This window comes from Triturus cristatus, chromosome 1_2, assembly GCF_964204655.1.
Source record: "Triturus cristatus chromosome 1_2, aTriCri1.1, whole genome shotgun sequence".
Taxonomy (NCBI): Eukaryota; Metazoa; Chordata; class Amphibia; order Caudata; family Salamandridae; genus Triturus; species Triturus cristatus.
The window spans coordinates 350,411,510-350,699,867 of NC_140580.1; positions in this window are offsets into that span (position 1 = coordinate 350,411,510).

A 288,358-nucleotide genomic window follows, 5' to 3' on the forward strand; every position below is an offset into this window, starting at 1 on the left:
ACTAAAATTGCCATTTTTACAGACTTTTTCTCCTATTCAGAAGCTTCTATTTCGACCAATTTCAGGCATTAAAATGACTCTAAACACACTAATTTTAGTTCTAAGAGTTCTTATTCACATGCGATAGTCATTTACAGTCAATAAGTTAAACATTAAAAAATTATAATTTCTGACCATCTGGAGAAAATTCGACAGGTCACGGGTCATCGTTTTTCATCAGAAAATTGATTTTTTGGACTGTCGAAAAATTGATTCAAAATGTCATTTGGATTGTGCCTCATGTTGAATAACTACTTTTTAAAGCCTCAATGTGACCAAAATTGGCATTTTTACAAACTTTTTCTCCTTTTCAGAAGCTTCTATTGCGATCAATTTCAGGCATTAAAATGACTCTAAACACACTAATTTTAATTCTAAGAGTTCTAATTCACATGCAATAGTCATTTGCAGTCAAAAAATTAAACATTAAAAAATTACCATTTCTGACCATCTGGAGAAAATTCGACAGGTCACGGGTCATCGTTTTTCATCAGAAATTTGATTTTTTGGACTGTCGAAAAATTGATTCAAAATGTCATTTGGATTGTTCCTCATGTTGAATAACTACTTTTTAAAGCCTCAATGTGACCAAAATTGCCATTTTTACAGACTTTTTCTCCTACTCAGAAGCTTCTATTTCGACCAATTTCAGGCATTAAAATGACTCTAAACACTCTAATTTTAATTCTAAGAGTTCTAATTCACATGCAATAGTCATTTGCAGTCAAAAAATTAAACATTAAAAAATTACCATTTCTGACCATCTGGAGAAAATTCGACAGGTCACGGGTCATCGTTTTTCATCAGAAAATTGATTTTTTGGACTGTTGAAAAATTGATTCAAAATTTCATTTGGATTGTGCCTCATGTTGAATAAATACATTTTAAAGCCTCAATGTGACCAAATTGCCATTTTTACAGACTTTTTCTGCTCCTCAGAAGCTTCTATTTCGACCAATTTCAGGCATTAAAATGACTCTAAACACACTAATTTTAGTTCTAAGAGTTCTAATTCACATGCAATAGTCATTTGCAGTCAAAAAATTAAACATTAAAAAATTACCATTTCTGACCATCTGGAGAAAATTCGACAGGTCACGGGTCATCGTTTTTCATCAGAAAATTGATTTTTTTGGACTGTCGAAAAATTGATCCAAAATGTCATTTGGATTGTCCATCCTGTTGAATAACTACTTTTTAAAGCCTCAATGTGACCAAAATTGCCATTTTTACAGACTTTTTCTCCTACTCAGAAGCTTCTATTTCGACCAATTTCAGGCATTAAAATGACTCTAAACACACTAATTTTAGTTCTAAGAGTTCTTATTCACATGCGATAGTCATTTACAGTCAATAAGTTAAACATTAAAAAATTATAATTTCTGACCATCTGGAGAAAATTCGACAGGTCACGGGTCATCGTTTTTCATCAGAAAATTGATTTTTTGGACTGTCGAAAAATTGATTCAAAATGTCATTTGGATTGTGCCTCATGTTGAATAACTACTTTTTAAAGCCTCAATGTGACCAAAATTGCCATTTTTACAAACTTTTTCTCCTTTTCAGAAGCTTCTATTTCGACCAATTTCAGGCATTAAAATGACTCTAAACACACTAATTTTAATTCTAAGAGTTCTAATTCACATGCAATAGTCATTTGCAGTCAAAAAATTAAACATTAAAAAATTACCATTTCTGACCATCTGGAGAAAATTCGACAGGTCACGGGTCATCGTTTTTCATCAGAAAATTGATTTTTTTGGACTGTCGAAAAATTGATCCAAAATGTCATTTGGATTGTCCCTCCTGTTGAATAACTACTTTTTAAAGCCTCAATGTGACCAAAATTGCCATTTTTACAGACTTTTTCTCCTACTCAGAAGCTTCAATTTCGACCAATTTCAGGCATTAAAATGACTCTAAACCCACTAATTTTAGTTCTAAGAGTTCGAATTCACATGCAATAGTCATTTGCAGACAAAAATTAAACATTGAAAAATTACCATTTCTGACCATCTGGAGAAAGCTCGTCAGGTCACGGGTCATCGTTTTTCATCAGAAAATTGATTTTTTGGACTGTCGAAAAATTGATTCAAAATGTCATTTAGATTGTGCTTCATGTTGAATAACTATTTTTTAAAGCCTCAATGTGACCAAAATTGCCATTTTTACAGACTTTTTCTCCTACTCAGAAGCTTCTATTTTGACCTATTTCAGGAATTAAAATGACTCTAAACACACTAATTTTAGTTCTAAGAGTTCTTATTCACATGCGATAGTCATTTACAGTCAATAAGTTAAACATTAAAAAATTATAATTTCTGACCATCTGGAGAAAATTCGACAGGTCACGGGTCATCGTTTTTCATCAGAAAATTGATTTTTTGGACTGTTGAAAAATTGATTCAAAATTACATTTGGATTGTGCCTCATGTTGAATAAATACATTTTAAAGCCTCAATGTGACCAAAATTGCCATTTTTACAGACTTTTTCTCCTACTCAGAAGCTTCTATTTCGACCAATTTCAGGCATTAAAATGACTCTAAACACACTAATTTTAGTTCTAAGAGTTCTAATTCACATGCGATAGTCATTTACAGTCAATAGGTTAAACATTAAAAAATTACCATTTCTGACCATCTGGAGAAAATTCGATAGGTCACGGGTCATCGTTTTTCATCAGAAAATTGATTTTTTCGACTGTCGAAAAATTGATTCAAAATTTCTTTTTGATTATGCCTCATGTTGAATAAATACATTTTAAAGCCTCAATGTGACCAAAATTGCCATTTTTACAGACTTTTTCTCCTATTCAGAAGCTTCTATTTCGACCAATTTCAGGCATTAAAATGACTCTAAACACACTAATTTTAGTTCTAAGAGTTCTAATTCACATGCGATAGTCATTTACAGTCAATAAGTTAAACATTAAAAAATTATAATTTCTGACCATCTGGAGAAAATTCGACAGGTCACGGGTCATCGTTTTTCATCAGAAAATTGATTTTTTGGACTGTCGAAAAATTGATTCGAAATGTCATTTGGATTGTGCCTCATGTTGAATAAATACATTTTAAAGCCTCAATGTGACCAAAATTGCCATTTTTACAGACTTTTTCTCCTATTCAGAAGCTTCTATTTCGACCAATTTCAGGCATTAAAATGACTCTAAACACACTAATTTTAGTTCTAAGAGTTCTAATTCACATGCGATAGTCATTTACAGTCAATAGGTTAAACATGAAAAAATTACCATTTCTGACCATCTGGAGAAAATTCGACAGGTCACGGGTCATCGTTTTTCATCAGAAAATTGATTTTTTGGACTGTCGAAAAATTGATTCAAAATTTCTTTTTGATTGTGCCTCATGTTGAATAAATACATTTTAAAGCCTCAATGTGACCAAAATTGCCATTTTTACAGACTTTTTCTCCTATTCAGAAGCTTCTATTTCGACCAATTTCAGGCATTAAAATGACTCTAAACACACTAATTTTAGTTCTAAGAGTTCTAATTCACATGCGATAGTCATTTACAGTCAATAAGTTAAACATTAAAAAATTATAATTTCTGACCATCTGGAGAAAATTCGACAGGTCACGGGTCATCGTTTTTCATCAGAAAATTGATTTTTTGGACTGTCGAAAAATTGATTCAAAATGTCATTTGGATTGTGCCTCATGTTGAATAACTACTTTTTAAAGCCTCAATGTGACCAAAATTGCCATTTTTACAAACTTTTTCTCCTTTTCAGAAGCTTCTATTTCGACCAATTTCAGGCATTAAAATGACTCTAAACACACTAATTTTAATTCTAAGAGTTCTAATTCACATGCAATAGTCATTTGCAGTCAAAAAATTAAACATTAAAAAATTACCATTTCTGACCATCTGGAGAAAATTCGACAGGTCACGGGTCATCGTTTTTCATCAGAAATTTGATTTTTTGGACTGTCGAAAAATTGATTCAAAATGTCATTTGGATTGTTCCTCATGTTGAATAACTACTTTTTAAAGCCTCAATGTGACCAAAATTGCCATTTTTACAGACTTTTTCTCCTACTCAGAAGCTTCTTTTTCGACCAATTTCAGGCATTAAAATGACTCTAAACACACTAATTTTAGTTCTAAGAGTTCTTATTCACATGCGATAGTCATTTACAGTCAATAAGTTAAACATTAAAAAATTATAATTTCTGACCATCTGGAGAAAATTCGACAGGTCACGGGTCATCGTTTTTCATCAGAAAATTGCTTTTTTGGTTGTCGAAAAATTGATTCAAAATTTCATTTGGATTGTGCCTCATGTTGAATAAATACATTTTAAAGCCTCAATGTGACCAAAATTGCCATTTTTACAGACTTTTTCTCCTACTCAGAAGCTTCTATTTCGACCAATTTCAGGCATTAAAATGACTCTAAACACACTAATTTTAGTTCTAAGAGTTCTAATTCACATGCGATAGTCATTTACAGTCAATAGGTTAAACATTAAAAAATTACCATTTCTGACCATCTGGAGAAAATTCGATAGGTCACGGGTCATCGTTTTTCATCAGAAAATTGATTTTTTCGACTGTCGAAAAATTGATTCAAAATTTCTTTTTGATTATGCCTCATGTTGAATAAATACATTTTAAAGCCTCAATGTGACCAAAATTGCCATTTTTACAGACTTTTTCTCCTATTCAGAAGCTTCTATTTCGACCAATTTCAGGCATTAAAATGACTCTAAACACACTAATTTTAGTTCTAAGAGTTCTAATTCACATGCGATAGTCATTTACAGTCAATAAGTTAAACATTAAAAAATTATAATTTCTGACCATCTGGAGAAAATTCGACAGGTCACGGGTCATCGTTTTTCATCAGAAAATTGATTTTTTGGACTGTCGAAAAATTGATTCGAAATGTCATTTGGATTGTGCCTCATGTTGAATAAATACATTTTAAAGCCTCAATGTGACCAAAATTGCCATTTTTACAGACTTTTTCTCCTATTCAGAAGCTTCTATTTCGACCAATTTCAGGCATTAAAATGACTCTAAACACACTAATTTTAGTTCTAAGAGTTCTAATTCACATGCGATAGTCATTTACAGTCAATAGGTTAAACATGAAAAAATTACCATTTCTGACCATCTGGAGAAAATTCGACAGGTCACGGGTCATCGTTTTTCATCAGAAAATTGATTTTTTGGACTGTCGAAAAATTGATTCAAAATTTCTTTTTGATTGTGCCTCATGTTGAATAAATACATTTTAAAGCCTCAATGTGACCAAAATTGCCATTTTTACAGACTTTTTCTCCTATTCAGAAGCTTCTATTTCGACCAATTTCAGGCATTAAAATGACTCTAAACACACTAATTTTAGTTCTAAGAGTTCTAATTCACATGCGATAGTCATTTACAGTCAATAAGTTAAACATTAAAAAATTATAATTTCTGACCATCTGGAGAAAATTCGACAGGTCACGGGTCATCGTTTTTCATCAGAAAATTGATTTTTTGGACTGTCGAAAAATTGATTCAAAATGTCATTTGGATTGTGCCTCATGTTGAATAACTACTTTTTAAAGCCTCAATGTGACCAAAATTGCCATTTTTACAAACTTTTTCTCCTTTTCAGAAGCTTCTATTTTGACCAATTTCAGGCATTAAAATGACTCTAAACACACTAATTTTAATTCTAAGAGTTCTAATTCACATGCAATAGTCATTTGCAGTCAAAAAATTAAACATTAAAAAATTACCATTTCTGACCATCTGGAGAAAATTCGACAGGTCACGGGTCATCGTTTTTCATCAGAAATTTGATTTTTTGGACTGTCGAAAAATTGATTCAAAATGTCATTTGGATTGTTCCTCATGTTGAATAACTACTTTTTAAAGCCTCAATGTGACCAAAATTGCCATTTTTACAGACTTTTTCTCCTACTCAGAAGCTTCTTTTTCGACCAATTTCAGGCATTAAAATGACTCTAAACACACTAATTTTAGTTCTAAGAGTTCCAATTCACATGCGATAGTCATTTACAGTCAATAGGTTAAACATGAAAAAATTACCATTTCTGACCATCTGGAGAAAATTCGACAGGTCACGGGTCATCGTTTTTCATCAGAAAATTGATTTTTTGGACTGTCGAAAAATTGATTCAAAATTTCTTTTTGATTGTGCCTCATGTTGAATAAATACATTTTAAAGCCTCAATGTGACCAAAATTGCCATTTTTACAGACTTTTTCTCCTATTCAGAAGCTTCTATTTCGACCAATTTCAGGCATTAAAATGACTCTAAACACACTAATTTTAGTTCTAAGAGTTCTAATTCACATGCGATAGTCATTTACAGTCAATAAGTTAAACATTAAAAAATTATAATTTCTGACCATCTGGAGAAAATTCGACAGGTCACGGGTCATCGTTTTTCATCAGAAAATTGATTTTTTGGACTGTCGAAAAATTGATTCAAAATGTCATTTGGATTGTGCCTCATGTTGAATAACTACTTTTTAAAGCCTCAATGTGACCAAAATTGCCATTTTTACAAACTTTTTCTCCTTTTCAGAAGCTTCTATTTCGACCAATTTCAGGCATTAAAATGACTCTAAACACACTAATTTTAATTCTAAGAGTTCTAATTCACATGCAATAGTCATTTGCAGTCAAAAAATTAAACATTAAAAAATTACCATTTCTGACCATCTGGAGAAAATTCGACAGGTCACGGGTCATCGTTTTTCATCAGAAATTTGATTTTTTGGACTGTCGAAAAATTGATTCAAAATGTCATTTGGATTGTTCCTCATGTTGAATAACTACTTTTTAAAGCCTCAATGTGACCAAAATTGCCATTTTTACAGACTTTTTCTCCTACTCAGAAGCTTCTTTTTCGACCAATTTCAGGCATTAAAATGACTCTAAACACACTAATTTTAGTTCTAAGAGTTCTTATTCACATGCGATAGTCATTTACAGTCAATAAGTTAAACATTAAAAATTATAATTTCTGACCATCTGGAGAAAATTCGACAGGTCACGGGTCATCGTTTTTCATCAGAAAATTGCTTTTTTGGACTGTCGAAAAATTGATTCAAAATTTCATTTGGATTGTCCCTCCTGTTGAATAACTAGTTTTTAAAGCCTCGATGTGACCAAAATTACCCTTTTTACAGACTTTTTCTCCTACTCAGAAGCTTCTATTTCGACCAATTTCAGGCATTAAAATGACTCTAAACACACTAATTTTAGTTCTAAGAGTTCTAATTCATATGCAATATTCATTTGCAGACAAAAAATTAAACATTAAAAAATTACCATTTCTGACCATCTGGAGAAAATTCGACAGGTCAAGGGTCATCGTTTTTCATCAGAAATTTGATTTTTTCGACTGTCGAAAAATTGATTCAAAATGTCATTTGGATTGTGCCTCATGTTGAATAACTACTTTTTAAAGCCTCAATGTGACCAAAATTGCCATTTTTACAGACTTTTTCTCCTACTCAGAAGCTTCTATTTTGACCAATTTCAGGCATTAAAATGACTCTAAACACACTAATTTTAGTTCTAAGAGTTCTTATTCACATGCGATAGTCATTTACAGTCAATAAGTTAAACATTAAAAAATTACCATTTCTGACCATCTGGAGAAAATTCGACAGGTCACGGGTCATCGTTATTCATCAGAAAATTGATTTTTTGGACTGTCGAAAAATTGATTCAAAATGTCATTTGGATTGTGCCTCATGTTGAATAACTAGTTTTTAAAGCCTCAATGTGACCAAAATTGCCATTTTTACAAACTTTTTCTCCTTTTCAGAAGCTTCTATTTCGACCAATTTCTGGCATTAAAATGACTCTAAACACACTAATTTTAATTCTAAGAGTTCTAATTCACATGCAATAGTCATTTGCAGTCAAAAACTTAAACATTAAAAAATTACCATTTCTGACCATCTGGAGAAAATTCGACAGGTCACGGGTCATCGTTTTTCATCAGAAAATTGATTTTTTGGACTGTCGAAAAATTGATTCGAAATTTCATTTGGATTGTGCCTCATGTTGAATAAATACATTTTAAAGCCTCAATGTGACCAAAATTGCCATTTTTACAGACTTTTTCTCCTACTCAGAAGCTTCTATTTCGACCAATTTCAGGCATTAAAATGACTCTAAACACACTAATTTTAGTTCTAAGAGTTCTAATTCACATGCGATAGTCATTTACAGTCAATAGGTTAAACATTAAAAAATTACCATTTCTGACCATCTGGAGAAAATTCGACAGGTCACGGGTCATCGTTTTTCATCAGAAAATTGATTTTTTGGACTGTCGAAAAATTGATTCAAAATGTCATTTGGATTGTGCCTCATGTTGAATAAATACATTTTAAAGCCTCAATGTGACTAAAATTGCCATTTTTACAGACTTTTTCTCCTATTCAGAAGCTTCTATTTCGACCAATTTCAGGCATTAAAATGACTCTAAACACACTAATTTTAGTTCTAAGAGTTCTTATTCACATGCGATAGTCATTTACAGTCAATAAGTTAAACATTAAAAAATTATAATTTCTGACCATCTGGAGAAAATTCGACAGGTCACGGGTCATCGTTTTTCATCAGAAAATTGATTTTTTGGACTGTCGAAAAATTGATTCAAAATGTCATTTGGATTGTGCCTCATGTTGAATAACTACTTTTTAAAGCCTCAATGTGACCAAAATTGGCATTTTTACAAACTTTTTCTCCTTTTCAGAAGCTTTTATCGCGATCAATTTCAGGCATTAAAATGACTCTAAACACACTAATTTTAATTCTAAGAGTTCTAATTCACATGCAATAGTCATTTGCAGTCAAAAAATTAAATATTAAAAAATTACCATTTCTGACCATCTGGAGAAAATTCGACAGGTCACGGGTCATCGTTTTTCATCAGAAATTTGATTTTTTGGACTGTCGAAAAATTGATTCAAAATGTCATTTGGATTGTTCCTCATGTTGAATAACTACTTTTTAAAGCCTCAATGTGACCAAAATTGCCATTTTTACAGACTTTTTCTCCTACTCAGAAGCTTCTATTTCGACCAATTTCAGGCATTAAAATGACTCTAAACACTCTAATTTTAATTCTAAGAGTTCTAATTCACATGCAATAGTCATTTGCAGTCAAAAAATTAAACATTAAAAAATTACCATTTCTGACCATCTGGAGAAAATTCGACAGGTCACGGGTCATCGTTTTTCATCAGAAAATTGATTTTTTGGACTGTTGAAAAATTGATTCAAAATTTCATTTGGATTGTGCCTCATGTTGAATAAATACATTTTAAAGCCTCAATGTGACCAAAATTGCCATTTTTACAGACTTTTTCTGCTCCTCAGAAGCTTCTATTTCGATCAATTTCAGGCATTAAAATGACTCTAAACACACTAATTTTAGTTCTAAGAGTTCTAATTCACATGCAATAGTCATTTGCAGTCAAAAAATTAAACATTAAAAAATTACCATTTCTGACCATCTGGAGAAAATTCGACAGGTCACGGTTCATCGTTTTTCATCAGAAAATTGATTTTTTTGGACTGTCGAAAAATTGATCCAAAATGTCATTTGGATTGTCCATCCTGTTGAATAACTACTTTTTAAAGCCTCAATGTGACCAAAATTGCCATTTTTACAGACTTTTTCTCCTACTCAGAAGCTTCTATTTCGACCAATTTCAGGCATTAAAATGACTCTAAACACACTAATTTTAGTTCTAAGAGTTCTTATTCACATGCGATAGTCATTTACAGTCAATAAGTTAAACATTAAAAAATTATAATTTCTGACCATCTGGAGAAAATTCGACAGGTCACGGGTCATCGTTTTTCATCAGAAAATTGATTTTTTGGACTGTCGAAAAATTGATTCAAAATTTCATTTGGATTGTCCCTCCTGTTGAATAACTAGTTTTTAAAGCCTCGATGTGACCAAAATTACCCTTTTTACAGACTTTTTCTCCTACTCAGAAGCTTCTATTTCGACCAATTTCAGGCATTAAAATGACTCTAAACACACTAATTTTAGTTCTAAGAGTTCTAATTCATATGCAATATTCATTTGCAGACAAAAAATTAAACATTAAAAAATTACCATTTCTGACCATCTGGAGAAAATTCGACAGGTCAAGGGTCATCGTTTTTCATCAGAAATTTGATTTTTTCGACTGTCGAAAAATTGATTCAAAATGTCATTTGGATTGTGCCTCATGTTGAATAACTACTTTTTAAAGCCTCAATGTGACCAAAATTGCCATTTTTACAGACTTTTTCTCCTACTCAGAAGCTTCTATTTTGACCAATTTCAGGCATTAAAATGACTCTAAACACACTAATTTTAGTTCTAAGAGTTCTTATTCACATGCGATAGTCATTTACAGTCAATAAGTTAAACATTAAAAAATTACCATTTCTGACCATCTGGAGAAAATTCGACAGGTCACGGGTCATCGTTATTCATCAGAAAATTGATTTTTTGGACTGTCGAAAAATTGATTCAAAATGTCATTTGGATTGTGCCTCATGTTGAATAACTAGTTTTTAAAGCCTCAATGTGACCAAAATTGCCATTTTTACAAACTTTTTCTCCTTTTCAGAAGCTTCTATTTCGACCAATTTCTGGCATTAAAATGACTCTAAACACACTAATTTTAATTCTAAGAGTTCTAATTCACATGCAATAGTCATTTGCAGTCAAAAACTTAAACATTAAAAAATTACCATTTCTGACCATCTGGAGAAAATTCGACAGGTCACGGGTCATCGTTTTTCATCAGAAAATTGATTTTTTGGACTGTCGAAAAATTGATTCGAAATTTCATTTGGATTGTGCCTCATGTTGAATAAATACATTTTAAAGCCTCAATGTGACCAAAATTGCCATTTTTACAGACTTTTTCTCCTACTCAGAAGCTTCTATTTCGACCAATTTCAGGCATTAAAATGACTCTAAACACACTAATTTTAGTTCTAAGAGTTCTAATTCACATGCGATAGTCATTTACAGTCAATAGGTTAAACATTAAAAAATTACCATTTCTGACCATCTGGAGAAAATTCGACAGGTCACGGGTCATCGTTTTTCATCAGAAAATTGATTTTTTGGACTGTCGAAAAATTGATTCAAAATGTCATTTGGATTGTGCCTCATGTTGAATAAATACATTTTAAAGCCTCAATGTGACTAAAATTGCCATTTTTACAGACTTTTTCTCCTATTCAGAAGCTTCTATTTCGACCAATTTCAGGCATTAAAATGACTCTAAACACACTAATTTTAGTTCTAAGAGTTCTTATTCACATGCGATAGTCATTTACAGTCAATAAGTTAAACATTAAAAAATTATAATTTCTGACCATCTGGAGAAAATTCGACAGGTCACGGGTCATCGTTTTTCATCAGAAAATTGATTTTTTGGACTGTCGAAAAATTGATTCAAAATGTCATTTGGATTGTGCCTCATGTTGAATAACTACTTTTTAAAGCCTCAATGTGACCAAAATTGGCATTTTTACAAACTTTTTCTCCTTTTCAGAAGCTTTTATCGCGATCAATTTCAGGCATTAAAATGACTCTAAACACACTAATTTTAATTCTAAGAGTTCTAATTCACATGCAATAGTCATTTGCAGTCAAAAAATTAAATATTAAAAAATTACCATTTCTGACCATCTGGAGAAAATTCGACAGGTCACGGGTCATCGTTTTTCATCAGAAATTTGATTTTTTGGACTGTCGAAAAATTGATTCAAAATGTCATTTGGATTGTTCCTCATGTTGAATAACTACTTTTTAAAGCCTCAATGTGACCAAAATTGCCATTTTTACAGACTTTTTCTCCTACTCAGAAGCTTCTATTTCGACCAATTTCAGGCATTAAAATGACTCTAAACACTCTAATTTTAATTCTAAGAGTTCTAATTCACATGCAATAGTCATTTGCAGTCAAAAAATTAAACATTAAAAAATTACCATTTCTGACCATCTGGAGAAAATTCGACAGGTCACGGGTCATCGTTTTTCATCAGAAATTTGATTTTTTGGACTGTCGAAAAATTGATTCAAAATGTCATTTGGATTGTTCCTCATGTTGAATAACTACTTTTTAAAGCCTCAATGTGACCAAAATTGCCATTTTTACAGACTTTTTCTCCTACTCAGAAGCTTCTATTTCGACCAATTTCAGGCATTAAAATGACTCTAAACACTCTAATTTTAATTCTAAGAGTTCTAATTCACATGCAATAGTCATTTGCAGTCAAAAAATTAAACATTAAAAAATTACCATTTCTGACCATCTGGAGAAAATTCGACAGGTCACGGTTCATCGTTTTTCATCAGAAAATTGATTTTTTTGGACTGTCGAAAAATTGATCCAAAATGTCATTTGGATTGTCCATCCTGTTGAATAACTACTTTTTAAAGCCTCAATGTGACCAAAATTGCCATTTTTACAGACTTTTTCTCCTACTCAGAAGCTTCTATTTCGACCAATTTCAGGCATTAAAATGACTCTAAACACACTAATTTTAGTTCTAAGAGTTCTTATTCACATGCGATAGTCATTTACAGTCAATAAGTTAAACATTAAAAAATTATAATTTCTGACCATCTGGAAAAAATTCGACAGGTCACGGGTCATCGTTTTTCATCAGAAAATTGATTTTTTGGACTGTCGAAAAATTGATTCAAAATGTCATTTGGATTGTGCCTCATGTTGAATAACTACTTTTTAAAGCCTCAATGTGACCAAAATTGCCATTTTTACAAACTTTTTCTCCTTTTCAGAAGCTTCTATTTCGACCAATTTCAGGCATTAAAATGACTCTAAACACACTAATTTTAATTCTAAGAGTTCTAATTCACATGCAATAGTCATTTGCAGTCAAAAAATTAAACATTAAAAAATTACCATTTCTGACCATCTGGAGAAAATTCGACAGGTCACGGGTCATCGTTTTTCATCAGAAAATTGATTTTTTTGGACTGTCGAAAAATTGATCCAAAATGTCATTTGGATTGTCCCTCCTGTTGAATAACTACTTTTTAAAGCCTCAATGTGACCAAAATTGCCATTTTTACAGACTTTTTCTCCTACTCAGAAGCTTCAATTTCGACCAATTTCAGGCATTAAAATGACTCTAAACCCACTAATTTTAGTTCTAAGAGTTCGAATTCACATGCAATAGTCATTTGCAGACAAAAATTAAACATTGAAAAATTACCATTTCTGACCATCTGGAGAAAGCTCGTCAGGTCACGGGTCATCGTTTTTCATCAGAAAATTGATTTTTTGGACTGTCGAAAAATTGATTCAAAATGTCATTTAGATTGTGCTTCATGTTGAATAACTATTTTTTAAAGCCTCAATGTGACCAAAATTGCCATTTTTACAGACTTTTTCTCCTACTCAGAAGCTTCTATTTTGACCTATTTCAGGAATTAAAATGACTCTAAACACACTAATTTTAGTTCTAAGAGTTCTTATTCACATGCGATAGTCATTTACAGTCAATAAGTTAAACATTAAAAAATTATAATTTCTGACCATCTGGAGAAAATTCGACAGGTCACGGGTCATCGTTTTTCATCAGAAAATTGATTTTTTGGACTGTTGAAAAATTGATTCAAAATTACATTTGGATTGTGCCTCATGTTGAATAAATACATTTTAAAGCCTCAATGTGACCAAAATTGCCATTTTTACAGACTTTTTCTCCTACTCAGAAGCTTCTATTTCGACCAATTTCAGGCATTAAAATGACTCTAAACACACTAATTTTAGTTCTAAGAGTTCTAATTCACATGCGATAGTCATTTACAGTCAATAGGTTAAACATTAAAAAATTACCATTTCTGACCATCTGGAGAAAATTCGATAGGTCACGGGTCATCGTTTTTCATCAGAAAATTGATTTTTTGGACTGTCGAAAAATTGATTCAAAATTTCTTTTTGATTGTGCCTCATGTTGAATAAATACATTTTAAAGCCTCAATGTGACCAAAATTGCCATTTTTACAGACTTTTTCTCCTATTCAGAAGCTTCTATTTCGACCAATTTCAGGCATTAAAATGACTCTAAACACACTAATTTTAGTTCTAAGAGTTCTAATTCACATGCGATAGTCATTTACAGTCAATAAGTTAAACATTAAAAAATTATAATTTCTGACCATCTGGAGAAAATTCGACAGGTCACGGGTCATCGTTTTTCATCAGAAAATTGATTTTTTGGACTGTCGAAAAATTGATTCGAAATGTCATTTGGATTGTGCCTCATGTTGAATAAATACATTTTAAAGCCTCAATGTGACCAAAATTGCCATTTTTACAGACTTTTTCTCCTATTCAGAAGCTTCTATTTCGACCAATTTCAGGCATTAAAATGACTCTAAACACACTAATTTTAGTTCTAAGAGTTCTAATTCACATTCGATAGTCATTTACAGTCAATAGGTTAAACATGAAAAAATTACCATTTCTGACCATCTGGAGAAAATTCGACAGGTCACGGGTCATCGTTTTTCATCAGAAAATTGATTTTTTGGACTGTCGAAAAATTGATTCAAAATTTCTTTTTGATTGTGCCTCATGTTGAATAAATACATTTTAAAGCCTCAATGTGACCAAAATTGCCATTTTTACAGACTTTTTCTCCTATTCAGAAGCTTCTATTTCGACCAATTTCAGGCATTAAAATGACTCTAAACACACTAATTTTAGTTCTAAGAGTTCTAATTCACATGCGATAGTCATTTACAGTCAATAAGTTAAACATTAAAAAATTATAATTTCTGACCATCTGGAGAAAATTCGACAGGTCACGGGTCATCGTTTTTCATCAGAAAATTGATTTTTTGGACTGTCGAAAAATTGATTCAAAATGTCATTTGGATTGTGCCTCATGTTGAATAACTACTTTTTAAAGCCTCAATGTGACCAAAATTGCCATTTTTACAAACTTTTTCTCCTTTTCAGAAGCTTCTATTTCGACCAATTTCAGGCATTAAAATGACTCTAAACACACTAATTTTAGTTCTAGGAGTTCTTATTCACATGCGATAGTCATTTACAGTCAATAAGTTAAACATTAAAAAATTATAATTTCTGACCATCTGGAGAAAATTCGACAGGTCACGGGTCATCGTTTTTCATCAGAAAATTGATTTTTTGGACTGTCGAAAAATTGTTTCAAAATGTCATTTGGATTGTGCCTCATGTTGAATAACTACTTTTTAAAGCCTCAATGTGACCAAAATTGCCATTTTTAGAGACTTTTTCTCCTTTTCAGAAGCTTCTATTTTAACCAATTTCAGGCATTAAAATGACTCTAAACACACTAATTTTAATTCTAAGAGTTCTAATTCACATGCAATAGTCATTTGCAGTCAAAAACTTAAACATTAAAAAATTACCATTTCTGACCATCTGGAGAAAATTCGACAGGTCACGGGTCATCGTTTTTCATCAGAAAATTGATTTTTTGGACTGTCGAAAAATTGATTCGAAATTTCATTTGGATTGTGCCTCATGTTGAATAAATACATTTTAAAGCCTCAATGTGACCAAAATTGCCATTTTTACAGACTTTTTCTCCTACTCAGAAGCTTCTATTTCGACCAATTTCAGGCATTAAAATGACTCTAAACACACTAATTTTAGTTCTAAGAGTTCTAATTCACATGCGATAGTCATTTACAGTCAATAGGTTAAACATTAAAAAATTACCATTTCTGACCATCTGGAGAAAATTCGACAGGTCACGGGTCATCGTTTTTCATCAGAAAATTGATTTTTTGGACTGTCGAAAAATTGATTCAAAATGTCATTTGGATTGTGCCTCATGTTGAATAAATACATTTTAAAGCCTCAATGTGACTAAAATTGCCATTTTTACAGACTTTTTCTCCTATTCAGAAGCTTCTATTTCGACCAATTTCAGGCATTAAAATGACTCTAAACACACTAATTTTAGTTCTAAGAGTTCTTATTCACATGCGATAGTCATTTACAGTCAATAAGTTAAACATTAAAAAATTATAATTTCTGACCATCTGGAGAAAATTCGACAGGTCACGGGTCATCGTTTTTCATCAGAAAATTGATTTTTTGGACTGTCGAAAAATTGATTCAAAATGTCATTTGGATTGTGCCTCATGTTGAATAACTACTTTTTAAAGCCTCAATGTGACCAAAATTGGCATTTTTACAAACTTTTTCTCCTTTTCAGAAGCTTTTATCGCGATCAATTTCAGGCATTAAAATGACTCTAAACACACTAATTTTAATTCTAAGAGTTCTAATTCACATGCAATAGTTATTTGCAGTCAAAAAATTAAACATTAAAAAATTACCATTTCTGACCATCTGGAGAAAATTCGACAGGTCACGGGTCATCGTTTTTCATCAGAAATTTGATTTTTTGGACTGTCGAAAAATTGATTCAAAATGTCATTTGGATTGTTCCTCATGTTGAATAACTACTTTTTAAAGCCTCAATGTGACCAAAATTGCCATTTTTACAGACTTTTTCTCCTACTCAGAAGCTTCTATTTCGACCAATTTCAGGCATTAAAATGACTCTAAACACTCTAATTTTAATTCTAAGAGTTCTAATTCACATGCAATAGTCATTTGCAGTCAAAAAATTAAACATTAAAAAATTACCATTTCTGACCATCTGGAGAAAATTCGACAGGTCACGGTTCATCGTTTTTCATCAGAAAATTGATTTTTTTGGACTGTCGAAAAATTGATCCAAAATGTCATTTGGATTGTCCATCCTGTTGAATAACTACTTTTTAAAGCCTCAATGTGACCAAAATTGCCATTTTTACAGACTTTTTCTCCTACTCAGAAGCTTCTATTTCGACCAATTTCAGGCATTAAAATGACTCTAAACACACTAATTTTAGTTCTAAGAGTTCTTATTCACATGCGATAGTCATTTACAGTCAATAAGTTAAACATTAAAAAATTATAATTTCTGACCATCTGGAAAAAATTCGACAGGTCACGGGTCATCGTTTTTCATCAGAAAATTGATTTTTTGGACTGTCGAAAAATTGATTCAAAATGTCATTTGGATTGTGCCTCATGTTGAATAACTACTTTTTAAAGCCTCAATGTGACCAAAATTGCCATTTTTACAAACTTTTTCTCCTTTTCAGAAGCTTCTATTTCGACCAATTTCAGGCATTAAAATGACTCTAAACACACTAATTTTAATTCTAAGAGTTCTAATTCACATGCAATAGTCATTTGCAGTCAAAAAATTAAACATTAAAAAATTACCATTTCTGACCATCTGGAGAAAATTCGACAGGTCACGGGTCATCGTTTTTCATCAGAAAATTGATTTTTTTGGACTGTCGAAAAATTGATCCAAAATATCATTTGGATTGTCCCTCCTGTTGAATAACTACTTTTTAAAGCCTCAATGTGACCAAAATTGCCATTTTTACAGACTTTTTCTCCTACTCAGAAGCTTCAATTTCGACCAATTTCAGGCATTAAAATGACTCTAAACCCACTAATTTTAGTTCTAAGAGTTCGAATTCACATGCAATAGTCATTTGCAGACAAAAATTAAACATTGAAAAATTACCATTTCTGACCATCTGGAGAAAGCTCGTCAGGTCACGGGTCATCGTTTTTCATCAGAAAATTGATTTTTTGGACTGTCGAAAAATTGATTCAAAATGTCATTTAGATTGTGCTTCATGTTGAATAACTATTTTTTAAAGCCTCAATGTGACCAAAATTGCCATTTTTACAGACTTTTTCTCCTACTCAGAAGCTTCTATTTTGACCTATTTCAGGAATTAAAATGACTCTAAACACACTAATTTTAGTTCTAAGAGTTCTTATTCACATGCGATAGTCATTTACAGTCAATAAGTTAAACATTAAAAAATTATAATTTCTGACCATCTGGAGAAAATTCGACAGGTCACGGGTCATCGTTTTTCATCAGAAAATTGATTTTTTGGACTGTTGAAAAATTGATTCAAAATTACATTTGGATTGTGCCTCATGTTGAATAAATACATTTTAAAGCCTCAATGTGACCAAAATTGCCATTTTTACAGACTTTTTCTCCTACTCAGAAGCTTCTATTTCGACCAATTTCAGGCATTAAAATGACTCTAAACACACTAATTTTAGTTCTAAGAGTTCTAATTCACATGCGATAGTCATTTACAGTCAATAGGTTAAACATTAAAAAATTACCATTTCTGACCATCTGGAGAAAATTCGATAGGTCACGGGTCATCGTTTTTCATCAGAAAATTGATTTTTTGGACTGTCGAAAAATTGATTCAAAATTTCTTTTTGATTGTGCCTCATGTTGAATAAATACATTTTAAAGCCTCAATGTGACTAAAATTGCCATTTTTACAGACTTTTTCTCCTATTCAGAAGCTTCTATTTCGACCAATTTCAGGCATTAAAATGACTCTAAACACACTAATTTTAGTTCTAAGAGTTCTAATTCACATGCGATAGTCATTTACAGTCAATAAGTTAAACATTAAAAAATTATAATTTCTGACCATCTGGAGAAAATTCGACAGGTCACGGGTCATCGTTTTTCATCAGAAAATTGATTTTTTGGACTGTCGAAAAATTGATTCGAAATGTCATTTGGATTGTGCCTCATGTTGAATAAATACATTTTAAAGCCTCAATGTGACCAAAATTGCCATTTTTACAGACTTTTTCTCCTATTCAGAAGCTTCTATTTCGACCAATTTCAGGCATTAAAATGACTCTAAACACACTAATTTTAGTTCTAAGAGTTCTAATTCACATTCGATAGTCATTTACAGTCAATAGGTTAAACATGAAAAAATTACCATTTCTGACCATCTGGAGAAAATTCGACAGGTCACGGGTCATCGTTTTTCATCAGAAAATTGATTTTTTGGACTGTCGAAAAATTGATTCAAAATTTCTTTTTGATTGTGCCTCATGTTGAATAAATACATTTTAAAGCCTCAATGTGACCAAAATTGCCATTTTTACAGACTTTTTCTCCTATTCAGAAGCTTCTATTTCGACCAATTTCAGGCATTAAAATGACTCTAAACACACTAATTTTAGTTCTAAGAGTTCTAATTCACATGCGATAGTCATTTACAGTCAATAAGTTAAACATTAAAAAATTATAATTTCTGACCATCTGGAGAAAATTCGACAGGTCACGGGTCATCGTTTTTCATCAGAAAATTGATTTTTTGGACTGTCGAAAAATTGATTCAAAATGTCATTTGGATTGTGCCTCATGTTGAATAACTACTTTTTAAAGCCTCAATGTGACCAAAATTGCCATTTTTACAAACTTTTTCTCCTTTTCAGAAGCTTCTATTTCGACCAATTTCAGGCATTAAAATGTCTCTAAACACACTAATTTTAATTCTAAGAGTTCTAATTCACATGCAATAGTCATTTGCAGTCAAAAAATTAAACATTAAAAAATTACCATTTCTGACCATCTGGAGAAAATTCGACAGGTCACGGGTCATCGTTTTTCATCAGAAAATTGATTTTTTGGACTGTCGAAAAATTGATTCAAAATTTCTTTTTGATTGTGCCTCATGTTGAATAAATACATTTTAAAGCCTCAATGTGACCAAAATTGCCATTTTTACAGACTTTTTCTCCTATTCAGAAGCTTCTATTTCGACCAATTTCAGGCATTAAAATGACTCTAAACACACTAATTTTAGTTCTAAGAGTTCTAATTCACATGCGATAGTCATTTACAGTCAATAAGTTAAACATTAAAAAATTATAATTTCTGACCATCTGGAGAAAATTCGACAGGTCACGGGTCATCGTTTTTCATCAGAAAATTGATTTTTTGGACTGTCGAAAAATTGATTCGAAATGTCATTTGGATTGTGCCTCATGTTGAATAAATACATTTTAAAGCCTCAATGTGACCAAAATTGCCATTTTTACAGACTTTTTCTCCTATTCAGAAGCTTCTATTTCGACCAATTTCAGGCATTAAAATGACTCTAAACACACTAATTTTAGTTCTAAGAGTTCTAATTCACATGCGATAGTCATTTACAGTCAATAAGTTAAACATTAAAAAATTATAATTTCTGACCATCTGGAGAAAATTCGACAGGTCACGGGTCATCGTTTTTCATCAGAAAATTGATTTTTTGGACTGTCGAAAAATTGATTCAAAATGTCATTTGGATTGTGCCTCATGTTGAATAACTACTTTTTAAAGCCTCAATGTGACCAAAATTGCCATTTTTACAAACTTTTTCTCCTTTTCAGAAGCTTCTATTTCGACCAATTTCAGGCATGAAAATGACTCTAAACACACTAATTTTAATTCTAAGAGTTCTAATTCACATGCAATAGTCATTTGCAGTCAAAAAATTAAACATTAAAAAATTACCATTTCTGACCATCTGGAGAAAATTCGACAGGTCACGGGTCATCGTTTTTCATCAGAAATTTGATTTTTTGGACTGTCGAAAAATTGATTCAAAATGTCATTTGGATTGTTCCTCATGTTGAATAACTACTTTTTAAAGCCTCAATGTGACCAAAATTGCCATTTTTACAGACTTTTTCTCCTACTCAGAAGCTTCTTTTTCGACCAATTTCAGGCATTAAAATGACTCTAAACACACTAATTTTAGTTCTAAGAGTTCTAATTCACATGCGATAGTCATTTACAGTCAATAGGTTAAACATGAAAAAATTACCATTTCTGACCATCTGGAGAAAATTCGACAGGTCACGGGTCATCGTTTTTCATCAGAAAATTGATTTTTTGGACTGTCGAAAAATTGATTCAAAATTTCTTTTTGATTGTGCCTCATGTTGAATAAATACATTTTAAAGCCTCAATGTGACCAAAATTGCCATTTTTACAGACTTTTTCTCCTATTCAGAAGCTTCTATTTCGACCAATTTCAGGCATTAAAATGACTCTAAACACACTAATTTTAGTTCTAAGAGTTCTAATTCACATGCGATAGTCATTTACAGTCAATAAGTTAAACATTAAAAAATTATAATTTCTGACCATCTGGAGAAAATTCGACAGGTCACGGGTCATCGTTTTTCATCAGAAAATTGATTTTTTGGACTGTCGAAAAATTGATTCAAAATGTCATTTGGATTGTGCCTCATGTTGAATAACTACTTTTTAAAGCCTCAATGTGACCAAAATTGCCATTTTTACAAACTTTTTCTCCTTTTCAGAAGCTTCTATTTCGACCAATTTCAGGCATTAAAATGACTCTAAACACACTAATTTTAATTCTAAGAGTTCTAATTCACATGCAATAGTCATTTGCAGTCAAAAAATTAAACATTAAAAAATTACCATTTCTGACCATCTGGAGAAAATTCGACAGGTCACGGGTCATCGTTTTTCATCAGAAATTTGATTTTTTGGACTGTCGAAAAATTGATTCAAAATGTCATTTGGATTGTTCCTCATGTTGAATAACTACTTTTTAAAGCCTCAATGTGACCAAAATTGCCATTTTTACAGACTTTTTCTCCTACTCAGAAGCTTCTTTTTCGACCAATTTCAGGCATTAAAATGACTCTAAACACACAAATTTTAGTTCTAAGAGTTCTTATTCACATGCGATAGTCATTTACAGTCAATAAGTTAAACATTAAAAAATTATAATTTCTGACCATCTGGAGAAAATTCGACAGGTCACGGGTCATCGTTTTTCATCAGAAAATTGATTTTTTGGACTGTCGAAAAATTGATTCAAAATGTCATTTGGATTGTGCCTCATGTTGAATAACTACTTTTTAAAGCCTCAATGTGACCAAAATTGCCATTTTTACAAACTTTTTCTCCTTTTCAGAAGCTTCTATTTCGACCAATTTCAGGCATTAAAATGACTCTAAACACACTAATTTTAATTCTAAGAGTTCTAATTCACATGCAATAGTCATTTGCAGTCAAAAAATTAAACATTAAAAAATTATCATTTCTGACCATCTGGAGAAAATTCGACAGGTCACGGGTCATCATTTTTCATCAGAAAATTGATTTTTTGGACTGTCGAAAAATTGATTCAAAATGTCATTTAGATTGTGCTTCATGTTGAATAACTATTTTTTAAAGCCTCAATGTGACCAAAATTGCCATTTTTACAGACTTTTTCTCCTACTCAGAAGCTTCTATTTTGACCAATTTCAGGCATTAAAATGACTCTAAACACACTAATTTTAGTTCTAAGAGTTCTTATTCACATGCGATAGTCATTTACAGTCAATAAGTTAAACATTAAAAAATTATAATTTCTGACCATCTGGAGAAAATTCGACAGGTCACGGGTCATCGTTTTTCATCAGAAAATTGATTTTTTGGACTGTCGAAAAATTGTTTCAAAATGTCATTTGGATTGTGCCTCATGTTGAATAACTACTTTTTAAAGCCTCAATGTGACCAAAATTGCCATTTTTACAGACTTTTTCTCCTCTCAGAAGCTTCTATTTCGACCAATTTCAGGCATTAAAATGACTCTAAACACACTAATTTTAGTTCTAAGAGTTCTAATTCACATGCGATAGTCATTTACAGTCAATAGGTTAAACATTAAAAAATTACCATTTCTGACCATCTGGAGAAAATTCGACAGGTCACGGGTCATCGTTTTTCATCAGAAAATTGATTTTTTGGACTGTCGAAAAATTGATTCAAAATTTCTTTTTGATTGTGCCTCATGTTGAATAAATACATTTTAAAGCCTCAATGTGACTAAAATTGCCATTTTTACAGACTTTTTCTCCTATTCAGAAGCTTCTATTTCGACCAATTTCAGGCATTAAAATGACTCTAAACACACTAATTTTAGTTCTAAGAGTTCTTATTCACATGCGATAGTCATTTACAGTCAATAAGTTAAACATTAAAAAATTATAATTTCTGACCATCTGGAGAAAATTCGACAGGTCACGGGTCATCGTTTTTCATCAGAAAATTGATTTTTTGGACTGTCGAAAAATTGATTCAAAATGTCATTTGGATTGTGCCTCATGTTGAATAACTACTTTTTAAAGCCTCAATGTGACCAAAATTGGCATTTTTACAAACTTTTTCTCCTTTTCAGAAGCTTCTATTGCGACCAATTTCAGGCATTAAAATGACTCTAAACACACTAATTTTAATTCTAAGAGTTCTAATTCACATGCAATAGTCATTTGCAGTCAAAAAATTAAACATTAAAAAATTACCATTTCTGACCATCTGGAGAAAATTCGACAGGTCACGGGTCATCGTTTTTCATCAGAAATTTGATTTTTTGGACTGTCGAAAAATTGATTCAAAATGTCATTTGGATTGTTCCTCATGTTGAATAACTACTTTTTAAAGCCTCAATGTGACCAAAATTGCCATTTTTACAGACTTTTTCTCCTACTCAGAAGCTTCTATTTCGACCAATTTCAGGCATTAAAATGACTCTAAACACACTAATTTTAGTTCTAAGAGTTCTTATTCACATGCGATAGTCATTTACAGTCAATAAGTTAAACATTAAAAAAATATAATTTCTGACCATCTGGAGAAAATTCGACAGGTCACGCACGGGTCATCGTTTTTCATCAGAAAATTGATTTTTTGGACTGTCGAAAAATTGATTCAAAATGTCATTTGGATTGTGCCTCATGTTGAATAACTACTTTTTAAAGCCTCAATGTGACCAAAATTGCCATTTTTACAAACTTTTTCTCCTTTTCAGAAGCTTCTATTTCGACCAATTTCAGGCATTAAAATGACTCTAAACACACTAATTTTAATTCTAAGAGTTCTAATTCACATGCAATAGTCATTTGCAGTCAAAAAATTAAACATTAAAAAATTACCATTTCTGACCATCTGGAGAAAATTCGACAGGTCACGGGTCATCGTTTTTCATCAGAAAATTGATTTTTTTGGACTGTCGAAAAATTGATCCAAAATGTCATTTGGATTGTCCCTCCTGTTGAATAACTACTTTTTAAAGCCTCAATGTGACCAAAATTGCCATTTTTACAGACTTTTTCTCCTACTCAGAAGCTTCAATTTCGACCAATTTCAGGCATTAAAATGACTCTAAACCCACTAATTTTAGTTCTAAGAGTTCGAATTCACATGCAATAGTCATTTGCAGACAAAAATTAAACATTGAAAAATTACCATTTCTGACCATCTGGAGAAAGCTCGTCAGGTCACGGGTCATCGTTTTTCATCAGAAAATTGCTTTTTTGGACTGTCGAAAAATTGATTCAAAATTTCATTTGGATTGTCCCTCCTATTGAATAACTAGTTTTTAAAGCCTCGATGTGACCAAAATTGCCCTTTTTACAGACTTTTTCTCCTACTCAGAAGCTTCTATTTCGACCAATTTCAGGCATTAAAATGACTCTAAACACACTAATTTTAGTTCTAAGAGTTCTAATTCATATGCAATATTCATTTGCAGACAAAAAATTAAACATTAAAAAATTACCATTTCTGACCATCTGGAGAAAATTCGACAGGTCACGGGTCATCGTTTTTCATCAGAAAATTGATTTTTTTGGACTGTCGAAAAATTGATCCAAAATGTCATTTGGATTGTCCCTCCTGTTGAATAACTACTTTTTAAAGCCTCAATGTGACCAAAATTGCCATTTTTACAGACTTTTTCTCCTACTCAGAAGCTTCAATTTCGACCAATTTCAGGCATTAAAATGACTCTAAACCCACTAATTTTAGTTCTAAGAGTTCGAATTCACATGCAATAGTCATTTGCAGACAAAAATTAAACATTGAAAAATTACCATTTCTGACCATCTGGAGAAAGCTCGTCAGGTCACGGGTCATCGTTTTTCATCAGAAAATTGATTTTTTGGACTGTCGAAAAATTGATTCAAAATGTCATTTAGATTGTGCTTCATGTTGAATAACTATTTTTTAAAGCCTCAATGTGACCAAAATTGCCATTTTTACAGACTTTTTCTCCTACTCAGAAGCTTCTATTTCGACCAATTTCAGGAATTAAAATGACTCTAAACACACTAATTTTAATTCTAAGAGTTCTAATTCACATGCAATAGTCATTTGCAGTCAAAAAATTAAACATTAAAAAATTACCATTTCTGACCATCTGGAGAAAATTCGACAGGTCACGGGTCATCGTTTTTCATCAGAAAATTGCTTTTTTGGACTGTCGAAAAATTGATTCAAAATTTCATTTGGATTGTCCCTCCTGTTGAATAACTAGTTTTTAAAGCCTCGATGTGACCAAAATTGCCCTTTTTACAGACTTTTTCTCCTACTCAGAAGCTTCTATTTCGACCAATTTCAGGCATTAAAATGACTCTAAACACACTAATTTTAGTTCTAAGAGTTCTAATTCATATGCAATATTCATTTGCAGACAAAAAATTAAACATTAAAAAATTACCATTTCTGACCATCTGGAGAAAATTCGACAGGTCACGGGTCATCGTTTTTCATCAGAAAATTGATTTTTTGGACTGTCGAAAAATTGTTTCAAAATGTCATTTGGATTGTGCCTCATGTTGAATAACTACTTTTTAAAGCCTCAATGTGACCAAAATTGCCATTTTTACAGACTTTTTCTCCTCTCAGAAGCTTCTATTTCGACCAATTTCAGGCATTAAAATGACTCTAAACACACTAATTTTAGTTCTAAGAGTTCTAATTCACATGCGATAGTCATTTACAGTCAATAGGTTAAACATTAAAAAATTACCATTTCTGACCATCTGGAGAAAATTCGACAGGTCACGGATCATCGTTTTTCATCAGAAAAATGATTTTTTGGACTGTCGAAAAATTGATTCAAAATTTCTTTTTGATTGTGCCTCATGTTGAATAAATACATTTTAAAGCCTCAATGTGACTAAAATTGCCATTTTTACAGACTTTTTCTCCTATTCAGAAGCTTCTATTTCGACCAATTTCAGGCATTAAAATGACTCTAAACACACTAATTTTAGTTCTAAGAGTTCTTATTCACATGCGATAGTCATTTACAGTCAATAAGTTAAACATTAAAAAATTATAATTTCTGACCATCTGGAGAAAATTCGACAGGTCACGGGTCATCGTTTTTCATCAGAAAATTGATTTTTTGGACTGTCGAAAAATTGATTCAAAATGTCATTTGGATTGTGCCTCATGTTGAATAACTACTTTTTAAAGCCTCAATGTGACCAAAATTGGCATTTTTACAAACTTTTTCTCCTTTTCAGAAGCTTCTATTGCGACCAATTTCAGGCATTAAAATGACTCTAAACACACTAATTTTAATTCTAAGAGTTCTAATTCACATGCAATAGTCATTTGCAGTCAAAAAATTAAACATTAAAAAATTACCATTTCTGACCATCTGGAGAAAATTCGACAGGTCACGGGTCATCGTTTTTCATCAGAAATTTGATTTTTTGGACTGTCGAAAAATTGATTCAAAATGTCATTTGGATTGTTCCTCATGTTGAATAACTACTTTTTAAAGCCTCAATGTGACCAAAATTGCCATTTTTACAGACTTTTTCTCCTACTCAGAAGCTTCTATTTCGACCAATTTCAGGCATTAAAATGACTCTAAACACACTAATTTTAGTTCTAAGAGTTCTTATTCACATGCGATAGTCATTTACAGTCAATAAGTTAAACATTAAAAAAATATAATTTCTGACCATCTGGAGAAAATTCGACAGGTCACGGGTCATCGTTTTTCATCAGAAAATTGATTTTTTGGACTGTCGAAAAATTGATTCAAAATGTCATTTGGATTGTGCCTCATGTTGAATAACTACTTTTTAAAGCCTCAATGTGACCAAAATTGCCATTTTTACAAACTTTTTCTCCTTTTCAGAAGCTTCTATTTCGACCAATTTCAGGCATTAAAATGACTAAACACACTAATTTTAATTCTAAGAGTTCTAATTCACATGCAATAGTCATTTGCAGTCAAAAAATTAAACATTAAAAAATTACCATTTCTGACCATCTGGAGAAAATTCGACAGGTCACGGGTCATCGTTTTTCATCAGAAAATTGATTTTTTTGGACTGTCGAAAAATTGATCCAAAATGTCATTTGGATTGTCCCTCCTGTTGAATAACTACTTTTTAAAGCCTCAATGTGACCAAAATTGCCATTTTTACAGACTTTTTCTCCTACTCAGAAGCTTCAATTTCGACCAATTTCAGGCATTAAAATGACTCTAAACCCACTAATTTTAGTTCTAAGAGTTCGAATTCACATGCAATAGTCATTTGCAGACAAAAATTAAACATTGAAAAATTACCATTTCTGACCATCTGGAGAAAGCTCGTCAGGTCACGGGTCATCGTTTTTCATCAGAAAATTGCTTTTTTGGACTGTCGAAAAATTGATTCAAAATTTCATTTGGATTGTCCCTCCTATTGAATAACTAGTTTTTAAAGCCTCGATGTGACCAAAATTGCCCTTTTTACAGACTTTTTCTCCTACTCAGAAGCTTCTATTTCGACCAATTTCAGGCATTAAAATGACTCTAAACACACTAATTTTAGTTCTAAGAGTTCTAATTCATATGCAATATTCATTTGCAGACAAAAAATTAAACATTAAAAAATTACCATTTCTGACCATCTGGAGAAAATTCGACAGGTCACGGGTCATCGTTTTTCATCAGAAAATTGATTTTTTTGGACTGTCGAAAAATTGATCCAAAATGTCATTTGGATTGTCCCTCCTGTTGAATAACTACTTTTTAAAGCCTCAATGTGACCAAAATTGCCATTTTTACAGACTTTTTCTCCTACTCAGAAGCTTCAATTTCGACCAATTTCAGGCATTAAAATGACTCTAAACCCACTAATTTTAGTTCTAAGAGTTCGAATTCACATGCAATAGTCATTTGCAGACAAAAATTAAACATTGAAAAATTACCATTTCTGACCATCTGGAGAAAGCTCGTCAGGTCACGGGTCATCGTTTTTCATCAGAAAATTGATTTTTTGGACTGTCGAAAAATTGATTCAAAATGTCATTTAGATTGTGCTTCATGTTGAATAACTATTTTTTAAAGCCTCAATGTGACCAAAATTGCCATTTTTACAGACTTTTTCTCCTACTCAGAAGCTTCTATTTTGACCAATTTCAGGAATTAAAATGACTCTAAACACACTAATTTTAGTTCTAAGAGTTCGAATTCACATGCAATAGTCATTTGCAGACAAAAATTAAACATTGAAAAATTACCATTTCTGACCATCTGGAGAAAGCTCGTCAGGTCACGGGTCATCGTTTTTCATCAGAAAATTGCTTTTTTGGACTGTCGAAAAATTGATTCAAAATTTCATTTGGATTGTCCCTCCTATTGAATAACTAGTTTTTAAAGCCTCGATGTGACCAAAATTGCCCTTTTTACAGACTTTTTCTCCTACTCAGAAGCTTCTATTTCGACCAATTTCAGGCATTAAAATGACTCTAAACACACTAATTTTAGTTCTAAGAGTTCTAATTCATATGCAATATTCATTTGCAGACAAAAAATTAAACATTAAAAAATTACCATTTCTGACCATCTGGAGAAAATTCGACAGGTCACGGGTCATCGTTTTTCATCAGAAAATTGATTTTTTTGGACTGTCGAAAAATTGATCCAAAATGTCATTTGGATTGTCCCTCCTGTTGAATAACTACTTTTTAAAGCCTCAATGTGACCAAAATTGCCATTTTTACAGACTTTTTCTCCTACTCAGAAGCTTCAATTTCGACCAATTTCAGGCATTAAAATGACTCTAAACCCACTAATTTTAGTTCTAAGAGTTCGAATTCACATGCAATAGTCATTTGCAGACAAAAATTAAACATTGAAAAATTACCATTTCTGACCATCTGGAGAAAGCTCGTCAGGTCACGGGTCATCGTTTTTCATCAGAAAATTGCTTTTTTGGACTGTCGAAAAATTGATTCAAAATTTCATTTGGATTGTCCCTCCTATTGAATAACTAGTTTTTAAAGCCTCGATGTGACCAAAATTGCCCTTTTTACAGACTTTTTCTCCTACTCAGAAGCTTCTATTTCGACCAATTTCAGGCATTAAAATGACTCTAAACACACTAATTTTAGTTCTAAGAGTTCTAATTCATATGCAATATTCATTTGCAGACAAAAAATTAAACATTAAAAAATTACCATTTCTGACCATCTGGAGAAAATTCGACAGGTCACGGGTCATCGTTTTTCATCAGAAAATTGATTTTTTTGGACTGTCGAAAAATTGATCCAAAATGTCATTTGGATTGTCCCTCCTGTTGAATAACTACTTTTTAAAGCCTCAATGTGACCAAAATTGCCATTTTTACAGACTTTTTCTCCTACTCAGAAGCTTCAATTTCGACCAATTTCAGGCATTAAAATGACTCTAAACCCACTAATTTTAGTTCTAAGAGTTCGAATTCACATGCAATAGTCATTTGCAGACAAAAATTAAACATTGAAAAATTACCATTTCTGACCATCTGGAGAAAGCTCGTCAGGTCACGGGTCATCGTTTTTCATCAGAAAATTGATTTTTTGGACTGTCGAAAAATTGATTCAAAATGTCATTTAGATTGTGCTTCATGTTGAATAACTATTTTTTAAAGCCTCAATGTGACCAAAATTGCCATTTTTACAGACTTTTTCTCCTACTCAGAAGCTTCTATTTTGACCAATTTCAGGAATTAAAATGACTCTAAACACACTAATTTTAGTTCTAAGAGTTCGAATTCACATGCAATAGTCATTTGCAGACAAAAATTAAACATTGAAAAATTACCATTTCTGACCATCTGGAGAAAGCTCGTCAGGTCACGGGTCATCGTTTTTCATCAGAAAATTGCTTTTTTGGACTGTCGAAAAATTGATTCAAAATTTCATTTGGATTGTCCCTCCTATTGAATAACTAGTTTTTAAAGCCTCGATGTGACCAAAATTGCCCTTTTTACAGACTTTTTCTCCTACTCAGAAGCTTCTATTTCGACCAATTTCAGGCATTAAAATGACTCTAAACACACTAATTTTAGTTCTAAGAGTTCTAATTCATATGCAATATTCATTTGCAGACAAAAAATTAAACATTAAAAAATTACCATTTCTGACCATCTGGAGAAAATTCGACAGGTCACGGGTCATCGTTTTTCATCAGAAAATTGATTTTTTTGGACTGTCGAAAAATTGATCCAAAATGTCATTTGGATTGTCCCTCCTGTTGAATAACTACTTTTTAAAGCCTCAATGTGACCAAAATTGCCATTTTTACAGACTTTTTCTCCTACTCAGAAGCTTCAATTTCGACCAATTTCAGGCATTAAAATGACTCTAAACCCACTAATTTTAGTTCTAAGAGTTCGAATTCACATGCAATAGTCATTTGCAGACAAAAATTAAACATTGAAAAATTACCATTTCTGACCATCTGGAGAAAGCTCGTCAGGTCACGGGTCATCGTTTTTCATCAGAAAATTGATTTTTTTGGACTGTCGAAAAATTGATTCAAAATGTCATTTAGATTGTGCTTCATGTTGAATAACTATTTTTTAAAGCCTCAATGTGACCAAAATTGCCATTTTTACAGACTTTTTCTCCTACTCAGAAGCTTCTATTTCGACCAATTTCAGGAATTAAAATGACTCTAAACACACTAATTTTAATTCTAAGAGTTCTAATTCACATGCAATAGTCATTTGCAGTCAAAAAATTAAACATTAAAAAATTACCATTTCTGACCATCTGGAGAAAATTCGACAGGTCACGGGTCATCGTTTTTCATCAGAAAATTGCTTTTTTGGACTGTCGAAAAATTGATTCAAAATTTCATTTGGATTGTCCCTCCTGTTGAATAACTAGTTTTTAAAGCCTCGATGTGACCAAAATTGCCCTTTTTACAGACTTTTTCTCCTACTCAGAAGCTTCTATTTCGACCAATTTCAGGCATTAAAATGACTCTAAACACACTAATTTTAGTTCTAAGAGTTCTAATTCATATGCAATATTCATTTGCAGACAAAAAATTAAACATTAAAAAATTACCATTTCTGACCATCTGGAGAAAATTCGACAGGTCAAGGGTCATCGTTTTTCATCAGAAATTTGATTTTTTGGACTGTCGAAAAATTGATTCAAAATGTCATTTGGATTGTGCCTCATGTTGAATAACTACTTTTTAAAGCCTCAATGTGACCAAAATTGCCATTTTTACAGACTTTTTCTCCTACTCAGAAGATTCTATTTCGACCAATTTCAGGCATTAAAATGACTCTAAACACACTAATTTTAGTTCTAAGAGTTCTTATTCACATGCGATAGTCATTTACAGTCAATAAGTTAAACATTAAAAAATTATAATTTCTGACCATCTGGAGAAAATTCGACAGGTCACGGGTCATCGTTTTTCATCAGAAAATTGATTTTTTGGACTGTCGAAAAATTGTTTCAAAATGTCATTTGGATTGTGCCTCATGTTGAATAACTACTTTTTAAAGCCTCAATGTGACCAAAATTGCCATTTTTACAGACTTTTTCTCCTCTCAGAAGCTTCTATTTCGACCAATTTCAGGCATTAAAATGACTCTAAACACACTAATTTTAGTTCTAAGAGTTCTAATTCACATGCGATAGTCATTTACAGTCAATAGGTTAAACATTAAAAAATTACCATTTCTGACCATCTGGAGAAAATTCGACAGGTCACGGGTCATCGTTTTTCATCAGAAAATTGATTTTTTGGACTGTCGAAAAATTGATTCAAAATTTCTTTTTGATTGTGCCTCATGTTGAATAAATACATTTTAAAGCCTCAATGTGACTAAAATTGCCATTTTTACAGACTTTTTCTCCTATTCAGAAGCTTCTATTTCGACCAATTTCAGGCATTAAAATGACTCTAAACACACTAATTTTAGTTCTAAGAGTTCTTATTCACATGCGATAGTCATTTACAGTCAATAAGTTAAACATTAAAAAATTATAATTTCTGACCATCTGGAGAAAATTCGACAGGTCACGGGTCATCGTTTTTCATCAGAAAATTGATTTTTTGGACTGTCGAAAAATTGATTCAAAATGTCATTTGGATTGTGCCTCATGTTGAATAACTACTTTTTAAAGCCTCAATGTGACCAAAATTGGCATTTTTACAAACTTTTTCTCCTTTTCAGAAGCTTCTATTGCGACCAATTTCAGGCATTAAAATGACTCTAAACACACTAATTTTAATTCTAAGAGTTCTAATTCACATGCAATAGTCATTTGCAGTCAAAAAATTAAACATTAAAAAAATTACCATTTCTGACCATCTGGAGAAATTCGACAGGTCACGGGTCATCGTTTTTCATCAGAAATTTGATTTTTTGGACTGTCGAAAAATTGATTCAAAATGTCATTTGGATTGTTCCTCATGTTGAATAACTACTTTTTAAAGCCTCAATGTGACCAAAATTGCCATTTTTACAGACTTTTTCTCCTACTCAGAAGCTTCTATTTCGACCAATTTCAGGCATTAAAATGACTCTAAACACACTAATTTTAGTTCTAAGAGTTCTTATTCACATGCGATAGTCATTTACAGTCAATAAGTTAAACATTAAAAAAATATAATTTCTGACCATCTGGAGAAAATTCGACAGGTCACGGGTCATCGTTTTTCATCAGAAAATTGATTTTTTGGACTGTCGAAAAATTGATTCAAAATGTCATTTGGATTGTGCCTCATGTTGAATAACTACTTTTTAAAGCCTCAATGTGACCAAAATTGCCATTTTTACAAACTTTTTCTCCTTTTCAGAAGCTTCTATTTCGACCAATTTCAGGCATTAAAATGACTCTAAACACACTAATTTTAATTCTAAGAGTTCTAATTCACATGCAATAGTCATTTGCAGTCAAAAAATTAAACATTAAAAAATTACCATTTCTGACCATCTGGAGAAAATTCGACAGGTCACGGGTCATCGTTTTTCATCAGAAAATTGATTTTTTTGGACTGTCGAAAAATTGATCCAAAATGTCATTTGGATTGTCCCTCCTGTTGAATAACTACTTTTTAAAGCCTCAATGTGACCAAAATTGCCATTTTTACAGACTTTTTCTCCTACTCAGAAGCTTCAATTTCGACCAATTTCAGGCATTAAAATGACTCTAAACCCACTAATTTTAGTTCTAAGAGTTCGAATTCACATGCAATAGTCATTTGCAGACAAAAATTAAACATTGAAAAATTACCATTTCTGACCATCTGGAGAAAGCTCGTCAGGTCACGGGTCATCGTTTTTCATCAGAAAATTGCTTTTTTGGACTGTCGAAAAATTGATTCAAAATTTCATTTGGATTGTCCCTCCTATTGAATAACTAGTTTTTAAAGCCTCGATGTGACCAAAATTGCCCTTTTTACAGACTTTTTCTCCTACTCAGAAGCTTCTATTTCGACCAATTTCAGGCATTAAAATGACTCTAAACACACTGATTTTAGTTCTAAGAGTTCTAATTCATATGCAATATTCATTTGCAGACAAAAAATTAAACATTAAAAAATGACCATTTCTGACCATCTGGAGAAAATTCGACAGGTCACGGGTCATCGTTTTTCATCAGAAAATTGATTTTTTTGGACTGTCGAAAAATTGATCCAAAATGTCATTTGGATTGTCCCTCCTGTTGAATAACTACTTTTTAAAGCCTCAATGTGACCAAAATTGCCATTTTTACAGACTTTTTCTCCTACTCAGAAGCTTCAATTTCGACCAATTTCAGGCATTAAAATGACTCTAAACCCACTAATTTTAGTTCTAAGAGTTCGAATTCACATGCAATAGTCATTTGCAGACAAAAATTAAACATTGAAAAATTACCATTTCTGACCATCTGGAGAAAGCTCGTCAGGTCACGGGTCATCGTTTTTCATCAGAAAATTGATTTTTTGGACTGTCGAAAAATTGATTCAAAATGTCATTTAGATTGTGCTTCATGTTGAATAACTATTTTTTAAAGCCTCAATGTGACCAAAATTGCCATTTTTACAGACTTTTTCTCCTACTCAGAAGCTTCTATTTCGACCAATTTCAGGAATTAAAATGACTCTAAACACACTAATTTTAATTCTAAGAGTTCTAATTCACATGCAATAGTCATTTGCAGTCAAAAAATTAAACATTAAAAAATTACCATTTCTGACCATCTGGAGAAAATTCGACAGGTCACGGGTCATCGTTTTTCATCAGAAAATTGCTTTTTTGGACTGTCGAAAAATTGATTCAAAATTTCATTTGGATTGTCCCTCCTGTTGAATAACTAGTTTTTAAAGCCTCGATGTGACCAAAATTGCCCTTTTTACAGACTTTTTCTCCTACTCAGAAGCTTCTATTTCGACCAATTTCAGGCATTAAAATGACTCTAAACACACTAATTTTAGTTCTAAGAGTTCTAATTCATATGCAATATTCATTTGCAGACAAAAAATTAAACATTAAAAAATTACCATTTCTGACCATCTGGAGAAAATTCGACAGGTCAAGGGTCATCGTTTTTCATCAGAAATTTGATTTTTTGGACTGTCGAAAAATTGATTCAAAATGTCATTTGGATTGTGCCTCATGTTGAATAACTACTTTTTAAAGCCTCAATGTGACCAAAATTGCCATTTTTACAGACTTTTTCTCCTACTCAGAAGATTCTATTTCGACCAATTTCAGGCATTAAAATGACTCTAAACACACTAATTTTAGTTCTAAGAGTTCTTATTCACATGCGATAGTCATTTACAGTCAATAAGTTAAACATTAAAAAATTATAATTTCTGACCATCTGGATAAAATTCGACAGGTCACGGGTCATCGTTTTTCATCAGAAAATTGCTTTTTTGGACTGTCGAAAAATTGATTCAAAATTTCATTTGGATTGTCCCTCCTGTTGAATAACTAGTTTTTAAAGCCTCGATGTGACCAAAATTGCCCTTTTTACAGACTTTTTCTCCTACTCAGAAGCTTCTATTTCGACCAATTTCAGGCATTAAAATGACTCTAAACACACTAATTTTAGTTCTAAGAGTTCTAATTCATATGCAATATTCATTTGCAGACAAAAAATTAAACATTAAAAAATTACCATTTCTGACCATCTGGAGAAAATTCGACAGGTCACGGGTCATCGTTTTTCATCAGAAAATTGATTTTTTGGACTGTCGAAAAATTGATTCGAAATTTCATTTGGATTGTGCCTCATGTTGAATAAATACATTTTAAAGCCTCAATGTGACCAAAATTGCCATTTTTACAGACTTTTTCTCCTACTCAGAAGCTTCTATTTCGACCAATTTCAGGCATTAAAATGACTCTAAACACACTAATTTTAGTTCTAAGAGTTCTTATTCACATGCAATAGTCATTTGCAGACAAAAATTAAACATTGAAAAATTACCATTTCTGACCATCTGGAGAAAGCTCGTCAGGTCACGGGTCATCGTTTTTCATCAGAAAATTGATTTTTTGGACTGTCGAAAAATTGATTCAAAATGTCATTTAGATTGTGCTTCATGTTGAATAACTATTTTTTAAAGCCTCAATGTGACCAAAATTGCCATTTTTACAGACTTTTTCTCCTACTCAGAAGCTTCTATTTTGACCAATTTCAGGAATTAAAATGACTCTAAACACACTAATTTTAGTTCTAAGAGTTCGAATTCACATGCAATAGTCATTTGCAGACAAAAATTAAACATTGAAAAATTACCATTTCTGACCATCTGGAGAAAGCTCGTCAGGTCACGGGTCATCGTTTTTCATCAGAAAATTGCTTTTTTGGACTGTCGAAAAATTGATTCAAAATTTCATTTGGATTGTCCCTCCTATTGAATAACTAGTTTTTAAAGCCTCGATGTGACCAAAATTGCCCTTTTTACAGACTTTTTCTCCTACTCAGAAGCTTCTATTTCGACCAATTTCAGGCATTAAAATGACTCTAAACACACTAATTTTAGTTCTAAGAGTTCTAATTCATATGCAATATTCATTTGCAGACAAAAAATTAAACATTAAAAAATTACCATTTCTGACCATCTGGAGAAAATTCGACAGGTCACGGGTCATCGTTTTTCATCAGAAAATTGATTTTTTTGGACTGTCGAAAAATTGATCCAAAATGTCATTTGGATTGTCCCTCCTGTTGAATAACTACTTTTTAAAGCCTCAATGTGACCAAAATTGCCATTTTTACAGACTTTTTCTCCTACTCAGAAGCTTCAATTTCGACCAATTTCAGGCATTAAAATGACTCTAAACCCACTAATTTTAGTTCTAAGAGTTCGAATTCACATGCAATAGTCATTTGCAGACAAAAATTAAACATTGAAAAATTACCATTTCTGACCATCTGGAGAAAGCTCGTCAGGTCACGGGTCATCGTTTTTCATCAGAAAATTGATTTTTTTGGACTGTCGAAAAATTGATTCAAAATGTCATTTAGATTGTGCTTCATGTTGAATAACTATTTTTTAAAGCCTCAATGTGACCAAAATTGCCATTTTTACAGACTTTTTCTCCTACTCAGAAGCTTCTATTTCGACCAATTTCAGGAATTAAAATGACTCTAAACACACTAATTTTAATTCTAAGAGTTCTAATTCACATGCAATAGTCATTTGCAGTCAAAAAATTAAACATTAAAAAATTACCATTTCTGACCATCTGGAGAAAATTCGACAGGTCACGGGTCATCGTTTTTCATCAGAAAATTGCTTTTTTGGACTGTCGAAAAATTGATTCAAAATTTCATTTGGATTGTCCCTCCTGTTGAATAACTAGTTTTTAAAGCCTCGATGTGACCAAAATTGCCCTTTTTACAGACTTTTTCTCCTACTCAGAAGCTTCTATTTCGACCAATTTCAGGCATTAAAATGACTCTAAACACACTAATTTTAGTTCTAAGAGTTCTAATTCATATGCAATATTCATTTGCAGACAAAAAATTAAACATTAAAAAATTACCATTTCTGACCATCTGGAGAAAATTCGACAGGTCAAGGGTCATCGTTTTTCATCAGAAATTTGATTTTTTGGACTGTCGAAAAATTGATTCAAAATGTCATTTGGATTGTGCCTCATGTTGAATAACTACTTTTTAAAGCCTCAATGTGACCAAAATTGCCATTTTTACAGACTTTTTCTCCTACTCAGAAGATTCTATTTCGACCAATTTCAGGCATTAAAATGACTCTAAACACACTAATTTTAGTTCTAAGAGTTCTTATTCACATGCGATAGTCATTTACAGTCAATAAGTTAAACATTAAAAAATTATAATTTCTGACCATCTGGAGAAAATTCGACAGGTCACGGGTCATCGTTTTTCATCAGAAAATTGATTTTTTGGACTGTCGAAAAATTGTTTCAAAATGTCATTTGGATTGTGCCTCATGTTGAATAACTACTTTTTAAAGCCTCAATGTGACCAAAATTGCCATTTTTACAGACTTTTTCTCCTCTCAGAAGCTTCTATTTCGACCAATTTCAGGCATTAAAATGACTCTAAACACACTAATTTTAGTTCTAAGAGTTCTAATTCACATGCGATAGTCATTTACAGTCAATAGGTTAAACATTAAAAAATTACCATTTCTGACCATCTGGAGAAAATTCGACAGGTCACGGGTCATCGTTTTTCATCAGAAAATTGATTTTTTGGACTGTCGAAAAATTGATTCAAAATTTCTTTTTGATTGTGCCTCATGTTGAATAAATACATTTTAAAGCCTCAATGTGACTAAAATTGCCATTTTTACAGACTTTTTCTCCTATTCAGAAGCTTCTATTTCGACCAATTTCAGGCATTAAAATGACTCTAAACACACTAATTTTAGTTCTAAGAGTTCTTATTCACATGCGATAGTCATTTACAGTCAATAAGTTAAACATTAAAAAATTATAATTTCTGACCATCTGGAGAAAATTCGACAGGTCACGGGTCATCGTTTTTCATCAGAAAATTGATTTTTTGGACTGTCGAAAAATTGATTCAAAATGTCATTTGGATTGTGCCTCATGTTGAATAACTACTTTTTAAAGCCTCAATGTGACCAAAATTGGCATTTTTACAAACTTTTTCTCCTTTTCAGAAGCTTCTATTGCGACCAATTTCAGGCATTAAAATGACTCTAAACACACTAATTTTAATTCTAAGAGTTCTAATTCACATGCAATAGTCATTTGCAGTCAAAAAATTAAACATTAAAAAATTACCATTTCTGACCATCTGGAGAAAATTCGACAGGTCACGGGTCATCGTTTTTCATCAGAAATTTGATTTTTTGGACTGTCGAAAAATTGATTCAAAATGTCATTTGGATTGTTCCTCATGTTGAATAACTACTTTTTAAAGCCTCAATGTGACCAAAATTGCCATTTTTACAGACTTTTTCTCCTACTCAGAAGCTTCTATTTCGACCAATTTCAGGCATTAAAATGACTCTAAACACACTAATTTTAGTTCTAAGAGTTCTTATTCACATGCGATAGTCATTTACAGTCAATAAGTTAAACATTAAAAAAATATAATTTCTGACCATCTGGAGAAAATTCGACAGGTCACGGGTCATCGTTTTTCATCAGAAAATTGATTTTTTGGACTGTCGAAAAATTGATTCAAAATGTCATTTGGATTGTGCCTCATGTTGAATAACTACTTTTTAAAGCCTCAATGTGACCAAAATTGCCATTTTTACAAACTTTTTCTCCTTTTCAGAAGCTTCTATTTCGACCAATTTCAGGCATTAAAATGACTCTAAACACACTAATTTTAATTCTAAGAGTTCTAATTCACATGCAATAGTCATTTGCAGTCAAAAAATTAAACATTAAAAAATTACCATTTCTGACCATCTGGAGAAAATTCGACAGGTCACGGGTCATCGTTTTTCATCAGAAAATTGATTTTTTTGGACTGTCGAAAAATTGATCCAAAATGTCATTTGGATTGTCCCTCCTGTTGAATAACTACTTTTTAAAGCCTCAATGTGACCAAAATTGCCATTTTTACAGACTTTTTCTCCTACTCAGAAGCTTCAATTTCGACCAATTTCAGGCATTAAAATGACTCTAAACCCACTAATTTTAGTTCTAAGAGTTCGAATTCACATGCAATAGTCATTTGCAGACAAAAATTAAACATTGAAAAATTACCATTTCTGACCATCTGGAGAAAGCTCGTCAGGTCACGGGTCATCGTTTTTCATCAGAAAATTGCTTTTTTGGACTGTCGAAAAATTGATTCAAAATTTCATTTGGATTGTCCCTCCTATTGAATAACTAGTTTTTAAAGCCTCGATGTGACCAAAATTGCCCTTTTTACAGACTTTTTCTCCTACTCAGAAGCTTCTATTTCGACCAATTTCAGGCATTAAAATGACTCTAAACACACTAATTTTAGTTCTAAGAGTTCTAATTCATATGCAATATTCATTTGCAGACAAAAAATTAAACATTAAAAAATTACCATTTCTGACCATCTGGAGAAAATTCGACAGGTCACGGGTCATCGTTTTTCATCAGAAAATTGATTTTTTTGGACTGTCGAAAAATTGATCCAAAATGTCATTTGGATTGTCCCTCCTGTTGAATAACTACTTTTTAAAGCCTCAATGTGACCAAAATTGCCATTTTTACAGACTTTTTCTCCTACTCAGAAGCTTCAATTTCGACCAATTTCAGGCATTAAAATGACTCTAAACCCACTAATTTTAGTTCTAAGAGTTCGAATTCACATGCAATAGTCATTTGCAGACAAAAATTAAACATTGAAAAATTACCATTTCTGACCATCTGGAGAAAGCTCGTCAGGTCACGGGTCATCGTTTTTCATCAGAAAATTGATTTTTTGGACTGTCGAAAAATTGATTCAAAATGTCATTTAGATTGTGCTTCATGTTGAATAACTATTTTTTAAAGCCTCAATGTGACCAAAATTGCCATTTTTACAGACTTTTTCTCCTACTCAGAAGCTTCTATTTCGACCAATTTCAGGAATTAAAATGACTCTAAACACACTAATTTTAATTCTAAGAGTTCTAATTCACATGCAATAGTCATTTGCAGTCAAAAAATTAAACATTAAAAAATTACCATTTCTGACCATCTGGAGAAAATTCGACAGGTCACGGGTCATCGTTTTTCATCAGAAAATTGCTTTTTTGGACTGTCGAAAAATTGATTCAAAATTTCATTTGGATTGTCCCTCCTGTTGAATAACTAGTTTTTAAAGCCTCGATGTGACCAAAATTGCCCTTTTTACAGACTTTTTCTCCTACTCAGAAGCTTCTATTTCGACCAATTTCAGGCATTAAAATGACTCTAAACACACTAATTTTAGTTCTAAGAGTTCTAATTCATATGCAATATTCATTTGCAGACAAAAAATTAAACATTAAAAAATTACCATTTCTGACCATCTGGAGAAAATTCGACAGGTCAAGGGTCATCGTTTTTCATCAGAAATTTGATTTTTTGGACTGTCGAAAAATTGATTCAAAATGTCATTTGGATTGTGCCTCATGTTGAATAACTACTTTTTAAAGCCTCAATGTGACCAAAATTGCCATTTTTACAGACTTTTTCTCCTACTCAGAAGATTCTATTTCGACCAATTTCAGGCATTAAAATGACTCTAAACACACTAATTTTAGTTCTAAGAGTTCTTATTCACATGCGATAGTCATTTACAGTCAATAAGTTAAACATTAAAAAATTATAATTTCTGACCATCTGGATAAAATTCGACAGGTCACGGGTCATCGTTTTTCATCAGAAAATTGCTTTTTTGGACTGTCGAAAAATTGATTCAAAATTTCATTTGGATTGTCCCTCCTGTTGAATAACTAGTTTTTAAAGCCTCGATGTGACCAAAATTGCCCTTTTTACAGACTTTTTCTCCTACTCAGAAGCTTCTATTTCGACCAATTTCAGGCATTAAAATGACTCTAAACACACTAATTTTAGTTCTAAGAGTTCTAATTCATATGCAATATTCATTTGCAGACAAAAAATTAAACATTAAAAAATTACCATTTCTGACCATCTGGAGAAAATTCGACAGGTCACGGGTCATCGTTTTTCATCAGAAAATTGATTTTTTGGACTGTCGAAAAATTGATTCGAAATTTCATTTGGATTGTGCCTCATGTTGAATAAATACATTTTAAAGCCTCAATGTGACCAAAATTGCCATTTTTACAGACTTTTTCTCCTACTCAGAAGCTTCTATTTCGACCAATTTCAGGCATTAAAATGACTCTAAACACACTAATTTTAGTTCTAAGAGTTCTAATTCACATGCGATAGTCATTTACAGTCAATAGGTTAAACATTAAAAAATTACCATTTCTGACCATCTGGAGAAAATTCGACAGGTCACGGGTCATCGTTTTTCATCAGAAAATTGATTTTTTGGACTGTCGAAAAATTGATTCAAAATTTCTTTTTGATTGTGCCTCATGTTGAATAAATACATTTTAAAGCCTCAATGTGACTAAAATTGCCATTTTTACAGACTTTTTCTCCTATTCAGAAGCTTCTATTTCGACCAATTTCAGGCATTAAAATTACTCTAAACACACTAATTTTAGTTCTAAGAGTTGAGGAAATATGAATTTTGTGATCAATTATGTCCCCTATCGTAGACCCCAACGGCTCCATGTACATGCTATAAGTACATGTATGTTCCCTCCTGCTCCAGTTCTGAAGACGCAAATATATGTACGTCCACCGTCAACATGTCCTCTTTCAGATCCGCCATGAATGGGTCAGATATTCCATTCCTAAGTATGAAAGGCCACCGACTTTATATGGTTCACTCTCCACATTTTACAGATTCAGGCGAGTAGGCCCGAATTCTGTCTTCAAGCCTTTTCTGCCTTCTGCCTCTGAAAGCTCCAGTCCGAGCCTGCATCTGTGACCATGAACTTTGTCTTACTCCCTGCGCGGCTAACGGAGCCTGATCCAGCCCGTCGCCTGCCAAAAACTGTATTTCACCTTCAAGATTATCTCCTTCGTTCCTCATCCGATGCATTCCTGTCTAGTAGTTTAGGTAAACATTCCTCCAGCTACCATGCAAAGGGCCAGGCCTCGCTGCCCTCATGCAAGTAATTCATAGCCCCGTTACCATGGAATATTCCTGCTCCCTCGCATCTAGTGTAGACACTTAGACGCTTGTACACGCACTAACAGTCAGTATAGTCAGTATAGAATAAGATTCTATCCTAAGAGACCTCTCTTTTTGGATAACACTGTTCTTTAAACATTGGATATTAGATATGATTTGGGATTAGGTTGACATAACCCCAGACTTCTGTCTCCACATGTAGAGCTAAATGTCAAGTCCCTTTCACCCTCTAGTTGCACGTCAATCACACGTCATGCGGCTGCGCGCGCATCTCTGCCAACTATTTCTGCTGACATTGCAGGATTCTCTTATGGATCCACCCACATATTACATCATGTATGATGACGTTTATTAAATTACGCCCTCTATTAGCTACGTATGCACCCTTTATCAGCTGTTACGCCTCTTGCATCTGCTCCACTGTAATGTATTTTCTATAAAACTGCCTATCTGTAAATAATATATGTTCCTTCCTTCCTGAACTTTCGTGGTGATGGAATAGAAGGCCCATAATTCGAATTGTGTTCCTTTGTATAGGAATAAAGCCTTTTTAAACGCTCTAATACCACGGATTCTGCCTCTCATTTTACTGAGTTATTCTTAGACAGACTTTACCGCATAAAAAATAGTACCGGTAACGAAATATTTACCACATAAATTGGCGCCCGAATAGGGACACTTTCTCATCTCACGCGCCGGCGGTGCGTTGCAGGCCCGGTCTCCTGCCACAGCTGAACGGACAACAAAAACGCATATCTGCAGGATTTCCTGTGTCTCCTTCCGGCCAAGCGGGGACGACTGAGGCTGCGATCAACACCCAGACGAGGCGGTGAGAAGTGCGAAGTATCCCGACCAGAGCCTAGCTGAGAGAGCAAGATCCGAGGTATACAGAGACCCACCAGGTTCCGAAGTTCCGAGTCCAGTCGAGTCGAATCCAGTCCGGTCCAGTTTCAAGTTCCGTTCCGAGGCCTTCCGTTCCGAGCTACCCGGTGAGTACCATTACCGGGGAGGCATTTAACGTGCACATAGTCTGTGCCGGTCAAGACGGGTTTGGGTACACAAATCCGGTCTGCACTGTTTTAGCAGTGTATCTGTACTGTTTAGCAGTATATATAGTAATATAGTATGTATAAATAAATATTATCCAGTGTCAGTATAATGTCAGTAACTAGTTTCTTATTAGTTATCATTGTTCGTAAAACTGTTAAATGTTAAATGTTTTTTAAATACGTTCTATATATTGTGGTATGAATGACTGTTCATTATTGTGTTTTCTCGTATAAAGTGTGTTCTAGAAACAAGATCTAAAAATGCCGCTCTTTTCGAAACTAAGACAGATCAGAACTAGAAAAGGTGTACTCGAAGAAGCTGTTCCCATTCCACCTAGGGATACTCCAGGATACTTTATGTATCATAAGCATGGCCTAGATGCCGTATTATTTCTTGATTTATGGGTAGATTACACCAAAGAATTACCAGAGAGTCAGAGATGGCCCGCAGCGGGGACCTGGGATGCAGATTGCATCATGAGAGTAGAAGAAGAATTATGGAAAAAGAAAGCCAGACAGTCACAGAAAGATGCCATTGAACTATGGCGTAAAGAATCATATAGACGTACAGAAAAAGCACTTAGACAGGAAGATAAGAGTAAGGAGAATTCAAATAAAGTCCGAGAAAATCTATTACTTGAGGAAGGTACCCGAGTAAAATCAGAACAAATAGATAGACAAAGAAACGCCCTTATGAATGGTATGTATCCACTTGTGGCCGAAGGGTTACCTAAGGCTACTCCGGAAATACCAAAAGACTTGCCACCTCCATTGTTTCCGATAAAAGCACATCCCAAGGGACATCCCAGAACCGCAGAAGATGTTTTCCTTTCCCGCTATTTAGATGACGCAGCTCCCGAGTATGCTAATACCGCACCACATAGACCGCTTGCCGATGATGCTCATCGCCAAGAACATTCGTCTGTACCTCCACAACAACCCGCTTCGACACACATTCCGACAAACACATCTGTTTCTACAGCTTTTCCAGCAACGACGGTTGCTGTCTCACCCTCAACAAATCCTTTCACGTCCAGCACCCCAGACGGTGCTACAGGAGGTACGACAGACATTTTCTCTACGCCACCCAGAGGAGATAAATTTTCCCTTAGAGAATTAGCACACCAACGTACGCCCAAACTAGCAACCCCCGACATGCTCAAGGAACTTCTAGTAGATTGTAGATATGATCCTGTACCCGGTAAACGGGACGAAATGCTGCTGTCGTCATTACGTATCAGACGAGCTGCAATATATTTAACGAAGCTACCAGGAATGGCTACACATTTAGAAAATATATATCACTTTGTCCAGTCAGGACGAGGTCCTGAAAGTATTAGCAGAGCCATGGAGTATCAGAAAGTGAAGTTCCAGGGGCACCCCTCTCAGGCTCACAGAATATTTCCCTTGGATTCTCAGGAAAACCTATAATTAATGATGTAACACAACCCCTTCCACTTACGATTGGTCCATTGACACGTACTACAGATGTATTGCTTACTAAATCATGTCCAGAAAACTTGTTAGGTATAAAAACACTGAAAGTTCTAGGAGCCATAATATGTTGTTCTCCGGAAGGAGTACGACTATTTTTACGTGACTTTAAAGGTCACTACGTATCCAGAGACATGGATCACCGACTGCAGAATTTACCTACACATTTATGGGCACAAGGCCCCACTGATGTTGGTTGCATGAACATTACACCATATCGAGTTACACTGAAATCAGGAATAGTATTACCACGAATGCGACAATACAAGTTACCTCCAGATGCTGTAGTAGCTTTACTGCAAATCATTGACGAGCTCATTACACAAGGAGTGGTTGTCGAAACAGACTCCAATGTATGTAATTCTCCGATAATTCCGATTCTTAAAAGAACGGATCCAAAAGCACCACCAGCATATCGATTAGTTATTGATCTGCGCGAATTAAATAAATGTATTGTGCCACAATTCCCCGTGGTCCCAGATATCTCTTCATTACTCACAGCTATTGACTCAGAAGCAACGTTTTTCACTGTAATTGATCTCAAGAATGCTTTCTTTAGTGTCCCAATCGATCCAGAAAGTCAATATTTATTCGGATTTAGTTTAAATGGACGAAGTTTTAAATTCACACGCGCACCTCAAGGATTTACAGAAAGCCCCAGCATCTATAGCCAAGCCCTGAAACGAGAACTTGACAGTATCCATATGCCAGTTAACACTGCCTTGCTTCAATATGTCGATGATCTGCTGATCACCGCCCGAAGCGAACTTGAATGTGAAAAAGCGTCACTGACGGTTTTAAAATTTCTGGCCGACAAGGGGCACAAGGTGTCCCCTTCTAAGCTGCAATTCTGTGTCCAGCGAGTTGTTTACCTTGGGCACTCGCTGTCCAAGGAGGGAAGGCAGCTTACATCCGACCGCATCCAGTTAATCGCTAACATGTCACCACCCAAGACACAAAAGGAGGTGCGGGCTTTTATAGGCCTCACTTCATACTGTAGGCAGTGGATCCCTCAATATGCATTTCTAGCAAAACCACTCATCCAGTTGACAACACAGGAGGCAGCCACATCGACTGTCCTCCCTTGGACTCAAGAACATACACACGCCTTCGAAAGCTTAAAGAAAGCTTTATGCCAAGCACCTGTCCTAGCAACACCATGTTACAGTAAACAGTTTACACTCTTCGTTACAGAACGCGAAGGTACTGCTTTGTCAGTACTCACTCAGGAACAAGCAGGATCGCACAAACCATGTGCTTATTTCTCTAGTACATTAGATCCAGTAGCTCAGGCACTTCCAGCGTGCCTGAAATCGGTGGCAGCAACAGCTTTAGCAATCAGACAAAGCGATGCCATAGTGTTAGGACACCAACTGACAGTACAAGTACCACACGCAGTAGAGGTTCTTTTGAATCGCACACAAACACAACACTTGACTATAGCGAGACTCACTGGTTACGAACTGGCATTGTTTCAGCCACATATAGAAATCAGACGTTGTAATACGTTAAATCCTGCCACACTGTTACCAGTGAGCGGAACAGATCCATTGGCACATGATTGTGTTGAAGTCATTACTGTCACGACGAAACCCAGACAAGACTTGACAGACATCCCTTTGACAGATCCAGACTTGACATTATATGTAGATGGGTCATGTATGAGAACAAGTACAGGAGAGTTAGTGGCTGCCTACGCAGTCACAACAGACACTGAAGTCATTGAAACAAATTGTATTAACACTTTGTCAGCTCAAGCAGCAGAGCTCACCGCTCTGACACAAGCCTGTATTCAAGCCACAAATAAAAAAGTCAACATATACACAGATTCACGTTATGCATTCGGAGTCGTTCATGACTTCGGCGTACTGTGGCGAGAGAGAGGTTATTTAACTTCTCACGGTGCCCACATCCAACACGGACTCCTCATTCAAGCCCTATTAGACGCGATTCATCTACCTACTGCAATATCGATGATGAAATGCAAAGCCCACACAAAAGTTACCGATATCATTTCTCAGGGTAATGACCTAGCTGATAGAACAGCTAAACAGACTGCTCAGAATCAGACTCACACAACTGACATGACAAAGACAATAGTCCTGACACAACACATTGCATGACAGTTAAGGATCCCGCCCTTGATGTAATTGATATACAGACACACGCTACACCAGAAGAAATAAAGAAATGGACTGAATTAGGAGGGATCCAAACAGATCAAGGATGGATGACGAAGGAAAAATCTATATGGTTTCTTCCCGACTCAATGGTCCAAGTCATCATTAACACTATACACAGTCCAGCGCACCTAGGAGAAAAAGCTATGCTAGACAGCATTCAACACATTTGGTTCAACAAACATTTACGAGCCGCAGCTAAACAAAAAGTTCGTACCTGTATGATATGTTGTCAGTTTAATCCAGGTAAAAGCATCCCCGTAGAACAGGGTGTATTTCAACCTCCTAATCATGCTTTTGAAGTCCTCCAGATGGATTATATCCAGATGGAACGATGTCGAGGATTCAAATATGTTCTCGTAGTTGTCTGTGCTCTTTCCCGTTGGACAGAAGCATATCCGGTTTCAGATTACACTGCCCCGACTACTGCCACACAGTTAGTTCGAGAATTCTTCCCACGGTACGGTTTACCACGTGTTGTCTACTCAGATAACAGCCAGCCGTTCTCGTCCGAACTAATGAAACACGTTTCCCTTCTATTAGGATACCAATGGAAATTTCATTGTGTCCGACATCCCGAGGCGGCAGGTCTCGTGGAACGCCATAATCAAACTCTGAAAATTAGATTGTCCAAAATATGTAGAGAGAAAGGAGTCGATTGGATAGTAGCCTTACCAGTTGCGCTCTTTTACATGAGAATGGTAGCACATTCTCGAACAGGGCTATCCCCGTATGAGTTGATCTTCGGTAGACCACCAAATATGTGGGGGACGCCTATACCTCGCAAAATAACTGACGTTGACTGTAATATGCTGACAGATTACCTGGCTTCCTTGATGTCTGCACTACAATCTTGTCGTTCACAGGTATCCGCAGCTTTTCCCGACAATACTGAGGTGAAACCCCATGACGTGGTTCCTGGGGACTTGGTGTTGGTCAGGAATTTTGACCGGAAGACTCAGCTGGATCCTAGGTGGAAATCGCCTCAACTTGTACTACTCACCACGAGGACAGCCGTGAAGATCGAAGGTCGCAAAGGATGGTTACATTCAAGTCATATCAAGAAATTTCATGGACTACCGTCTGATGTAAACGTTACACCTCGCGTGTCTTCACCGATTGACTCAAAGCTCCCTTTGGTTGAACAAAGCGATAAGGAACTATACAAACTAAAATTACGGTCTAATAAGTCAGACAATTTGATTGTTTAAGTCCTCTCCAAGGTGAATCGGTCGAATTTGTCTCTGATATGTATCCCCTAGACCTGACTAGAGAAAGAAACCGAAAGATACAGTTGAAAAAGCATGCGTACTGTAAATCACTGCGTAGTCATTGCACAGTGACGTTATTAATTTTGTTTTTCTTAAGTCTTTTAATAATCACTGCAAGTATATTGTTGCACATATATTATCCTATTTCTAAACATGTTTACAATGTTACTGCTGAACATTCTTTTAGTGAATTACCCCCGCATGAGTTGTCCTATAGATTTGCGCTGCGCAATAACACTTTCATTAGTATGCTACATCATTCCCATCAAACCAGCAATGCCACAAATTGTTGGATATGTGGCCGACTCCCTCCCTATCAGAACTATAAGGGAGTTTTGCCCCTCTTTCCCTATCCGTTTACACACAATGGCTCCTGTGGAGCATGGTTTAGTTTGATTAATTCCCTAGATTCAAATTCCGCAGTTTATCAAGACAACTGGGTATGGGGAAACCTGAACTTAGTTTTGCTTAAAGTCTGCTACCCTAACAAGGAGGGACTTCCCAAAAGAACAGGAACTGATCTAGAAAATGAAGTATATGGATTAGGTAATTTTACACTTAACCTTATGATCCTGAACGTTGAATCTGAAGCTACACCAATCTTGCCCGCCATGTCAGTATTCCCAGTAAAGGGGGAATTATGTATCAGAAAGAATGGCTCCATACACATGGGCCATAGTAAATGCACCACTGTAATAAAATTCAGTGATCAAGGCAAGTCTACATTTAGAGCTTCTCGTCATTCCTACTTCATATGTGGTCAGACTGCATATATACGTTTACCTTTAGATTGGGATGGTACTTGTTACATAGCATTCCTTCTGCCACCTGTTTTCCTAGCTCCTCCTGATTATCATAGAAATACCCATTTAGTACACAATAGACAGCAGAGAGATCTCCCAATTGTCGATTACACTGAAACAGCATGGGAAAAATACACAGATTTCAATAAAGGTTTCTTTCCCTATATAGGTACAGTCACTAATAGTAAGCTGATACGTAGATTAACCAGAACCCTCGAAGCAGTAGTGAACGAAACTATTTCCGCCTTAGGCAATTTAACAGAAGAGCAGTCTGCTATGCGGATTGTTGTGCTTCAAAATCGTCTTGTCCTTGACGTCATCCTGGCCGATAGGGGCGGAGCTTGTAGGGTCATCGGATCAAGTTGTTGCATTTTCATACCAGAAAATTCACCGTCAGTATATAAAGCCATAACCCGCCTTCATAAGATTGTAAGCCAGATACACCAGAGTCCAGGCACCTGAACTTGGTCCGGTTGGTTCTGGGGCGTGTTGTCAGCCTGGGGATGGAGAATCCTCTCCTTCCTAGGTATTGGCTTTCTCATACTATTCAGTTGCTGCTTATGTCTACAATGTGGGCCAGCGATTTGTGGTCTGTGTGCCACCTCGTGTATCCCACATCCAAGTTTTCGTTCGAGATCCCGGAAGAAGAAAGAAGAACAAATGATGCTATATGAACAGATCGATGGATTGATGAAGATCGATATCTCCTAAGGGTCCGAAGGGGACAAGGAGGGAATGAGGAAATATGAATTTTGTGATCAATTATGTCCCCTATCGTAGACCCCAACGGCTCCATGTACATGCTATAAGTACATGTATGTTCCCTCCTGCTCCAGTTCTGAAGACGCAAATATATGTACGTCCACCGTCAACATGTCCTCTTTCAGATCCGCCATGAATGGGTCAGATATTCCATTCCTAAGTATGAAAGGCCACCGACTTTATATGGTTCACTCTCCACATTTTACAGATTCAGGCGAGTAGGCCCGAATTCTGTCTTCAAGCCTTTTCTGCCTTCTGCCTCTGAAAGCTCCAGTCCGAGCCTGCATCTGTGACCATGAACTTTGTCTTACTCCCTGCGCGGCTAACGGAGCCTGATCCAGCCCGTCGCCTGCCAAAAACTGTATTTCACCTTCAAGATTATCTCCTTCGTTCCTCATCCGATGCATTCCTGTCTAGTAGTTTAGGTAAACATTCCTCCAGCTACCATGCAAAGGGCCAGGCCTCGCTGCCCTCATGCAAGTAATTCATAGCCCCGTTACCATGGAATATTCCTGCTCCCTCGCATCTAGTGTAGACACTTAGACGCTTGTACACGCACTAACAGTCAGTATAGTCAGTATAGAATAAGATTCTATCCTAAGAGACCTCTCTTTTTGGATAACACTGTTCTTTAAACATAGGATATTAGATATGATTTGGGATTAGGTTGACATAACCCCAGACTTCTGTCTCCACATGTAGAGCTAAATGTCAAGTCCCTTTCACCCTCTAGTTGCACGTCAATCACACGTCATGCGGCTGCGCGCGCATCTCTGCCAACTATTTCTGCTGACATTGCAGGATTCTCTTATGGATCCACCCACATATTACATCATGTATGATGACGTTTATTAAATTACGCCCTCTATTAGCTACGTATGCACCCTTTATCAGCTGTTACGCCTCTTGCATCTGTTCCACTGTAATGTATTTTCTATAAAACTGCCTATCTGTAAATAATATATGTTCCTTCCTTCCTGAACTTTCGTGGTGATGGAATAGAAGGCCCATAATTCGAATTGTGTTCCTTTGTATAGGAATAAAGCCTTTTTAAACGCTCTAATACCACGGATTCTGCCTCTCATTTTACTGAGTTATTCTTAGACAGACTTTACCGCATAAAAAATAGTACCGGTAACGAAATATTTACCACAGAGTTCTTATTCACATGCGATAGTCATTTACAGTCAATAAGTTAAACATTAAAAAATTATAATTTCTGACCATCTGGAGAAAATTCGACAGGTCACGGGTCATCGTTTTTCATCAGAAAATTGATTTTTTGGACTGTCGAAAAATTGATTCAAAATGTCATTTGGATTGTGCCTCATGTTGAATAACTACTTTTTAAAGCCTCAATGTGACCAAAATTGGCATTTTTACAAACTTTTTCTCCTTTTCAGAAGCTTCTATTTCGACCAATTTCAGGCATTAAAATGACTCTAAACACACTAATTTTAATTCTAAGAGTTCTAATTCACATGCAATAGTCATTTGCAGTCAAAAAATTAAACATTAAAAAATTACCATTTCTGACCATCTGGAGAAAATTTGACAGGTCAAGGGTCATCGTTTTTCATCAGAAAATTGCTTTTTTGGACTGTCGAAAAATTGATTCAAAATGTCATTTGGATTGTCCCTCCTGTTGAATAACTAGTTTTTAAAGCCTCGATGTGACCAAAATTGCCCTTTTTACAGACTTTTTCTCCTACTCAGAAGCTTCTATTTCGAACAATTTCAGGCATTAAAATGACTCTAAACACACTAATTTTAGTTCTAAGAGTTCTAATTCACATGCGATAGTCATTTACAGTCAAAAAATTAAACATTAAAAAATTACCATTTCTGACCATCTGGAGAAAATTCGACAGGTCACGTCATCGTTTTTCATCAGAAAATTGATTTTTTGGACTGTCGAAAAATTGATTCAAAATTATATTTGGATTGTCCCTCCTGTTGAATAACTACTTTTTAAAGCCTCAATGTGACCAAAATTGCCATTTTTACAAACTTTTTCTCCTTTTCAGAAGCTTATATTTCGACCAATTTCAGGCATTAAAATGACTCTAAACACACTAATTTTCATTCTAAGAGTTCTAATTCATATGCAATAGTCATTTGCAGTCAAAAAACTTAAACATTAAAAAATTACCATTTCTGACCACCTGGAGAAAATTCGACAGGTCACGGGTCATCGTTTTTCATCAGAAAATTGATTTTTTGGACTGTCGAAAAATTGATTCAAAATTTCATTTGGACTGTGCCTCATGTTGAATAAATACATTTTAAAGCCTCAATGTGACCAAAATTGCCATTTTTACAGACTTTTTCTCCTACTCAGAAGCTTCTATTTCGACCAATTTCAGGCATTAAAATGACTTTAAACACACTAATTTTAGTTCTAAGAGTTCTAATTCACATGCGATAGTCATTTACAGTCAATAAGTTAAACATTAAAAAATTACCATTTCTGACCATCTGGAGAAAATTCGACAGGTCACGGGTCATCGTTTTTCATCAGAAAATTGATTTTTTGGACTGTCAAAAAATTGATTCAAAATGTCATTTGGATTGTGCCTCATGTTGAATAACTAGTTTTTAAAGCCTCAATGTGACCAAAATTGCCATTTTTACAAACTTTTTCTCCTTTTCAGAAGCTTGTATTTCGACCAATTTCTGGCATTAAAATGACTCTAAACACACTAATTTTAATTCTAAGAGTTCTAATTCACATGCAATAGTCATTTGCAGTAAAAAAATTAAACATTAAAAAATTACCATTTCTGACCATCTGGAGAAAATTCGACAGGTCACGGGTCATCGTTTTTCATCAGAAAATTTATTTTTTGGACTGTTGAAAAATTGATTCAAAATTTCATTTGGATTGTGCCTCATGTTGAATAAATACATTTTAAAGCCTCAATGTGACCAAAATTGCCATTTTTACAGACTTTTTCTCCTCCTCAGAAGCTTCTATTTCGACCAATTTCAGGCATTAAAATGACTCTAAACACACTAATTTTAGTTCTAAGAGTTCTAATTCACATGTGATAGTCATTTACAGTCAATAAATTAAACATTAAAAAATTATCATTTCTGACCATCTGGAGAAAATTCGACAGGTCACGGGTCATCGTTTTTCATTAGAAAATTGATTTTTTTGGACTGTCGAAAAATTGATCCAAAATGTCATTTGGATTGTCCCTCCTGTTGAATAACTACTTTTTAAAGCCTCAATGTGACCAAAATTGCCATTTTTACAGACTTTTTCTCCTACTCAGAAGCTTCTATTTCGACCAATTTCAGGCATTAAAATGACTCTAAACACACTAATTTTAGTTCTAAGAGTTCTTATTCACATGCGATAGTCATTTACAGTCAATAAGTTAAACATTAAAAAATTATAATTTCTGACCATCTGGAGAAAATTCGACAGGTCACGGGTCATCGTTTTTCATCAGAAAATTGATATTTTGGACTGTCGAAAAATTGATTCAAAATGTCATTTGGATTGTGCCTCATGTTGAATAACTACTTTTTAAAGCCTCAATGTGACCAAAATTGCCATTTTTACAAACTTTTTCTCCTTTTCAGAAGCTTCTATTTCGACCAATTTCAGGCATTAAAATGACTCTAAACACACTAATTTTAATTCTAAGAGTTCTAATTCACATGCAATAGTCATTTGCATTCAAAAAATTAAACATTAAAAAATTACCATTTCTGACCATCTGGAGAAAATTCGACAGGTCACGGGTCATCGTTTTTCATCAGAAAATTGATTTTTTTGGACTGTCGAAAAATTGATCCAAAATGTCATTTGGATTGTCCCTCCTGTTGAATAACTACTTTTTAAAGCCTCAATGTGACCAAAATTGCCATTTTTACAGACTTTTTCTCCTACTCAGAAGCTTCAATTTCGACCAATTTCAGGCATTAAAATGACTCTAAACCCACTAATTTTAGTTCTAAGAGTTCGAATTCACATGCAATAGTCATTTGCAGACAAAAATTAAACATTGAAAAATTACCATTTCTGACCATCTGGAGAAAGCTCGTCAGGTCACGGGTCATCGTTTTTCATCAGAAAATTGATTTTTTGGACTGTCGAAAATTTGATTCAAAATGTCATTTAGATTGTGCTTCATGTTGAATAACTATTTTTTAAAGCCTCAATGTGACCAAAATTGCCATTTTTACAGACTTTTTCTCCTACTCAGAAGCTTCTATTTCGACCAAATTCAGGAATTAAAATGACTCTAAACACACTAATTTTAATTCTAAGAGTTCTAATTCACATGCAATAGTCATTTGCAGTCAAAAAATTAAACATTAAAAAATTACCATTTCTGACCATCTGGAGAAAATTCGACAGGTCACGGGTCATCGTTTTTCATCAGAAAATTGCTTTTTTGGACTGTCGAAAAATTGATTCAAAATTTCATTTGGATTGTCCCTCCTGTTGAATAACTAGTTTTTAAAGCCTCGATGTGACCAAAATTGCCCTTTTTACAGACTTTTTCTCCTACTCAGAAGCTTCTATTTCGACCAATTTCAGGCATTAAAATGACTCTAAACACACTAATTTTAGTTCTAAGAGTTCTAATTCGTATGCAATATTCATTTGCAGACAAAAAATTAAACATTAAAAAATTACCATTTCTGACCATCTGGAGAAAATTCGACAGGTCAAGGATCATCGTTTTTCATCAGAAATTTGATTTTTTGGACTGTCGAAAAATTGATTCAAAATGTCATTTGGATTGTGCCTCATATTGAATAACTACTTTTTAAAGCCTCAATGTGACCAAAATTGCCATTTTTACAGACTTTTTCTCCTACTCAGAAGCTTCTATTTCGACCAATTTCAGGCATTAAAATGACTCTAAACACACTAATTTTAGTTCTAAGAGTTCTTATTCACATGCGATAGTCATTTACAGTCAATAAGTTAAACATTAAAAAATTATAATTTCTGACCATCTGGAGAAAAATGGACAGGTCACGGGTCATCGTTTTTCATCAGAAAATTGATTTTTTGGACTGTCGAAAAATTGTTTCAAAATGTCATTTGGATTGTGCCTCATGTTGAATAACTACTTTTTAAAGCCTCAATGTGACCAAAATTGCCATTTTTACAGACTTTTTCTCCTTTTCAGAAGCTTCTATTTCAACCAATTTCAGGCATTAAAATGACTCTAAACACACTAATTTTAATTCTAAGAGTTCTAATTCACATGCAATAGTCATTTGCAGTCAAAAAACTTAAACATTAAAAAATTACCATTTCTGACCATCTGGAGAAAATTCGACAGGTCACGTGGGTCATCGTTTTTCATCAGAAAATTGATTTTTTGGACTGTCGAAAAATTGATTCAAATTTTCATTTGGATTGTGCCTAATGTTGAATAAATACATTTTAAAGCCTCAATGTGACCAAAATTGCCATTTTTACAGACTTTTTCTCCTACTCAGAAGCTACTATTTCGACCAATTTCAGGCATTAAAATGACTTTAAACACACTAATTTTAGTTCTAAGAGTTCTAATTCACATGCGATAGTCATTTACAGTCAATAAGTTAAACATTAAAAAATTACCATTTCTGACCATCTGGAGAAAATTCGACAGGTCACGGGTCATCGTTTTTCATCAGAAAATTGATTTTTTGGACTGTCGAAAAATTGATTCAAAATGTCATTTGGATTGTGCCTCATGTTGAATAACTAGTTTTTAAAGCCTCAATGTAACCAAAATTGCCATTTTTACAAACTTTTTCTCCTTTTCAGAAGCTTCTATTTCGACCAATTTCTGGCATTAAAATGACTCTAAACACACTAATTTTAATTCTAAGAGTTCTAATTCACATGCAATAGTCATTTGCAGTCAAAAAATTAAACATTAAAAAATTACCATTTCTGACCATCTGGAGAAAATTCGACAGGTCACGGGTCATCGTTTTTCATCAGAAAATTGATTTTTTGGACTGTCGAAAAATTGATTCAAAATTTCATTTGGATTGTGCCTCATGTTGAATAAATACATTTTAAAGCCTCAATGTGACCAAAATTGCCATTTTTACAGACTTTTTCTCCTACTCAGAAGCTTCTATTTCGACCAATTTCAGGCATTAAAATGACTCTAAACACACTAATTTTAGTTCTAAGAGTTCTAATTCACATGCGATAGTCATTTACAGTCAATAGGTTAAACATTAAAAAATTACCATTTCTGACCATCTGGAGAAAATTCGACAGGTCACGGGTCATCGTTTTTCATCAGAAAATTGATGTTTTGGACTGTCGAAAAATTGATTCAAAATTTCTTTTTGATTGTGCCTCATGTTGAATAAATACATTTTAAAGCCTCAATGTGACTAAAATTGCCATTTTTACAGACTTTTTCTCCTATTCAGAAGCTTCTATTTCGACCAATTTCAGGCATTAAAATGACTCTAAACACACTAATTTTAGTTCTAAGAGTTCTTATTCACATGCGATAGTCATTTACAGTCAATAAGTTAAACATTAAAAAATTATAATTTCTGACCATCTGGAGAAAATTTGACAGGTCACGGGTCATCGTTTTTCATCAGAAAATTGATTTTTTGGACTGTCGAAAAATTGATTCAAAATGTCATTTGGATTGTGCCTCATGTTGAATAACTACTTTTTAAAGCCTCTATGTGACCAAAATTGCCATTTTTACAAACTTTTTCTCCTTTTCAGAAGCTTCTATTTCGACCAATTTCAGGCATTAAAATGACTCTAAACACACTAATTTTAATTCTAAGAGTTCTAATTCACATGCAATAGTCATTTGCAGTCAAAAAATTAAACATTAAAAAATTACCATTTCTGACCATCTGGAGAAAATTCGACAGGTCACGGGTCATCGTTTTTCATCAGAAAATTGATTTTTTTGGACTGTCGAAAAATTGATCCAAAATGTCATTTGGATTGTCCCTCCTGTTGAATAACTACTTTTTAAAGCCTCAATGTGACCAAAATTGCCATTTTTACAGACTTTTTCTCCTACTCAGAAGCTTCAATTTCGACCAATTTCAGGCATTAAAATGACTCTAAACCCACTAATTTTAGTTCTAAGAGTTCGAATTCACATGCAATAGTCATTTGCAGACAAAAATTAAACATTGAAAAATTACCATTTCTGACCATCTGGAGAAAGCTCGTCAGGTCACGGGTCATCGTTTTTCATCAGAAAATTGATTTTTTGGACTGTCGAAAAATTGATTCAAAATGTCATTTAGATTGTGCTTCATGTTGAATAACTATTTTTTAAAGCCTCAATGTGACCAAAATTGCCATTTTTACAGACTTTTTCTCCTACTCAGAAGCTTCTATTTCGACCAATTTCAGGAATTAAAATGACTCTAAACACACTAATTTTAATTCTAAGAGTTCTAATTCACATGCAATAGTCATTTGCAGTCAAAAAATTAAACATTAAAAAATTACCATTTCTGACCATCTGGAGAAAATTCGACAGGTCACGGGTCATCGTTTTTCATCAGAAAATTGCTTTTTTGGACTGTCGAAAAATTGATTCAAAATTTAATTTGGATTGTGCCTCATGTTGAATAACTACTTTTTAAAGCCTCAATGTGACCAAAATTGCCATTTTTACAGACTTTTTCTCCTACTCAGAAGCTTCTATTTTGACCAATTTCAGGCATTAAAATGACTCTAAACACACTAATTTTAGTTCTAAGAGTTCTTATTCACATGCGATAGTCATTTACAGTCAATAAGTTAAACATTAAAAAATTACCATTTCTGACCATCTGGAGAAAATTCGAAAGGTCACGGGTCATCGTTTTTCATCAGAAAATTGATTTTTTGGACTGTCGAAAAATTGATTCAAAATTTCATTTGGATTGTGCCTCATGTTGAATAACTACTTTTTAAAGCCTCAATGTGACCAAAATTGCCATTTTTACAGACTTTTTCTCCTACTCAGAAGCTTCTATTTTGACCAATTTCAGGCATTAAAATGACTCTAAACACACTAATTTTAGTTCTAAGAGTTCTTATTCACATGCGATAGTCATTTACAGTCAATAAGCTAAACATTAAAAAATTACCATTTCTGACCATCTGGAGAAAATTCGAAAGGTCACGGGTCATCGTTTTTCATCAGAAAATTGATTTTTTGGACTGTCGAAAAATTGATTCAAAATTTCATTTGGATTGTGCCTCATGTTGAATAAATACATTTTAAAGCCTCAATGTGACCAAAATTGCCATTTTTACAGACTTTTTCTCCTACTCAGAAGCTTCTATTTCGACCAATTTCAGGCATTAAAATGACTCTAAACACACTAATTTTAGTTCTAAGAGTTCTAATTCACATGCGATAGTCATTTACAGTCAATAGGTTAAACATTAAAAAATTACCATTTCTGACCATCTGGAGAAAATTCGACAGGTAACGGGTCATCGTTTTTCATCAGAAAATTGATTTTTTGGACTGTAGAAAAATTGATTCAAAATTTCATTTGGATTGTGCCTCATGTTGAATAAATACATTTTAAAGCCTCAATGTGACCAAAATTGCCATTTTTACAGACTTTTTCTCCTACTCAGAAGCTTCTATTTCGACCAATTTCAGGCATTAAAATGACTTTAAACACACTAATTTTAGTTCTAAGAGTTCTAATTCACATGCGATAGTCATTTACAGTCAATAAGTTAAACATTAAAAAATTACCATTTCTGACCATCTGGAGAAAATTCGACAGGTCACGGGTCATCGTTTTTCATCACAAAATTGATTTTTTGGACTGTCGAAAAATTGATTCAAAATGTCATTTGGATTGTGCCTCATTTTGAATAACTAGTTTTTAAAGCCTCAATGTGACCAAAATTGCCATTTTTACAAACTTTTTCTCCTTTTCAGAAGCTTCTATTTCGACCAATTTCTGGCATTAAAATGACTCTAAACACACTAATTTTAATTCTAAGAGTTCTAATTCACATGCAATAGTCATTTGCAGTCAAAAAATTAAACATTAAAAAATTACCATTTCTGAGCATCTGGAGAAAATTCGACAGGTCACGGGTCATCGTTTTTCATCAGAAAATTGATTTTTTGGACTGTCGAAAAATTGATTCAAAATTTCTTTTTGATTGTGCCTCATGTTGAATAAATACATTTTAAAGCCTCAATGTGACCAAAATTGCCATTTTTACAGACTTTTTCTCCTACTCAGAAGCTTCTTTTTCGACCAATTTCAGGCATTAAAATGACTCTAAACACACTAATTTTAGTTCTAAGAGTTCTTATTCACATGCGATAGTCATTTACAGTCAATAAGTTAAACATTAAAAAATTATAATTTCTGACCATCTGGAGAAAATTCGACAGGTCACGGGTCATCGTTTTTCATCAGAAAATTGATTTTTTGGACTGTCGAAAAATTGATTCAAAATGTCATTTGGATTGTGCCTCATGTTGAATAACTACTTTTTAAAGCCTCAATGTGACCAAAATTGCCATTTTTACAAACTTTTTCTCCTTTTCAGAAGCTTCTATTTCGACCAATTTCAGGCATTAAAATGACTCTAAACACACTAATTTTAATTCTAAGAGTTCTAATTCACATGCAATAGTCATTTGCAGTCAAAAAATTAAACATTAAAAAATTACCATTTCTGACCATCTGGAGAAAATTCGACAGGTCACGGGTCATCGTTTTTCATCAGAAAATTGATTTTTTTGGACTGTCGAAAAATTGATCCAAAATGTCATTTGGATTGTCCCTCCTGTTGAATAACTACTTTTTAAAGCCTCAATGTGACCAAAATTGCCATTTTTACAGACTTTTTCTCCTACTCAGAAGCTTCAATTTCGACCAATTTCAGGCATTAAAATGACTCTAAAACCACTAATTTTAGTTCTAAGAGTTCGAATTCACATGCAATAGTCATTTGCAGACAAAAATTAAACATTGAAAAATTACCATTTCTGACCATCTGGAGAAAGCTCGTCAGGTCACGGGTCATCGTTTTTCATCAGAAAATTGATTTTTTGGACTGTCGAAAAATTGATTCAAAATGTCATTTAGATTGTGCTTCATGTTGAATAACTATTTTTTAAAGCCTCAATGTGACCAAAATTGCCATTTTTACAGACTTTTTCTCCTACTCAGAAGCTTCTATTTCGACCAATTTCAGGAATTAAAATGACTCTAAACACACTAATTTTAATTCTAAGAGTTCTAATTCACATGCAATAGTCATTTGCAGTCAAAAAATTAAACATTAAAAAATTACCATTTCTGACCATCTGGAGAAAATTCGACAGGTCACGGGTCATCGTTTTTCATCAGAAAATTGCTTTTTTTGACTGTCGAAAAATTGATTCAAAATTTCATTTGGATTGTGCCTCATGTTGAATAACTACTTTTTAAAGCCTCAATGTGACCAAAATTGCCATTTTTACAGACTTTTTCTCCTACTCAGAAGCTTCTATTTTGACCAATTTCAGGCATTAAAATGACTCTAAACACACTAATTTTAGTTCTAAGAGTTCTTATTCACATGCGATAGTCATTTACAGTCAATAAGTTAAACATTAAAAAATTATAATTTCTGACCATCTGGAGAAAATTCGACAGGTCACGGGTCATCGTTTTTCATCAGAAAATTGATTTTTTGGACTGTCGAAAAATTGATTCAAAATGTCATTTGGATTGTGCCTCATGTTGAATAAATACATTTTAAAGCCTCAATGTGACCAAAATTGCCATTTTTACAGACTTTTTCTCCTACTCAGAAGCTTCTATTTCGACCAATTTCAGGCATTAAAATGACTTTAAACACACTAATTTTAGTTCTAAGAGTTCTAATTCACATGCGATAGTCATTTACAATCAATAAGTTAAACATTAAAAAATTACCATTTCTGACCATCTGGAGAAAATTCGACAGGTCACGGGTCATCGTTTTTCATCAGAAAATTGATTTTTTGGACTGTCGAAAAATTGATTCAAAATGTCATTTGGATTGTGCCTCATGTTGAATAACTAGTTTTTAAAGCCTCAATGTAACCAAAATTGCCATTTTTACGAACTTTTTCTCCTTTTCAGAAGCTTCTATTTCGACCAATTTCTGGCATTAAAATGACTCTAAACACACTAATTTTAATTCTAAGAGTTCTAATTCACATGCAATAGTCATTTGCAGTCAAAAAATTAAACATTAAAAAATTACCATTTCTGACCATCTGGAGAAAATTCGACAGGTCACGGGTCATCGTTTTTCATCAGAAAATTGATTTTTTGGACTGTCGAAAAATTGATTCGAAATTTCATTTGGATTGTGCCTCATGTTGAATAAATACATTTTAAATCCTCAATGTTGCCAAAATTGCCATTTTTACAGACTTTTTCTCCTACTCAGAAGCTTCTATTTCGACCAATTTCAGGCATTAAAATGACTCTAAACACACTAATTTTAGTTCTAAGAGTTCTAATTCACATGCGATAGTCATTTACAGTCAATAGGTTAAACATTAAAAAATTACCATTTCTGACCATCTGGAGAAAATTCGACAGGTAACGGGTCATCGTTTTTCATCAGAAAATTGATTTTTTGGACTGTCGAAAAATTGATTCAAAATTTCATTTGGATTGTGCCTCATGTTGAATAAATCCATTTTAAAGCCTCAATGTGACCAAAATTGCCATTTTTACAGACTTTTTCTCCTACTCAGAAGCTTCTATTTCGACCAATTTCAGGCATTAAAATGACTTTAAACACACTAATTTTAGTTCTAAGAGTTCTAATTCACATGCGATAGTCATTTACAGTCAATAAGTTAAACATTAAAAAATTACCATTTCTGACCATCTGGAGAAAATTCGACAGGTCACGGGTCATCGTTTTTCATCACAAAATTGATTTTTTGGACTGTCGAAAAATTGATTCAAAATGTCATTTGGATTGTGCCTCATTTTGAATAACTAGTTTTTAAAGCCTCAATGTGACCAAAATTGCCATTTTTACAAACTTTTTCTCCTTTTCAGAAGCTTCTATTTCGACCAATTTCTGGCATTAAAATGACTCTAAACACACTAATTTTAATTCTAAGAGTTCTAATTCACATGCAATAGTCATTTGCAGTCAAAAAATTAAACATTAAAAAATTACCATTTCTGACCATCTGGAGAAAATTCGACAGGTCACGGGTCATCGTTTTTCATCAGAAAATTGATTTTTTGGACTGTTGAAAAATTGATCCAAAATGTCATTTGGATTGTCCCTCCTGTTGAATAACTACTTTTTAAAGCCTCAATGTGACCAAAATTGCCATTTTTACAGACTTTTTCTCCTACTCAGAAGCTTCAATTTCGACCAATTTCAGGCATTAAAATGACTCTAAAACCACTAATTTTAGTTCTAAGAGTTCGAATTCACATGCAATAGTCATTTGCAGACAAAAATTAAACATTGAAAAATTACCATTTCTGACCATCTGGAGAAAGCTCGTCAGGTCACGGGTCATCGTTTTTCATCAGAAAATTGATTTTTTGGACTGTCGAAAAATTGATTCAAAATGTCATTTAGATTGTGCTTCATGTTGAATAACTATTTTTTAAAGCCTCAATGTGACCAAAATTGCCATTTTTACAGACTTTTTCTCCTACTCAGAAGCTTCTATTTCGACCAATTTCAGGAATTAAAATGACTCTAAACACACTAATTTTAATTCTAAGAGTTCTAATTCACATGCAATAGTCATTTGCAGTCAAAAAATTAAACATTAAAAAATTACCATTTCTGACCATCTGGAGAAAATTCGACAGGTCACGGGTCATCGTTTTTCATCAGAAAATTGCTTTTTTTGACTGTCAAAAAATTGATTCAAAATTTCATTTGGATTGTGCCTCATGTTGAATAACTACTTTTTAAAGCCTCAATGTGACCAAAATTGCCATTTTTACAGACTTTTTCTCCTACTCAGAAGCTTCTATTTTGACCAATTTCAGGCATTAAAATGACTCTAAACACACTAATTTTAGTTCTAAGAGTTCTTATTCACATGCGATAGTCATTTACAGTCAATAAGTTAAACATTAAAAAATTATAATTTCTGACCATCTGGAGAAAATTCGACAGGTCACGGGTCATCGTTTTTCATCAGAAAATTGATTTTTTGGACTGTCGAAAAATTGATTCAAAATGTCATTTGGATTGTGCCTCATGTTGAATAAATACATTTTAAAGCCTCAATGTGACCAAAATTGCCATTTTTACAGACTTTTTCTCCTACTCAGAAGCTTCTATTTCGACCAATTTCAGGCATTAAAATGACTTTAAACACACTAATTTTAGTTCTAAGAGTTCTAATTCACATGCGATAGTCATTTACAATCAATAAGTTAAACATTAAAAAATTACCATTTCTGACCATCTGGAGAAAATTCGACAGGTCACGGGTCATCGTTTTTCATCAGAAAATTGATTTTTTGGACTGTCGAAAAATTGATTCAAAATGTCATTTGGATTGTGCCTCATGTTGAATAACTAGTTTTTAAAGCCTCAATGTAACCAAAATTGCCATTTTTACGAACTTTTTCTCCTTTTCAGAAGCTTCTATTTCGACCAATTTCTGGCATTAAAATGACTCTAAACACACTAATTTTAATTCTAAGAGTTCTAATTCACATGCAATAGTCATTTGCAGTCAAAAAATTAAACATTAAAAAATTACCATTTCTGACCATCTGGAGAAAATTCGACAGGTCACGGGTCATCGTTTTTCATCAGAAAATTGATTTTTTGGACTGTCGAAAAATTGATTCGAAATTTCATTTGGATTGTGCCTCATGTTGAATAAATACATTTTAAATCCTCAATGTTGCCAAAATTGCCATTTTTACAGACTTTTTCTCCTACTCAGAAGCTTCTATTTCGACCAATTTCAGGCATTAAAATGACTCTAAACACACTAATTTTAGTTCTAAGAGTTCTAATTCACATGCGATAGTCATTTACAGTCAATAGGTTAAACATTAAAAAATTACCATTTCTGACCATCTGGAGAAAATTCGACAGGTAACGGGTCATCGTTTTTCATCAGAAAATTGATTTTTTGGACTGTCGAAAAATTGATTCAAAATTTCATTTGGATTGTGCCTCATGTTGAATAAATCCATTTTAAAGCCTCAATGTGACCAAAATTGCCATTTTTACAGACTTTTTCTCCTACTCAGAAGCTTCTATTTCGACCAATTTCAGGCATTAAAATGACTTTAAACACACTAATTTTAGTTCTAAGAGTTCTAATTCACATGCGATAGTCATTTACAGTCAATAAGTTAAACATTAAAAAATTACCATTTCTGACCATCTGGAGAAAATTCGACAGGTCACGGGTCATCGTTTTTCATCACAAAATTGATTTTTTGGACTGTCGAAAAATTGATTCAAAATGTCATTTGGATTGTGCCTCATTTTGAATAACTAGTTTTTAAAGCCTCAATGTGACCAAAATTGCCATTTTTACAAACTTTTTCTCCTTTTCAGAAGCTTCTATTTCGACCAATTTCTGGCATTAAAATGACTCTAAACACACTAATTTTAATTCTAAGAGTTCTAATTCACATGCAATAGTCATTTGCAGTCAAAAAATTAAACATTAAAAAATTACCATTTCTGACCATCTGGAGAAAATTCGACAGGTCACGGGTCATCGTTTTTCATCAGAAAATTGATTTTTTGGACTGTTGAAAAATTGATTCAAAATTACATTTGGATTGTGCCTCATGTTGAATAAATACATTTTAAAGCCTCAATGTGACCAAAATTGCCATTTTTACAGACTTTTTCTCCTACTCAGAAGCTTCTATTTCGACCAATTTCAGGCATTAAAATGACTCTAAACACACTAATTTTAGTTCTAAGAGTTCTAATTCACATGCGATAGTCATTTACAGTCAATAGGTTAAACATTAAAAAATTACCATTTCTGAGCATCTGGAGAAAATTCGACAGGTCACGGGTCATCGTTTTTCATCAGAAAATTGATTTTTTGGACTGTCGAAAAATTGATTCAAAATTTCTTTTTGATTGTGCCTCATGTTGAATAAATACATTTTAAAGCCTCAATGTGACCAAAATTGCCATTTTTACAGACTTTTTCTCCTACTCAGAAGCTTCTTTTTCGACCAATTTCAGGCATTAAAATGACTCTAAACACACTAATTTTAGTTCTAAGAGTTCTTATTCACATGCGATAGTCATTTACAGTCAATAAGGTAAACATTAAAAAATTATAATTTCTGACCATCTGGAGAAAATTCGACAGGTCACGGGTCATCGTTTTTCATCAGAAAATTGATTTTTTGGACTGTCGAAAAATTGATTCAAAATGTCATTTGGATTGTGCCTCATGTTGAATAACTACTTTTTAAAGCCTCAATGTGACCAAAATTGCCATTTTTACAAACTTTTTCTCCTTTTCAGAAGCTTCTATTTCGACCAATTTCAGGCATTAAAATGACTCTAAACACACTAATTTTAATTCTAAAAGTTCTAATTCACATGCAATAGTCATTTGCAGTCAAAAAATTAAACATTAAAAAATTACCATTTCTGACCATCTGGAGAAAATTCGACAGGTCACGGGTCATCGTTTTTCATCAGAAAATTGATTTTTTTGGACTGTCGAAAAATTGATCCAAAATGTCATTTGGATTGTCCCTCCTGTTGAATAACTACTTTTTAAAGCCTCAATGTGACCAAAATTGCCATTTTTACAGACTTTTTCTCCTACTCAGAAGCTTCAATTTCGACCAATTTCAGGCATTAAAATGACTCTAAACCCACTAATTTTAGTTCTAAGAGTTCGAATTCACATGCAATAGTCATTTGCAGACAAAAATTAAACATTGAAAAATTACCATTTCTGACCATCTGGAGAAAGCTCGTCAGGTCACGGGTCATCGTTTTTCATCAGAAAATTGATTTTTTGGACTGTCGAAAAATTGATTCAAAATGTCATTTAGATTGTGCTTCATGTTGAATAACTATTTTTTAAAGCCTCAATGTGACCAAAATTGCCATTTTTACAGACTTTTTCTCCTACTCAGAAGCTTCTATTTCGACCAATTTCAGGAATTAAAATGACTCTAAACACACTAATTTTAATTCTAAGAGTTCTAATTCACATGCAATAGTCATTTGCAGTCAAAAAATTAAACATTAAAAAATTACCATTTCTGACCATCTGGAGAAAATTCGACAGGTCACGGGTCATCGTTTTTCATCAGAAAATTGCTTTTTTGGACTGTCGAAAAATTGATTCAAAATTTCATTTGGATTGTGCCTCATGTTGAATAACTACTTTTTAAAGCCTCAATGTGACCAAAATTGCCATTTTTACAGACTTTTTCTCCTACTCAGAAGCTTCTATTTTGACCAATTTCAGGCATTAAAATGACTCTAAACACACTAATTTTAGTTCTAAGAGTTCTTATTCACATGCGATAGTCATTTACAGTCAATAAGTTAAACATTAAAAAATTATAATTTCTGACCATCTGGAGAAAATTCGACAGGTCACGGGTCATCGTTTTTCATCAGAAAATTGATTTTTTGGACTGTCGAAAAATTGTTTCAAAATGTCATTTGGATTGTGCCTCATGTTGAATAACTACTTTTTAAAGCCTCAATGTGACCAAAATTGCCATTTTTACAGACTTTTTCTCCTTTTCAGAAGCTTCTATTTTAACCAATTTCAGGCATTAAAATGACTCTAAACACACTAATTTTAATTCTAAGAGTTCTAATTCACATGCAATAGTCATTTGCAGTCAAAAAACTTAAACATTAAAAAATTACCATTTCTGACCATCTGGAGAAAATTCGACAGGTCACGGGTCATCGTTTTTCATCAGAAAATTGCTTTTTTTGACTGTCGAAAAATTGATTCAAAATTTCATTTGGATTGTGCCTCATGTTGAATAACTACTTTTTAAAGCCTCAATGTGACCAAAATTGCCATTTTTACAGACTTTTTCTCCTACTCAGAAGCTTCTATTTTGACCAATTTCAGGCATTAAAATGACTCTAAACACACTAATTTTAGTTCTAAGAGTTCTTATTCACATGCGATAGTCATTTACAGTCAATAAGTTAAACATTAAAAAATTATAATTTCTGACCATCTGGAGAAAATTCGACAGGTCACGGGTCATCGTTTTTCATCAGAAAATTGATTTTTTGGACTGTCGAAAAATTGATTCAAAATGTCATTTGGATTGTGCCTCATGTTGAATAAATACATTTTAAAGCCTCAATGTGACCAAAATTGCCATTTTTACAGACTTTTTCTCCTACTCAGAAGCTTCTATTTCGACCAATTTCAGGCATTAAAATGACTTTAAACACACTAATTTTAGTTCTAAGAGTTCTAATTCACATGCGATAGTCATTTACAATCAATAAGTTAAACATTAAAAAATTACCATTTCTGACCATCTGGAGAAAATTCGACAGGTCACGGGTCATCGTTTTTCATCAGAAAATTGATTTTTTGGACTGTCGAAAAATTGATTCAAAATGTCATTTGGATTGTGCCTCATGTTGAATAACTAGTTTTTAAAGCCTCAATGTAACCAAAATTGCCATTTTTACAAACTTTTTCTCCTTTTCAGAAGCTTCTATTTCGACCAATTTCTGGCATTAAAATGACTCTAAACACACTAATTTTAATTCTAAGAGTTCTAATTCACATGCAATAGTCATTTGCAGTCAAAAAATTAAACATTAAAAAATTACCATTTCTGACCATCTGGAGAAAATTCGACAGGTCACGGGTCATCGTTTTTCATCAGAAAATTGATTTTTTGGACTGTCGAAAAATTGATTCGAAATTTCATTTGGATTGTGCCTCATGTTGAATAAATACATTTTAAATCCTCAATGTTGCCAAAATTGCCATTTTTACAGACTTTTTCTCCTACTCAGAAGCTTCTATTTCGACCAATTTCAGGCATTAAAATGACTCTAAACACACTAATTTTAGTTCTAAGAGTTCTAATTCACATGCGATAGTCATTTACAGTCAATAGGTTAAACATTAAAAAATTACCATTTCTGACCATCTGGAGAAAATTCGACAGGTAACGGGTCATCGTTTTTCATCAGAAAATTGATTTTTTGGACTGTCGAAAAATTGATTCAAAATTTCATTTGGATTGTGCCTCATGTTGAATAAATCCATTTTAAAGCCTCAATGTGACCAAAATTGCCATTTTTACAGACTTTTTCTCCTACTCAGAAGCTTCTATTTCGACCAATTTCAGGCATTAAAATGACTTTAAACACACTAATTTTAGTTCTAAGAGTTCTAATTCACATGCGATAGTCATTTACAGTCAATAAGTTAAACATTAAAAAATTACCATTTCTGACCATCTGGAGAAAATTCGACAGGTCACGGGTCATCGTTTTTCATCACAAAATTGATTTTTTGGACTGTCGAAAAATTGATTCAAAATGTCATTTGGATTGTGCCTCATTTTGAATAACTAGTTTTTAAAGCCTCAATGTGACCAAAATTGCCATTTTTACAAACTTTTTCTCCTTTTCAGAAGCTTCTATTTCGACCAATTTCTGGCATTAAAATGACTCTAAACACACTAATTTTAATTCTAAGAGTTCTAATTCACATGCAATAGTCATTTGCAGTCAAAAAATTAAACATTAAAAAATTACCATTTCTGACCATCTGGAGAAAATTCGACAGGTCACGGGTCATCGTTTTTCATCAGAAAATTGATTTTTTGGACTGTTGAAAAATTGATTCAAAATTACATTTGGATTGTGCCTCATGTTGAATAAATACATTTTAAAGCCTCAATGTGACCAAAATTGCCATTTTTACAGACTTTTTCTCCTACTCAGAAGCTTCTATTTCGACCAATTTCAGGCATTAAAATGACTCTAAACACACTAATTTTAGTTCTAAGAGTTCTAATTCACATGCGATAGTCATTTACAGTCAATAGGTTAAACATTAAAAAATTACCATTTCTGAGCATCTGGAGAAAATTCGACAGGTCACGGGTCATCGTTTTTCATCAGAAAATTGATTTTTTGGACTGTCGAAAAATTGATTCAAAATTTCTTTTTGATTGTGCCTCATGTTGAATAAATACATTTTAAAGCCTCAATGTGACCAAAATTGCCATTTTTACAGACTTTTTCTCCTACTCAGAAGCTTCTTTTTCGACCAATTTCAGGCATTAAAATGACTCTAAACACACTAATTTTAGTTCTAAGAGTTCTTATTCACATGCGATAGTCATTTACAGTCAATAAGGTAAACATTAAAAAATTATAATTTCTGACCATCTGGAGAAAATTCGACAGGTCACGGGGTCATCGTTTTTCATCAGAAAATTGATTTTTTGGACTGTCGAAAAATTGATTCAAAATGTCATTTGGATTGTGCCTCATGTTGAATAACTACTTTTTAAAGCCTCAATGTGACCAAAATTGCCATTTTTACAAACTTTTTCTCCTTTTCAGAAGCTTCTATTTCGACCAATTTCAGGCATTAAAATGACTCTAAACACACTAATTTTAATTCTAAGAGTTCTAATTCACATGCAATAGTCATTTGCAGTCAAAAAATTAAACATTAAAAAATTACCATTTCTGACCATCTGGAGAAAATTCGACAGGTCACGGGTCATCGTTTTTCATCAGAAAATTGATTTTTTTGGACTGTCGAAAAATTGATCCAAAATGTCATTTGGATTGTCCCTCCTGTTGAATAACTACTTTTTAAAGCCTCAATGTGACCAAAATTGCCATTTTTACAGACTTTTTCTCCTACTCAGAAGCTTCAATTTCGACCAATTTCAGGCATTAAAATGACTCTAAACCCACTAATTTTAGTTCTAAGAGTTCGAATTCACATGCAATAGTCATTTGCAGACAAAAATTAAACATTGAAAAATTACCATTTCTGACCATCTGGAGAAAGCTCGTCAGGTCACGGGTCATCGTTTTTCATCAGAAAATTGATTTTTTGGACTGTCGAAAAATTGATTCAAAATGTCATTTAGATTGTGCTTCATGTTGAATAACTATTTTTTAAAGCCTCAATGTGACCAAAATTGCCATTTTTACAGACTTTTTCTCCTACTCAGAAGCTTCTATTTCGACCAATTTCAGGAATTAAAATGACTCTAAACACACTAATTTTAATTCTAAGAGTTCTAATTCACATGCAATAGTCATTTGCAGTCAAAAAATTAAACATTAAAAAATTACCATTTCTGACCATCTGGAGAAAATTCGACAGGTCACGGGTCATCGTTTTTCATCAGAAAATTGCTTTTTTGGACTGTCGAAAAATTGATTCAAAATTTCATTTGGATTGTGCCTCATGTTGAATAACTACTTTTTAAAGCCTCAATGTGACCAAAATTGCCATTTTTACAGACTTTTTCTCCTACTCAGAAGCTTCTATTTTGACCAATTTCAGGCATTAAAATGACTCTAAACACACTAATTTTAGTTCTAAGAGTTCTTATTCACATGCGATAGTCATTTACAGTCAATAAGTTAAACATTAAAAAATTATAATTTCTGACCATCTGGAGAAAATTCGACAGGTCACGGGTCATCGTTTTTCATCAGAAAATTGATTTTTTGGACTGTCGAAAAATTGTTTCAAAATGTCATTTGGATTGTGCCTCATGTTGAATAACTACTTTTTAAAGCCTCAATGTGACCAAAATTGCCATTTTTAGAGACTTTTTCTCCTTTTCAGAAGCTTCTATTTTAACCAATTTCAGGCATTAAAATGACTCTAAACACACTAATTTTAATTCTAAGAGTTCTAATTCACATGCAATAGTCATTTGCAGTCAAAAAACTTAAACATTAAAAAATTACCATTTCTGACCATCTGGAGAAAATTCGAAAGGTCACGGGTCATCGTTTTTCATCAGAAAATTGATTTTTTGGACTGTCGAAAAATTGATTCAAAATTTCCTTTGGATTGTGCCTCATGTTGAATAAATACATTTTAAAGCCTCAATGTGACCAAAATTGCCATTTTTACAGACTTTTTCTCCTACTCAGAAGCTTCTATTTCGACCAATTTCAGGCATTAAAATGACTCTAAACACACTAATTTTAGTTCTAAGAGTTCTAATTCACATGCGATAGTCATTTACAGTCAATAGGTTAAACATTAAAAAATTACCATTTCTGACCATCTGGAGAAAATTCGACAGGTCACGGGTCATCGTTTTTCATCAGAAAATTGATGTTTTGGACTGTCGAAAAATTGATTCAAAATTTCTTTTTGATTGTGCCTCATGTTGAATAAATACATTTTAAAGCCTCAATGTGACTAAAATTGCCATTTTTACAGACTTTTTCTCCTATTCAGAAGCTTCTATTTCGACCAATTTCAGGCATTAAAATGACTCTAAACACACTAATTTTAGTTCTAAGAGTTCTTATTCACATGCGATAGTCATTTACAGTCAATAAGTTAAACATTAAAAAATTATAATTTCTGACCATCTGGAGAAAATTTGACAGGTCACGGGTCATCGTTTTTCATCAGAAAATTGATTTTTTGGACTGTCGAAAAATTGATTCAAAATGTCATTTGGATTGTGCCTCATGTTGAATAACTACTTTTTTAAGCCTCAATGTGACCAAAATTGCCATTTTTACAAACTTTTTCTCCTTTTCAGAAGCTTCTATTTCGACCAATTTCAGGCATTAAAATGACTCTAAACACACTAATTTTAATTCTAAGAGTTCTAATTCACATGCAATAGTCATTTGCAGTCAAAAAATTAAACATTAAAAAATTACCATTTCTGACCATCTGGAGAAAATTCGACAGGTCACGGGTCATCGTTTTTCATCAGAAAATTGATTTTTTTGGACTGTCGAAAAATTGATCCAAAATGTCATTTGGATTGTCCCTCCTGTTGAATAACTACTTTTTAAAGCCTCAATGTGACCAAAATTGCCATTTTTACAGACTTTTTCTCCTACTCAGAAGCTTCAATTTTGACCAATTTCAGGCATTAAAATGACTCTAAAACCACTAATTTTAGTTCTAAGAGTTCGAATTCACATGCAATAGTCATTTGCAGACAAAAATTAAACATTGAAAAATTACCATTTCTGACCATCTGGAGAAAGCTCGTCAGGTCACGGGTCATCGTTTTTCATCAGAAAATTGATTTTTTGGACAGTCGAAAAATTGATTCAAAATGTCATTTAGATTGTGCTTCATGTTGAATAACTATTTTTTAAAGCCTCAATGTGACCAAAATTGCCATTTTTACAGACTTTTTCTCCTACTCAGAAGCTTCTATTTCGACCAATTTCAGGAATTAAAATGACTCTAAACACACTAATTTTAATTCTAAGAGTTCTAATTCACATGCAATAGTCATTTGCAGTCAAAAAATTAAACATTAAAAAATTACCATTTCTGACCATCTGGAGAAAATTCGACAGGTCACGGGTCATCGTTTTTCATCAGAAAATTGCTTTTTTTGACTGTCGAAAAATTGATTCAAAATTTCATTTGGATTGTGCCTCATGTTGAATAACTACTTTTTAAAGCCTCAATGTGACCAAAATTGCCATTTTTACAGACTTTTTCTCCTACTCAGAAGCTTCTATTTTGACCAATTTCAGGCATTAAAATGGCTCTAAACACACTAATTTTAGTTCTAAGAGTTCTTATTCACATGCGATAGTCATTTACAGTCAATAAGTTAAACATTAAAAAATTATAATTTCTGACCATCTGGAGAAAATTCGACAGGTCACGGGTCATCGTTTTTCATCAGAAAATTGATTTTTTGGACTGTCGAAAAATTGATTCAAAATGTCATTTGGATTGTGCCTCATGTTGAATAAATACATTTTAAAGCCTCAATGTGACCAAAATTGCCATTTTTACAGACTTTTTCTCCTACTCAGAAGCTTCTATTTCGACCAATTTCAGGCATTAAAATGACTTTAAACACACTAATTTTAGTTCTAAGAGTTCTAATTCACATGCGATAGTCATTTACAATCAATAAGTTAAACATTAAAAAATTACCATTTCTGACCATCTGGACAAAATTCGACAGGTCACGGGTCATCGTTTTTCATCAGAAAATTGATTTTTTGGACTGTCGAAAAATTGATTCAAAATGTCATTTGGATTGTGCCTCATGTTGAATAACTAGTTTTTAAAGCCTCAATGTAACCAAAATTGCCATTTTTACAAACTTTTTCTCCTTTTCAGAAGCTTCTATTTCGACCAATTTCAGGCATTAAAATGACTCTAAACACACTAATTTTAATTCTAAGAGTTCTAATTCACATGCAATAGTCATTTGCAGTCAAAAAATTAAACATTAAAAAATTACCATTTCTGACCATCTGGAGAAAATTCGACAGGTCACGGGTCATCGTTTTTCATCAGAAAATTGATTTTTTGGACTGTCGAAAAATTGATTCGAAATTTCATTTGGATTGTGCCTCATGTTGAATAAATACATTTTAAATCCTCAATGTTGCCAAAATTGCCATTTTTACAGACTTTTTCTCCTACTCAGAAGCTTCTATTTCGACCAATTTCAGGCATTAAAATGACTCTAAACACACTAATTTTAGTTCTAAGAGTTCTAATTCACATGCGATAGTCATTTACAGTCAATAGGTTAAACATTAAAAAATTACCATTTCTGACCATCTGGAGAAAATTCGACAGGTAACGGGTCATCGTTTTTCATCAGAAAATTGATTTTTTGGACTGTCGAAAAATTGATTCAAAATTTCATTTGGATTGTGCCTCATGTTGAATAAATACATTTTAAAGCCTCAATGTGACCAAAATTGCCATTTTTACAGACTTTTTCTCCTACTCAGAAGCTTCTATTTCGACCAATTTCAGGCATTAAAATGACTTTAAACACACTAATTTTAGTTCTAAGAGTTCTAATTCACATGCGATAGTCATTTACAGTCAATAAGTTAAACATTAAAAAATTACCATTTCTGACCATCTGGAGAAAATTCGACAGGTCACGGGTCATCGTTTTTCATCACAAAATTGATTTTTTGGACTGTCGAAAAATTGATTCAAAATGTCATTTGGATTGTGCCTCATTTTGAATAACTAGTTTTTAAAGCCTCAATGTGACCAAAATTGCCATTTTTACAAACTTTTTCTCCTTTTCAGAAGCTTCTATTTCGACCAATTTCTGGCATTAAAATGACTCTAAACACACTAATTTTAATTCTAAGAGTTCTAATTCACATGCAATAGTCATTTGCAGTAAAAAAATTAAACATTAAAAAATTACCATTTCTGACCATCTGGAGAAAATCCGACAGGTCACGGGTCATCGTTTTTCATCAGAAAATTGATTTTTTGGACTGTTGAAAAATTGATTCAAAATTACATTTGGATTGTGCCTCATGTTGAATAACTATTTTTTAAAGCCTCAATGTGACCAAAATTGCCATTTTTACAGACTTTTTCTCCTACTCAGAAGCTTCTATTTCGACCAATTTCAGGAATTAAAATGACTCTAAACACACTAATTTTAATTCTAAGAGTTCTAATTCACATGCAATAGTCATTTGCAGTCAAAAAATTAAACATTAAAAAATTACCATTTCTGACCATCTGGAGAAAATTCGACAGGTCACGGGTCATCGTTTTTCATCAGAAAATTGATGTTTTGGACTGTCGAAAAATTGATTCAAAATTTCTTTTTGATTGTGCCTCATGTTGAATAAATACATTTTAAAGCCTCAATGTGACTAAAATTGCCATTTTTACAGACTTTTTCTCCTATTCAGAAGCTTCTATTTCGACCAATTTCAGGCATTAAAATGACTCTAAACACACTAATTTTAGTTCTAAGAGTTCTTATTCACATGCGATAGTCATTTACAGTCAATAAGTTAAACATTAAAAAATTATAATTTCTGACCATCTGGAGAAAATTTGACAGGTCACGGGTCATCGTTTTTCATCAGAAAATTGATTTTTTGGACTGTCGAAAAATTGATTCAAAATGTCATTTGGATTGTGCCTCATGTTGAATAACTACTTTTTAAAGCCTCAATGTGACCAAAATTGCCATTTTTACAAACTTTTTCTCCTTTTCAGAAGCTTCTATTTCGACCAATTTCAGGCATTAAAATGACTCTAAACACACTAATTTTAATTCTAAGAGTTCTAATTCACATGCAATAGTCATTTGCAGTCAAAAAATTAAACATTAAAAAATTACCATTTCTGACCATCTGGAGAAAATTCGACAGGTCACGGGTCATCGTTTTTCATCAGAAAATTGATTTTTTTGGACTGTCGAAAAATTGATCCAAAATGTCATTTGGATTGTCCCTCCTGTTGAATAACTACTTTTTAAAGCCTCAATGTGACCAAAATTGCCATTTTTACAGACTTTTTCTCCTCCTCAGAAGCTTCAATTTCGACCAATTTCAGGCATTAAAATGACTCTAAAACCACTAATTTTAGTTCTAAGAGTTCGAATTCACATGCAATAGTCATTTGCAGACAAAAATTAAACATTGAAAAATTACCATTTCTGACCATCTGGAGAAAGCTCGTCAGGTCACGGGTCATCGTTTTTCATCAGAAAATTGATTTTTTGGACAGTCGAAAAATTGATTCAAAATGTCATTTAGATTGTGCTTCATGTTGAATAACTATTTTTTAAAGCCTCAATGTGACCAAAATTGCCATTTTTACAGACTTTTTCTCCTACTCAGAAGCTTCTATTTCGACCAATTTCAGGAATTAAAATGACTCTAAACACACTAATTTTAATTCTAAGAGTTCTAATTCACATGCAATAGTCATTTGCAGTCAAAAAATTAAACATTAAAAAATTACCATTTCTGACCATCTGGAGAAAATTCGACAGGTCACGGGTCATCGTTTTTCATCAGAAAATTGCTTTTTTTGACTGTCGAAAAATTGATTCAAAATTTCATTTGGATTGTGCCTCATGTTGAATAACTACTTTTTAAAGCCTCAATGTGACCAAAATTGCCATTTTTACAGACTTTTTCTCCTACTCAGAAGCTTCTATTTTGACCAATTTCAGGCATTAAAATGGCTCTAAACACACTAATTTTAGTTCTAAGAGTTCTTATTCACATGCGATAGTCATTTACAGTCAATAAGTTAAACATTAAAAAATTATAATTTCTGACCATCTGGAGAAAATTCGACAGGTCACGGGTCATCGTTTTTCATCAGAAAATTGATTTTTTGGACTGTCGAAAAATTGATTCAAAATGTCATTTGGATTGTGCCTCATGTTGAATAAATACATTTTAAAGCCTCAATGTGACCAAAATTGCCATTTTTACAGACTTTTTCTCCTACTCAGAAGCTTCTATTTCGACCAATTTCAGGCATTAAAATGACTTTAAACACACTAATTTTAGTTCTAAGAGTTCTAATTCACATGCGATAGTCATTTACAATCAATAAGTTAAACATTAAAAAATTACCATTTCTGACCATCTGGACAAAATTCGACAGGTCACGGGTCATCGTTTTTCATCAGAAAATTGATTTTTTGGACTGTCGAAAAATTGATTCAAAATGTCATTTGGATTGTGCCTCATGTTGAATAACTAGTTTTTAAAGCCTCAATGTAACCAAAATTGCCATTTTTACAAACTTTTTCTCCTTTTCAGAAGCTTCTATTTCGACCAATTTCAGGCATTAAAATGACTCTAAACACACTAATTTTAATTCTAAGAGTTCTAATTCACATGCAATAGTCATTTGCAGTCAAAAAATTAAACATTAAAAAATTACCATTTCTGACCATCTGGAGAAAATTCGACAGGTCACGGGTCATCGTTTTTCATCAGAAAATTGATTTTTTGGACTGTCGAAAAATTGATTCGAAATTTCATTTGGATTGTGCCTCATGTTGAATAAATACATTTTAAATCCTCAATGTTGCCAAAATTGCCATTTTTACAGACTTTTTCTCCTACTCAGAAGCTTCTATTTCGACCAATTTCAGGCATTAAAATGACTCTAAACACACTAATTTTAGTTCTAAGAGTTCTAATTCACATGCGATAGTCATTTACAGTCAATAGGTTAAACATTAAAAAATTACCATTTCTGACCATCTGGAGAAAATTCGACAGGTAACGGGTCATCGTTTTTCATCAGAAAATTGATTTTTTGGACTGTCGAAAAATTGATTCAAAATTTCATTTGGATTGTGCCTCATGTTGAATAAATACATTTTAAAGCCTCAATGTGACCAAAATTGCCATTTTTACAGACTTTTTCTCCTACTCAGAAGCTTCTATTTCGACCAATTTCAGGCATTAAAATGACTTTAAACACACTAATTTTAGTTCTAAGAGTTCTAATTCACATGCGATAGTCATTTACAGTCAATAAGTTAAACATTAAAAAATTACCATTTCTGACCATCTGGAGAAAATTCGACAGGTCACGGGTCATCGTTTTTCATCACAAAATTGATTTTTTGGACTGTCGAAAAATTGATTCAAAATGTCATTTGGATTGTGCCTCATTTTGAATAACTATTTTTTAAAGCCTCAATGTGACCAAAATTGCCATTTTTACAAACTTTTTCTCCTTTTCAGAAGCTTCTATTTCGACCAATTTCTGGCATTAAAATGACTCTAAACACACTAATTTTAATTCTAAGAGTTCTAATTCACATGCAATAGTCATTTGCAGTCAAAAAATTAAACATTAAAAAATTACCATTTCTGACCATCTGGAGAAAATCCGACAGGTCACGGGTCATCGTTTTTCATCAGAAAATTGATTTTTTGGACTGTTGAAAAATTGATTCAAAATTACATTTGGATTGTGCCTCATGTTGAATAAATACATTTTAAAGCCTCAATGTGACCAAAATTGCCATTTTTACAGACTTTTTCTCCTACTCAGAAGCTTCTTTTTCGACCAATTTCAGGCATTAAAATGACTCTAAACACACTAATTTTAGTTCTAAGAGTTCTTATTCACATGCGATAGTCATTTACAGTCAATAAGTTAAACATTAAAAAATTATAATTTCTGACCATCTGGAGAAAATTCGACAGGTCACGGGTCATCGTTTTTCATCAGAAAATTGATTTTTTGGACTGTCGAAAAATTGATTCAAAATGTCATTTGGATTGTGCCTCATGTTGAATAACTACTTTTTAAAGCCTCAATGTGACCAAAATTGCCATTTTTACAAACTTTTTCTCCTTTTCAGAAGCTTCTATTTCGACCAATTTCAGGCATTAAAATGACTCTAAACACACTAATTTTAATTCTAAGAGTTCTAATTCACATGCAATAGTCATTTGCAGTCAAAAAATTAAACATTAAAAAATTACCATTTCTGACCATCTGGAGAAAATTCGACAGGTCACGGGTCATCGTTTTTCATCAGAAAATTGATTTTTTTGGACTGTCGAAAAATTGATCCAAAATGTCATTTGGATTGTCCCTCCTGTTGATTAACTACTTTTTAAAGCCTCAATGTGACCAAAATTGCCATTTTTACAGACTTTTTCTCCTACTCAGAAGCTTCAATTTCGACCAATTTCAGGCATTAAAATGACTCTAAACCCACTAATTTTAGTTCTAAGAGTTCGAATTCACATGCAATAGTCATTTGCAGACAAAAATTAAACATTGAAAAATTACCATTTCTGACCATCTGGAGAAAGCTCGTCAGGTCACGGGTCATCGTTTTTCATCAGAAAATTGATTTTTTGGACAGTCGAAAAATTGATTCAAAATGTCATTTAGATTGTGCTTCATGTTGAATAACTATTTTTTAAAGCCTCAATGTGACCAAAATTGCCATTTTTACAGACTTTTTCTCCTACTCAGAAGCTTCTATTTCGACCAATTTCAGGAATTAAAATGACTCTAAACACACTAATTTTAATTCTAAGAGTTCTAATTCACATGCAATAGTCATTTGCAGTCAAAAAATTAAACATTAAAAAATTACCATTTCTGACCATCTGGAGAAAATTCGACAGGTCACGGGTCATCGTTTTTCATCAGAAAATTGCTTTTTTTGACTGTCGAAAAATTGATTCAAAATTTCATTTGGATTGTGCCTCATGTTGAATAACTACTTTTTAAAGCCTCAATGTGACCAAAATTGCCATTTTTACAGACTTTTTCTCCTACTCAGAAGCTTCTATTTTGACCAATTTCAGGCATTAAAATGGCTCTAAACACACTAATTTTAGTTCTAAGAGTTCTTATTCACATGCGATAGTCATTTACAGTCAATAAGTTAAACATTAAAAAATTATAATTTCTGACCATCTGGAGAAAATTCGACAGGTCACGGGTCATCGTTTTTCATCAGAAAATTGATTTTTTGGACTGTCGAAAAATTGATTCAAAATGTCATTTGGATTGTGCCTCATGTTGAATAAATACATTTTAAAGCCTCAATGTGACCAAAATTGCCATTTTTACAGACTTTTTCTCCTACTCAGAAGCTTCTATTTCGACCAATTTCAGGCATTAAAATGACTTTAAACACACTAATTTTAGTTCTAAGAGTTCTAATTCACATGCGATAGTCATTTACAATCAATAAGTTAAACATTAAAAAATTACCATTTCTGACCATCTGGACAAAATTCGACAGGTCACGGGTCATCGTTTTTCATCAGAAAATTGATTTTTTGGACTGTCGAAAAATTGATTCAAAATGTCATTTGGATTGTGCCTCATGTTGAATAACTAGTTTTTAAAGCCTCAATGTAACCAAAATTGCCATTTTTACAAACTTTTTCTCCTTTTCAGAAGCTTCTATTTCGACCAATTTCAGGCATTAAAATGACTCTAAACACACTAATTTTAATTCTAAGAGTTCTAATTCACATGCAATAGTCATTTGCAGTCAAAAAATTAAACATTAAAAAATTACCATTTCTGACCATCTGGAGAAAATTCGACAGGTCACGGGTCATCGTTTTTCATCAGAAAATTGATTTTTTGGACTGTCGAAAAATTGATTCGAAATTTCATTTGGATTGTGCCTCATGTTGAATAAATACATTTTAAATCCTCAATGTTGCCAAAATTGCCATTTTTACAGACTTTTTCTCCTACTCAGAAGCTTCTATTTCGACCAATTTCAGGCATTAAAATGACTCTAAACACACTAATTTTAGTTCTAAGAGTTCTAATTCACATGCGATAGTCATTTACAGTCAATAGGTTAAACATTAAAAAATTACCATTTCTGACCATCTGGAGAAAATTCGACAGGTAACGGGTCATCGTTTTTCATCAGAAAATTGATTTTTTGGACTGTCGAAAAATTGATTCAAAATTTCATTTGGATTGTGCCTCATGTTGAATAAATACATTTTAAAGCCTCAATGTGACCAAAATTGCCATTTTTACAGACTTTTTCTCCTACTCAGAAGCTTCTATTTCGACCAATTTCAGGCATTAAAATGACTTTAAACACACTAATTTTAGTTCTAAGAGTTCTAATTCACATGCGATAGTCATTTACAGTCAATAAGTTAAACATTAAAAAATTACCATTTCTGACCATCTGGAGAAAATTCGACAGGTCACGGGTCATCGTTTTTCATCACAAAATTGATTTTTTGGACTGTCGAAAAATTGATTCAAAATGTCATTTGGATTGTGCCTCATTTTGAATAACTATTTTTTAAAGCCTCAATGTGACCAAAATTGCCATTTTTACAAACTTTTTCTCCTTTTCAGAAGCTTCTATTTCGACCAATTTCTGGCATTAAAATGACTCTAAACACACTAATTTTAATTCTAAGAGTTCTAATTCACATGCAATAGTCATTTGCAGTCAAAAAATTAAACATTAAAAAATTACCATTTCTGACCATCTGGAGAAAATCCGACAGGTCACGGGTCATCGTTTTTCATCAGAAAATTGATTTTTTGGACTGTTGAAAAATTGATTCAAAATTACATTTGGATTGTGCCTCATGTTGAATAAATACATTTTAAAGCCTCAATGTGACCAAAATTGCCATTTTTACAGACTTTTTCTCCTACTCAGAAGCTTCTTTTTCGACCAATTTCAGGCATTAAAATGACTCTAAACACACTAATTTTAGTTCTAAGAGTTCTTATTCACATGCGATAGTCATTTACAGTCAATAAGTTAAACATTAAAAAATTATAATTTCTGACCATCTGGAGAAAATTCGACAGGTCACGGGTCATCGTTTTTCATCAGAAAATTGATTTTTTGGACTGTCGAAAAATTGATTCAAAATGTCATTTGGATTGTGCCTCATGTTGAATAACTACTTTTTAAAGCCTCAATGTGACCAAAATTGCCATTTTTACAAACTTTTTCTCCTTTTCAGAAGCTTCTATTTCGACCAATTTCAGGCATTAAAATGACTCTAAACACACTAATTTTAATTCTAAGAGTTCTAATTCACATGCAATAGTCATTTGCAGTCAAAAAATTAAACATTAAAAAATTACCATTTCTGACCATCTGGAGAAAATTCGACAGGTCACGGGTCATCGTTTTTCATCAGAAAATTGATTTTTTTGGACTGTCGAAAAATTGATCCAAAATGTCATTTGGATTGTCCCTCCTGTTGATTAACTACTTTTTAAAGCCTCAATGTGACCAAAATTGCCATTTTTACAGACTTTTTCTCCTACTCAGAAGCTTCAATTTCGACCAATTTCAGGCATTAAAATGACTCTAAACCCACTAATTTTAGTTCTAAGAGTTCGAATTCACATGCAATAGTCATTTGCAGACAAAAATTAAACATTGAAAAATTACCATTTCTGACCATCTGGAGAAAGCTCGTCAGGTCACGGGTCATCGTTTTTCATCAGAAAATTGATTTTTTGGACTGTCGAAAAATTGATTCAAAATGTCATTTAGATTGTGCTTCATGTTGAATAACTATTTTTTAAAGCCTCAATGTGACCAAAATTGCCATTTTTACAGACTTTTTCTCCTACTCAGAAGCTTCTATTTCGACCAATTTCAGGAATTAAAATGACTCTAAACACACTAATTTTAATTCTAAGAGTTCTAATTCACATGCAATAGTCATTTGCAGTCAAAAAATTAAACATTAAAAAATTACCATTTCTGACCATCTGGAGAAAATTCGACAGGTCACGGGTCATCGTTTTTCATCAGAAAATTGCTTTTTTGGACTGTCGAAAAATTGATTCAAAATTTCATTTGGATTGTGCCTCATGTTGAATAACTACTTTTTAAAGCCTCAATGTGACCAAAATTGCCATTTTTACAGACTTTTTCTCCTACTCAGAAGCTTCTATTTTGACCAATTTCAGGCATTAAAATGACTCTAAACACACTAATTTTAGTTCTAAGAGTTCTTATTCACATGCGATAGTCATTTACAGTCAATAAGTTAAACATTAAAAAATTATAATTTCTGACCATCTGGAGAAAATTCGACAGGTCACGGGTCATCGTTTTTCATCAGAAAATTGATTTTTTGGACTGTCGAAAAATTGTTTCAAAATGTCATTTGGATTGTGCCTCATGTTGAATAACTACTTTTTAAAGCCTCAATGTGACCAAAATTGCCATTTTTACAGACTTTTTCTCCTTTTCAGAAGCTTCTATTTTAACCAATTTCAGGCATAAAATGACTCTAAACACACTAATTTTAATTCTAAGAGTTCTAATTCACATGCAATAGTCATTTGCAGTCAAAAAACTTAAACATTAAAAAATTACCATTTCTGACCATCTGGAGAAAATTCGAAAGGTCACGGGTCATCGTTTTTCATCAGAAAATTGATTTTTTGGACTGTCGAAAAATTGATTCAAAATTTCATTTGGATTGTGCCTCATGTTGAATAAATACATTTTAAAGCCTCAATGTGACCAAAATTGCCATTTTTACAGACTTTTTCTCCTACTCAGAAGCTTCTATTTCGACCAATTTCAGGCATTAAAATGACTCTAAACACACTAATTTTAGTTCTAAGAGTTCTAATTCACATGCGATAGTCATTTACAGTCAATAGGTTAAACATTAAAAAATTACCATTTCTGACCATCTGGAGAAAATTCGACAGGTCACGGGTCATCGTTTTTCATCAGAAAATTGATGTTTTGGACTGTCGAAAAATTGATTCAAAATTTCTTTTTGATTGTGCCTCATGTTGAATAAATACATTTTAAAGCCTCAATGTGACTAAAATTGCCATTTTTACAGACTTTTTCTCCTATTCAGAAGCTTCTATTTCGACCAATTTCAGGCATTAAAATGACTCTAAACACACTAATTTTAGTTCTAAGAGTTCTTATTCACATGCGATAGTCATTTACAGTCAATAAGTTAAACATTAAAAAATTATAATTTCTGACCATCTGGAGAAAATTTGACAGGTCACGGGTCATCGTTTTTCATCAGAAAATTGATTTTTTGGACTGTCGAAAAATTGATTCAAAATGTCATTTGGATTGTGCCTCATGTTGAATAACTACTTTTTAAAGCCTCAATGTGACCAAAATTGCCATTTTTACAAACTTTTTCTCCTTTTCAGAAGCTTCTATTTCGACCAATTTCAGGCATTAAAATGACTCTAAACACACTAATTTTAATTCTAAGAGTTCTAATTCACATGCAATAGTCATTTGCAGTCAAAAAATTAAACATTAAAAAATTACCATTTCTGACCATCTGGAGAAAATTCGACAGGTCATGGGTCATCGTTTTTCATCAGAAATTTGATTTTTTGGACTGTCGAAAAATTGATTCAAAATGTCATTTGGATTGGTCCTCATGTTGAATAACTACTTTTTAAAGCCTCAATGTGACCAAAATTGCCATTTTTACAGACTTTTTCTCCTACTCAGAAGCTTCTATTTCGACCAATTTCAGACATTAAAATGACTCTAAACACACTAATTTTAGTTCTAAGAGTTCTTATTCACATGCGATAGTCATTTACAGTCAATAAGTTAAACATTAAAAAATTATAATTTCTGACCATCTGGAGAAAATTCGACAGGTCACGGGTCATCGTTTTTCATCAGAAAATTGATTTTTTGGACTGTTGAAAAATTGATTCAAAATGTCATTTGGATTGTGCCTCATGTTGAATAAATACATTTTAAAGCCTCAATGTGACCAAAATTGCCATTTTTACAGACTTTTTCTCCTACTCAGAAGCTTCTATTTCGACCAATTTCAGGCATTAAAATGACTTTAAACACACTAATTTTAGTTCTAAGAGTTCTAATTCACATGCGATAGTCATTTACAATCAATAAGTTAAACATTAAAAAATTACCATTTCTGACCATCTGGAGAAAATTCGACAGGTCACGGGTCATCGTTTTTCATCAGAAAATTGATTTTTTGGACTGTCGAAAAATTGATTCAAAATGTCATTTGGATTGTGCCTCATGTTGAATAACTAGTTTTTAAAGCCTCAATGTAACCAAAATTGCCATTTTTACAAACTTTTTCTCCTTTTCAGAAGCTTCTATTTCGACCAATTTCTGGCATTAAAATGACTCTAAACACACTAATTTTAGTTCTAAGAGTTCTTATTCACATGCGATAGTCATTTACAGTCAATAAGTTAAACATTAAAAAATTATAATTTCTGACCATCTGGAGAAAATTTGACAGGTCACGGGTCATCGTTTTTCATCAGAAAATTGATTTTTTGGACTGTCGAAAAATTGATTCAAAATGTCATTTGGATTGTGCCTCATGTTGAATAACTACTTTTTAAAGCCTCAATGTGACCAAAATTGCCATTTTTACAAACTTTTTCTCCTTTTCAGAAGCTTCTATTTCGACCAATTTCAGGCATTAAAATGACTCTAAACACACTAATTTTAATTCTAAGAGTTCTAATTCACATGCAATAGTCATTTGCAGTCAAAAAATTAAACATTAAAAAATTACCATTTCTGACCATCTGGAGAAAATTCGACAGGTCATGGGTCATCGTTTTTCATCAGAAATTTGATTTTTTGGACTGTCGAAAAATTGATTCAAAATGTCATTTGGATTGGTCCTCATGTTGAATAACTACTTTTTAAAGCCTCAATGTGACCAAAATTGCCATTTTTACAGACTTTTTCTCCTACTCAGAAGCTTCTATTTCGACCAATTTCAGGCATTAAAATGACTCTAAACACACTAATTTTAGTTCTAAGAGTTCTTATTCACATGCGATAGTCATTTACAGTCAATAAGTTAAACATTAAAAAATTATAATTTCTGACCATCTGGAGAAAATTCGACAGGTCACGGGTCATCGTTTTTCATCAGAAAATTGATTTTTTGGACTGTCGAAAAATTGATTCAAAATGTCATTTGGATTGTGCCTCATGTTGAATAAATACATTTTAAAGCCTCAATGTGACCAAAATTGCCATTTTTACAGACTTTTTCTCCTACTCAGAAGCTTCTATTTCGACCAATTTCAGGCATTAAAATGACTTTAAACACACTAATTTTAGTTCTAAGAGTTCTAATTCACATGCGATAGTCATTTACAATCAATAAGTTAAACATTAAAAAATTACCATTTCTGACCATCTGGAGAAAATTCGACAGGTCACGGGTCATCGTTTTTCATCAGAAAATTGATTTTTTGGACTGTCGAAAAATTGATTCAAAATGTCATTTGGATTGTGCCTCATGTTGAATAACTAGTTTTTAAAGCCTCAATGTAACCAAAATTGCCATTTTTACAAACTTTTTCTCCTTTTCAGAAGCTTCTATTTCGACCAATTTCTGGCATTAAAATGACTCTAAACACACTAATTTTAATTCTAAGAGTTCTAATTCACATGCAATAGTCATTTGCAGTCAAAAAATTAAACATTAAAAAATTACCATTTCTGACCATCTGGAGAAAATTCGACAGGTCACGGGTCATCGTTTTTCATCAGAAAATTGATTTTTTGGACTGTCGAAAAATTGATTCGAAATTTCATTTGGATTGTGCCTCATGTTGAATAAATACATTTTAAATCCTCAATGTTGCCAAAATTGCCATTTTTACAGACTTTTTCTCCTACTCAGAAGCTTCTATTTCGACCAATTTCAGGCATTAAAATGACTCTAAACACACTAATTTTAGTTCTAAGAGTTCTAATTCACATGCGATAGTCATTTACAGTCAATAGGTTAAACATTAAAAAATTACCATTTCTGACCATCTGGAGAAAATTCGACAGGTCACGGGTCATCGTTTTTCATCAGAAAATTGATTTTTTGGACTGTCGAAAAATTGATTCAAAATGTCATTTGGATTGTGCCTCATGTTGAATAAATACATTTTAAAGCCTCAATGTGACCAAAATTGCCATTTTTACAGACTTTTTCTCCTACTCAGAAGCTTCTATTTCGACCAATTTCAGGCATTAAAATGACTTTAAACACACTAATTTTAGTTCTAAGAGTTCTAATTCACATGCGATAGTCATTTACAATCAATAAGTTAAACATTAAAAAATTACCATTTCTGACCATCTGGAGAAAATTCGACAGGTCACGGGTCATCGTTTTTCATCAGAAAATTGATTTTTTGGACTGTCGAAAAATTGATTCAAAATGTCATTTGGATTGTGCCTCATGTTGAATAACTAGTTTTTAAAGCCTCAATGTAACCAAAATTGCCATTTTTACAAACTTTTTCTCCTTTTCAGAAGCTTCTATTTCGACCAATTTCTGGCATTAAAATGACTCTAAACACACTAATTTTAATTCTAAGAGTTCTAATTCACATGCAATAGTCATTTGCAGTCAAAAAATTAAACATTAAAAAATTACCATTTCTGACCATCTGGAGAAAATTCGACAGGTCACGGGTCATCGTTTTTCATCAGAAAATTGATTTTTTGGACTGTCGAAAAATTGATTCGAAATTTCATTTGGATTGTGCCTCATGTTGAATAAATACATTTTAAATCCTCAATGTTGCCAAAATTGCCATTTTTACAGACTTTTTCTCCTACTCAGAAGCTTCTATTTCGACCAATTTCAGGCATTAAAATGACTCTAAACACACTAATTTTAGTTCTAAGAGTTCTAATTCACATGCGATAGTCATTTACAGTCAATAGGTTAAACATTAAAAAATTACCATTTCTGACCATCTGGAGAAAATTCGACAGGTCACGGGTCATCGTTTTTCATCAGAAAATTGATTTTTTGGACTGTCGAAAAATTGATTCAAAATGTCATTTGGATTGTGCCTCATGTTGAATAAATACATTTTAAAGCCTCAATGTGACCAAAATTGCCATTTTTACAGACTTTTTCTCCTACTCAGAAGCTTCTATTTCGACCAATTTCAGGCATTAAAATGACTTTAAACACACTAATTTTAGTTCTAAGAGTTCTAATTCACATGCGATAGTCATTTACAATCAATAAGTTAAACATTAAAAAATTACCATTTCTGACCATCTGGAGAAAATTCGACAGGTCACGGGTCATCGTTTTTCATCAGAAAATTGATTTTTTGGACTGTCGAAAAATTGATTCAAAATGTCATTTGGATTGTGCCTCATGTTGAATAACTAGTTTTTAAAGCCTCAATGTAACCAAAATTGCCATTTTTACAAACTTTTTCTCCTTTTCAGAAGCTTCTATTTCGACCAATTTCTGGCATTAAAATGACTCTAAACACACTAATTTTAATTCTAAGAGTTCTAATTCACATGCAATAGTCATTTGCAGTCAAAAAATTAAACATTAAAAAATTACCATTTCTGACCATCTGGAGAAAATTCGACAGGTCACGGGTCATCGTTTTTCATCAGAAAATTGATTTTTTGGACTGTCGAAAAATTGATTCGAAATTTCATTTGGATTGTGCCTCATGTTGAATAAATACATTTTAAATCCTCAATGTTGCCAAAATTGCCATTTTTACAGACTTTTTCTCCTACTCAGAAGCTTCTATTTCGACCAATTTCAGGCATTAAAATGACTCTAAACACACTAATTTTAGTTCTAAGAGTTCTAATTCACATGCGATAGTCATTTACAGTCAATAGGTTAAACATTAAAAAATTACCATTTCTGACCATCTGGAGAAAATTCGACAGGTAACGGGTCATCGTTTTTCATCAGAAAATTGATTTTTTGGACTGTCGAAAAATTGATTCAAAATTTCATTTGGATTGTGCCTCATGTTGAATAAATACATTTTAAAGCCTCAATGTGACCAAAATTGCCATTTTTACAGACTTTTTCTCCTACTCAGAAGCTTCTATTTCGACCAATTTCAGGCATTAAAATGACTTTAAACACACTAATTTTAGTTCTAAGAGTTCTAATTCACATGCGATAGTCATTTACAGTCAATAAGTTAAACATTAAAAAATTACCATTTCTGACCATCTGGAGAAAATTCGACAGGTCACGGGTCATCGTTTTTCATCACAAAATTGATTTTTTGGACTGTCGAAAAATTGATTCAAAATGTCATTTGGATTGTGCCTCATTTTGAATAACTAGTTTTTAAATCCTCAATGTGACCAAAATTGCCATTTTTACAAACTTTTTCTCCTTTTCAGAAGCTTCTATTTCGACCAATTTCTGGCATTAAAATGACTCTAAACACACTAATTTTAATTCTAAGAGTTCTAATTCACATGCAATAGTCATTTGCAGTCAAAAAATTAAACATTAAAAAATTACCATTTCTGACCATCTGGAGAAAATTCGACAGGTCACGGGTCATCGTTTTTCATCAGAAAATTGATTTTTTGGACTGTTGAAAAATTGATTCAAAATTACATTTGGATTGTGCCTCATGTTGAATAAATACATTTTAAAGCCTCAATGTGACCAAAATTGCCATTTTTACAGACTTTTTCTCCTACTCAGAAGCTTCTATTTCGACCAATTTCAGGCATTAAAATGACTCTAAACACACTAATTTTAGTTCTAAGAGTTCTAATTCACATGCGATAGTCATTTACAGTCAATAGGTTAAACATTAAAAAATTACCATTTCTGAGCATCTGGAGAAAATTCGACAGGTCACGGGTCATCGTTTTTCATCAGAAAATTGATTTTTTGGACTGTCGAAAAATTGATTCAAAATTTCTTTTTGATTGTGCCTCATGTTGAATAAATACATTTTAAAGCCTCAATGTGACCAAAATTGCCATTTTTACAGACTTTTTCTCCTACTCAGAAGCTTCTTTTTCGACCAATTTCAGGCATTAAAATGACTCTAAACACACTAATTTTAGTTCTAAGAGTTCTTATTCACATGCGATAGTCATTTACAGTCAATAAGTTAAACATTAAAAAATTCTAATTTCTGACCATCTGGAGAAAATTCGACAGGTCACGGGTCATCGTTTTTCATCAGAAAATTGATTTTTTGGACTGTCGAAAAATTGATTCAAAATGTCATTTGGATTGTGCCTCATGTTGAATAACTACTTTTTAAAGCCTCAATGTGACCAAAATTGCCATTTTTACAAACTTTTTCTCCTTTTCAGAAGCTTCTATTTCGACCAATTTCAGGCATTAAAATGACTCTAAACACACTAATTTTAATTCTAAGAGTTCTAATTCACATGCAATAGTCATTTGCAGTCAAAAAATTAAACATTAAAAAATTACCATTTCTGACCATCTGGAGAAAATTCGACAGGTCACGGGTCATCATTTTTCATCAGAAAATTGATTTTTTGGACTGTCGAAAAATTGATTCAAAATGTCATTTAGATTGTGCTTCATGTTGAATATCTATTTTTTAAAGCCTCAATGTGACCAAAATTGCCATTTTTACAGACTTTTTCTCCTACTCAGAAGCTTCTATTTCGACCAATTTCAGGCATTAAAATGACTCTAAACACACTAATTTTAGTTCTAAGAGTTCTAATTCATATGCAATATTCATTTGCAGACAAAAAATTAAACATTAAAAAATTACCATTTCTGACCATCTGGAGAAAATTTGACAGGTCAAGGGTCATCGTTTTTCATCAGAAATTTGATTTTTTGGACTGTTGAAAAATTGATTCAAAATGTCATTTGGATTGTGCCTCATGTTGAATAACTACTTTTTAAAGCCTCAATGTGACCAAAATTGCCATTTTTACAGACTTTTTCTCCTACTCAGAAGCTTCTATTTTGACCAATTTCAGGCATTAAAATGACTCTAAACACACTAATTTTAGTTCTAAGAGTTCTTATTCACATGCGATAGTCATTTACAGTCAATAAGGTAAACATTAAAAAATTATAATTTCTGACCATCTGGAGAAAATTCGACAGGTCACGGGTCATCGTTTTTCATCAGAAAATTGATTTTTTGGACTATCGAAAAATTGTTTCAAAATGGCATTTGGATTGTGCCTCATGTTGAATAACTACTTTTTAAAGCCTCAATGTGACCAAAATTGCCATTTTTACAGACTTTTTCTCCTTTTCAGAAGCTTCTATTTCAACCAATTTCAGGCATTAAAATGACTCTAAACACACTAATTTTAATTCTAAGAGTTCTAATTCACATGCAATAGTCATTTGCAGTCAAAAAATTAAACATTAAAAAATTACCATTTCTGACCATCTGGAGAAAATTCGACAGGTCACGGGTCATCGTTTTTCATCAGAAATTTGATTTTTTGGACTGTCGAAAAATTGATTCAAAATGTCATTTGGATTGTTCCTCATGTTGAATAACTACTTTTTAAAGCCTCAATGTGACCAAAATTGCCATTTTTACAGACTTTTTCTCCTACTCAGAAGCTTCTTTTTCGACCAATTTCAGGCATTAAAATGACTCTAAACACACTAATTTTAGTTCTAAGAGTTCTTATTCACATGCGATAGTCATTTACAGTCAATAAGTTAAACATTAAAAAATTATAATTTCTGACCATCTGGAGAAAATTCGACAGGTCACGGGTCATCGTTTTTCATCAGAAAATTGATTTTTTGGACTGTCGAAAAATTGATTCAAAATGTCATTTGGATTGTGCCTCATGTTGAATAACTACTTTTTAAAGCCTCAATGTGACCAAAATTGCCATTTTTACAAACTTTTTCTCCTTTTCAGAAGCTTCTATTTCGACCAATTTCAGGCATTAAAATGACTCTAAACACACTAATTTTAATTCTAAGAGTTCTAATTCACATGCAATAGTCATTTGCAGTCAAAAAATTAAACATTAAAAAATTACCATTTCTGACCATCTGGAGAAAATTCGACAGGTCACGGGTCATCATTTTTCATCAGAAAATTGATTTTTTGGACTGTCGAAAAATTGATTCAAAATGTCATTTAGATTGTGCTTCATGTTGAATATCTATTTTTTAAAGCCTCAATGTGACCAAAATTGCCATTTTTACAGACTTTTTCTCCTACTCAGAAGCTTCTATTTCGACCAATTTCAGGGATTAAAATGACTCTAAACACACTAATTTTAGTTCTAAGAGTTCTAATTCATATGCAATATTCATTTGCAGACAAAAAATTAAACATTAAAAAATTACCATTTCTGACCATCTGGAGAAAATTTGACAGGTCAAGGGTCATCGTTTTTCATCAGAAATTTGATTTTTTGGACTGTCGAAAAATTGATTCAAAATGTCATTTGGATTGTGCCTCATGTTGAATAACTACTTTTTAAAGCCTCAATGTGACCAAAATTGCCATTTTTACAGACTTTTTCTCCTACTCAGAAGCTTCTATTTCGACCAATTTCAGGCATTAAAATGACTCTAAACACACTAATTTTAGTTCTAAGAGTTCTAATTCACATGCGATAGTCATTTACAGTCAATAGGTTAAACATTAAAAAATTATAATTTCTGACCATCTGGAGAAAATTCGACAGGTCACGGGTCATCGTTTTTCATCAGAAAATAGATTTTTTGGACTGTCGAAAAATTGATTCAAAATGTCATTTGGATTGTGCCTCATGTTGAATAACTACTTTTTAAAGCCTCAATGTGACCAAAATTGCCATTTTTACAAACTTTTTCTCCTTTTCAGAAGCTTCTATTTCGACCAATTTCAGGCATTAAAATGACTCTAAACACACTAATTTTAATTCTAAGAGTTCTAATTCACATGCAATAGTCATTTGCAGTCAAAAAATTAAACATTAAAAAATTACCATTTCTGACCATCTGGAGAAAATTCGACAGGTCACGGGTCATCATTTTTCATCAGAAAATTGATTTTTTGGACTGTCGAAAAATTGATTCAAAATGTCATTTAGATTGTGCTTCATGTTGAATATCTATTTTTTAAAGCCTCAATGTGACCAAAATTGCCATTTTTACAGACTTTTTCTCCTACTCAGAAGCTTCTATTTCGACCAATTTCAGGGATTAAAATGACTCTAAACACACTAATTTTAGTTCTAAGAGTTCTAATTCATATGCAATATTCATTTGCAGACAAAAAATTAAACATTAAAAAATTACCATTTCTGACCATCTGGAGAAAATTTGACAGGTCAAGGGTCATCGTTTTTCATCAGAAATTTGATTTTTTGGACTGTCGAAAAATTGATTCAAAATGTCATTTGGATTGTGCCTCATGTTGAATAACTACTTTTTAAAGCCTCAATGTGACCAAAATTGCCATTTTTACAGACTTTTTCTCCTACTCAGAAGCTTCTATTTTGACCAATTTCAGGCATTAAAATGACTCTAAACACACTAATTTTAGTTCTAAGAGTTCTTATTCACATGCGATAGTCATTTACAGTCAATAAGGTAAACATTAAAAAATTATAATTTCTGACCATCTGGAGAAAATTCGACAGGTCACGGGTCATCGTTTTTCATCAGAAAATTGATTTTTTGGACTGTCGAAAAATTGTTTCAAAATGTCATTTGGATTGTGCCTCATGTTGAATAACTACTTTTTAAAGCCTCAATGTGACCAAAATTGCCATTTTTACAGACTTTTTCTCCTTTTCAGAAGCTTCTATTTCAACCAATTTCAGGCATTAAAATGACTCTAAACACACTAATTTTAATTCTAAGAGTTCTAATTCACATGCAATAGTCATTTGCAGTCAAAAAATTAAACATTAAAAAATTACCATTTCTGACCATCTGGAGAAAATTCGACAGGTCACGGGTCATCGTTTTTCATCAGAAAATTGATTTTTTGGACTGTCGAAAAATTGATTCGAAATTTCATTTGGATTGTGCCTCATGTTGAATAAATACATTTTAAAGCCTCAATGTGACCAAAATTGCCATTTTTACAGACTTTTTCTCCTACTCAGAAGCTTCTATTTCGACCAATTTCAGGCATTAAAATGACTCTAAACACACTAATTTTAGTTCTAAGAGTTCTAATTCACATGCGATAGTCATTTACAGTCAATAGGTTAAACATTAAAAAATTACCATTTCTGACCATCTGGAGAAAATTCGACAGGTCACGGGTCATCGTTTTTCATCAGAAAATTGATTTTTTGGACTGTCGAAAAATTGATTCAAAATTTCTTTTTGATTGTGCCTCATGTTGAATAAATACATTTTAAAGCCTCAATGTGACTAAAATTGCCATTTTTACAGACTTTTTCTCCTATTCAGAAGCTTCTATTTCGACCAATTTCAGGTATTAAAATGACTCTAAACACACTAATTTTAGTTCTAAGAGTTCTTATTCACATGCGATAGTCATTTACAGTCAATAAGTTAAACATTAAAAAATTATAATTTCTGACCATCTGGAGAAAATTCGACAGGTCACCGGTCATCGTTTTTCATCAGAAAATTGATTTTTTGGACTGTCGAAAAATTGATTCAAAATGTCATTTGGATTGTGCCTCATGTTGAATAACTACTTTTTAAAGCCTCAATGTGACCAAAATTGGCATTTTTACAAACTTTTTCTCCTTTTCAGAAGCTTCTATTGCGACCAATTTCAGGCATTAAAATGACTCTAAACACACTAATTTTAATTCTAAGAGTTCTAATTCACATGCAATAGTCATTTGCAGTCAAAAAATTAAACATTAAAAAATTACCATTTCTGACCATCTGGAGAAAATTCGACAGGTCACGGGTCATCGTTTTTCATCAGAAATTTGATTTTTTGGACTGTCGAAAAATTGATTCAAAATGTCATTTGGATTGTTCCTCATGTTGAATAACTACTTTTTAAAGCCTCAATGTGACCAAAATTGCCATTTTTACAGACTTTTTCTCCTACTCAGAAGCTTCTATTTCGACCAATTTCAGGCATTAAAATGACTCTAAACACTCTAATTTTAATTCTAAGAGTTCTAATTCACATGCAATAGTCATTTGCAGTCAAAAAATTAAACATTAAAAAATTACCATTTCTGACCATCTGGAGAAAATTCGACAGGTCACGGGTCATCGTTTTTCATCAGAAAATTGATTTTTTGGACTGTTGAAAAATTGATTCAAAATTTCATTTGGATTGTGCCTCATGTTGAATAAATACATTTGAAAGCCTCAATGTGACCAAAATTGCCATTTTTACAGACTTTTTCTGCTCCTCAGAAGCTTCTATTTCGACCAATTTCAGGCATTAAAATGACTCTAAACACACTAATTTTAGTTCTAAGAGTTCTAATTCACATGCAATAGTCATTTGCAGTCAAAAAATTAAACATTAAAAAATTACCATTTCTGACCATCTGGAGAAAATTCGACAGGTCACGAGTCATCGTTTTTCATCAGAAAATTGATTTTTTTGGACTGTCGAAAAATTGATCCAAAATGTCATTTGGATTGTCCATCCTGTTGAATAACTACTTTTTAAAGCCTCAATGTGACCAAAATTGCCATTTTTACAGACTTTATCTCCTACTCAGAAGCTTCTATTTCGACCAATTTCAGGCATTAAAATGACTCTAAACACACTAATTTTAGTTCTAAGAGTTCTTATTCACATGCGATAGTCATTTACAGTCAATAAGTTAAACATTAAAAAATTATAATTTCTGACCATCTGGAGAAAATTCGACAGGTCACGGGTCATCGTTTTTCATCAGAAAATTGATTTTTTGGACTGTCGAAAAATTGATTCAAAATGTCATTTGGATTGTGCCTCATGTTGAATAACTACTTTTTAAAGCCTCAATGTGACCAAAATTGCCATTTTTACAAACTTTTTCTCCTTTTCAGAAGCTTCTATTTCGACCAATTTCAGGCATTAAAATGACTCTAAACACACTAATTTTAATTCTAAGAGTTCTAATTCACATGCAATAGTCATTTGCAGTCAAAAAATTAAACATTAAAAAATTACCATTTCTGACCATCTGGAGAAAATTCGACAGGTCACGGGTCATCGTTTTTCATCAGAAAATTGATTTTTTGGACTGTTGAAAAATTGATTCAAAATTACATTTGGATTGTGCCTCATGTTGAATAAATACATTTTAAAGCCTCAATGTGACCAAAATTGCCATTTTTACAGACTTTTTCTCCTACTCAGAAGCTTCTATTTCGACCAATTTCAGGCATTAAAATGACTCTAAACACACTAATTTTAGTTCTAAGAGTTCTAATTCACATGCGATAGTCATTTACAGTCAATAAGTTAAACATTAAAAAATTATAATTTCTGACCATCTGGAGAAAATTCGACAGGTCACGGGTCATCGTTTTTCATCAGAAAATTGATTTTTTGGACTGTCGAAAAATTGATTCAAAATGTCATTTGGATTGTGCCTCATGTTGAATAACTACTTTTTAAAGCCTCAATGTGACCAAAATTGCCATTTTTACAAACTTTTTCTCCTTTTCAGAAGCTTCTATTTCGACCAATTTCAGGCATTAAAATGACTCTAAACACACTAATTTTAATTCTAAGAGTTCTAATTCACATGCAATAGTCATTTGCAGTCAAAAAATTAAACATTAAAAAATTACCATTTCTGACCATCTGGAGAAAATTTGACAGGTCACGGGTCATCGTTTTTCATCAGAAATTTGATTTTTTGGACTGTCGAAAAATTGATTCAAAATGTCATTTGGATTGTTCCTCATGTTGAATAACTACTTTTTAAAGCCTCAATGTGACCAAAATTGCCATTTTTACAGACTTTTTCTCCTACTCAGAAGCTTCTTTTTCGACCAATTTCAGGCATTAAAATGACTCTAAACACACTAATTTTAGTTCTAAGAGTTCTTATTCACATGCGATAGTCATTTACAGTCAATAAGTTAAACATTAAAAAATTATAATTTCTGACCATCTGGAGAAAATTCGACAGGTCACGGGTCATCGTTTTTCATCAGAAAATTGATTTTTTGGACTGTCGAAAAATTGATTCAAAATGTCATTTGGATTGTGCCTCATGTTGAATAACTACTTTTTAAAGCCTCAATGTGACCAAAATTGCCATTTTTACAAACTTTTTCTCCTTTTCAGAAGCTTCTATTTCGACCAATTTCAGGCATTAAAATGACTCTAAACACACTAATTTTAATTCTAAGAGTTCTAATTCACATGCAATAGTCATTTGCAGTCAAAAAATTAAACATTAAAAAATTACCATTTCTGACCATCTGGAGAAAATTCGACAGGTCACGGGTCATCATTTTTCATCAGAAAATTGATTTTTTGGACTGTCGAAAAATTGATTCAAAATGTCATTTAGATTGTGCTTCATGTTGAATATCTATTTTTTAAAGCCTCAATGTGACCAAAATTGCCATTTTTACAGACTTTTTCTCCTACTCAGAAGCTTCTATTTCGACCAATTTCAGGCATTAAAATGACTCTAAACACACTAATTTTAGTTCTAAGAGTTCTAATTCATATGCAATATTCATTTGCAGACAAAAAATTAAACATTAAAAAATTACCATTTCTGACCATCTGGAGAAAATTTGACAGGTCAAGGGTCATCGTTTTTCATCAGAAATTTGATTTTTTGGACTGTTGAAAAATTGATTCAAAATGTCATTTGGATTGTGCCTCATGTTGAATAACTACTTTTTAAAGCCTCAATGTGACCAAAATTGCCATTTTTACAGACTTTTTCTCCTACTCAGAAGCTTCTATTTTGACCAATTTCAGGCATTAAAATGACTCTAAACACACTAATTTTAGTTCTAAGAGTTCTTATTCACATGCGATAGTCATTTACAGTCAATAAGGTAAACATTAAAAAATTATAATTTCTGACCATCTGGAGAAAATTCGACAGGTCACGGGTCATCGTTTTTCATCAGAAAATTGATTTTTTGGACTGTCGAAAAATTGTTTCAAAATGGCATTTGGATTGTGCCTCATGTTGAATAACTACTTTTTAAAGCCTCAATGTGACCAAAATTGCCATTTTTACAGACTTTTTCTCCTTTTCAGAAGCTTCTATTTCAACCAATTTCAGGCATTAAAATGACTCTAAACACACTAATTTTAATTCTAAGAGTTCTAATTCACATGCAATAGTCATTTGCAGTCAAAAAATTAAACATTAAAAAATTACCATTTCTGACCATCTGGAGAAAATTCGACAGGTCACGGGTCATCGTTTTTCATCAGAAATTTGATTTTTTGGACTGTCGAAAAATTGATTCAAAATGTCATTTGGATTGTTCCTCATGTTGAATAACTACTTTTTAAAGCCTCAATGTGACCAAAATTGCCATTTTTACAGACTTTTTCTCCTACTCAGAAGCTTCTTTTTCGACCAATTTCAGGCATTAAAATGACTCTAAACACACTAATTTTAGTTCTAAGAGTTCTTATTCACATGCGATAGTCATTTACAGTCAATAAGTTAAACATTAAAAAATTATAATTTCTGACCATCTGGAGAAAATTCGACAGGTCACGGGTCATCGTTTTTCATCAGAAAATTGATTTTTTGGACTGTCGAAAAATTGATTCAAAATGCCATTTGGATTGTGCCTCATGTTGAATAACTACTTTTTAAAGCCTCAATGTGACCAAAATTGCCATTTTTACAAACTTTTTCTCCTTTTCAGAAGCTTCTATTTCGACCAATTTCAGGCATTAAAATGACTCTAAACACACTAATTTTAATTCTAAGAGTTCTAATTCACATGCAATAGTCATTTGCAGTCAAAAAATTAAACATTAAAAAATTACCATTTCTGACCATCTGGAGAAAATTCGACAGGTCACGGGTCATCATTTTTCATCAGAAAATTGATTTTTTGGACTGTCGAAAAATTGATTCAAAATGTCATTTAGATTGTGCTTCATGTTGAATATCTATTTTTTAAAGCCTCAATGTGACCAAAATTGCCATTTTTACAGACTTTTTCTCCTACTCAGAAGCTTCTATTTCGACCAATTTCAGGGATTAAAATGACTCTAAACACACTAATTTTAGTTCTAAGAGTTCTAATTCATATGCAATATTCATTTGCAGACAAAAAATTAAACATTAAAAAATTACCATTTCTGACCATCTGGAGAAAATTTGACAGGTCAAGGGTCATCGTTTTTCATCAGAAATTTGATTTTTTGGACTGTCGAAAAATTGATTCAAAATGTCATTTGGATTGTGCCTCATGTTGAATAACTACTTTTTAAAGCCTCAATGTGACCAAAATTGCCATTTTTACAGACTTTTTCTCCTACTCAGAAGCTTCTATTTTGACCAATTTCAGGCATTAAAATGACTCTAAACACACTAATTTTAGTTCTAAGAGTTCTTATTCACATGCGATAGTCATTTACAGTCAATAAGGTAAACATTAAAAAATTATAATTTCTGACCATCTGGAGAAAATTCGACAGGTCACGGGTCATCGTTTTTCATCAGAAAATTGATTTTTTGGACTGTCGAAAAATTGTTTCAAAATGTCATTTGGATTGTGCCTCATGTTGAATAACTACTTTTTAAAGCCTCAATGTGACCAAAATTGCCATTTTTACAGACTTTTTCTCCTTTTCAGAAGCTTCTATTTCAACCAATTTCAGGCATTAAAATGACTCTAAACACACTAATTTTAATTCTAAGAGTTCTAATTCACATGCAATAGTCATTTGCAGTCAAAAAATTAAACATTAAAAAATTACCATTTCTGACCATCTGGAGAAAATTCGACAGGTCACGGGTCATCGTTTTTCATCAGAAAATTGATTTTTTGGACTGTCGAAAAATTGATTCGAAATTTCATTTGGATTGTGCCTCATGTTGAATAAATACATTTTAAAGCCTCAATGTGACCAAAATTGCCATTTTTACAGACTTTTTCTCCTACTCAGAAGCTTCTATTTCGACCAATTTCAGGCATTAAAATGACTCTAAACACACTAATTTTAGTTCTAAGAGTTCTAATTCACATGCGATAGTCATTTACAGTCAATAGGTTAAACATTAAAAAATTACCATTTCTGACCATCTGGAGAAAATTCGACAGGTCACGGGTCATCGTTTTTCATCAGAAAATTGATTTTTTGGACTGTCGAAAAATTGATTCAAAATTTCTTTTTGATTGTGCCTCATGTTGAATAAATACATTTTAAAGCCTCAATGTGACTAAAATTGCCATTTTTACAGACTTTTTCTCCTATTCAGAAGCTTCTATTTCGACCAATTTCAGGTATTAAAATGACTCTAAACACACTAATTTTAGTTCTAAGAGTTCTTATTCACATGCGATAGTCATTTACAGTCAATAAGTTAAACATTAAAAAATTATAATTTCTGACCATCTGGAGAAAATTCGACAGGTCACCGGTCATCGTTTTTCATCAGAAAATTGATTTTTTGGACTGTCGAAAAATTGATTCAAAATGTCATTTGGATTGTGCCTCATGTTGAATAACTACTTTTTAAAGCCTCAATGTGACCAAAATTGGCATTTTTACAAACTTTTTCTCCTTTTCAGAAGCTTCTATTGCGACCAATTTCAGGCATTAAAATGACTCTAAACACACTAATTTTAATTCTAAGAGTTCTAATTCACATGCAATAGTCATTTGCAGTCAAAAAATTAAACATTAAAAAATTACCATTTCTGACCATCTGGAGAAAATTCGACAGGTCACGGGTCATCGTTTTTCATCAGAAATTTGATTTTTTGGACTGTCGAAAAATTGATTCAAAATGTCATTTGGATTGTTCCTCATGTTGAATAACTACTTTTTAAAGCCTCAATGTGACCAAAATTGCCATTTTTACAGACTTTTTCTCCTACTCAGAAGCTTCTATTTCGACCAATTTCAGGCATTAAAATGACTCTAAACACTCTAATTTTAATTCTAAGAGTTCTAATTCACATGCAATAGTCATTTGCAGTCAAAAAATTAAACATTAAAAAATTACCATTTCTGACCATCTGGAGAAAATTCGACAGGTCACGGGTCATCGTTTTTCATCAGAAAATTGATTTTTTGGACTGTTGAAAAATTGATTCAAAATTTCATTTGGATTGTGCCTCATGTTGAATAAATACATTTGAAAGCCTCAATGTGACCAAAATTGCCATTTTTACAGACTTTTTCTGCTCCTCAGAAGCTTCTATTTCGACCAATTTCAGGCATTAAAATGACTCTAAACACACTAATTTTAGTTCTAAGAGTTCTAATTCACATGCAATAGTCATTTGCAGTCAAAAAATTAAACATTAAAAAATTACCATTTCTGACCATCTGGAGAAAATTCGACAGGTCACGGGTCATCGTTTTTCATCAGAAAATTGATTTTTTTGGACTGTCGAAAAATTGATCCAAAATGTCATTTGGATTGTCCATCCTGTTGAATAACTACTTTTTAAAGCCTCAATGTGACCAAAATTGCCATTTTTACAGACTTTATCTCCTACTCAGAAGCTTCTATTTCGACCAATTTCAGGCATTAAAATGACTCTAAACACACTAATTTTAGTTCTAAGAGTTCTTATTCACATGCGATAGTCATTTACAGTCAATAAGTTAAACATTAAAAAATTATAATTTCTGACCATCTGGAGAAAATTCGACAGGTCACGGGTCATCGTTTTTCATCAGAAAATTGATTTTTTGGACTGTCGAAAAATTGATTCAAAATGTCATTTGGATTGTGCCTCATGTTGAATAACTACTTTTTAAAGCCTCAATGTGACCAAAATTGCCATTTTTACAAACTTTTTCTCCTTTTCAGAAGCTTCTATTTCGACCAATTTCAGGCATTAAAATGACTCTAAACACACTAATTTTAATTCTAAGAGTTCTAATTCACATGCAATAGTCATTTGCAGTCAAAAAATTAAACATTAAAAAATTACCATTTCTGACCATCTGGAGAAAATTCGACAGGTCACGGGTCATCGTTTTTCATCAGAAAATTGATTTTTTGGACTGTTGAAAAATTGATTCAAAATTACATTTGGATTGTGCCTCATGTTGAATAAATACATTTTAAAGCCTCAATGTGACCAAAATTGCCATTTTTACAGACTTTTTCTCCTACTCAGAAGCTTCTATTTCGACCAATTTCAGGCATTAAAATGACTCTAAACACACTAATTTTAGTTCTAAGAGTTCTAATTCACATGCGATAGTCATTTACAGTCAATAAGTTAAACATTAAAAAATTATAATTTCTGACCATCTGGAGAAAATTCGACAGGTCACGGGTCATCGTTTTTCATCAGAAAATTGATTTTTTGGACTGTCGAAAAATTGATTCAAAATGTCATTTGGATTGTGCCTCATGTTGAATAACTACTTTTTAAAGCCTCAATGTGACCAAAATTGCCATTTTTACAAACTTTTTCTCCTTTTCAGAAGCTTCTATTTCGACCAATTTCAGGCATTAAAATGACTCTAAACACACTAATTTTAATTCTAAGAGTTCTAATTCACATGCAATAGTCATTTGCAGTCAAAAAATTAAACATTAAAAAATTACCATTTCTGACCATCTGGAGAAAATTTGACAGGTCACGGGTCATCGTTTTTCATCAGAAATTTGATTTTTTGGACTGTCGAAAAATTGATTCAAAATGTCATTTGGATTGTTCCTCATGTTGAATAACTACTTTTTAAAGCCTCAATGTGACCAAAATTGCCATTTTTACAGACTTTTTCTCCTACTCAGAAGCTTCTTTTTCGACCAATTTCAGGCATTAAAATGACTCTAAACACACTAATTTTAGTTCTAAGAGTTCTTATTCACATGCGATAGTCATTTACAGTCAATAAGTTAAACATTAAAAAATTATAATTTCTGACCATCTGGAGAAAATTCGACAGGTCACGGGTCATCGTTTTTCATCAGAAAATTGATTTTTTGGACTGTCGAAAAATTGATTCAAAATGTCATTTGGATTGTGCCTCATGTTGAATAACTACTTTTTAAAGCCTCAATGTGACCAAAATTGCCATTTTTACAAACTTTTTCTCCTTTTCAGAAGCTTCTATTTCGACCAATTTCAGGCATTAAAATGACTCTAAACACACTAATTTTAATTCTAAGAGTTCTAATTCACATGCAATAGTCATTTGCAGTCAAAAAATTAAACATTAAAAAATTACCATTTCTGACCATCTGGAGAAAATTCGACAGGTCACGGGTCATCATTTTTCATCAGAAAATTGATTTTTTGGACTGTCGAAAAATTGATTCAAAATGTCATTTAGATTGTGCTTCATGTTGAATATCTATTTTTTAAAGCCTCAATGTGACCAAAATTGCCATTTTTACAGACTTTTTCTCCTACTCAGAAGCTTCTATTTCGACCAATTTCAGGCATTAAAATGACTCTAAACACACTAATTTTAGTTCTAAGAGTTCTAATTCATATGCAATATTCATTTGCAGACAAAAAATTAAACATTAAAAAATTACCATTTCTGACCATCTGGAGAAAATTTGACAGGTCAAGGGTCATCGTTTTTCATCAGAAATTTGATTTTTTGGACTGTTGAAAAATTGATTCAAAATGTCATTTGGATTGTGCCTCATGTTGAATAACTACTTTTTAAAGCCTCAATGTGACCAAAATTGCCATTTTTACAGACTTTTTCTCCTACTCAGAAGCTTCTATTTTGACCAATTTCAGGCATTAAAATGACTCTAAACACACTAATTTTAGTTCTAAGAGTTCTTATTCACATGCGATAGTCATTTACAGTCAATAAGGTAAACATTAAAAAATTATAATTTCTGACCATCTGGAGAAAATTCGACAGGTCACGGGTCATCGTTTTTCATCAGAAAATTGATTTTTTGGACTGTCGAAAAATTGTTTCAAAATGGCATTTGGATTGTGCCTCATGTTGAATAACTACTTTTTAAAGCCTCAATGTGACCAAAATTGCCATTTTTACAGACTTTTTCTCCTTTTCAGAAGCTTCTATTTCAACCAATTTCAGGCATTAAAATGACTCTAAACACACTAATTTTAATTCTAAGAGTTCTAATTCACATGCAATAGTCATTTGCAGTCAAAAAATTAAACATTAAAAAATTACCATTTCTGACCATCTGGAGAAAATTCGACAGGTCACGGGTCATCGTTTTTCATCAGAAATTTGATTTTTTGGACTGTCGAAAAATTGATTCAAAATGTCATTTGGATTGTTCCTCATGTTGAATAACTACTTTTTAAAGCCTCAATGTGACCAAAATTGCCATTTTTACAGACTTTTTCTCCTACTCAGAAGCTTCTTTTTCGACCAATTTCAGGCATTAAAATGACTCTAAACACACTAATTTTAGTTCTAAGAGTTCTTATTCACATGCGATAGTCATTTACAGTCAATAAGTTAAACATTAAAAAATTATAATTTCTGACCATCTGGAGAAAATTCGACAGGTCAAGGGTCATCGTTTTTCATCAGAAATTTGATTTTTTGGACTGTCGAAAAATTGATTCAAAATGTCATTTGGATTGTGCCTCATGTTGAATAACTACTTTTTAAAGCCTCAATGTGACCAAAATTGCCATTTTTACAAACTTTTTCTCCTTTTCAGAAGCTTCTATTTCGACCAATTTCAGGCATTAAAATGACTCTAAACACACTAATTTTAATTCTAAGAGTTCTAATTCACATGCAATAGTCATTTGCAGTCAAAAAATTAAACATTAAAAAATTACCATTTCTGACCATCTGGAGAAAATTCGACAGGTCACGGGTCATCATTTTTCATCAGAAAATTGATTTTTTGGACTGTCGAAAAATTGATTCAAAATGTCATTTAGATTGTGCTTCATGTTGAATATCTATTTTTTAAAGCCTCAATGTGACCAAAATTGCCATTTTTACAGACTTTTTCTCCTACTCAGAAGCTTCTATTTCGACCAATTTCAGGGATTAAAATGACTCTAAACACACTAATTTTAGTTCTAAGAGTTCTAATTCATATGCAATATTCATTTGCAGACAAAAAATTAAACATTAAAAAATTACCATTTCTGACCATCTGGAGAAAATTCGACAGGTCAAGGCTCATCGTTTTTCATCAGAAATTTGATTTTTTGGACTGTCGAAAAATTGATTCAAAATGTCATTTGGATTGTGCCTCATGTTGAATAACTACTTTTTAAAGCCTCAATGTGACCAAAATTGCCATTTTTACAGACTTTTTCTCCTACTCAGAAGCTTCTATTTTGACCAATTTCAGGCATTAAAATGACTCTAAACACACTAATTTTAGTTCTAAGAGTTCTTATTCACATGCGATAGTCATTTACAGTCAATAAGTTAAACATTAAAAAATTATAATTTCTGACCATCTGGAGAAAATTCGACAGGTCACGGGTCATCGTTTTTCATCAGAAAATTGATTTTTTGGACTGTCGAAAAATTGTTTCAAAATGTCATTTGGATTGTGCCTCATGTTGAATAACTACTTTTTAAAGCCTCAATGTGACCAAAATTGCCATTTTTACAGACTTTTTCTCCTTTTCAGAAGCTTCTATTTCAACCAATTTCAGGCATTAAAATGACTCTAAACACACTAATTTTAATTCTAAGAGTTCTAATTCACATGCAATAGTCATTTGCAGTCAAAAAATTAAACATTAAAAAATTACCATTTCTGACCATCTGGAGAAAATTCGACAGGTCACGGGTCATCGTTTTTCATCAGAAATTTGATTTTTTGGACTGTTGAAAAATTGATTCAAAATTTCATTTGGATTGTGCCTCATGTTGAATAAATACATTTTAAAGCCTCAATGTGACCAAAATTGCCATTTTTACAGACTTTTTCTCCTACTCAGAAGCTTCTATTTCGACCAATTTCTGGCATTAAAATGACTCTAAACACACTAATTTTAGTTCTAAGAGTTCTAATTCACATGCGATAGTCATTTACAGTCAATAGGTTAAACATTAAAAAATTACCATTTCTGACCATCTGGAGAAAATTCGACAGGTCACGGGTCATCGTTTTTCATCAGAAAATTGATTTTTTGGACTGTCGAAAAATTGATTCAAAATGTCATTTGGATTGTGCCTCATGTTGAATAACTACTTTTTAAAGCCTCAATGTGACCAAATTGGCATTTTTACAAACTTTTTCTCCTTTTCAGAAGCTTCTATTGCGACCAATTTCAGGCATTAAAATGACTCTAAACACACTAATTTTAATTCTAAGAGTTCTAATTCACATGCAATAGTCATTTACAGTCAAAAAATTAAACATTAAAAAATTACCATTTCTGACCATCTGGAGAAAATTCGACAGGTCACGGGTCATCGTTTTTCATCAGAAATTTGATTTTTTGGACTGTCGAAAAATTGATTCAAAATGTCATTTGGATTGTTCCTCATGTTGAATAACTACTTTTTAAAGCCTCAATGTGACCAAAATTGCCATTTTTACAGACTTTTTCTCCTACTCAGAAGCTTCTATTTCGACCAATTTCAGGCATTAAAATGACTCTAAACACTCTAATTTTAATTCTAAGAGTTCTAATTCACATGCAATAGTCATTTGCAGTCAAAAAATTAAACATTAAAAAATTACCATTTCAGACCATCTGGAGAAAATTCGACAGGCATCGGGTCATCGTTTTTCATCAGAAAATTGATTTTTTGGACTGTTGAAAAATTGATTCAAAATTTCATTTGGATTGTGCCTCATGTTGAATAAATACATTTTAAAGCCTCAATGTGACCAAAATTGCCATTTTTACAGACTTTTTCTGCTCCTCAGAAGCTTCTATTTCGACCAATTTCAGGCATTAAAATGACTCTAAACACACTAATTTTAGTTCTAAGAGTTCTAATTCACATGCAATAGTCATTTGCAGTCAAAAAATTAAACATTAAAAAATTACCATTTCTGACCATCTGGAGAAAATTCGACAGGTCACGGGTCATCGTTTTTCATCAGAAAATTGATTTTTTTGGACTGTCGAAAAATTGATCCAAAATGTCATTTGGATTGTCCCTCCTGTTGAATAACTACTTTTTAAAGCCTCAATGTGACCAAAATTGCCATTTTTACAGACTTTTTCTCCTACTCAGAAGCTTCTATTTCGACCAATTTCAGGCATTAAAATGACTCTAAACACACTAATTTTAGTTCTAAGAGTTCTTATTCACATGCGATAGTCATTTACAGTCAATAAGTTAAACATTAAAAAATTACCATTTGTGACCATCTGGAGAAAATTCGACAGGTCACGGGTCATCGTTTTTCATCAGAAAATTGATTTTTTGGACTGTCGAAAAATTGATTCAAAATGTCATTTGGATTGTGCCTCATGTTGAATAACTACTTTTTAAAGCCTCAATGTGACCAAAATTGCCATTTTTACAAACTTTTTCTCCTTTTCAGAAGCTTCTATTTCGACCAATTTCAGGCATTAAAATGACTCTAAACACACTAATTTTAATTCTAAGAGTTCTAATTCACATGCAATAGTCATTTGCAGTCAAAAAATTAAACATTAAAAAATTACCATTTCTGACCATCTGGAGAAAATTCGACAGGTCACGGGTCATCATTTTTCATCAGAAAATTGATTTTTTGGACTGTCGAAAAATTGATTCAAAATGTCATTTAGATTGTGCTTCATGTTGAATAACTATTTTTTAAAGCCTCAATGTGACCAAAATTGCCATTTTTACAGACTTTTTCTCCTACTCAGAAGCTTCTATTTCGACCAATTTCAGGCATTAAAATGACTCTAAACACACTAATTTTAATTCTAAGAGTTCTAATTCATATGCAATATTCATTTGCAGACAAAAAATTAAACATTAAAAAATTACCATTTCTGACCATCTGGAGAAAATTCGACAGGTCAAGGGTCATCGTTTTTCATCAGAAATTTGATTTTTTGGACTGTCGAAAAATTGATTCAAAATGTCATTTGGATTGTGCCTCATGTTGAATAACTACTTTTTAAAGCCTCAATGTGACCAAAATTGCCATTTTTACAGACTTTTTCTCCTACTCAGAAGCTTCTATTTTGACCAATTTCAGGCATTAAAATGACTCTAAACACACTAATTTTAGTTCTAAGAGTTCTTATTCACATGCGATAGTCATTTACAGTCAATAAGGTAAACATTAAAAAATTATAATTTCTGACCATCTGGAGAAAATTCGACAGGTCACGGGTCATCGTTTTTCATCAGAAAATTGATTTTTTGGACTGTCGAAAAATTGTTTCAAAATGGCATTTGGATTGTGCCTCATGTTGAATAACTACTTTTTAAAGCCTCAATGTGACCAAAATTGCCATTTTTACAGACTTTTTCTCCTTTTCAGAAGCTTCTATTTCAACCAATTTCAGGCATTAAAATGACTCTAAACACACTAATTTTAATTCTAAGAGTTCTAATTCACATGCAATAGTCATTTGCAGTCAAAAAATTAAACATTAAAAAATTACCATTTCTGACCATCTGGAGAAAATTCGACAGGTCACGGGTCATCGTTTTTCATCAGAAATTAGATTTTTTGGACTGTCGAAAAATTGATTCAAAATGTCATTTGGATTGTTCCTCATGTTGAATAACTACTTTTTAAAGCCTCAATGTGACCAAAATTGCCATTTTTACAGACTTTTTCTCCTACTCAGAAGCTTCTTTTTCGACCAATTTCAGGCATTAAAATGACTCTAAACACACTAATTTTAGTTCTAAGAGTTCTTATTCACATGCGATAGTCATTTACAGTCAATAAGTTAAACATTAAAAAATTATAATTTCTGACCATCTGGAGAAAATTCGACAGGTCACGGGTCATCGTTTTTCATCAGAAAATTGATTTTTTGGACTGTCGAAAAATTGATTCAAAATGCCATTTGGATTGTGCCTCATGTTGAATAACTACTTTTTAAAGCCTCAATGTGACCAAAATTGCCATTTTTACAAACTTTTTCTCCTTTTCAGAAGCTTCTATTTCGACCAATTTCAGGCATTAAAATGACTCTAAACACACTAATTTTAATTCTAAGAGTTCTAATTCACATGCAATAGTCATTTGCAGTCAAAAAATTAAACATTAAAAAATTACCATTTCTGACCATCTGGAGAAAATTCGACAGGTCACGGGTCATCATTTTTCATCAGAAAATTGATTTTTTGGACTGTCGAAAAATTGATTCAAAATGTCATTTAGATTGTGCTTCATGTTGAATATCTATTTTTTAAAGCCTCAATGTGACCAAAATTGCCATTTTTACAGACTTTTTCTCCTACTCAGAAGCTTCTATTTCGACCAATTTCAGGGATTAAAATGACTCTAAACACACTAATTTTAGTTCTAAGAGTTCTAATTCATATGCAATATTCATTTGCAGACAAAAAATTAAACATTAAAAAATTACCATTTCTGACCATCTGGAGAAAATTCGACAGGTCAAGGGTCATCGTTTTTCATCAGAAATTTGATTTTTTGGACTGTCGAAAAATTGATTCAAAATGTCATTTGGATTGTGCCTCATGTTGAATAACTACTTTTTAAAGCCTCAATGTGACCAAAATTGCCATTTTTACAGACTTTTTCTCCTACTCAGAAGCTTCTATTTTGACCAATTTCAGGCATTAAAATGACTCTAAACACACTAATTTTAGTTCTAAGAGTTCTTATTCACATGCGATAGTCATTTACAGTCAATAAGTTAAACATTAAAAAATTATAATTTCTGACCATCTGGAGAAAATTCGACAGGTCACGGGTCATCGTTTTTCATCAGAAAATTGATTTTTTGGACTGTCGAAAAATTGTTTCAAAATGTCATTTGGATTGTGCCTCATGTTGAATAACTACTTTTTAAAGCCTCAATGTGACCAAAATTGCCATTTTTACAGACTTTTTCTCCTTTTCAGAAGCTTCTATTTCAACCAATTTCAGGCATTAAAATGACTCTAAACACACTAATTTTAATTCTAAGAGTTCTAATTCACATGCAATAGTCATTTGCAGTCAAAAAATTAAACATTAAAAAATTACCATTTCTGACCATCTGGAGAAAATTCGACAGGTCACGGGTCATCGTTTTTCATCAGAAATTTGATTTTTTGGACTGTTGAAAAATTGATTCAAAATTTCATTTGGATTGTGCCTCATGTTGAATAAATACATTTTAAAGCCTCAATGTGACCAAAATTGCCATTTTTACAGACTTTTTCTCCTACTCAGAAGCTTCTATTTCGACCAATTTCTGGCATTAAAATGACTCTAAACACACTAATTTTAGTTCTAAGAGTTCTAATTCACATGCGATAGTCATTTACAGTCAATAGGTTAAACATTAAAAAATTACCATTTCTGACCATCTGGAGAAAATTCGACAGGTCACGGGTCATCGTTTTTCATCAGAAAATTGATTTTTTGGACTGTCGAAAAATTGATTCAAAATGTCATTTGGATTGTGCCTCATGTTGAATAACTACTTTTTAAAGCCTCAATGTGACCAAATTGGCATTTTTACAAACTTTTTCTCCTTTTCAGAAGCTTCTATTGCGACCAATTTCAGGCATTAAAATGACTCTAAACACACTAATTTTAATTCTAAGAGTTCTAATTCACATGCAATAGTCATTTACAGTCAAAAAATTAAACATTAAAAAATTACCATTTCTGACCATCTGGAGAAAATTCGACAGGTCACGGGTCATCGTTTTTCATCAGAAATTTGATTTTTTGGACTGTCGAAAAATTGATTCAAAATGTCATTTGGATTGTTCCTCATGTTGAATAACTACTTTTTAAAGCCTCAATGTGACCAAAATTGCCATTTTTACAGACTTTTTCTCCTACTCAGAAGCTTCTATTTCGACCAATTTCAGGCATTAAAATGACTCTAAACACTCTAATTTTAATTCTAAGAGTTCTAATTCACATGCAATAGTCATTTGCAGTCAAAAAATTAAACATTAAAAAATTACCATTTCTGACCATCTGGAGAAAATTCGACAGGCATCGGGTCATCGTTTTTCATCAGAAAATTGATTTTTTGGACTGTTGAAAAATTGATTCAAAATTTCATTTGGATTGTGCCTCATGTTGAATAAATACATTTTAAAGCCTCAATGTGACCAAAATTGCCATTTTTACAGACTTTTTCTGCTCCTCAGAAGCTTCTATTTCGACCAATTTCAGGCATTAAAATGACTCTAAACACACTAATTTTAGTTCTAAGAGTTCTAATTCACATGCAATAGTCATTTGCAGTCAAAAAATTAAACATTAAAAAATTACCATTTCTGACCATCTGGAGAAAATTCGACAGGTCACGGGTCATCGTTTTTCATCAGAAAATTGATTTTTTTGGACTGTCGAAAAATTGATCCAAAATGTCATTTGGATTGTCCCTCCTGTTGAATAACTACTTTTTAAAGCCTCAATGTGACCAAAATTGCCATTTTTACAGACTTTTTCTCCTACTCAGAAGCTTCTATTTCGACCAATTTCAGGCATTAAAATGACTCTAAACACACTAATTTTAGTTCTAAGAGTTCTTATTCACATGCGATAGTCATTTACAGTCAATAAGTTAAACATTAAAAAATTACCATTTGTGACCATCTGGAGAAAATTCGACAGGTCACGGGTCATCGTTTTTCATCAGAAAATTGATTTTTTGGACTGTCGAAAAATTGATTCAAAATGTCATTTGGATTGTGCCTCATGTTGAATAACTACTTTTTAAAGCCTCAATGTGACCAAAATTGCCATTTTTACAAACTTTTTCTCCTTTTCAGAAGCTTCTATTTCGACCAATTTCAGGCATTAAAATGACTCTAAACACACTAATTTTAATTCTAAGAGTTCTAATTCACATGCAATAGTCATTTGCAGTCAAAAAATTAAACATTAAAAAATTACCATTTCTGACCATCTGGAGAAAATTCGACAGGTCACGGGTCATCATTTTTCATCAGAAAATTGATTTTTTGGACTGTCGAAAAATTGATTCAAAATGTCATTTAGATTGTGCTTCATGTTGAATAACTATTTTTTAAAGCCTCAATGTGACCAAAATTGCCATTTTTACAGACTTTTTCTCCTACTCAGAAGCTTCTATTTCGACCAATTTCAGGCATTAAAATGACTCTAAACACACTAATTTTAATTCTAAGAGTTCTAATTCATATGCAATATTCATTTGCAGACAAAAAATTAAACATTAAAAAATTACCATTTCTGACCATCTGGAGAAAATTCGACAGGTCAAGGGTCATCGTTTTTCATCAGAAATTTGATTTCTTGGACTGTCGAAAAATTGATTCAAAATGTCATTTGGATTGTGCCTCATGTTGAATAACTACTTTTTAAAGCCTCAATGTGACCAAAATTGCCATTTTTACAGACTTTTTCTCCTACTCAGAAGCTTCTATTTTGACCAATTTCAGGCATTAAAATGACTCTAAACACACTAATTTTAGTTCTAAGAGTTCTTATTCACATGCGATAGTCATTTACAGTCAATAAGTTAAACATTAAAAAATTATAATTTCTGACCATCTGGAGAAAATTCGACAGGTCACGGGTCATCGTTTTTCATCAGAAAATTGATTTTTTGGACTGTCGAAAAATTGTTTCAAAATGTCATTTGGATTGTGCCTCATGTTGAATAACTACTTTTTAAAGCCTCAATGTGACCAAAATTGCCATTTTTACAGACTTTTTCTCCTTTTCAGAAGCTTCTATTTCAACCAATTTCAGGCATTAAAATGACTCTAAACACACTAATTTTAATTCTAAGAGTTCTAATTCACATGCAATAGTCATTTGCAGTCAAAAAACTTAAACATTAAAAAATTACCATTTCTGACCATCTGGAGAAAATTCGACAGGTCACGTGGGTCATCGTTTTTCATCAGAAAATTGATTTTCTGGACAGTCGAAAAATTGATTCAAAATTTCATTTGGATTGTGCCTCATGTTGAATAAATACATTTTAAAGCCTCAATGTGACCAAAATTGCCATTTTTACAGACTTTTTCTCCTACTCAGAAGCTTCTATTTCGACCAATTTCAGGCATTAAAATGACTTTAAACACACTAATTTTAGTTCTAAGAGTTCTAATTCACATGCGATAGTCATTTACAGTCAATAAGTTAAACATTAAAAAATTACCATTTCTGACCATCTGGAGAAAATTCGACAGGTCACGGGTCATCGTTTTTCATCAGAAAATTGATTTTTTGGACTGTCGAAAAATTGATTCAAAATGTCATTTGGATTGTGCCTCATGTTGAATAACTAGTTTTTAAAGCCTCAATGTAACCAAAATTGCCATTTTTACAAACTTTTTCTCCTTTTCAGAAGCTTCTATTTCGGCCAATTTCTGGCATTAAAATGACTCTAAACACACTAATTTTAATTCTAAGAGTTCTAATTCACATGCAATAGTCATTTGCAGTCAAAAACTTAAACATTAAAAAATTACCATTTCTGACCATCTGGAGAAAATTCGACAGGTCACGGGTCATCGTTTTTCATCAGAAAATTGATTTTTTGGACTGTCGAAAAATTGATTCGAAATTTCATTTGGATTGTGCCTCATGTTGAATAAATACATTTTAAAGCCTCAATGTGACCAAAATTGCCATTTTTACAGACTTTTTCTCCTACTCAGAAGCGTCTATTTCGACCAATTTCAGGCATTAAAATGACTCTAAACACACTAATTTTAGTTCTAAGAGTTCTAATTCACATGCGATAGTCATTTACAGTCAATAGGTTAAACATTAAAAAATTACCATTTCTGACCATCTGGAGAACATTCGACAGGTCACGGGTCATCGTTTTTCATCAGAAATTTGATTTTTTGGACTGTCGAAAAATTGATTCAAAATGTCATTTGGATTGTTCCTCATGTTGAATAACTACTTTTTAAAGCCTCAATGTGACCAAAATTGCCATTTTTACAGACTTTTTCTCCTACTCAGAAGCTTCTCTTTCGACCAATTTCAGGCATTAAAATGACTCTAAACACTCTAATTTTAATTCTAAGAGTTCTAATTCACATGCAATAGTCATTTGCAGACAAAAAATTAAACATTGAAAAATTACCATTTCTGACCATCTGGAGAAAGCTCGTCAGGTCACGGGTCATCGTTTTTCATCAGAAAATTGATTTTTTGGACTGTCGAAAAATTGATTCAAAATGTCATTTGGATTGTGCCTCATGTTGAATAACTAGTTTTTAAAGCCTCAATGTAACCAAAATTGCCATTTTTACAAACTTTTTCTCCTTTTCAGAAGCTTCTATTTCGACCAATTTCTGGCATTAAAATGACTCTAAACACACTAATTTTAATTCTAAGAGTTCTAATTCACATGCAATAGTCATTTGCAGTCAAAAACTTAAACATTAAAAAATTACCATTTCTGACCATCTGGAGAAAATTCGACAGGTCACGGGTCATCGTTTTTCATCAGAAAATTGATTTTTTGGACTGTCGAAAAATTGATTCGAAATTTCATTTGGATTGTGCCTCATGTTGAATAAATACATTTTAAAGCCTCAATGTGACCAAAATTGCCATTTTTACAGACTTTTTCTCCTACTCAGAAGCGTCTATTTCGACCAATTTCAGGCATTAAAATGACTCTAAACACACTAATTTTAGTTCTAAGAGTTCTAATTCACATGCGATAGTCATTTACAGTCAATAGGTTAAACATTAAAAAATTACCATTTCTGACCATCTGGAGAACATTCGACAGGTCACGGGTCATCGTTTTTCATCAGAAAATTGATTTTTTGGACTGTCGAAAAATTGATTCAAAATGTCATTTGGATTGTTCCTCATGTTGAATAACTACTTTTTAAAGCCTCAATGTGACCAAAATTGCCATTTTTACAGACTTTTTCTCCTACTCAGAAGCTTCTATTTCGACCAATTTCAGGCATTAAAATGACTCTAAACACTCTAATTTTAATTCTAAGAGTTCTAATTCACATGCAATAGTCATTTGCAGTCAAAAAATTTAACATTAAAAAATTACCATTTCTGACCATCTGGAGAAAATTCGACAGGCATCGGGTCATCGTTTTTCATCAGAAAATTGATTTTTTGGACTGTTGAAAAATTGATTCAAAATTTCATTTGGATTGTGCCTCATGTTGAATAAATACATTTTAAATCCTCAATGTGACCAAAATTGCCATTTTTACAGACTTTTTCTGCTCCTCAGAAGCTTCTATTTCGACCAATTTCAGGCATTAAAATGACTCTAAACACACTAATTTTAGTTCTAAGAGTTCTAATTCACATGCAATAGTCATTTGCAGTCAAAAAATTAAACATTAAAAAATTACCATTTCTGACCATCTGGAGAAAATTCGACAGGTCACGGGTCATCGTTTTTCATCAGAAAATTGATTTTTTTGGACTGTCGAAAAATTGATCCAAAATGTCATTTGGATTGTCCCTCCTGTTGAATAACTACTTTTTAAAGCCTCAATGTGACCAAAATTGCCATTTTTACAGACTTTTTCTCCTACTCAGAAGCTTCTATTTCGACCAATTTCAGGCATTAAAATGACTCTAAACACACTAATTTTAGTTCTAAGAGTTCTTATTCACATGCGATAGTCATTTACAGTCAATAAGTTAAACATTAAAAAATTACCATTTGTGACCATCTGGAGAAAATTCGACAGGTCACGGGTCATCGTTTTTCATCAGAAAATTGATTTTTTGGACTGTCGAAAAATTGATTCAAAATGTCATTTGGATTGTGCCTCATGTTGAATAACTACTTTTTAAAGCCTCAATGTGACCAAAATTGCCATTTTTACAAACTTTTTCTCCTTTTCAGAAGCTTCTATTTCGACCAATTTCAGGCATTAAAATGACTCTAAACACACTAATTTTAATTCTAAGAGTTCTAATTCACATGCAATAGTCATTTGCAGTCAAAAAATTAAACATTAAAAAATTACCATTTCTGACCATCTGGAGAAAATTCGACAGGTCACGGGTCATCATTTTTCATCAGAAAATTGATTTTTTGGACTGTCGAAAAATTGATTCAAAATGTCATTTAGATTGTGCTTCATGTTGAATAACTATTTTTTAAAGCCTCAATGTGACCAAAATTGCCATTTTTACAGACTTTTTCTCCTACTCAGAAGCTTCTATTTCGACCAATTTCAGGCATTAAAATGACTCTAAACACACTAATTTTAATTCTAAGAGTTCTAATTCATATGCAATATTCATTTGCAGACAAAAAATTAAACATTAAAAAATTACCATTTCTGACCATCTGGAGAAAATTCGACAGGTCAAGGGTCATCGTTTTTCATCAGAAATTTGATTTTTTGGACTGTCGAAAAATTGATTCAAAATGTCATTTGGATTGTGCCTCATGTTGAATAACTACTTTTTAAAGCCTCAATGTGACCAAAATTGCCATTTTTACAGACTTTTTCTCCTACTCAGAAGCTTCTATTTTGACCAATTTCAGGCATTAAAATGACTCTAAACACACTAATTTTAGTTCTAAGAGTTCTTATTCACATGCGATAGTCATTTACAGTCAATAAGTTAAACATTAAAAAATTATAATTTCTGACCATCTTGAGAAAATTCGACAGGTCACGGGTCATCGTTTTTCATCAGAAAATTGATTTTTTGGACTGTCGAAAAATTGTTTCAAAATGTCATTTGGATTGTGCCTCATGTTGAATAACTACTTTTTAAAGCCTCAATGTGACCAAAATTGCCATTTTTACAGACTTTTTCTCCTTTTCAGAAGCTTCTATTTCAACCAATTTCAGGCATTAAAATGACTCTAAACACACTAATTTTAATTCTAAGAGTTCTAATTCACATGCAATAGTCATTTGCAGTCAAAAAACTTAAACATTAAAAAATTACCATTTCTGACCATCTGGAGAAAATTCGACAGGTCACGTGGGTCATCGTTTTTCATCAGAAAATTGATTTTCTGGACAGTCGAAAAATTGATTCAAAATTTCATTTGGATTGTGCCTCATGTTGAATAAATACATTTTAAAGCCTCAATGTGACCAAAATTGCCATTTTTACAGACTTTTTCTCCTACTCAGAAGCGTCTATTTCGACCAATTTCAGGCATTAAAATGACTCTAAACACACTAATTTTAGTTCTAAGAGTTCTAATTCACATGCGATAGTCATTTACAGTCAATAGGTTAAACATTAAAAAATTATCATTTCTGACCATCTGGAGAACATTCGACAGGTCACGGGTCATCGTTTTTCATCAGAAATTTGATTTTTTGGACTGTCGAAAAATTGATTCAAAATGTCATTTGGATTGTTCCTCATGTTGAATAACTACTTTTTAAAGCCTCAATGTGACCAAAATTGCCATTTTTACAGACTTTTTCTCCTACTCAGAAGCTTCTCTTTCGACCAATTTCAGGCATTAAAATGACTCTAAACACACTAATTTTAGTTCTAAGAGTTCTTATTCACATGCGATAGTCATTTACAGTCAATAAGTTAAACATTAAAAAATTACCATTTGTGACCATCTGGAGAAAATTCGACAGGTCACGGGTCATCGTTTTTCATCAGAAAATTGATTTTTTGGACTGTCGAAAAATTGATTCAAAATGTCATTTGGATTGTGCCTCATGTTGAATAACTACTTTTTAAAGCCTCAATGTGACCAAAATTGCCATTTTTACAAACTTTTTCTCCTTTTCAGAAGCTTCTATTTCGACCAATTTCAGGCATTAAAATGACTCTAAACACACTAATTTTAATTCTAAGAGTTCTAATTCACATGCAATAGTCATTTGCAGTCAAAAAATTAAACATTAAAAAATTACCATTTCTGACCATCTGGAGAAAATTCGACAGGTCACGGGTCATCATTTTTCATCAGAAAATTGATTTTTTGGACTGTCGAAAAATTGATTCAAAATGTCATTTAGATTGTGCTTCATGTTGAATAACTATTTTTTAAAGCCTCAATGTGACCAAAATTGCCATTTTTACAGACTTTTTCTCCTACTCAGAAGCTTCTATTTCGACCAATTTCAGGCATTAAAATGACTCTAAACACACTAATTTTAATTCTAAGAGTTCTAATTCATATGCAATATTCATTTGCAGACAAAAAATTAAACATTAAAAAATTACCATTTCTGACCATCTGGAGAAAATTCGACAGGTCAAGGGTCATCGTTTTTCATCAGAAATTTGATTTTTTGGACTGTCGAAAAATTGATTCAAAATGTCATTTGGATTGTGCCTCATGTTGAATAACTACTTTTTAAAGCCTCAATGTGACCAAAATTGCCATTTTTACAGACTTTTTCTCCTACTCAGAAGCTTCTATTTTGACCAATTTCAGGCATTAAAATGACTCTAAACACACTAATTTTAGTTCTAAGAGTTCTTATTCACATGCGATAGTCATTTACAGTCAATAAGTTAAACATTAAAAAATTATAATTTCTGACCATCTGGAGAAAATTCGACAGGTCACGGGTCATCGTTTTTCATCAGAAAATTGATTTTTTGGACTGTCGAAAAATTGTTTCAAAATGTCATTTGGATTGTGCCTCATGTTGAATAACTACTTTTTAAAGCCTCAATGTGACCAAAATTGCCATTTTTACAGACTTTTTCTCCTTTTCAGAAGCTTCTATTTCAACCAATTTCAGGCATTAAAATGACTCTAAACACACTAATTTTAATTCTAAGAGTTCTAATTCACATGCAATAGTCATTTGCAGTCAAAAAACTTAAACATTAAAAAATTACCATTTCTGACCATCTGGAGAAAATTCGACAGGTCACGTGGGTCATCGTTTTTCATCAGAAAATTGATTTTCTGGACAGTCGAAAAATTGATTCAAAATTTCATTTGGATTGTGCCTCATGTTGAATAAATACATTTTAAAGCCTCAATGTGACCAAAATTGCCATTTTTACAGACTTTTTCTCCTACTCAGAAGCGTCTATTTCGACCAATTTCAGGCATTAAAATGACTCTAAACACACTAATTTTAGTTCTAAGAGTTCTAATTCACATGCGATAGTCATTTACAGTCAATAGGTTAAACATTAAAAAATTACCATTTCTGACCATCTGGAGAACATTCGACAGGTCACGGGTCATCGTTTTTCATCAGAAATTTGATTTTTTGGACTGTCGAAAAATTGATTCAAAATGTCATTTGGATTGTTCCTCATGTTGAATAATTACTTTTTAAAGCCTCAATGTGACCAAAATTGCCATTTTTACAGACTTTTTCTCCTACTCAGAAGCTTCTCTTTCGACCAATTTCAGGCATTAAAATGACTCTAAACACTCTAATTTTAAGTCTAAGAGTTCTAATTCACATGCAATAGTCATTTGCAGACAAAAAATTAAACATTGAAAAATTACCATTTCTGACCATCTGGAGAAAGCTCGTCAGGTCACGGGTCATCGTTTTTCATCAGAAAATTGATTTTTTGGACTGTCGAAAAATTGATTCAAAATGTCATTTGGATTGTGCCTCATGTTGAATAACTAGTTTTTAAAGCCTCAATGTAACCAAAATTGCCATTTTTACAAACTTTTTCTCCTTTTCAGAAGCTTCTATTTCGACCAATTTCTGGCATTAAAATGACTCTAAACACACTAATTTTAATTCTAAGAGTTCTAATTCACATGCAATAGTCATTTGCAGTCAAAAACTTAAACATTAAAAAATTACCATTTCTGACCATCTGGAGAAAATTCGACAGGTCACGGGTCATCGTTTTTCATCAGAAAATTGATTTTTTGGACTGTCGAAAAATTGATTCGAAATTTCATTTGGATTGTGCCTCATGTTGAATAAATACATTTTAAAGCCTCAATGTGACCAAAATTGCCATTTTTACAGACTTTTTCTCCTACTCAGAAGCGTCTATTTCGACCAATTTCAGGCATTAAAATGACTCTAAACACACTAATTTTAGTTCTAAGAGTTCTAATTCACATGCGATAGTCATTTACAGTCAATAGGTTAAACATTAAAAAATTACCATTTCTGACCATCTGGAGAACATTCGACAGGTCACGGGTCATCGTTTTTCATCAGAAAATTGATTTTTTGGACTGTCGAAAAATTGATTCAAAATGTCATTTGGATTGTGCCTCATGTTGAATAACTACTTTTTAAAGCCTCAATGTGACCATAATTGGCATTTTTACAAACTTTTTCTCCTTTTCAGAAGCTTCTATTGCGACCAATTTCAGGCATTAAAATGACTCTAAACACACTAATTTTAATTCTAAGAGTTCTAATTCACATGCAATAGTCATTTGCAGTCAAAAAATTAAACATTAAAAAATTACCATTTCTGACCATCTGGAGAAAATTCGACAGGTCACGGGTCATCGTTTTTCATCAGAAATTTGATTTTTTGGACTGTCGAAAAATTGATTCAAAATGTCATTTGGATTGTTCCTCATGTTGAATAACTACTTTTTAAAGCCTCAATGTGACCAAAATTGCCATTTTTACAGACTTTTTCTCCTACTCAGAAGCTTCTATTTCGACCAATTTCAGGCATTAAAATGACTCTAAACACTCTAATTTTAATTCTAAGAGTTCTAATTCACATGCAATAGTCATTTGCAGTCAAAAAATTAAACATTAAAAAATTACCATTTCTGACCATCTGGAGAAAATTCGACAGGCATCGGGTCATCGTTTTTCATCAGAAAATTGATTTTTTGGACTGTTGAAAAATTGATTCAAAATTTCATTTGGATTGTGCCTCATGTTGAATAAATACATTTTAAAGCCTCAATGTGACCAAAATTGCCATTTTTACAGACTTTTTCTGCTCCTCAGAAGCTTCTATTTCGACCAATTTCAGGCATTAAAATGACTCTAAACACACTAATTTTAGTTCTAAGAGTTCTAATTCACATGCAATAGTCATTTGCAGTCAAAAAATTAAACATTAAAAAATTACCATTTCTGACCATCTGGAGAAAATTCGACAGGTCACGGGTCATCGTTTTTCATCAGAAAATTGATTTTTTTGGACTGTCGAAAAATTGATCCAAAATGTCATTTGGATTGTCCCTCCTGTTGAATAACTACTTTTTAAAGCCTCAATGTGACCAAAATTGCCATTTTTACAGACATTTTCTCCTACTCAGAAGCTTCTATTTCGACCAATTTCAGGCATTAAAATGACTCTAAACACACTAATTTTAGTTCTAAGAGTTCTTATTCACATGCGATAGTCATTTACAGTCAATAAGTTAAACATTAAAAAATTACCATTTCTGACCATCTGGAGAAAATTCGACAGGTCACGGGTCATCGTTTTTCATCAGAAAATTGATTTTTTGGACTGTCGAAAAATTGATTCAAAATGTCATTTGGATTGTGCCTCATGTTGAATACCTACTTTTTAAAGCCTCAATGTGACCAAAATTGCCATTTTTACAAACTTTTTCTCCTTTTCAGAAGCTTCTATTTCGACCAATTTGAGGCATTAAAATGACTCTAAACACACTAATTTTAATTCTAAGAGTTCTAATTCACATGCAATAGTCATTTGCAGTCAAAAAATTAAACATTAAAAAATTACCATTTCTGACCATCTGGAGAAAATTCGACAGGTCAAGGGTCATCGTTTTTCATCAGAAATTTGATTTTTTGGACTGTCGAAAAATTGATTCAAAATGCCATTTGGATTGTGCCTCATGTTGAATAACTACTTTTTAAAGCCTCAATGTGACCAAAATTGCCATTTTTACAGACTTTTTCTCCTACTCAGAAGCTTCTATTTTGACCAATTTCAGGCATTAAAATGACTCTAAACACACTAATTTTAGTTCTAAGAGTTCTTATTCACATGCGATAGTCATTTACAGTCAATAAGTTAAACATTAAAAAATTATAATTTCTGACCATCTGGAGAAAATTCGACAGGTCACGGGTCATCGTTTTTCATCAGAAAATTGATTTTTTGGACTGTCGAAAAATTGTTTCAAAATGTCATTTGGATTGTGCCTCATGTTGAATAACTACTTTTTAAAGCCTCAATGTGACCAAAATTGCCATTTTTACAGACTTTTTCTCCTTTTCAGAAGCTTCTATTTCAACCAATTTCAGGCATTAAAATGACTCTAAACACACTAATTTTAATTCTAAGAGTTCTAATTCACATGCAATAGTCATTTGCAGTCAAAAAACTTAAACATTAAAAAATTACCATTTCTGACCATCTGGAGAAAATTCGACAGGTCACGTGGGTCATCGTTTTTCATCAGAAATTTGATTTTTTGGACTGTTGAAAAATTGATTCAAAATTTCATTTGGATTGTGCCTCATGTTGAATAAATACATTTTAAAGCCTCAATGTGACCAAAATTGCCATTTTTACAGACTTTTTCTCCTACTCAGAAGCTTCTATTTCGACCAATTTCAGGCATTAAAATGACTTTAAACACACTAATTTTAGTTCTAAGAGTTCTAATTCACATGCGATAGTCATTTACAGTCAATAAGTTAAACATTAAAAAATTACCATTTCTGACCATCTGGAGAAAATTCGACAGGTCACGGGTCATCGTTTTTCATCAGAAAATTTATTTTTTGGACTGTCGAAAAATTGATTCAAAATGTCATTTGGATTGTGCCTCATGTTGAATAACTAGTTTTTAAAACCTCAATGTAACCAAAATTGCCATTTTTACAAACTTTTTCTCCTTTTCAGAAGCTTCTATTTCGACCAATTTCTGGCATTAAAATGACTCTAAACACACTAATTTTAATTCTAAGAGTTCTAATTCACATGCAATAGTCATTTGCAGTCAAAAACTTAAACATTAAAAAATTACCATTTCTGACCATCTGGAGAAAATTCGACAGGTCACGGGTCATCGTTTTTCATCAGAAAATTGATTTTTTGGACTGTCGAAAAATTGATTCGAAATTTCATTTGGATTGTGCCTCATGTTGAATAAATACATTTTAAAGCCTCAATGTGACCAAAATTGCCATTTTTACAGACTTTTTCTCCTACTCAGAAGCTTCTATTTCGACCAATTTCAGGCATTAAAATGACTCTAAACACACTAATTTTAGTTCTAAGAGTTCTAATTCACATGCGATAGTCATTTACAGTCAATAGGTTAAACATTAAAAAATTACCATTTCTGACCATCTGGAGAAAATTCGACAGGTCACGGGTCATCGTTTTTCATCAGAAAATTGATTTTTTGGACTGTCGAAAAATTGATTCAAAATGTCATTTGGATTGTGCCTCATGTTGAATAACTACTTTTTAAAGCCTCAATGTGACCAAAATTGGCATTTTTACAAACTTTTTCTCCTTTTCAGAAGCTTCTATTGCGACCAATTTCAGGCATTAAAATGACTCTAAACACACTAATTTTAATTCTAAGAGTTCTAATTCACATGCAATAGTCATTTACAGTCAAAAAATTAAACATTAAAAAATTACCATTTCTGACCATCTGGAGAAAATTCGACAGGCATCGGGTCATCGTTTTTCATCAGAAAATTGATTTTTTGGACTGTTGAAAAATTGATTCAAAATTTCATTTGGATTGTGCCTCATGTTGAATAAATACATTTTAAAGCCTCAATGTGACCAAAATTGCCATTTTTACAGACTTTTTCTGCTCCTCAGAAGCTTCTATTTCGACCAATTTCAGGCATTAAAATGACTCTAAACACACTAATTTTAGTTCTAAGAGTTCTAATTCACATGCAATAGTCATTTGCAGTCAAAAAATTAAACATTAAAAAATTACCATTTCTGACCATCTGGAGAAAATTCGACAGGTCACGGGTCATCGTTTTTCATCAGAAAATTGATTTTTTTGGACTGTCGAAAAATTGATCCAAAATGTCATTTGGATTGTCCCTCCTGTTGAATAACTACTTTTTAAAGCCTCAATGTGACCAAAATTGCCATTTTTACAGACTTTTTCTCCTACTCAGAAGCTTCTATTTTGACCAATTTCAGGCATTAAAATGACTCTAAACACACTAATTTTAGTTCTAAGAGTTCTTATTCACATGCGATAGTCATTTACAGTCAATAAGTTAAACATTAAAAAATTACCATTTGTGACCATCTGGAGAAAATTCGACAGGTCACGGGTCATCGTTTTTCATCAGAAAATTGATTTTTTGGACTGTCGAAAAATTGATTCAAAATGTCATTTGGATTGTGCCTCATGTTGAATAACTACTTTTTAAAGCCTCAATGTGACCAAAATTGCCATTTTTACAAACTTTTTCTCCTTTTCAGAAGCTTCTATTTCGACCAATTTCAGGCATTAAAATGACTCTAAACACACTAATTTTAATTCTAAGAGTTCTAATTCACATGCAATAGTCATTTGCAGTCAAAAAATTAAACATTGAAAAATTACCATTTCTGACCATCTGGAGAAAATTCGACAGGTCACTGGTCATCATTTTTCATCAGAAAATTGATTTTTTGGACTGTCGAAAAATTGATTCAAAATGTCATTTAGATTGTGCTTCATGTTGAATAACTATTTTTTAAAGCCTCAATGTGACCAAAATTGCCATTTTTACAGACTTTTTCTCCTACTCAGAAGCTTCTATTTCGACCAATGTCAGGCATTAAAATGACTCTAAACACACTAATTTTAATTCTAAGAGTTCTAATTCATATGCAATATTCATTTGCAGACAAAAAATTAAACATTAAAAAATTACCATTTCTGACCATCTGGAGAAAATTCGACAGGTCAAGGGTCATCGTTTTTCATCAGAAATTTGATTTTTGGGACTGTCGAAAAATTGATTCAAAATGTCATTTGGATTGTGCCTCATGTTGAATAACTACTTTTTAAAGCCTCAATGTGACCAAAATTGCCATTTTTACAGACTTTTTCTCCTACTCAGAAGCTTCTATTTTGACCAATTTCAGGCATTAAAATGACTCTAAACACACTAATTTTAGTTCTAAGAGTTCTTATTCACATGCGATAGTCATTTACAGTCAATAAGTTAAACATTAAAAAATTATAATTTCTGACCATCTGGAGAAAATTCGACAGGTCACGGGTCATCGTTTTTCATCAGAAAATTGATTTTTTGGACTGTCGAAAAATTGTTTCAAAATGTCATTTGGATTGTGCCTCATGTTGAATAACTACTTTTTAAAGCCTCAATGTGACCAAAATTGCCATTTTTACAGACTTTTTCTCCTTTTCAGAAGCTTCTATTTCAACCAATTTCAGGCATTAAAATGACTCTAAACACACTAATTTTAATTCTAAGAGTTCTAATTCACATGCAATAGTCATTTGCAGTAAAAAAACTTAAACATTAAAAAATTACCATTTCTGACCATCTGGAGAAAATTCGACAGGTCACGTGGGTCATCGTTTTTCATCAGAAAATTGATTTTCTGGACAGTCGAAAAATTGATTCAAAATTTCATTTGGATTGTGCCTCATGTTGAATAAATACATTTTAAAGCCTCAATGTGACCAAAATTGCCATTTTTACAGACTTTTTCTCCTACTCAGAAGCTTCTATTTCGACCAATTTCAGGCATTAAAATGACTTTAAACACACTAATTTTAGTTCTAAGAGTTCTAATTCACATGCGATAGTCATTTACAGTCAATAAGTTAAACATTAAAAAATTACCATTTCTGACCATCTGGAGAAAATTCGACAGGTCACGGGTCATCGTTTTTCATCAGAAAATTGATTTTTTGGACTGTCGAAAAATTGATTCAAAATGTCATTTGGATTGTGCCTCATGTTGAATAACTAGTTTTTAAAGCCTCAATGTAACCAAAATTGCCATTTTTACAAACTTTTTCTCCTTTTCAGAAGCTTCTATTTCGACCAATTTCTGGCATTAAAATGACTCTAAACACACTAATTTTAATTCTAAGAGTTCTAATTCACATGCAATAGTCATTTGCAGTCAAAAACTTAAACATAAAAAAATTACCATTTCTGACCATCTGGAGAAAATTCGACAGGTCACGGGTCATCGTTTTTCATCAGAAAATTGATTTTTTGGACTGTCGAAAAATTGATTCGAAATTTCATTTGGATTGTGCCTCATGTTGAATAAATATATTTTAAAGCCTCAATGTGACCAAAATTGCCATTTTTACAGACTTTTTCTCCTACTCAGAAGCGTCTATTTCGACCAATTTCAGGCATTAAAATGACTCTAAACACACTAATTTTAGTTCTAAGAGTTCTAATTCACATGCGATAGTCATTTACAGTCAATAGGTTAAACATTAAAAAATTACCATTTCTGACCATCTGGAGAACATTCGACAGGTCACGGGTCATCGTTTTTCATCAGAAAATTGATTTTTTGGACTGTCGAAAAATTGATTCAAAATGTCATTTGGATTGTGCCTCATGTTGAATAACTACTTTTTAAAGCCTCAATGTGACCAAAATTGGCATTTTTACAAACTTTTTCTCCTTTTCAGAAGCTTCTATTGCGACCAATTTCAGGCATTAAAATGACTCTAAACACACTAATTTTAATTCTAAGAGTTCTAATTCACATGCAATAGTCATTTGCAGTCAAAAAATTAAACATTAAAAAATTACCATTTCTGACCATCTGGAGAAAATTCGACAGGTCACGGGTCATCGTTTTTCATCAGAAATTTGATTTTTTGGACTGTCGAAAAATTGATTCAAAATGTCATTTGGATTGTTCCTCATGTTGAATAACTACTTTTTAAAGCCTCAATGTGACCAAAATTGCCATTTTTACAGACTTTTTCTCCTACTCAGAAGCTTCTATTTCGACCAATTTCAGGCATTAAAATGACTCTAAACACTCTAATTTTAATTCTAAGAGTTCTAATTCACATGCAATAGTCATTTGCAGACAAAAAATTAAACATTGAAAAATTACCATTTCTGACCATCTGGAGAAAGCTCGTCAGGTCACGGGTCATCGTTTTTCATCAGAAAATTGATTTTTTGGACTGTCGAAAAATTGATTCAAAATGTCATTTGGATTGTGCCTCATGTTGAATAACTAGTTTTTAAAGCCTCAATGTAACCAAAATTGCCATTTTTACAAACTTTTTCTCCTTTTCAGAAGCTTCTATTTCGACCAATTTCTGGCATTAAAATGACTCTAAACACACTAATTTTAATTCTAAGAGTTCTAATTCACATGCAATAGTCATTTGCAGTCAAAAACTTAAACATTAAAAAATTACCTTTTCTGACCATCTGGAGAAAATTCGACAGGTCACGGGTCATCGTTTTTCATCAGAAAATTGATTTTTTGGACTGTCGAAAAATTGATTCGAAATTTCATTTGGATTGTGCCTCATGTTGAATAAATACACTTTAAAGCCTCAATGTGACCAAAATTGCCATTTTTACAGACTTTTTCTCCTACTCAGAAGCGTCTATTTCGACCAATTTCAGGCATTAAAATGACTCTAAACACACTAATTTTAGTTCTAAGAGTTCTAATTCACATGCGATAGTCATTTACAGTCAATAGGTTAAACATTAAAAAATTACCATTTCTGACCATCTGGAGAACATTCGACAGGTCACGGGTCATCGTTTTTCATCAGAAAATTGATTCTTTGGACTGTCGAAAAATTGATTCAAAATGTCATTTGGATTGTGCCTCATGTTGAATAACTACTTTTTAAAGCCTCAATGTGACCAAAATTGGCATTTTTACAAACTTTTTCTCCTTTTCAGAAGCTTCTATTGCGACCAATTTCAGGCATTAAAATGACTCTAAACACACTAATTTTAATTCTAAGAGTTCTAATTCACATGCAATAGTCATTTGCAGTCAAAAAATTAAACATTAAAAAATTACCATTTCTGACCATCTGGAGAAAATTCGACAGGTCACGGGTCATCGTTTTTCATCAGAAATTTGATTTTTTGGACTGTCGAAAAATTGATTCAAAATGTCATTTGGATTGTTCCTCATGTTGAATAACTACTTTTTAAAGCCTCAATGTGACCAAAATTGCCATTTTTACAGACTTTTTCTCCTACTCAGAAGCTTCTATTTCGACCAATTTCAGGCATTAAAATGACTCTAAACACTCTAATTTTAATTCTAAGAGTTCTAATTCACATGCAATAGTCATTTGCAGTCAAAAAATTAAACATTAAAAAATTACCATTTCTGACCATCTGGAGAAAATTCGACAGGCATCGGGTCATCGTTTTTCATCAGAAAATTGATTTTTTGGACTGTTGAAAAATTGATTCAAAATTTCATTTGGATTGTGCCTCATGTTGAATAAATACATTTTAAAGCCTCAATGTGACCAAAATTGCCATTTTTACAGACTTTTTCTGCTCCTCAGAAGCTTCTATTTCGACCAATTTCAGGCATTAAAATGACTCTAAACACACTAATTTTAGTTCTAAGAGTTCTAATTCACATGCAATAGTCATTTGCAGTCAAAAAATTAAACATTAAAAAATTACCATTTCTGACCATCTGGAGAAAATTCGACAGGTCACGGGTCATCGTTTTTCATCAGAAAATTGATTTTTTTGGACTGTCGAAAAATTGATCCAAAATGTCATTTGGATTGTCCCTCCTGTTGAATAACTACTTTTTAAAGCCTCAATGTAACCAAAATTGCCATTTTTACAAACTTTTTCTCCTTTTCAGAAGCTTCTATTTCGACCAATTTCTGGCATTAAAATGACTCTAAACACACTAATTTTAATTCTAAGAGTTCTAATTCACATGCAATAGTCATTTGCAGTCAAAAACTTAAACATTAAAAAATTACCATTTCTGACCATCTGGAGAAAATTCGACAGGTCACGGGTCATCGTTTTTCATCAGAAAATTGATTTTTTGGACTGTCGAAAAATTGATTCGAAATTTCATTTGGATTGTGCCTCATGTTGAATAAATACATTTTAAAGCCTCAATGTGACCAAAATTGCCATTTTTACAGACTTTTTCTCCTACTCAGAAGCGTCTATTTCGACCAATTTCAGGCATTAAAATGACTCTAAACACACTAATTTTAGTTCTAAGAGTTCTAATTCACATGCGATAGTCATTTACAGTCAATAGGTTAAACATTAAAAAATTACCATTTCTGACCATCTGGAGAACATTCGACAGGTCACGGGTCATCGTTTTTCATCAGAAAATTGATTCTTTGGACTGTCGAAAAATTGATTCAAAATGTCATTTGGATTGTGCCTCATGTTGAATAACTACTTTTTAAAGCCTCAATGTGACCAAAATTGCCATTTTTACAGACTTTTTCTCCTACTCAGAAGCTTCTATTTCGACCAATTTCAGGCATTAAAATGACTCTAAACACTCTAATTTTAATTCTAAGAGTTCTAATTCACATGCAATAGTCATTTGCAGTCAAAAAATTAAACATTAAAAAATTACCATTTCTGACCATCTGGAGAAAATTCGACAGGCATCGGGTCATCGTTTTTCATCAGAAAATTGATTTTTTGGACTGTTGAAAAATTGATTCAAAATTTCATTTGGATTGTGCCTCATGTTGAATAAATACATTTTAAAGCCTCAATGTGACCAAAATTGCCATTTTTACAGACTTTTTCTGCTCCTCAGAAGCTTCTATTTCGACCAATTTCAGGCATTAAAATGACTCTAAACACACTAATTTTAGTTCTAAGAGTTCTAATTCACATGCAATAGTCATTTGCAGTCAAAAAATTAAACATTAAAAAATTACCATTTCTGACCATCTGGAGAAAATTAGACAGGTCACCGTTTTTCATCAGAAAATTGATTTTTTTGGACTGTCGAAAAATTGATCCAAAATGTCATTTGGATTGTCCCTCCTGTTGAATAACTACTTTTTAAAGCCTCAATGTGACCAAAATTGCCATTTTTACAGACATTTTCTCCTACTCAGAAGCTTCTATTTCGACCAATTTCAGGCATTAAAATGACTCTAAACACACTAATTTTAGTTCTAAGAGTTCTTATTCACATGCGATAGTCATTTACAGTCAATAAGTTAAACATTAAAAAATTACCATTTGTGACCATCTGGAGAAAATTCGACAGGTCACGGGTCATCGTTTTTCATCAGAAAATTGATTTTTTGGACTGTCGAAAAATTGATTCAAAATGTCATTTGGATTGTGCCTCATGTTGAATAACTACTTTTTAAAGCCTCAATGTGACCAAAATTGCCATTTTTACAAACTTTTTCTCCTTTTCAGAAGCTTCTATTTCGACCAATTTCAGGCATTAAAATGACTCTAAACACACTAATTTTAATTCTAAGAGTTCTAATTCACATGCAATAGTCATTTGCAGTCAAAAAATTAAACATTAAAAAATTACCATTTCTGACCATCTGGAGAAAATTCGACAGGTCACGGGTCATCATTTTTCATCAGAAAATTGATTTTTTGGACTGTCGAAAAATTGATTCAAAATGTCATTTAGATTGTGCTTCATGTTGAATAACTATTTTTTAAAGCCTCAATGTGACCAAAATTGCCATTTTTACAGACTTTTTCTCCTACTCAGAAGCTTCTATTTCGACCAATTTCAGGCATTAAAATGACTCTAAACACACTAATTTTAATTCTAAGAGTTCTAATTCATATGCAATATTCATTTGCAGACAAAAAATTAAACATTAAAAAATTACCATTTCTGACCATCTGGAGAAAATTCGACAGGTCAAGGGTCATCGTTTTTCATCAGAAATTTGATTTTTTGGACTGTCGAAAAATTGATTCAAAATGTCATTTGGATTGTGCCTCATGTTGAATAACTACTTTTTAAAGCCTCAATGTGACCAAAATTGCCATTTTTACAGACTTTTTCTCCTACTCAGAAGCTTCTATTTTGACCAATTTCAGGCATTAAAATGACTCTAAACACACTAATTTTAGTTCTAAGAGTTCTTATTCACATGCGATAGTCATTTACAGTCAATAAGTTAAACATTAAAAAATTATAATTTCTGACCATCTGGAGAAAATTCGACAGGTCACGGGTCATCGTTTTTCATCAGAAAATTGATTTTTTGGACTGTCGAAAAATTGTTTCAAAATGTCATTTGGATTGTGCCTCATGTTGAATAACTACTTTTTAAAGCCTCAATGTGACCAAAATTGCCATTTTTACAGACTTTTTCTCCTTTTCAGAAGCTTCTATTTCAACCAATTTCAGGCATTAAAATGACTCTAAACACACTAATTTTAATTCTAAGAGTTCTAATTCACATGCAATAGTCATTTGCAGTCAAAAAACTTAAACATTAAAAAATTACCATTTCTGACCATCTGGAGAAAATTCGACAGGTCACGTGGGTCATCGTTTTTCATCAGAAAATTGATTTTCTGGACAGTCGAAAAATTGATTCAAAATTTCATTTGGATTGTGCCTCATGTTGAATAAATACATTTTAAAGCCTCAATGTGACCAAAATTGCCATTTTTACAGACTTTTTCTCCTACTCAGAAGCGTCTATTTCGACCAATTTCAGGCATTAAAATGACTCTAAACACACTAATTTTAGTTCTAAGAGTTCTAATTCACATGCGATAGTCATTTACAGTCAATAGGTTAAACATTAAAAAATTACCATTTCTGACCATCTGGAGAACATTCGACAGGTCACGGGTCATCGTTTTTCATCAGAAATTTGATTTTTTGGACTGTCGAAAAATTGATTCAAAATGTCATTTGGATTGTTCCTCATGTTGAATAATTACTTTTTAAAGCCTCAATGTGACCAAAATTGCCATTTTTACAGACTTTTTCTCCTACTCAGAAGCTTCTCTTTCGACCAATTTCAGGCATTAAAATGACTCTAAACACTCTAATTTTAATTCTAAGAGTTCTAATTCACATGCAATAGTCATTTGCAGACAAAAAATTAAACATTGAAAAATTACCATTTCTGACCATCTGGAGAAAGCTCGTCAGGTCACGGGTCATCGTTTTTCATCAGAAAATTGATTTTTTGGACTGTCGAAAAATTGATTCAAAATGTCATTTGGATTGTGCCTCATGTTGAATAACTAGTTTTTAAAGCCTCAATGTAACCAAAATTGCCATTTTTACAAACTTTTTCTCCTTTTCAGAAGCTTCTATTTCGACCAATTTCTGGCATTAAAATGACTCTAAACACACTAATTTTAATTCTAAGAGTTCTAATTCACATGCAATAGTCATTTGCAGTCAAAAACTTAAACATTAAAAAATTACCATTTCTGACCATCTGGAGAAAATTCGACAGGTCACGGGTCATCGTTTTTCATCAGAAAATTGATTTTTTGGACTGTCGAAAAATTGATTCGAAATTTCATTTGGATTGTGCCTCATGTTGAATAAATACATTTTAAAGCCTCAATGTGACCAAAATTGCCATTTTTACAGACTTTTTCTCCTACTCAGAAGCGTCTATTTCGACCAATTTCAGGCATTAAAATGACTCTAAACACACTAATTTTAGTTCTAAGAGTTCTAATTCACATGCGATAGTCATTTACAGTCAATAGGTTAAACATTAAAAAATTACCATTTCTGACCATCTGGAGAACATTCGACAGGTCACGGGTCATCGTTTTTCATCAGAAAATTGATTTTTTGGACTGTCGAAAAATTGATTCAAAATGTCATTTGGATTGTGCCTCATGTTGAATAACTACTTTTTAAAGCCTCAATGTGACCATAATTGGCATTTTTACAAACTTTTTCTCCTTTTCAGAAGCTTCTATTGCGACCAATTTCAGGCATTAAAATGACTCTAAACACACTAATTTTAATTCTAAGAGTTCTAATTCACATGCAATAGTCATTTGCAGTCAAAAAATTAAACATTAAAAAATTACCATTTCTGACCATCTGGAGAAAATTCGACAGGTCACGGGTCATCGTTTTTCATCAGAAATTTGATTTTTTGGACTGTCGAAAAATTGATTCAAAATGTCATTTGGATTGTTCCTCATGTTGAATAACTACTTTTTAAAGCCTCAATGTGACCAAAATTGCCATTTTTACAGACTTTTTCTCCTACTCAGAAGCTTCTATTTCGACCAATTTCAGGCATTAAAATGACTCTAAACACTCTAATTTTAATTCTAAGAGTTCTAATTCACATGCAATAGTCATTTGCAGTCAAAAAATTAAACATTAAAAAATTACCATTTCTGACCATCTGGAGAAAATTCGACAGGCATCGGGTCATCGTTTTTCATCAGAAAATTGATTTTTTGGACTGTTGAAAAATTGATTCAAAATTTCATTTGGATTGTGCCTCATGTTGAATAAATACATTTTAAAGCCTCAATGTGACCAAAATTGCCATTTTTACAGACTTTTTCTGCTCCTCAGAAGCTTCTATTTCGACCAATTTCAGGCATTAAAATGACTCTAAACACACTAATTTTAGTTCTAAGAGTTCTAATTCACATGCAATAGTCATTTGCAGTCAAAAAATTAAACATTAAAAAATTACCATTTCTGACCATCTGGAGAAAATTCGACAGGTCACGGGTCATCGTTTTTCATCAGAAAATTGATTTTTTTGGACTGTCGAAAAATTGATCCAAAATGTCATTTGGATTGTCCCTCCTGTTGAATAACTACTTTTTAAAGCCTCAATGTGACCAAAATTGCCATTTTTACAGACATTTTCTCCTACTCAGAAGCTTCTATTTCGACCAATTTCAGGCATTAAAATGACTCTAAACACACTAATTTTAGTTCTAAGAGTTCTTATTCACATGCGATAGTCATTTACAGTCAATAAGTTAAACATTAAAAAATTACCATTTCTGACCATCTGGAGAAAATTCGACAGGTCACGGGTCATCGTTTTTCATCAGAAAATTGATTTTTTGGACTGTCGAAAAATTGATTCAAAATGTCATTTGGATTGTGCCTCATGTTGAATACCTACTTTTTAAAGCCTCAATGTGACCAAAATTGCCATTTTTACAAACTTTTTCTCCTTTTCAGAAGCTTCTATTTCGACCAATTTGAGGCATTAAAATGACTCTAAACACACTAATTTTAATTCTAAGAGTTCTAATTCACATGCAATAGTCATTTGCAGTCAAAAAATTAAACATTAAAAAATTACCATTTCTGACCATCTGGAGAAAATTCGACAGGTCAAGGGTCATCGTTTTTCATCAGAAATTTGATTTTTTGGACTGTCGAAAAATTGATTCAAAATGCCATTTGGATTGTGCCTCATGTTGAATAACTACTTTTTAAAGCCTCAATGTGACCAAAATTGCCATTTTTACAGACTTTTTCTCCTACTCAGAAGCTTCTATTTTGACCAATTTCAGGCATTAAAATGACTCTAAACACACTAATTTTAGTTCTAAGAGTTCTTATTCACATGCGATAGTCATTTACAGTCAATAAGTTAAACATTAAAAAATTATAATTTCTGACCATCTGGAGAAAATTCGACAGGTCACGGGTCATCGTTTTTCATCAGAAAATTGATTTTTTGGACTGTCGAAAAATTGTTTCAAAATGTCATTTGGATTGTGCCTCATGTTGAATAACTACTTTTTAAAGCCTCAATGTGACCAAAATTGCCATTTTTACAGACTTTTTCTCCTTTTCAGAAGCTTCTATTTCAACCAATTTCAGGCATTAAAATGACTCTAAACACACTAATTTTAATTCTAAGAGTTCTAATTCACATGCAATAGTCATTTGCAGTCAAAAAACTTAAACATTAAAAAATTACCATTTCTGACCATCTGGAGAAAATTCGACAGGTCACGTGGGTCATCGTTTTTCATCAGAAATTTGATTTTTTGGACTGTTGAAAAATTGATTCAAAATTTCATTTGGATTGTGCCTCATGTTGAATAAATACATTTTAAAGCCTCAATGTGACCAAAATTGCCATTTTTACAGACTTTTTCTCCTACTCAGAAGCTTCTATTTCGACCAATTTCAGGCATTAAAATGACTTTAAACACACTAATTTTAGTTCTAAGAGTTCTAATTCACATGCGATAGTCATTTACAGTCAATAAGTTAAACATTAAAAAATTACCATTTCTGACCATCTGGAGAAAATTCGACAGGTCACGGGTCATCGTTTTTCATCAGAAAATTTATTTTTTGGACTGTCGAAAAATTGATTCAAAATGTCATTTGGATTGTGCCTCATGTTGAATAACTAGTTTTTAAAACCTCAATGTAACCAAAATTGCCATTTTTACAAACTTTTTCTCCTTTTCAGAAGCTTCTATTTCGACCAATTTCTGGCATTAAAATGACTCTAAACACACTAATTTTAATTCTAAGAGTTCTAATTCACATGCAATAGTCATTTGCAGTCAAAAACTTAAACATTAAAAAATTACCATTTCTGACCATCTGGAGAAAATTCGACAGGTCACGGGTCATCGTTTTTCATCAGAAAATTGATTTTTTGGACTGTCGAAAAATTGATTCGAAATTTCATTTGGATTGTGCCTCATGTTGAATAAATACATTTTAAAGCCTCAATGTGACCAAAATTGCCATTTTTACAGACTTTTTCTCCTACTCAGAAGCTTCTATTTCGACCAATTTCAGGCATTAAAATGACTCTAAACACACTAATTTTAGTTCTAAGAGTTCTAATTCACATGCGATAGTCATTTACAGTCAATAGGTTAAACATTAAAAAATTACCATTTCTGACCATCTGGAGAAAATTCGACAGGTCACGGGTCATCGTTTTTCATCAGAAAATTGATTTTTTGGACTGTCGAAAAATTGATTCAAAATGTCATTTGGATTGTGCCTCATGTTGAATAACTACTTTTTAAAGCCTCAATGTGACCAAAATTGGCATTTTTACAAACTTTTTCTCCTTTTCAGAAGCTTCTATTGCGACCAATTTCAGGCATTAAAATGACTCTAAACACACTAATTTTAATTCTAAGAGTTCTAATTCACATGCAATAGTCATTTACAGTCAAAAAATTAAACATTAAAAAATTACCATTTCTGACCATCTGGAGAAAATTCGACAGGCATCGGGTCATCGTTTTTCATCAGAAAATTGATTTTTTGGACTGTTGAAAAATTGATTCAAAATTTCATTTGGATTGTGCCTCATGTTGAATAAATACATTTTAAAGCCTCAATGTGACCAAAATTGCCATTTTTACAGACTTTTTCTGCTCCTCAGAAGCTTCTATTTCGACCAATTTCAGGCATTAAAATGACTCTAAACACACTAATTTTAGTTCTAAGAGTTCTAATTCACATGCAATAGTCATTTGCAGTCAAAAAATTAAACATTAAAAAATTACCATTTCTGACCATCTGGAGAAAATTCGACAGGTCACGGGTCATCGTTTTTCATCAGAAAATTGATTTTTTTGGACTGTCGAAAAATTGATCCAAAATGTCATTTGGATTGTCCCTCCTGTTGAATAACTACTTTTTAAAGCCTCAATGTGACCAAAATTGCCATTTTTACAGACTTTTTCTCCTACTCAGAAGCTTCTATTTTGACCAATTTCAGGCATTAAAATGACTCTAAACACACTAATTTTAGTTCTAAGAGTTCTTATTCACATGCGATAGTCATTTACAGTCAATAAGTTAAACATTAAAAAATTACCATTTGTGACCATCTGGAGAAAATTCGACAGGTCACGGGTCATCGTTTTTCATCAGAAAATTGATTTTTTGGACTGTCGAAAAATTGATTCAAAATGTCATTTGGATTGTGCCTCATGTTGAATAACTACTTTTTAAAGCCTCAATGTGACCAAAATTGCCATTTTTACAAACTTTTTCTCCTTTTCAGAAGCTTCTATTTCGACCAATTTCAGGCATTAAAATGACTCTAAACACACTAATTTTAATTCTAAGAGTTCTAATTCACATGCAATAGTCATTTGCAGTCAAAAAATTAAACATTGAAAAATTACCATTTCTGACCATCTGGAGAAAATTCGACAGGTCACTGGTCATCATTTTTCATCAGAAAATTGATTTTTTGGACTGTCGAAAAATTGATTCAAAATGTCATTTAGATTGTGCTTCATGTTGAATAACTATTTTTTAAAGCCTCAATGTGACCAAAATTGCCATTTTTACAGACTTTTTCTCCTACTCAGAAGCTTCTATTTCGACCAATGTCAGGCATTAAAATGACTCTAAACACACTAATTTTAATTCTAAGAGTTCTAATTCATATGCAATATTCATTTGCAGACAAAAAATTAAACATTAAAAAATTACCATTTCTGACCATCTGGAGAAAATTCGACAGGTCAAGGGTCATCGTTTTTCATCAGAAATTTGATTTTTGGGACTGTCGAAAAATTGATTCAAAATGTCATTTGGATTGTGCCTCATGTTGAATAACTACTTTTTAAAGCCTCAATGTGACCAAAATTGCCATTTTTACAGACTTTTTCTCCTACTCAGAAGCTTCTATTTTGACCAATTTCAGGCATTAAAATGACTCTAAACACACTAATTTTAGTTCTAAGAGTTCTTATTCACATGCGATAGTCATTTACAGTCAATAAGTTAAACATTAAAAAATTATAATTTCTGACCATCTGGAGAAAATTCGACAGGTCACGGGTCATCGTTTTTCATCAGAAAATTGATTTTTTGGACTGTCGAAAAATTGTTTCAAAATGTCATTTGGATTGTGCCTCATGTTGAATAACTACTTTTTAAAGCCTCAATGTGACCAAAATTGCCATTTTTACAGACTTTTTCTCCTTTTCAGAAGCTTCTATTTCAACCAATTTCAGGCATTAAAATGACTCTAAACACACTAATTTTAATTCTAAGAGTTCTAATTCACATGCAATAGTCATTTGCAGTAAAAAAACTTAAACATTAAAAAATTACCATTTCTGACCATCTGGAGAAAATTCGACAGGTCACGTGGGTCATCGTTTTTCATCAGAAAATTGATTTTCTGGACAGTCGAAAAATTGATTCAAAATTTCATTTGGATTGTGCCTCATGTTGAATAAATACATTTTAAAGCCTCAATGTGACCAAAATTGCCATTTTTACAGACTTTTTCTCCTACTCAGAAGCTTCTATTTCGACCAATTTCAGGCATTAAAATGACTTTAAACACACTAATTTTAGTTCTAAGAGTTCTAATTCACATGCGATAGTCATTTACAGTCAATAAGTTAAACATTAAAAAATTACCATTTCTGACCATCTGGAGAAAATTCGACAGGTCACGGGTCATCGTTTTTCATCAGAAAATTGATTTTTTGGACTGTCGAAAAATTGATTCAAAATGTCATTTGGATTGTGCCTCATGTTGAATAACTAGTTTTTAAAGCCTCAATGTAACCAAAATTGCCATTTTTACAAACTTTTTCTCCTTTTCAGAAGCTTCTATTTCGACCAATTTCTGGCATTAAAATGACTCTAAACACACTAATTTTAATTCTAAGAGTTCTAATTCACATGCAATAGTCATTTGCAGTCAAAAACTTAAACATAAAAAAATTACCATTTCTGACCATCTGGAGAAAATTCGACAGGTCACGGGTCATCGTTTTTCATCAGAAAATTGATTTTTTGGACTGTCGAAAAATTGATTCGAAATTTCATTTGGATTGTGCCTCATGTTGAATAAATATATTTTAAAGCCTCAATGTGACCAAAATTGCCATTTTTACAGACTTTTTCTCCTACTCAGAAGCGTCTATTTCGACCAATTTCAGGCATTAAAATGACTCTAAACACACTAATTTTAGTTCTAAGAGTTCTAATTCACATGCGATAGTCATTTACAGTCAATAGGTTAAACATTAAAAAATTACCATTTCTGACCATCTGGAGAACATTCGACAGGTCACGGGTCATCGTTTTTCATCAGAAAATTGATTTTTTGGACTGTCGAAAAATTGATTCAAAATGTCATTTGGATTGTGCCTCATGTTGAATAACTACTTTTTAAAGCCTCAATGTGACCAAAATTGGCATTTTTACAAACTTTTTCTCCTTTTCAGAAGCTTCTATTGCGACCAATTTCAGGCATTAAAATGACTCTAAACACACTAATTTTAATTCTAAGAGTTCTAATTCACATGCAATAGTCATTTGCAGTCAAAAAATTAAACATTAAAAAATTACCATTTCTGACCATCTGGAGAAAATTCGACAGGTCACGGGTCATCGTTTTTCATCAGAAATTTGATTTTTTGGACTGTCGAAAAATTGATTCAAAATGTCATTTGGATTGTTCCTCATGTTGAATAACTACTTTTTAAAGCCTCAATGTGACCAAAATTGCCATTTTTACAGACTTTTTCTCCTACTCAGAAGCTTCTATTTCGACCAATTTCAGGCATTAAAATGACTCTAAACACTCTAATTTTAATTCTAAGAGTTCTAATTCACATGCAATAGTCATTTGCAGACAAAAAATTAAACATTGAAAAATTACCATTTCTGACCATCTGGAGAAAGCTCGTCAGGTCACGGGTCATCGTTTTTCATCAGAAAATTGATTTTTTGGACTGTCGAAAAATTGATTCAAAATGTCATTTGGATTGTGCCTCATGTTGAATAACTAGTTTTTAAAGCCTCAATGTAACCAAAATTGCCATTTTTACAAACTTTTTCTCCTTTTCAGAAGCTTCTATTTCGACCAATTTCTGGCATTAAAATGACTCTAAACACACTAATTTTAATTCTAAGAGTTCTAATTCACATGCAATAGTCATTTGCAGTCAAAAACTTAAACATTAAAAAATTACCTTTTCTGACCATCTGGAGAAAATTCGACAGGTCACGGGTCATCGTTTTTCATCAGAAAATTGATTTTTTGGACTGTCGAAAAATTGATTCGAAATTTCATTTGGATTGTGCCTCATGTTGAATAAATACACTTTAAAGCCTCAATGTGACCAAAATTGCCATTTTTACAGACTTTTTCTCCTACTCAGAAGCGTCTATTTCGACCAATTTCAGGCATTAAAATGACTCTAAACACACTAATTTTAGTTCTAAGAGTTCTAATTCACATGCGATAGTCATTTACAGTCAATAGGTTAAACATTAAAAAATTACCATTTCTGACCATCTGGAGAACATTCGACAGGTCACGGGTCATCGTTTTTCATCAGAAAATTGATTCTTTGGACTGTCGAAAAATTGATTCAAAATGTCATTTGGATTGTGCCTCATGTTGAATAACTACTTTTTAAAGCCTCAATGTGACCAAAATTGGCATTTTTACAAACTTTTTCTCCTTTTCAGAAGCTTCTATTGCGACCAATTTCAGGCATTAAAATGACTCTAAACACACTAATTTTAATTCTAAGAGTTCTAATTCACATGCAATAGTCATTTGCAGTCAAAAAATTAAACATTAAAAAATTACCATTTCTGACCATCTGGAGAAAATTCGACAGGTCACGGGTCATCGTTTTTCATCAGAAATTTGATTTTTTGGACTGTCGAAAAATTGATTCAAAATGTCATTTGGATTGTTCCTCATGTTGAATAACTACTTTTTAAAGCCTCAATGTGACCAAAATTGCCATTTTTACAGACTTTTTCTCCTACTCAGAAGCTTCTATTTCGACCAATTTCAGGCATTAAAATGACTCTAAACACTCTAATTTTAATTCTAAGAGTTCTAATTCACATGCAATAGTCATTTGCAGTCAAAAAATTAAACATTAAAAAATTACCATTTCTGACCATCTGGAGAAAATTCGACAGGCATCGGGTCATCGTTTTTCATCAGAAAATTGATTTTTTGGACTGTTGAAAAATTGATTCAAAATTTCATTTGGATTGTGCCTCATGTTGAATAAATACATTTTAAAGCCTCAATGTGACCAAAATTGCCATTTTTACAGACTTTTTCTGCTCCTCAGAAGCTTCTATTTCGACCAATTTCAGGCATTAAAATGACTCTAAACACACTAATTTTAGTTCTAAGAGTTCTAATTCACATGCAATAGTCATTTGCAGTCAAAAAATTAAACATTAAAAAATTACCATTTCTGACCATCTGGAGAAAATTCGACAGGTCACGGGTCATCGTTTTTCATCAGAAAATTGATTTTTTTGGACTGTCGAAAAATTGATCCAAAATGTCATTTGGATTGTCCCTCCTGTTGAATAACTACTTTTTAAAGCCTCAATGTAACCAAAATTGCCATTTTTACAAACTTTTTCTCCTTTTCAGAAGCTTCTATTTCGACCAATTTCTGGCATTAAAATGACTCTAAACACACTAATTTTAATTCTAAGAGTTCTAATTCACATGCAATAGTCATTTGCAGTCAAAAACTTAAACATTAAAAAATTACCATTTCTGACCATCTGGAGAAAATTCGACAGGTCACGGGTCATCGTTTTTCATCAGAAAATTGATTTTTTGGACTGTCGAAAAATTGATTCGAAATTTCATTTGGATTGTGCCTCATGTTGAATAAATACATTTTAAAGCCTCAATGTGACCAAAATTGCCATTTTTACAGACTTTTTCTCCTACTCAGAAGCGTCTATTTCGACCAATTTCAGGCATTAAAATGACTCTAAACACACTAATTTTAGTTCTAAGAGTTCTAATTCACATGCGATAGTCATTTACAGTCAATAGGTTAAACATTAAAAAATTACCATTTCTGACCATCTGGAGAACATTCGACAGGTCACGGGTCATCGTTTTTCATCAGAAAATTGATTCTTTGGACTGTCGAAAAATTGATTCAAAATGTCATTTGGATTGTGCCTCATGTTGAATAACTACTTTTTAAAGCCTCAATGTGACCAAAATTGCCATTTTTACAGACTTTTTCTCCTACTCAGAAGCTTCTATTTCGACCAATTTCAGGCATTAAAATGACTCTAAACACTCTAATTTTAATTCTAAGAGTTCTAATTCACATGCAATAGTCATTTGCAGTCAAAAAATTAAACATTAAAAAATTACCATTTCTGACCATCTGGAGAAAATTCGACAGGCATCGGGTCATCGTTTTTCATCAGAAAATTGATTTTTTGGACTGTTGAAAAATTGATTCAAAATTTCATTTGGATTGTGCCTCATGTTGAATAAATACATTTTAAAGCCTCAATGTGACCAAAATTGCCATTTTTACAGACTTTTTCTGCTCCTCAGAAGCTTCTATTTCGACCAATTTCAGGCATTAAAATGACTCTAAACACACTAATTTTAGTTCTAAGAGTTCTAATTCACATGCAATAGTCATTTGCAGTCAAAAAATTAAACATTAAAAAATTACCATTTCTGACCATCTGGAGAAAATTAGACAGGTCACCGTTTTTCATCAGAAAATTGATTTTTTTGGACTGTCGAAAAATTGATCCAAAATGTCATTTGGATTGTCCCTCCTGTTGAATAACTACTTTTTAAAGCCTCAATGTGACCAAAATTGCCATTTTTACAGACATTTTCTCCTACTCAGAAGCTTCTATTTCGACCAATTTCAGGCATTAAAATGACTCTAAACACACTAATTTTAGTTCTAAGAGTTCTTATTCACATGCGATAGTCATTTACAGTCAATAAGTTAAACATTAAAAAATTACCATTTCTGACCATCTGGAGAAAATTCGACAGGTCACGGGTCATCGTTTTTCATCAGAAAATTGATTTTTTGGACTGTCGAAAAATTGATTCAAAATGTCATTTGGATTGTGCCTCATGTTGAATACCTACTTTTTAAAGCCTCAATGTGACCAAAATTGCCATTTTTACAAACTTGTTCTCCTTTTCAGAAGCTTCTATTTCGACCAATTTGAGGCATTAAAATGACTCTAAACACACTAATTTTAATTCTAAGAGTTCTAATTCACATGCAATAGTCATTTGCAGTCAAAAACTTAAACATTAAAAAATTACCATTTCTGACCATCTGGAGAAAATTCGACAGGTCACGGGTCATCGTTTTTCATCAGAAAATTGATTTTTTGGACTGTCGAAAAATTGATTCGAAATTTCATTTGGATTGTGCCTCATGTTGAATAAATATATTTTAAAGCCTCAATGTGACCAAAATTGCCATTTTTACAGACTTTTTCTCCTACTCAGAAGCGTCTATTTCGACCAATTTCAGGCATTAAAATGACTCTAAACACACTAATTTTAGTTCTAAGAGTTCTAATTCACATGCGATAGTCATTTACAGTCAATAGGTTAAACATTAAAAAATTACCATTTCTGACCATCTGGAGAACATTCGACAGGTCACGGGTCATCGTTTTTCATCAGAAAATTGATTTTTTGGACTGTCGAAAAATTGATTCAAAATGTCATTTGGATTGTGCCTCATGTTGAATAACTACTTTTTAAAGCCTCAATGTGACCAAAATTGGCATTTTTACAAACTTTTTCTCCTTTTCAGAAGCTTCTATTGCGACCAATTTCAGGCATTAAAATGACTCTAAACACACTAATTTTAATTCTAAGAGTTCTAATTCACATGCAATAGTCATTTGCAGTCAAAAAATTAAACATTAAAAAATTACCATTTCTGACCATCTGGAGAAAATTCGACAGGTCACGGGTCATCGTTTTTCATCAGAAATTTGATTTTTTGGACTGTCGAAAAATTGATTCAAAATGTCATTTGGATTGTTCCTCATGTTGAATAACTACTTTTTAAAGCCTCAATGTGACCAAAATTGCCATTTTTACAGACTTTTTCTCCTACTCAGAAGCTTCTATTTCGACCAATTTCAGGCATTAAAATGACTCTAAACACTCTAATTTTAATTCTAAGAGTTCTAATTCACATGCAATAGTCATTTGCAGACAAAAAATTAAACATTGAAAAATTACCATTTCTGACCATCTGGAGAAAGCTCGTCAGGTCACGGGTCATCGTTTTTCATCAGAAAATTGATTTTTTGGACTGTCGAAAAATTGATTCAAAATGTCATTTGGATTGTGCCTCATGTTGAATAACTAGTTTTTAAAGCCTCAATGTAACCAAAATTGCCATTTTTACAAACTTTTTCTCCTTTTCAGAAGCTTCTATTTCGACCAATTTCTGGCATTAAAATGACTCTAAACACACTAATTTTAATTCTAAGAGTTCTAATTCACATGCAATAGTCATTTGCAGTCAAAAACTTAAACATTAAAAAATTACCTTTTCTGACCATCTGGAGAAAATTCGACAGGTCACGGGTCATCGTTTTTCATCAGAAAATTGATTTTTTGGACTGTCGAAAAATTGATTCGAAATTTCATTTGGATTGTGCCTCATGTTGAATAAATACATTTTAAAGCCTCAATGTGACCAAAATTGCCATTTTTACAGACTTTTTCTCCTACTCAGAAGCGTCTATTTCGACCAATTTCAGGCATTAAAATGACTCTAAACACACTAATTTTAGTTCTAAGAGTTCTAATTCACATGCGATAGTCATTTACAGTCAATAGGTTAAACATTAAAAAATTACCATTTCTGACCATCTGGAGAACATTCGACAGGTCACGGGTCATCGTTTTTCATCAGAAAATTGATTCTTTGGACTGTCGAAAAATTGATTCAAAATGTCATTTGGATTGTGCCTCATGTTGAATAACTACTTTTTAAAGCCTCAATGTGACCAAAATTGGCATTTTTACAAACTTTTTCTCCTTTTCAGAAGCTTCTATTGCGACCAATTTCAGGCATTAAAATGACTCTAAACACACTAATTTTAATTCTAAGAGTTCTAATTCACATGCAATAGTCATTTGCAGTCAAAAAATTAAACATTAAAAAATTACCATTTCTGACCATCTGGAGAAAATTCGACAGGTCACGGGTCATCGTTTTTCATCAGAAATTTGATTTTTTGGACTGTCGAAAAATTGATTCAAAATGTCATTTGGATTGTTCCTCATGTTGAATAACTACTTTTTAAAGCCTCAATGTGACCAAAATTGCCATTTTTACAGACTTTTTCTCCTACTCAGAAGCTTCTATTTCGACCAATTTCAGGCATTAAAATGACTCTAAACACTCTAATTTTAATTCTAAGAGTTCTAATTCACATGCAATAGTCATTTGCAGTCAAAAAATTAAACATTAAAAAATTACCATTTCTGACCATCTGGAGAAAATTCGACAGGCATCGGGTCATCGTTTTTCATCAGAAAATTGATTTTTTGGACTGTTGAAAAATTGATTCAAAATTTCATTTGGATTGTGCCTCATGTTGAATAAATACATTTTAAAGCCTCAATGTGACCAAAATTGCCATTTTTACAGACTTTTTCTGCTCCTCAGAAGCTTCTATTTCGACCAATTTCAGGCATTAAAATGACTCTAAACACACTAATTTTAGTTCTAAGAGTTCTAATTCACATGCAATAGTCATTTGCAGTCAAAAAATTAAACATTAAAAAATTACCATTTCTGACCATCTGGAGAAAATTCGACAGGTCACGGGTCATCGTTTTTCATCAGAAAATTGATTTTTTTGGACTGTCGAAAAATTGATCCAAAATGTCATTTGGATTGTCCCTCCTGTTGAATAACTACTTTTTAAAGCCTCAATGTAACCAAAATTGCCATTTTTACAAACTTTTTCTCCTTTTCAGAAGCTTCTATTTCGACCAATTTCTGGCATTAAAATGACTCTAAACACACTAATTTTAATTCTAAGAGTTCTAATTCACATGCAATAGTCATTTGCAGTCAAAAACTTAAACATTAAAAAATTACCATTTCTGACCATCTGGAGAAAATTCGACAGGTCACGGGTCATCGTTTTTCATCAGAAAATTGATTTTTTGGACTGTCGAAAAATTGATTCGAAATTTCATTTGGATTGTGCCTCATGTTGAATAAATACATTTTAAAGCCTCAATGTGACCAAAATTGCCATTTTTACAGACTTTTTCTCCTACTCAGAAGCGTCTATTTCGACCAATTTCAGGCATTAAAATGACTCTAAACACACTAATTTTAGTTCTAAGAGTTCTAATTCACATGCGATAGTCATTTACAGTCAATAGGTTAAACATTAAAAAATTACCATTTCTGACCATCTGGAGAACATTCGACAGGTCACGGGTCATCGTTTTTCATCAGAAAATTGATTCTTTGGACTGTCGAAAAATTGATTCAAAATGTCATTTGGATTGTGCCTCATGTTGAATAACTACTTTTTAAAGCCTCAATGTGACCAAAATTGCCATTTTTACAGACTTTTTCTCCTACTCAGAAGCTTCTATTTCGACCAATTTCAGGCATTAAAATGACTCTAAACACTCTAATTTTAATTCTAAGAGTTCTAATTCACATGCAATAGTCATTTGCAGTCAAAAAATTAAACATTAAAAAATTACCATTTCTGACCATCTGGAGAAAATTCGACAGGCATCGGGTCATCGTTTTTCATCAGAAAATTGATTTTTTGGACTGTTGAAAAATTGATTCAAAATTTCATTTGGATTGTGCCTCATGTTGAATAAATACATTTTAAAGCCTCAATGTGACCAAAATTGCCATTTTTACAGACTTTTTCTGCTCCTCAGAAGCTTCTATTTCGACCAATTTCAGGCATTAAAATGACTCTAAACACACTAATTTTAGTTCTAAGAGTTCTAATTCACATGCAATAGTCATTTGCAGTCAAAAAATTAAACATTAAAAAATTACCATTTCTGACCATCTGGAGAAAATTAGACAGGTCACCGTTTTTCATCAGAAAATTGATTTTTTTGGACTGTCGAAAAATTGATCCAAAATGTCATTTGGATTGTCCCTCCTGTTGAATAACTACTTTTTAAAGCCTCAATGTGACCAAAATTGCCATTTTTACAGACATTTTCTCCTACTCAGAAGCTTCTATTTCGACCAATTTCAGGCATTAAAATGACTCTAAACACACTAATTTTAGTTCTAAGAGTTCTTATTCACATGCGATAGTCATTTACAGTCAATAAGTTAAACATTAAAAAATTACCATTTCTGACCATCTGGAGAAAATTCGACAGGTCACGGGTCATCGTTTTTCATCAGAAAATTGATTTTTTGGACTGTCGAAAAATTGATTCAAAATGTCATTTGGATTGTGCCTCATGTTGAATACCTACTTTTTAAAGCCTCAATGTGACCAAAATTGCCATTTTTACAAACTTGTTCTCCTTTTCAGAAGCTTCTATTTCGACCAATTTGAGGCATTAAAATGACTCTAAACACACTAATTTTAATTCTAAGAGTTCTAATTCACATGCAATAGTCATTTGCAGTCAAAAAATTAAACATTAAAAAATTACCATTTCTGACCATCTGGAGAAAATTCGACAGGTCAAGGGTCATCGTTTTTCATCAGAAATTTGATTTTTTGGACTGTCGAAAAATTGATTCAAAATGTCATTTGGATTGTGCCTCATGTTGAATAACTACTTTTTAAAGCCTCAATGTGACCAAAATTGCCATTTTTACAGACTTTTTCTCCTACTCAGAAGCTTCTATTTTGACCAATTTCAGGCATTAAAATGACTCTAAACACACTAATTTTAGTTCTAAGAGTTCTTATTCACATGCGATAGTCATTTACAGTCAATAAGTTAAACATTAAAAAATTATAATTTCTGACCATCTGGAGAAAATTCGACAGGTCACGGGTCATCGTTTTTCATCAGAAAATTGATTTTTTGGACTGTCGAAAAATTGTTTCAAAATGTCATTTGGATTGTGCCTCATGTTGAATAACTACTTTTTAAAGCCTCAATGTGACCAAAATTGCCATTTTTACAGACTTTTTCTCCTTTTCAGAAGCTTCTATTTCAACCAATTTCAGGCATTAAAATGACTCTAAACACACTAATTTTAATTCTAAGAGTTCTAATTCACATGCAATAGTCATTTGCAGTCAAAAAACTTAAACATTAAAAAATTACCATTTCTGACCATCTGGAGAAAATTCGACAGGTCACGTGGGTCATCGTTTTTCATCAGAAAATTGATTTTTTGGACAGTCGAAAAATTGATTCAAAATTTCATTTGGATTGTGCCTCATGTTGAATAAATACAATTTAAAGCCTCAATGTGACCAAAATTGCCATTTTTACAGACTTTTTCTCCTACTCAGAAGCTTCTATTTCGACCAATTTCAGGCATTAAAATGACTTTAAACACACTAATTTTAGTTCTAAGAGTTCTAATTCACATGCATTAGTCATTTACAGTCAATAAGTTAAACATTAAAAAATTACCATTTCTGACCATCTGGAGAAAATTCGACAGGTCACGGGTCATCGTTTTTCATCAGAAAATTGATTTTTTGGACTGTCGAAAAATTGATTCAAAATGTCATTTGGATTGTGCCTCATGTTAAATAACTAGTTTTTAAAGCCTCAATGTAACCAAAATTGCCATTTTTACAAACTTTTTCTCCTTTTCAGAAGCTTCTATTTCGACCAATTTCTGGCATTAAAATGACTCTAAACACACTAATTTTAATTCTAAGAGTTCTAATTCACATGCAATAGTCATTTGCAGTCAAAAACTTAAACATTAAAAAATTACCATTTCTGACCATCTGGAGAAAATTCGACAGGTCACCGGTCATCGTTTTTCATCAGAAAATTGATTTTTTGGACTGTCGAAAAATTGATTCGAAATTTCATTTGGATTGTGCCTCATGTTGAATAAATACATTTTAAAGCCTCAATGTGACCAAAATTGCCATTTTTACAGACTTTTTCTCCTACTCAGAAGCTTATATTTCGACCAATTTCAGGCATTAAAATGACTCTAAACACACTAATTTTAGTTCTAAGAGTTCTAATTCACATGCGATAGTCATTTACAGTCAATAGGTTAAACATTAAAAAATTACCATTTCTGACCATCTGGGGAAAATTCGACAGGTCACGGGTCATCGTTTTTCATCAGAAAATTGATTTTTTGGACTGTCGAAAAATTGATTCAAAATGTCATTTGGATTGTGCCTCATGTTGAATAACTACTTTTTAAAGCCTCAATGTGACCAAAATTGGCATTTTTACAAACTTTTTCTCCTTTTCAGAAGCTTCTATTGCGACCAATTTCAGGCATTAAAATGACTTTAAACACACTAATTTTAATTCTAAGAGTTCTAATTCACATGCAATAGTCATTTGCAGTCAAAAAATTAAACATTAAAAAATTACCATTTCTGACCATCTGGAGAAAATTCGACAGGTCACGGGTCATCGTTTTTCATCAGAAATTTGATTTTTTGGACTGTCGAAAAATTGATTCAAAATGTCATTTGGATTGTTCCTCATGTTGAATAACTACTTTTTAAAGCCTCAATGTGACCAAAATTGCCATTTTTACAGACTTTTTCTCCTACTCAGAAGCTTCTATTTCGACCAATTTCAGGCATTAAAATGACTCTAAACACTCTAATTTTAATTCTAAGAGTTCTAATTCACATGCAATAGTCATTTGCAGTCAAAAAATTAAACATTAAAAAATTACCATTTCTGACCATCTGGAGAAAATTCGACAGGCATCGGGTCATCGTTTTTCATCAGAAAATTGATTTTTTGGACTGTTGAAAAATTGATTCAAAATTTCATTTGGATTGTGCCTCATGTTGAATAAATACATTTTAAAGCCTCAATGTGACCAAAATTGCCATTTTTACAGACTTTTTCTGCTCCTCAGAAGCTTCTATTTCGACCAATTTCAGGCATTAAAATGACTCTAAACACACTAATTTTAGTTCTAAGAGTTCTAATTCACATGCAATAGTCATTTGCAGTCAAAAAATTAAACATTAAAAAATTACCATTTCTGACCATCTGGAGAAAATTCGACAGGTCACGGGTCATCGTTTTTCATCAGAAAATTGATTTTTTTGGACTGTCGAAAAATTGATACAAAATGTCATTTGGATTGTCCCTCCTGTTGAATAACTACTTTTTAAAGCCTCAATGTGACCAAAATTGCCATTTTTACAGACTTTTTCTCCTACTCAGAAGCTTCTATTTCGACCAATTTCAGGCATTAAAATGACTCTAAACACACTAATTTTAGTTCTAAGAGTTCTTATTCACATGCGATAGTCATTTACAGTCAATAAGTTAAACATTAAAAAATTATAATTTCTGACCATCTGGAGAAAATTCGACAGGTCACGGGTCATCGTTTTTCATCAGAAAATTGATTTTTTGGACTGTCGAAAAATTGATTCAAAATGTCATTTGGATTGTGCCTCATGTTGAATAACTACTTTTTAAAGCCTCAATGTGACCAAAATTGCCATTTTTACAAACTTTTTCTCCTTTTCAGAAGCTTCTATTTCGACCAATTTCAGGCATTAAAATGACTTTAAACACACTAATTTTAATTCTAAGAGTTCTAATTCACATGCAATAGTCATTTGCAGACAAAAATTAAACATTGAAAAATTACCATTTCTGACCATCTGGAGAAAGCTCGTCAGGTCACGGGTCATCGTTTTTCATCAGAAAATTGATTTTTTGGACTGTCGAAAAATTGATTCAAAATGTCATTTAGATTGTGCTTCATGTTGAATAACTATTTTTTAAAGCCTCAATGTGACCAAAATTGCCATTTTTACAGACTTTTTCTCCTACTCAGAAGCTTCTATTTCGACCAATTTCAGGAATTAAAATGACTCTAAACACACTAATTTTAATTCTAAGAGTTCTAATTCACATGCAATAGTCATTTGCAGTCAAAAAATTAAACATTAAAAAATTACCATTTCTGACCATCTGGAGAAAATTCGACAGGTCAAGGGTCATCGTTTTTCATCAGAAATTTGATTTTTTGGACTGTCGAAAAATTGATTCAAAATGTCATTTGGATTGTGCCTCATGTTGAATAACTACTTTTTAAAGCCTCAATGTGACCAAAATTGCCATTTTTACAGACTTTTTCTCCTACTCAGAAGATTCTATTTCGACCAATTTCAGGCATTAAAATGACTCTAAACACACTAATTTTAGTTCTAAGAGTTCTTATTCACATGCGATAGTCATTTACAGTCAATAAGTTAAACATTAAAAAATTATAATTTCTGACCATCTGGAGAAAATTCGACAGGTCACGGGTCATCGTTTTTCATCAGAAAATTGATTTTTTGGACTGTTGAAAAATTGATTCAAAATTACATTTGGATTGTGCCTCATGTTGAATAAATACATTTTAAAGCCTCAATGTGACCAAAATTGCCATTTTTACAGACTTTTTCTCCTACTCAGAAGCTTCTATTTCGACCAATTTCAGGCATTAAAATGACTCTAAACACACTAATTTTAGTTCTAAGAGTTCTAATTCACATGTGATAGTCATTTACAGTCAATAGGTTAAACATTAAAAAATTACCATTTCTGACCATCTGGAGAAAATTCGACAGGTCACGGGTCATCGTTTTTCACCAGAAAATTGATTTTTTGGACTGTCGAAAAATTGATTCAAAATTTCTTTTTGATTGTGCCTCATGTTGAATAAATACATTTTAAAGCCTCAATGTGACCAAAATTGCCATTTTTACAGACTTTTTCTCCTATTCAGAAGCTTCTATTTCGACCAATTTCAGGCATTAAAATGACTCTAAACACACTAATTTTAGTTCTAAGAGTTCTAATTCACATGCGATAGTCATTTACAGTCAATAAGTTAAACATTAAAAAATTATAATTTCTGACCATCTGGAGAAAATTCGACAGGTCACAGGTCATCGTTTTTCATCAGAAAATTGATTTTTTGGACTGTCGAAAAATTGATTCAAAATGTCATTTGGATTGTGCCTCATGTTGAATAAATACATTTTAAAGCCTCAATGTGACCAAAATTGCCATTTTTACAGACTTTTTCTCCTACTCAGAAGCTTCTATTTCGACCAATTTCAGGAATTAAAATGACTCTAAACACACTAATTTTAATTCTAAGAGTTCTAATTCACATGCAATAGTCATTTGCAGTCAAAAAATTAAACATTAAAAAATTACCATTTCTGACCATCTGGAGAAAATTCGACAGGTCAAGGGTCATCGTTTTTCATCAGAAATTTGATTTTTTGGACTGTCGAAAAATTGATTCAAAATGTCATTTGGATTGTGCCTCATGTTGAATAACTACTTTTTAAAGCCTCAATGTGACCAAAATTGCCATTTTTACAGACTTTTTCTCCTACTCAGAAGATTCTATTTCGACCAATTTCAGGCATTAAAATGACTCTAAACACACTAATTTTAGTTCTAAGAGTTCTTATTCACATGCGATAGTCATTTACAGTCAATAAGTTAAACATTAAAAAATTATAATTTCTGACCATCTGGAGAAAATTCGACAGGTCACGGGTCATCGTTTTTCATCAGAAAATTGATTTTTTGGACTGTTGAAAAATTGATTCAAAATTACATTTGGATTGTGCCTCATGTTGAATAAATACATTTTAAAGCCTCAATGTGACCAAAATTGCCATTTTTACAGACTTTTTCTCCTACTCAGAAGCTTCTATTTCGACCAATTTCAGGCATTAAAATGACTCTAAACACACTAATTTTAGTTCTAAGAGTTCTAATTCACATGCGATAGTCATTTACAGTCAATAGGTTAAACATTAAAAAATTACCATTTCTGACCATCTGGAGAAAATTCGACAGGTCACAGGTCATCGTTTTTCACCAGAAAATTGATTTTTTGGACTGTCGAAAAATTGATTCAAAATTTCTTTTTGATTGTGCCTCATGTTGAATAAATACATTTTAAAGCCTCAATGTGACCAAAATTGCCATTTTTACAGACTTTTTCTCCTATTCAGAAGCTTCTATTTCGACCAATTTCAGGCATTAAAATGACTCTAAACACACTAATTTTAGTTCTAAGAGTTCTAATTCACATGCGATAGTCATTTACAGTCAATAAGTTAAACATTAAAAAATTATAATTTCTGACCATCTGGAGAAAATTCGACAGGTCACAGATCATCGTTTTTCATCAGAAAATTGATTTTTTGGACTGTCGAAAAATTGATTCAAAATGTCATTTGGATTGTGCCTCATGTTGAATAAATACATTTTAAAGCCTCAATGTGACCAAAATTGCCATTTTTACAGACTTTTTCTCCTACTCAGAAGCTTCTATTTCGACCAATTTCAGGCATTAAAATGACTCTAAACACACTAATTTTAGTTCTAAGAGTTCTAATTCACATGCGATAGTCATTTACAGTCAATAGGTTAAACATTAAAAAATTACCATTTCTGACCATCTGGAGAAAATTCGACAGGTCACGGGTCATCGTTTTTCATCAGAAAATTGATTTTTTGGACTGTCGAAAAATTGATTCAAAATTTCTTTTTGATTGTGCCTCATGTTGAATAAATACATTTTAAAGCCTCAATGTGACCAAAATTGCCATTTTTACAGACTTTTTCTCCTATTCAGAAGCTTCTATTTCGACCAATTTCAGGCATTAAAATGACTCTAAACACACTAATTTTAGTTCTAAGAGTTTTAATTCACATGCGATAGTCATTTACAGTCAATAAGTTAAACATTAAAAAATTATAATTTCTGACCATCTGGAGAAAATTCGACAGGTCACGGGTCATCGTTTTTCATCAGAAAATTGATTTTTTGGACTGTCGAAAAATTGATTCAAAATGTCATTTGGATTGTGCCTCATGTTGAATAACTACTTTTTAAAGCCTCAATGTGACCAAAATTGCCATTTTTACAAACTTTTTCTCCTATTCAGAAGCTTCTATTTCGACCAATTTCAGGCATTAAAATGACTCTAAACACACTAATTTTAATTCTAAGAGTTCTAATTCACATGCAATAGTCATTTGCAGTCAAAAAATTAAACATTAAAAAATTACCATTTCTGACCATCTGGAGAAAATTCGACAGGTCACGGGTCATCGTTTTTCATCAGAAATTTGATTTTTTGGACTGTCGAAAAATTGATTCAAAATGTCATTTGGATTGTTCCTCATGTTGAATAACTACTTTTTAAAGCCTCAATGTGACCAAAATTGCCATTTTTACAGACTTTTTCTCCTACTCGGAAGCTTCTTTTTCGACCAATTTCAGGCATTAAAATGACTCTAAACACACTAATTTTAGTTCTAAGAGTTCTTATTCACATGCGATAGTCATTTACAGTCAATAAGTTAAACATTAAAAAATTATAATTTCTGATCATCTGGAGAAAATTCGACAGGTCACGGGTCATCGTTTTTCATCAGAAAATTGATTTTTTGGACTGTCGAAAAATTGATTCAAAATGTCATTTGGATTGTGCCTCATGTTGAATAACTACTTTTTAAAGCCTCAATGTGACCAAAATTGCCATTTTTACAAACTTTTTCTCCTTTTCAGAAGCTTCTATTTCGACCAATTTCAGGCATTAAAATGACTCTAAACACACTAATTTTAATTCTAAGAGTTCTAATTCACATGCAATAGTCATTTGCAGTCAAAAAATTAAACATTAAAAAATTACCATTTCTGACCATCTGGAGAAAATTCGACAGGTCACGGGTCATCATTTTTCATCAGAAAATTGATTTTTTTGGACTGTCGAAAAATTGATCCAAAATGTAATTTGGATTGTCCCTCCTGTTGAATAACTACTTTTTAAAGCCTCAATGTGACCAAAATTGCCATTTTTACAGACTTTTTCTCCTACTCAGAAGCTTCAATTTCGACCAATTTCAGGCATTAAAATGACTCTAAACCCACTAATTTTAGTTCTAAGAGTTCGAATTCACATGCAATAGTCATTTGCAGACAAAAATTAAACATTGAAAAATTACCATTTCTGACCATCTGAAGAAAGCTCGTCAGGTCACGGGTCATCGTTTTTCATCAGAAAATTGATTTTTTGGACTGTCGAAAAATTGATTCAAAATGTCATTTAGATTGTGCTTCATGTTGAATAACTATTTTTTAAAGCCTCAATGTGACCAAAATTGCCATTTTTACAGACTTTTTCTCCTACTCAGAAGCTTCTATTTCGACCAATTTCAGGAATTAAAATGACTCTAAACACACTAATTTTAATTGTAAGAGTTCTAATTCACATGCAATAGTCATTTGCAGTCAAAAAATTAAACATTAAAAAATTACCATTTCTGACCATCTGGAGAAAATTCGACAGGTCACGGGTCATCGTTTTTCATCAGAATATTGCTTTTTTGGACTGTCGAAAAATTGATTCAAAATTTCATTTGGATTGTCCCTCCTGTTGAATAACTAGTTTTTAATGCCTCGATGTGACCAAAATTGCCCTTTTTACAGACTTTTTCTCCCACTCAGAAGCTTCTATTTCGACCAATTTCAGGCATTAAAATGACTCTAAACACACTAATTTTAGTTCTAAGAGTTCTAATTCATATGCAATATTCATTTGCAGACAAAAAATTAAACATTAAAAAATTACCATTTCTGACCATCTGGAGAAAATTCGACAGGTCAAGGGTCATCGTTTTTCATCAGAAATTTGATTTTTTGGACTGTCGAAAAATTTATTCAAAATGTCATTTGGATTGTGCCTCATGTTGAATAACTTCTTTTTAAAGCCTCAATGTGACCAAAATTGCCATTTTTACAGACTTTTTCTCCTACTCAGAAGCTTCTATTTTGACCAATTTCAGGCATTAAAATGACTCTAAACACACTAATTTTAGTTCTAAGAGTTCTTATTCACATGCGATAGTCATTTACAGTCAATAAGTTAAATATTAAAAAATTACCATTTCTGACCATCTGGAGAAAATTCGACAGGTCAAGGGTCATCGTTTTTCATCAGAAATTTGATTTTTTGGACTGTCGAAAAATTTATTCAAAATGTCATTTGGATTGTGCCTCATGTTGAATAACTTCTTTTTAAAGCCTCAATGTGACCAAAATTGCCATTTTTACAGACTTTTTCTCCTACTCAGAAGCTTCTATTTTGACCAATTTCAGGCATTAAAATGACTCTAAACACACTAATTTTAGTTCTAAGAGTTCTTATTCACATGCGATAGTCATTTACAGTCAATAAGTTAAACATTAAAAAATTATAATTTCTGACCATCTGGAGAAAATTCGACAGGTCACGGGTCATCGTTTTTCATCAGAAAATTGATTTTTTGGACTGTCGAAAAATTGTTTCAAAATGTCATTTGGATTGTGCCTCATGTTGAATAACTACTTTTTAAAGCCTCAATGTGACCAAAATTGCCATTTTTACAGACTTTTTCTCCTACTCAGAAGCTTCTATTTCGACCAATTTCAGGCATTAAAATGACTCTAAACACACTAATTTTAGTTCTAAGAGTTCTTATTCACATGCGATAGTCATTTACAGTCAATAAGTTAAACATTAAAAAATTATAATTTCTGACCATCTGGAGAAAATTCGACAGGTCACGGGTCATCGTTTTTCATCAGAAAATTGATTTTTTTGGACTGTCGAAAAATTGATTCAAAATGTCATTTGGATTGTGCCTCATGTTGAATAACTACTTTTTAAAGCCTCAATGTGACCAAAATTGCCATTTTTACAAACTTTTTCTCCTTTTCAGAAGCTTCTATCTCGACCAATTTCAGGCATTAAAATGACTCTAAACACACTAATTTTAATTCTAAGAGTTCTAATTCACATGCAATAGTCATTTGCAGACAAAAATTAAACATTGAAAAATTACCATTTCTGACCATCTGGAGAAAGCTCGTCAGGTCACGGGTCATCGTTTTTCATCAGAAAATTGATTTTCTGGACTGTCGAAAAATTGATTCAAAATGTCATTTAGATTGTGCTTCATGTTGAATAACTATTTTTTAAAGCCTCAATGTGACCAAAATTGCCATTTTTACAGACTTTTTCTCCTACTCAGAAGCTTCTATTTCGACCAATTTCAGGAATTAAAATGACTCTAAACACACTAATTTTAATTCTAAGAGTTCTAATTCACATGCAATAGTCATTTGCAGTCAAAAAATTAAACATTAAAAAATTACCATTTCTGACCATCTGGAGAAAATTCGACAGGTCAAGGGTCATCGTTTTTCATCAGAAATTTGATTTTTTGGACTGTCGAAAAATTGATTCAAAATGTCATTTGGATTGTGCCTCATGTTGAATAACTACTTTTTAAAGCCTCAATGTGACCAAAATTGCCATTTTTACAGACTTTTTCTCCTACTCAGAAGATTCTATTTCGACCAATTTCAGGCATTAAAATGACTCTAAACACACTAATTTTATTTCTAAGAGTTCTTATTCACATGCGATAGTCATTTACAGTCAATAAGTTAAACATTAAAAAATTATAATTTCTGACCATCTGGAGAAAATTCGACAGGTCACGGGTCATCGTTTTTCATCAGAAAATTGATTTTTTGGACTGTTGAAAAATTGATTCAAAATTACATTTGGATTGTGCCTCATGTTGAATAAATACATTTTAAAGCCTCAATGTGACCAAAATTGCCATTTTTACAGACTTTTTCTCCTACTCAGAAGCTTCTATTTCGACCAATTTCAGGCATTAAAATGACTCTAAACACACTAATTTTAGTTCTAAGAGTTCTAATTCACATGCGATAGTCATTTACAGTCAATAGGTTAAAAATTAAAAAATTACCATTTCTGACCATCTGGAGAAAATTCGACAGGTCACGGGTCATCGTTTTTCACCAGAAAATTGATTTTTTGGACTGTCGAAAAATTGATTCAAAATTTCTTTTTGATTGTGCCTCATGTTGAATAAATACATTTTAAAGCCTCAATGTGACCAAAATTGCCATTTTTACAGACTTTTTCTCCTATTCAGAAGCTTCTATTTCGACCAATTTCAGGCATTAAAATGACTCTAAACACACTAATTTTAGTTCTAAGAGTTCTAATTCACATGCGATAGTCATTTACAGTCAATAAGTTAAACATTAAAAAATTATAATTTCTGACCATCTGGAGAAAATTCGACAGGTCACGGGTCATCGTTTTTCATCAGAAAATTGATTTTTTGGACTGTCGAAAAATTGATTCAAAATGTCATTTGGATTGTGCCTCATGTTGAATAAATACTTTTTAAAGCCTCAATGTGACCAAAATTGCCATTTTTACAGACTTTTTCTCCTACTCAGAAGCTTCTATTTCGACCAATTTCAGGCATTAAAATGACTCTAAACACACTAATTTTAGTTCTAAGAGTTCTTATTCACATGCGATAGTCATTTACAGTCAATAAGTTAAACATTAAAAAATTATAATTTCTGACCATCTGGAGAAAATTCGACAGGTCACGGGTCATCGTTTTTCATCAGAAAATTGATTTTTTTGGACTGTCGAAAAATTGATTCAAAATGTCATTTGGATTGTGCCTCATGTTGAATAACTACTTTTTAAAGCCTCAATGTGACCAAAATTGCCATTTTTACAAACTTTTTCTCCTTTTCAGAAGCTTCTATCTCGACCAATTTCAGGCATTAAAATGACTCTAAACACACTAATTTTAATTCTAAGAGTTCTAATTCACATGCAATAGTCATTTGCAGACAAAAATTAAACATTGAAAAATTACCATTTCTGACCATCTGGAGAAAGCTCGTCAGGTCACGGGTCATCGTTTTTCATCAGAAAATTGATTTTCTGGACTGTCGAAAAATTGATTCAAAATGTCATTTAGATTGTGCTTCATGTTGAATAACTATTTTTTAAAGCCTCAATGTGACCAAAATTGCCATTTTTACAGACTTTTTCTCCTACTCAGAAGCTTCTATTTCGACCAATTTCAGGAATTAAAATGACTCTAAACACACTAATTTTAATTCTAAGAGTTCTAATTCACATGCAATAGTCATTTGCAGTCAAAAAATTAAACATTAAAAAATTACCATTTCTGACCATCTGGAGAAAATTCGACAGGTCAAGGGTCATCGTTTTTCATCAGAAATTTGATTTTTTGGACTGTCGAAAAATTGATTCAAAATGTCATTTGGATTGTGCCTCATGTTGAATAACTACTTTTTAAAGCCTCAATGTGACCAAAATTGCCATTTTTACAGACTTTTTCTCCTACTCAGAAGATTCTATTTCGACCAATTTCAGGCATTAAAATGACTCTAAACACACTAATTTTATTTCTAAGAGTTCTTATTCACATGCGATAGTCATTTACAGTCAATAAGTTAAACATTAAAAAATTATAATTTCTGACCATCTGGAGAAAATTCGACAGGTCACGGGTCATCGTTTTTCATCAGAAAATTGATTTTTTGGACTGTTGAAAAATTGATTCAAAATTACATTTGGATTGTGCCTCATGTTGAATAAATACATTTTAAAGCCTCAATGTGACCAAAATTGCCATTTTTACAGACTTTTTCTCCTACTCAGAAGCTTCTATTTCGACCAATTTCAGGCATTAAAATGACTCTAAACACACTAATTTTAGTTCTAAGAGTTCTAATTCACATGCGATAGTCATTTACAGTCAATAGGTTAAACATTAAAAAATTACCATTTCTGACCATCTGGAGAAAATTCGACAGGTCACGGGTCATCGTTTTTCACCAGAAAATTGATTTTTTGGACTGTCGAAAAATTGATTCAAAATTTCTTTTTGATTGTGCCTCATGTTGAATAAATACATTTTAAAGCCTCAATGTGACCAAAATTGCCATTTTTACAGACTTTTTCTCCTATTCAGAAGCTTCTATTTCGACCAATTTCAGGCATTAAAATGACTCTAAACACACTAATTTTAGTTCTAAGAGTTCTAATTCACATGCGATAGTCATTTACAGTCAATAAGTTAAACATTAAAAAATTATAATTTCTGACCATCTGGAGAAAATTCGACAGGTCACGGGTCATCGTTTTTCATCAGAAAATTGATTTTTTGGACTGTCGAAAAATTGATTCAAAATGTCATTTGGATTGTGCCTCATGTTGAATAAATACATTTTAAAGCCTCAATGTGACCAAAATTGCCATTTTTACAGACTTTTTCTCCTACTCAGAAGCTTCTATTTCGACCAATTTCAGGCATTAAAATGACTCTAAACACACTAATTTTAGTTCTAAGAGTTCTAATTCACATGCGATAGTCATTTACAGTCAATAGGTTAAACATTAAAAAATTACCATTTCTGACCATCTGGAGAAAATTCGACAGGTCACGGGTCATCGTTTTTCATCAGAAAATTGATTTTTTGGACTGTCGAAAAATTGATTCAAAATTTCTTTTTGATTGTGCCTCATGTTGAATAAATACATTTTAAAGCCTCAATGTGACCAAAATTGCCATTTTTACAGACTTTTTCTCCTATTCAGAAGCTTCTATTTCGACCAATTTCAGGCATTAAAATGACTCTAAACACACTAATTTTAGTTCTAAGAGTTCTAATTCACATGCGATAGTCATTTACAGTCAATAAGTTAAACATTAAAAAATTATAATTTCTGACCATCTGGAGAAAATTCGACAGGTCACGGGTCATCGTTTTTCATCAGAAATTTGATTTTTTGGACTGTCGAAAAATTGATTCAAAATGTCATTTGGATTGTTCCTCATGTTGAATAACTACTTTTTAAAGCCTCAATGTGACCAAAATTGCCATTTTTACAGACTTTTTCTCCTACTCGGAAGCTTCTTTTTCGACCAATTTCAGGCATTAAAATGACTCTAAACACACTAATTTTAGTTCTAAGAGTTCTTATTCACATGCGATAGTCATTTACAGTCAATAAGTTAAACATTAAAAAATTATAATTTCTGACCATCTGGAGAAAATTCGACAGGTCACGGGTCATCGTTTTTCATCAGAAAATTGATTTTTTGGACTGTCGAAAAATTGATTCAAAATGTCATTTGGATTGTGCCTCATGTTGAATAACTACTTTTTAAAGCCTCAATGTGACCAAAATTGCCATTTTTACAAACTTTTTCTCCTTTTCAGAAGCTTCTATTTCGACCAATTTCAGGCATTAAAATGACTCTAAACACACTAATTTTAATTCTAAGAGTTCTAATTCACATGCAATAGTCATTTGCAGTCAAAAAATTAAACATTAAAAAATTACCATTTCTGACCATCTGGAGAAAATTCGACAGGTCACGGGTCATCATTTTTCATCAGAAAATTGATTTTTTTGGACTGTCGAAAAATTGATCCAAAATGTAATTTGGATTGTCCCTCCTGTTGAATAACTACTTTTTAAAGCCTCAATGTGACCAAAATTGCCGTTTTACAGACTTTTTCTCCTACTCAGAAGCTTCAATTTCGACCAATTTCAGGCATTAAAATGACTCTAAACCCACTAATTTTAGTTCTAAGAGTTCGAATTCACATGCAATAGTCATTTGCAGACAAAAATTAAACATTGAAAAATTACCATTTCTGACCATCTGAAGAAAGCTCGTCAGGTCACGGGTCATCGTTTTTCATCAGAAAATTGATTTTTTGGACTGTCGAAAAATTGATTCAAAATGTCATTTAGATTGTGCTTCATGTTGAATAACTATTTTTTAAAGCCTCAATGTGACCAAAATTGCCATTTTTACAGACTTTTTCTCCTACTCAGAAGCTTCTATTTCGACCAATTTCAGGAATTAAAATGACTCTAAACACACTAATTTTAATTGTAAGAGTTCTAATTCACATGCAATAGTCATTTGCAGTCAAAAAATTAAACATTAAAAAATTACCATTTCTGACCATCTGGAGAAAATTCGACAGGTCACGGGTCATCGTTTTTCATCAGAATATTGCTTTTTTGGACTGTCGAAAAATTGATTCAAAATTTCATTTGGATTGTCCCTCCTGTTGAATAACTAGTTTTTAAAGCCTCGATGTGACCAAAATTGCCATTTTTACAGACTTTTTCTCCTACTCAGAAGCTTCTATTTCGACCAATTTCAGGCATTAAAATGACTTTAAACACACTAATTTTAGTTCTAAGAGTTCTAATTCACATGCGATAGTCATTTACAGTCAATAAGTTAAACATTAAAAAATTACCATTTCTGACCATCTGGAGAAAATTCGACAGGTCATGGGTCATCGTTTTTCATCAGAAAATTGATTTTTTGGACTGTCGAAAAATTGATTCGAAATTTCATTTGGATTGTTCCTCATGTTGAATAACTACTTTTTAAAGCCTCAATGTGACCAAAATTGCCATTTTTACAGACTTTTTCTCCTACTCAGAAGCTTCTATTTCGACCAATTTCAGGCATTAAAATGACTCTAAACACACTAATTTTAGTTCTAAGAGTTCTAATTCACATGCGATAGTCATTTACAGTCAATAGGTTAAACATTAAAAAATTATAATTTCTGACCATCTGGAGAAAATTCGACAGGTCACGGGTCATCGTTTTTCATCAGAAAATTGATTTTTTGGACTGTCGAAAAATTGTTTCAAAATGTCATTTGGATTGTGCCTCATGTTGAATAACTACTTTTTAAAGCCTCAATGTGACCAAAATTGCCATTTTTACAGACTTTTTCTCCTACTCAGAAGCTTCTATTTTGACCAATTTCAGGCATTAAAATGACTCTAAACACACTAATTTTAGTTCTAAGAGTTCTTATTCACATGCGATAGTCATTTACAGTCAATAAGTTAAACATTAAAAAATTATAATTTCTGACCATCTGGAGAAAATTCGACAGGTCACGGGTCATCGTTTTTCATCAGAAAATTGATTTTTTGGACTGTCGAAAAATTGTTTCAAAATGTCATTTGGATTGTGCCTCATGTTGAATAACTACTTTTTAAAGCCTCAATGTGACCAAAATTGCCATTTTTACAGACTTTTTCTCCTTTTCAGAAGCTTCTATTTCAACCAATTTCAGGCATTAAAATGACTCTAAACACACTAATTTTAATTCTAAGAGTTCTAATTCACATGCAATAGTCATTTGCAGTCAAAAACTTAAACATTAAAAAATTACCATTTCTGACCATCTGGAGAAAATTCGACAGGTCACGGGTCATCGTTTTTCATCAGAAAATTGATTTTTTGGACTGTCGAAAAATTGATTCGAAATTTCATTTGGATTGTGCCTCATGTTGAATAAATACATTTTAAAGCCTCAATGTGACCAAAATTGCCATTTTTACAGACTTTTTCTCCTACTCAGAAGCTTCTATTTCGACCAATTTCAGGCATTAAAATGACTCTAAACACACTAATTTTAGTTCTAAGAGTTCTAATTCACATGCGATAGTCATTTACAGTTGTTAGAACCGGCGGTCTCTAGTTGGCAGAGGTATACACTTCTGACAAATAGGGACCAACCAACTCTAGTCAGGGCAAGGGGATTACACACTCAGATAACCCCTGCTACCCCCTTGGTAGCTTGGCAGAGCAGACAGGCTTATCTCAGAGGCAGTGTGTTAAGCATTTATGACCACATGCAGTAATAAAGTGAATACACTACAGATGGACACGACACAGAAGTTATTATAAAAATAGTATTTTTATATAAGGCTTAGCACAAGACCAAATAACGACAAAAATATACCACAGTCTTAATAAATACTCTTTGGAAGGAAAAATAATAGTTAAAGTAAGGTTTCTTCTTGGCAAATAGTTCTTTAGCAAAGTATTCTTCTGAGCACAGTTCTTTGGCAACAATGTAACCCCCACAGGAGTCACACGACGTCGAGTCTACAAGATTCCCAAGGTTCGGCGTCGACCGCGAGGAGCGCTACGTCGAGCCTGGAGTCGCAACAGACCCCACAAGTACAGTACCTTGAGAAACGAAGAAAACGATGATCCACGGCGTCGAGATGTCGGCGTCGAGGTCGGCGTCGATCGTGCCTCGGAGTCAGGTCAATCCGCAGCGGCGTCGAGGGATGTCGGGCCGGAGCAGCGCTCACGGCGTCGAGAAGGGCGTCGAGTCGATGCGATCAGCAGCGGCGTCGGGACGGGGTCGCTTGGAGGCAGAGCCGATACTCACTCCTCACTGGCGTCGATACCGGCGTCGAGACGGGGTCACTTGGAGCCGGGGCCGATACCCACTGCTCACTGGCGTTGCTGCTGGCGTCGATCAGGCCCGGCGGCGTCGAGACTGCAGATTTTCCCTTGTGTACTGGAAACAACACTTTCCAGCAATTCAGCAATTCAGTAGATGGTGAAGTCCGTTGGCCCTGTGACTTCAACAGGAGACTGGCACTCTTCCAGTCCTTGGAGATTTTCTAGCAAGTGTTCAGAGAGTACACACCAAGTTCCTCTCTCCTTGTTCCTTGGCAAAAATAAAGAAGCAGCTTTCAGGTTCCTCCACAGCAAAACAGCACTCTGGCAGAAAGGGGAGGCAAGTCCTTAGATCAGCAGGCTTCTTGTCCTTGGTACAGGTTTCCTTGTCAGAAGTGATCTGAGTTCTTGGTTCAGGGGTCCTTCTCTTATACCCCTTTTTCCCTTTGTTCCCTTTGTCCAAGCAGGGAGATTCCCACCATCTCAGGTTTGTTGTGGGTGTTGCCAGGCAGAGGCACCTGGCCTATTCACTGAGCAGGGCAGAGTCCTCAGCCGCCCAGCAGGAGGCGGAGCCAGTATTGTCACTGGCAGGAGCAGGGCTATCAGTCGCCCAGCAGGAGGCGGAGCCAGTATTGTGTCAGGCAGGGCAGGCTACTCTTCCCTCACTCTACGTGTAAACGCCCCATTCACCCCACACTGACTCACCCAGACCTCTGGAGCCACCCAGCCCCTGACACACACACCAAACCAGCAGAGACCGGTAGATAGTTGGACAAGAAAATAGCCACTTTCTAAAAGTGCTATTTTCAAACATAGAATTTAAAAACCATCCATCCTAAAGGGTGTGTTATTAAATTCTGAGTTCAGGGATACTAAACTCGACATGCTACCATGCTCCCTGAGTCAGATAGATTATAATGGAGTTAATAATCAGTCTGCCCAGTCTGGCCTATTGGAGGCAGGTAGCCCTTCAATAGTGAAAAACGAAAATGGCTGTAATTCACTATTAGGTCATGCCACACACATCAGGGCATGACCTACCTTTTACCAACAATGCACCCTGCCCTAGGGCCTACCATAGAGGTGTCTGAAATGTGGCAAAGTGAAGGTTTAGAGACTGGTAAGTAGGTTTCCTTACCAAGTCGACATGGCAGTCAGGGACTGCGCGCAGGCGCTGCGGTGGCAGGCCTGAGACACATTTTACACGCTGCTTCTGTGGGTGGCACAACCCGTACTGCAAGCCCACCAGCAGCAGTTAACTTACACGCCCTTGGCACACGCAGTGCACTAGACTAGGGTCTGAACAGTAAGTCAACCAAGCCAATCATGGTAACACCAATCAATGTAACAATTTAACATAGGGAGCACTTGCACTGTGGCACTGATCAGCAGTGGCACAGTGCCCAAAGCAATAATCCAGCAAAAACATCGTAAACAGAGGAGGCAAACAGAAAAAAAAATGGAGGAGAGACTCATGCCAATGATGCCAGGTCTAACACGTGTCCCCTCCAGCTGAAATGTGGGGAGAACTACCCTTCACCCAGGGAGTCCTCATCACTAAGGCGGAAAAATCTGGACAGACCATCAGCATTGGCGTGATCTGTACCAGGGCGGTGCTCCACCGTAAAGTCCATCCCCTGTAGGGAAATGGACCACCTCAACAGCTTTGGGTTCTCACCCCTCATCTGCATTAACCATCTGAGGGGCCTGTGGTCTGTCTGAACCCGGAAGTGAGTCCCAAACAGGTAGGGTCTTAGCTTCTTCAGCGCCCAGACCACAGCAAATGCCTCACGCTCTATCGCACTCCACCTTTGTTCCCTGGGAAGTAACCTCCGGCTGATGAAGGCTACAGGTAAGTCTCGGCCCTCCTCATTCATCTGTGCTAGAACAGCCCCCACACCATGCTCTGAAGCGTCTGTCTGGACAATGAATTCTTTTGAAAAGTCGGGTGCCTGGAGGACCGGTGCTGTACACATTGCAGTTTTCAGGGTGTCAAAGGCGTTCTGACAGGCGTCAGTCCAGATCACAAGTCTCGGCTGCTTCCTGGAAGTCAGCGAGGTCAAGGGGTGCACAATGTTGCCATACCCCTTGACAAACCTCCTGTAGTAACCCGTGAGACCCAAGAAGGCTCTCACCTGAGTCTGGGTTTTGGGCGGTTCCCAAGCCAGGATGGTATCTATCTTGGGTTGCAGGGGGGCCACCTTGCCGCTCCCTACTTGGTGCCCCAAGTACACCACTGAACCCTGCCCAATCTGGCACTTACTAGCCTTGATTGTGAGGCCTGCTCTGCGCAGGGCCAACAACACTTCCTGGAGGTGGCGCAAGTGTTCCTCCCAGCTGGCGCTGAACACTGCTATATCGTCCAGGTAGGCGGCGCTGAAATCTTCCAGCCCGGCCAATACCTGGTTAACCAACCTCTGGAATGTGGCAGGGGCATTCTTCATCCCAAAGGGCATCACACGGAACTGGTAGTGCCCATCTGGTGTGGAGAATGCAGACCTCTCTTTTGCCCCATCAGTCAAGGCGATCTGCCAGTACCCAGACGTTAGATCAAACGTACTAAGGTACCGGGCAGCCCCCAACCGATCGATGAGCTCATCCGCTCTGGGGATGGGGTGCGCGTCAGTCTTGGTGACCGAATTGAGTCCTCGGTAATCCACACAGAACCGAAGTTCTGGTGAAGCACCAGGCGCTGCAGCCTTTGGGACCAAGACCACTGGGCTGGCCCAAGGACTGCTAGAGGACTCAACCACCCCTAAGGCAAACATCTTGGAGACCTCCTCCTTGATGTATGCTCTGACCTTGTCAGTCACCCTGTAGGCCTTGTGCCTCACAGGAGTGCTGTCCCCAGTGTCCACATCATGGACACACCACTGAGTGACACCAGGGATCAAGGAGAACAGATCAGGGAATTGTACCAACAGATGGCGACAATCTTGCTGCTGCTCAGGGGTCAGTGTGTCAGAGAGGACAACACCATCCACTGACCCATCTTTTTCTTTTGCACACAGGAGGTCAGGAAGAGGCTCACTCTCCTCCTCCATCCCAGCATCTGTGGCAAGGAGCATGCCCACTTCGGACCTTTCTAAGTGGGGCTTTAACCGGTTGACATGCAGGACCCTTAAGGGGTTCCTGGGAGATTTCAAGTCCACCAAGTAGGTGACATCGCTCTTCTTCTCCACAACCTCAAACGGTCCAGTCCACCTGTCCTTGAGCGCACAAGGTTCCACAGGGGCCATGACCCAAACTTTCTGACCAGGTTGAAGCTCAACCAGAGTGGCATTCTGATCGTACCACCGCTTCATCTCTTCCTGGCTGGCCTCCAGATTTGCCTGAGCAAGATCTCTGAAGCGCCGAGTCTGGTTCCTAAAGGCCAGCATGTAACTATATACATCCTGGGGAGGTTTCCTGGGAGATTGCTCCCAGCCTTCTTTAACCAGACTCAAAGGTCCTCTTACCGGGTGACCATACAAAAGCTCAAAGGGGCTGAACCCTAGAGACTTCTGTGGCACCTCACGGTAAGCAAACAGCAGGCATGGCAAGAGGACGTCCCATTTACGCCTCATTGGTTCTTCAAGACCCATGATCATGCCTTTTAGGGTCCGGTTGAATCTCTCAACCAGCCCATTACCTTGAGGGTGGTAAGGAGTGGTAAACTTGTAGGTTACCCCACACTCCTTCCACAGAGACTTCATATAATTCGAAATGAAGTTGGTGCCCCGGTCTGACACCACCTCTCTGGGGAACCCCATGCGGGAGAAAACACCCATCAGTGCCCGTCCCACCACGGGGGCCGTCACTGTTCGGAGAGGGATGGCTTCCGGGTACCGGGTGGCATGGTCCACCAAGACCAGGATAAACCTGTTGCCCATGGCTGTCTTGGGGTCCAGTGGCCCCACAATGTCAATTCCCACTCGCTCAAAGGGGGTACTGACGACGGGAAAAGGTTGGAGGGGAGCCTTCTGCTTCCGCCCGCTTTTCCCACTTGCCTGGCAAGTCTGACAGGTCCTACAATGGATATCTGAATCCCTTCTCATCTGAGGCCAATAAAAATGGGTGACAAGCCTGTCATAGGTCTTGTCCTGCCCCAGATGTCCAGCTAACGGAACGTCATGAGCCAACCCCAGTAGGAAGGCTCTGAAGCGCTGGGGTACCACCAGCACACGGGCTGACCCAGGTTCAGCAGCCTTAGGCTCGCTATACAGGAGGTCGTTCTCCCAGTAGACCCAATGTGATCCTGACTGATCACCTGTCGTTTGGGCTGAGGCCTGCTGCCTCATACCCACAAGAGAAGGGCACACTTTCTGCTCAGCACAAAATTCCTCCCTGGAGGGACCACCATCCTGCTGCCAATGGGTCAGCTCGGGCAGGTCTCCCAGTTCGGCCACTTGTTCTCCTGTCGGTTCCAGGGCATCCCCCTCAGGGTCTGCTCCCTCCTGGACCGCGGGAACGATGGGGGACGGTTTCCCGCGCCCCCTGCCCCTTCTCTTCACGGTTGGGACCTGGGCCATACTTTCAGGCTCCAGGGCCCCATCAACACCCTTACTGACTGACATGGACCGGGTGGTCGCACACACCCACTCAGGCAGACCCAACATTTCCAGATGCGCTTTTCTCTCCACCTTAGCCCAAGGGGAGTCCTCCAAATCATTGCCCAAGAGACAATCAACAGGCATGGCGGGCCTCACAGCAACCTGAAGAGTACCTGAGACCCCCCCCCACTCAAAAGGAACTTGAGCTACCTCACACTTACTCTGTGAGTTGTCAGCAGCTACAACGGGGTAGAATGCATGAGGGACCACCTGCTCTCTGGACACCAAGTGACACTTGACAGCTGTCACACTCGCTCCGGTGTCTCTGAGAGCTTCCACCCTATGGCCATTAATGGTCACCCACTGCCTATATTTCTTAGTGTTACTAGGCAGAGGGGTTGGAGGGACCATTTCCACGTCTCCTAAAGAGACCAGGGACATTTCTGCGGGACCCCACCCACCGGGGGCACCCATCTCCTCCCCTCCCAGGGCTACACTCGCTACCTGACGAGGGGGTGCACGCGGCGGTGCATTCGAATCCTTCATGGGACACTGGGGATCATAATAACGGTGTCCCACCTGCTTACAGGCATAGCAGGTCATGGGGCCCCTGTGAACAGGTTTACCTGTCGGGGCCTCTGGCTTCTTTACAGGGGGAGGCTGGGAACCCTTCCCTTGGTTCCCTTGGGGACTACTTTGGGGCCCTTTCTGAAACTCCCTCTGTTTACCCCTGTCCCCCCCACTCTTCTGCTGGGGACCCTGCCCACCTTTGGCTGAGTCTCCCACTGGACCCTTCTGGACCCTGGTACTGACCCAGCGGTCCGCCTCCTCAGCAAGTTTTCTAGGGTTAGATAGCTTGCTGTCAACAAGGTGCTGGCGTAGCTCTGGAAAACAGTTATTAGACAAGTGCTCCCAAGCAAACAAATCATAAAGAGCATCATAACTATCAACCTTGCTACCCTTTATCCAACCATCCATGGTTCTGCAGAAAAAAGACACATATTCAACCCACGTAGTACCAGGCAACTTCTTACATTCTCTAAAGGTTTGTCTGTACTTTTCTGGAGTTAAGCCATATCTCAGCATTAAAGCATCTTTCATATGAGTATAAGACATCCTATCCTCAGCAGGAAGGCTCAACAAGGTATCTCTCCCCTCGTTTGTAAAGCGGCTCCACAACCCCGTTCCCCAATCCTTCTCAGGGACCCGGTGGGCCAACAATGCTAACTCATATGCTTTAAACCATTGGCTAATATCTTCATTCTTACTGTAATCCTTGATCACATCTTTAGGAAAATAAAACCTACTTTCTGCAGGCACAGATGAAGTGCTGCCACCAGAGGGATTCAACTCTAAACTCTTAGTTTTAAGCTCCATCTCCCTCACCATCTTCTCACGTTCAAACGCTAATTTCTCTCTCTCAAAATCTAATCTTTTGCTCTCCATTTCAGCTTCTCTCTTGCTTCTCGCATTCTCTAATTCCAACTGCCCTCCTAATTTAAGTTTTGCCATTTCTAACTTGTACCCCCTCTCCTTCTCCCTGTCTTCTAATTCTTCGGGGGAAAGGCTCCTAGAGGACGCACTACTGCCTGGAGATGACACTGGCCCACCTGTGGGCTCTTCCTCTTCCTCTTCTTCTTCCTCTTCCGGTACCACCACCGGATCAGAGGGATTTCTGGCCTCTAACCAGGCCTTCAGCGCTTTGAGGAAGCCCTCTTTCTTTGAGACACCTGTGGTAGGAACTTTAAACTGCTTGCAAAAACCTTTTAGATCTTTTAGCGTGTAGGAATCTATCTTCTCCTTATCGAATTCCCCCACAACATTCTCCACAGGTGTAGCAGCTCCGGCATTCTCCATGGTCAAAACTGGCAGTGTTTAAGACAATAAGCTCCAGGAAAGCGGAGAACAAAAATAGGCAATCCTACCAAACAGACTGTGGCTGCGTTATGGTCTGCTTTCACTATGTAGCGTACACTAATCACTGCACATGAGTCATAAATGCAAAGTTCAAATCCTCACCGCTGACCACCAATGTTAGAACCGGCGGTCTCTAGTTGGCAGAGGTATACACTTCTGACAAATAGGGACCAACCAACTCTAGTCAGGGCAAGGGGATTACACACTCAGATAACCCCTGCTACCCCCTTGGTAGCTTGGCAGAGCAGACAGGCTTATCTCAGAGGCAGTGTGTTAAGCATTTATGACCACATGCAGTAATAAAGTGAATACACTACAGATGGACACGACACAGAAGTTATTATAAAAATAGTATTTTTATATAAGGCTTAGCACAAGACCAAATAACGACAAAAATATACCACAGTCTTAATAAATACTCTTTGGAAGGAAAAATAATAGTTCAAGTAAGGTTTCTTCTTGGCAAATAGTTCTTTAGCAAAGTATTCTTCTGAGCACAGTTCTTTGGCAACAATGTAACCCCCACAGGAGTCACACGACGTCGAGTCTACAAGATTCCCAAGGTTCGGCGTCGACCGCGAGGAGCGCTACGTCGAGCCTGGAGTCGCAACAGACCCCACAAGTACAGTACCTTGAGAAACGAAGAAAACGATGATCCACGGCGTCGAGATGTCGGCGTCGAGGTCGGCGTCGATCGTGCCTCGGAGTCAGGTCAATCCGCAGCGGCGTCGAGGGATGTCGGGCCGGAGCAGCGCTCACGGCGTCGAGAAGGGCGTCGAGTCGATGCGATCAGCAGCGGCGTCGGGACGGGGTCGCTTGGAGGCAGAGCCGATACTCACTCCTCACTGGCGTCGATACCGGCGTCGAGACGGGGTCACTTGGAGCCGGGGCCGATACCCACTGCTCACTGGCGTTGCTGCTGGCGTCGATCAGGCCCGGCGGCGTCGAGACTGCAGATTTTCCCTTGTGTACTGGAAACAACACTTTCCAGCACTTCAGCAATTCAGTAGATGGTGAAGTCCGTTGGCCCTGTGACTTCAACAGGAGACTGGCACTCTTCCAGTCCTTGGAGATTTTCTAGCAAGTGTTCAGAGAGTACACACCAAGTTCCTCTCTCCTTGTTCCTTGGCAAAAATAAAGAAGCAGCTTTCAGGTTCCTCCACAGCAAAACAGCACTCTGGCAGAAAGGGGAGGCAAGTCCTTAGATCAGCAGGCTTCTTGTCCTTGGTACAGGTTTCCTTGTCAGAAGTGATCTGAGTTCTTGGTTCAGGGGTCCTTCTCTTATACCCCTTTTTCCCTTTGTTCCCTTTGTCCAAGCAGGGAGATTCCCACCATCTCAGGTTTGTTGTGGGTGTTGCCAGGCAGAGGCACCTGGCCTATTCACTGAGCAGGGCAGAGTCCTCAGCCGCCCAGCAGGAGGCGGAGCCAGTATTGTCACTGGCAGGAGCAGGGCTATCAGTCGCCCAGCAGGAGGCGGAGCCAGTATTGTGTCAGGCAGGGCAGGCTACTCTTCCCTCACTCTACGTGTAAACGCCCCATTCACCCCACACTGACTCACCCAGACCTCTGGAGCCACCCAGCCCCTGACACACACACCAAACCAGCAGAGACCGGTAGATAGTTGGACAAGAAAATAGCCACTTTCTAAAAGTGCTATTTTCAAACATAGAATTTAAAAACCATCCATCCTAAAGGGTGTGTTATTAAATTCTGAGTTCAGGGATACTAAACTCGACATGCTACCATGCTCCCTGAGTCAGATAGATTATAATGGAGTTAATAATCAGTCTGCCCAGTCTGGCCTATTGGAGGCAGGTAGCCCTTCAATAGTGAAAAACGAAAATGGCTGTAATTCACTATTAGGTCATGCCACACACATCAGGGCATGACCTACCTTTTACCAACAATGCACCCTGCCCTAGGGCCTACCATAGAGGTGTCTGAAATGTGGCAAAGTGAAGGTTTAGAGACTGGTAAGTAGGTTTCCTTACCAAGTCGACATGGCAGTCAGGGACTGCGCGCAGGCGCTGCGGTGGCAGGCCTGAGACACATTTTACACGCTGCTTCTGTGGGTGGCACAACCCGTACTGCAAGCCCACCAGCAGCAGTTAACTTACACGCCCTTGGCACACGCAGTGCACTAGACTAGGGTCTGAACAGTAAGTCAACCAAGCCAATCATGGTAACACCAATCAATGTAACAATTTAACATAGGGAGCACTTGCACTGTGGCACTGATCAGCAGTGGCACAGTGCCCAAAGCAATAATCCAGCAAAAACATCGTAAACAGAGGAGGCAAACAGAAAAAAAAATGGAGGAGAGACTCATGCCAATGATGCCAGGTCTAACAACAGTCAATAGGTTAAACATTAAAAAATTATAATTTCTGACCATCTGGAGAAAATTCGACAGGTCACGGGTCATCGTTTTTCATCAGAAAATAGATTTTTTGGACTGTCGAAAAATTGATTCAAAATGTCATTTGGATTGTGCCTCATGTTGAATAACTACTTTTTAAAGCCTCAATGTGACCAAAATTGCCATTTTTACAAACTTTTTCTCCTTTTCAGAAGCTTCTATTTCGACCAATTTCAGGCATTAAAATGACTCTAAACACACTAATTTTAATTCTAAGAGTTCTAATTCACATGCAATAGTCATTTGCAGTCAAAAAATTACCATTTCTGACCATCTGGAGAAAATTCGACAGGTCACGGGTCATCGTTTTTCATCAGAAATTTGATTTTTTGGACTGTCGAAAAATTGATTCAAAATGTCATTTGGATTGTTCCTCATGTTGAATAACTACTTTTTAAAGCCTCAATGTGACCAAAATTGCCATTTTTACAGACTTTTTCTCCTACTCAGAAGCTTCTATTTCGACCAATTTCAGGCATTAAAATGACTCTAAACACACTAATTTTAGTTCTAAGAGTTCTTATTCACATGCGATAGTCATTTACAGTCAATAAGTTAAACATTAAAAAATTATAATTTCTGACCATCTGGAGAAAATTCGACAGGTCACGGGTCATCGTTTTTCATCAGAAAATTGATTTTTTGGACTGTCGAAAAATTGATTCAAAATGTCATTTGGATTGTGCCTCATGTTGAATAAATACATTTTAAAGCCTCAATGTGACCAAAATTGCCATTTTTACAGACTTTTTCTCCTACTCAGAAGCTTCTATTTCGACCAATTTCAGGCATTAAAATGACTTTAAACACACTAATTTTAGTTCTAAGAGTTCTAATTCACATGCGATAGTCATTTACAGTCAATAAGTTAAACATTAAAAAATTACCATTTCTGACCATCTGGAGAAAATTCGACAGGTCATGGGTCATCGTTTTTCATCAGAAAATTGATTTTTTGGACTGTCGAAAAATTGATTCGAAATTTCATTTGGATTGTTCCTCATGTTGAATAACTACTTTTTAAAGCCTCAATGTGACCAAAATTGCCATTTTTACAGACTTTTTCTCCTACTCAGAAGCTTCTATTTCGACCAATTTCAGGCATTAAAATGACTCTAAACACACTAATTTTAGTTCTAAGAGTTCTAATTCACATGCGATAGTCATTTACAGTCAATAGGTTAAACATTAAAAAATTATAATTTCTGACCATCTGGAGAAAATTCGACAGGTCACGGGTCATCGTTTTTCATCAGAAAATAGATTTTTTGGACTGTCGAAAAATTGATTCAAAATGTCATTTGGATTGTGCCTCATGTTGAATAACTACTTTTTAAAGCCTCAATGTGACCAAAATTGCCATTTTTACAAACTTTTTCTCCTTTTCAGAAGCTTCTATTTCGACCAATTTCAGGCATTAAAATGACTCTAAACACACTAATTTTAATTCTAAGAGTTCTAATTCACATGCAATAGTCATTTGCAGTCAAAAAATTACCATTTCTGACCATCTGGAGAAAATTCGACAGGTCACGGGTCATCGTTTTTCATCAGAAAATTGATTTTTTGGACTGTCGAAAAATTGATTCAAAATGTCATTTGGATTGTGCCTCATGTTGAATAACTACTTTTTAAAGCCTCAATGTGACCAAAATTGCCATTTTTACAAACTTTTTCTCCTATTCAGAAGCTTCTATTTCGACCAATTTCAGGCATTAAAATGACTCTAAACACACTAATTTTAGTTCTAAGAGTTCTTATTCACATGCGATAGTCATTTACAGTCAATAAGTTAAACATTAAAAAATTACCATTTCTGACCATCTGGAGAAAATTCGACAGGTCACGGGTCATCGTTTTTCATCAGAAAATTGATTTTTTGGACTGTCGAAAAATTGATTCAAAATGTCATTTGGATTGTGCCTCATGTTGAATAACTACTTTTTAAAGCCTCAATGTGACCAAAATTGCCATTTTTACAAACTTTTTCTCCTTTTCAGAAGCTTCTATTTCGACCAATTTCAGGCATTAAAATGACTCTAAACACACTAATTTTAATTCTAAGAGTTCTAATTCACATGCAATAGTCATTTGCAGTCAAAAAATTAAACATTAAAAAATTACCATTTCTGACCATCTGGAGAAAATTCGACAGGTCACGGGTCATCGTTTTTCATCAGAAAATTGATTTTTTGGACTGTCGAAAAATTGATTCAAAATTTCTTTTTGATTGTGCCTCATGTTGAATAAATACATTTTAAAGCCTCAATGTGACTAAAATTGCCATTTTTACAGACTTTTTCTCCTATTCAGAAGCTTCTATTTCGACCAATTTCAGGCATTAAAATGACTCTAAACACACTAATTTTAGTTCTAAGAGTTCTTATTCACATGCGATAGTCATTTACAGTCAATAAGTTAAACATTAAAAAATTACCATTTCTGACCATCTGGAGAAAATTCGACAGGTCACGGGTCATCGTTTTTCATCAGAAAATTGATTTTTTGGACTGTCGAAAAATTGATTCAAAATGTCATTTGGATTGTGCCTCATGTTGAATAACTACTTTTTAAAGCCTCAATGTGACCAAAATTGCCATTTTTACAAACTTTTTCTCCTTTTCAGAAGCTTCTATTTCGACCAATTTCAGGCATTAAAATGACTCTAAACACACTAATTTTAATTCTAAGAGTTCTAATTCACATGCAATAGTCATTTGCAGTCAAAAAATTAAACATTAAAAAATTACCATTTCTGACCATCTGGAGAAAATTCGACAGGTCACGGGTCATCGTTTTTCATCAGAAATTTGATTTTTTGGACTGTCGAAAAATTGATTCAAAATGTCATTTGGATTGTTCCTCATGTTGAATAACTACTTTTTAAAGCCTCAATGTGACCAAAATTGCCATTTTTACAGACTTTTTCTCCTACTCGGAAGCTTCTTTTTCGACCAATTTCAGGCATTAAAATGACTCTAAACACACTAATTTTAGTTCTAAGAGTTCTTATTCACATGCGATAGTCATTTACAGTCAATAAGTTAAACATTAAAAAATTATAATTTCTGACCATCTGGAGAAAATTCGACAGGTCAAGGGTCATCGTTTTTCATCAGAAAATTGATTTTTTGGACTGTCGAAAAATTGATTCAAAATGTCATTTGGATTGTGCCTCATGTTGAATAACTACTTTTTAAAGCCTCAATGTGACCAAAATTGCCATTTTTACAAACTTTTTCTCCTTTTCAGAAGCTTCTATTTCGACCAATTTCAGGCATTAAAATGACTCTAAACACACTAATTTTAATTCTAAGAGTTCTAATTCACATGCAATAGTCATTTGCAGTCAAAAAATTAAACATTAAAAAATTACCATTTCTGACCATCTGGAGAAAATTCGACAGGTCACGGGTCATCATTTTTCATCAGAAAATTGATTTTTTTGGACTGTCGAAAAATTGATCCAAAATGTAATTTGGATTGTCCCTCCTGTTGAATAACTACTTTTTAAAGCCTCAATGTGACCAAAATTGCCATTTTTACAGACTTTTTCTCCTACTCAGAAGCTTCAATTTCGACCAATTTCAGGCATTAAAATGACTCTAAACCCACTAATTTTAGTTCTAAGAGTTCGAATTCACATGCAATAGTCATTTGCAGACAAAAATTAAACATTGAAAAATTACCATTTCTGACCATCTGAAGAAAGCTCGTCAGGTCACGGGTCATCGTTTTTCATCAGAAAATTGATTTTTTGGACTGTCGAAAAATTGATTCAAAATGTCATTTAGATTGTGCTTCATGTTGAATAACTATTTTTTAAAGCCTCAATGTGACCAAAATTGCCATTTTTACAGACTTTTTCTCCTACTCAGAAGCTTCTATTTCGACCAATTTCAGGAATTAAAATGACTCTAAACACACTAATTTTAATTGTAAGAGTTCTAATTCACATGCAATAGTCATTTGCAGTCAAAAAATTAAACATTAAAAAATTACCATTTCTGACCATCTGGAGAAAATTCGACAGGTCACGGGTCATCGTTTTTCATCAGAATATTGCTTTTTTGGACTGTCGAAAAATTGATTCAAAATTTCATTTGGATTGTCCCTCCTGTTGAATAACTAGTTTTTAAAGCCTCGATGTGACCAAAATTGCCCTTTTTACAGACTTTTTCTCCTACTCAGAAGCTTCTATTTCGACCAATTTCAGGCATTAAAATGACTCTAAACACACTAATTTTAGTTCTAAGAGTTCTAATTCATATGCAATATTCATTTGCAGACAAAAAATTAAACATTAAAAAATTACCATTTCTGACCATCTGGAGAAAATTCGACAGGTCAAGGGTCATCGTTTTTCATCAGAAAATAGATTTTTTGGACTGTCGAAAAATTGATTCAAAATGTCATTTGGATTGTGCCTCATGTTGAATAACTACTTTTTAAAGCCTCAATGTGACCAAAATTGCCATTTTTACAGACTTTTTCTCCTACTCAGAAGCTTCTATTTTGACCAATTTCAGGCATTAAAATGACTCTAAACACACTAATTTTAGTTCTAAGAGTTCTTATTCACATGCGATAGTCATTTACAGTCAATAAGTTAAACATTAAAAAATTATAATTTCTGACCATCTGGAGAAAATTCGACAGGTCACGGGTCATCGTTTTTCATCAGAAAATTGATTTTTTGGACTGTCGAAAAATTGTTTCAAAATGTCATTTGGATTGTGCCTCATGTTGAATAACTACTTTTTAAAGCCTCAATGTGAGCAAAATTGCCATTTTTACAGACTTTTTCTCCTACTCAGAAGCTTCTATTTCGACCAATTTCAGGCATTAAAATGACTCTAAACACACTAATTTTAGTTCTAAGAGTTCTTATTCACATGCGATAGTCATTTACAGTCAATAAGTTAAACATTAAAAAATTATAATTTCTGACCATCTGGAGAAAATTCGACAGGTCACGGGTCATCGTTTTTCATCAGAAAATTGATTTTTTGGACTGTCGAAAAATTGTTTCAAAATGTCATTTGGATTGTGCCTCATGTTGAATAACTACTTTTTAAAGCCTCAATGTGACCAAAATTGCCATTTTTACAGACTTTTTCTCCTTTTCAGAAGCTTCTATTTCAACCAATTTCAGGCATTAAAATGACTCTAAACACACTAATTTTAATTCTAAGAGTTCTAATTCACATGCAATAGTCATTTGCAGTCAAAAAATTAAACATTAAAAAATTACCATTTCTGACCATCTGGAGAAAATTCGACAGGTCACGGGTCATCGTTTTTCATCAGAAATTTGATTTTTTGGACTGTCGAAAAATTGATTCAAAATGTCATTTGGATTGTTCCTCATGTTGAATAACTACTTTTTAAAGCCTCAATGTGACCAAAATTGCCATTTTTACAGACTTTTTCTCCTACTCGGAAGCTTCTTTTTCGACCAATTTCAGGCATTAAAATGACTCTAAACACACTAATTTTAGTTCTAAGAGTTCTTATTCACATGCGATAGTCATTTACAGTCAATAAGTTAAACATTAAAAAATTATAATTTCTGATCATCTGGAGAAAATTCGACAGGTCACGGGTCATCGTTTTTCATCAGAAAATTGATTTTTTGGACTGTCGAAAAATTGATTCAAAATGTCATTTGGATTGTGCCTCATGTTGAATAACTACTTTTTAAAGCCTCAATGTGACCAAAATTGCCATTTTTACAAACTTTTTCTCCTTTTCAGAAGCTTCTATTTCGACCAATTTCAGGCATTAAAATGACTCTAAACTCACTAATTTTAATTCTAAGAGTTCTAATTCACATGCAATAGTCATTTGCAGTCAAAAAATTAAACATTAAAAAATTACCATTTCTGACCATCTGGAGAAAATTCGACAGGTCACGGGTCATCATTTTTCATCAGAAAATTGATTTTTTTGGACTGTCGAAAAATTGATCCAAAATGTAATTTGGATTGTCCCTCCTGTTGAATAACTACTTTTTAAAGCCTCAATGTGACCAAAATTGCCATTTTTACAGACTTTTTCTCCTACTCAGAAGCTTCAATTTCGACCAATTTCAGGCATTAAAATGACTCTAAACCCACTAATTTTAGTTCTAAGAGTTCGAATTCACATGCAATAGTCATTTGCAGACAAAAATTAAACATTGAAAAATTACCATTTCTGACCATCTGAAGAAAGCTCGTCAGGTCACGGGTCATCGTTTTTCATCAGAAAATTGATTTTTTGGACTGTCGAAAAATTGATTCAAAATGTCATTTAGATTGTGCTTCATGTTGAATACCTATTTTTTAAAACCTCAATGTGACCAAAATTGCCATTTTTACAGACTTTTTCTCCTACTCAGAAGCTTCTATTTCGACCAATTTCAGGAATTAAAATGACTCTAAACACACTAATTTTAATTGTAAGAGTTCTAATTCACATGCAATAGTCATTTGCAGTCAAAAAATTAAACATTAAAAAATTACCATTTCTGACCATCTGGAGAAAATTCGACAGGTCACGGGTCATCGTTTTTCATCAGAATATTGCTTTTTTGGACTGTCGAAAAATTGATTCAAAATTTCATTTGGATTGTCCCTCCTGTTGAATAACTAGTTTTTAAAGCCTCGATGTGACCAAAATTGCCCTTTTTACAGACTTTTTCTCCTACTCAGAAGCTTCTATTTCGACCAATTTCAGGCATTAAAATGACTCTAAACACACTAATTTTAGTTCTAAGAGTTCTAATTCATATGCAATATTCATTTGCAGACAAAAAATTAAACATTAAAAAATTACCATTTCTGACCATCTGGAGAAAATTCGACAGGTCAAGGGTCATCGTTTTTCATCAGAAATTTGATTTTTTGGACTGTCGAAAAATTGATTCAAAATGTCATTTGGATTGTGCCTCATGTTGAATAACTACTTTTTAAAGCCTCAATGTGACCAAAATTGCCATTTTTACAGACTTTTTCTCCTACTCAGAAGCTTCTATTTTGACCAATTTCAGGCATTAAAATGACTCTAAACACACTAATTTTAGTTCTAAGAGTTCTTATTCACATGCGATAGTCATTTACAGTCAATAAGTTAAACATTAAAAAATTATAATTTCTGACCATCTGGAGAAAATTCGACAGGTCACGGGTCATCGTTTTTCATCAGAAAATTGATTTTTTGGACTGTCGAAAAATTGTTTCAAAATGTCATTTGGATTGTGCCTCATGTTGAATAACTACTTTTTAAAGCCTCAATGTGACCAAAATTGCCATTTTTACAGACTTTTTCTCCTACTCAGAAGCTTCTATTTCGACCAATTTCAGGCATTAAAATGACTCTAAACACACTAATTTTAGTTCTAAGAGTTCTTATTCACATGCGATAGTCATTTACAGTCAATAAGTTAAACATTAAAAAATTATAATTTCTGACCATCTGGAGAAAATTCGACAGGTCACGGGTCATCGTTTTTCATCAGAAAATTGATTTTTTTGGACTGTCGAAAAATTGATTCAAAATGTCATTTGGATTGTGCCTCATGTTGAATAACTACTTTTTAAAGCCTCAATGTGACCAAAATTGCCATTTTTACAAACTTTTTCTCCTTTTCAGAAGCTTCTATTTCGACCAATTTCAGGCATTAAAATGACTCTAAACACACTAATTTTAATTCTAAGAGTTCTAATTCACATGCAATAGTCATTTGCAGACAAAAATTAAACATTGAAAAATTACCATTTCTGACCATCTGGAGAAAGCTCGTCAGGTCACGGGTCATCGTTTTTCATCAGAAAATTGATTTTTTGGACTGTCGAAAAATTGATTCAAAATGTCATTTAGATTGTGCTTCATGTTGAATAACTATTTTTTAAAGCCTCAATGTGACCAAAATTGCCATTTTTACAGACTTTTTCTCCTACTCAGAAGCTTCTATTTCGACCAATTTCAGGAATTAAAATGACTCTAAACACACTAATTTTAATTCTAAGAGTTCTAATTCACATGCAATAGTCATTTGCAGTCAAAAAATTAAACATTAAAAAATTACCATTTCTGACCATCTGGAGAAAATTCGACAGGTCAAGGGTCATCGTTTTTCATCAGAAATTTGATTTTTTGGACTGTCGAAAAATTGATTCAAAATGTCATTTGGATTGTGCCTCATGTTGAATAACTACTTTTTAAAGCCTCAATGTGACCAAAATTGCCATTTTTACAGACTTTTTCTCCTACTCAGAAGATTCTATTTCGACCAATTTCAGGCATTAAAATGACTCTAAACACACTAATTTTAGTTCTAAGAGTTCTTATTCACATGCGATAGTCATTTACAGTCAATAAGTTAAACATTAAAAAATTATAATTTCTGACCATCTGGAGAAAATTCGACAGGTCACGGGTCATCGTTTTTCACCAGAAAATTGATTTTTTGGACTGTCGAAAAATTGATTCAAAATTTCTTTTTGATTGTGCCTCATGTTGAATAAATAAATTTTAAAGCCTCAATGTGACCAAAATTGCCATTTTTACAGACTTTTTCTCCTATTCAGAAGCTTCTATTTCGACCAATTTCAGGCATTAAAATGACTCTAAACACACTAATTTTAGTTCTAAGAGTTCTAATTCACATGCGATAGTCATTTACAGTCAATAAGTTAAACATTAAAAAATTATAATTTCTGACCATCTGGAGAAAATTCGACAGGTCACGGGTCATCGTTTTTCATCAGAAAATTGATTTTTTGGACTGTCGAAAAATTGATTCAAAATTTCTTTTTGATTGTGCCTCATGTTGAATAAATACATTTTAAAGCCTCAATGTGACCAAAATTGCCATTTTTACAGACTTTTTCTCCTATTCAGAAGCTTCTATTTCGACCAATTTCAGGCATTAAAATGACTCTAAACACACTAATTTTAGTTCTAAGAGTTCTAATTCACATGCGATAGTCATTTACAGTCAATAAGTTAAACATTAAAAAATTATAATTTCTGACCATCTGGAGAAAATTCGACAGGTCACGGGTCATCGTTTTTCATCAGAAATTTGATTTTTTGGACTGTCGAAAAATTGATTCAAAATGTCATTTGGATTGTTCCTCATGTTGAATAACTACTTTTTAAAGCCTCAATGTGACCAAAATTGCCATTTTTACAGACTTTTTCTCCTACTCGGAAGCTTCTTTTTCGACCAATTTCAGGCATTAAAATGACTCTAAACACACTAATTTTAGTTCTAAGAGTTCTTATTCACATGCGATAGTCATTTCAGTCAATAAGTTAAACATTAAAAAATTATAATTTCTGACCATCTGGAGAAAATTCGACAGGTCACGGGTCATCGTTTTTCATCAGAAAATTGATTTTTTGGACTGTCGAAAAATTGATTCAAAATGTCATTTGGATTGTGCCTCATGTTGAATAACTACTTTTTAAAGCCTCAATGTGACCAAAATTGCCATTTTTACAAACTTTTTCTCCTTTTCAGAAGCTTCTATTTCGACCAATTTCAGGCATTAAAATGACTCTAAACACACTAATTTTAATTCTAAGAGTTCTAATTCACATGCAATAGTCATTTGCAGTCAAAAAATGAAACATTAAAAAATTACCATTTCTGACCATCTGGAGAAAATTCGACAGGTCACGGGTCATCATTTTTCATCAGAAAATTGATCTTTTTGGACTGTCGAAAAATTGATCCAAAATGTAATTTGGATTGTCCCTCCTGTTGAATAACTACTTTTTAAAGCCTCAATGTGACCAAAATTGCCATTTTTACAGACTTTTTCTCCTACTCAGAAGCTTCAATTTCGACCAATTTCAGGCATTAAAATGACTCTAAACCCACTAATTTTAGTTCTAAGAGTTCGAATTCACATGCAATAGTCATTTGCAGACAAAAATTAAACATTGAAAAATTACCATTTCTGACCATCTGAAGAAAGCTCGTCAGGTCACGGGTCATCGTTTTTCATCAGAAAATTGATTTTTTGGACTGTCGAAAAATTGATTCAAAATGTCATTTAGATTGTGCTTCATGTTGAATAACTATTTTTTAAAGCCTCAATGTGACCAAAATTGCCTTTTTTACAGACTTTTTCTCCTACTCAGAAGCTTCTATTTCGACCAATTTCAGGAATTAAAATGACTCTAAACACACTAATTTTAATTGTAAGAGTTCTAATTCACATGCAATAGTCATTTGCAGTCAAAAAATTAAACATTAAAAAATTACCATTTCTGACCATCTGGAGAAAATTCGACAGGTCACGGGTCATCGTTTTTCATCAGAATATTGCTTTTTTGGACTGTCGAAAAATTGATTCAAAATTTCATTTGGATTGTCCCTCCTGTTGAATAACTAGTTTTTAAAGCCTCGATGTGACCAAAATTGCCCTTTTTACAGACTTTTTCTCCTACTCAGAAGCTTCTATTTCGACCAATTTCAGGCATTAAAATGACTCTAAACACACTAATTTTAGTTCTAAGAGTTCTAATTCATATGCAATATTCATTTGCAGACAAAAAATTAAACATTAAAAAATTACCATTTCTGACCATCTGGAGAAAATTCGACAGGTCAAGGGTCATCGTTTTTCATCAGAAATTTGATTTTTTGGACTGTCGAAAAATTGATTCAAAATGTCATTTGGATTGTGCCTCATGTTGAATAACTACTTTTTAAAGCCTCAATGTGACCAAAATTGCCATTTTTACAGACTTTTTCTCCTACTCAGAAGCTTCTATTTTGACCAATTTCAGGCATTAAAATGACTCTAAACACACTAATTTTAGTTCTAAGAGTTCTTATTCACATGCGATAGTCATTTACAGTCAATAAGTTAAACATTAAAAAATTATAATTTCTGACCATCTGGAGAAAATTCGACAGGTCACGGGTCATCGTTTTTCATCAGAAAATTGATTTTTTGGACTGTCGAAAAATTGTTTCAAAATGCCATTTGGATTGTGCCTCATGTTGAATAACTACTTTTTAAAGCCTCAATGTGACCAAAATTGCCATTTTTACAGACTTTTTCTCCTACTCAGAAGCTTCTATTTTGACCAATTTCAGGCATTAAAATGACTCTAAACACACTAATTTTAGTTCTAAGAGTTCTTATTCACATGCGATAGTCATTTACAGTCAATAAGTTAAACATTAAAAAATTACCATTTCTGACCATCTGGAGAAAATTCGACAGGTCACGGGTCATCGTTTTTCATCAGAAAATTGATTTTTTGGACTGTCGAAAAATTGATTCGAAATTTCATTTGGATTGTGCCTCATGTTGAATAAATACATTTTAAAGCCTCAATGTGACCAAAATTGCCATTTTTACAGACTTTTTCTCCTACTCAGAAGCTTCTATTTCGACCAATTTCAGGCATTAAAATGACTCTAAACACACTAATTTTAGTTCTAAGAGTTCTAATTCACATGCGATAGTCATTTACAGTCAATAGGTTAAACATTAAAAAATTATAATTTCTGACCATCTGGAGAAAATTCGACAGGTCACGGGTCATCGTTTTTCATCAGAAAATAGATTTTTTGGACTGTCGAAAAATTGATTCAAAATGTCATTTGGATTGTGCCTCATGTTGAATAACTACTTTTTAAAGCCTCAATGTGACCAAAATTGCCATTTTTACAAACTTTTTCTCCTTTTCAGAAGCTTCTATTTCGACCAATTTCAGGCATTAAAATGACTCTAAACACACTAATTTTAATTCTAAGAGTTCTAATTCACATGCAATAGTCATTTGCAGTCAAAAAATTACAATTTCTGACCATCTGGAGAAAATTCGACAGGTCACGGGTCATCGTTTTTCATCAGAAATTTGATTTTTTGGACTGTCGAAAAATTGATTCAAAATGTCATTTGGATTGTTCCTCATGTTGAATAACTACTTTTTAAAGCCTCAATGTGACCAAAATTGCCATTTTTACAGACTTTTTCTCCTACTCAGAAGCTTCTATTTCGACCAATTTCAGGCATTAAAATGACTCTAAACACACTAATTTTGGTTCTAAGAGTTCTTATTCACATGCGATAGTCATTTACAGTCAATAAGTTAAACATTAAAAAATTATAATTTCTGACCATCTGGAGAAAATTCGATAGGTCACGGGTCATCGTTTTTCATCAGAAAATTGATTTTTTGGACTGTAGAAAAATTGATTCAAAATGTCATTTGGATTGTGCCTCATGTTGAATAAATACATTTTAAAGCCTCAATGTGACCAAAATTGCCATTTTTACAGACTTTTTCTCCTACTCAGAAGCTTCTATTTCGACCAATTTCAGGCATTAAAATGACTTTAAACACACTAATTTTAGTTCTAAGAGTTCTAATTCACATGCGATAGTCATTTACAGTCAATAAGTTAAACATTAAAAAATTACCATTTCTGACCATCTGGAGAAAATTCGACAGGTCATGGGTCATCGTTTTTCATCAGAAAATTGATTTTTTGGACTGTCGAAAAATTGATTCGAAATTTCATTTGGATTGTTCCTCATGTTGAATAACTACTTTTTAAAGCCTCAATGTGACCAAAATTGCCATTTTTACAGACTTTTTCTCCTACTCAGAAGCTTCTATTTCGACCAATTTCAGGCATTAAAATGACTCTAAACACACTAATTTTAGTTCTAAGAGTTCTAATTCACATGCGATAGTCATTTACAGTCAATAGGTTAAACATTAAAAAATTATAATTTCTGACCATCTGGAGAAAATTCGACAGGTCACGGGTCATCGTTTTTCATCAGAAAATAGATTTTTTGGACTGTCGAAAAATTGATTCAAAATGTCATTTGGATTGTGCCTCATGTTGAATAACTACTTTTTAAAGCCTCAATGTGACCAAAATTGCCATTTTTACAAACTTTTTCTCCTTTTCAGAAGCTTCTATTTCGACCAATTTCAGGCATTAAAATGACTCTAAACACACTAATTTTAATTCTAAGAGTTCTAATTCACATGCAATAGTCATTTGCAGTCAAAAAATTACCATTTCTGACCATCTGGAGAAAATTCGACAGGTCACGGGTCATCGTTTTTCATCAGAAAATTGATTTTTTGGACTGTCGAAAAATTGATTCAAAATTTCATTTGGATTGTGCCTCATGTTAAATAACTACATTTTAAAGCCTCAATGTGACCAAAATTGCCATTTTTACAGACTTTTTCTCCTACTCAGAAGCTTCTAGTTCGACCAATTTCAGGCACTAAAATGACTCTAAACACTCTAATTTTAGTTCTAAGTGTTCTAATTCACATGCGATAGTCATTTACAGTCAATAAGTTAAACATTAAAAAATTATCATTTCTGACCATCTGGAGAAAATTCGACAGGTCACGGGTCATCGTTTTTCATAAGAAAATTGATTTTTTTGGATTGTCGAAAAATTGATCCAAAATGTCATTTGGATTGTCCCTCCTGTTGAATAACTACTTTTTAAAGCCTCAATGTGACCAAAATTGCCATTTTTACAGACTTTTTCTCCTACTCAGAAGCTTCTATTTCGAACAATTTCAGGCATTAAAATGACTCTAAACACACTAATTTTAATTCTAAGAGTTCTAATTCACATGCAATAGTCATGTGCAGTAAAAAAACTTAAACATTAAAAAATTACCATTTCTGACCATCTGGAGAAAATTCGACAGGTCACGGGTCATCGTTTTTCATCAGAAAATTGATTTTTTGGACTGTCGAAAAATTGATTCAAAATTTCATTTGGATTGTGCCTCATGTTGAATAAATACTTTTTAAAGCCTCAATGTGACCAAAATTGCCATTTTTACAGACTTTTTCTCCTATTTAGAAGCTTCTTTTTCGACCAATTTCAGGCATTAAAATGACTCTAAACACACTAATTTTAGTTCTAAGAGTTCTAATTCACATGCGATAGTCATTTACAGTGAATAAGTTAAACATTAAAAAATTACCATTTCTGACCATCTGGAGAAAATTCGACAGGTCACGGGTCATCGTTTTTCATCAGAAATTTGATTTTTTGGACTGTCGAAAAATTGATTCAAAATGTCATTTGGATTGTGCCTCATGTTGAATAACTACTTTTTAAAGCCTCAATGTGACCAAAATTGCCATTTTTACAAACTTTTTCTCCTTTTCAGAAGCTTCTATTTCGACCAATTTCAGGCATTAAAATGACTCTAAACACACTAATTTTAATTCTAAGAGTTCTAATTCACATGCAATAGTCATTTGCAGTCAAAAAATTAAACATTAAAAAATTACCATTTCTGACCATCTGGAGAAAATTCGACAGGTCACGGGTCATCGTTTTTCATCAGAAATTTGATTTTTTGGACTGTCGAAAAATTGATTCAAAATGTCATTTGGATTGTTCCTCATGTTGAATAACTACTTTTTAAAGCCTCAATGTGACCAAAATTGCCATTTTTACAGACTTTTTCTCCTACTCGGAAGCTTCTTTTTCGACCAATTTCAGGCATTAAAATGACTCTAAACACACTAATTTTAGTTCTAAGAGTTCTTATTCACATGCGATAGTCATTTACAGTCAATAAGTTAAACATTAAAAAATTATAATTTCTGACCATCTGGAGAAAATTCGACAGGTCACGGGTCATCGTTTTTCATCAGAAAATTGATTTTTTGGACTGTCGAAAAATTGATTCAAAATGTCATTTGGATTGTGCCTCATGTTGAATAACTACTTTTTAAAGCCTCAATGTGACCAAAATTGCCATTTTTACAAACTTTTTCTCCTTTTCAGAAGCTTCTATTTCGACCAATTTCAGGCATTAAAATGACTCTAAACACACTAATTTTAATTCTAAGAGTTCTAATTCACATGCAATAGTCATTTGCAGTCAAAAAATTAAACATTAAAAAATTACCATTTCTGACCATCTGGAGAAAATTCGACAGGTCACGGGTCATCATTTTTCATCAGAAAATTGATTTTTTTGGACTGTCGAAAAATTGATCCAAAATGTAATTTGGATTGTCCCTCCTGTTGAATAACTACTTTTTAAAGCCTCAATGTGACCAAAATTACCATTTTTACAGACTTTTTCTCCTACTCAGAAGCTTCAATTTCGACCAATTTCAGGCATTAAAATGACTCTAAACCCACTAATTTTAGTTCTAAGAGTTCGAATTCACATGCAATAGTCATTTGCAGACAAAAATTAAACATTGAAAAATTACCATTTCTGACCATCTGAAGAAAGCTCGTCAGGTCACGGGTCATCGTTTTTCATCAGAAAATTGATTTTTTGGACTGTCGAAAAATTGATTCAAAATGTCATTTAGATTGTGCTTCATGTTGAATAACTATTTTTTAAAGCCTCAATGTGACCAAAATTGCCATTTTTACAGACTTTTTCTCCTACTCAGAAGCTTCTATTTCGACCAATTTCAGGAATTAAAATGACTCTAAACACACTAATTTTAATTGTAAGAGTTCTAATTCACATGCAATAGTCATTTGCAGTCAAAAAATTAAACATTAAAAAATTACCATTTCTGACCATCTGGAGAAAATTCGACAGGTCACGGGTCATCGTTTTTCATCAGAATATTGCTTTTTTGGACTGTCGAAAAATTGATTCAAAATTTCATTTGGATTGTCCCTCCTGTTGAATAACTAGTTTTTAAAGCCTCGATGTGACCAAAATTGCCCTTTTTACAGACTTTTTCTCCTACTCAGAAGCTTCTATTTCGACCAATTTCAGGCATTAAAATGACTCTAAACACACTAATTTTAGTTCTAAGAGTTCTAATTCATATGCAATATTCATTTGCAGACAAAAAATTAAACATTAAAAAATTACCATTTCTGACCATCTGGAGAAAATTCGACAGGTCAAGGGTCATCGTTTTTTATCAGAAATTTGATTTTTTGGACTGTCGAAAAATTGATTCAAAATGTCATTTGGATTGTGCCTCATGTTGAATAACTACTTTTTAAAGCCTCAATGTGACCAAAATTGCCATTTTTACAGACTTTTTCTCCTACTCAGAAGCTTCTATTTTGACCAATTTCAGGCATTAAAATGACTCTAAACACACTAATTTTAGTTCTAAGAGTTCTTATTCACATGCGATAGTCATTTACAGTCAATAAGTTAAACATTAAAAAATTATAATTTCTGACCATCTGGAGAAAATTCGACAGGTCACGGGTCATCGTTTTTCATCAGAAAATTGATTTTTTGGACTGTCGAAAAATTGTTTCAAAATGTCATTTGGATTGTGCCTCATGTTGAATAACTACTTTTTAAAGCCTCAATGTGACCAAAATTGCCATTTTTACAGACTTTTTCTCCTACTCAGAAGCTTCTATTTTGACCAATTTCAGGCATTAAAATGACTCTAAACACACTAATTTTAGTTCTAAGAGTTCTTATTCACATGCGATAGTCATTTACAGTCAATAAGTTAAACATTAAAAAATTATAATTTCTGACCATCTGGAGAAAATTCGACAGGTCACGGGTCATCGTTTTTCATCAGAAAATTGATTTTTTGGACTGTCGAAAAATTGTTTCAAAATGTCATTTGGATTGTGCCTCATGTTGAATAACTACTTTTTAAAGCCTCAATGTGACCAAAATTGCCATTTTTACAGACTTTTTCTCCTTTTCAGAAGCTTCTATTTCAACCAATTTCAGGCATTAAAATGACTCTAAACACACTAATTTTAATTCTAAGAGTTCTAATTCACATGCAATAGTCATTTGCAGTCAAAAACTTAAACATTAAAAAATTACCATTTCTGACCATCTGGAGAAAATTCGACAGGTCACGGGTCATCGTTTTTCATCAGAAAATTGATTTTTTGGACTGTCGAAAAATTGATTCGAAATTTCATTTGGATTGTGCCTCATGTTGAATAAATACATTTTAAAGCCTCAATGTGACCAAAATTGCCATTTTTACAGACTTTTTCTCCTACTCAGAAGCTTCTATTTCGACCAATTTCAGGCATTAAAATGACTCTAAACACACTAATTTTAGTTCTAAGAGTTCTAATTCACATGCGATAGTCATTTACAGTCAATAGGTTAAACATTAAAAAATTATAATTTCTGACCATCTGGAGAAAATTCGACAGGTCACGGGTCATCGTTTTTCATCAGAAAATAGATTTTTTGGACTGTCGAAAAATTGATTCAAAATGTCATTTGGATTGTGCCTCATGTTGAATAACTACTTTTTAAAGCCTCAATGTGACCAAAATTGCCATTTTTACAAACTTTTTCTCCTTTTCAGAAGCTTCTATTTCGACCAATTTCAGGCATTAAAATGACTCTAAACACACTAATTTTAATTCTAAGAGTTCTAATTCACATGCAATAGTCATTTGCAGTCAAAAAATTACCATTTCTGACCATCTGGAGAAAATTCGACAGGTCACGGGTCATCGTTTTTCATCAGAAATTTGATTTTTTGGACTGTCGAAAAATTGATTCAAAATGTCATTTGGATTGTTCCTCATGTTGAATAACTACTTTTTAAAGCCTCAATGTGACCAAAATTGCCATTTTTACAGACTTTTTCTCCTACTCAGAAGCTTTTATTTCGACCAATTTCAGGCATTAAAATGACTCTAAACACACTAATTTTAGTTCTAAGAGTTCTTATTCACATGCGATAGTCATTTACAGTCAATAAGTTAAACATTAAAAAATTATAATTTCTGACCATCTGGAGAAAATTCGACAGGTCACGGGTCATCGTTTTTTATCAGAAAATTGATTTTTTGGACTGTCGAAAAATTGATTCAAAATGTCATTTGGATTGTGCCTCATGTTGAATAAATACATTTTAAAGCCTCAATGTGACCAAAATTGCCATTTTTACAGACTTTTTCTCCTACTCAGAAGCTTCTATTTCGACCAATTTCAGGCATTAAAATGACTTTAAACACATTAATTTTAGTTCTAAGAGTTCTAATTCACATGCGATAGTCATTTACAGTCAATAAGTTAAACATTAAAAAATTACCATTTCTGACCATCTGGAGAAAATTCGACAGGTCACGGGTCATCGTTTTTCATCAGAAAATAGATTTTTTGGACTGTCGAAAAATTGATTCAAAATGTCATTTGGATTGTGCCTCATGTTGAATAACTACTTTTTAAAGCCTCAATGTGACCAAAATTGCCATTTTTACAAACTTTTTCTCCTTTTCAGAAGCTTCTATTTCGACCAATTTCAGGCATTAAAATGACTCTAAACACACTAATTTTAATTCTAAGAGTTCTAATTCACATGCAATAGTCATTTGCAGTCAAAAAATTACCATTTCTGACCATCTGGAGAAAATTCGACAGGTCACGGGTCATCGTTTTTCATCAGAAAATTAATTTTTTGGACTGTCGAAAAATTGATTCAAAATTTCTTTTTGATTGTGCCTCATGTTGAATAAATACATTTTAAAGCCTCAATGTGACTAAAATTGCCATTTTTACAGACTTTTTCTCCTATTCAGAAGCTTCTATTTCGACCAATTTCAGGCATTAAAATGACTCTAAACACACTAATTTTAGTTCTAAGAGTTCTTATTCACATGCGATAGTCATTTACAGTCAATAAGTTAAACATTAAAAAATTATAATTTCTGACCATCTGGAGAAAATTCGACAGGTCACGGGTCATCGTTTTTCATCAGAAAATAGATTTTTTGGACTGTCGAAAAATTGATTCAAAATGTCATTTGGATTGTGCCTCATGTTGAATAACTACTTTTTAAAGCCTCAATGTGACCAAAATTGCCATTTTTACAAACTTTTTCTCCTTTTCAGAAGCTTCTATTTCGACCAATTTCAGGCATTAAAATGACTCTAAACACACTAATTTTAATTCTAAGAGTTCTAATTCACATGCAATAGTCATTTGCAGTCAAAAAATTACCATTTCTGACCATCTGGAGAAAATTCGACAGGTCACGGGTCATCGTTTTTCATCAGAAAATTGATTTTTTGGACTGTCGAAAAATTGATTCAAAATTTCTTTTTGATTGTGCCTCATGTTGAATAAATACATTTTAAAGCCTCAATGTGACTAAAATTGCCATTTTTACAGACTTTTTCTCCTATTCAGAAGCTTCTATTTCGGCCAATTTCAGGCATTAAAATGACTCTAAACACACTAATTTTAGTTCTAAGAGTTCTTATTCACATGCGATAGTCATTTACAGTCAATAAGTTAAACATTAAAAAATTATAATTTCTGACCATCTGGAGAAAATTCGACAGGTCACGGGTCATCGTTTTTCATCAGAAATTTGATTTTTTGGACTGTCGAAAAATTGATTCAAAATGTCATTTGGATTGTTCCTCATGTTGAATAACTACTTTTTAAAGCCTCAATGTGACCAAAATTGCCATTTTTACAGACTTTTTCTCCTACTCAGAAGCTTCTATTTCGACCAATTTCAGGCATTAAAATGACTCTAAACACACTAATTTTAGTTCTAAGAGTTCTTATTCACATGCGATAGTCATTTACAGTCAATAAGTTAAACATTAAAAAATTATAATTTCTGACCATCTGGAGAAAATTCGACAGGTCACGGGTCATCGTTTTTCATCAGAAAATTGATTTTTTGGACTGTCGAAAAATTGATTCAAAATGTCATTTGGATTGTGCCTCATGTTGAATAAATACATTTTAAAGCCTCAATGTGACCAAAATTGCCATTTTTACAGACTTTTTCTCCTACTCAGAAGCTTCTATTTCGACCAATTTCAGGCATTAAAATGACTTTAAACACACTAATGTTAGTTCTAAGAGTTCTAATTCACATGCGATAGTCATTTACAGTCAATAAGTTAAACATTAAAAAATTACCATTTCTGACCATCTGGAGAAAATTCGACAGGTCATGGGTCATCGTTTTTCATCAGAAAATTGATTTTTTGGACTGTCGAAAAATTGATTCGAAATTTCATTTGGATTGTGCCTCATGTTGAATAAATACATTTTAAAGCCTCAATGTGACCAAAATTGCCATTTTTACAGACTTTTTCTCCTACTCAGAAGCTTCTATTTCGACCAATTTCAGGCATTAAAATGACTCTAAACACACTAATTTTAGTTCTAAGAGTTCTAATTCACATGCGATAGTCATTTACAGTCAATAGGTTAAACATTAAAAAATTATAATTTCTGACCATCTGGAGAAAATTCGACAGGTCACGGGTCATCGTTTTTCATCAGAAAATAGATTTTTTGGACTGTCGAAAAATTGATTCAAAATGTCATTTGGATTGTGCCTCATGTTGAATAACTACTTTTTAAAGCCTCAATGTGACCAAAATTGCCATTTTTACAAACTTTTTCTCCTTTTCAGAAGCTTCTATTTCGACCAATTTCAGGCATTAAAATGACTCTAAACACACTAATTTTAATTCTAAGAGTTCTAATTCACATGCAATAGTCATTTGCAGTCAAAAAATTACCATTTCTGACCATCTGGAGAAAATTCGACAGGTCACGGGTCATCGTTTTTCATCAGAAAATTAATTTTTTGGACTGTCGAAAAATTGATTCAAAATTTCTTTTTGATTGTGCCTCATGTTGAATAAATACATTTTAAAGCCTCAATGTGACTAAAATTGCCATTTTTACAGACTTTTTCTCCTATTCAGAAGCTTCTATTTCGACCAATTTCAGGCATTAAAATGACTCTAAACACACTAATTTTAGTTCTAAGAGTTCTTATTCACATGCGATAGTCATTTACAGTCAATAAGTTAAACATTAAAAAATTATAATTTCTGACCATCTGGAGAAAATTCGACAGGTCACGGGTCATCGTTTTTCATCAGAAAATAGATTTTTTGGACTGTCGAAAAATTGATTCAAAATGTCATTTGGATTGTGCCTCATGTTGAATAACTACTTTTTAAAGCCTCAATGTGACCAAAATTGCCATTTTTACAAACTTTTTCTCCTTTTCAGAAGCTTCTATTTCGACCAATTTCAGGCATTAAAATGACTCTAAACACACTAATTTTAATTCTAAGAGTTCTAATTCACATGCAATAGTCATTTGCAGTCAAAAAATTACCATTTCTGACCATCTGGAGAAAATTCGACAGGTCACGGGTCATCGTTTTTCATCAGAAAATTGATTTTTTGGACTGTCGAAAAATTGATTCAAAATTTCTTTTTGATTGTGCCTCATGTTGAATAAATACATTTTAAAGCCTCAATGTGACTAAAATTGCCATTTTTACAGACTTTTTCTCCTATTCAGAAGCTTCTATTTCGGCCAATTTCAGGCATTAAAATGACTCTAAACACACTAATTTTAGTTCTAAGAGTTCTTATTCACATGCGATAGTCATTTACAGTCAATAAGTTAAACATTAAAAAATTATAATTTCTGACCATCTGGAGAAAATTCGACAGGTCACGGGTCATCGTTTTTCATCAGAAATTTGATTTTTTGGACTGTCGAAAAATTGATTCAAAATGTCATTTGGATTGTTCCTCATGTTGAATAACTACTTTTTAAAGCCTCAATGTGACCAAAATTGCCATTTTTACAGACTTTTTCTCCTACTCAGAAGCTTCTATTTCGACCAATTTCAGGCATTAAAATGACTCTAAACACACTAATTTTAGTTCTAAGAGTTCTTATTCACATGCGATAGTCATTTACAGTCAATAAGTTAAACATTAAAAAATTATAATTTCTGACCATCTGGAGAAAATTCGACAGGTCACGGGTCATCGTTTTTCATCAGAAAATTGATTTTTTGGACTGTCGAAAAATTGATTCAAAATGTCATTTGGATTGTGCCTCATGTTGAATAAATACATTTTAAAGCCTCAATGTGACCAAAATTGCCATTTTTACAGACTTTTTCTCCTACTCAGAAGCTTCTATTTCGACCAATTTCAGGCATTAAAATGACTTTAAACACACTAATGTTAGTTCTAAGAGTTCTAATTCACATGCGATAGTCATTTACAGTCAATAAGTTAAACATTAAAAAATTACCATTTCTGACCATCTGGAGAAAATTCGACAGGTCATGGGTCATCGTTTTTCATCAGAAAATTGATTTTTTGGACTGTCGAAAAATTGATTCGAAATTTCATTTGGATTGTGCCTCATGTTGAATAAATACATTTTAAAGCCTCAATGTGACCAAAATTGCCATTTTTACAGACTTTTTCTCCTACTCAGAAGCTTCTATTTCGACCAATTTCAGGCATTAAAATGACTCTAAACACACTAATTTTAGTTCTAAGAGTTCTAATTCACATGCGATAGTCATTTACAGTCAATAGGTTAAACATTAAAAAATTACCATTTCTGACCATCTGGAGAAAATTCGACAGGTCACGGGTCATCGTTTTTCATCAGAAAATTGATTTTTTGGACTGTCGAAAAATTGATTCAAAATTTCTTTTTGATTGTGCCTCATGTTGAATAAATACATTTTAAAGCCTCAATGTGACTAAAATTGCCATTTTTACAGACTTTTTCTCCTATTCAGAAGCTTCTATTTCGACCAATTTCAGGCATTAAAATGACTCTAAACACACTAATTTTAGTTCTAAGAGTTCTTATTCACATGCGATAGTCATTTACAGTCAATAAGTTAAACATTAAAAAATTATAATTTCTGACCATCTGGAGAAAATTCGACAGGTCACGGGTCATCGTTTTTCATCAGAAAATTGATTTTTTGGACTGTCGAAAAATTGATTCAAAATGTCATTTGGATTGTGCCTCATGTTGAATAACTACTTTTTAAAGCCTCAATGTGACCAAAATTGGCATTTTTACAAACTTTTTCTCCTTTTCAGAAGCTTCTATTGCGACCAATTTCAGGCATTAAAATGACTCTAAACACACTAATTTTAATTCTAAGAGTTCTAATTCACATGCAATAGTCATTTGCAGTCAAAAAATTACCATTTCTGACCATCTGGAGAAAATTCGACAGGTCACGGGTCATCGTTTTTCATCAGAAATTTGATTTTTTGGACTGTCGAAAAATTGATTCAAAATGTCATTTGGATTGTTCCTCATGTTGAATAACTACTTTTTAAAGCCTCAATGTGACCAAAATTGCCATTTTTACAGACTTTTTCTCCTACTCAGAAGCTTCTATTTCGACCAATTTCAGGCATTAAAATGACTCTAAACACACTAATTTTAGTTCTAAGAGTTCTTATTCACATGCGATAGTCATTTACAGTCAATAAGTTAAACATTAAAAAATTATAATTTCTGACCATCTGGAGAAAATTCGACAGGTCACGGGTCATCGTTTTTCATCAGAAAATTGATTTTTTGGACTGTCGAAAAATTGATTCAAAATGTCATTTGGATTGTGCCTCATGTTGAATAAATACATTTTAAAGCCTCAATGTGACCAAAATTGCCATTTTTACAGACTTTTTCTCCTACTCAGAAGCTTCTATTTCGACCAATTTCAGGCATTAAAATGACTCTAAACACACTAATTTTAGTTCTAAGAGTTCTAATTCACATGCAAAAGTCATTTACAGTCAAAAAATTAAACAATAAAAAATTACCATTTCTGACCATCTGGAGAAAATTCGACAGGTCACGGGTCATCGTTTTTCATCCGAAAATTGATTTTTTTGGACTGTCGAAAAATTGATCCAAAATGTCATTTGGATTGTCCCTCCTGTTGAATAACTACTTTTTAAAGCCTCAATGTGACCAAAATTGCCATTTTTACAGACTTTTTCTCCTACTCAGAAGCTTCTATTTCGACCAATTTCAGGCATTAAAATGACTCTAAACCCACTAATTTTAGTTCTAAGACTTCTAATTCACATGCAATAGTCATTTGCAGTCAAAAAGTTAAACATTTAAAAATTACCATTCCTGACCATCTGGAGAAAGTTCGACAGGTCACGGGTCATCGTTTTTCATCAGAAAATTGATTTTTTGGACTGTCGAAAAATTGATTCAAAATGTCATTTGGATTGTCCCTCCTGTTGAATAACTAGTTTTTGAAGCCTCGATGTGACCAAAATTGCCCTTTTTACAGACTTTTTCTCCTACTCAGAAGCTTCTATTTCGACCAATTTCAGGCATTAAAATGACTCTAAACACACTAATTTTAGTTCTAAGAGTTCTAATTCACATGCAATATTCATTTGCAGACAAAAAACTAAACATTAAAAAATTACCATTTCTGACCATCTGGAGAAAGTTCGACAGGTCACGGATCATCGTTTTTCATCAGAAATTTGATTTTTTGGACTGTCGAAAAATTGATTCAAAATGTCATTTGGATTGTGCCTCATGTTGAATAACTACTTTTTAAATCCTCAATGTGACCAAAATTGCCATTTTTACAGACTTTTTCTCCTACTCAGAAGCTTCTATTTCGACCAATTTCAGGCATTAAAATGACTCTAAACACACTAATTTTAATTCTAAGAGTTCTAATTCACATGCAATAGTCCTGTGCAGTTAAAAAAGTTAAACATTAAAAAATTACCATTTCAGACCATCTGGAGAAAATTCGACAGGTCATGGGTCATCGTTTTTCATCAGAAAATTGATTTTTTGGACTGTCGAAAAATTGATTCAAAATTTCATTTGGATTGTGCCTCATGTTGAATAACTACTTTTTAAAGCCTCAATGTGACCAAAATTGCCATTTTTACCAACTTTTTCTCCTACTCAGAAGCTTCTTTTTCGACCAATTTCAGGCATTAAAATGACTCTAAACACACTATTTTTAGTTCTAAGAGTTCTAATTCACATGCGATAGTCATTTACAGTGAATAAATAAACATTAAAAAATTACCATTTCTGACCATCTGGAGAAAATTCGACAGGTCACGGGTCATCGTTTTTCATCAGAAAATTGAGTTTTTTTGGACTGTCGAGAAATTGATCCAAAATGTCATTTGGATTGTGCCTCATGTTGAATAAATACATTTTAAAGCCTCAATGTGACCAAAATTGCCATTTTTACAGACTTTTTCTCGTCCTCAAAAGATTCTATTTCGTCCAATTTCAGGCATTAAAATGACTCTAAACACACTAATTTTAGTTCTAAGAGTTCTAATTCACATGCGATAGTCATTTACAGTCAATAAGTTAAACATTAAAAAATTACCATTTCTGACCATCTGGAGAAAATTCGACAGGTCACGGGTCATCGTTTTTCATCAGAAAATTGATTTTTTGGACTGTCGAAAAATTGATTCAAAATGTCATTTGGATTGTGCCTCATGTTAAATAACTACTTTTTAAAGCCTCAATGTGAACAAAATTGCCATTTTTACAGACTTTTTCTCCTCCTCAGAAGCTTCTATTTCGACAAATTTCAGGCATTAAAATGACTCTAAACACACTAATTTTAGTTCTAAGACTTCTAATTCACATGCAATAGTCATTTGCAGTCAAAAAGTTAAACATTTAAAAATTACCATTTCTGACCATCTGGAGAAAGTTCGACAGGTCACGGGTCATCGTTTTTCATCAGAAAATTGCTTTTTTGGACTGTCGAAAAATTGATTCAAAATGTCATTTGGATTGTCCCTCCTGTTGAATAACTAGTTTTTAAAGCCTCGATGTGACCAAAATTGCCATTTTTACTGACTTTTTCTCCTACTCAGAAGCTTCTATTTCGACCAATTTCAGGCATTAAAATGACTCTAAACACACTAATTTTAATTCTAAGAGTTCCAATTCACATGCAATAGTCCTGTGCAGTTAAAAAAGTTAAACATTAAAAAATTACCATTTCAGACCATCTGGAGAAAATTCGACAGGTCATGGGTCATCGTTTTTCATCAGAAAATTGATTTTTTGGACTGTCGAAAAATTGATTCAAAATTTCATTTGGATTGTGCCTCATGTTGAATAACTACTTTTTAAAGCCTCAATGTGACCAAAATTGCCATTTTTACCAACTTTTTCTCCTACTCAGAAGCTTCTTTTCCGACCAATTTCAGGCATTAAAATGACTCTAAACACACTAATTTTAGTTCTAAGAGTTCTAATTCACATGCGATAGTCATTTACAGTCAATAAATTAAACATTAAAAAATTACCATTTCTGACCATCTGGAGAAAATTCGACAGGTCACGGGTCATCGTTTTTCATCAGAAAATTGAGTTTTTTTGGACTGTCGAAAAATTGATCCAAAATGTCATTTGGATTGTCCCTCCTTTTGAATAACTACTTTTTAAAGCTTCAATGTGACCAAAATTGCCATTTTTAAAGACTTTTTCTCCTACTCAGAAGCTTCTATTTCGACCAATTTCAGGCAATAAAATGACTCTAAACACACTAATTTTAGTTCTAAGAGTTCTAATTCACATGCAATAGTCATTTGCAGTAAAAAAATTAAACATTAAAAAATTACCATTTCTGACCATCTGGAGAAAATTCGACAGGTCACGGATCATCGTTTTTCATCAGAAATTTGATTTTTTGGACTGTCGAAAAATTGATTCAAAATGTCTTTTGGATTGTGCCTCATGTTAAATAACTACTTTTTAAAGCCTCAATGTGAACAAAATTGCCATTTTTACAGACTTTTTCTCCTACTCAGAAGCTTCTATTTCGACCAATTTCAGGCAATAAAATGACTCTAAACACACTAATTTTAGTTCTAAGAGTTCTAATTCACATGCAAAAGTCATTTACAGTCAAAAAATTGAACATTAAAAAATTACCATTTCTGACCATCTGGAGAAAATTCGACAGGTCACGGGTCATCGTTTTTTATCAGAAAATTGCTTTTTTGGACTGTCGAAAAATTGATTCAAAATTTCATTTGAATTGTGCCTCATGTTAAATAACTACTTTTTAAAGCCTCAATGTGACCAAAATTGCCATTTTTACAGACTTTTTCTCCTCCTCAGAAGCTTCTATTTCGACCAATTTCAGGCATTAAAATGACTCTAAACACACTAATTTTAGTTCTAAGAGTTCTAATTCACATGCAATAGTCATTTACAGTCAAAAAATTAAACATTAAAAAATTACCATTTCTGACCATCTGGAGAAAATTCGACAGGTTACGGGTCATCGTTTTTCATCAGAAAATTGCTTTTTTGGACTGTTGAAAAATTGATTCAAAATTTCATTTGGATTGTGCCTCATGTTGAATAAATACATTTTAAAGCCTCAATGTGACCAAAATTGCCATTTTTACAGACTTTTTCTCCTCCTCAGAAGCTTCTATTTCGACCAATTTCAGGCATTAAAATGACTCTAAACACACTAATTTTAGTTCTAAGAGTTCTAATTCACATGCGACAGTCATTTACAGTCAATAAGTTAAACATTAAAAAATTACCATTTCTGACCATCTGGAGAAAATTCGACAGGTCACGGGTCATCGTTTTTCATCAGAAAATTGCTTTTTTGGACAGTCGAAAAATTGATTCAAAATGTCATTTGGATTGTCCCTCCTGTTGAATAACTAGTTTTTGAAGCCTCGATGTGACCAAAATTGCCCTTTTTACAGACTTTTTCTCCTACTCAGAAGCTTCTATTTCGACCAATTTCAGGCATTAAAATGACTCTAAACACACTAATTTTAGTTCTAAGAGTTCTAATTCACATGCAATAGTCATTTACAGTCAAAAAATTGAACATTAAAAAATTACCATTTCTGACCATCTGGAGAAAATTCGACAGGTCACGGGTCATCGTTTTTCATCAGAAAATTGCTTTTTTGGACTGTCGAAAAATTGATTCAAAATTTCATTTGGATTGTGCCTCATGTTGAATAAATACATTTTAAAGCCTCAATGTGACCAAAATTTCCATTTTTACAGACTTTTTCTCGTCCTCAAAAGATTCTATTTCGTCCAATTTCAGGCATTAAAATGACTCTAAACACACTAATTTTAGTTCTAAGAGTTCTAATTCACATGCAATATTCATTTGCAGACAAAAAACTAAACATTAAAAAATTACCATTTCTGACCATCTGGAGAAAGTTCGACAGGTCACGGATCATCGTTTTTCATCAGAAATTTGATTTTTTGGACTGTCGAAAAATTGATTCAAAAAGTCATTTGGATTGTGCCTCATGTTGAATAACTACTTTTTAAATCCTCAATGTGACCAAAATTGCCATTTTTACTGACTTATTCTCCTACTCAGAAGCTTCTATTTCGACCAATTTCAGGCATTAAAATGACTCTAAACACACTAATTTTAATTCTAAGAGTTCTAATTCACATGCAATAGTCCTTTGCAGTAAAAAAAGTTAAACATTAAAAAATTACCATTTCAGACCATCTGGAGAAAATTCGACAGGTCACGGGTCATCGTTTTTCATCAGAAAATTGATTTTTGGGACTGTTGAAAAATTGATTCAAAATTTCATTTGGATTGTGCCTCATGTTGAATAACTACTTTTTAAAGCCTCAATGTGACCAAAATTGCCATTTTTACCGACTTTTTCTCCTACTCAGAAGCTTCTTTTTCGACCAATTTCAGGCATTAAAATGACTCTAAACACACTATTTTTAGTTCTAAGAGTTCTAATTCACATGCGATAGTCATTTACAGTCAATAAATTAAACATTAAAAAATTACCATTTCTGACCATCTGGAGAAAATTCGACAGGTCACGGGTCATCGTTTTTCATCAGAAAATTGATTTTTTTGGACTGTCGAAAAATTGATCCAAAATGTCATTTGGATTGTCCCTCCTTATGAATAACTACTTTTTAAAGCTTCAATGTGACCAAAATTGCCATTTTTACAGACTTTTTCTCCTACTCAGAAGCTTCTATTTCGACCAATTTCAGGCATTAAAATGACTCTAAACACACTAATTTTAGTTCTAAGAGTTCTAATTCACATGCAATATTCATTTGCAGACAAAAAATTAAACATTAAAAAATTACCATTTCTGACCATCTGGAGAAAGTTCGACAGGTCACGGGTCATCGTTTTTCATCAGAAAATTGATTTTTTGGACTGTCGAAAAATTGATTCAAAATTTCATTTGGATTGTGCCTCATGTTGAATAAATACATTTTAAAGCCTCAATGTGACCAAAATTGCCATTTTTACAGACGTTTTCTCCTCCTCAGAAGCTTCTATTTCGACCAATTTCAGGCATTAAAATGACTCTAAACACACTAATTTTAGTTCTAAGAGTTCTAATTCACATGCGATAGTCATTTACAGTCAATAAGTTAAACATTAAAAAATTATAATTTCTGACCATCTGGAGAAAATTCGACAGGTCACGGGTCATCGTTTTTTATCAGAAAATTGATTTTTTGGACTGTCGAAAAATTGATTCAAAATGTCATTTGGATTGTGCCTCATGTTGAATAAATACATTTTAAAGCCTCAATGTGACCAAAATTGCCATTTTTACAGACTTTTTCTCCTACTCAGAAGCTTCTATTTCGACCAATTTCAGGCATTAAAATGACTTTAAACACATTAATTTTAGTTCTAAGAGTTCTAATTCACATGCGATAGTCATTTACAGTCAATAAGTTAAACATTAAAAAATTACCATTTCTGACCATCTGGAGAAAATTCGACAGGTCACGGGTCATCGTTTTTCATCAGAAAATAGATTTTTTGGACTGTCGAAAAATTGATTCAAAATGTCATTTGGATTGTGCCTCATGTTGAATAACTACTTTTTAAAGCCTCAATGTGACCAAAATTGCCATTTTTACAAACTTTTTCTCCTTTTCAGAAGCTTCTATTTCGACCAATTTCAGGCATTAAAATGACTCTAAACACACTAATTTTAATTCTAAGAGTTCTAATTCACATGCAATAGTCATTTGCAGTCAAAAAATTACCATTTCTGACCATCTGGAGAAAATTCGACAGGTCACGGGTCATCGTTTTTCATCAGAAAATTGATTTTTTGGACTGTCGAAAAATTGATTCAAAATTTCTTTTTGATTGTGCCTCATGTTGAATAAATACATTTTAAAGCCTCAATGTGACTAAAATTGCCATTTTTACAGACTTTTTCTCCTATTCAGAAGCTTCTATTTCGACCAATTTCAGGCATTAAAATGACTCTAAACACACTAATTTTAGTTCTAAGAGTTCTTATTCACATGCGATAGTCATTTACAGTCAATAAGTTAAACATTAAAAAATTATAATTTCTGACCATCTGGAGAAAATTCGACAGGTCACGGGTCATCGTTTTTCATCAGAAAATAGATTTTTTGGACTGTCGAAAAATTGATTCAAAATGTCATTTGGATTGTGCCTCATGTTGAATAACTACTTTTTAAAGCCTCAATGTGACCAAAATTGCCATTTTTACAAACTTTTTCTCCTTTTCAGAAGCTTCTATTTCGACCAATTTCAGGCATTAAAATGACTCTAAACACACTAATTTTAATTCTAAGAGTTCTAATTCACATGCAATAGTCATTTGCAGTCAAAAAATTACCATTTCTGACCATCTGGAGAAAATTCGACAGGTCACGGGTCATCGTTTTTCATCAGAAAATTGATTTTTTGGACTGTCGAAAAATTGATTCAAAATTTCTTTTTGATTGTGCCTCATGTTGAATAAATACATTTTAAAGCCTCAATGTGACTAAAATTGCCATTTTTACAGACTTTTTCTCCTATTCAGAAGCTTCTATTTCGACCAATTTCAGGCATTAAAATGACTCTAAACACACTAATTTTAGTTCTAAGAGTTCTTATTCACATGCGATAGTCATTTACAGTCAATAAGTTAAACATTAAAAAATTATAATTTCTGACCATCTGGAGAAAATTCGACAGGTCACGGGTCATCGTTTTTCATCAGAAATTTGATTTTTTGGACTGTCGAAAAATTGATTCAAAATGTCATTTGGATTGTTCCTCATGTTGAATAACTACTTTTTAAAGCCTCAATGTGACCAAAATTGCCATTTTTACAGACTTTTTCTCCTACTCAGAAGCTTCTATTTCGACCAATTTCAGGCATTAAAATGACTCTAAACACACTAATTTTAGTTCTAAGAGTTCTTATTCACATGCGATAGTCATTTACAGTCAATAAGTTAAACATTAAAAAATTATAATTTCTGACCATCTGGAGAAAATTCGACAGGTCACGGGTCATCGTTTTTCATCAGAAAATTGATTTTTTGGACTGTCGAAAAATTGATTCAAAATGTCATTTGGATTGTGCCTCATGTTGAATAAATACATTTTAAAGCCTCAATGTGACCAAAATTGCCATTTTTACAGACTTTTTCTCCTACTCAGAAGCTTCTATTTCGACCAATTTCAGGCATTAAAATGACTTTAAACACACTAATTTTAGTTCTAAGAGTTCTAATTCACATGCGATAGTCATTTACAGTCAATAAGTTAAACATTAAAAAATTACCATTTCTGACCATCTGGAGAAAATTCGACAGGTCATGGGTCATCGTTTTTCATCAGAAAATTGATTTTTTGGACTGTCGAAAAATTGATTCGAAATTTCATTTGGATTGTGCCTCATGTTGAATAAATACATTTTAAAGCCTCAATGTGACCAAAATTGCCATTTTTACAGACTTTTTCTCCTACTCAGAAGCTTCTATTTCGACCAATTTCAGGCATTAAAATGACTCTAAACACACTAATTTTAGTTCTAAGAGTTCTAATTCACATGCGATAGTCATTTACAGTCAATAGGTTAAACATTAAAAAATTACCATTTCTGACCATCTGGAGAAAATTCGACAGGTCACGGGTCATCGTTTTTCATCAGAAAATTGATTTTTTGGACTGTCGAAAAATTGATTCAAAATTTCTTTTTGATTGTGCCTCATGTTGAATAAATACATTTGAAAGCCTCAATGTGACTAAAATTGCCATTTTTACAGACTTTTTCTCCTATTCAGAAGCTTCTATTTCGACCAATTTCAGGCATTAAAATGACTCTAAACACACTAATTTTAGTTCTAAGAGTTCTTATTCACATGCGATAGTCATTTACAGTCAATAAGTTAAACATTAAAAAATTATAATTTCTGACCATCTGGAGAAAATTCGACAGGTCACGGGTCATCGTTTTTCATCAGAAAATTGATTTTTTGGACTGTCGAAAAATTGATTCAAAATGTCATTTGGATTGTGCCTCATGTTGAATAACTACTTTTTAAAGCCTCAATGTGACCAAAATTGGCATTTTTACAAACTTTTTCTCCTTTTCAGAAGCTTCTATTGCGACCAATTTCAGGCATTAAAATGACTCTAAACACACTAATTTTAATTCTAAGAGTTCTAATTCACATGCAATAGTCATTTGCAGTCAAAAAATTACCATTTCTGACCATCTGGAGAAAATTCGACAGGTCACGGGTCATCGTTTTTCATCAGAAATTTGATTTTTTGGACTGTCGAAAAATTGATTCAAAATGTCATTTGGATTGTTCCTCATGTTGAATAACTACTTTTTAAAGCCTCAATGTGACCAAAATTGCCATTTTTACAGACTTTTTCTCCTACTCAGAAGCTTCTATTTCGACCAATTTCAGGCATTAAAATGACTCTAAACACACTAATTTTAGTTCTAAGAGTTCTTATTCACATGCGATAGTCATTTACAGTCAATAAGTTAAACATTAAAAAATTATAATTTCTGACCATCTGGAGAAAATTCGACAGGTCACGGGTCATCGTTTTTCATCAGAAAATTGATTTTTTGGACTGTCGAAATATTGATTCAAAATGTCATTTGGATTGTGCCTCATGTTGAATAAATACATTTTAAAGCCTCAATGTGACCAAAATTGCCATTTTTACAGACTTTTTCTCCTACTCAGAAGCTTCTATTTCGACCAATTTCAGGCATTAAAATGACTCTAAACACACTAATTTTAGTTCTAAGAGTTCTAATTCACATGCAAAAGTCATTTACAGTCAAAAAATTAAACAATAAAAAATTACCATTTCTGACCATCTGGAGAAAATTCGACAGGTCACGGGTCATCGTTTTTCATCCGAAAATTGATTTTTTTGGACTGTCGAAAAATTGATCCAAAATGTCATTTGGATTGTCCCTCCTGTTGAATAACTACTTTTTAAAGCCTCAATGTGACCAAAATTGCCATTTTTACAGACTTTTTCTCCTACTCAGAAGCTTCTATTTCGACCAATTTCAGGCATTAAAATGACTCTAAACCCACTAATTTTAGTTCTAAGACTTCTAATTCACATGCAATAGTCATTTGCAGTCAAAAAGTTAAACATTTAAAAATTACCATTCCTGACCATCTGGAGAAAGTTCGACAGGTCACGGGTCATCGTTTTTCATCAGAAAATTGATTTTTTGGACTGTCGAAAAATTGATTCAAAATGTCATTTGGATTGTCCCTCCTGTTGAATAACTAGTTTTTGAAGCCTCGATGTGACCAAAATTGCCCTTTTTACAGACTTTTTCTCCTACTCAGAAGCTTCTATTTCGACCAATTTCAGGCATTAAAATGACTCTAAACACACTAATTTTAGTTCTAAGAGTTCTAATTCACATGCAATATTCATTTGCAGACAAAAAACTAAACATTAAAAAATTACCATTTCTGACCATCTGGAGAAAGTTCGACAGGTCACGGATCATCGTTTTTCATCAGAAATTTGATTTTTTGGACTGTCGAAAAATTGATTCAAAATGTCATTTGGATTGTGCCTCATGTTGAATAACTACTTTTTAAATCCTCAATGTGACCAAAATTGCCATTTTTACAGACTTTTTCTCCTACTCAGAAGCTTCTATTTCGACCAATTTCAGGCATTAAAATGACTCTAAACACACTAATTTTAATTCTAAGAGTTCTAATTCACATGCAATAGTCCTGTGCAGTTAAAAAAGTTAAACATTAAAAAATTACCATTTCAGACCATCTGGAGAAAATTCGACAGGTCATGGGTCATCGTTTTTCATCAGAAAATTGATTTTTTGGACTGTCGAAAAATTGATTCAAAATTTCATTTGGATTGTGCCTCATGTTGAATAACTACTTTTTAAAGCCTCAATGTGACCAAAATTGCCATTTTTACCAACTTTTTCTCCTACTCAGAAGCTTCTTTTTCGACCAATTTCAGGCATTAAAATGACTCTAAACACACTATTTTTAGTTCTAAGAGTTCTAATTCACATGCGATAGTCATTTACAGTGAATAAATAAACATTAAAAAATTACCATTTCTGACCATCTGGAGAAAATTCGACAGGTCACGGGTCATCGTTTTTCATCAGAAAATTGAGTTTTTTTGGACTGTCGAGAAATTGATCCAAAATGTCATTTGGATTGTGCCTCATGTTGAATAAATACATTTTAAAGCCTCAATGTGACCAAAATTGCCATTTTTACAGACTTTTTCTCGTCCTCAAAAGATTCTATTTCGTCCAATTTCAGGCATTAAAATGACTCTAAACACACTAATTTTAGTTCTAAGAGTTCTAATTCACATGCGATAGTCATTTACAGTCAATAAGTTAAACATTAAAAAATTACCATTTCTGACCATCTGGAGAAAATTCGACAGGTCACGGGTCATCGTTTTTCATCAGAAAATTGATTTTTTGGACTGTCGAAAAATTGATTCAAAATGTCATTTGGATTGTGCCTCATGTTAAATAACTACTTTTTAAAGCCTCAATGTGAACAAAATTGCCATTTTTACAGACTTTTTCTCCTCCTCAGAAGCTTCTATTTCGACAAATTTCAGGCATTAAAATGACTCTAAACACACTAATTTTAGTTCTAAGAGTTCTAATTCACATGCAATAGTCATTTACAGTCAAAAAATTAAACATTAAAAAATTACCATTTCTGACCATCTGGAGAAAATTCGACAGGTCACGGGTCATCGTTTTTCATCAGAAAATTGATTTTTTTGGACTGTCGAAAAATTGATCCAAAATGTCATTTGGATTGTCCCTCCTGTTGAATAACTACTTTTTAAAGCCTCAATGTGACCAAAATTGCCATTTTTACAGACTTTTTCTCCTACTCAGAAGCTTCTATTTCGACCAATTTCAGGCATTAAAATGACTCTAAACCCACTAATTTTAGTTCTAAGACTTCTAATTCACATGCAATAGTCATTTGCAGTCAAAAAGTTAAACATTTAAAAATTACCATTTCTGACCATCTGGAGAAAGTTCGACAGGTCACGGGTCATCGTTTTTCATCAGAAAATTGATTTTTTGGACTGTCGAAAAATTGATTCAAAATGTCATTTGGATTGTCCCTCCTGTTGAATAACTAGTTTTTGAAGCCTCGATGTGACCAAAATTGCCCTTTTTACAGACTTTTTCTCCTACTCAGAAGCTTCTATTTCGACCAATTTCAGGCATTAAAATGACTCTAAACACACTAATTTTAGTTCTAAGAGTTCTAATTCACATGCGATAGTCATTTACAGTCAATAAGTTAAACATTAAAAAATTACCATTTCTGACCATCTGGAGAAAATTTGACAGGTCACGGGTCATCGTTTTTCATCAGAAAATTGCTTTTTTGGACTGTCGAAAAATTGATTCAAAATGTCATTTGGATTGTCCCTCCTGTTGAATAACTAGTTTTTAAAGCCTCGATGTGACCAAAATTGCCATTTTTACTGACTTTTTCTCCTACTCAGAAGCTTCTATTTCGACCAATTTCAGGCATTAAAATGACTCTAAACACACTAATTTTAATTCTAAGAGTTCCAATTCACATGCAATAGTCCTGTGCAGTTAAAAAAGTTAAACATTAAAAAATTACCATTTCAGACCATCTGGAGAAAATTCGACAGGTCATGGGTCATCGTTTTTCATCAGAAAATTGATTTTTTGGACTGTCGAAAAATTGATTCAAAATTTCATTTGGATTGTGCCTCATGTTGAATAACTACTTTTTAAAGCCTCAATGTGACCAAAATTGCCATTTTTACCAACTTTTTCTCCTACTCAGAAGCTTCTTTTCCGACCAATTTCAGGCATTAAAATGACTCTAAACACACTAATTTTAGTTCTAAGAGTTCTAATTCACATGCGATAGTCATTTACAGTCAATAAATTAAACATTAAAAAATTACCATTTCTGACCATCTGGAGAAAATTCGACAGGTCACGGGTCATCGTTTTTCATCAGAAAATTGAGTTTTTTTGGACTGTCGAAAAATTGATCCAAAATGTCATTTGGATTGTCCCTCCTTTTGAATAACTACTTTTTAAAGCTTCAATGTGACCAAAATTGCCATTTTTAAAGACTTTTTCTCCTACTCAGAAGCTTCTATTTCGACCAATTTCAGGCAATAAAATGACTCTAAACACACTAATTTTAGTTCTAAGAGTTCTAATTCACATGCAATAGTCATTTGCAGTAAAAAAATTAAACATTAAAAAATTACCATTTCTGACCATCTGGAGAAAATTCGACAGGTCACGGATCATCGTTTTTCATCAGAAATTTGATTTTTTGGACTGTCGAAAAATTGATTCAAAATGTCTTTTGGATTGTGCCTCATGTTAAATAACTACTTTTTAAAGCCTCAATGTGAACAAAATTGCCATTTTTACAGACTTTTTCTCCTACTCAGAAGCTTCTATTTCGACCAATTTCAGGCAATAAAATGACTCTAAACACACTAATTTTAGTTCTAAGAGTTCTAATTCACATGCAAAAGTCATTTACAGTCAAAAAATTGAACATTAAAAAATTACCATTTCTGACCATCTGGAGAAAATTCGACAGGTCACGGGTCATCGTTTTTCATCAGAAAATTGCTTTTTTGGACTGTCGAAAAATTGATTCAAAATTTCATTTGAATTGTGCCTCATGTTAAATAACTACTTTTTAAAGCCTCAATGTGACCAAAATTGCCATTTTTACAGACTTTTTCTCCTCCTCAGAAGCTTCTATTTCGACCAATTTCAGGCATTAAAATGACTCTAAACACACTAATTTTAGTTCTAAGAGTTCTAATTCACATGCAATAGTCATTTACAGTCAAAAAATTAAACATTAAAAAATTACCATTTCTGACCATCTGGAGAAAATTCGACAGGTTACGGGTCATCGTTTTTCATCAGAAAATTGCTTTTTTGGACTGTTGAAAAATTGATTCAAAATTTCATTTGGATTGTGCCTCATGTTGAATAAATACATTTTAAAGCCTCAATGTGACCAAAATTGCCATTTTTACAGACTTTTTCTCCTCCTCAGAAGCTTCTATTTCGACCAATTTCAGGCATTAAAATGACTCTAAACACACTAATTTTAGTTCTAAGAGTTCTAATTCACATGCGACAGTCATTTACAGTCAATAAGTTAAACATTAAAAAATTACCATTTCTGACCATCTGGAGAAAATTCGACAGGTCACGGGTCATCGTTTTTCATCAGAAAATTGCTTTTTTGGACAGTCGAAAAATTGATTCAAAATGTCATTTGGATTGTCCCTCCTGTTGAATAACTAGTTTTTGAAGCCTCGATGTGACCAAAATTGCCCTTTTTACAGACTTTTTCTCCTACTCAGAAGCTTCTATTTCGACCAATTTCAGGCATTAAAATGACTCTAAACACACTAATTTTAGTTCTAAGAGTTCTAATTCACATGCAATAGTCATTTACAGTCAAAAAATTGAACATTAAAAAATTACCATTTCTGACCATCTGGAGAAAATTCGACAGGTCACGGGTCATCGTTTTTCATCAGAAAATTGCTTTTTTGGACTGTCGAAAAATTGATTCAAAATTTCATTTGGATTGTGCCTCATGTTGAATAAATACATTTTAAAGCCTCAATGTGACCAAAATTTCCATTTTTACAGACTTTTTCTCGTCCTCAAAAGATTCTATTTCGTCCAATTTCAGGCATTAAAATGACTCTAAACACACTAATTTTAGTTCTAAGAGTTCTAATTCACATGCAATATTCATTTGCAGACAAAAAACTAAACATTAAAAAATTACCATTTCTGACCATCTGGAGAAAGTTCGACAGGTCACGGATCATCGTTTTTCATCAGAAATTTGATTTTTTGGACTGTCGAAAAATTGATTCAAAAAGTCATTTGGATTGTGCCTCATGTTGAATAACTACTTTTTAAATCCTCAATGTGACCAAAATTGCCATTTTTACTGACTTATTCTCCTACTCAGAAGCTTCTATTTCGACCAATTTCAGGCATTAAAATGACTCTAAACACACTAATTTTAATTCTAAGAGTTCTAATTCACATGCAATAGTCCTTTGCAGTAAAAAAAGTTAAACATTAAAAAATTACCATTTCAGACCATCTGGAGAAAATTCGACAGGTCACGGGTCATCGTTTTTCATCAGAAAATTGATTTTTGGGACTGTTGAAAAATTGATTCAAAATTTCATTTGGATTGTGCCTCATGTTGAATAACTACTTTTTAAAGCCTCAATGTGACCAAAATTGCCATTTTTACCGACTTTTTCTCCTACTCAGAAGCTTCTTTTTCGACCAATTTCAGGCATTAAAATGACTCTAAACACACTATTTTTAGTTCTAAGAGTTCTAATTCACATGCGATAGTCATTTACAGTCAATAAATTAAACATTAAAAAATTACCATTTCTGACCATCTGGAGAAAATTCGACAGGTCACGGGTCATCGTTTTTCATCAGAAAATTGATTTTTTTGGACTGTCGAAAAATTGATCCAAAATGTCATTTGGATTGTCCCTCCTTATGAATAACTACTTTTTAAAGCTTCAATGTGACCAAAATTGCCATTTTTACAGACTTTTTCTCCTACTCAGAAGCTTCTATTTCGACCAATTTCAGGCATTAAAATGACTCTAAACACACTAATTTTAGTTCTAAGAGTTCTAATTCACATGCAATATTCATTTGCAGACAAAAAATTAAACATTAAAAAATTACCATTTCTGACCATCTGGAGAAAGTTCGACAGGTCACGGGTCATCGTTTTTCATCAGAAAATTGATTTTTTGGACTGTCGAAAAATTGATTCAAAATTTCATTTGGATTGTGCCTCATGTTGAATAAATACATTTTAAAGCCTCAATGTGACCAAAATTGCCATTTTTACAGACGTTTTCTCCTCCTCAGAAGCTTCTATTTCGACCAATTTCAGGCATTAAAATGACTCTAAACACACTAATTTTAGTTCTAAGAGTTCTAATTCACATGCGATAGTCATTTACAGTCAATAAGTTAAACATTAAAAAATTACCATTTCTGACCATCTGGAGAAAATTCGACAGGTCACAGGTCATCGTTTTTCATCAGAAAATTGCTTTTTTGGACTGTCGAAAAATTGATTCAAAATGTCATTTGGATTGTCCCTCCTGTTGAATAACTAGTTTTTAAAGCCTCGATGTGACCAAAATTGCCCTTTTTACAGACTTTCTCTCCTACTCAGAAGCTTCTATTTCGATCAATTTCAGGCATTAAAATGACTCTAAACACACTAATTTTAGTTCTAAGAGTTCTAATTCACATGCAATAGTTATTTGCAGACAAAAAATTAAACATTAAAAAATTACCATTTCTGACCATCTGGAGAAAATTCGACAGGTCACAGGTCATCGTTTTTCATCAGAAATTTGATTTTTTGGACTGTCGAAAAATTGATTCAAAATGTCATTTGGATTGTGCCTCATGTTGAATAACTACTTTTTAAAGCCTCAATGTGACCAAAATTGCCATTTTTACCAACTTTTTCTCCTACTCAGAAGCTTCTTTTTCGACCAATTTCAGGCATTAAAATGACTCTAAACACACTATTTTTAGTTCTAAGAGTTCTAATTCACATGCGATAGTCATTTACAGTGAATAAATAAACATTAAAAAATTACCATTTCTGACCATCTGGAGAAAATTCGACAGGTCACGGGTCATCGTTTTTCATCAGAAAATTGAGTTTTTTTGGACTGTCGAGAAATTGATCCAAAATGTCATTTGGATTGTGCCTCATGTTGAATAAATACATTTTAAAGCCTCAATGTGACCAAAATTGCCATTTTTACAGACTTTTTCTCGTCCTCAAAAGATTCTATTTCGTCCAATTTCAGGCATTAAAATGACTCTAAACACACTAATTTTAGTTCTAAGAGTTCTAATTCACATGCGATAGTCATTTACAGTCAATAAGTTAAACATTAAAAAATTACCATTTCTGACCATCTGGAGAAAATTCGACAGGTCACGGGTCATCGTTTTTCATCAGAAAATTGATTTTTTGGACTGTCGAAAAATTGATTCAAAATGTCATTTGGATTGTGCCTCATGTTAAATAACTACTTTTTAAAGCCTCAATGTGAACAAAATTGCCATTTTTACAGACTTTTTCTCCTCCTCAGAAGCTTCTATTTCGACAAATTTCAGGCATTAAAATGACTCTAAACACACTAATTTTAGTTCTAAGAGTTCTAATTCACATGCAATAGTCATTTACAGTCAAAAAATTAAACATTAAAAAATTACCATTTCTGACCATCTGGAGAAAATTCGACAGGTCACGGGTCATCGTTTTTCATCAGAAAATTGATTTTTTTGGACTGTCGAAAAATTGATCCAAAATGTCATTTGGATTGTCCCTCCTGTTGAATAACTACTTTTTAAAGCCTCAATGTGACCAAAATTGCCATTTTTACAGACTTTTTCTCCTACTCAGAAGCTTCTATTTCGACCAATTTCAGGCATTAAAATGACTCTAAACCCACTAATTTTAGTTCTAAGACTTCTAATTCACATGCAATAGTCATTTGCAGTCAAAAAGTTAAACATTTAAAAATTACCATTTCTGACCATCTGGAGAAAGTTCGACAGGTCACGGGTCATCGTTTTTCATCAGAAAATTGATTTTTTGGACTGTCGAAAAATTGATTCAAAATGTCATTTGGATTGTCCCTCCTGTTGAATAACTAGTTTTTGAAGCCTCGATGTGACCAAAATTGCCCTTTTTACAGACTTTTTCTCCTACTCAGAAGCTTCTATTTCGACCAATTTCAGGCATTAAAATGACTCTAAACACACTAATTTTAGTTCTAAGAGTTCTAATTCACATGCGATAGTCATTTACAGTCAATAAGTTAAACATTAAAAAATTACCATTTCTGACCATCTGGAGAAAATTTGACAGGTCACGGGTCATCGTTTTTCATCAGAAAATTGCTTTTTTGGACTGTCGAAAAATTGATTCAAAATGTCATTTGGATTGTCCCTCCTGTTGAATAACTAGTTTTTAAAGCCTCGATGTGACCAAAATTGCCATTTTTACTGACTTTTTCTCCTACTCAGAAGCTTCTATTTCGACCAATTTCAGGCATTAAAATGACTCTAAACACACTAATTTTAATTCTAAGAGTTCCAATTCACATGCAATAGTCCTGTGCAGTTAAAAAAGTTAAACATTAAAAAATTACCATTTCAGACCATCTGGAGAAAATTCGACAGGTCATGGGTCATCGTTTTTCATCAGAAAATTGATTTTTTGGACTGTCGAAAAATTGATTCAAAATTTCATTTGGATTGTGCCTCATGTTGAATAACTACTTTTTAAAGCCTCAATGTGACCAAAATTGCCATTTTTACCAACTTTTTCTCCTACTCAGAAGCTTCTTTTCCGACCAATTTCAGGCATTAAAATGACTCTAAACACACTAATTTTAGTTCTAAGAGTTCTAATTCACATGCGATAGTCATTTACAGTCAATAAATTAAACATTAAAAAATTACCATTTCTGACCATCTGGAGAAAATTCGACAGGTCACGGGTCATCGTTTTTCATCAGAAAATTGAGTTTTTTTGGACTGTCGAAAAATTGATCCAAAATGTCATTTGGATTGTCCCTCCTTTTGAATAACTACTTTTTAAAGCTTCAATGTGACCAAAATTGCCATTTTTAAAGACTTTTTCTCCTACTCAGAAGCTTCTATTTCGACCAATTTCAGGCAATAAAATGACTCTAAACACACTAATTTTAGTTCTAAGAGTTCTAATTCACATGCAATAGTCATTTGCAGTAAAAAAATTAAACATTAAAAAATTACCATTTCTGACCATCTGGAGAAAATTCGACAGGTCACGGATCATCGTTTTTCATCAGAAATTTGATTTTTTGGACTGTCGAAAAATTGATTCAAAATGTCTTTTGGATTGTGCCTCATGTTAAATAACTACTTTTTAAAGCCTCAATGTGAACAAAATTGCCATTTTTACAGACTTTTTCTCCTACTCAGAAGCTTCTATTTCGACCAATTTCAGGCAATAAAATGACTCTAAACACACTAATTTTAGTTCTAAGAGTTCTAATTCACATGCAAAAGTCATTTACAGTCAAAAAATTGAACATTAAAAAATTACCATTTCTGACCATCTGGAGAAAATTCGACAGGTCACGGGTCATCGTTTTTCATCAGAAAATTGCTTTTTTGGACTGTCGAAAAATTGATTCAAAATTTCATTTGAATTGTGCCTCATGTTAAATAACTACTTTTTAAAGCCTCAATGTGACCAAAATTGCCATTTTTACAGACTTTTTCTCCTCCTCAGAAGCTTCTATTTCGACCAATTTCAGGCATTAAAATGACTCTAAACACACTAATTTTAGTTCTAAGAGTTCTAATTCACATGCAATAGTCATTTACAGTCAAAAAATTAAACATTAAAAAATTACCATTTCTGACCATCTGGAGAAAATTCGACAGGTTACGGGTCATCGTTTTTCATCAGAAAATTGCTTTTTTGGACTGTTGAAAAATTGATTCAAAATTTCATTTGGATTGTGCCTCATGTTGAATAAATACATTTTAAAGCCTCAATGTGACCAAAATTGCCATTTTTACAGACTTTTTCTCCTCCTCAGAAGCTTCTATTTCGACCAATTTCAGGCATTAAAATGACTCTAAACACACTAATTTTAGTTCTAAGAGTTCTAATTCACATGCGACAGTCATTTACAGTCAATAAGTTAAACATTAAAAAATTACCATTTCTGACCATCTGGAGAAAATTCGACAGGTCACGGGTCATCGTTTTTCATCAGAAAATTGCTTTTTTGGACAGTCGAAAAATTGATTCAAAATGTCATTTGGATTGTCCCTCCTGTTGAATAACTAGTTTTTGAAGCCTCGATGTGACCAAAATTGCCCTTTTTACAGACTTTTTCTCCTACTCAGAAGCTTCTATTTCGACCAATTTCAGGCATTAAAATGACTCTAAACACACTAATTTTAGTTCTAAGAGTTCTAATTCACATGCAATAGTCATTTACAGTCAAAAAATTGAACATTAAAAAATTACCATTTCTGACCATCTGGAGAAAATTCGACAGGTCACGGGTCATCGTTTTTCATCAGAAAATTGCTTTTTTGGACTGTCGAAAAATTGATTCAAAATTTCATTTGGATTGTGCCTCATGTTGAATAAATACATTTTAAAGCCTCAATGTGACCAAAATTTCCATTTTTACAGACTTTTTCTCGTCCTCAAAAGATTCTATTTCGTCCAATTTCAGGCATTAAAATGACTCTAAACACACTAATTTTAGTTCTAAGAGTTCTAATTCACATGCAATATTCATTTGCAGACAAAAAACTAAACATTAAAAAATTACCATTTCTGACCATCTGGAGAAAGTTCGACAGGTCACGGATCATCGTTTTTCATCAGAAATTTGATTTTTTGGACTGTCGAAAAATTGATTCAAAAAGTCATTTGGATTGTGCCTCATGTTGAATAACTACTTTTTAAATCCTCAATGTGACCAAAATTGCCATTTTTACTGACTTATTCTCCTACTCAGAAGCTTCTATTTCGACCAATTTCAGGCATTAAAATGACTCTAAACACACTAATTTTAATTCTAAGAGTTCTAATTCACATGCAATAGTCCTTTGCAGTAAAAAAAGTTAAACATTAAAAAATTACCATTTCAGACCATCTGGAGAAAATTCGACAGGTCACGGGTCATCGTTTTTCATCAGAAAATTGATTTTTGGGACTGTTGAAAAATTGATTCAAAATTTCATTTGGATTGTGCCTCATGTTGAATAACTACTTTTTAAAGCCTCAATGTGACCAAAATTGCCATTTTTACCGACTTTTTCTCCTACTCAGAAGCTTCTTTTTCGACCAATTTCAGGCATTAAAATGACTCTAAACACACTATTTTTAGTTCTAAGAGTTCTAATTCACATGCGATAGTCATTTACAGTCAATAAATTAAACATTAAAAAATTACCATTTCTGACCATCTGGAGAAAATTCGACAGGTCACGGGTCATCGTTTTTCATCAGAAAATTGATTTTTTTGGACTGTCGAAAAATTGATCCAAAATGTCATTTGGATTGTCCCTCCTTATGAATAACTACTTTTTAAAGCTTCAATGTGACCAAAATTGCCATTTTTACAGACTTTTTCTCCTACTCAGAAGCTTCTATTTCGACCAATTTCAGGCATTAAAATGACTCTAAACACACTAATTTTAGTTCTAAGAGTTCTAATTCACATGCAATATTCATTTGCAGACAAAAAATTAAACATTAAAAAATTACCATTTCTGACCATCTGGAGAAAGTTCGACAGGTCACGGGTCATCGTTTTTCATCAGAAAATTGATTTTTTGGACTGTCGAAAAATTGATTCAAAATTTCATTTGGATTGTGCCTCATGTTGAATAAATACATTTTAAAGCCTCAATGTGACCAAAATTGCCATTTTTACAGACGTTTTCTCCTCCTCAGAAGCTTCTATTTCGACCAATTTCAGGCATTAAAATGACTCTAAACACACTAATTTTAGTTCTAAGAGTTCTAATTCACATGCGATAGTCATTTACAGTCAATAAGTTAAACATTAAAAAATTACCATTTCTGACCATCTGGAGAAAATTCGACAGGTCACAGGTCATCGTTTTTCATCAGAAAATTGCTTTTTTGGACTGTCGAAAAATTGATTCAAAATGTCATTTGGATTGTCCCTCCTGTTGAATAACTAGTTTTTAAAGCCTCGATGTGACCAAAATTGCCCTTTTTACAGACTTTCTCTCCTACTCAGAAGCTTCTATTTCGATCAATTTCAGGCATTAAAATGACTCTAAACACACTAATTTTAGTTCTAAGAGTTCTAATTCACATGCAATAGTCATTTGCAGACAAAAAATTAAACATTAAAAAATTACCATTTCTGACCATCTGGAGAAAATTCGACAGGTCACAGGTCATCGTTTTTCATCAGAAATTTGATTTTTTGGACTGTCGAAAAATTGATTCAAAATGTCATTTGGATTGTGCCTCATGTTGAATAACTACTTTTTAAAGCCTCAATGTGACCAAAATTGCCATTTTTACTGACTTTTTCTCCTACTCAGAAGCTTCTATTTCGACCAATTTCAGGCATTAAAATGACTCTAAACACACTAATTTTAATTCTAAGAGTTCTAATTCACATGCGATAGTCATTTACAGTCAATAAATAAACATTAAAAAATTACCATTTCTGACCATCTGGAGAAAATTCGACAGGTCACGGGTCATCGTTTTTCATCAGAAAATTGAGTTTTTTTGGACTGTCGAAAAATTGATCCAAAATGTCATTTGGATTGTCCCTCCTTTTGAATAACTACTTTTTAAAGCTTCAATATGACCAAAATTGCCATTTTTACAGACTTTTTCTCCTACTCAGAAGCTTCTATTTCGACCAATTTCAGGCATTAAAATGACTCTAAACACACTAATTTTAATTCTAAGAGTTCTAATTCACATGCAATAGTCATTTGCAGTCAAAAAATTAAACATTAAAAAATTACCATTTCTGACCATCTGGAGAAAATTCGACAGGTCACGGATCATCGTTTTTCATCAGAAATTTGATTTTTTGGACTGTCGAAAAATTGATTCAAAATGTCTTTTGGATTGTGCCTCATGTTAAATAACTACTTTTAAAGCCTCAATGTGAACAAAATTGCCATTTTTACAGACTTTTTCTCCTCCTCAGAAGCTTCTATTTCGACCAATTTCAGGCATTAAAATGACTCTAAACACACTAATTTTAGTTCTAAGAGTTCTAATTCACATGCAATAGTCATTTACAGTCAAAAAATTAAACATTAAAAAATTACCATTTCTGACCATCTGGAGAAAATTCGACAGGTTACGGGTCATCGTTTTTCATCAGAAAATTGCTTTTTTGGACTGTTGAAAAATTGATTCAAAATTTCATTTGGATTGTGCCTCATGTTGAATAAATACATTTTAAAGCCTCAATGTGACCAAAATTGCCATTTTTACAGACTTTTTCTCCTCCTCAGAAGCTTCTATTTCGACCAATTTCAGGCATTAAAATGACTCTAAACACACTAATTTTAGTTCTAAGAGTTCTAATTCACATGCGACAGTCATTTACAGTCAATAAGTTAAACATTAAAAAATTACCATTTCTGACCATCTGGAGAAAATTCGACAGGTCACGGGTCATCGTTTTTCATCAGAAAATTGCTTTTTTGGACAGTCGAAAAATTGATTCAAAATGTCATTTGGATTGTCCCTCCTGTTGAATAACTAGTTTTTGAAGCCTCGATGTGACCAAAATTGCCCTTTTTACAGACTTTTTCTCCTACTCAGAAGCTTCTATTTCGACCAATTTCAGGCATTAAAATGACTCTAAACACACTAATTTTAGTTCTAAGAGTTCTAATTCACATGCAATAGTCATTTACAGTCAAAAAATTGAACATTAAAAAATTACCATTTCTGACCATCTGGAGAAAATTCGACAGGTCACGGGTCATCGTTTTTCATCAGAAAATTGCTTTTTTGGACTGTCGAAAAATTGATTCAAAATTTCATTTGGATTGTGCCTCATGTTGAATAAATACATTTTAAAGCCTCAATGTGACCAAAATTTCCATTTTTACAGACTTTTTCTCGTCCTCAAAAGATTCTATTTCGTCCAATTTCAGGCATTAAAATGACTCTAAACACACTAATTTTAGTTCTAAGAGTTCTAATTCACATGCAATATTCATTTGCAGACAAAAAACTAAACATTAAAAAATTACCATTTCTGACCATCTGGAGAAAGTTCGACAGGTCACGGATCATCGTTTTTCATCAGAAATTTGATTTTTTGGACTGTCGAAAAATTGATTCAAAAAGTCATTTGGATTGTGCCTCATGTTGAATAACTACTTTTTAAATCCTCAATGTGACCAAAATTGCCATTTTTACTGACTTATTCTCCTACTCAGAAGCTTCTATTTCGACCAATTTCAGGCATTAAAATGACTCTAAACACACTAATTTTAATTCTAAGAGTTCTAATTCACATGCAATAGTCCTTTGCAGTAAAAAAAGTTAAACATTAAAAAATTACCATTTCAGACCATCTGGAGAAAATTCGACAGGTCACGGGTCATCGTTTTTCATCAGAAAATTGATTTTTGGGACTGTTGAAAAATTGATTCAAAATTTCATTTGGATTGTGCCTCATGTTGAATAACTACTTTTTAAAGCCTCAATGTGACCAAAATTGCCATTTTTACCGACTTTTTCTCCTACTCAGAAGCTTCTTTTTCGACCAATTTCAGGCATTAAAATGACTCTAAACACACTATTTTTAGTTCTAAGAGTTCTAATTCACATGCGATAGTCATTTACAGTCAATAAATTAAACATTAAAAAATTACCATTTCTGACCATCTGGAGAAAATTCGACAGGTCACGGGTCATCGTTTTTCATCAGAAAATTGATTTTTTTGGACTGTCGAAAAATTGATCCAAAATGTCATTTGGATTGTCCCTCCTTATGAATAACTACTTTTTAAAGCTTCAATGTGACCAAAATTGCCATTTTTACAGACTTTTTCTCCTACTCAGAAGCTTCTATTTCGACCAATTTCAGGCATTAAAATGACTCTAAACACACTAATTTTAGTTCTAAGAGTTCTAATTCACATGCAATATTCATTTGCAGACAAAAAATTAAACATTAAAAAATTACCATTTCTGACCATCTGGAGAAAGTTCGACAGGTCACGGGTCATCGTTTTTCATCAGAAATTGATTTTTTGGACTGTCGAAAAATTGATTCAAAATTTCATTTGGATTGTGCCTCATGTTGAATAAATGCATTTTAAAGCCTCAATGTGACCAAAATTGCCATTTTTACAGACGTTTTCTCCTCCTCAGAAGCTTCTATTTCGACCAATTTCAGGCATTAAAATGACTCTAAACACACTAATTTTAGTTCTAAGAGTTCTAATTCACATGCGATAGTCATTTACAGTCAATAAGTTAAACATTAAAAAATTACCATTTCTGACCATCTGGAGAAAATTCGACAGGTCACAGGTCATCGTTTTTCATCAGAAAATTGAGTTTTTTTGGACTGTCGAAAAATTGATCCAAAATGTCATTTGGATTGTCCCTCCTTTTGAATAACTACTTTTTAAAGCTTCAATATGACCAAAATTGCCATTTTTACAGACTTTTTCTCCTACTCAGAAGCTTCTATTTCGACCAATTTCAGGCATTAAAATGACTCTAAACACACTAATTTTAATTCTAAGAGTTCTAATTCACATGCAATAGTCATTTGCAGACAAAAAATTAAACATTAAAAAATTACCATTTCTGACCATCTGGAGAAAATTCGACAGGTCACAGGTCATCGTTTTTCATCAGAAATTTGATTTTTTGGACTGTCGAAAAATTGATTCAAAATGTCATTTGGATTGTGCCTCATGTTGAATAACTACTTTTTAAAGCCTCAATGTGACCAAAATTGCCATTTTTACTGACTTTTTCTCCTACTCAGAAGCTTCTATTTCGACCAATTTCAGGCATTAAAATGACTCTAAACACACTAATTTTAATTCTAAGAGTTCTAATTCACATGCGATAGTCATTTACAGTCAATAAATAAACATTAAAAAATTACCATTTCTGACCATCTGGAGAAAATTCGACAGGTCACGGGTCATCGTTTTTCATCAGAAAATTGAGTTTTTTTGGACTGTCGAAAAATTGATCCAAAATGTCATTTGGATTGTCCCTCCTTTTGAATAACTACTTTTTAAAGCTTCAATATGACCAAAATTGCCATTTTTACAGACTTTTTCTCCTACTCAGAAGCTTCTATTTCGACCAATTTCAGGCATTAAAATGACTCTAAACACACTAATTTTAATTCTAAGAGTTCTAATTCACATGCAATAGTCATTTGCAGTCAAAAAATTAAACATTAAAAAATTACCATTTCTGACCATCTGGAGAAAATTCGACAGGTCACGGATCATCGTTTTTCATCAGAAATTTGATTTTTTGGACTGTCGAAAAATTGATTCAAAATGTCTTTTGGATTGTGCCTCATGTTAAATAACTACTTTTAAAGCCTCAATGTGAACAAAATTGCCATTTTTACAGACTTTTTCTCCTACTCAGAAGCTTCCATTTCGACCGATTTCAGGCATTAAAATCACTCTAAACACACTAATTTTAGTTCTAAGAGTTCTAATTCACATGCAATAGTCATTTACAGTCAAAAAATTCAACATTAAAAAATTACCATTTCTGACCATCTGGAGAAAATTCGACAGGTCACGGGTCATCGTTTTTCATCAGAAAATTGCTTTTTTGGACTGTCGAAAAATTGATTCAAAATTTCATTTGGATTGTGCCTCATGTTGAATAAATACATTTTAAAGCCTCAATGTGACCAAAATTGCCATTTTTACAGACTTTTTCTCGTCCTCAAAAGATTCTATTTCGTCCAATTTCAGGCATTAAAATGACTCTAAACACACTAATTTTAGTTCTAAGAGTTCTAATTCACATGCGATAGTCATTTACAGTCAATAAGTTAAACATTAAAAAATTACCATTTCTGACCATCTGGAGAAAATTCGACAGGTCACGGGTCATCGTTTTTCATCAGAAAATTGATTTTTTGGACTGTCGAAAAATTGATTCAAAATGTCATTTGGATTGTGCCTCATGTTAAATAACTACTTTTTAAAGCCTCAATGTGACCAAAATTGCCATTTTTACAGACTTTTTCTCCAACTCAGAAGCTTCTATTTTGACCAATTTCAGGCATTAAAATGACACTAAACACACTAGTTTTAGTTCTAAGAGTTTTAATTCACATGCGATAGTCATTTACAGTCAATAAATAAACATTAAAAAATTACCATTTCTGACCATCTGGAGAAAATTCGACAGGTCACGGGTCATCGTTTTTCATCAGAAAATTGATTTTTTTGGACTGTCGAAAAATTGATTCAAAATGTCATTTGGATTGTGCCTCATGTTGAATAACTACTTTTTAAAGCCTCAATGTGACCAAAATTGCCATTTTTACCAACTTTTTCTCCTACTCAGAAGCTTCTTTTCCGACCAATTTCAGGCATTAAAATGACTCTAAACACACTAATTTTAGTTCTAAGAGTTCTAATTCACATGCGATAGTCATTTACAGTCAATAAATGAAACATTAAAAAATTACCATTTCTGACCATCTGGAGAAAATTCGACAGGTCACGGGTCATCGTTTTTCATCAGAAAATTGAGTTTTTTTGGACTGTCGAAAAATTGATCCAAAATGTCATTTGGATTGTCCCTCCTTTTGAATAACTACTTTTTAAAGCTTCAATGTGACCAAAATTGCCATTTTTAAAGACTTTTTCTCCTACTCAGAAGCTTCTATTTCGACCAATTTCAGGCAATAAAATGACTCTAAACACACTAATTTTAGTTCTAAGAGTTCTAATTCACATGCAATAGTCATTTGCAGTAAAAAAATTAAACATTAAAAAATTACCATTTCTGACCATCTGGAGAAAATTCGACAGGTCACGGATCATCGTTTTTCATCAGAAATTTGATTTTTTGGACTGTCGAAAAATTGATTCAAAATGTCTTTTGGATTGTGCCTCATGTTAAATAACTACTTTTTAAAGCCTCAATGTGAACAAAATTGCCATTTTTACAGACTTTTTCTCCTACTCAGAAGCTTCTATTTCGACCAATTTCAGGCAATAAAATGACTCTAAACACACTAATTTTAGTTCTAAGAGTTCTAATTCACATGCAAAAGTCATTTACAGTCAAAAAATTGAACATTAAAAAATTACCATTTCTGACCATCTGGAGAAAATTCGACAGGTCACGGGTCATCGTTTTTCATCAGAAAATTGCTTTTTTGGACTGTCGAAAAATTGATTCAAAATTTCATTTGAATTGTGCCTCATGTTAAATAACTACTTTTTAAAGCCTCAATGTGACCAAAATTGCCATTTTTACAGACTTTTTCTCCTCCTCAGAAGCTTCTATTTCGACCAATTTCAGGCATTAAAATGACTCTAAACACACTAATTTTAGTTCTAAGAGTTCTAATTCACATGCAATAGTCATTTACAGTCAAAAAATTAAACATTAAAAAATTACCATTTCTGACCATCTGGAGAAAATTCGACAGGTTACGGGTCATCGTTTTTCATCAGAAAATTGCTTTTTTGGACTGTTGAAAAATTGATTCAAAATTTCATTTGGATTGTGCCTCATGTTGAATAAATACATTTTAAAGCCTCAATGTGACCAAAATTGCCATTTTTACAGACTTTTTCTCCTCCTCAGAAGCTTCTATTTCGACCAATTTCAGGCATTAAAATGACTCTAAACACACTAATTTTAGTTCTAAGAGTTCTAATTCACATGCGACAGTCATTTACAGTCAATAAGTTAAACATTAAAAAATTACCATTTCTGACCATCTGGAGAAAATTCGACAGGTCACGGGTCATCGTTTTTCATCAGAAAATTGCTTTTTTGGACAGTCGAAAAATTGATTCAAAATGTCATTTGGATTGTCCCTCCTGTTGAATAACTAGTTTTTGAAGCCTCGATGTGACCAAAATTGCCCTTTTTACAGACTTTTTCTCCTACTCAGAAGCTTCTATTTCGACCAATTTCAGGCATTAAAATGACTCTAAACACACTAATTTTAGTTCTAAGAGTTCTAATTCACATGCAATAGTCATTTACAGTCAAAAAATTGAACATTAAAAAATTACCATTTCTGACCATCTGGAGAAAATTCGACAGGTCACGGGTCATCGTTTTTCATCAGAAAATTGCTTTTTTGGACTGTCGAAAAATTGATTCAAAATTTCATTTGGATTGTGCCTCATGTTGAATAAATACATTTTAAAGCCTCAATGTGACCAAAATTTCCATTTTTACAGACTTTTTCTCGTCCTCAAAAGATTCTATTTCGTCCAATTTCAGGCATTAAAATGACTCTAAACACACTAATTTTAGTTCTAAGAGTTCTAATTCACATGCAATATTCATTTGCAGACAAAAAACTAAACATTAAAAAATTACCATTTCTGACCATCTGGAGAAAGTTCGACAGGTCACGGATCATCGTTTTTCATCAGAAATTTGATTTTTTGGACTGTCGAAAAATTGATTCAAAAAGTCATTTGGATTGTGCCTCATGTTGAATAACTACTTTTTAAATCCTCAATGTGACCAAAATTGCCATTTTTACTGACTTATTCTCCTACTCAGAAGCTTCTATTTCGACCAATTTCAGGCATTAAAATGACTCTAAACACACTAATTTTAATTCTAAGAGTTCTAATTCACATGCAATAGTCCTTTGCAGTAAAAAAAGTTAAACATTAAAAAATTACCATTTCAGACCATCTGGAGAAAATTCGACAGGTCACGGGTCATCGTTTTTCATCAGAAAATTGATTTTTGGGACTGTTGAAAAATTGATTCAAAATTTCATTTGGATTGTGCCTCATGTTGAATAACTACTTTTTAAAGCCTCAATGTGACCAAAATTGCCATTTTTACCGACTTTTTCTCCTACTCAGAAGCTTCTTTTTCGACCAATTTCAGGCATTAAAATGACTCTAAACACACTATTTTTAGTTCTAAGAGTTCTAATTCACATGCGATAGTCATTTACAGTCAATAAATTAAACATTAAAAAATTACCATTTCTGACCATCTGGAGAAAATTCGACAGGTCACGGGTCATCGTTTTTCATCAGAAAATTGATTTTTTTGGACTGTCGAAAAATTGATCCAAAATGTCATTTGGATTGTCCCTCCTTATGAATAACTACTTTTTAAAGCTTCAATGTGACCAAAATTGCCATTTTTACAGACTTTTTCTCCTACTCAGAAGCTTCTATTTCGACCAATTACAGGCATTAAAATGACTCTAAACACACTAATTTTAGTTCTAAGAGTTCTAATTCACATGCAATATTCATTTGCAGACAAAAAATTAAACATTAAAAAATTACCATTTCTGACCATCTGGAGAAAGTTCGACAGGTCACGGGTCATCGTTTTTCATCAGAAAATTGATTTTTTGGACTGTCGAAAAATTGATTCAAAATTTCATTTGGATTGTGCCTCATGTTGAATAAATACATTTTAAAGCCTCAATGTGACCAAAATTGCCATTTTTACAGACGTTTTCTCCTCCTCAGAAGCTTCTATTTCGACCAATTTCAGGCATTAAAATGACTCTAAACACACTAATTTTAGTTCTAAGAGTTCTAATTCACATGCGATAGTCATTTACAGTCAATAAGTTAAACATTAAAAAATTACCATTTCTGACCATCTGGAGAAAATTCGACAGGTCACAGGTCATCGTTTTTCATCAGAAAATTGCTTTTTTGGACTGTCGAAAAATTGATTCAAAATGTCATTTGGATTGTCCCTCCTGTTGAATAACTAGTTTTTAAAGCCTCGATGTGACCAAAATTGCCCTTTTTACAGACTTTCTCTCCTACTCAGAAGCTTCTATTTCGATCAATTTCAGGCATTAAAATGACTCTAAACACACTAATTTTAGTTCTAAGAGTTCTAATTCACATGCAATAGTCATTTGCAGACAAAAAATTAAACATTAAAAAATTACCATTTCTGACCATCTGGAGAAAATTCGACAGGTCACAGGTCATCGTTTTTCATCAGAAATTTGATTTTTTGGACTGTCGAAAAATTGATTCAAAATGTCATTTGGATTGTGCCTCATGTTGAATAACTACTTTTTAAAGCCTCAATGTGACCAAAATTGCCATTTTTACTGACTTTTTCTCCTACTCAGAAGCTTCTATTTCGACCAATTTCAGGCATTAAAATGACTCTAAACACACTAATTTTAATTCTAAGAGTTCTAATTCACATGCGATAGTCATTTACAGTCAATAAATAAACATTAAAAAATTACCATTTCTGACCATCTGGAGAAAATTCGACAGGTCACGGGTCATCGTTTTTCATCAGAAAATTGAGTTTTTTTGGACTGTCGAAAAATTGATCCAAAATGTCATTTGGATTGTCCCTCCTTTTGAATAACTACTTTTTAAAGCTTCAATATGACCAAAATTGCCATTTTTACAGACTTTTTCTCCTACTCAGAAGCTTCTATTTCGACCAATTTCAGGCATTAAAATGACTCTAAACACACTAATTTTAATTCTAAGAGTTCTAATTCACATGCAATAGTCATTTGCAGTCAAAAAATTAAACATTAAAAAATTACCATTTCTGACCATCTGGAGAAAATTCGACAGGTCACGGATCATCGTTTTTCATCAGAAATTTGATTTTTTGGACTGTCGAAAAATTGATTCAAAATGTCTTTTGGATTGTGCCTCATGTTAAATAACTACTTTTAAAGCCTCAATGTGAACAAAATTGCCATTTTTACAGACTTTTTCTCCTACTCAGAAGCTTCTATTTCGACCGATTTCAGGCATTAAAATCACTCTAAACACACTAATTTTAGTTCTAAGAGTTCTAATTCACATGCAATAGTCATTTACAGTCAAAAAATTCAACATTAAAAAATTACCATTTCTGACCATCTGGAGAAAATTCGACAGGTCACGGGTCATCGTTTTTCATCAGAAAATTGCTTTTTTGGACTGTCGAAAAATTGATTCAAAATTTCATTTGGATTGTGCCTCATGTTGAATAAATACATTTTAAAGCCTCAATGTGACCAAAATTGCCATTTTTACAGACTTTTTCTCCTACTCAGAAGCTTCTATTTCGACCAATTTCAGGCATTAAAATGACTCTAAACACACTAATTTTAATTCTAAGAGTTCCAATTCACATGCAATAGTCCTGTGCAGTTAAAAAAGTTAAACATTAAAAAATTACCATTTCAGACCATCTGGAGAAAATTCGACAGGTCATGGGTCATCGTTTTTCATCAGAAAATTGATTTTTTGGACTGTCGAAAAATTGATTCAAAATTTCATTTGGATTGTGCCTCATGTTGAATAACTACTTTTTAAAGCCTCAATGTGACCAAAATTGCCATTTTTACCAACTTTTTCTCCTACTCAGAAGCTTCTTTTCCGACCAATTTCAGGCATTAAAATGACTCTAAACACACTAATTTTAGTTCTAAGAGTTCTAATTCACATGCGATAGTCATTTACAGTCAATAAGTTAAACATTAAAAAATTACCATTTCTGACCATCTGGAGAAAATTCGACAGGTCACGGGTCATCGTTTTTCATCAGAAAATTGCTTTTTTGGACAGTCGAAAAATTGATTCAAAATGTCATTTGGATTGTCCCTCCTGTTGAATAACTAGTTTTTGAAGCCTCGATGTGACCAAAATTGCCCTTTTTACAGACTTTTTCTCCTACTCAGAAGCTTCTATTTCGACCAATTTCAGGCATTAAAATGACTCTAAACACACTAATTTTAGTTCTAAGAGTTCTAATTCACATGCAATAGTCATTTACAGTCAAAAAATTGAACATTAAAAAATTACCATTTCTGACCATCTGGAGAAAATTCGACAGGTCACGGGTCATCGTTTTTCATCAGAAAATTGCTTTTTTGGACTGTCGAAAAATTGATTCAAAATTTCATTTGGATTGTGCCTCATGTTGAATAAATACATTTTAAAGCCTCAATGTGACCAAAATTTCCATTTTTACAGACTTTTTCTCGTCCTCAAAAGATTCTATTTCGTCCAATTTCAGGCATTAAAATGACTCTAAACACACTAATTTTAGTTCTAAGAGTTCTAATTCACATGCGATAGTCATTTACAGTCAATAAGTTAAACATTAAAAAATTACCATTTCTGACCATCTGGAGAAAATTCGACAGGTCACGGGTCATCGTTTTTCATCAGAAAATTGATTTTTTGGACTGTCGAAAAATTGATTCAAAATGTCATTTGGATTGTGCCTCATGTTGAATAAATACATTTTAAAGCCTCAATGTGACCAAAATTGCCATTTTTACAGACTTTTTCTCCTCCTCAGAAGCTTCTATTTCGACCAATTTCAGGCATTAAAATGACTCTAAACACACTAATTTTAGTTCTAAGAGTTCTAATTCACATGCAATAGTCATTTACAGTCAAAAAATTAAACATTAAAAAATTACAATTTCTGACCATCTGGAGAAAATTCGACAGGTTACGGGTCATCGTTTTTCATCAGAAAATTGCTTTTTTGGACTGTCGAAAAATTGATTCAAAATTTCATTTGGATTGTGCCTCATGTTGAATAAATACATTTTAAAGCCTCAATGTGACCAAAATTGCCATTTTTACAGACTTTTTCTCCTCCTCAGAAGCTTCTATTTCGACCAATTTCAGGCATTAAAATGACTCTAAACACACTAATTTTAGTTCTAAGAGTTCTAATTCACATGCGATAGTCATTTACAGTCAATAAGTTAAACATGAAAAAATTACCATTTCTGACCATCTGGAGAAAATTCGACAGGTCACGGGTCATCGTTTTTCATCAGAAAATTGCTTTTTTGGACAGTCGAAAAATTGATTCAAAATGTCATTTGGATTGTCCCTCCTGTTGAATAACTAGTTTTTGAAGCCTCGATGTGACCAAAATTGCCCTTTTTACAGACTTTTTCTCCTACTCAGAAGCTTCTATTTCGACCAATTTCAGGCATTAAAATGACTCTAAACACACTAATTTTAGTTCTAAGAGTTCTAATTCACATGCGATAGTCATTTACAGTCAATAAGTTAAACATTAAAAAATTACCATTTCTGACCATCTGGAGAAAATTTGACAGGTCACGGGTCATCGTTTTTCATCAGAAAATTGCTTTTTTGGACTGTCGAAAAATTGATTCAAAATGTCATTTGGATTGTCCCTCCTGTTGAATAACTAGTTTTTAAAGCCTCGATGTGACCAAAATTGCCATTTTTACAGACTTTTTCTCCTACTCAGAAGCTTCTATTTCGACCAATTTCAGGCATTAAAATGACTCTAAACACACTAATTTTAGTTCTAAGAGTTCTAATTCACATGCAATAGTCCTGTGCAGTTAAAAAAGTTAAACATTAAAAAATTACCATTTCAGACCATCTGGAGAAAATTCGACAGGTCATGGGTCATCGTTTTTCATCAGAAAATTGATTTTTTGGACTGTCGAAAAATTGATTCAAAATTTAATTTGGATTGTGCCTCATGTTGAATAACTACTTTTTAAAGCCTCAATGTGACCAAAATTGCCATTTTTACCAACTTTTTCTCCTACTCAGAAGCTTCTTTTTCGACCAATTTCAGGCATTAAAATGACTCTAAACACACTATTTTTAGTTCTAAGAGTTCTAATTCACATGCGATAGTCATTTACAGTGAATAAATAAACATTAAAAAATTACCATTTCTGACCATCTGGAGAAAATTCGACAGGTCACGGGTCATCGTTTTTCATCAGAAAACTGAGTTTTTTTGGACTGTCGAGAAATTGATCCAAAATGTCATTTGGATTGTGCCTCATGTTGAATAAATACATTTTAAAGCCTCAATGTGACCAAAATTGCCATTTTTACAGACTTTTTCCCGTCCTCAAAAGATTCTATTTCGTCCAATTTCAGGCATTAAAATGACTCTAAACACACTAATTTTAGTTCTAAGAGTTCTAATTCACATGCGATAGTCATTTACAGTCAATAAGTTAAACATTAAAAAATTACCATTTCTGACCATCTGGAGAAAATTCGACAGGTCACGGGTCATCGTTTTTCATCAGAAAATTGATTTTTTGGACTGTCGAAAAATTGATTCAAAATGTCATTTGGATTGTGCCTCATGTTAAATAACTACTTTTTAAAGCCTCAATGTGAACAAAATTGCCATTTTTACAGACTTTTTCTCCTCCTCAGAAGCTTCTATTTCGACAAATTTCAGGCATTAAAATGACTCTAAACACACTAATTTTAGTTCTAAGAGTTCTAATTCACATGCAAAAGTCATTTACAGTCAAAAAATTAAACAATAAAAAATTACCATTTCTGACCATCTGGAGAAAATTCGACAGGTCACGGGTTATCGTTTTTCATCCGAAAATTGATTTTTTTGGACTGTCGAAAAATTGATCCAAAATGTCATTTGGATTGTCCCTCCTGTTGAATAACTACTTTTTAAAGCCTCAATGTGACCAAAATTGCCATTTTTACAGACTTTTTCTCCTACTCAGAAGCTTCTATTTCGACCAATTTCAGGCATTAAAATGACTCTAAACCCACTAATTTTAGTTCTAAGACTTCTAATTCACATGCAATAGTCATTTGCAGTCAAAAAGTTAAACATTTAAAAATTACCATTCCTGACCATCTGGAGAAAGTTCGACAGGTCACGGGTCATCGTTTTTGATCAGAAAATTGATTTTTTGGACTGTCGAAAAATTGATTCAAAATGTCATTTGGATTGTCCCTCCTGTTGAATAACTAGTTTTTGAAGCCTCGATGTGACCAAAATTGCCCTTTTTACAGACTTTTTCTCCTACTCAGAAGCTTCTATTTCGACCAATTTCAGGCATTAAAATGACTCTAAACACACTAATTTTAGTTCTAAGAGTTCTAATTCACATGCAATATTCATTTGCAGACAAAAAACTAAACATTAAAAAATTACCATTTCTGACCATCTGGAGAAAGTTCGACAGGTCATGGGTCATCGTTTTTCATCAGAAAATTGATTTTTTGGACTGTCGAAAAATTGATTCAAAATTTCATTTGGATTGTGCCTCATGTTGAATAACTACTTTTTAAAGCCTCAATGTGACCAAAATTGCCATTTTTACCAACTTTTTCTCCTACTCAGAAGCTTCTTTTTCGACCAATTTCAGGCATTAAAATGACTCTAAACACACTATTTTTAGTTCTAAGAGTTCTAATTCACATGCGATAGTCATTTACAGTGAATAAATAAACATTAAAAAATTACCATTTCTGACCATCTGGAGAAAATTCGACAGGTCACGGGTCATCGTTTTTCATCAGAAAATTGAGTTTTTTTGGACTGTCGAGAAATTGATCCAAAATGTCATTTGGATTGTGCCTCATGTTGAATAAATACATTTTAAAGCCTCAATGTGACCAAAATTGCCATTTTTACAGACTTTTTCTCGTCCTCAAAAGATTCTATTTCGTCCAATTTCAGGCATTAAAATGACTCTAAACACACTAATTTTAGTTCTAAGAGTTCTAATTCACATGCGATAGTCATTTACAGTCAATAAGTTAAACATTAAAAAATTACCATTTCTGACCATCTGGAGAAAATTCGACAGGTCACGGGTCATCGTTTTTCATCAGAAAATTGATTTTTTGGACTGTCGAAAAATTGATTCAAAATGTCATTTGGATTGTGCCTCATGTTAAATAACTACTTTTTAAAGCCTCAATGTGAACAAAATTGCCATTTTTACAGACTTTTTCTCCTCCTCAGAAGCTTCTATTTCGACAAATTTCAGGCATTAAAATGACTCTAAACACACTAATTTTAGTTCTAAGAGTTCTAATTCACATGCAATAGTCATTTACAGTCAAAAAATTAAACATTAAAAAATTACCATTTCTGACCATCTGGAGAAAATTCGACAGGTCACGGGTCATCGTTTTTCATCAGAAAATTGATTTTTTTGGACTGTCGAAAAATTGATCCAAAATGTCATTTGGATTGTCCCTCCTGTTGAATAACTACTTTTTAAAGCCTCAATGTGACCAAAATTGCCATTTTTACAGACTTTTTCTCCTACTCAGAAGCTTCTATTTCGACCAATTTCAGGCATTAAAATGACTCTAAACCCACTAATTTTAGTTCTAAGACTTCTAATTCACATGCAATAGTCATTTGCAGTCAAAAAGTTAAACATTTAAAAATTACCATTTCTGACCATCTGGAGAAAGTTCGACAGGTCACGGGTCATCGTTTTTCATCAGAAAATTGATTTTTTGGACTGTCGAAAAATTGATTCAAAATGTCATTTGGATTGTCCCTCCTGTTGAATAACTAGTTTTTGAAGCCTCGATGTGACCAAAATTGCCCTTTTTACAGACTTTTTCTCCTACTCAGAAGCTTCTATTTCGACCAATTTCAGGCATTAAAATGACTCTAAACACACTAATTTTAGTTCTAAGAGTTCTAATTCACATGCGATAGTCATTTACAGTCAATAAGTTAAACATTAAAAAATTACCATTTCTGACCATCTGGAGAAAATTTGACAGGTCACGGGTCATCGTTTTTCATCAGAAAATTGCTTTTTTGAACTGTCAAAAAATTGATTCAAAATGTCATTTGGATTGTCCCTCCTGTTGAATAACTAGTTTTTAAAGCCTCGATGTGACCAAAATTGCCATTTTTACTGACTTTTTCTCCTACTCAGAAGCTTCTATTTCGACCAATTTCAGGCATTAAAATGACTCTAAACACACTAATTTTAATTCTAAGAGTTCCAATTCACATGCAATAGTCCTGTGCAGTTAAAAAAGTTAAACATTAAAAAATTACCATTTCAGACCATCTGGAGAAAATTCGACAGGTCATGGGTCATCGTTTTTCATCAGAAAATTGATTTTTTGGACTGTCGAAAAATTGATTCAAAATTTCATTTGGATTGTGCCTCATGTTGAATAACTACTTTTTAAAGCCTCAATGTGACCAAAATTGCCATTTTTACCAACTTTTTCTCCTACTCAGAAGCTTCTTTTCCGACCAATTTCAGGCATTAAAATGACTCTAAACACACTAATTTTAGTTCTAAGAGTTCTAATTCACATGCGATAGTCATTTACAGTCAATAAATTAAACATTAAAAAATTACCATTTCTGACCATCTGGAGAAAATTCGACAGGTCACGGGTCATCGTTTTTCATCAGAAAATTGAGTTTTTTTGGACTGTCGAAAAATTGATCCAAAATGTCATTTGGATTGTCCCTCCTTTTGAATAACTACTTTTTAAAGCTTCAATGTGACCAAAATTGCCATTTTTAAAGACTTTTTCTCCTACTCAGAAGCTTCTATTTCGACCAATTTCAGGCAATAAAATGACTCTAAACACACTAATTTTAGTTCTAAGAGTTCTAATTCACATGCAATAGTCATTTGCAGTAAAAAAATTAAACATTAAAAAATTACCATTTCTGACCATCTGGAGAAAATTTGACAGGTCACGGATCATCGTTTTTCATCAGAAATTTGATTTTTTGGACTGTCGAAACATTGATTCAAAATGTCTTTTGGATTGTGCCTCATGTTAAATAACTACTTTTTAAAGCCTCAATGTGAACAAAATTGCCATTTTTACAGACTTTTTCTCCTACTCAGAAGCTTCTATTTCGACCAATTTCAGGCAATAAAATGACTCTAAACACACTAATTTTAGTTCTAAGAGTTCTAATTCACATGCAATAGTCATTTACAGTCAAAAAATTGAACATTAAAAAATTACCATTTCTGACCATCTGGAGAAAATTCGACAGGTCACGGGTCATCGTTTTTCATCAGAAAATTGCTTTTTTGGACTGTCGAAAAATTGATTCAAAATTTCATTTGGATTGTGCCTCATGTTAAATAACTACTTTTTAAAGCCTCAATGTGACCAAAATTGCCATTTTTACAGACTTTTTCTCCTCCTCAGAAGCTTCTATTTCGACCAATTTCAGGCATTAAAATGACTCTAAACACACTAATTTTAGTTCTAAGAGTTCTAATTCACATGCAATAGTCATTTACAGTCAAAAAATTAAACATTAAAAAATTACCATTTCTGACCATCTGGAGAAAATTCGACAGGTCACGGGTCATCGTTTTTCATCAGAAAATTGCTTTTTTGGACAGTCGAAAAATTGATTCAAAATGTCATTTGGATTGTCCCTCCTGTTGAATAACTAGTTTTTGAAGCCTCGATGTGACCAAAATTGCCCTTTTTACAGACTTTTTCTCCTACTCAGAAGCTTCTATTTCGACCAATTTCAGGCATTAAAATGACTCTAAACACACTAATTTTAGTTCTAAGAGTTCTAATTCACATGCAATAGTCATTTACAGTCAAAAAATTGAACATTAAAAAATTACCATTTCTGACCATCTGGAGAAAATTCGACAGGTCACGGGTCATCGTTTTTCATCAGAAAATTGCTTTTTTGGACTGTCGAAAAATTGATTCAAAATTTCATTTGGATTGTGCCTCATGTTGAATAAATACATTTTAAAGCCTCAATGTGACCAAAATTTCCATTTTTACAGACTTTTTCTCGTCCTCAAAAGATTCTATTTCGTCCACTTTCAGGCATTAAAATGACTCTAAACACACTAATTTTAGTTCTAAGAGTTCTAATTCACATGCAATATTCATTTGCAGACAAAAAACTAAACATTAAAAAATTACCATTTCTGACCATCTGGAGAAAGTTCGACAGGTCACGGATCATCGTTTTTCATCAGAAATTTGATTTTTTGGACTGTCGAAAAATTGATTCAAAAAGTCATTTGGATTGTGCCTCATGTTGAATAACTACTTTTTAAATCCTCAATGTGACCAAAATTGCCATTTTTACTGACTTATTCTCCTACTCAGAAGCTTCTATTTCGACCAATTTCAGGCAATAAAATGACTCTAAACACACTAATTTTAGTTCTAAGAGTTCTAATTCACATGCAATAGTCCTGTGCAGTTAAAAAAGTTAAACATTAAAAAATTACCATTTCAGACCATCTGGAGAAAATTCGACAGGTCATGGGTCATCGTTTTTCATCAGAAAATTGATTTTTTGGACTGTCGAAAAATTGATTCAAAATTTCATTTGGATTGTGCCTCATGTTGAATAACTACTTTTTAAAGCCTCAATGTGACCAAAATTGCCATTTTTACCAACTTTTTCTCCTACTCAGAAGCTTCTTTTTCGACCAATTTCAGGCATTAAAATGACTCTAAACACACTATTTTTAGTTCTAAGAGTTCTAATTCACATGCGATAGTCATTTACAGTGAATAAATAAACATTAAAAAATTACCATTTCTGACCATCTGGAGAAAATTCGACAGGTCACGGGTCATCGTTTTTCATCAGAAAACTGAGTTTTTTTGGACTGTCGAGAAATTGATCCAAAATGTCATTTGGATTGTGCCTCATGTTGAATAAATACATTTTAAAGCCTCAATGTGACCAAAATTGCCATTTTTACAGACTTTTTCCCGTCCTCAAAAGATTCTATTTCGTCCAATTTCAGGCATTAAAATGACTCTAAACACACTAATTTTAGTTCTAAGAGTTCTAATTCACATGCGATAGTCATTTACAGTCAATAAGTTAAACATTAAAAAATTACCATTTCTGACCATCTGGAGAAAATTCGACAGGTCACGGGTCATCGTTTTTCATCAGAAAATTGATTTTTTGGACTGTCGAAAAATTGATTCAAAATGTCATTTGGATTGTGCCTCATGTTAAATAACTACTTTTTAAAGCCTCAATGTGAACAAAATTGCCATTTTTACAGACTTTTTCTCCTCCTCAGAAGCTTCTATTTCGACAAATTTCAGGCATTAAAATGACTCTAAACACACTAATTTTAGTTCTAAGAGTTCTAATTCACATGCAAAAGTCATTTACAGTCAAAAAATTAAACAATAAAAAATTACCATTTCTGACCATCTGGAGAAAATTCGACAGGTCACGGGTTATCGTTTTTCATCCGAAAATTGATTTTTTTGGACTGTCGAAAAATTGATCCAAAATGTCATTTGGATTGTCCCTCCTGTTGAATAACTACTTTTTAAAGCCTCAATGTGACCAAAATTGCCATTTTTACAGACTTTTTCTCCTACTCAGAAGCTTCTATTTCGACCAATTTCAGGCATTAAAATGACTCTAAACCCACTAATTTTAGTTCTAAGACTTCTAATTCACATGCAATAGTCATTTGCAGTCAAAAAGTTAAACATTTAAAAATTACCATTCCTGACCATCTGGAGAAAGTTCGACAGGTCACGGGTCATCGTTTTTCATCAGAAAATTGATTTTTTGGACTGTCGAAAAATTGATTCAAAATGTCATTTGGATTGTCCCTCCTGTTGAATAACTAGTTTTTGAAGCCTCGATGTGACCAAAATTGCCCTTTTTACAGACTTTTTCTCCTACTCAGAAGCTTCTATTTCGACCAATTTCAGGCATTAAAATGACTCTAAACACACTAATTTTAGTTCTAAGAGTTCTAATTCACATGCAATATTCATTTGCAGACAAAAAACTAAACATTAAAAAATTACCATTTCTGACCATCTGGAGAAAGTTCGACAGGTCACGGATCATCGTTTTTCATCAGAAATTTGATTTTTTGGACTGTCGAAAAATTGATTCAAAATGTCATTTGGATTGTGCCTTATGTTGAATAACTACTTTTTAAATCCTCAATGTGACCAAAATTGCCATTTTTACAGACTTTTTCTCCTACTCAGAAGCTTCTATTTCGACCAATTTCAGGCATTAAAATGACTCTAAACACACTAATTTTAATTCTAAGAGTTCTAATTCACATGCAATAGTCCTGTGCAGTTAAAAAAGTTAAACATTAAAAAATTACCATTTCAGACCATCTGGAGAAAATTCGACAGGTCATGGGTCATCGTTTTTCATCAGAAAATTGATTTTTTGGACTGTCGAAAAATTGATTCAAAATTTCATTTGGATTGTGCCTCATGTTGATAACTACTTTTTAAAGCCTCAATGTGACCAAAATTGCCATTTTTACCAACTTTTTCTCCTACTCAGAAGCTTCTTTTTCGACCAATTTCAGGCATTAAAATGACTCTAAACACACTATTTTTAGTTCTAAGAGTTCTAATTCACATGCGATAGTCATTTACAGTGAATAAATAAACATTAAAAAATTACCATTTCTGACCATCTGGAGAAAATTCGACAGGTCACGGGTCATCGTTTTTCATCAGAAAATTGAGTTTTTTTGGACTGTCGAGAAATTGATCCAAAATGTCATTTGGATTGTGCCTCATGTTGAATAAATACATTTTAAAGCCTCAATGTGACCAAAATTGCCATTTTTACAGACTTTTTCTCGTCCTCAAAAGATTCTATTTCGTCCAATTTCAGGCATTAAAATGACTCTAAACACACTAATTTTAGTTCTAAGAGTTCTAATTCACATGCGATAGTCATTTACAGTCAATAAGTTAAACATTAAAAAATTACCATTTCTGACCATCTGGAGAAAATTCGACAGGTCACGGGTCATCGTTTTTCATCAGAAAATTGATTTTTTGGACTGTCGAAAAATTGATTCAAAATGTCATTTGGATTGTGCCTCATGTTAAATAACTACTTTTTAAAGCCTCAATGTGAACAAAATTGCCATTTTTACAGACTTTTTCTCCTCCTCAGAAGCTTCTATTTCGACAAATTTCAGGCATTAAAATGACTCTAAACACACTAATTTTAGTTCTAAGAGTTCTAATTCACATGCAATAGTCATTTACAGTCAAAAAATTAAACATTAAAAAATTACCATTTCTGACCATCTGGAGAAAATTCGACAGGTCACGGGTCATCGTTTTTCATCAGAAAATTGATTTTTTTGGACTGTCGAAAAATTGATCCAAAATGTCATTTGGATTGTCCCTCCTGTTGAATAACTACTTTTTAAAGCCTCAATGTGACCAAAATTGCCATTTTTACAGACTTTTTCTCCTACTCAGAAGCTTCTATTTCGACCAATTTCAGGCATTAAAATGACTCTAAACCCACTAATTTTAGTTCTAAGACTTCTAATTCACATGCAATAGTCATTTGCAGTCAAAAAGTTAAACATTTAAAAATTACCATTTCTGACCATCTGGAGAAAGTTCGACAGGTCACGGGTCATCGTTTTTCATCAGAAAATTGATTTTTTGGACTGTCGAAAAATTGATTCAAAATGTCATTTGGATTGTGCCTCATGTTGAATAAATACATTTTAAAGCCTCAATGTGACCAAAATTGCCATTTTTACAGACTTTTTCTCGTCCTCAAAAGATTCTATTTCGTCCAATTTCAGGCATTAAAATGACTCTAAACACACTAATTTTAGTTCTAAGAGTTCTAATTCACATGCGATAGTCATTTACAGTCAATAAGTTAAACATTAAAAAATTACCATTTCTGACCATCTGGAGAAAATTCGACAGGTCACGGGTCATCGTTTTTCATCAGAAAATTGATTTTTTGGACTGTCGAAAAATTGATTCAAAATGTCATTTGGATTGTGCCTCATGTTAAATAACTACTTTTTAAAGCCTCAATGTGAACAAAATTGCCATTTTTACAGACTTTTTCTCCTCCTCAGAAGCTTCTATTTCGACAAATTTCAGGCATTAAAATGACTCTAAACACACTAATTTTAGTTCTAAGAGTTCTAATTCACATGCAATAGTCATTTACAGTCAAAAAATTAAACATTAAAAAATTACCATTTCTGACCATCTGGAGAAAATTCGACAGGTCACAGGTCATCGTTTTTCATCAGAAAATTGATTTTTTTGGACTGTCGAAAAATTGATCCAAAATGTCATTTGGATTGTCCCTCCTGTTGAATAACTACTTTTTAAAGCCTCAATGTGACCAAAATTGCCATTTTTACAGACTTTTTCTCCTACTCAGAAGCTTCTATTTCGACCAATTTCAGGCATTAAAATGACTCTAAACCCACTAATTTTAGTTCTAAGACTTCTAATTCACATGCAATAGTCATTTGCAGTCAAAAAGTTAAACATTTAAAAATTACCATTTCTGACCATCTGGAGAAAGTTCGACAGGTCACGGGTCATCGTTTTTCATCAGAAAATTGATTTTTTGGACTGTCGAAAAATTGATTCAAAATGTCATTTGGATTGTCCCTCCTGTTGAATAACTAGTTTTTGAAGCCTCGATGTGACCAAAATTGCCCTTTTTACAGACTTTTTCTCCTACTCAGAAGCTTCTATTTCGACCAATTTCAGGCATTAAAATGACTCTAAACACACTAATTTTAGTTCTAAGAGTTCTAATTCACATGCGATAGTCATTTACAGTCAATAAGTTAAACATTAAAAAATTACCATTTCTGACCATCTGGAGAAAATTTGACAGGTCACGGGTCATCGTTTTTCATCAGAAAATTGCTTTTTTGAACTGTCGAAAAATTGATTCAAAATGTCATTTGGATTGTCCCTCCTGTTGAATAACTAGTTTTTAAAGCCTCGATGTGACCAAAATTGCCATTTTTACTGACTTTTTCTCCTACTCAGAAGCTTCTATTTCGACCAATTTCAGGCATTAAAATGACTCTAAACACACTAATTTTAATTCTAAGAGTTCCAATTCACATGCAATAGTCCTGTGCAGTTAAAAAAGTTAAACATTAAAAAATTACCATTTCAGACCATCTGGAGAAAATTCGACAGGTCATGGGTCATCGTTTTTCATCAGAAAATTGATTTTTTGGACTGTCGAAAAATTGATTCAAAATTTCATTTGGATTGTGCCTCATGTTGAATAACTACTTTTTAAAGCCTCAATGTGACCAAAATTGCCATTTTTACCAACTTTTTCTCCTACTCAGAAGCTTCTTTTCCGACCAATTTCAGGCATTAAAATGACTCTAAACACACTAATTTTAGTTCTAAGAGTTCTAATTCACATGCGATAGTCATTTACAGTCAATAAATTAAACATTAAAAAATTACCATTTCTGACCATCTGGAGAAAATTCGACAGGTCACGGGTCATCGTTTTTCATCAGAAAATTGAGTTTTTTTGGACTGTCGAAAAATTGATCCAAAATGTCATTTGGATTGTCCCTCCTTTTGAATAACTACTTTTTAAAGCTTCAATGTGACCAAAATTGCCATTTTTAAAGACTTTTTCTCCTACTCAGAAGCTTCTATTTCGACCAATTTCAGGCAATAAAATGACTCTAAACACACTAATTTTAGTTCTAAGAGTTCTAATTCACATGCAATAGTCATTTGCAGTAAAAAAATTAAACATTAAAAAATTACCATTTCTGACCATCTGGAGAAAATTTGACAGGTCACGGATCATCGTTTTTCATCAGAAATTTGATTTTTTGGACTGTCGAAACATTGATTCAAAATGTCTTTTGGATTGTGCCTCATGTTAAATAACTACTTTTTAAAGCCTCAATGTGAACAAAATTGCCATTTTTACAGACTTTTTCTCCTACTCAGAAGCTTCTATTTCGACCAATTTCAGGCAATAAAATGACTCTAAACACACTAATTTTAGTTCTAAGAGTTCTAATTCACATGCAATAGTCATTTACAGTCAAAAAATTGAACATTAAAAAATTACCATTTCTGACCATCTGGAGAAAATTCGACAGGTCACGGGTCATCGTTTTTCATCAGAAAATTGCTTTTTTGGACTGTCGAAAAATTGATTCAAAATTTCATTTGGATTGTGCCTCATGTTAAATAACTACTTTTTAAAGCCTCAATGTGACCAAAATTGCCATTTTTACAGACTTTTTCTCCTCCTCAGAAGCTTCTATTTCGACCAATTTCAGGCATTAAAATGACTCTAAACACACTAATTTTAGTTCTAAGAGTTCTAATTCACATGCAATAGTCATTTACAGTCAAAAAATTAAACATTAAAAAATTACCATTTCTGACCATCTGGAGAAAATTCGACAGGTCACGGGTCATCGTTTTTCATCAGAAAATTGCTTTTTTGGACAGTCGAAAAATTGATTCAAAATGTCATTTGGATTGTCCCTCCTGTTGAATAACTAGTTTTTGAAGCCTCGATGTGACCAAAATTGCCCTTTTTACAGACTTTTTCTCCTACTCAGAAGCTTCTATTTCGACCAATTTCAGGCATTAAAATGACTCTAAACACACTAATTTTAGTTCTAAGAGTTCTAATTCACATGCAATAGTCATTTACAGTCAAAAAATTGAACATTAAAAAATTACCATTTCTGACCATCTGGAGAAAATTCGACAGGTCACGGGTCATCGTTTTTCATCAGAAAATTGCTTTTTTGGACTGTCGAAAAATTGATTCAAAATTTCATTTGGATTGTGCCTCATGTTGAATAAATACATTTTAAAGCCTCAATGTGACCAAAATTTCCATTTTTACAGACTTTTTCTCGTCCTCAAAAGATTCTATTTCGTCCACTTTCAGGCATTAAAATGACTCTAAACACACTAATTTTAGTTCTAAGAGTTCTAATTCACATGCAATATTCATTTGCAGACAAAAAACTAAACATTAAAAAATTACCATTTCTGACCATCTGGAGAAAGTTCGACAGGTCACGGATCATCGTTTTTCATCAGAAATTTGATTTTTTGGACTGTCGAAAAATTGATTCAAAAAGTCATTTGGATTGTGCCTCATGTTGAATAACTACTTTTTAAATCCTCAATGTGACCAAAATTGCCATTTTTACTGACTTATTCTCCTACTCAGAAGCTTCTATTTCGACCAATTTCAGGCATTAAAATGACTCTAAACACACTAATTTTAATTCTAAGAGTTCTAATTCACATGCAATAGTCCTTTGCAGTAAAAAAAGTTAAACATTAAAAAATTACCATTTCAGACCATCTGGAGAAAATTCGACAGGTCACGGGTCATCGTTTTTCATCAGAAAATTGATTTTTGGGACTGTTGAAAAATTGATTCAAAATTTCATTTGGATTGTGCCTCATGTTGAATAACTACTTTTTAAAGCCTCAATGTGACCAAAATTGCCATTTTTACCGACTTTTTCTCCTACTCAGAAGCTTCTTTTTCGACCAATTTCAGGCATTAAAATGACTCTAAACACACTATTTTTAGTTCTAAGAGTTCTAATTCACATGCGATAGTCATTTACAGTCAATAAATTAAACATTAAAAAATTACCATTTCTGACCATCTGGAGAAAATTCGACAGGTCACGGGTCATCGTTTTTCATCAGAAAATTGATTTTTTTGGACTGTCGAAAAATTGATCCAAAATGTCATTTGGATTGTCCCTCCTTATGAATAACTACTTTTTAAAGCTTCAATGTGACCAAAATTGCCATTTTTACAGACTTTTTCTCCTACTCAGAAGCTTCTATTTCGACCAATTTCAGGCATTAAAATGACTCTAAACACACTAATTTTAGTTCTAAGAGTTCTAATTCACATGCAATATTCATTTGCAGACAAAAAATTAAACATTAAAAAATTACCATTTCTGACCATCTGGAGAAAGTTCGACAGGTCACGGGTCATCGTTTTTCATCAGAAAATTGATTTTTTGGACTGTCGAAAAATTGATTCAAAATTTCATTTGGATTGTGCCTCATGTTGAATACATACATTTTAAAGCCTCAATGTGACCAAAATTGCCATTTTTACAGACGTTTTCTCCTCCTCAGAAGCTTCTATTTCGACCAATTTCAGGCATTAAAATGACTCTAAACACACTAATTTTAGTTCTAAGAGTTCTAATTCACATGCGATAGTCATTTACAGTCAATAAGTTAAACATTAAAAAATTACCATTTCTGACCATCTGGAGAAAATTCGACAGGTCACAGGTCATCGTTTTTCATCAGAAAATTGCTTTTTTGGACTGTCGAAAAATTGATTCAAAATGTCATTTGGATTGTCCCTCCTGTTGAATAACTAGTTTTTAAAGCCTCGATGTGACCAAAATTGCCCTTTTTACAGACTTTCTCTCCTACTCAGAAGCTTCTATTTCGATCAATTTCAGGCATTAAAATGACTCTAAACACACTAATTTTAGTTCTAAGAGTTCTAATTCACATGCAATAGTCATTTGCAGACAAAAAATTAAACATTAAAAAATTACCATTTCTGACCATCTGGAGAAAATTCGACAGGTCACAGGTCATCGTTTTTCATCAGAAATTTGATTTTTTGGACTGTCGAAAAATTGATTCAAAATGTCATTTGGATTGTGCCTCATGTTGAATAACTACTTTTTAAAGCCTCAATGTGACCAAAATTGCCATTTTTACTGACTTTTTCTCCTACTCAGAAGCTTCTATTTCGACCAATTTCAGGCATTAAAATGACTCTAAACACACTAATTTTAATTCTAAGAGTTCTAATTCACATGCGATAGTCATTTACAGTCAATAAATAAACATTAAAAAATTACCATTTCTGACCATCTGGAGAAAATTCGACAGGTCACGGGTCATCGTTTTTCATCAGAAAATTGAGTTTTTTTGGACTGTCGAAAAATTGATCCAAAATGTCATTTGGATTGTCCCTCCTTTTGAATAACTACTTTTTAAAGCTTCAATATGACCAAAATTGCCATTTTTACAGACTTTTTCTCCTACTCAGAAGCTTCTATTTCGACCAATTTCAGGCATTAAAATGACTCTAAACACACTAATTTTAATTCTAAGAGTTCTAATTCACATGCAATAGTCATTTGCAGTCAAAAAATTAAACATTAAAAAATTACCATTTCTGACCATCTGGAGAAAATTCGACAGGTCACGGATCATCGTTTTTCATCAGAAATTTGATTTTTTGGACTGTCGAAAAATTGATTCAAAATGTCTTTTGGATTGTGCCTCATGTTAAATAACTACTTTTAAAGCCTCAATGTGAACAAAATTGCCATTTTTACAGACTTTTTCTCCTACTCAGAAGCTTCTATTTCGACCGATTTCAGGCATTAAAATCACTCTAAACACACTAATTTTAGTTCTAAGAGTTCTAATTCACATGCAATAGTCATTTACAGTCAAAAAATTCAACATTAAAAAATTACCATTTCTGACCATCTGGAGAAAATTCGACAGGTCACGGGTCATCGTTTTTCATCAGAAAATTGCTTTTTTGGACTGTCGAAAAATTGATTCAAAATTTCATTTGGATTGTGCCTCATGTTGAATAAATACATTTTAAAGCCTCAATGTGACCAAAATTGCCATTTTTACAGACTTTTTCTCGTCCTCAAAAGATTCTATTTCGTCCAATTTCAGGCATTAAAATGACTCTAAACACACTAATTTTAGTTCTAAGAGTTCTAATTCACATGCGATAGTCATTTACAGTCAATAAGTTAAACATTAAAAAATTACCATTTCTGACCATCTGGAGAAAATTCGACAGGTCACGGGTCATCGTTTTTCATCAGAAAATTGATTTTTTGGACTGTCGAAAAATTGATTCAAAATGTCATTTGGATTGTGCCTCATGTTAAATAACTACTTTTTAAAGCCTCAATGTGACCAAAATTGCCATTTTTACAGACTTTTTCTCCAACTCAGAAGCTTCTATTTTGACCAATTTCAGGCATTAAAATGACACTAAACACACTAGTTTTAGTTCTAAGAGTTTTAATTCACATGCGATAGTCATTTACAGTCAATAAATAAACATTAAAAAATTACCATTTCTGACCATCTGGAGAAAATTCGACAGGTCACGGGTCATCGTTTTTCATCAGAAAATTGATTTTTTTGGACTGTCGAAAAATTGATTCAAAATGTCATTTGGATTGTCCCTCCTGTTGAATAACTAGTTTTTGAAGCCTCGATGTGACCAAAATTGCCCTTTTTACAGACTTTTTCTCCTACTCAGAAGCTTCTATTTCGACCAATTTCAGGCATTAAAATGACTCTAAACACACTAATTTTAGTTCTAAGATTTCTAATTCACATGCAATAGTCATTTGCAGACAAAAAATTTAACATAAAAAAATTACCATTTCTGACCATCTGGAGAAAATTCGACAGGTCACGGGTCATCGTTTTTCATCAGAAAATTGCTTTTTTGGACTGTCGAAAAATTGATTCAAAATTTCATTTGGATTGTGCCTCTTGTTGAATAAATACATTTTAAAGCCTCAATGTGACCAAAATTGCCATTTTCACAGACTTTTTCTCGTCCTCAAAAGATTCTTTTTCGTCCAATTTCAGGCATTAAAATGACTCTAAACACACTAATTTTAGTTCTAAGAGTTCTAATTCACATGCGATAGTCATTTACAGTCAATAAGTTAAACATTAAAAAATTACCATTTCTGACCATCTGGAGAAAATTTGACAGGTCACAGGTCATCGTTTTTCATCAGAAAATTGCTTTTTTGGACTGTCCAAAAATTGATTCAAAATGTCATTTGGATTGTCCCTCCTGTTGAATAACTAGTTTTTAAAGCCTCGATGTGACCAAAATTGCCATTTTTACAGACTTTTTCTCCTACTCAGAAGCTTCTATTTCGACCAATTTCAGGCATTAAAATGACTCTAAACACACTAATTTTAGTTCTAAGAGTTCTAATTCACATGCAATATTCATTTGCAGACAAAAAATTAAACATTAAAAAATTACCATTTCTGACCATCTGGAGAAAGTTTGACAGGTCATGGATCATCGTTTTTCATCAGAAATTTGATTTTTTGGACTGTCGAAAAATTGATTCAAAATGTCATTTGGATTGTGCCTCATGTTGAATAACGACTTTTTAAAGCCTCAATGTGACCAAAATTGCCATTTTTACTGACTTTTTCTCCTACTCAGAAGCTTCTATTTCGACCAATTTCAGGCATTAAAATGACTCTAAACACACTAATTTTAATTCTAAGAGTTCCAATTCACATGCAATAGTCCTGTGCAGTTAAAAAAGTTAAACATTAAAAAATTACCATTTCAGACCATCTGGAGAAAATTCGACAGGTCATGGGTCATCGTTTTTCATCAGAAAATTGATTTTTTGGACTGTCGAAAAATTGATTCAAAATTTCATTTGGATTGTGCCTCATGTTGAATAACTACTTTTTAAAGCCTCAATGTGACCAAAATTGCCATTTTTACTGACTTTTTCTCCTACTCAGAAGCTTCTATTTCGACCAATTTCAGGCATTAAAATGACTCTAAACACACTAATTTTAATTCTAAGAGTTCTAATTCACATGCAATAGTCATTTGCAGTAAAAAAATTAAACATTAAAAAATTACCATTTCTGACCATCTGGAGAAAATTCGACAGGTCACGGATCATCGTTTTTCATCAGAAATTTGATTTTTTGGACTGTCGAAAAATTGATTCAAAATGTCTTTTGGATTGTGCCTCATGTTAAATAACTACTTTTTAAAGCCTCAATGTGAACAAAATTGCCATTTTTACAGACTTTTTCTCCTACTCAGAAGCTTCTATTTCGACCAATTTCAGGCAATAAAATGACTCTAAACACACTAATTTTAGTTCTAAGAGTTCTAATTCACATGCAATAGTCATTTACAGTCAAAAAATTGAACATTAAAAAATTACCATTTCTGACCATCTGGAGAAAATTCGACAGGTCACGGGTCATCGTTTTTCATCAGAAAATTGCTTTTTTGGACTGTCGAAAAATTGATTCAAAATTTCATTTGGATTGTGCCTCATGTTGAATAAATACATTTTAAAGCCTCAATGTGACCAAAATTTCCATTTTTACAGACTTTTTCTCGTCCTCAAAAGATTCTATTTCGTCCAATTTCAGGCATTAAAATGACTCTAAACACACTAATTTTAGTTCTAAGAGTTCTAATTCACATGCGATAGTCATTTACAGTCAATAAGTTAAACATTAAAAAATTACCATTTCTGACCATCTGGAGAAAATTCGACAGGTCACGGGTCATCGTTTTTCATCAGAAAATTGATTTTTTGGACTGTCGAAAAATTGATTCAAAATGTCATTTGGATTGTGCCTCATGTTAAATAACTACTTTTTAAAGCCTCAATGTGACCAAAATTGCCATTTTTACAGACTTTTTCTCCTCCTCAGAAGCTTCTATTTCGACCAATTTCAGGCATTAAAATGACTCTAAACACACTAATTTTAGTTCTAAGAGTTCTAATTCACATGCAATAGTCATTTACAGTCAAAAAATTAAACATTAAAAAATTACCATTTCTGACCATCTGGAGAAAATTCGACAGGTTACTTCGGGTCATCGTTTTTCATCAGAAAATTGCTTTTTTGGACTGTCGAAAAATTGATTCAAAATTTCATTTGGATTGTGCCTCATGTTGAATAAATACATTTTAAAGCCTCAATGTGACCAAAATTGCCATTTTTACAGACTTTTTCTCCTCCTCAGAAGCTTCTATTTCGACAAATTTCAGGCATTAAAATGACTCTAAACACACTAATTTTAGTTCTAAGAGTTCTAATTCACATGCAATAGTCATTTACAGTCAAAAAATTAAACAATAAAAAATTACCATTTCTGACCATCTGGAGAAAATTCGACAGGTCACGGGTCATCGTTTTTCATCCGAAAATTGATTTTTTTGGACTGTCGAAAAATTGATCCAAAATGTCATTTGGATTGTCCCTCCTGTTGAATAACTACTTTTTAAAGCCTCAATGTGACCAAAATTGCCATTTTTACAGACTTTTTCTCCTACTCAGAAGCTTCTATTTCGACCAATTTCAGGCATTAAAATGACTCTAAACCCACTAATTTTAGTTCTAAGACTTCTAATTCACATGCAATAGTCATTTGCAGTCAAAAAGTTAAACATTTAAAAATTACCATTCCTGACCATCTGGAGAAAGTTCGACAGGTCACGGGTCATCGTTTTTCATCAGAAAATTGATTTTTTGGACTGTCGAAAAATTGATTCAAAATGTCATTTGGATTGTCCCTCCTGTTGAATAACTAGTTTTTGAAGCCTCGATGTGACCAAAATTGCCCTTTTTACAGACTTTTTCTCCTACTCAGAAGCTTCTATTTCGACCAATTTCAGGCATTAAAATGACTCTAAACACACTAATTTTAGTTCTAAGAGTTCTAATTCACATGCAATATTCATTTGCAGACAAAAAACTAAACATTAAAAAATTACCATTTCTGACCATCTGGAGAAAGTTCGACAGGTCACGGATCATCGTTTTTCATCAGAAATTTGATTTTTTGGACTGTCGAAAAATTGATTCAAAATGTCATTTGGATTGTGCCTCATGTTGAATAACTACTTTTTAAATCCTCAATGTGACCAAAATTGCCATTTTTACAGACTTTTTCTCCTACTCAGAAGCTTCTATTTCGACCAATTTCAGGCATTAAAATGACTCTAAACACACTAATTTTAATTCTAAGAGTTCTAATTCACATGCAATAGTCCTGTGCAGTTAAAAAAGTTAAACATTAAAAAATTACCATTTCAGACCATCTGGAGAAAATTCGACAGGTCATGGGTCATCGTTTTTCATCAGAAAATTGATTTTTTGGACTGTCGAAAAATTGATTCAAAATTTCATTTGGATTGTGCCTCATGTTGAATAACTACTTTTTAAAGCCTCAATGTGACCAAAATTGCCATTTTTACCAACTTTTTCTCCTACTCAGAAGCTTCTTTTTCGACCAATTTCAGGCATTAAAATGACTCTAAACACACTATTTTTAGTTCTAAGAGTTCTAATTCACATGCGATAGTCATTTACAGTGAATAAATAAACATTAAAAAATTACCATTTCTGACCATCTGGAGAAAATTCGACAGGTCACGGGTCATCGTTTTTCATCAGAAAATTGAGTTTTTTTGGACTGTCGAGAAATTGATCCAAAATGTCATTTGGATTGTGCCTCATGTTGAATAAATACATTTTAAAGCCTCAATGTGACCAAAATTGCCATTTTTACAGACTTTTTCTCGTCCTCAAAAGATTCTATTTCGTCCAATTTCAGGCATTAAAATGACTCTAAACACACTAATTTTAGTTCTAAGAGTTCTAATTCACATGCGATAGTCATTTACAGTCAATAAGTTAAACATTAAAAAATTACCATTTCTGACCATCTGGAGAAAATTCGACAGGTCACGGGTCATCGTTTTTCATCAGAAAATTGATTTTTTGGACTGTCGAAAAATTGATTCAAAATGTCATTTGGATTGTGCCTCATGTTAAATAACTACTTTTTAAAGCCTCAATGTGAACAAAATTGCCATTTTTACAGACTTTTTCTCCTCCTCAGAAGCTTCTATTTCGACAAATTTCAGGCATTAAAATGACTCTAAACACACTAATTTTAGTTCTAAGAGTTCTAATTCACATGCAATAGTCATTTACAGTCAAAAAATTAAACATTAAAAAATTACCATTTCTGACCATCTGGAGAAAATTCGACAGGTCACGGGTCATCGTTTTTCATCAGAAAATTGATTTTTTTGGACTGTCGAAAAATTGATCCAAAATGTCATTTGGATTGTCCCTCCTGTTGAATAACTACTTTTTAAAGCCTCAATGTGACCAAAATTGCCATTTTTACAGACTTTTTCTCCTACTCAGAAGCTTCTATTTCGACCAATTTCAGGCATTAAAATGACTCTAAACCCACTAATTTTAGTTCTAAGACTTCTAATTCACATGCAATAGTCATTTGCAGTCAAAAAGTTAAACATTTAAAAATTACCATTTCTGACCATCTGGAGAAAGTTCGACAGGTCACGGGTCATCGTTTTTCATCAGAAAATTGATTTTTTGGACTGTCGAAAAATTGATTCAAAATGTCATTTGGATTGTCCCTCCTGTTGAATAACTAGTTTTTGAAGCCTCGATGTGACCAAAATTGCCCTTTTTACAGACTTTTTCTCCTACTCAGAAGCTTCTATTTCGACCAATTTCAGGCATTAAAATGACTCTAAACACACTAATTTTAGTTCTAAGAGTTCTAATTCACATGCGATAGTCATTTACAGTCAATAAGTTAAACATTAAAAAATTACCATTTCTGACCATCTGGAGAAAATTTGACAGGTCACGGGTCATCGTTTTTCATCAGAAAATTGCTTTTTTGAACTGTCAAAAAATTGATTCAAAATGTCATTTGGATTGTCCCTCCTGTTGAATAACTAGTTTTTAAAGCCTCGATGTGACCAAAATTGCCATTTTTACTGACTTTTTCTCCTACTCAGAAGCTTCTATTTCGACCAATTTCAGGCATTAAAATGACTCTAAACACACTAATTTTAATTCTAAGAGTTCCAATTCACATGCAATAGTCCTGTGCAGTTAAAAAAGTTAAACATTAAAAAATTACCATTTCAGACCATCTGGAGAAAATTCGACAGGTCATGGGTCATCGTTTTTCATCAGAAAATTGATTTTTTGGACTGTCGAAAAATTGATTCAAAATTTCATTTGGATTGTGCCTCATGTTGAATAACTACTTTTTAAAGCCTCAATGTGACCAAAATTGCCATTTTTACCAACTTTTTCTCCTACTCAGAAGCTTCTTTTCCGACCAATTTCAGGCATTAAAATGACTCTAAACACACTAATTTTAGTTCTAAGAGTTCTAATTCACATGCGATAGTCATTTACAGTCAATAAATTAAACATTAAAAAATTACCATTTCTGACCATCTGGAGAAAATTCGACAGGTCACGGGTCATCGTTTTTCATCAGAAAATTGAGTTTTTTTGGACTGTCGAAAAATTGATCCAAAATGTCATTTGGATTGTCCCTCCTTTTGAATAACTACTTTTTAAAGCTTCAATGTGACCAAAATTGCCATTTTTAAAGACTTTTTCTCCTACTCAGAAGCTTCTATTTCGACCAATTTCAGGCAATAAAATGACTCTAAACACACTAATTTTAGTTCTAAGAGTTCTAATTCACATGCAATAGTCATTTGCAGTAAAAAAATTAAACATTAAAAAATTACCATTTCTGACCATCTGGAGAAAATTTGACAGGTCACGGATCATCGTTTTTCATCAGAAATTTGATTTTTTGGACTGTCGAAACATTGATTCAAAATGTCTTTTGGATTGTGCCTCATGTTAAATAACTACTTTTTAAAGCCTCAATGTGAACAAAATTGCCATTTTTACAGACTTTTTCTCCTACTCAGAAGCTTCTATTTCGACCAATTTCAGGCAATAAAATGACTCTAAACACACTAATTTTAGTTCTAAGAGTTCTAATTCACATGCAATAGTCATTTACAGTCAAAAAATTGAACATTAAAAAATTACCATTTCTGACCATCTGGAGAAAATTCGACAGGTCACGGGTCATCGTTTTTCATCAGAAAATTGCTTTTTTGGACTGTCGAAAAATTGATTCAAAATTTCATTTGGATTGTGCCTCATGTTAAATAACTACTTTTTAAAGCCTCAATGTGACCAAAATTGCCATTTTTACAGACTTTTTCTCCTCCTCAGAAGCTTCTATTTCGACCAATTTCAGGCATTAAAATGACTCTAAACACACTAATTTTAGTTCTAAGAGTTCTAATTCACATGCAATAGTCATTTACAGTCAAAAAATTAAACATTAAAAAATTACCATTTCTGACCATCTGGAGAAAATTCGACAGGTCACGGGTCATCGTTTTTCATCAGAAAATTGCTTTTTTGGACAGTCGAAAAATTGATTCAAAATGTCATTTGGATTGTCCCTCCTGTTGAATAACTAGTTTTTGAAGCCTCGATGTGACCAAAATTGCCCTTTTTACAGACTTTTTCTCCTACTCAGAAGCTTCTATTTCGACCAATTTCAGGCATTAAAATGACTCTAAACACACTAATTTTAGTTCTAAGAGTTCTAATTCACATGCAATAGTCATTTACAGTCAAAAAATTGAACATTAAAAAATTACCATTTCTGACCATCTGGAGAAAATTCGACAGGTCACGGGTCATCGTTTTTCATCAGAAAATTGCTTTTTTGGACTGTCGAAAAATTGATTCAAAATTTCATTTGGATTGTGCCTCATGTTGAATAAATACATTTTAAAGCCTCAATGTGACCAAAATTTCCATTTTTACAGACTTTTTCTCGTCCTCAAAAGATTCTATTTCGTCCACTTTCAGGCATTAAAATGACTCTAAACACACTAATTTTAGTTCTAAGAGTTCTAATTCACATGCAATATTCATTTGCAGACAAAAAACTAAACATTAAAAAATTACCATTTCTGACCATCTGGAGAAAGTTCGACAGGTCACGGATCATCGTTTTTCATCAGAAATTTGATTTTTTGGACTGTCGAAAAATTGATTCAAAAAGTCATTTGGATTGTGCCTCATGTTGAATAACTACTTTTTAAATCCTCAATGTGACCAAAATTGCCATTTTTACTGACTTATTCTCCTACTCAGAAGCTTCTATTTCGACCAATTTCAGGCAATAAAATGACTCTAAACACACTAATTTTAGTTCTAAGAGTTCTAATTCACATGCAATAGTCCTGTGCAGTTAAAAAAGTTAAACATTAAAAAATTACCATTTCAGACCATCTGGAGAAAATTCGACAGGTCATGGGTCATCGTTTTTCATCAGAAAATTGATTTTTTGGACTGTCGAAAAATTGATTCAAAATTTCATTTGGATTGTGCCTCATGTTGAATAACTACTTTTTAAAGCCTCAATGTGACCAAAATTGCCATTTTTACCAACTTTTTCTCCTACTCAGAAGCTTCTTTTTCGACCAATTTCAGGCATTAAAATGACTCTAAACACACTATTTTTAGTTCTAAGAGTTCTAATTCACATGCGATAGTCATTTACAGTGAATAAATAAACATTAAAAAATTACCATTTCTGACCATCTGGAGAAAATTCGACAGGTCACGGGTCATCGTTTTTCATCAGAAAACTGAGTTTTTTTGGACTGTCGAGAAATTGATCCAAAATGTCATTTGGATTGTGCCTCATGTTGAATAAATACATTTTAAAGCCTCAATGTGACCAAAATTGCCATTTTTACAGACTTTTTCCCGTCCTCAAAAGATTCTATTTCGTCCAATTTCAGGCATTAAAATGACTCTAAACACACTAATTTTAGTTCTAAGAGTTCTAATTCACATGCGATAGTCATTTACAGTCAATAAGTTAAACATTAAAAAATTACCATTTCTGACCATCTGGAGAAAATTCGACAGGTCACGGGTCATCGTTTTTCATCAGAAAATTGATTTTTTGGACTGTCGAAAAATTGATTCAAAATGTCATTTGGATTGTGCCTCATGTTAAATAACTACTTTTTAAAGCCTCAATGTGAACAAAATTGCCATTTTTACAGACTTTTTCTCCTCCTCAGAAGCTTCTATTTCGACAAATTTCAGGCATTAAAATGACTCTAAACACACTAATTTTAGTTCTAAGAGTTCTAATTCACATGCAAAAGTCATTTACAGTCAAAAAATTAAACAATAAAAAATTACCATTTCTGACCATCTGGAGAAAATTCGACAGGTCACGGGTTATCGTTTTTCATCCGAAAATTGATTTTTTTGGACTGTCGAAAAATTGATCCAAAATGTCATTTGGATTGTCCCTCCTGTTGAATAACTACTTTTTAAAGCCTCAATGTGACCAAAATTGCCATTTTTACAGACTTTTTCTCCTACTCAGAAGCTTCTATTTCGACCAATTTCAGGCATTAAAATGACTCTAAACCCACTAATTTTAGTTCTAAGACTTCTAATTCACATGCAATAGTCATTTGCAGTCAAAAAGTTAAACATTTAAAAATTACCATTCCTGACCATCTGGAGAAAGTTCGACAGGTCACGGGTCATCGTTTTTCATCAGAAAATTGATTTTTTGGACTGTCGAAAAATTGATTCAAAATGTCATTTGGATTGTCCCTCCTGTTGAATAACTAGTTTTTGAAGCCTCGATGTGACCAAAATTGCCCTTTTTACAGACTTTTTCTCCTACTCAGAAGCTTCTATTTCGACCAATTTCAGGCATTAAAATGACTCTAAACACACTAATTTTAGTTCTAAGAGTTCTAATTCACATGCAATATTCATTTGCAGACAAAAAACTAAACATTAAAAAATTACCATTTCTGACCATCTGGAGAAAGTTCGACAGGTCACGGATCATCGTTTTTCATCAGAAATTTGATTTTTTGGACTGTCGAAAAATTGATTCAAAATGTCATTTGGATTGTGCCTTATGTTGAATAACTACTTTTTAAATCCTCAATGTGACCAAAATTGCCATTTTTACAGACTTTTTCTCCTACTCAGAAGCTTCTATTTCGACCAATTTCAGGCATTAAAATGACTCTAAACACACTAATTTTAATTCTAAGAGTTCTAATTCACATGCAATAGTCCTGTGCAGTTAAAAAAGTTAAACATTAAAAAATTACCATTTCAGACCATCTGGAGAAAATTCGACAGGTCATGGGTCATCGTTTTTCATCAGAAAATTGATTTTTTGGACTGTCGAAAAATTGATTCAAAATTTCATTTGGATTGTGCCTCATGTTGATAACTACTTTTTAAAGCCTCAATGTGACCAAAATTGCCATTTTTACCAACTTTTTCTCCTACTCAGAAGCTTCTTTTTCGACCAATTTCAGGCATTAAAATGACTCTAAACACACTATTTTTAGTTCTAAGAGTTCTAATTCACATGCGATAGTCATTTACAGTGAATAAATAAACATTAAAAAATTACCATTTCTGACCATCTGGAGAAAATTCGACAGGTCACGGGTCATCGTTTTTCATCAGAAAATTGAGTTTTTTTGGACTGTCGAGAAATTGATCCAAAATGTCATTTGGATTGTGCCTCATGTTGAATAAATACATTTTAAAGCCTCAATGTGACCAAAATTGCCATTTTTACAGACTTTTTCTCGTCCTCAAAAGATTCTATTTCGTCCAATTTCAGGCATTAAAATGACTCTAAACACACTAATTTTAGTTCTAAGAGTTCTAATTCACATGCGATAGTCATTTACAGTCAATAAGTTAAACATTAAAAAATTACCATTTCTGACCATCTGGAGAAAATTCGACAGGTCACGGGTCATCGTTTTTCATCAGAAAATTGATTTTTTGGACTGTCGAAAAATTGATTCAAAATGTCATTTGGATTGTGCCTCATGTTAAATAACTACTTTTTAAAGCCTCAATGTGAACAAAATTGCCATTTTTACAGACTTTTTCTCCTCCTCAGAAGCTTCTATTTCGACAAATTTCAGGCATTAAAATGACTCTAAACACACTAATTTTAGTTCTAAGAGTTCTAATTCACATGCAATAGTCATTTACAGTCAAAAAATTAAACATTAAAAAATTACCATTTCTGACCATCTGGAGAAAATTCGACAGGTCACGGGTCATCGTTTTTCATCAGAAAATTGATTTTTTTGGACTGTCGAAAAATTGATCCAAAATGTCATTTGGATTGTCCCTCCTGTTGAATAACTACTTTTTAAAGCCTCAATGTGACCAAAATTGCCATTTTTACAGACTTTTTCTCCTACTCAGAAGCTTCTATTTCGACCAATTTCAGGCATTAAAATGACTCTAAACCCACTAATTTTAGTTCTAAGACTTCTAATTCACATGCAATAGTCATTTGCAGTCAAAAAGTTAAACATTTAAAAATTACCATTTCTGACCATCTGGAGAAAGTTCGACAGGTCACGGGTCATCGTTTTTCATCAGAAAATTGATTTTTTGGACTGTCGAAAAATTGATTCAAAATGTCATTTGGATTGTGCCTCATGTTGAATAAATACATTTTAAAGCCTCAATGTGACCAAAATTGCCATTTTTACAGACTTTTTCTCGTCCTCAAAAGATTCTATTTCGTCCAATTTCAGGCATTAAAATGACTCTAAACACACTAATTTTAGTTCTAAGAGTTCTAATTCACATGCGATAGTCATTTACAGTCAATAAGTTAAACATTAAAAAATTACCATTTCTGACCATCTGGAGAAAATTCGACAGGTCACGGGTCATCGTTTTTCATCAGAAAATTGATTTTTTGGACTGTCGAAAAATTGATTCAAAATGTCATTTGGATTGTGCCTCATGTTAAATAACTACTTTTTAAAGCCTCAATGTGAACAAAATTGCCATTTTTACAGACTTTTTCTCCTCCTCAGAAGCTTCTATTTCGACAAATTTCAGGCATTAAAATGACTCTAAACACACTAATTTTAGTTCTAAGAGTTCTAATTCACATGCAATAGTCATTTACAGTCAAAAAATTAAACATTAAAAAATTACCATTTCTGACCATCTGGAGAAAATTCGACAGGTCACAGGTCATCGTTTTTCATCAGAAAATTGATTTTTTTGGACTGTCGAAAAATTGATCCAAAATGTCATTTGGATTGTCCCTCCTGTTGAATAACTACTTTTTAAAGCCTCAATGTGACCAAAATTGCCATTTTTACAGACTTTTTCTCCTACTCAGAAGCTTCTATTTCGACCAATTTCAGGCATTAAAATGACTCTAAACCCACTAATTTTAGTTCTAAGACTTCTAATTCACATGCAATAGTCATTTGCAGTCAAAAAGTTAAACATTTAAAAATTACCATTTCTGACCATCTGGAGAAAGTTCGACAGGTCACGGGTCATCGTTTTTCATCAGAAAATTGATTTTTTGGACTGTCGAAAAATTGATTCAAAATGTCATTTGGATTGTCCCTCCTGTTGAATAACTAGTTTTTGAAGCCTCGATGTGACCAAAATTGCCCTTTTTACAGACTTTTTCTCCTACTCAGAAGCTTCTATTTCGACCAATTTCAGGCATTAAAATGACTCTAAACACACTAATTTTAGTTCTAAGAGTTCTAATTCACATGCGATAGTCATTTACAGTCAATAAGTTAAACATTAAAAAATTACCATTTCTGACCATCTGGAGAAAATTTGACAGGTCACGGGTCATCGTTTTTCATCAGAAAATTGCTTTTTTGAACTGTCGAAAAATTGATTCAAAATGTCATTTGGATTGTCCCTCCTGTTGAATAACTAGTTTTTAAAGCCTCGATGTGACCAAAATTGCCATTTTTACTGACTTTTTCTCCTACTCAGAAGCTTCTATTTCGACCAATTTCAGGCATTAAAATGACTCTAAACACACTAATTTTAATTCTAAGAGTTCCAATTCACATGCAATAGTCCTGTGCAGTTAAAAAAGTTAAACATTAAAAAATTACCATTTCAGACCATCTGGAGAAAATTCGACAGGTCATGGGTCATCGTTTTTCATCAGAAAATTGATTTTTTGGACTGTCGAAAAATTGATTCAAAATTTCATTTGGATTGTGCCTCATGTTGAATAACTACTTTTTAAAGCCTCAATGTGACCAAAATTGCCATTTTTACCAACTTTTTCTCCTACTCAGAAGCTTCTTTTCCGACCAATTTCAGGCATTAAAATGACTCTAAACACACTAATTTTAGTTCTAAGAGTTCTAATTCACATGCGATAGTCATTTACAGTCAATAAATTAAACATTAAAAAATTACCATTTCTGACCATCTGGAGAAAATTCGACAGGTCACGGGTCATCGTTTTTCATCAGAAAATTGAGTTTTTTTGGACTGTCGAAAAATTGATCCAAAATGTCATTTGGATTGTCCCTCCTTTTGAATAACTACTTTTTAAAGCTTCAATGTGACCAAAATTGCCATTTTTAAAGACTTTTTCTCCTACTCAGAAGCTTCTATTTCGACCAATTTCAGGCAATAAAATGACTCTAAACACACTAATTTTAGTTCTAAGAGTTCTAATTCACATGCAATAGTCATTTGCAGTAAAAAAATTAAACATTAAAAAATTACCATTTCTGACCATCTGGAGAAAATTTGACAGGTCACGGATCATCGTTTTTCATCAGAAATTTGATTTTTTGGACTGTCGAAACATTGATTCAAAATGTCTTTTGGATTGTGCCTCATGTTAAATAACTACTTTTTAAAGCCTCAATGTGAACAAAATTGCCATTTTTACAGACTTTTTCTCCTACTCAGAAGCTTCTATTTCGACCAATTTCAGGCAATAAAATGACTCTAAACACACTAATTTTAGTTCTAAGAGTTCTAATTCACATGCAATAGTCATTTACAGTCAAAAAATTGAACATTAAAAAATTACCATTTCTGACCATCTGGAGAAAATTCGACAGGTCACGGGTCATCGTTTTTCATCAGAAAATTGCTTTTTTGGACTGTCGAAAAATTGATTCAAAATTTCATTTGGATTGTGCCTCATGTTAAATAACTACTTTTTAAAGCCTCAATGTGACCAAAATTGCCATTTTTACAGACTTTTTCTCCTCCTCAGAAGCTTCTATTTCGACCAATTTCAGGCATTAAAATGACTCTAAACACACTAATTTTAGTTCTAAGAGTTCTAATTCACATGCAATAGTCATTTACAGTCAAAAAATTAAACATTAAAAAATTACCATTTCTGACCATCTGGAGAAAATTCGACAGGTCACGGGTCATCGTTTTTCATCAGAAAATTGCTTTTTTGGACAGTCGAAAAATTGATTCAAAATGTCATTTGGATTGTCCCTCCTGTTGAATAACTAGTTTTTGAAGCCTCGATGTGACCAAAATTGCCCTTTTTACAGACTTTTTCTCCTACTCAGAAGCTTCTATTTCGACCAATTTCAGGCATTAAAATGACTCTAAACACACTAATTTTAGTTCTAAGAGTTCTAATTCACATGCAATAGTCATTTACAGTCAAAAAATTGAACATTAAAAAATTACCATTTCTGACCATCTGGAGAAAATTCGACAGGTCACGGGTCATCGTTTTTCATCAGAAAATTGCTTTTTTGGACTGTCGAAAAATTGATTCAAAATTTCATTTGGATTGTGCCTCATGTTGAATAAATACATTTTAAAGCCTCAATGTGACCAAAATTTCCATTTTTACAGACTTTTTCTCGTCCTCAAAAGATTCTATTTCGTCCACTTTCAGGCATTAAAATGACTCTAAACACACTAATTTTAGTTCTAAGAGTTCTAATTCACATGCAATATTCATTTGCAGACAAAAAACTAAACATTAAAAAATTACCATTTCTGACCATCTGGAGAAAGTTCGACAGGTCACGGATCATCGTTTTTCATCAGAAATTTGATTTTTTGGACTGTCGAAAAATTGATTCAAAAAGTCATTTGGATTGTGCCTCATGTTGAATAACTACTTTTTAAATCCTCAATGTGACCAAAATTGCCATTTTTACTGACTTATTCTCCTACTCAGAAGCTTCTATTTCGACCAATTTCAGGCATTAAAATGACTCTAAACACACTAATTTTAATTCTAAGAGTTCTAATTCACATGCAATAGTCCTTTGCAGTAAAAAAAGTTAAACATTAAAAAATTACCATTTCAGACCATCTGGAGAAAATTCGACAGGTCACGGGTCATCGTTTTTCATCAGAAAATTGATTTTTGGGACTGTTGAAAAATTGATTCAAAATTTCATTTGGATTGTGCCTCATGTTGAATAACTACTTTTTAAAGCCTCAATGTGACCAAAATTGCCATTTTTACCGACTTTTTCTCCTACTCAGAAGCTTCTTTTTCGACCAATTTCAGGCATTAAAATGACTCTAAACACACTATTTTTAGTTCTAAGAGTTCTAATTCACATGCGATAGTCATTTACAGTCAATAAATTAAACATTAAAAAATTACCATTTCTGACCATCTGGAGAAAATTCGACAGGTCACGGGTCATCGTTTTTCATCAGAAAATTGATTTTTTTGGACTGTCGAAAAATTGATCCAAAATGTCATTTGGATTGTCCCTCCTTATGAATAACTACTTTTTAAAGCTTCAATGTGACCAAAATTGCCATTTTTACAGACTTTTTCTCCTACTCAGAAGCTTCTATTTCGACCAATTTCAGGCATTAAAATGACTCTAAACACACTAATTTTAGTTCTAAGAGTTCTAATTCACATGCAATATTCATTTGCAGACAAAAAATTAAACATTAAAAAATTACCATTTCTGACCATCTGGAGAAAGTTCGACAGGTCACGGGTCATCGTTTTTCATCAGAAAATTGATTTTTTGGACTGTCGAAAAATTGATTCAAAATTTCATTTGGATTGTGCCTCATGTTGAATACATACATTTTAAAGCCTCAATGTGACCAAAATTGCCATTTTTACAGACGTTTTCTCCTCCTCAGAAGCTTCTATTTCGACCAATTTCAGGCATTAAAATGACTCTAAACACACTAATTTTAGTTCTAAGAGTTCTAATTCACATGCGATAGTCATTTACAGTCAATAAGTTAAACATTAAAAAATTACCATTTCTGACCATCTGGAGAAAATTCGACAGGTCACAGGTCATCGTTTTTCATCAGAAAATTGCTTTTTTGGACTGTCGAAAAATTGATTCAAAATGTCATTTGGATTGTCCCTCCTGTTGAATAACTAGTTTTTAAAGCCTCGATGTGACCAAAATTGCCCTTTTTACAGACTTTCTCTCCTACTCAGAAGCTTCTATTTCGATCAATTTCAGGCATTAAAATGACTCTAAACACACTAATTTTAGTTCTAAGAGTTCTAATTCACATGCAATAGTCATTTGCAGACAAAAAATTAAACATTAAAAAATTACCATTTCTGACCATCTGGAGAAAATTCGACAGGTCACAGGTCATCGTTTTTCATCAGAAATTTGATTTTTTGGACTGTCGAAAAATTGATTCAAAATGTCATTTGGATTGTGCCTCATGTTGAATAACTACTTTTTAAAGCCTCAATGTGACCAAAATTGCCATTTTTACTGACTTTTTCTCCTACTCAGAAGCTTCTATTTCGACCAATTTCAGGCATTAAAATGACTCTAAACACACTAATTTTAATTCTAAGAGTTCTAATTCACATGCGATAGTCATTTACAGTCAATAAATAAACATTAAAAAATTACCATTTCTGACCATCTGGAGAAAATTCGACAGGTCACGGGTCATCGTTTTTCATCAGAAAATTGAGTTTTTTTGGACTGTCGAAAAATTGATCCAAAATGTCATTTGGATTGTCCCTCCTTTTGAATAACTACTTTTTAAAGCTTCAATATGACCAAAATTGCCATTTTTACAGACTTTTTCTCCTACTCAGAAGCTTCTATTTCGACCAATTTCAGGCATTAAAATGACTCTAAACACACTAATTTTAATTCTAAGAGTTCTAATTCACATGCAATAGTCATTTGCAGTCAAAAAATTAAACATTAAAAAATTACCATTTCTGACCATCTGGAGAAAATTCGACAGGTCACGGATCATCGTTTTTCATCAGAAATTTGATTTTTTGGACTGTCGAAAAATTGATTCAAAATGTCTTTTGGATTGTGCCTCATGTTAAATAACTACTTTTAAAGCCTCAATGTGAACAAAATTGCCATTTTTACAGACTTTTTCTCCTACTCAGAAGCTTCTATTTCGACCGATTTCAGGCATTAAAATCACTCTAAACACACTAATTTTAGTTCTAAGAGTTCTAATTCACATGCAATAGTCATTTACAGTCAAAAAATTCAACATTAAAAAATTACCATTTCTGACCATCTGGAGAAAATTCGACAGGTCACGGGTCATCGTTTTTCATCAGAAAATTGCTTTTTTGGACTGTCGAAAAATTGATTCAAAATTTCATTTGGATTGTGCCTCATGTTGAATAAATACATTTTAAAGCCTCAATGTGACCAAAATTGCCATTTTTACAGACTTTTTCTCGTCCTCAAAAGATTCTATTTCGTCCAATTTCAGGCATTAAAATGACTCTAAACACACTAATTTTAGTTCTAAGAGTTCTAATTCACATGCGATTGTCATTTACAGTCAATAAGTTAAACATTAAAAAATTACCATTTCTGACCATCTGGAGAAAATTCGACAGGTCACGGGTCATCGTTTTTCATCAGAAAATTGATTTTTTGGACTGTCGAAAAATTGATTCAAAATGTCATTTGGATTGTGCCTCATGTTAAATAACTACTTTTTAAAGCCTCAATGTGACCAAAATTGCCATTTTTACAGACTTTTTCTCCAACTCAGAAGCTTCTATTTTGACCAATTTCAGGCATTAAAATGACACTAAACACACTAGTTTTAGTTCTAAGAGTTTTAATTCACATGCGATAGTCATTTACAGTCAATAAATAAACATTAAAAAATTACCATTTCTGACCATCTGGAGAAAATTCGACAGGTCACGGGTCATCGTTTTTCATCAGAAAATTGATTTTTTTGGACTGTCGAAAAATTGATTCAAAATGTCATTTGGATTGTCCCTCCTGTTGAATAACTAGTTTTTGAAGCCTCGATGTGACCAAAATTGCCCTTTTTACAGACTTTTTCTCCTACTCAGAAGCTTCTATTTCGACCAATTTCAGGCATTAAAATGACTCTAAACACACTAATTTTAGTTCTAAGATTTCTAATTCACATGCAATAGTCATTTGCAGACAAAAAATTTAACATAAAAAAATTACCATTTCTGACCATCTGGAGAAAATTCGACAGGTCACGGGTCATCGTTTTTCATCAGAAAATTGCTTTTTTGGACTGTCGAAAAATTGATTCAAAATTTCATTTGGATTGTGCCTCTTGTTGAATAAATACATTTTAAAGCCTCAATGTGACCAAAATTGCCATTTTCACAGACTTTTTCTCGTCCTCAAAAGATTCTTTTTCGTCCAATTTCAGGCATTAAAATGACTCTAAACACACTAATTTTAGTTCTAAGAGTTCTAATTCACATGCGATAGTCATTTACAGTCAATAAGTTAAACATTAAAAAATTACCATTTCTGACCATCTGGAGAAAATTTGACAGGTCACAGGTCATCGTTTTTCATCAGAAAATTGCTTTTTTGGACTGTCCAAAAATTGATTCAAAATGTCATTTGGATTGTCCCTCCTGTTGAATAACTAGTTTTTAAAGCCTCGATGTGACCAAAATTGCCATTTTTACAGACTTTTTCTCCTACTCAGAAGCTTCTATTTCGACCAATTTCAGGCATTAAAATGACTCTAAACACACTAATTTTAGTTCTAAGAGTTCTAATTCACATGCAATATTCATTTGCAGACAAAAAATTAAACATTAAAAAATTACCATTTCTGACCATCTGGAGAAAGTTTGACAGGTCATGGATCATCGTTTTTCATCAGAAATTTGATTTTTTGGACTGTCGAAAAATTGATTCAAAATGTCATTTGGATTGTGCCTCATGTTGAATAACGACTTTTTAAAGCCTCAATGTGACCAAAATTGCCATTTTTACTGACTTTTTCTCCTACTCAGAAGCTTCTATTTCGACCAATTTCAGGCATTAAAATGACTCTAAACACACTAATTTTAATTCTAAGAGTTCCAATTCACATGCAATAGTCCTGTGCAGTTAAAAAAGTTAAACATTAAAAAATTACCATTTCAGACCATCTGGAGAAAATTCGACAGGTCATGGGTCATCGTTTTTCATCAGAAAATTGATTTTTTGGACTGTCGAAAAATTGATTCAAAATTTCATTTGGATTGTGCCTCATGTTGAATAACTACTTTTTAAAGCCTCAATGTGACCAAAATTGCCATTTTTACTGACTTTTTCTCCTACTCAGAAGCTTCTATTTCGACCAATTTCAGGCATTAAAATGACTCTAAACACACTAATTTTAATTCTAAGAGTTCTAATTCACATGCAATAGTCATTTGCAGTAAAAAAATTAAACATTAAAAAATTACCATTTCTGACCATCTGGAGAAAATTCGACAGGTCACGGATCATCGTTTTTCATCAGAAATTTGATTTTTTGGACTGTCGAAAAATTGATTCAAAATGTCTTTTGGATTGTGCCTCATGTTAAATAACTACTTTTTAAAGCCTCAATGTGAACAAAATTGCCATTTTTACAGACTTTTTCTCCTACTCAGAAGCTTCTATTTCGACCAATTTCAGGCAATAAAATGACTCTAAACACACTAATTTTAGTTCTAAGAGTTCTAATTCACATGCAATAGTCATTTACAGTCAAAAAATTGAACATTAAAAAATTACCATTTCTGACCATCTGGAGAAAATTCGACAGGTCACGGGTCATCGTTTTTCATCAGAAAATTGCTTTTTTGGACTGTCGAAAAATTGATTCAAAATTTCATTTGGATTGTGCCTCATGTTGAATAAATACATTTTAAAGCCTCAATGTGACCAAAATTTCCATTTTTACAGACTTTTTCTCGTCCTCAAAAGATTCTATTTCGTCCAATTTCAGGCATTAAAATGACTCTAAACACACTAATTTTAGTTCTAAGAGTTCTAATTCACATGCGATAGTCATTTACAGTCAATAAGTTAAACATTAAAAAATTACCATTTCTGACCATCTGGAGAAAATTCGACAGGTCACGGGTCATCGTTTTTCATCAGAAAATTGATTTTTTGGACTGTCGAAAAATTGATTCAAAATGTCATTTGGATTGTGCCTCATGTTAAATAACTACTTTTTAAAGCCTCAATGTGACCAAAATTGCCATTTTTACAGACTTTTTCTCCTCCTCAGAAGCTTCTATTTCGACCAATTTCAGGCATTAAAATGACTCTAAACACACTAATTTTAGTTCTAAGAGTTCTAATTCACATGCAATAGTCATTTACAGTCAAAAAATTAAACATTAAAAAATTACCATTTCTGACCATCTGGAGAAAATTCGACAGGTTACTTCGGGTCATCGTTTTTCATCAGAAAATTGCTTTTTTGGACTGTCGAAAAATTGATTCAAAATTTCATTTGGATTGTGCCTCATGTTGAATAAATACATTTTAAAGCCTCAATGTGACCAAAATTGCCATTTTTACAGACTTTTTCTCCTCCTCAGAAGCTTCTATTTCGACAAATTTCAGGCATTAAAATGACTCTAAACACACTAATTTTAGTTCTAAGAGTTCTAATTCACATGCAATAGTCATTTACAGTCAAAAAATTAAACAATAAAAAATTACCATTTCTGACCATCTGGAGAAAATTCGACAGGTCACGGGTCATCGTTTTTCATCCGAAAATTGATTTTTTTGGACTGTCGAAAAATTGATCCAAAATGTCATTTGGATTGTCCCTCCTGTTGAATAACTACTTTTTAAAGCCTCAATGTGACCAAAATTGCCATTTTTACAGACTTTTTCTCCTACTCAGAAGCTTCTATTTCGACCAATTTCAGGCATTAAAATGACTCTAAACCCACTAATTTTAGTTCTAAGACTTCTAATTCACATGCAATAGTCATTTGCAGTCAAAAAGTTAAACATTTAAAAATTACCATTCCTGACCATCTGGAGAAAGTTCGACAGGTCACGGGTCATCGTTTTTCATCAGAAAATTGATTTTTTGGACTGTCGAAAAATTGATTCAAAATGTCATTTGGATTGTCCCTCCTGTTGAATAACTAGTTTTTGAAGCCTCGATGTGACCAAAATTGCCCTTTTTACAGACTTTTTCTCCTACTCAGAAGCTTCTATTTCGACCAATTTCAGGCATTAAAATGACTCTAAACACACTAATTTTAGTTCTAAGAGTTCTAATTCACATGCAATATTCATTTGCAGACAAAAAACTAAACATTAAAAAATTACCATTTCTGACCATCTGGAGAAAGTTCGACAGGTCACGGATCATCGTTTTTCATCAGAAATTTGATTTTTTGGACTGTCGAAAAATTGATTCAAAATGTCATTTGGATTGTGCCTCATGTTGAATAACTACTTTTTAAATCCTCAATGTGACCAAAATTGCCATTTTTACAGACTTTTTCTCCTACTCAGAAGCTTCTATTTCGACCAATTTCAGGCATTAAAATGACTCTAAACACACTAATTTTAATTCTAAGAGTTCTAATTCACATGCAATAGTCCTGTGCAGTTAAAAAAGTTAAACATTAAAAAATTACCATTTCAGACCATCTGGAGAAAATTCGACAGGTCATGGGTCATCGTTTTTCATCAGAAAATTGATTTTTTGGACTGTCGAAAAATTGATTCAAAATTTCATTTGGATTGTGCCTCATGTTGAATAACTACTTTTTAAAGCCTCAATGTGACCAAAATTGCCATTTTTACCAACTTTTTCTCCTACTCAGAAACTTCTTTTTCGACCAATTTCAGGCATTAAAATGACTCTAAACACACTATTTTTAGTTCTAAGAGTTCTAATTCACATGCGATAGTCATTTACAGTGAATAAATAAACATTAAAAAATTACCATTTCTGACCATCTGGAGAAAATTCGACATGTCACGGGTCATCGTTTTTCATCAGAAAATTGAGTTTTTTTGGACTGTCGAGAAATTGATCCAAAATGTCATTTGGATTGTGCCTCATGTTGAATAAATACATTTTAAAGCCTCAATGTGACCAAAATTGCCATTTTTACAGACTTTTTCTCGTCCTCAAAAGATTCTATTTCGTCCAATTTCAGGCATTAAAATGACTCTAAACACACTAATTTTAGTTCTAAGAGTTCTAATTCACATGCGATAGTCATTTACAGTCAATAAGTTAAACATTAAAAAATTACCATTTCTGACCATCTGGAGAAAATTCGACAGGTCACGGGTCATCGTTTTTCATCAGAAAATTGATTTTTTGGACTGTCGAAAAATTGATTCAAAATGTCATTTGGATTGTGCCTCATGTTAAATAACTACTTTTTAAAGCCTCAATGTGAACAAAATTGCCATTTTTACAGACTTTTTCTCCTCCTCAGAAGCTTCTATTTCGACAAATTTCAGGCATTAAAATGACTCTAAACACACTAATTTTAGTTCTAAGAGTTCTAATTCACATGCAATAGTCATTTACAGTCAAAAAATTAAACATTAAAAAATTACCATTTCTGACCATCTGGAGAAAATTCGACAGGTCACGGGTCATCGTTTTTCATCAGAAAATTGATTTTTTTGGACTGTCGAAAAATTGATCCAAAATGTCATTTGGATTGTCCCTCCTGTTGAATAACTACTTTTTAAAGCCTCAATGTGACCAAAATTGCCATTTTTACAGACTTTTTCTCCTACTCAGAAGCTTCTATTTCGACCAATTTCAGGCATTAAAATGACTCTAAACCCACTAATTTTAGTTCTAAGACTTCTAATTCACATGCAATAGTCATTTGCAGTCAAAAAGTTAAACATTTAAAAATTACCATTTCTGACCATCTGGAGAAAGTTCGACAGGTCACGGGTCATCGTTTTTCATCAGAAAATTGATTTTTTGGACTGTCGAAAAATTGATTCAAAATGTCATTTGGATTGTCCCTCCTGTTGAATAACTAGTTTTTGAAGCCTCGATGTGACCAAAATTGCCCTTTTTACAGACTTTTTCTCCTACTCAGAAGCTTCTATTTCGACCAATTTCAGGCATTAAAATGACTCTAAACACACTAATTTTAGTTCTAAGAGTTCTAATTCACATGCGATAGTCATTTACAGTCAATAAGTTAAACATTAAAAAATTACCATTTCTGACCATCTGGAGAAAACTTGACAGGTCACGGGTCATCGTTTTTCATCAGAAAATTGCTTTTTTGGACTGTCGAAAAATTGATTCAAAATGTCATTTGGATTGTCCCTCCTGTTGAATAACTAGTTTTTAAAGCCTCGATGTGACCAAAATTGCCATTTTTACTGACTTTTTCTCCTACTCAGAAGCTTCTATTTCGACCAATTTCAGGCATTAAAATGACTCTAAACACACTAATTTTAATTCTAAGAGTTCCAATTCACATGCAATAGTCCTGTGCAGTTAAAAAAGTTAAACATTAAAAAATTACCATTTCTGACCATCTGGAGAAAATTCGACAGGTCACGGGTCATCGTTTTTCATCAGAAAATTGAGTTTTTTTGGACTGTCGAAAAATTGATCCAAAATGTCATTTGGATTGTCCCTCCTTTTGAATAACTACTTTTTAAAGCTTCAATGTGACCAAAATTGCCATTTTTAAAGACTTTTTCTCCTACTCAGAAGCTTCTATTTTGACCAATTTCAGGCATTAAAATGGCTCTAAACACACTAATTTTAATTCTAAGAGTTCTAATTCACATGCAATAGTCATTTGCAGTAAAAAAATTAAACATTAAAAAATTACCATTTCTGACCATCTGGAGAAAATTCAACAGGTCACGGATCATCGTTTTTCATCAGAAATTTGATTTTTTGGACTGTCGAAAAATTGATTCAAAATGTCTTTTGGATTGTGCCTCTTGTTAAATAACTACTTTTTAAAGCCTCAATGTGAACAAAATTGCCATTTTTACAGACTTTTTCTCCTACTCAGAAGCTTCTATTTCGACCAATTTCAGGCAATAAAATGACTCTAAACACACTAATTTTAGTTCTAAGAGTTCTAATTCACATGCAATAGTCATTTACAGTCAAAAAATTGAACATTAAAAAATTACCATTTCTGACCATCTGGAGAAAATTCGACAGGTCACGGGTCATCGTTTTTCATCAGAAAATTGCTTTTTTGGACTGTCGAAAAATTGATTCAAAATTTCATTTGGATTGTGCCTCATGTTAAATAACTACTTTTTAAAGCCTCAATGTGACCAAAATTGCCATTTTTACAGACTTTTTCTCCTCCTCAGAAGCTTCTATTTCGACCAATTTCAGGCATTAAAATGACTCTAAACACACTAATTTTAGTTCTAAGAGTTCTAATTCACATGCAATAGTCATTTACAGTCAAAAAATTAAACATTAAAAAATTACCATTTCTGACCATCTGGAGAAAATTCGACAGGTTACGGGTCATCGTTTTTCATCAGAAAATTGCTTTTTTGGACTGTTGAAAAATTGATTCAAAATTTCATTTGGATTGTGCCTCATGTTGAATAAATACATTTTAAAGCCTCAATGTGACCAAAATTGCCATTTTTACAGACTTTTTCTCCTCCTCAGAAGCTTCTATTTCGACCAATTTCAGGCATTAAAATGACTCTAAACACACTAATTTTAGTTCTAAGAGTTCTAATTCACATGCGACAGTCATTTACAGTCAATAAGTTAAACATTAAAAAATTACCATTTCTGACCATCTGGAGAAAATTCGACAGGTCACGGGTCATCGTTTTTCATCAGAAAATTGCTTTTTTGGACAGTCGAAAAATTGATTCAAAATGTCATTTGGATTGTCCCTCCTGTTGAATAACTAGTTTTTGAAGCCTCGATGTGACCAAAATTGCCCTTTTTACAGACTTTTTCTCCTACTCAGAAGCTTCTATTTCGACCAATTTCAGGCATTAAAATGACTCTAAACACACTAATTTTAGTTCTAAGAGTTCTAATTCACATGCAATAGTCATTTACAGTCAAAAAATTGAACATTAAAAAATTACCATTTCTGACCATCTGGAGAAAATTCGACAGGTCACGGGTCATCGTTTTTCATCAGAAAATTGCTTTTTTGGACTGTCGAAAAATTGATTCAAAATTTCATTTGGATTGTGCCTCATGTTGAATAAATACATTTTAAAGCCTCAATGTGACCAAAATTTCCATTTTTACAGACTTTTTCTCGTCCTCAAAAGATTCTATTTCGTCCAATTTCAGGCATTAAAATGACTCTAAACACACTAATTTTAGTTCTAAGAGTTCTAATTCACATGCAATATTCATTTGCAGACAAAAAACTAAACATTAAAAAATTACCATTTCTGACCATCTGGAGAAAGTTCGACAGGTCACGGATCATCGTTTTTCATCAGAAATTTGATTTTTTGGACTGTCGAAAAATTGATTCAAAAAGTCATTTGGATTGTGCCTCATGTTGAATAACTACTTTTTAAATCCTCAATGTGACCAAAATTGCCATTTTTACTGACTTATTCTCCTACTCAGAAGCTTCTATTTCGACCAATTTCAGGCATTAAAATGACTCTAAACACACTAATTTTAATTCTAAGAGTTCTAATTCACATGCAATAGTCCTTTGCAGTAAAAAAAGTTAAACATTAAAAAATTACCATTTCAGACCATCTGGAGAAAATTCGACAGGTCACGGGTCATCGTTTTTCATCAGAAAATTGATTTTTGGGACTGTTGAAAAATTGATTCAAAATTTCATTTGGATTGTGCCTCATGTTGAATAACTACTTTTTAAAGCCTCAATGTGACCAAAATTGCCATTTTTACCGACTTTTTCTCCTACTCAGAAGCTTCTTTTTCGACCAATTTCAGGCATTAAAATGACTCTAAACACACTATTTTTAGTTCTAAGAGTTCTAATTCACATGCGATAGTCATTTACAGTCAATAAATTAAACATTAAAAAATTACCATTTCTGACCATCTGGAGAAAATTCGACAGGTCACGGGTCATCGTTTTTCATCAGAAAATTGATTTTTTTGGACTGTCGAAAAATTGATCCAAAATGTCATTTGGATTGTCCCTCCTTATGAATAACTACTTTTTAAAGCTTCAATGTGACCAAAATTGCCATTTTTACAGACTTTTTCTCCTACTCAGAAGCTTCTATTTCGACCAATTTCAGGCATTAAAATGACTCTAAACACACTAATTTTAGTTCTAAGAGTTCTAATTCACATGCAATATTCATTTGCAGACAAAAAATTAAACATTAAAAAATTACCATTTCTGACCATCTGGAGAAAGTTCGACAGGTCACGGGTCATCGTTTTTCATCAGAAAATTGATTTTTTGGACTGTCGAAAAATTGATTCAAAATTTCATTTGGATTGTGCCTCATGTTGAATAAATACATTTTATAGCCTCAATGTGACCAAAATTGCCATTTTTACAGACGTTTTCTCCTCCTCAGAAGCTTCTATTTCGACCAATTTCAGGCATTAAAATGACTCTAAACACACTAATTTTAGTTCTAAGAGTTCTAATTCACATGCGATAGTCATTTACAGTCAATAAGTTAAACATTAAAAAATTACCATTTCTGACCATCTGGAGAAAATTCGACAGGTCACAGGTCATCGTTTTTCATCAGAAAATTGCTTTTTTGGACTGTCGAAAAATTGATTCAAAATGTCATTTGGATTGTCCCTCCTGTTGAATAACTAGTTTTTAAAGCCTCGATGTGACCAAAATTGCCCTTTTTACAGACTTTCTCTCCTACTCAGAAGCTTCTATTTCGACCAATTTCAGGCATTAAAATGACTCTAAACACACTAATTTTAGTTCTAAGAGTTCTAATTCACATGCAATAGTCATTTGCAGACAAAAAATTAAACATTAAAAAATTACCATTTCTGACCATCTGGAGAAAATTCGACAGGTCACAGGTCATCGTTTTTCATCAGAAATTTGATTTTTTGGACTGTCGAAAAATTGATTCAAAATGTCATTTGGATTGTGCCTCATGTTGAATAACTACTTTTTAAAGCCTCAATGTGACCAAAATTGCCATTTTTACTGACTTTTTCTCCTACTCAGAAGCTTCTATTTCGACCAATTTCAGGCATTAAAATGACTCTAAACACACTAATTTTAATTCTAAGAGTTCTAATTCACATGCAATAGTCATTTGCAGTCAAAAAATTCACTATTAAAAAATTACCATTTCTGACCATCTGGAGAAAATTCGACAGGTCACGGGTCATCGTTTTTCATCAGAAAATTGATTTTTTTGGACTGTCGAAAAATTGATCCAAAATGTCATTTGGATTGTCCCTCCTGTTGAATAACTACTTTTTAAAGCCTCAATGTGACCAAAATTGCCATTTTTACAGACTTTTTCTCCTACTCAGAAGCTTCTATTTCGACCAATTTCAGGCATTAAAATGACTCTAAACCCACTAATTTTAGTTCTAAGACTTCTAATTCACATGCAATAGTCATTTGCAGTCAAAAAGTTAAACATTTAAAAATTACCATTTCTGACCATCTGGAGAAAGTTCGACAGGTCACGGGTCATCGTTTTTCATCAGAAAATTGATTTTTTGGACTGTCGAAAAATTGATTCAAAATGTCATTTGGATTGTCCCTCCTGTTGAATAACTAGTTTTTGAAGCCTCGATGTGACCAAAATTGCCCTTTTTACAGACTTTTTCTCCTACTCAGAAGCTTCTATTTCGACCAATTTCAGGCATTAAAATGACTCTAAACACACTAATTTTAGTTCTAAGAGTTCTAATTCACATGCGATAGTCATTTACAGTCAATAAGTTAAACATTAAAAAATTACCATTTCTGACCATCTGGAGAAAACTTGACAGGTCACGGGTCATCGTTTTTCATCAGAAAATTGCTTTTTTGGACTGTCGAAAAATTGATTCAAAATGTCATTTGGATTGTCCCTCCTGTTGAATAACTAGTTTTTAAAGCCTCGATGTGACCAAAATTGCCATTTTTACTGACTTTTTCTCCTACTCAGAAGCTTCTATTTCGACCAAATTCAGGCATTAAAATGACTCTAAACACACTAATTTTAATTCTAAGAGTTCCAATTCACATGCAATAGTCCAGTGCAGTTAAAAAAGTTAAACATTAAAAAATTACCATTTCTGACCATCTGGAGAAAATTCGACAGGTCACGGGTCATCGTTTTTCATCAGAAAATTGAGTTTTTTTGGACTGTCGAAAAATTGATCCAAAATGTCATTTGGATTGTCCCTCCTTTTGAATAACTACTTTTTAAAGCTTCAATGTGACCAAAATTGCCATTTTTAAAGACTTTTTCTCCTACTCAGAAGCTTCTATTTTGACCAATTTCAGGCATTAAAATGGCTCTAAACACACTAATTTTAATTCTAAGAGTTCTAATTCACATGCAATAGTCATTTGCAGTAAAAAAATTAAACATTAAAAAATTACCATTTCTGACCATCTGGAGAAAATTCAACAGGTCACGGATCATCGTTTTTCATCAGAAATTTGATTTTTTGGACTGTCGAAAAATTGATTCAAAATGTCTTTTGGATTGTGCCTCATGTTAAATAACTACTTTTTAAAGCCTCAATGTGAACAAAATTGCCATTTTTACAGACTTTTTCTCCTACTCAGAAGCTTCTATTTCGACCAATTTCAGGCAATAAAATGACTCTAAACACACTAATTTTAGTTCTAAGAGTTCTAATTCACATGCAATAGTCATTTACAGTCAAAAAATTGAACATTAAAAAATTACCATTTCTGACCATCTGGAGAAAATTCGACAGGTCACGGGTCATCGTTTTTCATCAGAAAATTGCTTTTTTGGACTGTCGAAAAATTGATTCAAAATTTCATTTGGATTGTGCCTCATGTTAAATAACTACTTTTTAAAGCCTCAATGTGACCAAAATTGCCATTTTTACAGACTTTTTCTCCTCCTCAGAAGCTTCTATTTCGACCAATTTCAGGCATTAAAATGACTCTAAACACACTAATTTTAGTTCTAAGAGTTCTAATTCACATGCAATAGTCATTTACAGTCAAAAAATTAAACATTAAAAAATTACCATTTCTGACCATCTGGAGAAAATTCGACAGGTTACGGGTCATCGTTTTTCATCAGAAAATTGCTTTTTTGGACTGTTGAAAAATTGATTCAAAATTTCATTTGGATTGTGCCTCATGTTGAATAAATACATTTTAAAGCCTCAATGTGACCAAAATTGCCATTTTTACAGACTTTTTCTCCTCCTCAGAAGCTTCTATTTCGACCAATTTCAGGCATTAAAATGACTCTAAACACACTAATTTTAGTTCTAAGAGTTCTAATTCACATGCGACAGTCATTTACAGTCAATAAGTTAAACATTAAAAAATTACCATTTCTGACCATCTGGAGAAAATTCGACAGGTCACGGGTCATCGTTTTTCATCAGAAAATTGCTTTTTTGGACAGTCGAAAAATTGATTCAAAATGTCATTTGGATTGTCCCTCCTGTTGAATAACTAGTTTTTGAAGCCTCGATGTGACCAAAATTGCCCTTTTTACAGACTTTTTCTCCTACTCAGAAGCTTCTATTTCGACCAATTTCAGGCATTAAAATGACTCTAAACACACTAATTTTAGTTCTAAGAGTTCTAATTCACATGCAATAGTCATTTACAGTCAAAAAATTGAACATTAAAAAATTACCATTTCTGACCATCTGGAGAAAATTCGACAGGTCACGGGTCATCGTTTTTCATCAGAAAATTGCTTTTTTGGACTGTCGAAAAATTGATTCAAAATTTCATTTGGATTGTGCCTCATGTTGAATAAATACATTTTAAAGCCTCAATGTGACCAAAATTTCCATTTTTACAGACTTTTTCTCGTCCTCAAAAGATTCTATTTCGTCCAATTTCAGGCATTAAAATGACTCTAAACACACTAATTTTAGTTCTAAGAGTTCTAATTCACATGCAATATTCATTTGCAGACAAAAAACTAAACATTAAAAAATTACCATTTCTGACCATCTGGAGAAAGTTCGACAGGTCACGGATCATCGTTTTTCATCAGAAATTTGATTTTTTGGACTGTCGAAAAATTGATTCAAAAAGTCATTTGGATTGTGCCTCATGTTGAATAACTACTTTTTAAATCCTCAATGTGACCAAAATTGCCATTTTTACTGACTTATTCTCCTACTCAGAAGCTTCTATTTCGACCAATTTCAGGCATTAAAATGACTCTAAACACACTAATTTTAATTCTAAGAGTTCTAATTCACATGCAATAGTCCTTTGCAGTAAAAAAAGTTAAACATTAAAAAATTACCATTTCAGACCATCTGGAGAAAATTCGACAGGTCACGGGTCATCGTTTTTCATCAGAAAATTGATTTTTGGGACTGTTGAAAAATTGATTCAAAATTTCATTTGGATTGTGCCTCATGTTGAATAACTACTTTTTAAAGCCTCAATGTGACCAAAATTGCCATTTTTACCGACTTTTTCTCCTACTCAGAAGCTTCTTTTTCGACCAATTTCAGGCATTAAAATGACTCTAAACACACTATTTTTAGTTCTAAGAGTTCTAATTCACATGCGATAGTCATTTACAGTCAATAAATTAAACATTAAAAAATTACCATTTCTGACCATCTGGAGAAAATTCGACAGGTCACGGGTCATCGTTTTTCATCAGAAAATTGATTTTTTTGGACTGTCGAAAAATTGATCCAAAATGTCATTTGGATTGTCCCTCCTTATGAATAACTACTTTTTAAAGCTTCAATGTGACCAAAATTGCCATTTTTACAGACTTTTTCTCCTACTCAGAAGCTTCTATTTCGACCAATTTCAGGCATTAAAATGACTCTAAACACACTAATTTTAGTTCTAAGAGTTCTAATTCACATGCAATATTCATTTGCAGACAAAAAATTAAACATTAAAAAATTACCATTTCTGACCATCTGGAGAAAGTTCGACAGGTCACGGGTCATCGTTTTTCATCAGAAAATTGATTTTTTGGACTGTCGAAAAATTGATTCAAAATTTCATTTGGATTGTGCCTCATGTTGAATAAATACATTTTATAGCCTCAATGTGACCAAAATTGCCATTTTTACAGACGTTTTCTCCTCCTCAGAAGCTTCTATTTCGACCAATTTCAGGCATTAAAATGACTCTAAACACACTAATTTTAGTTCTAAGAGTTCTAATTCACATGCGATAGTCATTTACAGTCAATAAGTTAAACATTAAAAAATTACCATTTCTGACCATCTGGAGAAAATTCGACAGGTCACAGGTCATCGTTTTTCATCAGAAAATTGCTTTTTTGGACTGTCGAAAAATTGATTCAAAATGTCATTTGGATTGTCCCTCCTGTTGAATAACTAGTTTTTAAAGCCTCGATGTGACCAAAATTGCCCTTTTTACAGACTTTCTCTCCTACTCAGAAGCTTCTATTTCGACCAATTTCAGGCATTAAAATGACTCTAAACACACTAATTTTAGTTCTAAGAGTTCTAATTCACATGCAATAGTCATTTGCAGACAAAAAATTAAACATTAAAAAATTACCATTTCTGACCATCTGGAGAAAATTCGACAGGTCACAGGTCATCGTTTTTCATCAGAAATTTGATTTTTTGGACTGTCGAAAAATTGATTCAAAATGTCATTTGGATTGTGCCTCATGTTGAATAACTACTTTTTAAAGCCTCAATGTGACCAAAATTGCCATTTTTACTGACTTTTTCTCCTACTCAGAAGCTTCTATTTCGACCAATTTCAGGCATTAAAATGACTCTAAACACACTAATTTTAATTCTAAGAGTTCTAATTCACATGCGATAGTCATTTACAGTCAATAAATAAACATTAAAAAATTACCATTTCTGACCATCTGGAGAAAATTCGACAGGTCACGGGTCATCGTTTTTCATCAGAAAATTGAGTTTTTTTGGACTGTCGAAAAATTGATCCAAAATGTCATTTGGATTGTCCCTCCTTTTGAATAACTACTTTTTAAAGCTTCAATATGACCAAAATTGCCATTTTTACAGACTTTTTCTCCTACTCAGAAGCTTCTATTTCGACCAATTTCAGGCATTAAAATGACTCTAAACACACTAATTTTAATTCTAAGAGTTCTAATTCACATGCAATAGTCATTTGCAGTCAAAAAATTAAACATTAAAAAATTACCATTTCTGACCATCTGGAGAAAATTCGACAGGTCACGGATCATCGTTTTTCATCAGAAATTTGATTTTTTGGACTGTCGAAAAATTGATTCAAAATGTCTTTTGGATTGTGCCTCATGTTAAATAACTACTTTTAAAGCCTCAATGTGAACAAAATTGCCATTTTTACAGACTTTTTCTCCTACTCAGAAGCTTCTATTTCGACCGATTTCAGGCATTAAAATCACTCTAAACACACTAATTTTAGTTCTAAGAGTTCTAATTCACATGCAATAGTCATTTACAGTCAAAAAATTCAACATTAAAAAATTACCATTTCTGACCATCTGGAGAAAATTCGACAGGTCACGGGTCATCGTTTTTCATCAGAAAATTGCTTTTTTGGACTGTCGAAAAATTGATTCAAAATTTCATTTGGATTGTGCCTCATGTTGAATAAATACATTTTAAAGCCTCAATGTGACCAAAATTGCCATTTTTACAGACTTTTTCTCGTCCTCAAAAGATTCTATTTCGTCCAATTTCAGGCATTAAAATGACTCTAAACACACTAATTTTAGTTCTAAGAGTTCTAATTCACATGCGATAGTCATTTACAGTCAATAAGTTAAACATTAAAAAATTACCATTTCTGACCATCTGGAGAAAATTCGACAGGTCACGGGTCATCGTTTTTCATCAGAAAATTGATTTTTTGGACTGTCGAAAAATTGATTCAAAATGTCATTTGGATTGTGCCTCATGTTAAATAACTACTTTTTAAAGCCTCAATGTGACCAAAATTGCCATTTTTACAGACTTTTTCTCCAACTCAGAAGCTTCTATTTTGACCAATTTCAGGCATTAAAATGACACTAAACACACTAGTTTTAGTTCTAAGAGTTTTAATTCACATGCGATAGTCATTTACAGTCAATAAATAAACATTAAAAAATTACCATTTCTGACCATCTGGAGAAAATTCGACAGGTCACGGGTCATCGTTTTTCATCAGAAAATTGATTTTTTTGGACTGTCGAAAAATTGATTCAAAATGTCATTTGGATTGTCCCTCCTGTTGAATAACTAGTTTTTGAAGCCTCGATGTGACCAAAATTGCCCTTTTTACAGACTTTTTCTCCTACTCAGAAGCTTCTATTTCGACCAATTTCAGGCATTAAAATGACTCTAAACACACTAATTTTAGTTCTAAGATTTTTAATTCACATGCAATAGTGATTTGCAGACAAAAAATTTAACATAAAAAAATTACCATTTCTGACCATCTGGAGAAAATTCGACAGGTCACGGGTCATCGTTTTTCATCAGAAAATTGCTTTTTTGGACTGTCGAAAAATTGATTCAAAATTTCATTTGGATTGTGCCTCTTGTTGAATAAATACATTTTAAAGCCTCAATGTGACCAAAATTGCCATTTTCACAGACTTTTTCTCGTCCTCAAAAGATTCTTTTTCGTCCAATTTCAGGCATTAAAATGACTCTAAACACACTAATTTTAGTTCTAAGAGTTCTAATTCACATGCGATAGTCATTTACAGTCAATAAGTTAAACATTAAAAAATTACCATTTCTGACCATCTGGAGAAAATTTGACAGGTCACAGGTCATCGTTTTTCATCAGAAAATTGCTTTTTTGGACTGTCGAAAAATTGATTCAAAATGTCATTTGGATTGTCCCTCCTGTTGAATAACTAGTTTTTAAAGCCTCGATGTGACCAAAATTGCCATTTTTACAGACTTTTTCTCCTACTCAGAAGCTTCTATTTCGACCAATTTCAGGCATTAAAATGACTCTAAACACACTAATTTTAGTTCTAAGAGTTCTAATTCACATGCAATATTCATTTGCAGACAAAAAATTAAACATTAAAAAATTACCATTTCTGACCATCTGGAGAAAGTTTGACAGGTCACGGATCATCGTTTTTCATCAGAAATTTGATTTTTTGGACTGTCGAAAAATTGATTCAAAATGTCATTTGGATTGTGCCTCATGTTGAATAACGACTTTTTAAAGCCTCAATGTGACCAAAATTGCCATTTTTACTGACTTTTTCTCCTACTCAGAAGCTTCTATTTCGACCAATTTCAGGCATTAAAATGACTCTAAACACACTAATTTTAATTCTAAGAGTTCCAATTCACATGCAATAGTCCTGTGCAGTTAAAAAAGTTAAACATTAAAAAATTACCATTTCAGACCATCTGGAGAAAATTCGACAGGTCATGGGTCATCGTTTTTCATCAGAAAATTGATTTTTTGGACTGTCGAAAAATTGATTCAAAATTTCATTTGGATTGTGCCTCATGTTGAATAACTACTTTTTAAAGCTTCAATGTGACCAAAATTGCCATTTTTACCAACTTTTTCTCCTACTCAGAAGCTTCTTTTCCGACCAATTTCAGGCATTAAAATGACTCTAAACACACTAATTTTAGTTCTAAGAGTTCTAATTCACATGCGATAGTCATTTACAGTCAATAAATTAAACATTAAAAAATTACCATTTCTGACCATCTGGAGAAAATTCGACAGGTCACGGGTCATCGTTTTTCATCAGAAAATTGAGTTTTTTTGGACTGTCGAAAAATTGATCCAAAATGTCATTTGGATTGTCCCTCCTTTTGAATAACTACTTTTTAAAGCTTCAATGTGACCAAAATTGCCATTTTTACAGACTTTTTCTCCTACTCAGAAGCTTCTATTTCGACCAATTTCAGGTATTAAAATGACTCTAAACACACTAATTTTAATTCTAAGAGTTCTAATTCACATGCAATAGTCATTTGCAGTAAAAAAATTAAACATTAAAAAATTACCATTTCTGACCATCTGGAGAAAATTCGACAGGTCACGGATCATCGTTTTTCATCAGAAATTTGATTTTTTGGACTGTCGAAAAATTGATTCAAAATGTCTTTTGGATTGTGCCTCATGTTAAATAACTACTTTTTAAAGCCTCAATGTGAACAAAATTGCCATTTTTACAGACTTTTTCTCCTACTCAGAAGCTTCTATTTCGACCAATTTCAGGCAATAAAATGACTCTAAACACACTAATTTTAGTTCTAAGAGTTCTAATTCACATGCAATAGTCATTTACAGTCAAAAAATTGAACATTAAAAAATTACCATTTCTGACCATCTGGAGAAAATTCGACAGGTCACGGGTCATCGTTTTTCATCAGAAAATTGCTTTTTTGGACTGTCGAAAAATTGATTCAAAATTTCATTTGGATTGTGCCTCATGTTGAATAAATACATTTTAAAGCCTCAATGTGACCAAAATTTCCATTTTTACAGACTTTTTCTCGTCCTCAAAAGATTCTATTTCGTCCAATTTCAGGCATTAAAATGACTCTAAACACACTAATTTTAGTTCTAAGAGTTCTAATTCACATGCGATAGTCATTTACAGTCAATAAGTTAAACATTAAAAAATTACCATTTCTGACCATCTGGAGAAAATTCGACAGGTCACGTGTCATTGTTTTTCATCAGAAAATTGATTTTTTGGACTGTCGAAAAATTGATTCAAAATGTCATTTGGATTGTGCCTCATGTTAAATAACTACTTTTTAAAGCCTCAATGTGACCAAAATTGCCATTTTTACAGACTTTTTCTCCTCCTCAGAAGCTTCTATTTCGACCAATTTCAGGCATTAAAATGACTCTAAACACACTAATTTTAGTTCTAAGAGTTCTAATTCACATGCGATAGTCATTTACAGTCAATAAATTAAACATTAAAAAATTACCATTTCTGACCATCTGGAGAAAATTCGACAGGTCACGGGTCATCGTTTTTCATCAGAAAATTGAGTTTTTTTGGACTGTCGAAAAATTGATCCAAAATGTCATTTGGATTGTCCCTCCTTTTGAATAACTACTTTTTAAAGCTTCAATGTGACCAAAATTGCCATTTTTACAGACTTTTTCTCCTACTCAGAAGCTTCTATTTCGACCAATTTCAGGCATTAAAATGACTCTAAACACACTAATTTTAATTCTAAGAGTTCTAATTCACATGCAATAGTCATTTGCAGTAAAAAAAATTAAACATTAAAAAATTACCATTTCTGACCATCTGGAGAAAATTCGACAGGTCACGGATCATCGTTTTTCATCAGAAATTTGATTTTTTGGACTGTCGAAAAATTGATTCAAAATGTCTTTTGGATTGTGCCTCATGTTAAATAACTACTTTTTAAAGCCTCAATGTGAACAAAATTGCCATTTTTACAGACTTTTTCTCCTACTCAGAAGCTTCTATTTCGACCAATTTCAGGCAATAAAATGACTCTAAACACACTAATTTTAGTTCTAAGAGTTCTAATTCACATGCAATAGTCATTTACAGTCAAAAAATTGAACATTAAAAAATTACCATTTCTGACCATCTGGAGAAAATTCGACAGGTCACGGGTCATCGTTTTTCATCAGAAAATTGCTTTTTTGGACTGTCGAAAAATTGATTCAAAATTTCATTTGGATTGTGCCTCATGTTGAATAAATACATTTTAAAGCCTCAATGTGACCAAAATTTCCATTTTTACAGACTTTTTCTCGTCCTCAAAAGATTCTATTTCGTCCAATTTCAGGCATTAAAATGACTCTAAACACACTAATTTTAGTTCTAAGAGTTCTAATTCACATGCGATAGTCATTTACAGTCAATAAGTTAAACATTAAAAAATTACCATTTCTGACCATCTGGAGAAAATTCGACAGGTCACGGGTCATCGTTTTTCATCAGAAAATTGATTTTTTGGACTGTCGAAAAATTGATTCAAAATGTCATTTGGATTGTGCCTCATGTTAAATAACTACTTTTTAAAGCCTCAATGTGACCAAAATTGCCATTTTTACAGACTTTTTCTCCTCCTCAGAAGCTTCTATTTCGACCAATTTCAGGCATTAAAATGACTCTAAACACACTAATTTTAGTTCTAAGAGTTCTAATTCACATGCAATAGTCATTTACAGTCAAAAAATTAAACATTAAAAAATTACCATTTCTGACCATCTGGAGAAAATTCGACAGGTTACTTCGGGTCATCGTTTTTCATCAGAAAATTGCTTTTTTGGACTGTCGAAAAATTGATTCAAAATTTCATTTGGATTGTGCCTCATGTTGAATAAATACATTTTAAAGCCTCAATGTGACCAAAATTGCCATTTTTACAGACTTTTTCTCCTCCTCAGAAGCTTCTATTTCGACCAATTTCAGGCATTAAAATGACTCTAAACACATTAATTTTAGTTCTAAGAGTTCTAATTCACATGCGATAGTCATTTACAGTCAATAAGTTAAACATTAAAAAATTACCATTTCTGACTATCTGGAGAAAATTCGACAGGTCACGGGTCATCGTTTTTCATCAGAAAATTGCTTTTTTGGACAGTCGAAAAATTGATTCAAAATGTCATTTGGATTGTCCCTCCTGTTGAATAACTAGTTTTTGAAGCCTCGATGTGACCAAAATTGCCCTTTTTACAGACTTTTTCTCCTACTCAGAAGCTTCTATTTCGACCAATTTCAGGCATTAAAATGACTCTAAACACACTAATTTTAGTTCTAAGAGTTCTAATTCACATGCAATAGTCATTTACAGTCAAAAAATTGAACATTAAAAAATTACCATTTCTGACCATCTGGAGAAAATTCGACAGGTCACGGGTCATCGTTTTTCATCAGAAAATTGCTTTTTTGGACTGTCGAAAAATTGATTCAAAATTTCATTTGGATTGTGCCTCATGTTGAATAAATACATTTTAAAGCCTCAATGTGACCAAAATTTCCATTTTTACAGACTTTTTCTCGTCCTCAAAAGATTCTATTTCGTCCAATTTCAGGCATTAAAATGACTCTAAACACACTAATTTTAGTTCTAAGAGTTCTAATTCACATGCGATAGTCATTTACAGTCAATAAGTTAAACATTAAAAAATTACCATTTCTGACCATCTGGAGAAAATTCGACAGGTCACGGGTCATCGTTTTTCATCAGAAAATTGATTTTTTGGACTGTCGAAAAATTGATTCAAAATGTCATTTGGATTGTGCCTCATGTTGAATAAATACATTTTAAAGCCTCAATGTGACCAACATTGCCATTTTTACAGACTTTTTCTCCTCCTCAGAAGCTTCTATTTCGACCAATTTCAGGCATTAAAATGACTCTAAACACACTAATTTTAGTTCTAAGAGTTCTAATTCACATGCAATAGTCATTTACAGTCAAAAAATTAAACATTAAAAAATTACAATTTCTGACCATCTGGAGAAAATTCGACAGGTTACGGGTCATCGTTTTTCATCAGAAAATTGCTTTTTTGGACTGTCGAAAAATTGATTCAAAATTTCATTTGGATTGTGCCTCATGTTGAATAAATACATTTTAAAGCCTCAATGTGACCAAAATTGCCATTTTTACAGACTTTTTCTCCTCCTCAGAAGCTTCTATTTCGACCAATTTCAGGCATTAAAATGACTCTAAACACACTAATTTTAGTTCTAAGAGTTCTAATTTACATGCGATAGTCATTTACAGTCAATAAGTTAAACATTAAAAAATTACCATTTCTGACCATCTGGAGAAAATTCGACAGGTCACGGGTCATCGTTTTTCATCAGAAAATTGCTTTTTTGGACAGTCGAAAAATTGATTCAAAATGTCATTTGGATTGTCCCTCCTGTTGAATAACTAGTTTTTGAAGCCTCGATGTGACCAAAATTGCCCTTTTTACAGACTTTTTCTCCTACTCAGAAGCTTCTATTTCGACCAATTTCAGGCATAAAATGACTCTAAACACACTAATTTTAGTTCTAAGAGTTCTAATTCACATGCAATAGTCATTTGCAGACAAAAAATTAAACATTAAAAAATTACCATTTCTGACCATCTGGAGAAAATTCGACAGGTCACGGGTCATCGTTTTTCATCAGAAAATTGCTTTTTTGGACTGTCGAAAAATTGATTCAAAATTTCATTTGGATTGTGCCTCATGTTGAATAAATACATTTTAAAGCCTCAATGTGACCAAAATTTCCATTTTTACAGACTTTTTCTCGTCCTCAAAAGATTCTATTTCGTCCAATTTCAGGCATTAAAATGACTCTAAACACACTAATTTTAGTTCTAAGAGTTCTAATTCACATGCGATAGTCATTTACAGTCAATAAATTAAACATTAAAAAATTACCATTTCTGACCATCTGGAGAAAATTCGACAGGTCACGGGTCATCGTTTTTCATCAGAAAATTGATTTTTTGGACTGTCGAAAAATTGATTCAAAATGTCATTTGGATTGTGCCTCATGTTGAATAAATACATTTTAAAGCCTCAATGTGACCAAAATTGCCATTTTTACAGACTTTTTCTCCTCCTCAGAAGCTTCTATTTCGACCAATTTCAGGCATTAAAATGACTCTAAACACACTAATTTTAGTTCTAAGAGTTCTAATTCACATGCAATAGTCATTTACAGTCAAAAAATTAAACATTAAAAAATTACAATTTCTGACCATCTGGAGAAAATTCGACAGGTTACAGGTCATCGTTTTTCATCAGAAAATTGCTTTTTTGGACTGTCGAAAAATTGATTCAAAATTTCATTTGGATTGTGCCTCATGTTGAATAAATACATTTTAAAGCCTCAATGTGACCAAAATTGCCATTTTTACAGACTTTTTCTCCTCCTCAGAAGCTTCTATTTCGACCAATTTCAGGCATTAAAATGACTCTAAACACACTAATTTTAGTTCTAAGAGTTCTAATTTACATGCGATAGTCATTTACAGTCAATAAGTTAAGCATTAAAAAATTACCATTTCTGACCATCTGGAGAAAATTCGACAGGTCACGGGTCATCGTTTTTCATCAGAAAATTGCTTTTTTGGACAGTCGAAAAATTGATTCAAAATGTCATTTGGATTGTCCCTCCTGTTGAATAACTAGTTTTTGAAGCCTCGATGTGACCAAAATTGCCCTTTTTACAGACTTTTTCTCCTACTCAGAAGCTTCTATTTCGACCAATTTCAGGCATTAAAATGACTCTAAACACACTAATTTTAGTTCTAAGAGTTCTAATTCACATGCAATAGTCATTTGCAGACAAAAAATTAAACATTAAAAAATTACCATTTCTGACCATCTGGAGAAAATTCGACAGGTCACGGGTCATCGTTTTTCATCAGAAAATTGCTTTTTTGGACTGTGGAAAAATTGATTCAAAATTTCATTTGGATTGTGCCTCTTGTTGAATAAATACATTTTAAAGCCTCAATGTGACCAAAATTGCCATTTTTACAGACTTTTTCTCGTCCTCAAAAGATTCTTTTTCGTCCAATTTCAGGCATTAAAATGACTCTAAACACACTAATTTTAGTTCTAAGAGTTCTAATTCACATGCGATAGTCATTTACAGTCAATAAGTTAAACATTAAAAAATTACCATTTCTGACCATCTGGAGAAAATTTGACAGGTCACGGGTCATCGTTTTTCATCAGAAAATTGCTTTTTTGGACTGTCGAAAAATTGATTCAAAATGTCATTTGGATTGTCCCTCCTGTTGAATAACTAGTTTTTAAAGCCTCGATGTGACAAAATTGCCATTTTTACAGACTTTTTCTCCTACTCAGAAGCTTCTATTTCGACCAATTTCAGGCATTAAAATGACTCTAAACACACTAATTTTAGTTCTAAGAGTTCTAATTCACATGCAATATTCATTTGCAGACAAAAACCTAAACATTAAAAAATTACCATTTCTGACCATCTGGAGAAAGTTCGACAGGTCACGGATCATCGTTTTTCATCAGAAATTTGATTTTTTGGACTGTCGAAAAATTGATTCAAAATGTCATTTGGATTGTGCCTCATGTTGAATAACTACTTTTTAAATCCTCAATGTGACCAAAATTGCCATTTTTACTGACTTATTCTCCTACTCAGAAGCTTCTATTTCGACCAATTTCAGGCATTAAAATGACTCTAAACACACTAATTTTAATTCTAAGAGTTCTAATTCACATGCAATAGTCCTGTGCAGTTAAAAAAGTTAAACATTAAAAAATTACCATTTCAGACCATCTGGAGAAAATTCGACAGGTCATGGGTCATCGTTTTTCATCAGAAAATTGATTTTTTGGACTGTCGAAAAATTGATTCAAAATTTCATTTGGATTGTGCCTCATGTTGAATAACTACTTTTTAAAGCCTCAATGTGACCAAAATTGCCATTTTTACCAACTTTTTCTCCTACTCAGAAGCTTCTTTTTCGACCAATTTCAGGCATTAAAATGACTCTAAACACACTATTTTTAGTTCTAAGAGTTCTAATTCACATGCGATAGTCATTTACAGTGAATAAATAAACATTAAAAAATTACCATTTCTGACCATCTGGAGAAAATTCGACAGGTCACGGGTCATCGTTTTTCATCAGAAAATTGAGTTTTTTTGGACTGTCGAGAAATTGATCCAAAATGTCATTTGGATTGTGCCTCATGTTGAATAAATACATTTTAAAGCCTCAATGTGACCAAAATTGCCATTTTTACAGACTTTTTCTCGTCCTCAAAAGATTCTATTTCGTCCAATTTCAGGCATTAAAATGACTCTAAACACACTAATTTTAGTTCTAAGAGGTCTAATTCACATGCGATAGTCATTTACAGTCAATAAGTTAAACATTAAAAAATTACCATTTCTGACCATCTGGAGAAAATTCGACAGGTGAGACGGGTCATCGTTTTTCATCAGAAAATTGATTTTTTGGACTGTCGAAAAATTGATTCAAAATGTCATTTGGATTGTGCCTCATGTTAAATAACTACTTTTTAAAGCCTCAATGTGAACAAAATTGCCATTTTTACAGACTTTTTCTCCTCCTCAGAAGCTTCTATTTCGACAAATTTCAGGCATTAAAATGACTCTAAACACACTAATTTTAGTTCTAAGAGTTCTAATTCACATGCAATAGTCATTTACAGTCAAAAAATTAAACATTAAAAAATTACCATTTCTGACCATCTGGAGAAAATTCGACAGGTCACGGGTCATCGTTTTTCATCAGAAAATTGATTTTTTTGGACTGTCGAAAAATTGATCCAAAATGTCATTTGGATTGTCCCTCCTGTTGAATAACTACTTTTTAAAGCCTCAATGTGACCAAAATTGCCATTTTTACAGACTTTTTCTCCTATTCAGAAGCTTCTATTTCGACCAATTTCAGGCATTAAAATGACTCTAAACCCACTAATTTTAGTTCTAAGACTTCTAATTCACATGCAATAGTCATTTGCAGTCAAAAAGTTAAACATTTAAAAATTACCATTTCTGACCATCTGGAGAAAGTTCGACAGGTCACGGGTCATCGTTTTTCATCAGAAAATTGATTTTTTGGACTGTCGAAAAATTGATTCAAAATGTCATTTGGATTGTCCCTCCTGTTGAATAACTAGTTTTTGAAGCCTCGATGTGACCAAAATTGCCCTTTTTACAGACTTTTTCTCCTACTCAAAAGCTTCTATTTCGACCAATTTCAGGCATTAAAATGACTCTAAACACACTAATTTTAGTTCTAAGAGTTCTAATTCACATGCGATAGTCATTTACAGTCAATAAGTTAAACATTAAAAAATTACCATTTCTGACCATCTGGAGAAAATTTGACAGGTCACGGGTCATCGTTTTTCATCAGAAAATTGCTTTTTTGGACTGTCGAAAAATTGATTCAAAATGTCATTTGGATTGTCCCTCCTGTTGAATAACTAGTTTTTAAAGCCTCGATGTGACCAAAATTGCCATTTTTACTGACTTTTTCTCCTACTCAGAAGCTTCTATTTCGACCAATTTCAGGCATTAAAATGACTCTAAACACACTAATTTTAATTCTAAGAGTTCCAATTCACATGCAATAGTCCTGTGCAGTTAAAAAAGTTAAACATTAAAAAATTACCATTTCAGACCATCTGGAGAAAATTCGACAGGTCATGGGTCATCGTTTTTCATCAGAAAATTGATTTTTTGGACTGTCGAAAAATTGATTCAAAATTTCATTTGGATTGTGCCTCATGTTGAATAACTACTTTTTAAAGCCTCAATGTGACCAAAATTGCCATTTTTACCAACTTTTTCTCCTACTCAGAAGCTTCTTTTCCGACCAATTTCAGGCATTAAAATGACTCTAAACACACTAATTTTAGTTCTAAGAGTTCTAATTCACATGCGATAGTCATTTACAGTCAATAAATTAAACATTAAAAAATTACCATTTCTGACCATCTGGAGAAAATTTGACAGGTCACGGGTCATCGTTTTTCATCAGAAAATTGCTTTTTTGGACTGTCGAAAAATTGATTCAAAATGTCATTTGGATTGTCCCTCCTGTTGAATAACTAGTTTTTAAAGCCTCGATGTGACCAAAATTGCCATTTTTACAGACTTTTTCTCCTACTCAGAAGCTTCTATTTCGACCAATTTCAGGCATTAAAATGACTCTAAACACACTAATTTTAGTTCTAAGAGTTCTAATTCACATGCAATATTCATTTGCAGACAAAAACCTA